This window comes from Dipodomys merriami, unplaced genomic scaffold, assembly GCF_024711535.1.
Source record: "Dipodomys merriami isolate MVZ:Mamm:240054 unplaced genomic scaffold, mDipMer1.0.p SCAF_62, whole genome shotgun sequence".
NCBI classification, from domain to species: Eukaryota; Metazoa; Chordata; class Mammalia; order Rodentia; family Heteromyidae; genus Dipodomys; species Dipodomys merriami.
The window spans coordinates 3,931,683-4,164,338 of NW_027206202.1; the positions used below are offsets into that span (position 1 = coordinate 3,931,683).

Sequence of the window (232,656 nt, forward strand, 5' to 3'; positions counted from 1 at the left end):
TCTTGTGTATTTTTTAAAGATTGCTCTACAATGGTCTGTCAGGAACTATTTCATGCATCTATTTAAGGGCCCCTTTGTGTGTTGGAAGGAAAAGGCAGGCTCTGGCATTTGTTGGCAATCAATACAGGGTGGGCCCCCATTGGCTGTTGTGTGCTCAGGCATCCCCTCCCCACTCACTCTCAGCACCCCAGGGTCTGACACTTCATTGGTTCTTGCAATGTTTGCATCCTAAAGTGGAAGCTCTAGTTGTTTCCTAGATAATTTCCAAGATGCTAATTGCCACCTGCCGATTTCCTATAAACGCTATACTTTACACATGTGATTAATCAGAGAGCTGTGGACTGTTCTGAGAGAGAGAGAGAGAGAGAGAGAGAGAGAGAGAGAGAGAGAGAGAGAGAGAGAGAGAGTGTGTGTGTGTGTGTGTGAATACTGTGGCAGATTTAAATCAACTGGCAGTGTTTGCTCACAACACTGCATTAGCGAAATGGCAGGGAAAACAAAATTAGGAATTACTATCAATAGCAGCTCCAGTCAGCCTGATGACTCACTAGCTAAATTCCGAAGCCAACTACAGTGAGACGGCATTGAACTGAATCACAGATGTTTGTGCTTCTTGGAGAAACCACACCCCCAGAACATTTTCAAAAGCTTCTGGCAAAGTATGTTCTTCCTTAGATTCCTGATAAGCTTTGTACCCAATCCTTGCCCTTCCATGAACTCCTAGAAAGGAACATGCACAGGATCTGTGTTACCATTTCCTCATCTGTAAACTATGACATGCTCATTTCCAAATCACCAGAGACAATGTATAATTTTTTAATGTATTACACTTGGAATGTTTTGGGTTGCAAGCAACAGTAATCCAAAATGACTTAACAAAAACAAAGGTATTTTCTAGTTGCTGGTAGCTCATGCCTTGTCATCCTAACTGCTCAGGAGGCTGAGACCTGAAAATCAAGAGTCAAAGCCAGTCTCCACAGACAAATCCATGAGATTCTTATTTCCAGTTAACCAGCAAAAAAGCCAGAAGTGGAGAGCTGGCTCACATAGTACTAGTCTTGAGGAAGAAAAAAAAAAAAGCAAGCAAGCTCATGGACAGCTCTAAAGTCCTGATATCAAGCCCTAGAGCTGACCAACACACACACACACACACACACACACACACACACACACACACACACACACACACACACACACACACACACACACACACACACACACACACACCACATCACACCACACCACACCACACCACACCACACCACACCACACACTGAATTATTTATTGGCTCAAGAAGAAAAAAGTCAGGGTTCTGGCTTCAGAGGCAAATGGTTTAGGGGGCTCAAATGACTTGAAAACTTCATGGCTCCTGTCCATATTTTGGTCTGATCTCTTCTGGAGCTCATTCTCAGCCAGACTCTCCTAATGACAAACTAGCAGAATAGCTCACAGCTCCAGCACTAACATCTTCTCAGCAACCAAAGAGAGCTGGGAAAGAACACTTGGCAAATGACCATCCCTCCTCTCCACCCTGCCCTTTCTCGAGACATCGTGTGTGAGTCGGGTTAAGTGGCTGTTTGCAGAGACCAACCCAAATTCCAAGTATGTCCATATAATCAGTCACATGCATGGAAATACATCTGGACCTCTGAGGGCCTCCCTGCACACCAAACAAGGTAACCTGGCCCAACCTGACATTCGGGGTTCTGAGAGCAGAATCTGAGTCCCAGGTTTAAAAATCGACCTTTCATATAAGCCAATGTACTGAGTAGCAAGAGAAAGAGAAGTTTGCTCCATTTAGAAAGAGCTAGGTTGGCCTAGTTGACAAGTTTATGTCAGTGCTGGAATCTCAAACTTAAACCCGGTCACAGATGAAAGCCATCTTGTGCCACGGTTTCCAAGACTCCACTTCTTACAGAACATCCTCAGCTTGGCATCGTGGTTTGAAGACTGAGATCATTGCTCTACCTAATCAAATAAATCCCTTGATTTCCACCATCTCCTTGAGCAAGATCCTTCTCTATCTACCTCATTTCCACTGTCCCTGTTCCCCAACTTCTCTCCTGGCTAAAGGGATCTTTTATTAGCAACTAGGTTAGCCTTCAAGAATTGATTGACATGAACCATAAAGGGCTCATGGTCTTTAGGTACCTTCTTCTAAAAAAAAAAAAAAAGAATTGAGACAAATGAGTGTAATAGATTTTTTTTTTTTAAAGCCACACTAGCCAGTTGCTGGTGGCTTATGCTACTGAGGCTGAGATCTGAGGATCACGTTTCCAAACCAGGCCAGGCAGGAAAGTCAGTGTGTCTTTCCGGTGTGACTATCTCCAGTTAACCACCAAAAAGCAGGAAGTAGAGTTGTGGCTCAAGTGGTAGAGTGTCAGTCTTGAGTGAAAAATCAAAGGGGCAGCTTCAAGGCCCAGAGTTCAAGCCCCATGACAAAAAAAAAAAAAAGCTACACTCTTTCCCTCCATATTTGGCCTCTTCGGGACTCAAAAATAATGAAGCCAAAGACTCAAACCTCTGAATCTGGTAGCCAAAACAAACAAGTCTTCTTGTTATGATGTTTATGTGTTTACCAGAGCAGTAAATCTGGTCTCAAAAGTGTGGTCGGCACTGTGACTAAATGTGACCTTATGGTTTGGGACTATGAAACTCGGTGGTAGAAGAATTTAGAGGATAAAAAAGCCCTAAAATGCTGCAAACAGAACTTTCTACGTTATTCTGGTAGGAGCTCAGAAGTCTATTAGAAATGCCAACAGTTCACGAGGTTTCAGATAGGAATGAAAAGTCTTCCAGGAATTAGATTGGAGGCTATTTGTGTTCCATGTGGCAAATGACTTGCCTTTCTTTTGCCCATGCCCTAAGATTATGGGGCATGGAGCTAGCTTAAAGATGACATACGCTGGGTGCTGGTAGCTCATGCCACTCAGGAGGCTGAGATCTGGGGATCGCAGTTCAAAGCCAGCCATGGCAGAAAAGTCCCTGTGAGATTCTTATCTCCAATTAACCACTCAAAAACCAGAAGTGATGCTGTGGCTCAAGTGGTAGAGTGCTAGTCTTGAGCACAAAGAGGCTCAGGGACACAGCCCAGGCCCTGAGTTCAAGCCCCAAAACTAATAAATAAAAAGATGACATACTGCCAGGCACCAGTGGCTCATACCTGTAATCCTGGCTACTCAGGAGGCTGAGATCTGAGGATCACAGTTCAAAGCCAGCCTGGGCCGGAAAGTCTGTGAGACTCTTGTCTCCAATAAACCACTAGAAAACCGGCAGTGGCACTGTGGCTCAAGTGGTAGAACGCTCGCCTTGAGCTGAAAAGCTCAGGGATAGTGCCAGAGCCCAGAGTTCAAGCCCAACTGACCCCCCCCCCAAAAAAAGATGACGTACTAAGTTGATAGGAAACTTCCCAGGGCAGCCCAGCAGTATGTGGCACGGACCTTCAATCCAGAGGTTTTATAGAGGAAATGTTTAGCCAGGTTTACAGTGAAAAATGGAAGTAGAGCAGGATTTGATAAGATTACAGTTTGGCCAGAAAAGAAGTGTATACAAAGTCAGGGCGGAGAAAATGTGGTTGCTAAAGGTATTAGCCAGAATAAACAGAAGTCATATAATTTGGGGGAAAAAAAATAAGCCAGGTACTTCGCACCAGAATAATAGGAATGATAACTTCAGGGATTTCAGGAATGTGTCAGGCCCTGCCTATCAAGGTCTGAAGGGTATAAAGGAGTAAACACATATGACTTTGCTTTGTGAAGAGATTCTGCTTTGTGCCCTGCTTAGGCGACCACCAAGAAGTGTTTCCCCTAGTTCCGCCACCCAAGCAACTCAGAGACCAAAGCAAGCTGTGGTCTAAGGGGACTGGCCTACCACTCAAGTTGGCAGCAAGCTCTGGCCATTGTCTCTGTGATGCTAGTTTTGCAGGCATGCAGATTCCAAGATGGCAAGAGTTGTGGAGTCATGGGGACTTCCACCCAGGTTTGAAATGAAGGCCTGGGAGGCCAGGCACGGCAGGGTATTGGAAACATCTGCCAAAGGAAGACCCAGGCAATGACCAGAGCCAGTCCTAAAGGCAGAGCTTGTGTGCTACAACAATCAAAGGCAGCCCAATCCTCTGAGTGCTCATTTTATACCACCATGTGCCTTACAGAGACCTATAGGGTTTAATGTTTGCTGAATTTCATACTTGCTGTGGTTCCTTCCCTTATTTCTATGCCCCTGTGCCTCCCTTCTGGAGGAATTTACTCTGCACAGTGATTTTTTTTTTAATGGATCTTTATTGTCTTTTCTTTTTGGTACTGAGGACTGAACCCAGGACATTGCACTTACTAGGCAGCGGAATTGGGGCCTTGGTTTTATTTTCCTTTAACTTAGCACAGGCATAAATGACACATCTTGCAACTATTTACTATCTATTTAACATCTGTGTTTACATAACCCCGACATTAAATCCCAAACACAAAACCAAGTTACAGTTCTTCAGGCTGGTGAACAGAGAGCTGGTAGGTCAGCACCATGGACAGAGGAATGCTACCAGTCTTCTGGTTCTCAGACTGCTGGCAAACTGACAGCTGTGGTAACAGATGTTCTAACAAAGAAACTCTGGAGTGAATGCTCTTCCTGGGCCCATGGGAAGAGGTTGCCTCTGGGTTTGAACCAACTCAGAGAACAGAGGCCTTAAACTACTACTCCAAGATGCCTCTGAGCTACACAATCTGTTGTGCATTTGACCTACATCTGGATTCATTTCTTTGTTGATCAGTCCTTCTGCTCCTGAGGTACACTTTCAAGCTGAACTAAATGTAAACACCAAACTAGCAAAATGTAGAGGACATCTGTTCTTTTTACCTGCCCAGAGCCTATAACCCTTAGTCTTTTGCAAACCATCCTTTAAGGCTGGTTGTCTAAATAATATTCAATAATTGTTTATGTGACTGGAGTTTATGATGACAGTGGGCATTCTGTTCAAAATGAGAGTCACTGTGTTTCTGCCTCACACATACTCTACTACGAGTAATAGAAAATGTCACTTGGGATTTGCTTCCAAGTAATCCAGGATCAGGAAAATATGTAGAGGTTAGGAAGGCAAAACTGGCCATGACTGGCCAATTGTTAAGGCTGGAGGACAGAAATATGAGTGAATCTACTTCCTGATGTGTGAAATTTAAAATGTTCCATTAAAAATATACAGAGAGGGGGGCGGGTGGAGGATGGGAAGGGATGGGAAGGGGAAACAAAGGAGGAGGCTACAATGCTTAATAAGAAATGTACTCATTCTATGCCTCCATCAGAAAGAATGACATTGCCCCATTTGTTAGGAAATGGAAAGACTTGGAAAAAATTATGTTAAGTGAAGTAAGCCAAGCCCAAAGAAACATAGGTCCCATGGTTTCCCTCATTTGCAATAGTTAGTATATGTATGAGTCAAGCAGAAAAGGTCAGATAATGTGATGTTAGGAAAATGAACCCTATGTATTTAAATGTTTTTTTTCTTTCATGCATTTGTTTCTAATGCATTTATATGATTATTTCTTTGTTGCTTTGTATGTCCCTCCCCCACAGTATAACCCCTGCTTTCACTGTATTTGATGTCGGTATAATTTGTGGAGGGGAAGGGGAAAAACAAGTCGTTTAAATGGGGATACAGGTGGACCCGTTACAGCAATGAGAAGTACAAGTTGTCATGTCAAAAATGAACTTTACAACTTTGGTGGGGGGGGGTGGGGGGAGGATTGGGTGGGGGAGGAGGCTTGGAGGGGATGGGAGGGGGAAGCAAGGGAGGGGGCTGCAATGCTTGCTGGGAAGTGTACTCGTTACCTTGCCCGTGTGATTGTGACCCCTCTGTGCAGTTTTTTTCACAATAAAAACATTAAAAAAAAGAAATGTACTCGCTGTCTTGCCCATGTAATTGTAACTCCTCTGTACAGTATTTTCACAAAAAAAGAATGTAAATATCAAAAATAAATAAATAAAAAATAAAAATACACAGAGATACGCATATGTGCTACTGAGGGGCCACCGAAACACAACAGTAGATCCCAAAGATCTTATGATGCAGCACTTTAAAAACTGATGAAGAAACTTGCTCCATGAAGGGCCTCGTTAAGATAAGGCTATAACTTCCCTCAAGGAGTCTTGACACTTCTTCCCCACTTAAAACTCCCTCAAGCTGACTTGAAGACGTCCCTTAAGACCAGGTGATGAAGTAAGAAGTTCAGATGTCCAGAGATGATCATTTTTTTTTACAATTTTATTTTGAGGAAAAAGGGGGGAATCTTAGGAGAACAATTTTCTTACAGGAATTAAAGAAAAGGAATGGGGAGGGAAAGAAGGAAGAAAGGAAGAAGAGGGAAGGGAGGAAAGGAGACTGGCTATACTCGTGTAGAATGTCTGGCTCCAGTGTTTCAAACACTAGTACACACGTACACACACACACACACACAGAAATGTTAGAAGGATGTGACATAGTCAGATCTCATAAGATTTCCTTAAAGAAGCATTGCTAAGGATTCAAAGCAAAGATAATTAGGCAAAGGCTAGTCCTCACAGATATCCTATAATACAGGTTACCTCTATTTTAGAATTGAGTATGTTGAGATTTCAGCAGGGTGATGTAACTAATCAATGTTACAGGCAAGGAGTTCAAATAAAAGTCTTTTATATGCTTAGGCCACTTTGTCGTTTTCAGATAATATCCCAGCAGCTTGAGGACATTAAGGAAGAGGAGTCACAAACTTGGAAACCTACAGGGCTCAGGGAGATGAAATGAACCAAGTGAATTCAGTCGGCAGAGAAGACCCTTTAGAGAATGGTAATCAGTGAACTGGAGCCTGCATTTCTGGCTGAAGGAATCAGCCTTAGCTGAGCCATGAAAAGTCCCCTAGAGATTTCCCTAGGAAATACTTAGGTGCGTCTTCCTTTTGTATCCATGCTCTCCTTTTGTACTCTTCATATTTTGGTTCCTCTTCATCCCAGTGGGCTTGGTAAGTGTCTTGGTTCCCTCTACTCAGCTATCCCATTTATATTTGTACAAGGTGTGTTGTTTGTTACTGTTTTGGTTCTGACCTAGAACTTTACTGGGACTTGCACTCAAGGGCCCGGGCACTGTTCCTTAGCTTCTTTGCTCAAGGCTGGAGCTCTACCACCTTGAGCCACAGCTCTGCTTCCGGCTTTTTGGTGGTTAATTGGAAATTAACTTTCCCGCTCGGGCTGGCTTTGAATCACGATCCTCAGATCTTCTTGACAGTACTCACCACTGATCATTATTTTGAGACACTGAAAAACTCTGAAATGGCACGGGATATCCTGGTTTTTTGCTCCGCCACCTGTCACCCTGTCAGGCGTGATAATAAATACTCCGTAAAGTACTCCTTTTAAGAGAAACACAAGAGACGCTGGGTGCATAACTGAAACACTCCCTTGCGTATATGAATGACCCTCCTCCCTTTACCTTACACCTGTCGTGTGCAAGCTACTCACAGCACAAGTCGGTGTGCAAGAAGCACGCTGGAATCCGCAGGTCGGGTGTTAAAGCTACAGCTGTCTAAGGAATAAAAGTCGGCTGTTCCCCAACCGGTTCCTCTCGCTCTCGAGAACAAGCATTTCTGCTATGCATGCCAAGGTCCCCAGGAGGCGGGTTCCGGGGAACTTTCTGCTCACACGGTTGTTCTGCACTTCCGGGCACCGCCGGGAGAGGGCAGTCTTTCCCCCCAGCCCCCTTCCGGCCCGCAGAGCCTGGGGAAAGGGCTGGCAGCCGCGATCCCTCCGCCACGGAGGCCCAAAGACGAGGTGTCCGTCCGCAAGACCAAAGAGTCCCACTTCTCGCTTCACGCCCCGCCCCAGTCACCCCCCTCCTCAAGTACCGCGGAAAGGGCTTCGCGCCGCCTCAGCGATGTGCCCCCCGAAGCCTGGGATAGGACTGCGTCCCCTTGCGCGTGCTAGGTCGTCACCACCTCCGGAGAAGCGGCCTCTCGGGCGCTCCCAGCGTCCCGCCGGGGCACAGAACATCCTTCTCTGCAGCCTGAAGTCCCCGAAGCGCGACGCCGCGCGCGCTCTCGCGAGACTTCACCACGCAACCGCCCCCGCCCCCCCTCCAACGCCTCGCTTATGAGGAAACCTCGCACGGACCTCGGGCGCTGGGCGCGGACGGCGCATGCGTGACTGCTGCTTCTTCCCAGCACGCCCCGCGCTCCCCGGCGGGCCGAGCGGGACGCGGCTGAGGCAGAAGCCGGTCGCCCCCCCCCCCCACACACACACACACTCTACGTCGTTTCGGGGCCGCGTCTTTCTAATCCCTCCAGGGGGAGGAACCGCCGCTGAAAAGCCTTTGCCCGACGCCCAGAGGTTTCCTCCCGAGGACGGCTTGGAAAAGCTCAGCGTCTGGTCTCGGGTACCGCCCGCACCCTCCACCCTGGACACCTGCCGCGGCCTGGGCGCGGCGCCCGGAACCCGGGGCCGGGCGGGACCTGCACATCCGGCCCCACCCACCCGGGGCCTCGCCTCCGCCAGCCGGGCCGACCCGGGGTTCGCGGACACACCCCCCACACCCTCTTCCCCGCTCCGGGACCCAGCGGGAACCGAGGCCCGGGCGTGGGGGCCTGCACCTCCGACCGCACCCACCCGGGGCCTCGCCTCCGGGAGCCGCACCGACCCGGGGTTCGCGGACACACACCCCTCGCCCGGCCGCCCCAACGCTGCCCGTCCCTTCCCCAGTCCCTCGGCTGCTCGGTTTCTGACCCTGCACTGAAAAGGGGATGCACCCCCTCCCCCAGAAAACCGTATGGCAGAGACATCCCCTGTTTGGAGAAGAGGCCCGGTTTGAGGACTTTGGATACACTTTTTATCAGAATCCTAGGGCAGGTTGGATTCATCAGCCTTGGCACACTGACGCCGCACCTCCGCCTTCCCACACTGCCATAAACAGTTGAGCCCCGACTTTTGAGCGAGACAGAAGGTTGCCCCCCCACACACACACACACACACAAAACACACTCTAGGCTGGAGCATGGCTACAGCTCTGAATCCCCAAAGCGAAGAGCCCCTAGAGATTGAGGGGTGCCTAATAATGAAAGTGGAAAAGGACCCCGAATGGGCATCCGAGCCCATTCTGGAAGGTCCAGCGAGCACTGAGTGTGAGACCTTTCGCAAATGCTTCCGGCAGTTCTGTTACGAGGATGTGACCGGACCGCACGAAGCTTTCAGTAAACTCTGGGAACTCTGCTGCCGGTGGTTGAAGCCAGAAATGCGTTCCAAGGAGCAGATCCTGGAGCTGCTGGTGATCGAGCAGTTTCTCACCATTTTACCGGAGAAGATTCAGGCTTGGGCACAGAAGCAGTGTCCGGAGAGTGGAGAGGAGGCGGTGGCCCTGGTCATCCACTTGGAAAAAGAGACGGGAAGCCTGAGACAGCAGGTGAGAGAGGATTTTCCAACTTTTTCTATTTAGGAAAAAGAAGGTGGGAAAGACAAATGGGTAGAGATGCAGTGCAGAAACAAGTGGGAAGATAAATAATACTGATTTTTTTAAAGCCCTTAAACAGAACCCACTTAAAAAAGTAGATTCGAATTTCATATTGAATGAGAAAGGGAAAAGGTGACTTGAAAAACTTTGCAAAAAGCCTGGCACCTGTACTCGTAACTACACAGGAACTGAAGGATCTCAGTTCCAAACCATTCCTGGCAGACAAATCCCTGAGACTCTTATCTCCAATTAACCAGCCTAAACTCAGAAGTGGAGGTGTGGCTCAATGATTGAGTGCTAACCTGAAGCAAATGTGACAGGCAGGAAAAAAAATAATAACCTTGCATATGAAACTAAACATTGTTTACCTAAATACTTATTTTAATCCTTGGTATAATGTGTTCAGCAAAATTATATTAGAGAACAAATATAATTATGCTTCAAAGGATTAGTCTTCTTTTAAAAAGAAGACTTCATCAGTTATCCCAGAATCCCCTTTAATCCTTTACTGTCGGCTACGTCGTCTGAAGTGCTCTTAGTGCCTTGATCTTTGGTACTTTTGACTAGAGCCTCTGCCAGGTCTTCATTTCTCAGTGGTTTTGCATGCTTGTCTAGTTGCTTTTCAGGGCCCTCATTAACCTCAGGGAATCCTGCAGCCTTTGCCAGATTTGCACCTTCACCTAGCCCAGGATTTGCACTCTGTAAAGATCGATCAGCAGGATGCTGATAGGTTACAAACAGAAAAATCAATGGGTGGGTTAATTTTGTAAGTTTCTAGTTCCCTGGTGAATATATTTGTTTGCTGCTAATCCATTCCTCTGTGAACCTAATAGACATGACCACTCAATCACTATTAAGAAAGAGGCTCTGAGCCCGGATTACTCACACTTATAATCCTAGATACTCAGGAAGCTAAGATGTAAAGACCAAGGTTCAAAGCCAGCAGGGGCAGGAAAGTCCTGAGACTCTTATCTTTAATTAACCACCAAAAGCCAGAAGGGAAGCAGTGGCTCAAGTTGTAGAGCACCAACCTTGAGCAAAAAAGCTTAGGGATCATGTCCAGGCCAAGTTTGTTTTGTTTTCTTTTTTCCAGTTCTGGGGCTTGAACTAAGGGCCTGGGTGCTGTCCCTGAGCTTCTTTGGCTCAAGGCTAGCACTCTACCACTTGAGCCACAGTGCTACTTCTGGCTTTTTTCTAGTAGTTTATTGGAGATAAGAGCCTCATGGACTTTTCTGCCAGGGATGGCTTCAAACCACAATCCTCAGATCTCAGCCTCGTGAATAGCTAGGATTATAGGCATGAACCACCACAACCAGCTCCAGGCCGAATTTAAACCCCAGTACTATCTCAGAAGAAGACAACTAAGAAAGATGCTCTGCATTTCACCCCTAACATTTCTCCCACCTTACTAGCAATGAAAAGTACTCTCCAAGGAAGTAGAAGAGCAGTTCAAATGGTAGAGTGCCAGCCTTGAGCAGAAAAAGGCAAGTGAGAATGCAAAGCCTTGAGTTCAAGCATCAGTACCAACACACACACTCACTCTCTTTCTCTCTCTCTCACAGACACTCTCTCTCTCTCTCTCTCTCTCTCTCTCTCTCTCTCTCTCTCTCTCTCTCTCTCTCTCTCTCTCTCTCTCTCTCTCTCTCTCTCTCTCTCTCTCCTCTCTCTCTCCTCTCTCTCTCCTATTCTCTTGCCCAAACTTACAGACAGTACCGTGAGCTAAGCATCCACAGAGGCTCTATTGGAAACAGGGAAAATTTCATTCTTTCTCAAATCTTCTGTCCTCTTTTTACATCTTTCTTGGAGGAATTTAGCCCTGATTTGGATATCTTTTTCACTCTTTCCATTATGATATTGTTTTCTCTTCCCAGGTTGACAGTCCTCTGCAGTCAGAGAAGCAAGCCCCACGTGGAACTGTGTGGGAGATAGCAGAATTCCAGCCAGAGCATCAACCCCAGTCCAGAGTGGTATCTCTGGAAGAAGCTAGAAACCTCCACACAGGACACCAAGAACAGCTGACCCGAAAGAGAGTGCATCGGCCCTTGTCCAAGAATGGTGAGAAGACCTTAAAAGCACATGCAGAGCAGAGAGTAGAGCAGATTTGTACTGTATCCTTAGTGCTGTGATTCATAGTTATTTTTTAAATCTCTGTTATCAGCTTAAAGAATTTTTTTGTACTGCTACACATCCATGTGCTTTTGCCAGACTGCAGACAACTTGAAAAACTGAAAATAGAAATATTATTTATGTTCTAAATTTGAGGCACATTAAGGCATACAGAGAGATAAACAGTGAATCTTTACAGATAGGAGACAGACACTAACATATAGGTTCCCTAGATAAGAATGAAACAAGTCAACACAAGAAAATGGCCCACCTGACTTTCGCAGTCCATTTATCTTTCCATCTCCTGAAGTGTGACTCCATCTCAGGCTTAAAAAGAAGGAAAACACAACCCAGAGGGGCAGACACCACTCAGGAATGTCTGGCTTGTTTCAAACAAACCAGTCACCATCTGACAAATTGCCAAAAGGGAGAGGAAAAAAGATGGAGAAGGACAGTAAAAAACAGTGGGTCTCAGACCATGTGGTGGACAATGGTGTTTCCAGGTTCTGCTGCTCACTCTCCTGAGTGGCCTTTACTTTCTTTTTACTAAGTAAACTCTGTACAGCTGTGGAAAGGGAAAAAGGGACAGAAACATAGTTGGACCTACAGTTAGAAGACTCACCTACATCTTGTCTCTGCCCCCCTACCTGTAGGATCTTGGGCAGATAATATGAAGACGCACATTATTGCATGGAGTCTGCAAAGGCAGGAAGAACTGGGTTCAAGACACAGATCTCCCTTAAAAATGTGTGGCATTGTTCAAGTCATTTCTCTAACTTTACATTCCTTCATCTACAAAAGGGAAATGACAAGGCTGGTGTTATAGATTTAACACAGCAGTATAAAGGGGCTTTCTCCCATAATGCAAAAAAAAAATTTTTTTTGGTGCTGATCCTGGGGCTTGAACTCAGGGCCTGGGTGCTGTCTCTGAGCTATTTTGCTCAAGGCTAGCATTCTATATCACTTGAGCCACATCTCTACTTCTAGCCTTTTGGTGGTTAATTGGACATGAGAGTATCATATACTTTCCTGCCCAAGCTGGCTTCATACTGCAATCCTCAGATCTCAGCCTCCTAAGCAGCTAGGATTACAGATGAGCCACCAACACTTCACTGCAAAATTATTTTTAAACCTCAACTCTAACTTACACAAGATTTTATCAAAAGATAGATCCACTACCATGCCCTACTTGGATGTCTCTCTCCAGTTTCAATTTATACATGATAGAATGCATCACAAACATTAATGAGTGTGTTCATTAGTGTGGACCCCCACTTGATCCATGGAATACATGTGTCCAGTGACTAGCTGATAAGCTTAGTCCAGTAAGTACCTATTTGCCATCTAGGACCATAATGAATTCTGAAAGTAGAAAATTTGTTCTTCTAAGGTGCTGACTGAGTATAGAGAGCAAAAGACTGAGGGATAGAAAGGTAACATCATTCTAAAGGAAGAACTATGATTTCAGGTGGGACTATAATGTTTCCAAGAAGATTATTTTTCTTATTCTGTAGACAGTGGTAGAACAAGGTTTTAAGTTCTTGGTCACAAGTGATAGTTGGTAGTTTTTCCCCCATACATTCCAGAGATAAAGTTAGACTAAAGATATTGCTATGTAAAGTTCATATATAAGGATAAGTGTATGAAGAAAACAGTTTACCTATTAAATATCTTCCACTGTAGAAGGGTTTCATTTACCTGCAGTGTCTACTACTATCTGTTTACTAAATTCCCAAGACAGTGTTTATCTATACAGTCTTAAGTTAGACTAAAAATCATGAACTGAACATTTGCACACCAAGTCACATTTACTTTATTTCACTTACAAGGAGTTTTCTTCTTCTTGTTGTTTAGGGGTGGGGGGGTTGTTGTTTACTTTTAGTTTTCAAGATTTAAGATTTGAGATTTCAAAGAAGTTTGGATTTCTGACTTCGAGGAAAAAATCATATCGAAGCCACAACAGTTGGAGCTCATGGCCACAGCCCATGGCTATGCCCTTTCAATGGGATGTATGTGCTCTAATTACCCCCCCCCATCCCTAATCCCTACCTGCTTCCTTACTGAAAAGGTGGCCATTTTATATCTGTCTTCACACATATTCATTCCCTAACAGGAGATGAATTAAAGGACCAAAGCCTAGAATACTAATTGTTTCTTCTCTTTTTACAGCTCAGTCTTCTCCCTGGGTTCCTGTTTCTGCTAATGAGTGGGGCACAGTGGATGAGGAGGTAACAACCCCACGTCTACCTGCCCGGTCCCAGGTGAGTGGTAATTAGCCTCCCTGGCCTGCCTTCCTAGAGTGTTCAGTCACAATTATTTCCTTGTCTTCATTGCCTTCAAATTGTTACACCCTCTCCAAAAAACATTCCCCACCCCTGCCATGTTCTTTTCCAGAGAAGATGAGACCCAGTCCTGTGAATAATGAAATGTTTCTCTTATGCTATGACTCCTTATTGCTTTGGCCTACAAGACACAGCTGGCTCCTTCATTCTCATTCTTCAGAGCCCTCTTCTGCTTCATGCTTGATCTCACATCTTTGAAGACCCAGCACTTACCTCGGTAGTCATTGGTGTTGTTGGTGTTGGTGTTGTTACAGGAACCCCCAAGAGATACCCACACAACAAGAGGGTTTTCCTACAGAAAGAGAGTACACCCGATTCCTGCTCACACAGGCTTCTGCCGGAATGACAGGAAGGAGAGTGCTGGGAACAGGGTCTCCCTGGGTAAGAATTCTTCCCTTTACAAGTAAAAGTGATTTCCCGTGGACTCCTTCCTTCTGGTAATTAAACAGTCAGAGGTCAATGTTAATGCTCAAAGGAGCTCCATAGTTCTCTAGTACAATCACACATCTCACTTCCAATGAAGAAAAAATATAGTAACTTAGGAAGGAATTAAAACATTGGAAAGGAGTTAGTGCAAAGAAAACTGTCAATTTTTAGAAAATATAATCTTACACACATTCACTTTATTAAATGTTCCATGAAGTCACAAAATCTTTTGGATTTGTTGTTAATAATAACCCAACTGCTAACACAGAGCCACCTAATGTATTTGTTGGATGAGTGAATGGAAATCTTAAAAATAATGAAAGAGAGGAATTAATTTAAATTCTAAAACCTCCATAGCATGTTGTGAATCATTTAAATGGCACAAATTTACATGCACACATGACCACTACTGTATACATCTACAGGCAGATTTTTTGGGGGTTTCATTTTATGTGCTTTAAGAGAAAGGATAAGTTGGATTCATTCATATACAAGCTTTTACTCAGAAGTCAAAGAGTACTTATGAGTAAAATGATAGGCCCAAAATGTACGCTAATATCAATATATAACTCCCATTTTGTATATATGTATAGGATACAGTTATCCTATCTAATGCCATTAGTCACAAGTTTATTACATTAAATAAAATTCAAACTTCCTCAGTGGCAGTAGCCACTATATCAATATTCAGTAGCTGCATTGACAGCACTGTTACAGGCCATTTCTAGAATCATAGAAAGTTCTGTAAGACATACAAACACAAAATAGAAATTATAAAATGAGCCATATCAAACTGAATGGACAAATACAGATTAACAATGTCTATTTTTAGGAAGCAGTTTTTTTTAAAAGGATCAATTTTAAATGACATACCAGTAACAATTCACCCTTGAAAAACAGCAATGCATCTTGAGCCATCTTTCCGGTTGTGCACACAAAACACCCATCATACCATTGCTGTGGAGCACACGGTATCAGATTCTGGTAGCACGTTGACTTAGTGTCCTTAGTAAAATTTGCCTCTAGTAGCAAGTGAACATACCTTTAGAAATCAGGTAATCAGGTCACATGGAAGTCATATTGTTAATTCATACCCAGAAATGGTGTAACTGGTCCTCATGGTAGTTGTACTTGTAATTAGAGGGAACCTCTAGGTGAATAATGCTGTTTCCCATAATAGCTGTACCAGTTTATGTCCCCACCAATTGTATAGTGTTGTTTTCTTCACTTCCTCTCCAGCACTTGTACTCTTTTGTTTTGATGCTAGTAGCTATTCTAACAAGTGTGAAGTGGAGCTCTTGGTGATTGCTGGTTAGTGAGGCTGTGAGTAGCTGTCCATGAACCTGTTGGCCATTTGTATATCTTATCTAATCAGGTCCTCTGCCCTTTTTTAATCAGATTTTTTGTTTTGGGGTTGTATGATTCCTTATGTAATTTATATTTTAAAATCTTATCAGATATATGGCTAACTAATTTTATTTTCATTCTATTGGCTCTCTTGTTGTTGACTCTCCTTTGCTACACAGAAGGTTTCTTAATTAATGTAGTCCAAGTTTATTTTTGCTTTTGTTGACTGTGCTTTCAGTGGTATATCAAATAAATACACACACATACACACATATGGATTTTATGGTTTCTGGTTTTACATTTTTGTGAGTAGGAAGATAAGGGTCAAATTCCACACCCTTGAATGCAGATATTCACTTTTCCCAGCACCAGTTTTTGAATAGACTTTCCCTTATCAAAGATGTAAGTTGACCATAGATGCATGTATTTATTTCTGGGATCTGTTCTCGTCCACTGTGTCAGTTTCATCTTGGTACCATATCGTTTTATAATAGTTGAACAAAAAAATCCTTACATCTCTGAAAGTCTTGTGCGTTTGTTGAGGTAGACAAGGAGGGGATAAATATGGAGTATAGCAAAAAAAAATTACAGATTATTTTGTAACAAATATGTGTCTGGAGCATACTCTGAACCTTACACAACATTAGCTACTAATTTGTAATTGGTGGTAACAAATGTGCCTTACTCTCTTTTTTTTGCCAGTCCTGGGGCTTGAACTCAGGGCGTGAGCACTGTCCTTGAGCTTCTCTTGCTCAAGGCTAGCATTCTACCATTTGAGCCATAGTGCCACTTCTGGCTTTTTCTGTTTATGTGGTACTGAGGAGTCAAACCGGGGGCTTCATACATGTTAGGCAAGCACTCTACCACTAAGCCACATTCCCAACTCGCCCTTTACTCTTTTGTGGGGCTTGAACTCTGGGCCTGGGCACTGTCCCTCAGCTCTTCAGTTCAAGGCAAGCACTCTACCACTTGAGCCATAGTGCCACTTCCATTTTTCTGGTGGTTTATTGGAGATAAGAATCTCATGGAGGGGGAGAGGGGAGAAGATGGGAAGGGATAGGAAGGAGAAACAAAGGAGGAGGCAACAATGCTTGATAAGAAATGTACTCATTACCTTGCCTGTGTAAATGTAACCCCTCTGTATGGTATTTTCACAATTTAAAAAAAAAAAAAGTCTCATGGACTCTCCTGCCCGGGCTGGCTTTGACCCACGATCCTCAGATCTCAGCCTCCAGAGTTGCTAGGATTATAGGTGGGAGCTACTGGCACCCAGGTCACATCTTACTCTTAAAGGTAGTATTCCTGACAGAACTAGCAAGGAAAGGAAGTAGTGCATAATACATGAAAGCAAAGCCTCAGCATTGTAGAGGGCACGTGAGCAAAGGCATGTGTGGTCATGGCTAAGGAAAGCTTTGGTGGGTCCAGCAGAAGACTGGGGCATGCAGTAATGACATCCCTGCAGTAATGTGAAATGTTTATCTTTCCGTAGTGTCTGCATCTAACAAGACAGCTCGGTTGGAACAAAGAAAGGAGCCATGGACTGTAGGCCTACATTCCTTGAATAAGAGGAGCATCCTGCAAAGCAGCTATGTCAAGGAAAAGGCAGTCCATGCTGTTCAGATCCCTGCCAGGAGTGCCGGGAAAGCATGGAGGGAGCCCCAACAATGGGGTTTAGAAGATGAAAAAATAGCAGGTGTGCACTGGAGCTATGAAGAAACTAAGACTTTCCTTGCAATTCTCAAGGAGTCTCGTTTTTACGAAACACTCCAGGCTTGCCCCCGAAATAGCCAGGTGTATGGTGCTGTGGCTGAATGGTTGCGAGAATGTGGTTTCCTCCGAACCCCAGAACAGTGTCGGACCAAGTTCAAAAGTCTTCAGAAAAGCTATCGGAAAGTCAGGAATGGCCACGTGCTAGAACCTTGTGCCTTCTTTGAGGACATGGATGCTTTGTTGAACCCTGCAGCCCATGCACCGTCTGCTGACAAGCCAAAGCAGGTGATCTCTCTTCCCCGATTGAAGAGAATTGCTGTCTGCGCAAGAGAACAGGTCAGTTTGGTGGAGGAAGAAGCTGCTGAAGAATCTGATGGGGATGAAATGGGCGTTGAATTTATCCGCAAGTCTGAAGTCCGTGGTGCCCCTGTCTTGTTTCAAAACCTGAGTGGTAAGGATCATGATATGTTCCTGGTCTTAAAACAGAAGTGTGGTCTTGGGGAAAAAGAGATGAGACACAACCAGAGCTGGGGAGGACTTGTCATAAATCCTGCAGCCTTCACTGTGGTATGACCTCATAACTGAAAGTGCACGAAGGTGTTTCTGACTAGCACTAAGAGAGTGCAGGTAGCACTTCTGGCCAGCCAGGAGGGTCTGCTTTCAGTTTAGAGTAAAGCATTGGATTCTGAGCATTTGGGACCTTCTGGAAGGAAGATAGAGAAGCTGAATGGTTCTCAGGCTCTACTATTATTTGAGAGTTGGTATAAAGTAGTCAGTTGTATTAGCTTATAATAAGTGTTTTACACCATTTAGGATACCCAATAAAAAAAATTTGAAAGAGTGAAAAACTGAAAACAAAGTATATTTTTTGTCTAATGTAAAACTAGTAGAAAGAAGAAAGAAACACAAAAAAGATGAGTTAAATAGGAAAACAACAATGCAAAAGCAAGTGTAATTCCAAATACATCATTAGTTACAAAATTATAAAACTAAGATGGTCACACATTTGAAAATCAACTACATGCTAGGCCCTACAGGTTTATGCCTGAAATCATAGTTTCTTAGGAGGCTATAGGCAGAAAAGCCAGCATGAGCAAACTAGACTGTCTCCAAAATAACCAGCAAAAAGTTAAGCTGAAGGCATGATTCAGATGGAAGAATGCCAGCATAGCCTAGCAAGCTTGAGGCCCTAATGTCAAACCTCAGTATCACCAAAATACAAACAACTAATCTACACATTGATTACAGGAGATACATCTTAAATATAGAAATGAAGATATATTAAAAAGGCTATCCCTATTGAAAAGAAAGCTAACATTGAGAATTTGGGGACTGAAATACAGAATTAAATTGTCTGGTAAACTTTCTGACATGTGCACTGTGTAAGTACACATGGTTTCTGTGTAATATGTGACTAAGACAACAGGGTCATTAATGTGTCAATATTGAATGGGATACAGAGGAGGGAGCTCTGGAAATGCTGAAATGCAGCATTACCTGGCACTGTTGTCAGCAGTGTCTTCTCTCCTCCAGTCATTAAAAGATGACAACTTCTTAGAATGGAAAATAAATCAGTCTAGGAGAGCGTGGAATACACTCAAGACTACACCTACTCAAATAGATCTGCCAAAAAGGTAGGAAGATCCCTTATACATATATAGATATGCACCTATTTGAGAATCCATAGACATACGGGGAGCCCCGAGGTCAAAGTGGAAGAGACTGCCCAGTAACTATAGATGGAGGCTGGAAATCACACAATGTGCAAAGAGCACATTTAACAAATTAACACTCAGCCTGCTCTGAAAAGCATTGTTCTACTTAGTGCTGAGCACGTGTAGATAACACAGATTGTGGGCAGAGCATTCGATGAGTGTTGAGGGTTCAGAATCTGCACAAGGTTTTGCTCCTCAGGGAAGACTGTGATAAGAATTCTGCAGGAGTTCCTGCGAGGTGTTCTAGTCCTTTCTGAGCCACTTGGAAGAGACCCTGTGAACACCTCAGTCCTTTAGTTGGTCCCACAGCAGTGGCAGGTTTGGGAGAGCATACTGTAAACCTAGATCAGTTCATCCAGTCTAGTGAAAAAGCCCTATTTGGATTTTGCCTTTATGATTCATTTAAGAACTAATGTATGTACAACTTCCAATTCAGAAACAGTGCCTCATCTTTATTCTAGTTCTTTGTATCTTTCAATAAAATATTGTTATTTTTAATATAGATCTTCTCATTTCCTGGGTATATGATATGTCCTGTTGCTACTGTGAATGGGATTTTTTTCCCTTACACTTTGTAATGGTTGTAGTATAGAAGCGCCAGGCTCCTGTTCTTACATCTTTGAACTGTATCTTTGAATGGCAGGTGTGCACTGGGGCTATGAAGAAACCAAGACCTTTCTTGACATCCTTCATGAGACTCGGTTTTATGAAGCCCTTCAGGCCTGTCATCGGAAGAGCAAGTTGTATGGGGCCGTGGCAGAACAACTTCGAGAATGTGGCTTCCTTCGGACACCAGAACAATGCCGAACCAAGTTCAAAAGCCTTCAGAAGAGTTACCGCAAGGTGAAGAATGGCCATGTGCTAGAGACATGTGCATTCTACGAGGAGATGGATGCCCTAATTAACTCCCGGGCACCTGCCCCCTCCACCAACGCTCCAGAAGAAATACCTCCATCCCCAAGGCAAGAAAGAGTGCATATTGAGGTTGAACCCCAGGAATCTACAGGCTGGGAAGCTGAGGAGAGTTCACAGGAGACAGTAATAGAAGATTCTGGAAGTGACCAGATGAGCGAGGAGGAAATTGTACAAGAGCCAGAATTCCAGGGACCTCCCAGTCTACTGCAGAGCCCACCTGGTAAGGGGTTTCAGATAGAAAGGAGATGGTGTCACGGGTCTTGTATGTTTATTCAGTCCCTGTGTTTGTGCCAGGTGCTACTTGAGGGACAAGAAATAGCAATTTTGAATAAAACAAGCCTCTTTTCGTGGTGCTTCCATTCAAAGGAGGAACTCATTCACGTTCAGTCTTGGACATCTCAGCCTTGGTTTTTGCCTCTATGGGCCAGGTAATACTTTGTATCTTTTTAAAATACTGTAGAGAAAAACGTAGATTCTACAGGAGAAAAAACTTGGATGAAGGAGGTCAGTAAGCTCAAATCAAACATTTCACAGATAAGTGATATTCATGAGAAAAAAAAGATAAAATGAGAGATCAGATTCTGGCCCTGAGCTACATGGGTATACATATACCACTGACAGCTCGATGCTTTGATGCTACCATGACATCACACCAGCCTCTCAGACTAAAATGTTGAACTAAAGTCACCATCTTCCTTGCTGCTCCATGGCTCGTCCATGTTCTCCATCCCACGTCCATCCACACTCATAACTTTACAGGTGATTTTAGTTCTTCACCTGACCTTTTTGTTCAGGCAGGTGACACCATTCATCAACCATCATAGAGCCTCACCTTCCCTGCCTGTCCCCTCTTCAGTTGCCACAGCCACTGCCTACTTTTGCCTTTCTTGGCTTGTTGGCCAGACTGTAAAAGTCATAAAAGTCTTCAGACCATCAGTGCTTTAATGCTTTGCAGTCCCGAGCTCACTTTATGCCTCAGGCCTTACATATTGGCATGCACCCTATGCATATTTGAAGCAGAGCTATTTCCCACCTGCTCCTTAAGCTCTCACATGTAAATCTTAGCTCACAGTCTTCCCTCCACCCTGAACACCCCTGACTCTGCATGTCCATGATCACATCCTCTCAGCTCCCATCCTTTTATTGTATGGCAAATACGTTATATGCCCTAAGACCTCCCAGTAAGTGATGAGCTCCTGAATGCTCTTTGTGTAGCCTCTGGATGCTCCACAGAAAAGAATATATGAAATAGTGCAGGTGGATTTCCTGAAGCAAGTAACTCTAGTTTGCTTGAATTGATTAGTGTATCCAAGGCATACACCTCAGAGAAGGGGATTCATACATTTGTTCCCAGTAGTGTTTATATCAGAAGTTTATAGTACAGAGATGGAAACAAAGTCTTTGTGACTCTTATTTTTTTTTGAGGAGAGATGGGAGGGAGGGGCGCCACAGGGTTTGGTCATGGGGCTTGAACTCTGGGCCTGGGCACTGCCCCTCAGCTCCTCAGCTCAAGGCCAGTGCTCTACCACTTGAGCCACAGCGCCACTTCAGTTTTCTCGTGGTTTATTGGAGATAAGAGTCTTAGGGACTTTCCTGCCCAGGCTGGCTTTGAACCATGATCCTCAGATCTCAGCCTCCAGAGTAGCTAGGATTATAGGTGTGAACCACTGGCACCCAGCCTGTGAATCTTATTTTTTTTAGGGGGGGAGTCCATTCGTGGGGCCTGAACTCTGGGCCTGGACGCTGTCCCTCAGCTCTTCAGCTCAAGGCTAGTGCTCTACCACTTGAGCCACAGCGCCATTTCCAGCTTTTTTTCCTTTTTGCTTATGTGGTACTGAGGAATCGAACCCAGGGCCTTATGCATGTAAGGCAAACGCTCTACCATTGAGCCACCTTCCCAGCCCATGAATCTTATTTTTAAGGTGATCTCCAGACCTACCATCCAATTATCAAATTTTCTCTGTGACTTCCTCCAAATCTCAGAACAATGCCAGACCCAGTAACAAAGCCTCAAAGGACTCTTCTAGGAGCAGACATTTCTGGAGCATTTTCCTTATCTTAATGAATTGACTGATAGCTTCCTCTCTCCCATTGATGGCTACCCTTTTCTCCCCATCCTGTGCCATAGCTACCTAACCTGAATGTGTGGAAGAAAAGTAATATTGAATGCCTGCTTGTAAGACTAGGGCAGTTAGCACACGCTCAGCAGCAAGCACTTGGGAATCAAACAAGCCTGGTCGGAGCCTAACTTACTCAGCTTATAAAATAGGTTTTAGCAGTATAATGAGATGAGATGGGACCAGCTATGAATAGAAGACTGTTGAAGCTAGGTAAGAGGTTCATGGGAGTTCATTTATTATTCATACCATGTTTGACTTTCCCATGATTAAATGGAAGTACAAAAATCATAAGCAGGCCGGACACCAGTGGCTTATGCCTGTAATCCTAGCTATTCAAGAGGCTAAGATCTGAGGATCACGGTTCAAATCCAGCCCGGGCAGGAAAGACTGTGAGACTCCTATCTCCAGTAAACCACTAGAAAACTGGAAGTGGTGCTGTATCTCAAGTGGTAGAGGGCTCGCCTTGAGCTGAAGAGCTGAGGGACAGCACTCAAGCCCAGAGTTCAAGTGCCATGACTGACAAAAAAAAAAAAATCATAAGTGACCAAGATGGTATCAGGACCAGAGCATGATTCCAAAGCTTATCTCTTCACCATGCCATGTTCTCTGCCAGAAAATCTCCAGAGAAAAGCTGGATCCAGGATGTGTCTTGCGGTAAGTGTAGAATGTAGGTGAGAAAGGAAGGGAAAAAAATCATTCCACCTATGCCAGGCACCCGTGGCTCACACGTGTAATCCTAGCCACTGTATCTCAAGTGGTAGAGTGCTCACCTTGAGCTGAAGAGCTGAGGGACAGCACCCAGGCTGAGTTCAAGCCCTACGACTGATTAAAAAAAAATCATTCCACCTTTGGAAACAGAATTAAGATATAAGTTGGTGTGGCCTCCAGGATGGCCAGAAAAAGCAGTGACAAGAGCATATGAGAGTAAAAAAATGCTCATAGATAGGACACAACTGACTACTGGTGAACATAGAAGAGGAAATTGGAATTGGTCATTAAAATGTGCCCTGAAGACTGATGTAGTATAGTGATAATACTTCACTATATCTTAGTATAGAGGTGAAATAATGAAAACAAGATGAACTAGAACTTCAGAGATATAAACCAAGTAGCTTCTATATTGATTGCGATACAGAGAATAATGACTTGAATTATAGTTTCAAAAAGCTGAGAACCAGATTTGAGGTTTGAAGCCATCATGGGCAGAAAAGTCTTATGAACAAAAAAAGTAGGGATGGAGTCATGGTTCAAGGGATAGAGCACCGAGGAAGTAAGCCAAATGATCACAAGGCCCTTAATTCAAATCCTAGTACAGCCCTTCCTCTCCCCACCTCCCACCCCCACAAAAAAAAAAAAATGTGTATCTGGTAGCTTATTCAATCCTGGGTGTTACTGGCTGGCTTACAGAACCTTTTTAGGGGGTTCAATCATAAAGCTTAAACTCAGAGGCTGGATGCTCAAGGCTAATGATCTACCACTTCAAAGCCATAGCACCACTTCCAATTTTCTGGTGGTTAATTGGAGATAAGAGGCACAAAGACTTTTCTGCCTGGGCTGGCTTTGAGCAGCAATCCTCATATCTCAACCTCCTGAGTAGCTAGGGAGACTTTTTTTAAATATAATTTTAATTTTTGTTGTCATTATTAATGTGTGTACAAGAGATTAAGCCAGGTAATAAGTATGGTTGTTTTGGAGAATGTAACCCCTTCCTTAACTTGAAAAAGGACATAGCATAATAAATTAGAAGAGGCACAGGATTTGTAGCCTATGAAATATAGAGGGTTCATAATATGCCATACCTTGCAGGCCAGGTTAATTGATTATGCTAAAATAACAAAAACTGTTGTGTGAGTTTTATTGTCTTCCCCCCTCCTCAGATTTTGAAATAATAAGTACTGTCAAGGAGGACCCGGCCCATGTTACATATAAGGACACAGATCCACATCGGGTGTTCCTAGAAAAGTCTAGAAGAGCTGTTTCCCAGAATGCTGATCCCAGCAAGTATCAGAAAAGGGAATGCATCTCAGGAAGACAATGGGCAAATCTTCAAGCAATGAGACAGGGGAAGCTGATGGCTCAGCCGAGAGATTTAGGGAGAGCTGTTGTGCATCCGAGGCCTTTCGTGGGGAAGAGACCCTCCAGATTCCTCAAGTATGGAGAGAGCTTTGGAAAGAATGCCCGGCTTGTGTGCCGGATGACCCACCCTAAAGAGAATCCCTACAAATGTGGTGTCTGTGGGAAGGGCTTTGGTAGAAGCCGGAGCCTGATGAGACACCAAAGAATCCACACGGGAGAAAAGCCTTTCAAATGCCTGGACTGTGGGAAAAGCTTTAATGACTCCTCGAATTTTGGAGCCCACCAGAGAGTCCATACAGGCGAGAAGCCATACAGATGTGGAGAGTGTGGGAAATGCTTCAGTCAGAGCTCCAGTCTCATCATCCACCAGAGGACGCACACTGGCGAGAAGCCCTACCAATGTGGAGAGTGCGGGAAAAGCTTCACCAACAGCTCCCATTTCAGTGCCCACCGCAGAGTCCACACTGGAGAGAATCCCTACAAATGTGGAGACTGTGAGAAAAGTTTCAATAACTGCACCAGATTTCGAGAGCACCTACGAATCCACACAGGGGAGAAGCCCTATGGCTGTGGCCAGTGTGGCAAACGTTTCAGTAAGAGCTCTGTTCTCACCAAACACCGGGAAGTCCATGGAAGAGACAAGCTCCTGCCACATCCTGCCTCGCTGTACACCCCAGAGACGCTGCCAAAGGGGAAGAGCGAGGAGTTCAGGAAAACTTGATGATGGGCTCCCCCCCCAGTCATCTGACCCCAACCTAGCTCTCAGAGTGAGGCCAAAAAAAAATTTAAAAAGTGTAGTTGACAATGTAAATAAACTAGGCCTTCACCCTGTTCTCACCTCCGCCTCTAAATTAGTCTGTCCATCTCCCATGCATCGCTCCTCTCAAGAAAGGAGGAAGGAGAGGCGGTCTGGGTTGGGACGGAAGTGTTGATCGGTGTGCTGAGGCCAGCGACAGTCAAGATCCTGTCATGTGGGTAAGCGTTGATGTCCAGAAGATGAACGCCAAAAGGTTTGGTGGTGCTGGCGATCCACCGCAGGAGAAACATGACAAAAGGATTATCACCTTCAGGTAAAACTTTCTGGAATCAATCTGGTCAAAGTTGCCTCAGATCCATCTTTGTTTTGAAGATATTCCCAAAAGGAAAGTAAAGATTCTGTCACTTCCTTCAGGAGTCGTGTGTCAAGAAGCTGATCCAAATAGCTAGAGTAGAATTCCTGTGTCGTCACTGAAGTCATGTTATAGTACCTCGCCTTCCGTGAGGGGAACCACTGATCGTCCATCCATCCTTTTCTGTACCCGATTGCTGTGCCTGCTGCCTCACCAGCCTCCAGTAATCCTGGCTCTTTCTGCCATTTTTCACAAGTCCCACACTTACCTCCTGATTCTTCTGGGTGCTCTTATCTGACTCTCCAGGACTCTCTTGTTCCACAACCATGGCACAGGGTGCATGCTCTTGGGGTCTCGTTAAAGTAGCATTTGAGATGCGTTCTTGTTCTGTCCTATAACTTCTCGTACCCAGAACATGACTGCTGTGTTGGCATACTTTATACCTCCCACCCCACTATCATACTACCTTTAGTGAACTTAAGCCTGCATTAGATCAGAGAGGCATCTCGGTGCAAGCCAGCAGCTCCCAGAGGACTGGCTGTTCGATAGGCCGGTCTCTGCCCCTGAGACTTTCATCTCTGTTAAGAAGATCTTAAACCTATCCATATAGCCCTGAGTAGTTCTACTTTATAGCTCACGCAGTGAAAGTGGAAATAGTGATAGAAACTTTCAATCCAGTACTTAGATTTGATTTTCTTCAGTTACTGTTTGGTCTGAAAAATCTCTTTGATAATCCACAGCAACAAAGGGCAGAAAAGTTCAGGTAGCGGAATAGATCATCCATATGTGGAATCACAGTTGGAACCCAGAAATCTGGTCTCCCGAAGCCAGTTGCTTCCAAGGGAGGCCAGTGGCATTTGTACCCTAGTGCACAGGTAGCCCAGGGTGGCCTTGCTGCAGGGAGTGGCAAGTCACAAAGCTTACTGGGACAATACCCAGAGTTAGGGCTTTGAATCATTGCTTCCATAACTCTTCTTTCCCCCCTTCTGTGAAATGCTTTCTTGTTTAAAGACATCTAGAGTTAGAATGTTTTAGTATGTTTGTACCATTCAACAAAAGCACCAAGAAGGATGAGCACTGTAGGAAGAAACTGTTTACAGTGTCCAAGTGGGCAGGGCCTGGTGGGAGGCAGGTGACTCAGGTAATCCTCAATTTACAGTTGCTGGAAGTGATATTTTCCATATCCCAACAGTTGCGTTCTTCCATCTTGTCCAAATTAGAGATGTGTCACAGTGTATGTTGTCATTGGGCCTAGCACAGTACACGGTGCATGGCACCAGTGGGCATGTACTTCTGTTGTATAGGTGTTCTGCAGTTCCAGCTCTGGAGAAGACTCCATTTGCATAAGCCACCCAGCATGATAGGCGCATGCACACGGCACTGGTGATGTGGAAGCGTGACTCAGAGCAGTAGATGACTTTAATGCCTACTGGCCACACATCCTCTGCACATGACCATGCTCTAGCTCTAGTGAGGGGTGCAGAAATGAGAAAAGGAGGTGTGCCACGTGCACTCAAGCATCTTCTGGCATGGTAGTGGGAATACTACCGCCAGTGATGCCAGTTCTGTCCATGGCGACACTCCTCACTCCATCGTGCATCTTGTCTGATACCTCTCTCACACTTCCTAAGGGAAGTGTGCTCCAAGTGTGGCGCACTTCCAGTGGAAAACCCATGCTCCTCTGAGTCTGGGATCAAGCCCCAGTGGGATTTGTGTTCCCTGCCTGAGCTCCTGATTGCTGGGCTCTCTATATTCATTCAGTGGACTGGTCCCTGCTAAAGAAGTGGAAGCTCTTACCTGCCATTGTAGTCCAAGGCTACTTGTTTCCTTGAATTTCATCTTTCTTTTTTTTTTTTCTTTTTTGCTGAGACATGAAAGTAAAACTAATGTGCTAGGTAATCTCACATAACATTGCTTTTTTGAAGATTATAAGAAAGGAAAAAAGGCGTTTTGTTTTGTTTTTCCCTAAGTCTCAGTAACAGGGAATGTTCTGATCCCAGGAGGTTAAAAAAAAAATACAGGTTACAAGCACTGTGATTTGTACAATGTAATTGCTTTTCCTTCTGACTGTTAGAAAGTTCAAGAAAACACTCCACCTCAACTAGCTTAACTAAACCTATATTTATTTACATGCTTATTTTTGGTGGTACTGGGGTTTCAACTCAGGGCCTTTTGCTTGCTAGACAGGTACTCTACTACTTGAGCCAAACCCCCCTGCTCTTTTGTAGTCTTTTTTTTTCTGTAGTCTTTCTGTAGGGTTGTTTTGTTTTGCTTTTATTTATTTTTGAGATAGAGATTGAGGACTCGCCTGAAGCACAATCCCCTACCATGCTTTTCACAAAGCTTGGATGACAGATGCACACCACCACACCTGGCTTCTTTGTTGAGATGGATCTCACTAACTTTTTGCCTGGCCAACCTCAAGCATAATCCTCCTGAATTCTGCATCCCAAACACCTGGTTTTATAGAGATAAGCAGCTATACATGGCCTATCTTTATGTATGCACTCCTTCTTTGGGGATTGTGTCAAATCTTATCTTTAAATGGTGTAAACAAATAGGCATTTTATTCTCCGGTGTCTTATCCGAGGCATTTTAGAATCTGGACCTGTCCTTCCTGCCCACACTTACATTATCTCCCACAAATACCTCTACCTCTTGCTAAGGATTTATTAGTTCTTCCTGGAAAAACCTCAGTCTTTTTAAAGATGAAAACCTCATACATAGTTGTACCTAACCAGCTCAGGACAGCCAGTCACTGTGAGGTTCTCATTAGACCAGAAGCCAAGAGGAAGTGAGTCCTAGCCTTGTCCTTACTACTTACTGAGAACTGCTAGACAAATCACAGCTTTCCTCTTCTTGAGAAGTGGAATTTGAGTGCCAGGAACAAGTCAGGCACTTGTGTTTCTGAGGCTGTTGAACATGGTAGAGGCAAGACATAGTCTCTGGTCTGAAAGCAAACCCTAGTAGCTAACAAAAAGTGTGAATCCACCTCATACTTCAGGGAGCCTGAGAGGAGGGAACAACTCAGGAGCCTGCTCAGTAAGGACAAAGGACAAGCCAATCAAGTTGGGCAACAGGCGACTCCCCTTCCCCCCCCCAGATACTCTGATAGCCAAAGGCAGGTGGCAGCAGCAAAGAGAGTGCTTTGTAAGGCCCAGAGACAGACTGGACCCTGCCATGAGGGGCCCAGGGACGCCCCAAGTGGAAGGCGTGGCAGAGTAACTGGTGTGACTACAACAGCCTCAGCCTGAATGCATTCCAAGACCTTGTCCAAGTAGATGACTGTCCATCATCCTGGATTAATGTCCTCTTACCTGTCTTCTTGATAAACGTGTGTGTGTGAAACAATGTCTGCAATAAATGCTCACCTTGGTTCTGCCAGAATTAGAAGGATGATGTCTTTCTGTTAAGGGAAAAGAAAATGCAAGAAGGTAAACGCTAAGCCTTGTAACTAATACGAAGAGAACTGCAGCCTCACGCCAGTCACACCTAGCAGGGAGGGTCTTTCGGGGCCCTCTCACACTGCTGTCCCTGGCCTCACTGCCAAGGGGCCTAGAGAGCCAGCAAAGGCCTTAAGAATTGCTCGAGCGCATGAGCAGAGATGGCGCCTGTGGAGCATTGCAGGTGGGCTTGGAATGGAAGGTTGGAACCATCAGTGAAAGAGCCCACCTCCAAAATACCACCGGGGTGGGATTGGAGTGAATCTGAGCACACACTCAGAACTGTTGCCAACAGTGGCACCGTGTGGCAGGCAGGAGACTAGCAGCACCTGCCACACGCGTCAAGGCTCACAAGTTTCCTCCCAATCAAGAGCACTTTGGAATTGTCATGGGTGGCTCACTTCTGTAATCCTACCTACTCAGGAGGCTGAGATCCGAGGATTGGGGTTCAAAGCCAGCCCAGGCAGGAAGGTCCCTAAAACTCTTCAATTAAGCAGAAAAAAGAAAGCCAGAAGTGGAGCTGTGGCTCGTTTGAGAGTCACTGGGACAAGCGTCACCATAATTCGTGCCCACCAAAACCCCAGAGTCCTGGCCTTATTTAGAGATAGGATCTGGGTTGGGGCCATTAAGGGAAGGGTTGAGATGAGATCATACATTAGGGTGGCCTACAAATGAGTGTTCTGATAAGAGACAATGATGTGCACACAGTTCTTGAGAACACTACATGAAAACAGAGACCGAAGCCGGGCGCTGGTGGCTCGCACCTGTAATCCTAGCTACTCAGGAGGCTGAGATGTGAGGATTGCAGTTCAAAGCCAGCCTGGGCAGGAAAGTCTGTGAGACTTTTATCTCCAATACATTACCAAAAAGCCCAGGTTGTGCTGGTGGTTCCAGCCTCAGGGCTGGAAAATATATATATATATATAAAGGAAACAGGCAGAGATTGCAACATTGTCATGAGCTAAGAGCCACCAGATGCTGGAGATGAGGAGGAGGGAGCCATCTCTGGCTCCTGAATCAGTGGGATTACAGGCATGAGGTCCTGGCTTCCTCTCCATCTAATTATGGTTGTCTTTGTTATACTCCGTTCCTCTTGAGAAATTATAGATGTTTGAATATGTGGGGGGGGAGGGTGGTTTATATCCATATTCTCAAAGTTGCATGTTATTGTATTTGTGATTTTCTCCAGGAAACATTTCTTCATTTTAGTTAGGTGTTCTCATCAAAAAGGAGGTCTTTGTTTAATGTTGATAATGGGTTTTTGTTTAGTGTTGATAATATCCAAATGATCTTCTTTATAAACAACTCAGATTCTCTTTTTTTTTCTGTCAGTCCTGGGGTTTGAACTCAGGGCCTAGGAATTGTCCCTGAGCTTCTTTGTGCTCAAGGCTAGTGTTCTACTACTTAAGCCATACTACCACTTCTGACTTTTTCTGAATAGTGTATTGGAGATAGACAGGCTTTCCTGCCCGGGCTGGCTTTGAACCATGATGCTCAGATCTCAGCCTCCTGAGTAGCTAGGATTGTGAGCCACCAGTGCCAGGCTTACAGAGATAGTACATGCTGTACTTGGAAGGGCTCAAGTTCAAAATGGGTGAGTGTCCTTACCCCAGGAAATGGGGGGGATGGGTGTCACTCAGCCGGGCCAGGCACTCAGTCAGGCCCAGCACTGTGCATTGGACCTTCTGCAGCACTATGAATTGAGGCTAAATCGAGTCCACCTGGGTTCAGAGCTCCAGCCTGAGCTCCTGGGCTGAGGGAGGACCAGCTCTGAGTTGAATGTACCCCCATGTACTGACATTGGGCTCAGGAAATGGGGCTCTCCTGGCCTTCACTAGACTCAGACACCTAAAATCCCTCCCTGAATGGTTACCTCCTCCCTAGCAGAGCCCTTTCTTTCTTTCTTTTTTCCTCAAAAGCCAACCCAAAGACACACGGAAGGAAACATTGAACAATTTATTGCAAAGCTAGGGCGGCAGCTTGGGAAGTGAGGTAGTAGGCAGGCCCCAGAAGGCCTCGGGAATCAAGATCAGGAGGAGAAAGAAAGATAAGAGTGGGTAGGGCTGGGTGCCTGGCTCAGTGCTCAGCATCTGCCCAGCAAGGGGAGACCCTAGCTTGATCTCCAACACTTGGCTTGATCCGGGCACTGGTAGCTCATAGGAAAAGAAAGGGAGTTGAGAAATGAGCCAATGTGCATGAACAACCACTTCTTCCTCTGGGCCTTCTCTCCTGGTCTTCTCTCTCAAGAAATGTTCTTGTCCTCTGCCATCTCCACTGCTTTCTCTCTGGGCAGTGCTGGATGTGCACATACTCCAGGTGGAGCTATTAGATGAACCCAAAGGAATTCTGAAAACCCGAATCATCCTCAGGGCTTAGGAGCAGGCCATCTGCCTGAGAAGCCAGCCCCAGACAGTGGCTCTCCAGGAAGCAGAAGAAGCTGTCTTGTTTTGCAGCCTAAGATGGGACATCTCAAGGCACCCGGGGAAGCGGGCACTCTGCCAGCTCTGCTTCACCGCCCTTTCAGGACGAGGCGGGTTTTTGAATCTCCAATGAAGAACCTGTAAAGACACAGCTCATTGTGACAATTTGGAAGAATGCTTCCCACTGCGACCTGGGCAGCTCTAGAAAGACCCAATCCAGTGTCTGTTCCCCAGACAGATGCACCACCTGTACTACGACCAGCCGAAGCCACTGGCTTCAGGCCAAAGGTTTTGCTAGAATGCTTATTCTATTTCCTCTGGCCTTGTTAAGTTGCTGGGAAAGAAGCATGAAGAGGCCAGGGGACATCTGGGCCTCTGTTCAACACCCCCATCCTAGCACCAAGCCCACCTAGAATAAAGGACAACCTAAGAAAGTATCTTGAATCCTAAGGACTCTGAACACTCCCTGCAGCCAGCACTACCTGAAAGCTTCTCCATTGTAGGAACCAGTGAATCCACCCCTGTGGATTTCTGTCACTTGCCACCCAAGGTTCTAGAGAAAGCCATCCTCCAACCCCAGCCCTCCAGCCCGGGACTCTCCAGAAGCTGTCTCCAGGGGCCCTGTGCCCCACCCATTCCTACCTAATGATCAGTCCTACAAACAGACCAGCCAGGAGTGGGCCCAGCCAGTAGATCCAATGGAAGGTCCAGTGGCCGGCCACCACAGCAGGTCCAAAGGCGCGAGCGGGGTTCATGCAGGCTCCAGAGATCATCCCCCTGCAAACACCCAGGCACACAGTCATAGTGTCCCAGCCAGGCCCCACCCCACCTCCCATCCTTGTCCCCTGTTGGGCCTAGCCCCCACCCAGAACCTCAACTGCCCTTATCAGGGGTCACTGAATTAATCCCAAAGGACAAGGGGCCATCAGCACCGGGAAACCAATGGCAAGGCGCTTCCAAGATCTACAGCCTGACATTCCCACACATGCCTCCAGAAGCATGAGGGGCAAAAAACACCTGCTCCGTGACAGCAGCAAGAAAAATCCATAAAACCAAACCCAGCCCAAGCAGATCCTGCTCTGACCTTTGTTTTGGCCTCTCTGTGTTTCCCTGGGGGGGGGGGGGTTGAAAGTACCCCCTGCTCCAGGGTATTTACCCTGGAGAGTAAATACGTAGGTAAATACGTAGGTTGCTGAGTCCCTCATGCTTCAGCCATCAAAGCAACCCCAGATGCACCCTGCCTCTCTACTGTCTATATCCTTATCCTAGATCCCAGGTTGGGATCCCAGTGCCCAGTGGGCCAAAGGCTTGTAAGTAAAGCAGTTGCCACGAGGGGGCAGCAAAGTTTCAGCACAGGGCCAGTCATGGTCTCCAGCCGGCCCTAGACTGCACCTGCCAAAAGTGCCAGGACCTGACCCAGAGAAAGGCTAGGCTTGGCTCTGGATCTAAAAGACAAAAAAAAAGAGTTGGGCACTAGAAAAGGGGCCTCCTCACCCACTTCGGAAGATAGGGATGCTTGGCCCAGATCTACCCAGTGTCCTTAACTACATCCCTCTCTCAGCTTAACTGCCCTCTCTCAGCATGTGTCTCCACATGTACCACGGATTCAGTCATTCCAGACCCAACCTTGTCTCCTTAATTAATGCCCTCTGGAACCAAGAAAACACAACGTGACCTCATGGGTGGGAATGAATGCTTTTCATAAGCCTGCCGCTACAGCCTGCAAAAATGTCCCCTCTTCCCTGCAAAACGTGGAGAACTCCACCTAAAACTCCAGATTGCGATGAAATGAGAAGAGATAGCCCTATGCCCCCATTCTCAACCAGACAGAACTGATCCCACAGAATCAATCCACGCCGCTCCCTGTTGGCAGCCCCAAGCCAGCCTGTCTCTCTTCCCTGGCAACTCAAGTTTTATCAAGGGAGTCGGTAACCCTCAGGCCTGGCAGTTAGTTGACCCCGAGTAGACATGAGGACATTCGCTCACTCACCCTGCCAGGATATCCACGGTGACAGAGAAGCCAATGGAGAACGGGGCCAGCGGGCCCCGCGTCTTCTCATTGATGGCACCCATGCACACGGCCAGCACCAGCAGTGTCGTCATGATGATCTCTGCCCCCAGTGCCGCTGCCACCTGTTCCTGCTCCCGCACTGTCACAAAGGCCGCCCCGGATGCGTTCCAGAACCTCTCCTCCGGACTCACCGCCTGCAGAAAGAAGAGGTTCAGCCTCCCAGCCAGAAGCTGGGGGCTGGGCAGAAGTGCAGGCCTGCCCAGCTGGTGGGTCTGTCTGCAGGTGGACATGGCTGGGCACCTGTCCCAGCTCACTGGATGGTGTGATTCTGTGATAGCAAATGGGCCCCTCTGAGCCTCACTATACTCATCTGGAAAATAGGCCTAACTAAGTAGAGGTACTAGGAACATGAGCATGAAGTTTGTATGACATAGGTGATGCTCTTTGAAGAAAAGAATATAAGAGTACTGTGTCCTAAACCTCTAGAAACAAACACAACCAGGAAAACACAGTGCTGGGAAAAGGTCCCTGGGAGGGGCTAAAGCTGAGTGAGCTGCCTAGACATTAGACATTAGCATGGCGAAGGGGGGGAGGGGGCGGGGGAAGGGGGAAAGGAAGGGAAGGAAGAAAGGACAGACAAAGAGAAGGAGTTATGTTAGATGTAGAGCTATAAAAGCTTAGTGTCAGGTGCCAGGGGCTCATGCCTGTAATCCCAGCTACCCAGGAGGCTGAGATCTGAGGATCACAGTGCAAAGCCTAATACCTAGCATGCATAAGGTCCTGTGTTGGTCCTGGGTTTCACCCCTAGCACCACACACACACACAAATTAGCAATTAATTCTTAACTGATTTAAAAATACTACAACAGAGAGGAAGAACTTGATTGGAGGGGGAGAACTTCAAGAACCAACTCCCACGGAGGGTAACACGGTGTAAAGGTAGGCAAACTGCAGAATAAGCAGAGATGGTCATTGAGTTTCTCAGGAATAACCCAGCTCATTGAATGAATGAATGAATGAATGAATGAATGAATGAATGAAGTGAGTAAGCAAGTGGAAAAAAAAAACACTAAAACTCTCTAACTTCAATCTAGCTGAGGTAGCTCCCACCTGTCTTTCCAGCAAGAGGATCGTTTTAGGTAAGCCTTGGCTATATAGCAAGTTCAAAGCAAACCTGAACAGAGATCCTGCCCCTAAAACAGGCAAAATTACCCAGAAACAGATTCAGGAAGAGAAATGTCACACTCTGTTGGAAGGGCTGGGTCCAGACATGGGTGAAATATACTAATCTTGGTGGGGAGAAGAGGGCAGCGTGGACTGAGGCCCATAAAGTGTTCTGCACTAGTAAAGGCCCACTCAATCCCACTGGCAGAAACAAGCACAGAGTCAGCCTCCCCTCCCCCACCCTCCCCCCAGCCCATCACACCTGAAGCCACCAGTGCAGCCTTCTTGGGGCTCACCCACCTTGGCTAAAGCGGCCCCAATCAGCCCCCCGCACAGCTGCGAGATCCAGTAAGGAATAAGCATCATCATGTGGAGACCTCCGATCAGCATGGCGCCCAGCGACACCGCGGGGTTGAAGTGGCCTCCACTGTCCATACAGCAAGAAGGAAATCGTGAAGCCAAAAGTCCAGGGCTGCCCACCAAGGGCTGCCTACCCCCCTACCCCCAGAGGATGTGATCCAGCCAGTCCCCTAAGCCAGCACCAACCAACACACTCCCATTTTCCCTGGGCTTCCAGGGGGTGGGGGTAAGAGGCCAGGGGGAGGCAAAGAAGGAAAGCCTCCAAGTCCAGATGTCAGGAAGGCCCCAGAAGATCAGACTCCTCAGAGCACTCTCCAGGCTGTCAGAGACGTGGCTGTACGTCTGACTGAGCAGCTAGGCTCAGAGCCAGTAGCCCAAGAGAGATTTCAGTGAGACAATGAATGAGTGAGCAAACAGCACACAGCATTGTCTACGTCACTAGAGTTGCTGAATATCAGCTATTGTCATGATCACGCCTTCTCCCATGATGCCCAGAGAGGCTCCGTGACTTGCTGTGGATTCAAGCCAGGTACCAGTGGTTCACACCTGTAATCCTAGCTACTCAGGAGGCTGAGATGTGAGGAGCTCAGTTCTAAGCCAGCCCCAGCAGCAAAGTCCATGAGACTCTTAGCTACAATGAACCACCAAAAAGCTGAAAGTAGGGAGAAACTGGAAAAGAGCCAGGGAAGGGGTGACACTGTTCAAAAAGAAGTGTACTCATGCTGGGCACTGCTGGCTCACGCCTGTAATCCTAGCTACTCAGGAGGCTGAGATCCGAGGATCATGGTTCAAATCCAGCCTGGGCAGGAAAGGCCATGAGACTCTTATCGATAATAAACCACCAGAAAACCAGAAGTGCTGCTATGGCTTAAATGGTAGAGCACTCACCTTGAGCTGAAGAGGTGAGGGCCCAGAGTTCAAGCCCCACAACCAACAACAACAACAAAAAGAAACATACTCATTACCTAACATGTAACTGTAACCCTGCTGTACTTCACTTTAAAAATTAAAAAGGAAGATCTTCCATATTAAGAAAAAAAAAAGGTGGAAGTGGAGCTGTGGTTCAAGTGGTAGAGCACTAGCCTTGAGCACAAACACTCAGAGACAGCACCCAGACTCTGAGTTCAACCCCAGGACTGATACACAAATAATAATAATAATAATAATAATAATAATAATAATAATAATAATAATAATAATAATAATAATGTTATTCCTATCTGGCTCAGAAAGTGACTTACCCAAAGCCACAGAGCTCCCAGACTATGGAGCTGAGAAGTGACCCCAGAAAATCTAACTCCCTTCCCTACCCTCTTAACCACGCTGTTCCCCAATCTTGAGGGGCTACTGGGGGTCCCTTGCCAATAGGCTCCAGCAGGCTGGTCTCACCTGATGTTCCCCAGCGTGGCGATCATCAGTCCCAAGGCCAGGCCGTGGGCCAAGGCCGGCTGCAGCCGACCCGTGTCAGCCCCGTTCTCAATCACCGACAGACACCCGATGAAGATGAAGAGGGCCGAGCCCAGAAGCTCCACCAGGCAGGGCTGCAGGAAGCGCTCATACCAGGAGACACGGCCCCTGCCACTCATGCTGGGCTCCTTGGCCCTGCTGCTGCCCAGCTCCGTGTCACACATCGGTGCCTGCGGAGAGAGAAGAGGAGAAGCAGATGAGTGGAGCGTCCGCACAGAAAGCCCCCAAGCCTCGGCCTGGAAGACATCCACAGTACTGGGTCCTACCAGGCTATCTGGGAAGACACGCAGCGGGCTCACCTCCCCGGCCATCAAGACAAGCAGACCTTACTTAGCACAGCTGCCAGCGCCAAGCTGTTGCACCTGCTATCCAGCGCACGCTTAGCTTATCTGGGAATGGGAACAGATCCGCTATGGGCTCTGTCCTTTTAAAGGGCTGGAGGTGTCAAGGAAGCAGTAAAGCCTTGGTGGGAGGTGGCCCTGGGGCCCAGAAAAGGAAACTTGTGTTTTAATTCCAGCAGGGTGGGGGAGAGGGAGAGGGGGGTCAAGGATTGCTGGGCTGAGTGCCAACCAGGCAAAGGCACAGGCCAGTTTGCATCATCAGGGCTGGACACAGAGGCGTGGGAGGCCCCACATCCCAGCTCCCCTGTCCACTGAGGACCAGCAGGGGGGAGGGGGAGGGGGAGCAGGAGCCAAAGCCCCAGCACATGGGAATTTGGCAGGTGACAGCAAAGTCACCATCCAGTATTTTCCCACAATTCTTTTTTTTTTTGGGGGGGGGGGGGTCCGGCCGTGGGCCTGAACTCTGGGCCTGGGCGCTATCCCTCAGCTCTTCAGCTCAAGGCTAGCACTCTACCACTTGAGTCACAGCGCCATTTCCGGCTTTTTTCTTTTTGCTTATGTGGTGCTGAGGAATCGAACCCAGGGCCTCAGGCATGCAAGGCAAGCGCTCTACCGCTGAGCCACCTTCCCAGCCCATTTTCCCACAATTCTTACAGAATTGTAAGCATGTCTTCACACCTGTCCTCACCTGATGATGTCACGCAATGACCCCCTAACTGAGCAAGGGAGCAGAGACATTGTGTTTCTGTCCTCCCAAGGGAACATCCGTGGACACACGTGTGTGGCGCACACGCACGCACTCACCTTTAAATGAAAGACCTCTCACTCTTTTTAAAAATTTTTATTATAAAGGAGAACTATAGGGGCTGGGAAGATGGCTCCGTGGTAGAGTGATTGCCTTGCATACATGAGGCCTTGGGTTCGATTCCTCAGCACCCCATAAGCAGAAAAAGCTAGAAGTGGTGTTGTGGCTCAAGTGGTAGAGCACTAGCCTTGAGCTGAAGAGCTGAGGGACAGTGCCCAGGCCCAGAGTTCAGGCCCCATGACTGACAAAAAAAAAAAAAAGTGAACTACAGAAGGGTTACAGTTACGTAAGTTGGGGAAAGAGTACATTTCTTTTGGCCTCTCACTCTTGCTTAGCTTTTTCATTCAAGGCTAGCACTCTACCACATTTTTAGACACTAAAGGTAGGATGGGTGATTCCCAAGACTTGGAGATGGAGAGAAGAATGGACAATGAATAGTAGATGGATGGAAGGTGGATGGATGGAAGGTGGATGGATGGTTGGCAGATGGATGGATAGATAGCTGGACAGATGGTGGGTAGATGGATGGTGGATGGATGGTGGATGAATGGATGAGTAAGTGACTAGATGTATGGTGGATTGATGGATAAATAAGTGGATAGATAGATGGATGGTGGAGGGATAGATAAATAGGTGGCTAGATGGATGGGTAAATGAAAAGATGGATGGATACTAGATGCTGGAAGGTGGATGAATGAATAGATGGTGGATGAATGGATAGGTAAGTGGATAGATGGATGGATAGATCGATGATGAATGATTTAATTTGATGGTGGATGGATGGATGAATGGTGGATGAATAGGTAGATAAATGGATGTGTAGATGGAATGGATGGATGGATACTAGAATCTGGAGGATGAATTAATGGATGGATGATGGATAGATTGGTAGATAGGTGGATGGGTGGACACATGAATAGAAGGAAGAGAGGGAGAGGAATGATAGAAGGTAAAATGGGTTTCCTTATTCATTCAACAAATATTTCAATAGCTATTGCATGCCTGTGGTTATTGCAACCTTTGGCTGGCGATAAAGCAGTAAACGACCAAGGTAACAAAGCTCTGGACTCCTAGCTGTTATCTGAGTGTTCCTATGTCAAGAAGCAGATAAAGAAATAATAGAGATACTGGCATTTTACTGGTCATTTCTTTTTTTTTTTCTTTTTTTTTGGGGGGGGGGGGTCCGGTCGTGGGGCCTGAACTCTGGGCCTGGGTGCTGTCCCTCAGCTCTTCAGCTCAAGGCTAGCACTCTACCACTTGAGCCACAGCACCACTGCCGGCTTTTTTCTTTTTTGCTTATGTGGTGCTGAAGAATCGAACCCAAGGCCTCAGGCATGCAAGGCAAGCGCTCTACCACTGAGCCACCTTCCCAGCCCTTTGCTGGTCATTTCTGACCATCCCATACACATCCACCCCCACGCAAGTTGCTCCACAGCCATTCCCCCCACCCACCCACCACGAGACAAAACAATGAGCCCTTGTGAGCTCTCCTCTAGGTGATAAAGTTAAAGCACAGAGAAAATAAAGAACTTTCTGAAATGGGTGTAGATTAGACCTATCTGCTGCAGGGCAGAAGTGGCTACATCTACTGCCGGATTAGACAGTGGTGCTGTTGAACATCCCACACATCAGCAGGCTTGGGTGTTATCTCTAGCTCTGTCCTCTCCCCTCCCCTTTGCACAGCCCCTGTACACCATGTCTTGCATCTTCCTTCCATGTCCCTGAGGACACCAAGATAAGACACACATCCATCTCTCCGCCTCCTTCTTGCCTTCATTCTTTGCACAATATTCCTTCCGGTGAGACTTCCAGACTAATCCTTTCCTGTTTTCAACCAGATCTGTCTGTGTGTGTGTGTGTGTGTGTGTGTGTGTGTGTGTGTGTGTGATTTCTTGCTTAAAACAAACAAACACAACTGCCCAGCAGGCGCTGGTGGCTAATGCCTGTAATCCTCGCAACTCAGGAGGATGAGATCTGAGATTGTTGAGATTGCTGTTCAAAGCCAGCCTGGGCAGACTGTGAGACTCTTATCTCCAATTAACCACTCAATAACGGGAAGTGGAGCTGTGGATCAAAAGTGGTAGAGCACTGGTCTTGAGCACAAATAGGTTCAGGAATAGGCCCTGAGTTCAATCCCCACCAACCAAAACCAAAACCACTGATGAAAGTGAACTGTCCAACTCAGGGGTGGAGACAGGAAAGAAGGACTGGGAGAGAGTAAGGGAAGTGTACCTGACTCACATAATTGTAATCCCTCTGTATGTCATCTCTATAATATCAATAAATTAATTATACAAACAAATAACTTTGGAGGCTTCACACACACACACACACACACACACACACACACACACACACACACACACACACACACACACAACCTACCCTCTGCTACATGCCTACCATTAGACCCTACATTGAACACCTGTGATCCTTTCTTTCAATTAATACTTACAATAACTTGTCACTTCTCCCTTCAATTGTCCAGAGCCCCAGGTTGCTTTATTTCTATAGTCACTAAGCCCTTACCCAATTCTCAGTCATTCCTTTCTTAGTGACAGCCAGCCTGGCACAGTTTGGTACTTGCATCTGGATTTGGGGAATGCACTGTATCTCGCCTGCTAACAAAGCAGCTTCCATTTCTGGGGGGGGGAGGGAAATAGTTCAATGCCATAACCATAATAAAAATCGATTTATTGCCAGGCATCAGTGGCTCACACCTGCAATCCTAGCTACTCAGGAGGCTGAGATCTGAGGATCACAGGTTCAAAGCCAGCCTGGGTAGCAAAGTCTGTGAGACTCTCATTTCCAATTAATGATCCCAAAGCCAGATGTGGGGATATGGCTTAAATGGTAGAGTGCTAGACTTGAGAGAAAAAAAAAAAGCAGAGAGACAAAGCCAGCTGCCAGTGGCTCACTCCTGTAATCGTAGCTACTCAGGAGGCTGAGGAATGAGGATCATGGTTCGAAGCCAACCTGGGCAGAAAAATCCCCATGAGACTCTTATCTCCAACAAACCACTCAGAAACCAGAATTGGTGCTGTGGCTCAAGTGGTAGAGCACTGAACACAAAGAACCTCAGGGACAGCACCCAAGCCCTGAGTTCAAGCTCCCAGATTAGCACAAAACCAAACAATCGAGCCCCCTTCTGTGCAGATAGGTGGTCCACAATTCTCAAACTCCTCTGCTGTTGGGTGAAATCATGTGACCAGGTGGAAGCCCGTCAAACGTGATGGGAAAAGGAGCTTGCCATTCATATTCCCAGCCCATGGCAACCTTCTCCAGAGCATCCACTTTCCCTCTTCCCCTATTGGCTGGAAAAGATCCGAGAACCTTGATGGCCCCAAATGGAAGCAACCTGGTTCTGAGAGATGGGTAATAAATTAATGTGTGTGTGTGTGTGTGTGTGTGCATGTGCGCACGCATCTGTCTGTCTGTCTGTCTGTCTGTCTGTCTGTCTGTCTGTCTCCAACGTCCTGGGGCTTGCACTCAGGGCCTGGGTGCTGTTCCTGAACTTTTATGCTCAAGGCAGAAGGCCCTAAGTCTTCTGATTTGCTCCACCACTTGAACCACAGCTCAACTTGGTGGAGATATGAATCTCAAGGACTTCTTGTCTGAACTGGCTTTGAGCCTTGATCCTCAGATCTCAGCCTCCTGAGTAGCTAGGATGACAGGTGTGAGCCATTAGCACCTGGCCACCTCTTCCATTTCTGAAGCCATGCCTGCACAGTGGTGGAAAGAGATCTGCAGCTGTTCCCAGAGTGCATTGGGAAGGAAGTTTGTGTCCACAGTCCACCTGCTCCAGTTCGAGGAGGGGTTGGGACCCGAGTGACTTCCTCATGGACATCACCAGAACCTTCTGTGCTCCCCAGCAGAGTCAAGTTCAAAGTCTGAGTCACAACTACCAGAGGCCATGGCCATTTGAGAGCTCTTGGCTGCCAGGAAGTTGCTGGGCAGAGAAAGCAGTTGGCCCAGCCTCCTCCTCTTGGGGTGGGTTCCTGCTACCAGCTTGCTCTGAATAATGGAATGGTAATAAAGATGGCTGCCCCTTCCTGAGGACCAGCTGAGAATTCAGCACTACTGTGATCGTTTAGTCAGAACATTTCCATATCCTTTTCTTTCTCTTTTCCCTATGCACGAAACAAACAATTTCCACAAAATTGGGAAGGTGGCTCAGTGGTAGAGTGCTCACCTAGCATGCATGAAGCCCTGGATTCCATTCCTCAGTACCACATACACAGAAAAAGCCAGGAGTGGTGCTGTGGCTCAAGTGTAGAGTGCTAGTCTTAAGCAAAAGAAGCGCAGGGACAGTGCTCAGGCCCTGCATTCAAGCCCCAGGACTGGAAAAAAATGGAAATCCAGGGGCCTGGACATGGAGCTTAGAAGTAGAGCACTTCCCTAGCAGATGTAGGATTTATCATCAGCATCTCTCTCTCCCTCCCTCCCTCCTTCTCTCTCTCTCTCTCTCTCTCTCTCTCTCTCTCTCTCTCTCTCTCTCTCTCTCTCTCTCTGTCTCTCTCTCCCTCTCTCTCTCTCTCTCTCTCTCTCTCCCCCTCTCTCTCTCTGTCTCTCTCTCCCTCTCTCTCTCTCTCTCTCTCTCTCTCTCTCTCTCTCCCTCTCCCTCTCTCTCTCTCTCTCTCTCTCTCTCTCTCTCTCTCTCTCTCTCTCTCTCTCTCCTCTCTCTCTCTCTCTCTCTCACACACACACACACACACACACACACCACATGCACATCAATTTCTCCATAGACGGGGGAAAAAATCAAAGCAAGAGAAATAATATTCTCTTGGGCTGGGAAGGTGGCTCAGTGGTAGAGCTCTTGCCTTGCATGCATGAGGGCCTGGGTTCGATTCCTCAGCACCATGTAAGCAGGAAAAAAAAGTAATAATATTCTCATTCTTTGGATGGTAGAATTTTTGTTCATTTATTTGTTTTAGTTCTGGGGCTTGAACTCAAGGCCTCACACCCACACAAGCCACAGCTTCACTTCTGGCTTTTTGGTAGTTAATTGAGGGTAAGAATCTCAAAAACAGCTGGGCACCGGTGGCTCATGTCTGTAAACCTAACTACTCAGGAGGCTGAGATCCGAGGATCACCAGGCTTGCTATCCCAGAGTCTCCGCCCTGTTCAAGGTTGCTTTATATCCAAGCAGCTCTCTATTTCTGACAAAATTCTACTTATTCCTCAATGTCTCAAGTAAGATAGAATTTTATTTGCCACTACCAGGGCTTGCTCAGCTGGAATTCTACCACTTGAGCCACACCTCCAGCCTGGCTTTTTGCTGGTTTTTATGGGGATGAGGTCTCAAAAACTCCTCACAGACTTCTCTGCTCTTCAGATCTCAGCCTTCCGAGCAGACAGGATTAGATAAGACAAAAGTCACCAATGCCCTACTAACATATGATCATTTGTAACAGCTTTATTGGGGCATAAGTAATATAGTACACATAATAACATTTCACTTATGAATTTATATTGGTTGCAATAATGTTATGTTATTTATGGTGTGTGTGTGTGTGAGAAAGAGAGAGAGAGAGAGTCCTTGGGCTTGAACTCAGGGCCTAGGTTGCTGTCTCTTAGCTTTTCTGTGCAAGGTTGGCACTCTACTGTTTATTTAATTTTGGGGGGGATGGGGGGTCCGGTCATGGGCCTGAATTCTGGGCCTGGGCGCTATCCCTCAGCTCTTTACCTCAAGGCTAGCACTCTACCACTTGAGCCACAGCGCCACTTCTGGCTTTTCTTTTTCTGCTTATGTGGTGCTGAGGAATCGAACCCAAGGCCTCATGCATGCAAGGCAAGCACTCTACCACTGAGCCACCTTCCCAGCCCAGCACTCTACCATTTAAATCACAGCTCCACTCCTAACTTTTTGATGGTTAATTGAAGATGAGAGTCTCATCAGACTCTACAGACTTTCATACCTGGGTTGGCTTTGAACCACGATACTCAGATCTCAGCCTCCTGATTAGCTAGGATTATAGGCATGGGCCGCAGATGGTCAGTTCCAACAATATTTTTTTGTGTGCTGGACCTGGGGCTCAAACTCAAGGCTTGGGCACTCTCTCTGAGCATTTTTGTTTATTTGTTTCTAGCTCAAGGCTAGTACTCTAAGATCTGCTCCTCAGATCTTAGCTCTCTGAGTACATAGGATTACAAGTTTGAGCCACCAGTGCCTAGTTACACTAATTTTCTTTCATTTTTGGTCGTGGGGCTTGAACTCTGGGCCTGAGTGCTGTCCCTGAGCTCTTTCACTCAAGGCTAGTGCTCTGCCCCTTTGAGTCACAGCGCCACTTCCAATTTTCTGGTGGTTAATTTCCTGCCTGGGTTGTCTTTGAACCATGACCCTCAGATTTCAGCCTCCTGAGTAGCTAGGATTATAGGGATGAGCCACCAGCACCTGGCCTTGACATAGATTTGATTGCTACATGGGTGTGTGTTTGCTGATTCATGGAGCTTTTCCAACTCCAGTGCCTTTCTGTTCTGTTACCCTTCAATAAAAAGTTAAAAATAAAATCAATCTGTTTTTAGAAACAGACTTTCTATTCTTGAGATAGTCTTCTGTATACCAAGAAGAACTCTATAAACAAAGTTAAGGTATCTAGCAAGATAGTTCTGAAATTAGTGTCAAAGTTACCAGCCCTAATATTTTATTACTCTAAAACTTAAATGCTTAAAAAAAAATCCACAGTTAGAAATTCCCTTTAAAGCTAGGTACCGGTGGCTCATTGCTTTAATCCTAGCAATTCAGAATGTTGAGATCTAAGGATCATGGTTCAAAGCCATCCCACGCAGGAAAGTCCATGATACTCTTATTTCTAATTAACCAGTAAAAAGCCATAAGTGCAGGGCTGGGAAGGTAGCTCAGTGGTAGAGCGCTTGCCTTGCATGCATGAGGCCCTGGGTTCGATTCCTCAGCACCATATAAGAAAAAAGCCAGCAGTAGTGCTGTAGCTCAAGTGGTAGAGCACTAGCCTTGAGCTGAAGCGCTGAGGGACAGCGCCCAGGCCCAGAGTTCAGGCCCATGACCGGACCTCCCCCCCCAAAAAAGCCATAAGTACAGGAATAGCCCAAGCAGTAGAGTACCAGACTTAAGTGGAAAAAGCTAAGCAAGCATGTGAGGACCTGAGTTCAAGCCCCAGTACTGACACTATAAACTTCTAGTCATTGTTATTGTTATCAATAGCAATAAAGATGTGGGGGGGGGGGGGGGGAGTGGGTGCTGGTCCCGGGGCTTGAGCTCAGGGTCTTGAGCTCTCCTTTGGCTTTTGTGCTCAAGGCTAGCCCTCTACTACTTGAATCAAAGGTCCCACCACAGCTTTTTGGTGGTTAATTGGAGATAAGAGTCTTACAGGCTTTCCATCCAGGCCGGCTTTGAACTAAGATACTAAGATCTCAGCCTCCTGAGTAACTAGGATTACAGGCATGGGTGACTGACACGAAGCTCACTCCCTGCTTTTAAATCTTTTGCACTAACAGCTTCTTCTTCCTAGATGAGGAACTAGGGGTGGGGAGATTCTAGTCCATTGTGGGCCTGAGAAATCATTCCGATATGACAGGACAGGCACATGGGTTTCTTCTATGAATCTTGTCACCTTCCCTTGGCTGGCTACCTGTATTGGTAGTTTTGTATGGCCTATAACGATGTAATAAATATTCAAATAGCCCTTGGCAGAAAAAAAATGTTCCCACCCTTGGTAGACTCCATAAATTTTAAATTCAAAGAATACCTCAAGCAGTTATTTTCCCTATCATTTGAAAAAAAAAAAACTTTCTGAAAGTGTTTTTCCAGTTCTTCATATGAAATTTCTAGGCCCTTAAATCATGAATTAAAAAATATATAGGCTGGGTGCTGGTGGCTCATGCCTATAATCCTAGCTACTCAAGAGGCTGAGATCTGAGGATCCTGGTTCAAAGCCAGTCCATGAGACTCTTATCTCCAATAAACCAACAGAAAACTGGAAAACCACCAGGGATGGTGTGCATGATTGTGCACATGCACACGCACACGCACACACCCCCATTTATTTGTTTGTTTTTTATGCCAGTTCTGGGGGGGCTTGAACTCAGAACCTGGGCACTATTCCTGAGCTTTTGTGCTCAAGGCTAGCACTCTACCATTTAAGCCACAGCTCCACTTCTGGCTTTTAGGGTTGCTTAATTGGAGATCAGAGTCTCACAGACTTTCCTGCTTAGGCTGGCTTTGAACCAAGATCCTCAGCTCTCAAACTCCTGAGTAGCTAGGATTACAGATGTAAGCCACTGGTGCCTGGCCCTTATCATCGTATTAAACATATATATATTTCAAACCATATACTTTCCCCTTTCTTGTCTGCCCTCCACCTCCACCGTCTCTAGTGAGTCCGTTTCTAGATTTGATTGGCTCATCCACATCTGAGTGTCAGAATGAATGATTCTGGAGGTTCCCTGGGGAGGAGCGTGAATCAGTCCTTCTTTGGGAGGAGCTTATATTGAGTCCCCTCTCTTCCCCCTCCATCTCGCTCTGCCCTGCTATGCAGAGTGCCAGGCACAGAGCTGAACCCAAAGTGAATTTATTGCATCGCCCTTTGCTTTAAAGGGTATTGAGTAAGAGGTTATTTTGGAATGTGTTTTTATGCTATAAACTTGTGAATCATTGCAAATTGACAAAGACCAGGAAGGTAGTTAGGAGGGTATAGGTGAGGGTGTGATCTCATGCTTGTGTGTGTGTGTGTGTGTGTGTGTGTCACACACACACATTTGCTTGTGTGTTTAATCCCTTGGACATGTAAAATAACTTCTCAGCTGGCTCAACCCTACCATTACTATCTTTTAAGGCCAAATAACTCTTCATGATGCCAGTTGGGGGACAGGGAAGATGCACTCTAAATTGTATGATGCCCTATCTCTGTATTCACCTATAAGATGCCAGCAGTATCCTGAGTTTTGTCTCCTGAAAGGCTGGGGTATAGCTCAAGGGCAGAAGGCTTGTCTAACATACAGACCGAGCATCACCTTACACACACACACACACACACACACACACACAAAATCACATAAGCTGGGCACTGGTGGTTCACACGTGTCATCATAGCTACTGACAAGGCTGAGATCTGAGGTTAGCAGTTCAAAGCCAATCTGGACAGAAAAGTTCATGAGACTCTTATCTCCAGTGAACCACCAGAAAACCGGAAGCGGTGCTGTGGCTCAAAGTGAGAGCGCTCTACCCTTGAGCTGAAGAACTGATGGACAGCGCTCAGGACCCGAGTTCAAGCCCCATGACAGACAAAAAAAAAAAAGGCTGAGGTCCCACCAAAACCCCAGCACTCAGGCTATGCCCTGCATTTAGAGGAGATCATCTTAACATGTGCTCCAAACAAACAAACAAACACACTGACTTCTGTCTTGCTGACAGGGCAGGGATAGTTTGCTGCTTTACTGATCTACCCAGCAACATCCCACTGAAGACCTTGGTTTGTGAAGCAATAAACTCAGAGAGTCAGAGATGGGTGAGTCAGGGGCATGGGGCAAAAATGCTTCCTTCCTGCCAGATGATGATGCCAACTGTTTACCCACTGACCCATAAACGGGGTTTGTTTCCACCACTTGATTATTTATGAGTAGCTGACTACAAACACTGGTATAATAATTGCTTCTTGATTATTAATATATTATATATTGTATTTCTATTGCCAATAATGGGGCTTGAACGAGCACTCTTGCTTGGCTTTTCTGCTCAAGGCTGCCACTCTACCACTTGAGCCACACCTCCACTTCCAGCTTCTTGCTGGTCAGTTGCAGATGAGTCTCTCAGATTTGTCTGCTTAGGCTGGCTTTGAACTGCCATCTCAGATCTCAGCCTCCTGGATAGCTGGGATTACAGGCATGAGCTACTACTACCTGGTGCTTCTTGATTATTTTTAGTCTTTTTTCCCCCTGATGGTTGACTCCCCTAACAGCCCTGTCTTGTTCCTTTTGCGACCTCTCTCCTGTTCTGTCTCTGTAATGGGCATCTCTGTCTCTGTAATTGTTATATCAGCCCAATTTCTAATCTCTCCTTCCTTGGGCAATTCATCTTGATTTCCCTTAGGAAAACCACCCATCTTCTCAGGTCATGGGAACTGGGTAGAGTTTGAAACCAGGTTTTTTAAATCCCAGGCCCAAAGTCCAGGAGTTTCAAGTTAGGCCCAGACACTTATCCCCCGTATGCCAAATAGAGAGACACAGTGAAGGGCAGAGGAAAGAGGTTTATTCCACGGCAGCCATGGGAAGACAGCACGTTAGCACATCTTCAGTGGTCTTGAGGGGTACAGACATTGACTTCAGGTTAAATGGGAGGTTTGGGGGCTGGGTGGAAAAGAATGCAGTGTTCACACTGGACCAGGTCACAGGTGTGGCTGGGCTGATCAAGACCTCAGTTTTTGACCTTAGAAAACTTGTGCAGAATTGTGGTCACTTTAATACCCAGAACAGAACAGGTGCAAGGTGGTCTCCCAAGTCTTGAGTCATTTGCTTCAAGATGATAAGAAGAGCCAGGTGCTGGTGGCTCATGCCTGTAATCCTAGCCACTCAGGAGGCTGAGATCTGAGGATCACAGTTCCAAGCCAGCCTGAGCAGGAAAGTCTGTGAGATGCTTATCTCCAATAAAGCATCAGAAAAACTGAAAGTGGCGCTGTGGCTCAAGTGGTAGAGTGCTAGCCTTGAGCTGAAGAGCTGAGGGACAGTGCCCAGGCCCAGAGTTCAAGACCCATGATTGACCAATTAAAAAAAAAAGATGATAAGAAGGTGGCATTGCTTGTTTGTGGGGTAGTTTGCCTTCCACATGGGTTGGTTACCTGTGAATCTGGTCTTCTCTGGAACCCATGGAGATTGCATGGTTAACCACAGCAGAAACAAGCTCAAATCAAAGGATACAGATTGAAACTCGGGGGAACTTGCAGCTAAATACCAAGGCCCAGCAAAAGCAATTTTGGTTTTTCCTTGTCAGTCATGGGGCTTAAACTCTAGACCTGGGTGCTGTTCAGCTCAAGGCTAGCACTCTACCACTTGAGCCACAGCGCCACTTCCAGTTTTCTGGTGGTTCATTGGAGATAAGAGTCTCACAGGCTTTGAACTGTGATCCTCACATCTCAGCCTCCTGAATAGCTAGTATTACAGATGTGAGCCACCAGTGCCAGGCTAAAGTATCTTTTAAATTGCCTCTTACAAGTTCATGGCCCTTTCCACCAAAATCCAGCTTCTCTAACCTCGTTACACTAGCCCTCACCCCAAGCATACACCCATAATCCTTACTGAAGCCTGACAGTAATTCTGTTCCTAAGCCTTACTGTCTGTCTGGCTCCAACTGAACATTGATCCAAGTCAGGTCATTGGCAATTCTGGAAGTTTCCTGGAGATGTCTGGGAGCTGAAGTAGTTTTGTTGTTATTTGTTTGTTTGTTTGTTTGTACAGGTCTTGGGGATTAAACTCAGGGCCTAGATATTGTCCCTGAGTTTGTTTGTATTTTTTTTCCTCAAAGCTGGCTCTCTACCACTTGAGTCATAGCTTCACCACCAGCTTTTTGGTGATTAACTGGAAATAAGAAACTCACAAAGCCGGGTGCTGGTGGCTCATGCCTGTAATCCTAGCTAATCAGGAGGCTGAGATCTGAGGATCGCGGTTCAAAGCCAGCCCAGGCAGGAGAGACCGTGAGACTCTTATCTCCAATAAACCACCAGAAAACCGGAAGTGGCGCTATAGCTCAAGTGGTAGTGCGCTTGCCTTGAGCTGAAGAGCTGAGGGACAGCGCCCAGGCCCAGAGTTCAAGCCCCACGACCGACAAAAAGAAAAAGAAAAAGAAAAAGAAACTCACAGACTGGGAATGTGGCTTAGTGATAGAGTGCTTGCCTAGCATGCATGAAGCCCTGGGTTCCATTCCTTAATACCACATACACAGAAAAAGCCAGAAGCGGCGCTGTGGCTCAACTAGTAGAGTGCTAGGTTTGAGCAAAAGAAGCTTAGGGATAGCACCCAGGCCCTGAGTTCAAGCCCCAGAACTGGCCAAAAAAAAAAAAAAGAAGTTCACAGACGTTCCTGCCCACACTGGCTTCAAACCATGATCCTTAGTCTTCAGCCTCCTGAGTAGCTAGGATTACAGGCATAAGCCACCTGTATCTGGCTTTAACTGCTTCTTACCGATACTGACCACTCCAACTTGGAGGGAAATCACTAACATTTAGCTTTACTAAAAATGTCATCAGTGTTGTCTATTAAGATTTCTTTTTTTTTAATCTGTTTATAATCAGTTTGATTTTCTTTTTTGGATATTCAGTTAATTTTATTTGTCTTAGAATTTACATTGCTTTTCCCTAAAATATCTTGAGACCACATTTAAAAAAATTAAATATATAGGGCAAACCAGTGCAACAGCGATACTCACAAGACAGTATGTTGGACATGAACTGTACAACTTGGGGTGGGAGATTGGGGGGAAGGGAAAGTGGGAGAAAAATGAGGGAAGGGGTAACAAGTTCAACAAGAAATGTACTCCTTATCTTAACCCCTCTGTACATCGCCTTGACAATAAAATTAAATTTAAAATAGATATCATCTTTTTATTTAAAATAAAACATAATTCAATTAACCATTGAGAAAAGCAACATAATAAACATAACATAAGGTTCTGTTTCTAGTTGGGTGCCAGGGGCTCCTACCTATAATCCTAGCTACTCAGGACACTTAGATCTGAGGATTGTGGTTCGAAGCCAGCCCGGGCAGAAAAGTCCCTGTGGGACTCTTATCTCCAATTAGCCACTCAAAAACTGGATGTGGTGCTGTGGTTCAAAGTGGTAGAGCACTAGCCGTGAGCCAAAGAGCTCAGGGACAGCACCCAGGTGCTGAGTTCAAGCCCCATAACTGACCAAAAATAAAGGCTCTGATTCCTATGTATTTATTTATTTATCTGATATTAGGGCCACTCATTCTTGTAGAGCTCTATGACTTGAGCCACGGCTCCCTTCTGACTTCTTGCTGGCTAATTGAAGGCTAATTGAAGACAAGTCTCACCCACTTTGCTGCCTGAACTGCTTCAAACCTTGATGCTCAGATCTCAGCCTCCTGAGTAGCCAGGATTATAGGTGTGAACCACTGGCAACTTATTTATTCTCCTAAGCCAGGTCCAGCTGAGCAGAGAGAGAACCCTGCTTCATTTCCCCAGTGTTCTTCCACTGCGACCATTTGTTTCTCAGATTTCAAGGGAACATTGGACCAAACACACCACTTTGGCATTTCCGGACTGTCACTCCTTGCTCATCAGTGGAAGGCAAGGCCACACTAATCATTCCATGACACATCTACCTATCCACAATGCAGATGAGTAACAGATAACCTCTAGTGACCTTTACAGTCAACACAGTAAACATAAATAACTATTTAAAATAAAAAAGGCAGAAGGTCAGGGCAAAAACCACATGCAATGATCCTACCCTTGCGTGGCTCTATTGCCTCATGCCTATAATCCTAACTACGCAGGAGGCTGAGATCTGAGAACCCTGGTTCAAGGCCAGCCTGAGCAGGAAAGTCCATGAGACTCTCATCTTCAATTAACCAGCAAAAAGCCAGACGTGGAGCTGTGGCTCAAGTGGTAGGGCACAAGCCTTGAACCAAAAAGCTCAGGGATAGCAAGCAGTCTAAGTTCAAGCCCCAGTGCTTACACACACAATACACACACACAAACACACACACATCACATACACACAAGGCACAAAAGACTTCTGCCCTGGAGTTTATGGTAGCCACAGGTGCCCTGAACCTGGGCCAACAGACATGCTGTGCACCTCCTTTATCATCCAGTTCGAATGACGTCTCGGTGATGCTCAACACAAGCACCTGAGTGCTCACTGCCACACGTCATCAGGAAAGGAGAAGCTCTTTCCTGGCTGGCACCCCCATCAGACCCTAATGGTCTTTGGCAGCAAATGGCTGCAGCTACAAACTCACACCCTTGGGTGGGCCAAAACTTTCCTGGCTGGCGCGAGAACAGAAGTCAAGGAACACCAGCTTGCCATGGGAACAGAACCACAGGCAGTTAGGAGATAGCCAGCCACCAGTGGTGCACGCCTGTAATCCTAGCTACTCAGGAGGCTGAGATCTGAGGATTGAGATCCCAAGCTAGCCCAGGCAGGGAAAGCCTGTAAGACTCTTATTTCCAAGGAACCACCAAAAATGGAAATGGAGTGGTGGTTCAAATGGCAGAGGGCTAGCCTTGAGCAAAAATGCTCAAGGAAAGCATCTAGACTCTAGGTTCAAGCCCCAGGACTGGCACACACAACAAAATGGATGTGATGCTCAAAGACTGGATCAAGGGTTCAGTGGAGAGGCCTGTGTCCTCAGGAGCTGGCTTGCAAAGTCAGAACCAGGCAGTGAATGCAGGTGGAGGCCTCCATTGTACAGTAGGTGGAGCTGGGGGAATGGAAATTAAGACCAGCCAGAGGTTAATGGCTGACCCCAAACCCCCGTGTGTGATGGTCACGTTTACTTCATTTAGTTCTCTCAACAGTGGTGGGAGGTATGATTTATAATTGTGTGTTGGAAGGGGAGGGTTGTTGTTCCTGGGGCTTGAACTCAGGGCCTGGGCACTGTCCCTGAGCTTATTTTTGCACAAAGCTGGTACCACATAAGCCACAGCTCCACTTCCAGCTTTTGGGCAGTTAATTGGAACTGTGGTCCTCAGATCTCAGCCTCCTGACTACTAGGATGACAATTGTGAGCCCATGGTACTCAGCTCATTTATAGTTATTACCTTGATCTTCTACATGGGGAAATCGAGGCCCAGAGAACTGAAGGGTGATCCACATGCCAAGAGACAGTGCAGCAAAAACCAAACCCTTCTTTCTTTTAGTTCTTCAAACCTGATGCAATATCATCTCACAAATTTTTTTTTTTGATCAGTCATGGAGCTTGAACTCTGGACTTCCAGAATCACAGTTATACACCTATATAGAGATAGAGTAAAAATGTACTGTATTTCTCAATTCTATTGTATTTCTCAATTATAACTAAGTTTATCTTTCTGAGAAGTACAAATAAGCCTATCAACCTGAATAGCAAAAGCTTTATCTTTGTTATACAAATTGCTAATGAGTGAAATAGTTTTCTATTAAAGATAAGGCATGCATTGAATTTCTAAGAATTCTTCATTTAAGGTAGAGGGAAGAATGGCCTCAAATGGTTTTGCAAGAACCAAAATATTACCTTAAGCCACATGCCAGTGGCTCACAATGTACTCCTAGCTACTCAGGAAGCTGAGAGCCGAGGATCACATTTTAAGCCAGCCTGGGCACACAAATCCAAGAGCCCCCTTTTTTTCTGGCCAGTTATGGGACTTGAGCCCAGGGCCTGGGCACTGTCCCTGAACCTCTTTGTGCTCAAGGCTAGTACTCAACCACTTGGGCCACAGCACCACTTCTGGCTTTTTCTGAGTAGTTTATTGGAGATTAGAGTCTTAGGGACTTTCCTGTCCAGGCTGGCTTCAAACTGCGATCCTCAGATCTCAGCCTCCTTAGTAGCTAGGATTACAGGTATGAGCTTGTACCAGGCTCCAACTAACCACTAAAAAGCTAGAAGTGGCCAGCACTGGTAGCCAATGCCTATAATCCTAGCTACTCAGGAGTCTGAGATCTGAGGATTGCAGGTCAAAGCTAGCCCGGGCAGGAAAGTCTATGAGATTCTTATCTCCAAGTAACCACCAGTGGCACTGTGGCTCAAAGTGGTAGAGCGCTAGCCTTGAGTACAAAAGCTCAGGGACAGAATCCAGGCCCTGAGTTCAAGCCCCACAACTGACAAAAAAAAAAAAAAAAGCTAAAAAATAGAGATGTGGCTCAACTGTTAGAATGCCAGTTTTGAGTGAAAAAACTAAGCAAGAACACAAGACCCTGATTTCAAACCCCAGTACTGGCACACACGCACACGCACACACACACACACACACACACACACACACACACACACACACACACACACACACACACACTACTACTACTACTACTACTACTACTACTACTACTACTATGATGATGACTACTACTACACTGATGGCTAGTAAAGTTTTGGGAAAAGGTTTTGGGGAGGAGATTACAGTCATTAGTTAAAAGTAAATACATACCCTTTGTACATCATCTTTCTCTTTTTTTCTTTTTTCTTTTTTCTTCTTGCCTGGGCTGGCTTTGAACTATGGTCCTCAGATCTTAGCCTCCTGAGTAGCTAGGATTACTGACTTGAGCCACCAGCGCCTGGCTTGTACATCACCTTTCTAATAACAATTAAGAAAAAGTCCCATCTGAAAATTTAAAAAGGTGTCTACATAGTGTTAAGAAAACTGGATTGCCTAATTAAAATAGATCCAAGTTATATCCTCATCTTATTCTTTTCCTCAAAATTAGTTTCTTGCTGAACACCAGTGGCTCATTCCTGTAACCTTAATTACTTAAGAGGCTAAGCTCTAGGGTTAAGCTCTTCATGATTTGAAGCCAGCCAGGGAAGGAAAGTTTCTATGACTCTTATCTTCAATTAACCAGCAAGAGGCCAGAGATTAGCCACTAGAAAATAGAAGAGGTACTGTGACTCAAGAAGGTAGAGAGCTAGCTTTGAGCTGAAGAGCTGAGGGACACTGCCCAGGCCCAGAGTTCAAGTCCCACAACCAACAATAAAAGGCTAGGGATTGAGTAATGGCTCAAGTGGTAGAGCACCAGCCTTAAGTGAAAAAGTTAAAGACAGCACGAAAGCCCTGGGTTCAAGTGTCAGTATAAGGACAAAAGCAAAAACCATTCCTTTCTTTCCTATGTAACTTTCTTGTGTGTTTGTGCCAGTCCTGGGTCTTAACCTCAGGGCTCAGGCACTACTGTCTGAGCTTTTCTACACAGGGCTAGCACCCTACCACTTGAGCTACAACCCCACTTCCAACTTTTTGGGTACTGAATTGGAGATAAGAATCTCATGGACCTTTTCTGTCCAGGCTGGCTTCGAACTGTGTAGCCTCCTGAGTAGCTAGGATTATAGGCCTGAGCCACTGGCCACTGGCTACAACTCATTATTGATGTACATTAGATGCCCACAGGGATTTCCTCATGACATTTCTGTACCTGAATATAATGCACTTTGGTCCTATTCAATGTCTCTGTTACTTTCCTATTCCCCTCACCCACCGCAGCCCCTGTTCACCTTTCCCCTTCTCTTCTACCTTCTTAGTAGTAGTTTTGTCACCTATCCAACCCACTCAGCTTTCACAAATGAATTGTGATACTTCACTTAACATGATGTTCTCCAGTTCCAGCTGTTTTCCAGTGATCCATATCATTTCATTAATTTTTTATTTATTTTTTTGTTGGTCATGGGGCTTGAACCCTGGGCCTGGGCTCTGTCCCTCAGCTCTTTAGCTCAAGGGGAGTGCTCTACCACTTGAGCCACAGAGCCACTTCTGGTTTTCTGGTGGTTTATTGGAGATAAGAGTCTCATGGCTTTTCCTGCCCCGGCTGGGTTTGACCTGCCATCCTCAGATCTCAGCCTCCTGAGTAGCTAGGATTACAGGGGTGAGCCACGGGCACCTGGCCATTTCATTCCTCTTAATAACTGAGTAAACATTTATTCTTTATATAAAAATCACATTTTCAGGGGCTGGGAAGGTGGCTCAGTGGTAGAGCACTTGCCTTGCATGCCTGAGGCCCTGGGTTCGATTCCTCAGCACCACATAAGCAAAAAGAAAAAAGCCAGAAGTGGCACTGTGGCTCAAGTGGTAGAGTGCTAGCCTTGAGCTGAAGAGCTGAGGGACAGTGCTCAGGCCCAGAGTTCAGGCCCCACGACCAGACCTCCCAAAAAAAATCACATTTTCAATAATCCATTCATTCATTGGTAGGCACCTGCTAATTCCATAACTTGACTATTGTGAATAGTATTATGATGAATGTGGCCTGCAGGTGCATCTTTGATAAGCTGACTCTGATTCTTTAGGGTATATGCCCAGGAGTGAGATAGCAGAATTGTATGGAATATCTGTTTTTAGTGTTCTGAATATCCTTTATCCTGACTGCCATGCAATCAGTTTAATTTACACTTCTACCAGGAATGACTAAGAGCTCCTTCCTGACCCTGCCTCTATCCTCACCAGCATCTGTTGTTATTTGTTTTCTTGACCAGGGTGAAGTGGGTCCAAATAAACTTTAAATGAATCAAAGGTTAAAATGTAAAAGGAAGGCCATAAAAGCAGGAAAATAAAACAAGGGTGAACATCTTCATAATCGTGAGAGGGAGAGGTTTCACAGAAGCATCAGTCATTTCTCATAAAGCAAAGGATTGCATCAGACCACACCAGAAGAAGATAGAGCTGAAAAATGAAAACAACAATAAACCCTGATCAGCCAGAAGGGAAAAACTGGGGAAAGTCAGATACACAAAGATACAATGTTATTATTATTCTTACTATGTAAAGAACCCTTACAAATCAAAGTGAAATGTTACATGGAGCTAGGTGCCAGTGGCTCACACCTGTAATTCTAGCTACTCAGGAGACTGAGATACGGAGGATCAAGGTTTGAAGCAAGCCTGGGCAGAAAAATCCATAAGACTTCATTTCCAAAATAATCAGCGAAAAGGCAGGAGGTGTGTGGCTCAAATGATAGAGCCAAGCAAGCAAGTTGAATCTAAAGGCATATCTCAAGTTTACAATTTATATCTAAAGATAATCATGGACACTAAACATAAATGAGCTGTCTTTGTTTTCTTTTATTGGATGTGTGTGTGTGTGTGTGTGTGTGTGTGTGTGTGTGTGTGTGTGTGTGTGTGTGTGTGTGCATGCTAGTCCTGGGGGCTTGAACTCAGGGTCAGGATGCTGTCCTGAGCTTTTTTGCTCAAGGCTAGTGCTCTATTTCTGGCTCCATTTCTGGCTTTCTCTTGGTTAATTGGAGATAAGAGTCTAAGTTTCCTGCCCAGCCTGGCTTTGAACCATAGTCCTAGGATCTCAGCCTCCTGAGTAGCTATGATGCAGATATGAATCACCAGCTTCTGTCACAAGATAGTTGTTTTGATGGCCAGCAACAGAAACATTCTAGTGATTTTTCTTTTGTTCTTTTCTCTTTCCCTTCTTTCCTTCTATTTTCTTTCCCTTCTTTCGTTTTTCTTCCCCTGCTCCTTCCTCCCTTCCTGTGATTCTCAGGTTCCTTCTTTTCTTGGAGAAGTTTCTCTCTGTAATCCATGGTAATTTTGTTGTTGTTGTTGTTTTGTTTTTGGGTCTGGTCGTGGGGCCTGAACTCTGGGCCTGGGTGCTGTCCCTCAGCTCTTCAGCTCAAGGCTAGCGCTCTACCACTTGAGCCACAGCGCCACTTCCGGCTTTTTTCTTTTTGCTTATGTGGTGCTGAGGAATCGAACCCAGGGCCTCAGGCATGCAAGGCAAGCGCTCTACCACTGAGCCACCTTCCCAGCCCCTCCATGGTAATCTTGAACTCGTGATTCACCAGTCTCTTCAAGGATATGGGCATGTACCACCACACCCATCTTGAGTTAGGGTTTGTATATGGCATTAGGAAAGAATCCAGCATCATACTTCCTGCACATAGGACCCTAGTTTTCCTAATACCATTTTTTTGAAAAAACTCCATTCTCCATGGAGTAGTCTCAGCACCCTTGGTCAAGTTGTTTGACAATTTATGTGAGGTTTACTTTTAGGTCATTTATTCCATTCTGTTGTTCTATTTGCAATGTTTTGTGTTGTTATTGTTATTGTTGTTGTTGTTGTCAATTGTAAGGCTTGAACTCTGGGCCTGAGCACTGTCCCTCAGCTCTTCAGCTCAAGGCAAGTGCTCTACCACTTGATCTACAGGCACCACTTCTGGTTTTCTGGTGGTTCATTGGAGATAAGAGTTTCATGGCTTTTCCTGCTCAGACTGGCTTTGAACCATGATCCTCAGATCTCTGCCTCCTGAGTAGCTAGGATTACAGGTGAAAGCCACCAGCACCCACCTACTTGCAATGTTCTTATGGCAGTACTACACTGTTTGGGCAATTGTAGTCATGTAGGAAGTTTTGAAATCCAGGAGTACAAGTTTTCTAACTTTATTCCTCAGATCTCAACTTTCTGAGTAGCTAGGAGTACAGGCATGAGCCACTGGCACCTGGCTCAGTTTGTTTTTATGGAAGGCCTTTGTGGTTTTACCCAGCCTGGCCTTAAGGCCAGTCTACGATCCTCCTATCTCCACTACCTGAAGAGCTGGGACTACAGGTGTGTACAATCATGCACAGCGCCTAATTTTTTTTTCTGGTCCTGAGGCTTGAACTCTGGGCCTGGGCACTGTCCCTGGGCTCCTTTAGCTCAACACTAGTACTCTACCACTTGAGCCACAGTGCCACTTTCTTTTTTTCTTCTTCTGTGATTAACTGGAAATAAGAGTATCAGGGACTTCCTGCTCAGGCTGGCTTCGAACCACAATTCTCAGATCTCAGCCTCTGGAGTAGGTAAGAGTACAGGGTTGAGCCACCAGGGCCCTGGCCTAAAGTCACTTTTAGAACTAAAATTGATGGGGTTTGTTTTTGTGGTGCTGGGGATGGAAAGCAGGGCATCACACATGCTAGGCTGGAAGGAATTTTGAGCAATAGTTTAGAACACAGTCATCAATGGTGAATGGAGATTTTTGCATTGGAGGAAACACAATACATAAACAAGGGGCAAATAGGGTTCATGCAATGTCAGGTTTTTACATTGTAAGCAGATACTACTGCTGCCCTCCGTGAGGTATTATAGAAAACTCTGACTTTAACCTATGGTAAAATGAAACATTTTTATTTGCCACAAAAGACATTCAGTAACATGGGAAAATAAAAGTGTCCCAGAAAACAATACTCCTCTGTATTACTGGTAATATGCAGCAATTTCAAAATGTCCTACCTGGGGCTGGGAATGTGACTTAGTGGGAGTGCATGGAGCCCTGGGCTCAATTCCTCAGTAATTACATAAACAGAAAAAGCCAGGAGTGGCACTGTGGTTCAAGTGGTAGAGTGCTAGCCTTGAGTACAGAGAGGCTTAGGGACAGGGCCCAGGCCCTGAGTTCAAGCCCCAGGACTGGTAAAATAAATAAATAAATAAATAAATAAATAAATGATTTCCTCCCTTCTTCAGATGTCAGTGGCTCACATCTATAATCCTAGCTACTCAGGAGGCTGAGATGTAAAGATCGCTGTTCAAAGCCAGCCCGGGCAGGAAAGCTCATGAGACTCTTATTTTCAAGTAACCAGCAAAAAGTAGGAAGTGAAGCTGTGGGTCAAGTGATAGAGCACGAGCCTTGAACAAAAAAGCTCCTGGACCCTGAATTCAGGCCCCAGCACACACACACACACACACACACACACACACACACACTCCTGGACCCTGAATTCAGGCCCCAGCACACACACACACACACACACACACACACACACACACACACACACACACACACACACACACACACACACACACACACACACACACACACACACACACACACACACACACACTCCTTTCCACATCCATATCTTAGCTGACTGACCCAATCCTCTATGTTGACTTATTTACCCACTAACAAGTTGGTCCCAGGGTTTCATGAACCCTGGATTGGTGGATATTACACACACACACATACGTTAGAAACACTATAACTAACCTGCAATAGAGATGTGCCAAGTAGCCAGAATGGAAATGGCTTTCTCACTTGGTGATGACTGATGTCCATTTCAGGCTATCCCAATGTACCAACTCCCACCCACGGGTCACATGCACACACACACACACGCACACACACACACACACACACACACACACACACACACACACACACACTGGCTCTAGGAAAACACTGATCAAGGATTCCCTGTTGTGGGAAAAGGGGGTCCAGGCTGCTGCAGCTGAGCCGAGCGCCCATTCCTATGATCCAGATTCACAACCTTGATCCCATAGCCAAGAAGCCCACCAGGTGTGGCTGGGTCTTGCTTCTGGACTGTGGGGGTGGTACTCCAGAGCTTACTAAGACTATCACCGCGGTTTGAGGCTTTGCAGCTGCTGAAACAAAGGACTACCACCTTAGCACTGACCCCACCACAGGTTTCCTCTCTTACAGTGCTGGAGGTGAGAAACAGGAAGTTGTGTTACCTAGGCTAAGACTAGGTTGTCAGCAGGGCTAGGTCTTCCAGAAGGCTGAGGGGAGGCTCTGTGTTCTTAACACATTCTAGTTTCTAGAAGCTGTCTAGTTTCCCTTCCTGCATCTTCAAAGTTGCCCATGGCATGACTCTTCTCCTCTTCTCCAGACCTTGGTGATTGGCAGCCCACTGAGATAAACCCAGGCCTTCTTGTTTTGAGGACTTTACCTTAATTACGTTTGTAAATCCCCTTTGTCACAGGATGTGCCACTCGGGTGGCAGGGATCATGAGGTAGACATTTTAGAGAATCATTACTCAGCCTGGCATAACCAAGAGGAAGGTTGCAATTAAGCCAGCAAGTGTGGCTGAGGCTGCTGACACAGGAGCCATAGAAGATGCCCGGCTTCCAGGCCAGGCCATGATGCTAGGTATATAGTGCCTCAATAAAATGAACATGAAAACCAAGTGCTGGTGGCTCACACCTGTGGCTAAAATCTGGAGGATGGTGGTTCAAGACCAGCCTAGGCAGGAAAGTCTATGAGCGTTCATCTCCAGAAAAAACAAACAAACAAACAGCAAAAAGGTAGCCTGGAGGTGTGGCTCAAAGTGGTAGAGCACCAGGTAAGCAAACAGGCTGAGCAAGAGCACAAGGACCTGAGTTCAAACCCAAGTACCAGCACGCGCACACACACACACACACACACACAAAAGAATACATACGGGAGTAAATGCCCAGATGGATTCAAAGTCATGAGCTATACAGACTCAAGGTTAGAATAGGATTCAGGATCTTTGGCTTTAGCTGCCATGGAAGCAAACTCTGGCTCATCCTGAGGAGCCCAGAATGGCATCCAATCAACATGGATGCAACACACAGGCAATTGGCAAATGAGATTTATTTAAACAATGATATACGTCAACAGGAACAATGGCCTTTGGAATCAAGGATGCTCAGACAGTGGGAGGAGATGAGGGGGACTCGGCCTGCCCATCCGTCAGGAAGCCTGGCTCAGATCCGGGAGGCTTCGGCTTCTGGTTCAGCACGAGCCTTCAACAGATCAACAGGTTATCTCCTTTAAACCTGAGGGGCAGAGGAGACACGATTCTGTCAGAGGCTCAGCAGAGAGCAAAGACACGCAGAGGAGAATGCGGCACCGTGGGGCCCGCTGGGCCAGCGCTTGTCACCAGCAGACCTCAGCACTGCAGCTCTGCTGAGGTTCTTCAGAGGAACAGAGGTGGCACAAGATACCATTTATGGCCGGGCATTGGTGGCTCACACCTGTGATGCTAGCTACTCAGGAGGCTGAGATCTGAGGATCGTGGGTCAAAGCCAGCCTGGGCAGGAAAAGCCATGAAACTCTTATCTCCAATTAACCACCAGAAAACCACAAGTGGTGCTGTGGCTCAAGTGGTACAGCGCTAGCCTTGAGCTGAACAGCTGAGGGACAGCGCCCAGGCCCAGAGTTCAAGACCCAAGACTGACCAAAAAAAAAAGGATATTGTTTATGGATGATTTTTAAAAAGGACTGAGAGCTGGGTGTTGGTGGCTCACACCTGTAATCCTATCTTAATCCTATCCATTCAGGAGGCTGAGATCTGAGGGTCACAGTTTGAAGCCAGTCTGGGCAAGAAAGTCTGTGAGACTCTTATCTCCCAAGTAACCAACCAGCAAAAGGCTGGAAGTGGAGGTGTGGCACAATGGTAGAGCACCAGCCCTGAGTGAAAAAGCCAAGAAAAAGCGCAAGGCTCTGAGTTCAAGCCCCTTTACCAGCACTCATACACAAAAAAAGAAAAAGAAAAAAAGAGCTCTTCTGACCGCTGTGCTACAAACTGAGAAGAACAGAGCCGAGTCCCAGGGCTACACTCGTGATCCATGAACACAGGGCTTCCCGGCATGCCCCTTGCCCTCGGAGAGGGAAGGGCCCCCTGGCTGGCTCCCGGCCGCAGAGGGTGGATTGGATTGCCTACCAAGTTCCTGTCCTCCTTTGGTCGCCCAGCACAGACAGTAATGCTGCATGAGCTGCTCCAGGAGCTCCATTTCATCCAGGAATTCCAGGGACTCTATTCTGTGCCAGAAATCAGATCAGGGAAACGTAGCATCAGTTAAACATGGAGGTGGTTTCCATACAGACTGAGAAGGAGCAGTGTGCATGATGTAGTAGGTGACGAGAAACTAGCTATGAAACGAAATACTAATGCATGGTGTGGTGGGTATAATTTGTGTGTGTGTGTGTGTGTGTGTGTGTGTGTGTGTGTGTGTGTGTATTGAAATCAGGCCTTGTCACTATCTCACTCGGCATTTCTGCTAACCATTGGCATTCTACCACTTGTGCCACACCTCCATTTCTGGATTCTTTTTCTGATTAGCTGGAGATAAGAGTCACTGAGATTTGTCTGCCAAGCTAGCTTTGAACCATTAACTCAGCCTCCTGGGATTATAGGCATAAGCCACTGGTGCATTGAAAGGAAAACAATAGGCCGAGTGTAATGATGCATAGTGATAATCTAGCACTTAGAAAGTGAAGGCAGAAGGATCCTGAAGCCAGCCTGGGCCACACAGCCAGACCATGTCTCAAAAGACCCAAAAAGGGCTGGGAATGTGGCTTAATGGTGGAGCACTTGTTCAGCATGCATGAGGTCCTGGGTTCAATTCCTCAGTACCACATAAACACAAAAACTGGTGCTGTAGCTCAAGTGGCAGAGTGCTAACTTGAGCAAAAGAAGCTCAGAGACAGTGCCCTAAATTCATGCCCCAGGACTGGCAAAAAAAAAAAAAAAAAGATCCAAAATCCAGGTTCCAGAGGTTCACAACTGTAGTCCTAGCTACTAAAAGATCAAAGTTTGAAACCAACCTGAGCAGGAAAGTCTGGGAGACTCTTATCTCCAATTAACTACCCCAAAAAGCTGGAAGTTGGAGCTGAACTTCAAGTGGCAGAGCACTAGCCTTGAGCAAAAACCAAAATGGGGGTGGCGGGGATGGAGGGCAAGTTCGAGACCAGTATGTGGGGTATAAATAAGTTGATTTAAAAGGCACAAGTCACCCTAAGATTTACTTCCTGGCTCCTGTTTATAAACCTAGAATAAAAGAATCAGGGAACGGAACTAAAAGGACAACAAGAAAGTGAAAATTGCCAGGTGCTGGTGGCTCACGCCTAGCTACTCAGGAGGCTGAGCTCTAAGGATCGCGGTTCAAAGCCAGCCCAGGCAGGAAAGTCTGTGAGACTCTACTCTCCAATTAACCACCAGAAAACCAGAACTGGCATTGTGGCTCAAGTGGTAGAGTGCTTGCCTTGAGATGAGGAGCTGAGGGACAGTTCAAGCCCCACAACCAACAAAACAAAACAAGCACAAGTCTACAATCTACATAGGAGTATCTGTGCAGGCACAGGAGAGAAAAGGTGTTTCAACTTTTTGTACGTGTGTTGTCAATGCAGTTTGAACTCAGGGTTCTGTGCTTGTCGGGTGGGAGCTCTACCACTTGAGCCACACCTGTAGGGCCCAACTTGACGTGCACATGCGCCGTCTCTGCATAGTGATCCACGCTGACCTGTGTGTGACTCATGAGTCTCCTGCCTCAAGCTCCTGAGTGCTGGACCTATAGATCTGTATCACGATGCACAGGGTAAACGTAATTTTATGATGAGGAAGACATGCGTTTAGAAATGGACAGGCCGCCTGCCAGGCGTAGTGGTGCAAGCCTGTAATCCCTGCGGCCTCGTGGAGGCAGAAGCAAGAGGATTGTGAGAGCAACGGAATAAAACCCTGTGTCCAAAAAAAAAAAAAAGTATTTTTTTTCTTCCTTCTCAAAACAGAGATTATACAAGTTTTCCATAGCAGACATGGGTCTGGGAATTTCCCAGGTGTTATTGTGTCTCCTGACTAAAATAATCTACTTGTTGCATAACCTTTATCTCAGCTGATAGCTAAGGGGCTACCAATGTTCCCCTTGTTTTCAAAACAAGTCTGGATGGGCACCAGTGGCTCCCACCTGGAATCCTAGCTACCCAGGAGGCTTGAAATCGGAGGCTCTTGATTTAAAGCCATCTCAAGCATGAAAGTCTGTGAGATTATTTCTTTTCGTGCCAGACCTGGGGCTTGAACTCGGAGCCTGGACGCTGTCCTTGAGATTTTTCACACAAGGCTAATGCTCTAGGATTAGTGACTAGTATCCAGTTCCACTTTTGGCTTTTTGTTGATTAACTGGAGGTAAGGGTCTCATGGACTTTCCTACCTGGGCTGGCTTTGAACTTCAATCCTCAAATCTCAGCCTCCTGGGTGGCTTGGATAAAAAGGTGTGAACCACCTGTGCCCCGCTTCATCTGTGAGACTCTTACCTCCAAATAACCTCCCAAGAAAGCTGGAAGTGGAGGTGTGGCTCAAGGGGTGAGCACCAGCATTGAGGGGAAAAGTTCAGGGACAGAGCCCAGGTCCCGAGTTCAAGCCCTGGTACATACACAGAAAGCTGTACTTCATACTGGAGGACCTGGACTCAAGCCTGAGCCTGTTTGTCACACTGGCCGTACCTGTTCACCTCGGCACGCGGCAGCCTGCTGTACAACTCCATCATGTTCAGGGCTGAGGCCGTCTCCCACCCGTTCAGCAGGAGGCGCTCTTTCTGAAAGGCAGGGAAGAGAAACACACAGCTGCACAGGCCCTGAATAGCAAGAGCTGAGACCCCAATACCCACCAGGATGTTCCCCTCCTTCCAAAGCCCATTCTGCGCCTCTGGTCTTCCTTCTTCCCATTCGCCAGATTTCTGTACTGAACACCCATTGTTACTGTGAGGGGAAAACTCACTAAAGTGTATTTAGGGAAAATCAAAGGAGGAGACTTTTCCATGAGCCACAGTTGTTTTTTTTGTTTGTTTGTTTGCCAGGCCTGGGGCTTGAACTCTGGGCCTGGGCGCTGTCTCTGGGCTCCTTTTGCTCAAGGCTAGTGCGCTACCACTTGAGCCATGGTGCTACTTCTGGTTTTCTGGTGGTTTATTGGAGATAGAGTTTCATGGTCTTTCCTGCCTGGGCTGGCTTTGAACCACAATCCTCAGATCTCAGCCTCCTGAGTAGCTAGGATTACAGGTATCAGCCACTGGGGCCCAGATTTTTTTTTTTTAGTGCAGATTTAAAGAGATATCAGTGACATAGCAATAACTGGCTCATGATGGATCCTCACTCCAGCACTTCATTCCTAAAGTGTTGGGATTTTAGTATTGAGACCTGCACTCAGGACCTTGCTCCCTTGCTTAGTGTTTTCACTCAAGCCTGGCACTCTACCCCTTGAGCCAACACCTCCACCTCTGGCTTTTTGCTGGTTAACTAGTGATAAAAGCCTCATAGACTTTTCTGCCTGGAGTGGCTTGGAACTGCGAACTTCAGATCTCAGCTTCCTGTGTAGCTAGGATTATAGGTATGAGCCACAGTACCCAGCTTATAAGCAGTGTTTTAAAAGAACCAAGGGAAGGGCTGGGAATGTGGCTCAGTGGTAGAGTGTTTGCCTAGAAAGCATGAAGCCCTGGGTTTGAATTCTCAGTACTACATAAACAGAAAAAGCCCGAAGTGGTAGAGTGCTAGTCTTGAGCAAAAGAAGCTCAGGAACAGTGCCCAGGCCCTGAGTTCAAGTCCCAGAACTGGTTAAAAGAGAGAGAGAGAGAGAGAGAGAGAGAGAGAGAACCAAGGAAAGCTACGGGGTTTGGGAAGCAATGGCATTACTGTGACTTTTGCTAGTGTAAAAAATCAAGAATGTGGTCATCCTAGAGGGAGAAAGTCCTTACAGGGACCACAGTTACAGCCTGAGTACACAGGTACAGTCTGGGATTTGCCTGAAATAGTCTGCAGAGGCCACCTGAAACAATATTGACAGAATGTTAGCAATTACTCAAGCTGGCTGGTGGGATATGGGGGGGGGGGGTCAGTTGTAGGGCTCGAACTCTAGGCCTGGGCGCTGTCCCTCAGCTCTTCAGCTCAAGGCTAGCGCTCTACCACTTGAACCACAGTGCCACTTCCAGCCTTTTCTGTTTGTGTCATGCTGAGGAATAGAACCCAGGGCCTCATGCATGGGAGACAAGCACCCTACCACTGAGCCACCTTCCCAGCCTCAGACTGCACCTAATTCTTAAACCTTTATGTTTAAAACTTTGCATGACCAAAAAAAGACTTCCTACCTGGCCTAGGTGGCTCACACCTATAATCCTAGCTATTCAGAAGATGGAGATCTGAGGACCAACATTTGAAGCCAACCGTGGCAGGAAAGTCCATGAGACTTATATCTCCAATTAATCAACAAAAAGCCAGAAGTCGAGGTGTGACTCAAGGGGTCGAGCACCAGCCTTGAGTGAAAAACCTAAGGGACAGGGCCCAGGTCCTAAGTTCAAGCCCTAGTTTGGAATTGCATCTTAACAATTAGATTTGCAGGGCTAGAATATAGCAAGTACAACATCCTGGGTTCAGTCCCCAGCACCAAAAAGAGAAGACCCTCCCCTGCAAAAAAAAATTAAAAAATAGATTTGCAGCCAGGCACCGGTGGCTGATGCCCGTAATCTTGGCTAAAATTGGAGGCTGGGATCTGAGGATCACAGTTCGAAGCCAGCCTGGGCAGGAAAATCCCTAGGACTGTGATCTTCAACTAACCAGCAAAAAAGCCAGAAGTGGAGCTGTGGCTCAAGTGGTAGAGTGCTAGTCTTGAGCAAAAAAAAAAAAAAAGCTCAAGAACAGCATCCAGACCCTCAAAACTGATACAAAATAATAATGGTAATAATAATAGTAATAGATTTGTACGACAGGGGTGCAGGGAATGTAGATGTGTTTTTCCTTGGAGGAAGAGGTGTGTCTGGACTTTGGCTTTCTTAGCCTGGGGAGCCCCAGCTGCTGGGGCTGGCAGGGCTGCAGGGCTTCTCCTATCACATCACCTGCCAGGGAGCAAGCCCGGTCCGAGCTGGCCACGGTACACGTGGACGTCCCGATCCCCACTCTCTGACCTGAGACTCTAATGACTTGCAGGTTTCCACTCCTGCCAGGTCGCACTGCCGTCTCCGGAGGTTTTCAATCATGATCTGCCCAAACCGATCATCCATGTTCACCTGGGGAAGGAGACGCCACGTCAGACATCCCTGCGCGTGTCTGTTTCTTAAATACACAGACTACACTACCACTTGAATCCCTTGCTTCTCAAGAAGCTGAGGTCTGAGGATCAGGGTATGGTGAGAACCTGGACAGGAAAGTCTGTGAGAATTATTTTTTTTTGGTCGGTCATGGGGCTTGAACTCTGGGCCTGAGCGTTGTCCCTCAGCTCTTCAGCTCAAAGCTAGCGCTCTAACACTTGAGCTACAGTGCCACTTCCTTATTATTACTATTTTTGGTCAGTTGTGGGGCTTGAACTCTGGGCCTGGATGCTGTTCAGCTCAAGGTTAGCACTATACCACTTGAGCCGGAGTCTCACTTCTGGTTTTCTGGTGGTTTATTGCAGATAAGAGTCTTACAGACTTTCCTGCTCAGACTGGCTTTGAACCGTGATCCTTAGATCTCAACCTCCTGAGTAGCTAGGATTACAGGTGTGAGCCACTGGCACCCAGTATCCAGGAGATTCTTATTTCCAATTTAACAGCAAAAAGCCAGAAGTGGAGCTGTGGCTTAAGTGATAGAGTACTAGCCTTGAGTGAAAGAGCTCAGGGACAGCACTCAGGCCCTGAGTTCAAACACCAGCATTACTACAAAACCAAACCAAAACAACAACAACAAAAAAAAACCCAAAACAAAAAACCTCATAGAACAGTGCCCAGCACAGAGTAGACAAAAATCTAATAAGCATTGTCATTCTAAACTATTGAGAAAGAACAGAAGGCAGTAAGGGGCGTGGGAACACATGATGTGAGGTTTCTGATGAAGCTGCGCTGGCTAGAAAACTACTGATAAGTCCAGTGACTCCTGGACCAGTGGGGGGTGGGGTGGGAGGCAGAGCAGGTGAGGGGCAGCTGTGGTCTGCACGCTGCACACTGGCTGGCTCCCAGGCCAGTTCTGAAGTGAAGGCCCGGCACTCACATACAAGGCCTGACACATGCTTGTTTGCAGAGCATGCTGGAACTGTGTGGGAGAGGGGTCCTATTCCCCAGGGCTGCATGCCGAATGCATGGATGGGTGGTCAGGATGCGTTCACATCTCAAGAGAAGGCAGAGGCCAGCACTGCTGGCATTGTTTTCCCAGGATGAAGGATGACAGAGTAAGGCTCCCATAAAAAGGAGGAGGAAAGCTGGGCGCCAGTGGCTCACGTCTATAATCCTAGCTACTCAGGCTGAGAGCTGAGGATCACAGTTTGAAGTCAGCCTGGGCATAAAAAGGCTGTGAGACTCTTATTTCCAATTAACCACAAAAAAGGGCTGAGAAGGTGGCTCAGTGGTAGAGTGCTTGTCTCCCATGCATGAGGCCCTGGGTTCGATTCCTCAGCACCACAAACAGAAAAAGGCCCGAAGTGGCGCTGTGGCTCAAGTGGTAGAGTGCTAGCCTTGAGCTGAAGAGCTGGGAGACAGTGCCCAGGCCCAGAGTTCAGGCCCCACGACCGACAAAAAAATCCCACAAAAAATCAGAAAGAGAGCCATGGCTCAAGCACTAGGCTTGGACACAAAAGTCCAGGAACAGCACCCTGGCTCAGAGTTCAAGCCCCAGAACCAGCGAAAAAGAAAGACAGCAAGAGAGAGAGATGAGAGAAAGAGAGAGAGAGATGAGAGGAGACAGGAGAGAGGAGAGAGGAGAGAGGAGAAAGAAAGAGGAGAGAGAGAGAGAAAAGCCAGGAGCCTAGGCCTGGACTGAAGCTGGACAGGAAAAGATCCCAGTGTGTGCCTGTAAATCTATTTATAATGACATGGCATGGGCCAAGTCTCTTTATTGCTCTTACCTGTACTGAAATAAAAGAAAATTTTCAAAAATAAAATCAGGGGCTGGGAATGTGGCTTAGTGATAGAGTACTTGCCTAGTATGCATGAAGCCCTGGGTTTGATTCCTAAGTACCACATACACAGAAAAAGTCAGAAGTGGTACTGGGGCTCAAGTGGTAGAGCGCTAGACTTGAGCACAGAGGAGCTCAGGGACAGTGTCCAGGCCCTGAATTCAAAAAAATAGTAATAGGGCTGGGAAGGTGGCTCAGTGGTAGAGCGTTTGCCTTGCATGCACGAGGCCCTGGGTTCGATTCCTCAGCACCACATAAGCAAAAAAGAAAAAACCGGAAGTGGCACCGTGGCTCAAGCAGTAGAGCGCTAGCCTTGAGCTGAAGAGCTGAGGGACAGCGCCCAGGCCCAGAGTTCAGGCCCCACGACTGGACCAAAAAATAATAATAATAATAATAATAATAATAAAATAAAATAAATAAGGGCCAGGTGCTAGAGGCTTGCAATCCTAGCTACTCAGGAAGCTGAGATCTGAGGATCACAGTTCAAAGCCAGCCCAGGCAGGAAAGTCCATGAGACTCTTATCTCCAATGAACCACCCCAAAACCAGAAATGGAGCTGTGGCTCAAAGTGGTAGAGCACTAGCCTTGAGCAAAAAGAGCTCAGGAATAGTCCCCAAGCTCTGAGTTCAAGCCCTACAACTGACAATAATAGAGAGAGCCACCTGGGACCCCTGGGCAGACTCCATCTCTCCTGTGTTCCTCTTACCTGTTCATAGTTTATGAACATGGCCGTCTCAAAAGTATTAGCTGCCCACTTGATGAGGTTTGCTGACTGCTCAGGGGTCATGTAAACCAGCACACATTCAGTTATCAGGAGTGTTGGCAATCTTAAGAAAACAGACAAACAAAAGGAGTATAAATGTGTTTTTACCAAGTCAGGACCCTCTACTTACACACAGGTTGCGTTTATTTTTTGGTAGGTTGTATTGCAGGAAAACCCAGAAAGACTCAGCAAGCACAGCACCAACCCACATGTGTGATCCAAGGGCAAAGCCATTGCAGCTCTACGTTCAGAACTGAGAAGAGGTGAGCAATGTGCCAGCACACTCATGATGATGAGGTCCCGCCCACCGATGCGCCTGGCCAATAGGGCAGGAGCAAATGTGAGATAAGTGGGAGTTCAGAAATCACTCACGCACTTGCCCTTGTTCTCTTGCTGCCCTCAGAAACCTGAAACCCTGAGGTCTGGGAAGTTGGCTCAGTGGTAGAGCGCTTGCCTTGCATGCCTGAGGCCCTGGGTTCGATTCCCCAGCACCACATAAGCAAAAAGAAAAAAGCCGGAAGTGGCGCTGTGGCTCAAGTGGTAGAATGCTAGCCTTGAGCTGAAGAGCTGAGGGACAGTGCCCAGGCCCAGAGTTCAGGCCCCACGACTGGACCAAAAAAAAAAAAAAGAAAGAAAGAAACCTGAAACCCTAAGTGAATGAAGTCAGGCAGCCTGGCAAAGGAAGAGAATGAGGCATCCCAGCTGCATATCCTCGGCTCCCTGTCCACTGTCCACAGCCATGACTCCCTCCCCCAACGGCATGCCCCCAGATATTCCTGGCCCCCAGAAGAAGAACCACCCAGCTTAACCCCAAGCCAAATGCTAAGTCACGGAATCTGGAACAACTGTATTATGAGTTGTTTCAAACCATGGCATTTGGGAGTGTTCAGTGGTGATTGGTTCAGAGGAAATATGGGTGTTTATTTAACAGGACCCAATTCTTCCTATATAAGCTTTCACCATATACAGTATACACATATAAGCTTTCACCATAAACAGTAGGGGGTGGAGGGTGGGGGTGGTTTGGTGTAGAACACTTGCCTAGCATCTGCCAGGCCCTGGGTTCCATCCCCAGCACAGACTGCAAGAAACAGATATGCCAGACACAGAGCCATTGACAAACTGAGAAGTAGGAAAAGCACAATTGGTTGGCCCTGTTGCTTCTGGGCCTCTGGCCTGGCAGCACATAAGTTTAGGAAATGAATGGCAGAGAAGGGACACTAGATGTGAAACCCAGAGGAAAGAGCTTCAAAGACCCACCCTCAATGACCTGAAGACCTCCTGCTAGGCTCCACCTCTTAAAGGCTCCACCATGTCCCAACCTTTAACAGAAGACCAACCTTTAACACATGGGCCATAGTATGGATCCAAACCATAGCAATGACCCTGCTTCTGAGCACTCACTGAGACAAAGACTCAGAAAATAAAGCTGGAGCGATGGCACTGGATCAATGGATCGATTAGAGCCAGTTCTAACATGGGACCGGTGGACTGGCCTGCAAGTCCTAGCAAGGGTAACCCAGAGGATGATTCTAAGGTGAACAGGTAAAGAGCACAAAGATCACCACCACATTGATGAACAGATTACAGACATGTTTTTTCACACCTTCTAAGATGCTAATTCTTTCCTTATATGTTGTAATTATGTTTCTGTCCATATGATTATCTTCTTTCAAACTTTGCTCATATTGGGCACCAATCAGTATTTTTTAAAACCAAAAGGTATCCAGGTCCTGTAATCCTAGGTATTCAGGCTGAAAGTCCTTGAGACTCTTATCACCAATAAACCACCAAAAAGCCAGATGTGGAGCTGTGTCCCAAGTGATAGAGTGCTAGCCTTGAGAGAAAAAACTAAGGGACAGTGCTCTGGCTCTGAGTTCAAGCCCCAGGACCAGTATAAAATAATAACAATAAAATAATAATAATAATAATAATAACAATACAGGTGAATCTGATATGGCAGCAGGCTTAAGAAACAGCAAGGTCTACAAATGTTAGAAAATCACTCTGAGGAGCCAAGACATGAGAAACTTTTATACTAAATGAGGGAGTTGGGATGAGGCTGAGGCTTTGGCCAGTCACATCTCACTGCTAGCAGCAACTCACAGATGCATAAGAGGTTTAAAAAAAAGATCTCACTGTGTATTCATGTTACATTTCTTTAGTTTCTCTTCTAGCTCTGATAGGTCCCGGAGATCGGCTCCAATAATGGCATATCTCTTTGAATCCAGCATGTGCCCGTCTGCAAGTGCAAGAAAAGACGATCATTTTAGCAGAAATCTTTCAGGAAAACAACCACAGTGTGAAGGCAGATGGCTTTCTCAAATTAAAGCAATGGTCTTAGCCAGGTACCAGTGGCTCATGCCTATAATCCTAGCAACTAGGAGGCTGGGATCTCAGGGTTATACTACAAAGCCAGCCCAGAAGGAAAGCCCCTGAGACTCTATCTCCAATTAAGCACCAAAAATCCTTCAGAAGTAGAGCTGTGGCTCAAGTGCTCAAGTGGTAAAGAGCTAGCCTTGAGCACAAAAGCTCAGGGACAGTGCCCAAGCCTGACTTCAAGCTCCCATACCACCATCTATATCTATATCTATATACACACATATAACACAAAACATCAGTTTCTGTAGTCAAAAGTTTTGTACATATTTTGGAATCTGAAGACTATGTAAATCATTTGTTACTTAAAAGTCTGTGAAAACAAATTTCTTTGGAGGAAAAAGTATGCATTTGTAAGTGTACAATTATTTTTTATTATATTGGTGTAATTGTTTTTCAGTGTTTATTGCAATATGAAATTCAGTAAAACATCCATGTTCCATAATTACTATTAAAAACAACAACACACACACACACACAAAACATGATCACTGTTAAAAACAAAAACAAGTCAGGTAATGTCCAGTGGCTTATGCCTGTAATCCTGGCTACCTAGGAGGCTGAGACCTGAGGATCGAGGATAGAAGCCAGACTGGACAGGAAAGGCCAATTAACAATTAACAAGCAAAAATCTCAAGTACCATCCTTGAGCAAAAAAGTTCAGGACAGCACTGAGGCCCTGAGTTCAAGCCCCTGTACTAGCACAAAAAAAAAGACTGCTGACCAGGACTGAATTCCATCACTCCTGTTCCTTGCATCTCCAATGGCAAGTAGTCTTAAAGATTACAAAGCGTTCTTTTCGGACCACAGATTTTCCCAGGACACTTTACTCAACAGTAATAAGCTGCCTCAGGTGGCCTTCTGGACCATACAAAAGATTAATTTGCCCTTCTGTCCACCTCTTGGGTCATTTCTGAGATCTATGCACAAAGCACTGAACTGGAGCACACAGTCCCTGAGCAGGGTATGGTGCTGCATGTCTGCAATCCCGACACTCAGGAGGCTGAGGCAGGAGGATCTTGAGTTTGGCTATAGATAGATGGCTTAGGCTATAAAGAAAGACTCTGTCTCAACAATGAGAAAAAGAAAAGAAAATACATGGCTCCTGCCCTCATGGGGGTTTATAGCCCCATGATGTAGAAATGCTACAGGAAGAGTGTGTCATAAGGCCCAGGGGACAGGAGGCCATCTGTAGTCCAAGGAGGTGGTTAGTGGCTGAGCTGAGAGGCAGGCAGTAAGGAGGCATCCATCCAGCAGAGAGGAGAGAGGAGAGACCCAGGGGACAGTGCTGAGGGAGAGCACGCATGCGCATTCTGCACATGAGGACAGCAGCAGATCTGTGTGGCTGGCCCCCATCTACAGTGGCTGAAGCTACATTCAGGAGGCCTAGCAGCATGTAGGCCACATTCGGTAGACTGTCTGAAGCAGGGAGGTAACAGCATTTGGTTTCCTTTCTAAAAATAAAAAACCCTCATTCTAGGCGGGTGCTGGTGGCTCATGCCTGCAATTCTAGCTACCTAGGAGAAGGAGATCTGAGGATTTTGGTTTCAAGACAGCCCAGGCAGAAAAGTCTGAGAAAAGTCTGTGTAATGAACCACCAAAAAGCTGGAAATGGAGGGGTAGTGAAAGAGGTAGAGCATTAACCTTGAGCAAATGAGCTCAGGGACAGTACCCAGGCTCCAGGTTCAAGCCCATGACCAACACCACCACCAAAAAAAAATCTGCAATTGAAAAAGAAGTTTCCAAGGAACTTTTATCGAAGACCTTCTCTAGATATTAAAAACTGTTCCTATAAGCCAGGGGCTGGTGGCTCATGCCTTGGGTGCTAGCCTTGAGCACAAAGAGGCTCAGGGACAGTGCTCAGGCCCTAAGTTTAAACCCCACAAACAAACAAACAAAAGTGTTCCTATGTTCCTATAAAAGAAAGGAAAAAGAAGTAATGCAATGAAACAGATGAACAAAGTAAACAAAATAGAAATGTACACTGGAGTCCAAAAATCACCAAGGACAGATGCCATGTCCTTGGTGCTCAAAGTTCATATAAATTGTTCAGATAACAGGACAGCATTTCAGCATTTCAGTGTTCAGTGTGCAAGCCCAGAACAGACGCAGGAAAAGTAAATTCTCACCGACTCTACTGAGAACATAAATGCAAAGGAATCTCAAAAGCAATTTGACTGTTGCTATTAAAATTCAGAAGGCACCAATTCTTTGAACGAGCAATTCCTGAAAATATGCATATATACATATTTTTATGCAATGTCGTTTGACAGAAAAATCACAAAAAGGCAACAACCTAAATGGCCATTTGTAGGAAACATTAAATATAATGAATTTTCCAAGAAAAGAAGTACTATAAAGCCATTAACAAGAATGAGGGGGTCTATGTACTCTGACATGAAAGATGGTTGTGGTTATTCAGGACATGGAAGGAGCAAGTTACCAAAACTGTGCATAAATTATTCACTGTTTATCAAAAATTACATACAAGACTGCTGGGCACTGGGGGCTCACACAGGTAATCCTAGCTACTCAGGAGGCTGAGATCGGAGGATTGAAGTCTAAAGCCAGCCCAGGCAGAAAATTCAATGAGATTCTTATCTCCAATTAACCACCAGAAAACCAGAAGTGGTACTGTGGCTCAAGTGGTAGAGCATTCACCTGGAGCTGAAGAGCTGAAGGACAGCATCCAGTTCAAGCCCCACGACTGACAAAAACAAAAACAAAAAACAAACACAAACAAACAAACAACACCTTCATGCACTGGGTGCTGGTGGCTCACACTATAATCCTAGAGCAATACAATCCTCTAGTATATATGTCAGAGTATATAGATCCTCTCATTCCTGCTAATGGCTTTACCGTACTATAATCCTAGAGGCTATATTATATTGTACTATAATTCTAGAGGATGTGAGAATTGCAGTTCAAAGCCAACCCAGGCAGGAGAGTCTGTGAGACTCATCTCCAATGAACCCCCAGAAAACCAAAAGTGAAACTGTGGCTCAAACTGGTAGAGTGCTAAGCCTTAAGCAAAAAAGCAATCCGGCCCTGAGTTGAAGCCCCATGACCTACCAAAAAAAAAAAAAAAAAAATCTCCTTCGTGGTAAGCATGATATGAATGTAGACGAATTCACGGTGTCATAGCGCATACCATCTTTTAAAACAAAATGAAGAGCATGAGTATGATCTGTGTGCCAGACCCCATGCTCGTTGGGTGGGAGATACTTGCCCAGCTGCAGAGTGGCCTCCGAATTAAGATCTACAATGGGTGTGGACAGGAGAGGCTTGTTTCTATGGGAGACAGAAAAGAAGGAACATCAGTTACCCATCAGTGTACTCTCCAGTGTATGGGTGGCCCAGATGCAGCCGCCGACTACCCACACGGTAATGTTGGGGGGTCAGTGACCTTTATGCTTTAAGATCAGAACCTTTATGGGTTCTAGATTTTTCTCAGATTTGAAACTACTTATAGATATCTTAGTGGTCAAGCAGCCCTAATCTGACATGACAGTCAAAAAGCTTCAGAGACTAAGGCATCTAGGATTTCAAGTTTTGAGATTTAGGGACGTTCTACCATTATCTATTGCTACTGTTCTAAGTCAGGAGCCATTCCCAAAGACCATCCCCTCAGAGAGAAAGAATCTAGTACACAGGACTCGGAGTAGGTCAGCTGAGTGGGTCAGCACTGGGCTCCAAATCGCACACTGATCATGAAATAACTCAGCTTCAAGAGAGTCAGTAAGACTCTTCCAAACATGAAATGCCGTGGAGGCATCTCTACTTTCTTGTTTACGCTCCACCAAAAATTTGGAGACTGCTGTTCTTTACCATAGATAAACACAAGAATTGGACTCTGAAAAGTGTAGTAGCTAGGGGCTGGTGGCTCATGCTTGTCATCCTAATTACTTAGGAGGGCCAAGATCTGTGAATCACAGTTCGAAGGTAGCCTGGGCAGGAAAAGCTAGAAGTGGAGCTATAGCTCAAGTGGTAGAGTGCTAGCCTTGAGCAAAAACATCTAAGAGACAGTATCTAAGCCCTGAGTTCAAGCCCCAGTACTGGCATCCCCCCCCCCAAAAAAAAAAAGCCAGGTGCAGGTGGCTCACACCTGTAATCCTAGCTACTTAGGAAGCTGAGATCTAAGGATTGCAGTTTACAGCCAGCCTGGGCAGGAAAGTCTATGAGACTCTTATCTCCAATCAACCACCAGAAAACCAGAAGTGGTGCTGTGGCTCAAGTAGTAGAGTGCTAGCCTTGAGCTGAAGAGCTCAGGGACAGCGCCCAGGCCCAGAGTCCAAGCCCCATGCAAAGAAAATAAAAATAAATAAATAAGAATAAGAATAAATGACATGCATGCACAAGACAGTAACAGGGAAGCTACGCTGTGCTCTGAAAGCGGCATGAACAAGCTGGACGAGAGGCCTGGGGCACCAAAGAAAGTGGAAAGGGGGTTGGGGACAGCACACCCAAAAATGAGGTCTCTAGCATCTGCCCTGCCAGGCGGAGAGCCGGCTCCCAGGCCCCCAGGCTCCCGCTTCCTGCACAGCCAGGCTTACTTGATGTTGTGCAGCTTTCTGGTGACGATCACTGGAAAGTCGACTTCAAAATATTTGCTTGGGAGAAGCTCTTCATCCTGGGGGAATACCCAAAATCATTTCTGCAGTTTCTGTACTCACATATTCATGGATCATCACCACACTCTCCCCCCCGCCATGTAGCAAACACTTAGAGCTAAAGAATAATTCATACAGAATAGAGGAATGGTGTGCAGGAGGGGAAGGGAGCCAGATGCCGGTGGCTCACGCCTGTCATCCTAGTTACTCAGGAGGCTGAGATATGAGGGTGGTGGTTCAAAGACAGCCCAGGCAGAAAAGTCCCTGTGAGACTCTTATCTCCCATTAACCACTCAAAAACTGTAAGTGCAGCTGTGGCTCAAGTGGTAGACTAGCACTAGCTGTGAGCACCAAGAGGCTGAGGGACAGAGCCCAGGCCCTGAGTTCAAGCCCCACAATGGACAAAAAAGAGAGAGAGAGAGAGAGAAAAAAAAGATGGGGAAATCCATGTGAGTTCTGACCAACAGTTTTTGGATGAAACAATAAAGTAGTTACCATAGTAACATGAGCTAGTGGCTCATGCTGAAAATCTAGCTACTCAGGAGGCTGAGATCTGAGGATCTAGGTTTGAAGCCAGCCCGGGGAAGGAGAGTCTGTGAGGCTCTTATTTCTACTAAAAAGCTGGAAATGGTGCTGTGACTCAAGTGGTAGAACACTAGCTATGAGCACAAAAGCTCAGGGGCAGTGTCTAAGCCCTGAGTTCAAGCACACACACACACACACACACACACACACACACACAAAGAAGAGGTCTTAGGCCTTACACAGTATCTGCTGGTTCCTTATACCACAATTCTGGATGCTTCCTTACAAACACAAACAGGTCCACAGACAAGGGGATGTCACCAAAGAGAACTCCTTGAACAGCCACTGGGGCCATGTACAAAGATGGAGAGGGATTTAGCACTGGATGAGCTGATTCTAAACTGTGTCCCCCATGCCAGCTTCATTTCCTCCGTCTGTGAAGACCCCACTCACACAGCGCTCAGACCTAGTCATGAGGTCCCTTAGGTAGAAGGTTCTCATTAGTGTTATCTCATCCTAAAAGAATGCAGAGGCAAGCACTGAACACAGAGTCCACAGGGAGGCCAATGGTTTCTCACGTAGGAGAAAGGCCAACTGTTCTGATGACCAAGCGCTTATCAGGTGGGCTGATTAGTGAGGCAATAGCTAAGCAGGTCAGGTTGTAGCCACCCGCTCTCATTTATCTCAATCTGCACCTGCCAGGCATCGGGGGAAAGCAAGCCACGCTTCTATTCCTGCCACATGACTGGCCTCACAGACCTACAATAAAATGGAAATGCAACCAGGAGGGCAGGGGAATGGGGAGTGGGTGAAGGGGGACGGGGGAGGGAAGGAGGCCAGAGGGAGAGGGGGGGCAAGGTCTAGGGAGGCGAGGACAGGGGCAAGGGACAGGCTACCACTTCGCTTGTTGTCATGTCATGTGTTTTTCAATTCTGCATCAGGGCGATTTTTGTTTTGTTTTGTTTTTGTCTGTCTCTGGGCTTGAACTCAAGGCCTAGGCTCAATCCCTGAGTTGTTTTTTTTGTTTGTTTGTTTTTTGCTCACGGCTGGTGTTTGACCACTTGGAGCCACAGCTCCACGTGTGGTTTTTCTGGTGGCTCGTTGGAGATGAGAGTCTCACAGATTTTCCTGCCTGAGGTTGGCTTTGATCTGGGATTTTCAGCTCTCGGCCCTCCTGAGCAGCTGGGATGACGGGCGTGAGCCACCAGCGCAGGTCTTCGAGTAAAGATCTCTGCCAGTCCCAGGGGAATGAACGACGAGGAGAACGAGGATGATGATGTACCTTCAGTTTCCAGAAAGTGGTGTCCATTCCAGCCCCAAGGTTGAGAATCTGACAGTGGCATTCTGTTTTCCGGAGGAAAGCCTTTATGAGCTGACTGACGCCATGGACGCGAGCGTAATAGCCTGTGGGAGAGTCAGAGAAACAAGCTAGCACTGGTGACAGCCAAAACTCTCCATGCACAGTGCTCCTCGGCCAAACCAGGGGTCCCCTCAGCCGCAAAGGCTTTTGCACAATCTGCCTGAAGACCACAAGGAGAACAGGCAGGTGAGGTGACCCCTTCTCATCTGGGGAGAGGACTAGGTTTGATGCTTCTTGGCATTGTTCTTATAGGAGCCCTGCTTAGGGGTTAAGAGTCTCTGATTGCTGGGTGCTGGTGGCTCATGCCTGTCATCCTAGCTACTCAGGAGGCTGAGATCTGAGGATCGAGGTTCAAAGCCAGCCAGGGCAGGAAAGTCCATGAGACTCTTTCCTCCAATTAGCCACCAAAAAAAAAAAAAAAAAAAAAAAAAGCTGGAAGTAGCCAAGCACCAGTGGCTCACGCCTATAATCCTAACTACTCAGGAGGTTTGAGATCTAAGGATTGTGGTTTGAAGCCAGCCTGGGCCAGAAAGTCTGTGAGACCCTTATCTCCAAATTAAATCACAGAAAAAAGCTGGAAGTGCTGCTGTGACTCAAGTGGTAGACCCCTAACCTTGAGCAAAAGGAGCAAAGAGTGTAAGCCTCAGGACTGGTGTGCATGTATGCATGCATGCATAAATAAAATTTATGGTGATTCTTTTTTTTCTTATGTATGGTATATTCACATGTGTGTGTGGGGAGGGTACAGAACTCAAGGGAAAAGGGGGTAAACAAGTGCAGCAGTGGAACTCACTGGGCACGGATGAAAGCGAGCTTGTAGGTGGAAATGGGAGGCAGGGAGGCATGGGAGAGAATGAGGGGACGGAAGGCACTGGCACTCATTCATTACCTGACTCATGTCAACGTAAGCCCTTGTTCATCACTTGTATAGTATAGTAACAATAAAGTTTTTAAAAAAAGAATAGATCTCTCAAAACTCAAGCCACTGGGGGAGGAAGAGCTGGTGGGAAGGGGATGGTCACTTGCCTCTGTTTATTTCTGGCGCCTTCCTCTCTTTACACAGCCTCACCAGGTGCTGGATGTAGGGGTCGTGCCAGTAGCCAATGCTCACTGCAAACCTGAAGGGTTGGAAGAACAGGCAGGTGAGTGGAGAAGAGAATGTTCAGACTCAGAGCCCACTGCTCAACCCCCAGGAACCAGAGAATCCACAGAGAAGGGCCAGTAAATGCACAATTAGTACCCTAGGCCACCTTTCAACAGACTCATCTGCCCACGTTAAACTTCCTCTCATGCTTCCCAATCATCGTTCTTCGCCTCTCTTCCTCATATCGACCCTCAGAGAGCAAATAACCTCACTTCACACTTCATAGAGAAGATCTATCATTATTCACCCAGCAAAAGATGTCTGAGCGAGTCATATGGCTCTATTAAGACACACATTCAGCCAGATGCTGGTGGCTCACGCCTGTAATCCTAACTACTCAAGAGGCTGTGATCTGAGGATTGTGGTTCAAAGCCAGGCCAGGCAGGAAAGTCCATGAGATTCTTATTTCCAATTAAGCACCAGAAAACCAGAAGTGGTGATGTAGCTCAAGTGGCAGAGCTCTGGCCTTGAACTGAAGATCTGAGGGACAGTGCCCAGGCTCAGAGTCCAAGCCTCACGAGAGACACACACACACACACACACAAACACACACACACACACACACACACACACATACATTCTGTGTCCAGAGGGAAACCTCAAAAATACAGGCAGACATCACTAGTTGCCACCTAAGTGCTTCTCCCAACTCTGTATTGTACTCCTATCATTACACTTAGAGGCCTCTGAGATCATAGGAGGGAATCCACAAACAAAATAACTCTAACTCAGAAAACACCACAGCAGCCTACGTGCTCTCTACACAGGTCTGCACTACCGCAGCCAAAGCCCGAGTGTTCTGAAGCTGGGAGTTGATGCCCCAGTGTTCCCTAGCAGCCTTTTGGTAACCATGAGGAGCCAGGCATAGGCCAACTCATGACAAGAGCCTGGATCGCCAAGGCCATCCTCAGCCACATGGGCCTACAAGCCCACTGTACCTCGCAATGTACAACTTGTGAGCTAAACACCTTGAGTCAGACTTTAGTTCCTTGCAGCCAAAAGCACCATATATCCATACCTACACTCCTTGATAACAAAGCTGATGTTCAAGGTGTGTGTGTATGTGTGTGTGGCATGTCTCTCAGATGGATTCTGAGCTCTCAGAAGCAGGTTCTAGCTAGGTGCCAGTGTCTTATGCCTGTAATCCTAGCTACTAAGGAAGCTGAGATCTGAGGATCACAGTTCAAAGCCAGCCCAGGCAGAAAAGTCCACGAGACTCTTATCTCCAATAAACCACCAGAAAACCAGAAATGGTGCTGTGGCTCAAGTGGCAGAGCACTAGTTTTGAGCTGAAGAGCTGAGGAGCAGTGCCCAGGCCCAGAGTTCAAGCCCCATGACCACCACCACCAACAACAACAACAACAAAGAAGCAGGTTCTACACCATTTCTTTTGTTTTTATCTACCAACAAAGCTTTCTTCTGCCCCAGCAGGTGCTGTCTTTTGTAGTTATCCTCAATATCTGCATACTGGGACAGACATAGGCGTTAAGCTTAGCTGCATACTGCAGCAACTTAGTACAGACACAGCACTAACCATTGGACAAGACTTGCTATACAAGTCCAGGATTTCCAAAGAAAACAGCACATTCAAAGAGTTTTGTAAGTCAGGTATTGTAGCTTTGCAAGAGGCTGAGATCTGAGGACTGTAGTTCAAGGCCAACCTGGACAGGAAAATCCATGAGACTCTTTTTTTTTTTTTAATTTTATTTTATTTTATTTGTGAACATACTGTACAGAGGGGTTACAATTGCATGGGCAGGATAATGCGTACATTTCTTACCAAGCATTGCAGCCTCCTTTGTTTACCCTTCACATCACTTCCCAGCCTCCCCCCCCCATGAGACTCTTATCTCCAGTGAACCACCAGAAAACTGGAAGTGGTGCTGTGGTTCAAAATGGTAAGAGTGCTAACCTTGAGCACAAAAGCTCAGGGACAGCACCCACACCCTAAGTTCAAGCCCCGTGACCAATAAAAAAAAAAAAAGTTGTTTTGTAACAGTAAGCATCTTGTGTATCTATAATGGTATGTTTCCAGTGAGTTGTGACCCATGAATATCATAAAATCAAGTGTGTACAAACCTACATTTAAAAGAAACCATGATGAATAGTGTAAATGAGCAAAGACCATCATGACACATAGCAAGGGTTAGGACAGTTTCTGAAGGAAGTCAGTTTCCAGGTGCCCAGAGCTCAAGGGAAAAAAGGGGAACTATCTCACTGTGGGCGGATGATTGATTTTAAAGGCATCTCCGAGCGCCCTCTAGTGGTAAAAATGGCATCTGCAAGTAAGTCGGGATGGGTCTCTCATCTATGGAGTTAAACAGGATCTCATGGTGTGGCCAGGCATAATGGCCAAGATCAAAGGATTTATTACAGCATTGTTAGAAAGAGCAAGGAAGAGAGGGCTGTCTGGCACCTCTGACACCAGTTCTGAAGGGAGGTGAACACCAAGTTTCAGGATTTATATAGGCTACCAACTGGAGATTAAGTCAACAAATTACAGTGTGTCTATACAGTGGAATAAATGCTAACCAGTCATTTGAGAACTATGCTAGAGACACAGCCATCAGCCATGGCAAGATGTTCACATATACTGTCAAGAGAAACAACCAGAAGCTGGGTGCCAGTGGCTTACTCCTGTAATCCTAGCTACTCGGGAGGCTGAGATCTGGGGATTGTGGTTCGAAGGCAGCTTAGGCAGGAGAGTCTGTGAGAATCTTATCTCCAATTAGCCACCAAAAAGCTGGAAGTGGAGGTGTGGTTCAAGTAGTAGAGCCCCAGCCATGAGTGAAAAAAAGCTAAGGGACAGTGTCTAGGTTTTGAGTTCAAGCCCCAGTACCAGCACACACATACACATAAAAACCCAGCACCTCATTTCCTGACATCATGTTTAAAACACACAAGGAATCAAGATCTTATTTATTCAATCACCTATTTCTTTCCATTTCCAAACAGTCATCTACTACCTGTTTAATGTACTGAGTCATTAAATCATCACTCATCGCTTTTTAAAAATAATACCCAAGGCTGGCCTGCTTTTCTTCTAAAGCCAACAAGGTAATAAATTCCAACTACTGAAAAGTAAACTGTCTGTCTGGGAACCACCTAAAATCACCTCACTGCTCTCACTGAGAAACACCCATTCGTTCACAAAACACTGCCTGTAAGGATTTGCTCATGTTAGCTTCAACCTGGGCTCCTTCAAAATGAGGTGTGGAAGCCCTGCCAATAGGCTCCTCCCAGCCTGAGAATCCAGGCCACAGCCTCATGTTCTGTTCCCAGGGACTCACAGAGAGCTTACTGAGGGCCAGGCCTTTTCCAAATGATGACAAACAGGAACACATCCCCTGTTTAGATCAACTGTGTCAGGACGAAGGTAATGCTCTGAGACAAAGCCAGGCAGCTGCTTCAAGCTGTGGTGCATACTCTACCAATTCAGGGAGCTCAGGACTACTGGAGAGAGAGAGAGAGAGAGAAAGAGAGAGAGAGAGAGAGAGAGAGAGAGAGAGAGAGAGAGAGAGAGAGAGAGAGAGAGAGAGAGAGAGAGAGAGAGAGTGTGTTGGTACTGAGTCTTAAACTCAGTTCCTTGTGTTCTTGCTTGGCTTTTTCCATTCAAGGCTGGCACTCTCCCATTTGAGCCACACCTTTACTTCCAGCTTTTTGCTGGTTAGTTGGAGACAGGAGTCTCCCAGAGCCAGGCACCAGAGGCTTGTGCCTGTAGTCCTAGCCACTCAGGAGGCTGAGATCTGAGGATAGCAGTTCAAAGCCAGCATGGGCAGGAAAGTCCCTGAGACACTTACCTCCAATAAAACTACTCAGAAAAAGTTGGTGCTGTGGCTCAAGGGGTAGACCGCTAGCCTTGAGCAAAAAGAAGCTCAGGGACAGAGCCCAAGCCCAGAATTCAAGGCCTAAGACCAGAAAAAAGAAATAAGCAATAAAATAAATAAATAAATATCTCCCAAACTTTCTTGCTCAGGCTGATTTGAACTAGGATCCTCAGATATCAACTTCCTGAATAGTTAAGATTACAGATGTACGCAACCAGGGGCCTGCTAGGTCTAATGCTCTTTCAGAACTACTTACTACCTGGACTTGGGTCACCCATATCCTATATGTGTCCACCTAATATGGCAATTGTTTAAATGGTATGCATGTGTGTGCACACACGTGCGTGCACATTCACGATTGCAAAAAGTAGCCAATTTTTCTTAATAAAATTTCAAGCTTACTGCTTGTAGTCTTTAACATTTTACTACCTCCAATTTTAACTTTCTTTCTTATTTATTTTTGTCCGTCATGGGGCTTGAACTCTGGGCCTGGGCGCTGTCCCTGAGCTCTTCAGCTCAAGGCAAGTGCTCTACCACTTGAGCCACAGCCCTGCTTCTGGTTTTCTGGTGGTTCATTGGAGATAAGAATCTCATGGACTTTCCTGCCTATGCTGGCTTTGAACCGCAATCCTGAGATCTCAGCCTCCTGAGTAGTTAGGGATTACAGGAGTGAGCCACCGATACCTGGCAATCTTAACTTTCTTGGTGTCCTTTTAGTTCCATCTTTGGCTTCCATTCCCTAATTCTTTTATTCTAGGTTTATAATCAGGAACCAGGAAGTAAATCTTAGGGGTGGCCAACGAGGTACTTAAGACAGGACTTTGCATTCCTTGCTCCTCCCATGAGGTCTGAGTCCATCTGCCAGGCCTGACAGGTTGAACCACCTACAAACTAGCTTCCACACCTAGGTGGAAGACTCTTGGACAGCAGCCTCCCCAAGATGACTACCAGCTCTGTCCTCTGGCTTCATCAAACCTCTTATTGCCTTAGGTGGGTTCATGTGATCTGAAATGTACTGTCCCACTCACTTATGCACAGGAGCTGAAATGACCTCAAGGACGTGGAGAGAACACTATTGACCAGAGATCGGAAGGAGTGTGGGGGTAGAGGCTAGACAGAGGCAGAATGGTTAATCCGCACCAGTGCAACAGGATAGGGAAAATAACTTCTAATATCCTGTAGCATCATGGGATGACCAGGGTTGTCAACAATTCTTTGAATATTTAAAAGTGGCTGTTAGCTGGACACTGGTAGCTCACACTTGTCATCCTAGCTACTCAGGAGGCTGAGATCTGAGGATCGAGGTTCAATGCCAGCCTGGGCAGAAAAGTCCCCCTGAGATTCCTATCTCCAATTAACCACTCAAAAACTGGAGAAGAGAGGGAGGGAAGGGATGGTAGGGGGAAAATAATGGAGGGGGTAACAATGTTCAAGAGGAAGTGTACTCATTACCTCACTCATGTAACTGTAACCCTCTGTATAGTATCTTTACAATTAAAAAAAAAAAAAACAAAAAAAACAGGCTCACATCTGTAATCTTCACTAATCAGGAGGCTGAGATCTGAGGATCATGGTTCAAAACCAGCCCAGGCAGAAAAGTCCATGAGACTTTGATCTCCAATAAACCACTAGAAAACTGGAAGTGGCACTGTGGCTCAAGAGTGGAGCACTCGCCTTGAGCTGAAGAGCTCAGGGACAGTGCCCAGGCCCAGAGTTCAAGTCCCCCACAAGCAGCAAAGATAAAAATAAAATAAAATAAATAAAAATAAAGTGGTTAACAAAGAGGATTTGAATGTTCTTAGCAGAAATAATAAATGTCTGAGGTGATACACATGTCAATTATCCCAATCAGATTACACATACACACACACACACACACACACACACACACACACACACACACACACACACAAACTGAAATGTCTTACCATACCCCCAAATTGTGCACAACTGTTGTGTCAAAACATACTAAATAGGCCAGGTACTGGTGGCTCACACCTGTAAACCTAGCTATTCAGGAAGCTACAATCTGAGGATTGAGATTAAGAGCCAGGCTGGGTGGGAAATCTGTGAGATTCTTTTTTTTTTGGGGGGGGGGGGACAGGACCAGTTGTGGGGCCTGAACTCTGGGCCTGGGCACTACCCTCAGCTCTTCAGCTCAAGGCTAGCGCTCTACCACTTGAGCCATACTGCCACTTCCAGCTTTTTTCTTTTTGCTTATGTGGTGCTGAGGAATCGAACCCAGGCCTCATGCATGCAAGACAAGCGCTCTACCACTGAGCCACCTTCCCAGCCCTGTGAGATTCTTATCTCCAATTAACAACTAAAAAGCCAGAAGTGGAGCTGTGGCTCAAGTGGAAGAGTGCTAGCTTTGAGAGAAAAAAAAAAAAAAAGTTCAACAACAGAGCACCCAAGCTGAGAGTTCAAGCCCCAGTACCAGAACAAAAACAAAAATAAATAATATTTCTCACTGTTTCAAGTAATCATTGAACGATGGACAGAGTATGAATGGGAAACATTGCCAAGAGGGTGAAATAAACAGGGAAATCCATTCAGAAAGCCCCCCAGTCCAAGCTCCTATGTCTAACTTAATACCAGTCAACATGGAATAGAACTACAAGCTGTTAAAAATCCAGGGTCAGCGAAGACCAATGGAACAGAATAGAAGATCCAGAAATAAATCCACAGGCCTACAGCCAGCTGATATTCGACAAAGGAGCCAAAGACATACAATGGAAGAAACACAGCCTCTTCAACCGCTGGTGCTGGGAAAACTGGGCAGCCACATGCAGAAAACTAAAAGTGGACCCCAGCCTATCACCATGCACCAACATCAACTCAAAATGGATTAAAGACCTTAACATTAAACCTGAATCTCTGAAACTACTGCAGGACAGAGTAGGAGAGACACTTGAACTAATAGGCACAGGAAGGAACTTCCTGAACAGAGTCCCAGGGTCACAACAAATTGGAGAGAGACTCGACAAATGGGACTACCTTAAAATAAAAAGCTTCTGCACAGATAAAGCTATCGCAACCAAGCTAGAAAGACAACCAACTAATTGGGAAAAAATATTTACCAGCAATATATCAGACAAGGGGTTAACATCCTGTATATACAGGGAACTCAAGAAACTAATCCCTCCCAAACCCAACAAACCAATTACTAAATGGGCAAGGGAACTAAAGAGGGACTTCTCAAATGAAGAAATAAAAACGGCAAAGAAACACATGAGGAAATGTTCATCATCCCTGGTGGTGAAGGAAATGCAAATAAAGACAACCCTGAGATACCACCTTACCCCAGTCAGAATGTCCCACATCCACAAATCAGCCAACGACAAATGCTGGAGGGGATGTGGAGAACGAGGAACGCTATTACACTGCTGGTGGGAATGTACACTCATACAACCACTTTGGAAAGCAGTCTGGAGGGTCCTTAGAAAGCTAAAGATTGACCTCCCTTACGACCCAGTCATACCACTTCTAGGCATCTACCCTGAACAACAGGAACCAATATACAAGGACACGTGCACCTCCATGTTTATTGCAGCACTGTTCGCAATAGCTAGGATATGGAAACAACCTAGATGCCCCACCACAGATGAATGGATCCAAAAATTGTGGTATCTATACACAATGGAATATTATGCAGCCATTAGAAATGACAAAATAATGGCATTTGCAGGGAAATGGATGGAGCTAGAAGGAATCATGTTGAGCGAGGTAAGCCAAGAACGAAGAGACAAACAGTACATGGTCTCCCTGATAAGTGGATGATGAATCCAAAATGTTAGGTGATATGACAAAACTAACAGGACTTAAGAAACAAAGAACTCCCACTCATTTGGTTGAACCACTACTAAATATCCCCATGCTGCTGATCACATATATGGTATATAACATATGAGCACCATTATATATTACAGACTGTGATAGACAATTTGCTCCAGGAAAGTTAGAATGAACTTGTGACTTTAAATGAGCATCATTATTCCACAATACTGTGAATTTCCGGAAATTAAGTAATCACTTAATCATGATAAAAAAAAAAAAAAAAAAAAAAGAACCTTGGGGAAGGGAGGGAGGGAGGGGATGGTAGGGGGAAAACAATGGAGGGGGTAACAATGTTCAAGAGGAAGTGGAAGTGTACTCATTACCTCACTCATGTAACTGTAACCCTCTGTATAGTATCTCTACAATAAAAAAAATTAAAAAAAAAAATCCAGGGTCAGGAAAACAAACAAACATGTATCACAAATAATTTATGTTTTGTCTATTTTTGTGAGAGAGAGAGAGAGAGAGAGAGAGAGAGAGAGAGAGAGAGAGAGAGAGAGAGAGAGTGTGTGTGTGTGTGTGTGTGTGTGTGTGTGCTCATGCACGCATAGTATGGGGTTTGAAATCAGGGCCTAATACTCTTGTTTAGCTTTCTGTACTCAAGAATGGCACACTACCATTGAATTACAGTTCTACTTCTAGCATTTTGCTGGTTAGTTGGACATAAGAGTCTTGTGGACTTTTCTACTCTGGCTGGCTTTGAACTGTGATCCTCATATCTCAGTTTCTCTTGAGTAGCTAGGATTACAGGCATGAGGGACCAGCACCTAGCTGATCCCAACCCTTTCTCAAAGTGCTCTCTGAAAAAAACTCAAGGCTGTCGAAAAGAAGCTACTGTCATGGGCTGGGAAGGTGGTTTAGTGGTAGAGTGCTTGCCTAGCATGCATGAAACCCTGGTTTGATTCCTCAGTACCACATAAACAGAAAAAGCTGAAAGTGGCGCTGTGGCTCAAGTGGTAGAGTGCTAGCCTTGAGCAAAAAGAAGTTTAGGGACAGTGCCCAGGACCTGAGTTCAAGCCTCAGGACTGGCCAAAAAAAAAAAAGGAAGAAGGAAGAAGAAGGAAGAAGGAGGAAGAGGAGGAAGAGGAGGAGGAAGAGGAAGAGGACGAGAAGGAGGAGGAGGAGGAAGAGGAAGTAGCAGTTGCTGACTGTTCCAGCAACCACTGAGGAAGGGTAGAACCTAACCGAGAAGCTGTTAGCAGGCCCAGGTGCGGTTCACGTTGACCAACACTCACTCCTCCAGCTAGGTGATTCTTCATTATCCTAACCTGCTGAGCCTCTGCATACCTCCTCACGTCCGCATTTTCCCCAGAAATGTCGTCCACCTCTACTAGAACTCAAGTTCGGATTAGTTCAGGTAGGATTGAGTTGGACTCAATTGCAAGAGCTATTACTGATTAAAATCTGTTAATAACACATTATCATCAGACATTATCATCCTTAACTTGGATAAACCTCAGGGAAAGTGATGAATTAAAAAAAAAAAAAAGGAAGCCAGGCTACTGATGGTTCATGCCAGTAATCCTAACTACTCAGGAAGCTGAAATCTGAGGTTCACAGTTCAAAGCCAGCCCAAACAGAAAAAGCAGAGGTGGAGTTGTGGCTCAAGCAATAGAGAGCTAGTCTTGAGAGAAAAAAAAAAAAAAAGCTCAGAGACAGCCCCCAGGCCTTGAGTTCAAGTCCCAGGACTCACACAAAAATCAAAATAAATAAAAGAATATGTACTGTATGATTCAATTTATATGCTACTTAAGAATAGGAAAATCTAACCTAGGGTAAAGTCAAAATAAGAAAACAGATAGTATTAGGTTGGTAAATGCACCCTTATTAGAAAAAAATGCGAGAGAGAACTTCCTGGTGTTTCAACAATATCTTACTTATTGTTTGGGATAGGGGCTCATAGATAAGTACAATTAACACATTCATCAACATGAACCATGAAGATCTAGCATTTTATTATATATAAATTATCTCTCCCTCCATCCCCACCTTTTTCCCTATTTCTCTTGAATAACCTATAGGGAAATTCTGAGAGGAAAAAAAAAGAGAGAATGGAACAAATATTTCAAATACTCTGCTGTCATAGTATGTAGGGGTGTGTGTGTGTGTGTGTGTGTGTGTGTGTGTGTGTGTGTGTGTGTGTGTGTGTGTGTGTGTGTGTGTGTGTGTGTGTGTGTGTGTGTGTGTGTGTGTGTGTGTGTGTGTGTGTGTGTGCGCGCACATGCGTTGATACTAGGGCTTGAACTCAGTCTGGGAACTGTCCCTTAGCTTTTTTTGCTCAAGGCTAACACTCTATGACTTAAGCCACAGCTCTGCTTCTTTTTTTTTGGCTGGTTAATTGGAGATAAAGCATTTCATGAACTTTTCTGCCCAGGCTGGCTTCAAACTGTGATCCTCAGATCTCAGCCTCCTGAGTAGCTAGGGTTACAGCTGTGAGCCACCAGCGCCCTGCTCTATCATAGTTTTTGTTTTGTGCTCCTATAACAAAATACCTGAAACTGAATAATTAGAATAGAAATGCATTTCCTCACATTTCAGGAAGCTGGGAGACCCAAGATGAGAGCTTTGGATCTGGGACAGATTTCTTGCTATATCTGCTCATGGCAACAGAGTGAAGGTAAGAAAGAACAAATCCACTCCTGTCAACCTTCCTGTTAGAGACATTAACCCATGCAAGACAGCAAAGGCTGGGGCTGGGAAGGTGGCTCAGTGGTAGAGCGCTTGCCTTTCATGCATGAGGCCCTGGGTTCGATTCCTCAGCACCACATAAGCAAAAAGAAGTGGTGCTGTGGCTCAAGTGGTAGAGCACTAGCCTTGAGCTGAAGAGCTGAGGGACAGCGTCCAGGCCCAGAGTTCAGGCCCCATGACCGGACCCAAAAAAAAATTAAAAAAAAAAAAAAAAAAGACAGCAAAGGCCTTATGACCTAACCATGTCCAGAAGGCCTTCCCTACCAACACAGGTGCCTCAGGAATTAACTTTAATACATGAGCTTGGGGGGCACTCACTCAAACCACAGCACCTTCTAACACCCACCCACCCCTTCTTCCTAAAAGGGTACAATTTTGCTTGACGTATCAACTCTATCCTATCAGAAATCCTAGCCCAGGACAATGAGAACTTCTACTTGGTAGGGTTTCCTAAAGAGGGACAGCACCCAGGCCCTGCATCAAATCTCAGGACTCCCACCAAAAGAAAAGAAAAAAAAAAAAAAGAATGAATCTTCCATGACAGAAAGTAAAATTACTGAGCCAGGCACCAGTGGCTCATGCCTATAATCCTAGCTATTCAGGAGGCTGAGATCTGTGGATCACAGTTCAAAGACAGCCCGGACAGGAAAGTCTGTGAGACTCTTATCTCCAATAAACCACTAGAAAACTGGAAGTGGCATTGTAGCTCAAGTGGTAGAGCGTTCACCTTGAGCTGAAGAGCTGAGGGATAGTGCCCAGGCCCAGAGTTCAAGGCTCATACCGACAAAAAAGAAAGAAAGAAAGAAAGAAAGAAAGAAAGAAAGAAAGAAAGAAAGAAAGAAAGAAAGAAAGAAAGAAAGAAAGAAAGAAAGAAAGAAAGAAAGAAAGAAAGGAAGGAAGGAAGGAAGGAAGGAAGGAAGGAAGGAAGGAAAGGAAGGAAGGAAAGAAAGAAAGGAAGGAAAGAAAGAAAGAAAGGAAAGAAAGAAAGAAAGGAAAGAAAGAAAGATTACTTTATTCATAGGCTAGTTGAGCATGTTCGTTTATCTTCAACAGAACATTCTACTTATTAAGTAGCATATCTTCTTAGGGGATGGAAAACAGTTCCTGCCATGAAACTACTTAAGATCAAAATCTCCACTCACTCTGGGGCAGAGCCATAAAGATGCAATCAGAAAGGCCCTGAGCCTATGCACACAGGAGAAACCTGCCTTCACCTTCGGGTGACCCTGTAACCTGCTTGTATGTCCAGGGGAGTTATGTCAAGCTGGCTGAGGAATCAGATTAAGTTCTATCATTTGCACAGTGGGGTTTCAACCTTAATAAGCCCTGGTCATGGAGAGAGCTCAGAAGCAGTAAACCGGAAAAACAGCACTGGGAGGTCTCATCATACACTGGAACATTACATTCAGTTCCTCAGATGACACACGGCATCAAGGTAGGCACAGTCTCTGCTTTCTATGAACTTGTTTCTCATGGGAGAAACAACCAGAAAGTAAGTTGTTTTTGTTTTGTGCTGATCCTGGGGCTTGAGCTCAGGGCCTGGGTGCTGTCCTTAAGCTTGTAATGGATTTCTTTGTTCTATCTGGGCTACAGAGAAGATGCACGGAATGTTGGGAACACTCTACTAGGGCCATGATCTGTGGGTGGCAAAGGCATCTCTCTGAGCTCAGCCAAACATCTTGGAGTCATCTCACTGACACCCATCTGTCAGGGCGTTTTGTCAGCTCCAACTGGAGGATGCCTGTCACCTGACTGCCGTCCTGCCCCAAGCACTAGCGCTAGCAAACTCCATGTCCCTGCCTCCCTCCATGGCCCTAAGTCTGTTTTCAACAGAAAAAGTGCACTGGTCCAGTGAAAACCCATGGCAGGTCATTTCTGTTTCAGAATCCTCCATCTCATTTAAGAGTTAGTCAGCTGCTGGGGGACTCACACCTGTAATCCTAACTACTCAGAAGACTGAGATCTAAAGATCTTAATTTGAAGCCAGCCCAGGCAGAAAGGTCTTTCTGAAACTCTAATCTCCAATTAACCACCAAAAAAAAAAACACCAGAAGTGGAGCTGTGGTTCAAGAGGTAGAGTGATATCCTTAAGTAAAAAAAAAAAAAAAAAAAAAAACAAAACTCAGGGACAGAGCCCAGATCCTGAGTTCAAGCCGTAGCTTTACACACTTTCACACACACACACACACACACACACACACGAGTCCTCCCTGATACCTCCACCCTCAACACCTCGGCTCACAGTCTCCTTTCTCCTACCTTCTCTTGCTCACTCTCTCTGGCATTGCTGCCCGTCAGATAGATCCAGCCAGCTCCAGCCTCAAGACCTTTGCGCACTCTGTTCTCTGCCTGGGACCCTGTTACCCAGAGATAAGACAGAGCTGCTTGCTCCCTCACCCCTTGCCAAGTGTCTCCTCTGCCTTTAGCTTCACTGTGAGGCCTTCCCTGAACACCACAATTCCTACCAAGAGACCATCCATCTGCCATGCCAGGTGTTTTGGTTCCTGGCTATTACTACCACTGGAGTCAGGTCTAAAGGAGCTCCATCTACTGGATCCACTTCTGTATGAGCGGTGTCTGGGACAGTGCTTCCATAAAGCACGCTTGTTGATCAGGGAAGTAGCTCACACTGGTCATCCTAGCTACTCAAGGAGACTAAGATCTGAGGATCTCAGTTCCAAGCCAGCCCGAGCGGACCGTCGGCGAGACTCTCATCTCTAATTCATCAGAACAAAGCCAGAAGTGGAGGTGTGGGCTGCAGTGGTTAGAGCACCAGCCTGCAGAAAAAAAAAAAAAAAAAAAAAAAAAAACCCTCAGGAACAGCGCTCTGCGTTCCGTCAGGTCTCAAGATGGGCACAAAAAGAAAGAAAGAAAAAAATGCGCCCTTCTCATAACCCAGCAAGGCTGTCGGTCCTTTGTGCATCTTGCTCGTCTCTCCCCGCATCTGCCTTGTTCTGGCCTCGACCTCCGGTTCGGGGCACCCCGGCTCAGCAATAACTACCTGAATAGATGGGCCCGGGATTAAGGACGGCACCTGCACGCGGGAAGCTGGAATCGCACCGCTCCGTCGGGCCCCGCCGGGCCCACCGCCGGCCCCACGCCCGCCCCGCGCCCCTCCGGCTCCCCATCGCCGGGTCCCCGGCCGCCTCCCGTACCTCTTGCACAGCGAAGCATCTTCGCAGGTGCCGCGCACGCCCTCGTCATCCGCGTCGCAGCTCGACGTGGAAGAAGAGGAGGCGAAAGAGGCCTCCCTCAGTCTAGCGGCCATGGGCGTGGAGATTCCGGGGTGCAGTACCCACGAGGGACATGGAAGCGAGTTCCCCACAGGTGGCAGAGGAAGGAGCCAGAAGACACACACATACACACACACACACACAAGAGGAGCCGGGCGATGCCCTGCTCAGCTGGCGCGGCTCGGAGACCCCGCCCCGGCGCTGCCTCAGCAACCTGCAGTCTGATTGGCGCTTATTGGGCATTTACCCCGCCCCGTCAAGCGGAGGCGCTGCTCATTGGAAGAATCTTTGGACCCGCCTACACAACCCGGAAGTTTGCGAACAGAACCAGGAAACTGAAATTGACCTAAGGGTACCGCAATGCTCCCTGGGAAGTGTAGTCTTTGGAGCTTGGGGAGGTGATGGGCTTTCTATAGTGCAGGCAACGAGGATTTTATAAACAAAACTAATTTAGGATCTTTACCACGGTCAGAGAATCTACCCAGAAGAAACAAGTGTAAGTTGTTATTTTCAGCTTGGGTTCAGTATTACTCAACAATTTAACAAGTTGCAGGGCGGAACTGGGGGTGGGGTGGGGGGCCAGGAAGGTCTTTTCACATAGGCCCACTTTGAAATGTGAAGATAATGGATAGAAAAGTAATAGAATGGAAAACTGTATGGCAATGAAAATTATCCGGGTACAAGGGGCAATGGCTGGATTTCAAAAACAATGAAATGCTCAGTGAAAGAAAGAAACGTATTTATAAAGCAAAAACAATTACGCTACAGTAGGATGGACGGGGGGAAGAGTTTAGGCTCAGCTTCCCAGTTTCCGTGCAACGTCTGAGGCCTTTGAAATCCACTTGGGAAAAGCATTTCAGGGTATCTCACAAAAAAGGAAAGTCTCACAAAGTGAAAGGTTCTGGCAAGGCTTTATTTTTGAAAAGTAGGGTTAAATCACCGTGGATTAGAAAGAGAGGGGAACACTGCCTGCACCCCACGCAGGAAATGGGAACTGAAGACTGAAGATGACGATGTTATCTACTGCCTTTACTCTGAGCTGCGGGGGAGATACATGTGGTCATGAGGTCCGGCAACTAATCCTTAGACAATGGCTTTGAGTGGGTGAGATGGTTGAGGTCCACCCCAAATGCAGGTAACCTTCAGGACTTCTTTCCGTGTCATTCATTCCTTCTGTCTTTGACTATCCAATAAGAGTCACCAGATTTTTACTTTACAAAGAAGGAGGGGGATTTAAATAGCCCTTCTCAAGTCATGGATACTAGCTTAGTATTAAAAAGAAGCATTGTGGGAGAAGAACTTACCTGCCTTGTAAGTTTTCTTCCTTGTTGTAACTTCTGATATTTGCTTAAGTTAATATAATGTATATGGATGACTTTTTCCTTTTGATATTTGTAAAAAGTTACTATGTTTTCTATCTTCTTGTCTATCCTGCTTCAAAACCAAGCAAAACTAATGTCTAGGACACATACCTGAGTGGGAAAATACTGTCATGGGAAAGAAATGAAGAGGAAAGAAACCACAGAACCAGGATATCAGTGACCTCCAGAGAATGGGGGAAGTGGGACACAGGTGAGCAGGGAAAGGAACTAAGGAGGGAATTTACAGACACAGCTTGCAATTTTTCAAATGGGAGTTGGTTCACATCTGTTTATTTCATTATTATGTACATGCAAAATATTATCCTAGCTATCAAGGAGGCTGAAATTTGAAGGAAAGCAATTAAAATCCACTATAGGCAGAAAAATCCATGCAATCACATCTTGAAAACAACCAGCAGAAAGCTGGGTTGGGGGTATGGCTCAAGTAGTAGAGCACCTGGCGAGCAAGGAAGTGGAGCAAAAGAAAGGCCCTGAGATCAAACCCTCATACTGCAACATACACACACACACACACACACACACACACACACACACACACACACACACACACACACACACAGACTCAGGATATTCACTTGACTTGTATTCAGGTATGATCTGCTCATTCAGTATCCAGTGGAGAGAGGCTCAAATACACATTGGTCCCAAGTCAGAAGAAACAGTGGAAACTGCTGAGGTCGAAGCGTTTTGCCTGAAGGAGGGAGCTGCAATACACCTTTCCTGGGGTGATCCTGTGCAAAGCATGGAACAGGCAAAGTGCCTGGCTTGGTAGTGGACGTGTCTCATAGTTAATAATGGGCAATGTATGCCTGAACTCTGGGCCTGGGCGCTGTCCCTCAGCTCTTCAGCTCAAGGCTAGTGCTCTACCACTTGAGCCACAGCACCACTTCCGGCTTTTTTCTTTTTGCTTATGTGGTGCTGAGGAATCGAACCCAGGGCCTCAGGCATGCAAGGCAAGTGCTCTACCACTGAGCCTCCTTCCAGCCCCAAGAGATGCTCTTTTTAGCAGTATAAAAAGATGAGGTTCCTAGAAATAGGCTGATAAAATATAATTTAATCATATCAATATGGAAGTAGTGGTGTTTTAGCTCAGTGTGCTTGCTAGGCAGAAATATGTGATGTGATGTGATGTGTGTGTGTGTGTGTGTGCGCGCGCGTGTGCGCTCGCGTGTGCTGGTCTCAAGGCAGCTTGAACTCAGAGCCTGGGGGCTGTCCCTGAGCTTTGGGGTTCAAAGCTAGCACTCTACCATTTGAGCCATAGCTCTACTTCTGGCTTTTTGGTGGTTAATTGGAATGAGTCTCTTAGACTTTTCTGCTCAGGCTGGCTTTGACCTGCAATCCTCAGATCTCAGCTACCTGAATGCCATCAGCACTTAGCTGATTTTTACAGAGAAACTGTAATACCTATTGAGATGTACAAATGACTTAAACGAATGGAGTAGGTATATCATGTCCACTGGATAGAAGGCCTTGATTTTTCTACATGTCTAAGTGACTTAATGAGCTAATATAAACCCAAGTAGTTTTTTGCTTTGATTCGATGTAACCTGCTGGAATTTAAAATATATACAAAAAGAATTACCAAAGACCCAGAATAGCCAAGGTAGTGTGTGTTTGTGTGTGTGTGTGTGTGTGTGTGTGTGTGTGTGTGTGTGTGTGTTGCTTTTTGGTTTTTTTTAGAGGAACAGCTTACTCTAAGGAAAAGGAAAGAAATGTACATATTACCCCATGTGGAAGAGATAGTTGTACTGTCAAAGCTCATAGAATTCACAAATGTTATAGACCATTGATGATGACAATTTGCCTTGTGAATGTTAAAACATGTTTGTGACTTTAAGTATCACTATCCCACAAAACTGCGAAATTTGTGACATTTATGTAATCAATCTCAATAAACAATTATTTTAAAAAAAATAATGGGCAATGTAGGGCTGGAAAGGTGGCTTAGTGGTAGAGTGCTTGCCTAGCATGCATGAAGCCCTGGGTTCCATTCCTCAGTACCACATACACAGAAAAAGCCAGAAGTGGCGCTGTGGCTCCAGTGGTAGCAGGCTAGCTTTGAGCAAAAGAAGCCCAAGGACAGTACCTAGTTCAAGACCTAGGACTGGCAAAAATAAATAAATAATAAAAAATAATGGGCAGTAGGCCTCATCCTGTCATTCACAGGGAGGCTGGCAACCCCATAGTCTAACTATGGTTAACATGTTCTGCTGGTTTCAATGTTCTCTCAGACATACTTGGCCTTTCCCTGCATAGAAACACAGTACAGCCTAACTTTGCTGCCCCCACATACCTACACACTAAATACCTGTGCCACTGCACACAGTCTTTGCAGGCAGAATCCTAACTGCTTGCACCCATCTCTAGCAGTACAGTGATAATGCTGATCTTATGACACCTTCCTCTGAGCATGTTTTGGAGGTACAGAAACACTTTTATGAAGGACATATATATCCAGCACCTTTTTATGTCCTTTTGGGGTCCTGGGAGGACTTAGAAATTTTACTTCAATAGTTATTTATGCTGTATCTTGCATATCAGCCTACCACTAAGAGCAACCCCTCCAACAAAAGGTTCTCGTAGCTGGGCACCCATGGCTCACGCCTGTAATCCTAGCTACTCAGGAGGCTGAGATCTGAGGATCAGAGTTCAAAGCCAGCCCATGCAGGAAAGCCCATGAGACTCTCACCTCCAATTAACCACCAAAAAACCAGAAGTGGGGCTGTGGCTCAAGTAGTAGAACTAGCCTTGAGCTGAAGAACTCAGGGACAGTGCCCAGGTGCAGAGTTCAAGCCCCATGACTGACCAAATTAAAAATAAATAAAGGTTCTCATATTGGTCCCAATTTAAATCTGCAAAGCTAACTCTGGTGGCTTTCGCCTGTAATCCTAGCTACTCAGGAGACTGAGTATTGCTGTTTGAAGCCATCCCAGGCAGGAAAGTCTATGAAACGCTTATCTCCAATTAACCACCAAAAAGCCAGAAGTGGAGCTGTGACTCAAGTGGTAGGGTACCAGCCTTGAGAGAAAAAGCTTAGAGACAGTGCCTGGGCTGAGTTCAAGCCTCCTTGCTGACACTAAATAATAAATAAATCCTAACAGGCACTCTGGTTCTGTGGTCAGAGACTCTTAAAGAGGCTTTAGTGACTTCCATTTGTGCTTCAAGGAACCCTAGGATGACCCAGTACGAAATCCTAAGTTCTCTGTGGGCTTCTAGTACCTGGACCATAATCATTAGAGTATAAACCATAGGCCACACTCCAGGCTCTTTTGGACATAGAGGCTCTCACCCACCCTGTTTGCAACCCTCCAAATCCATTTGCTAATGGCCCATTTGGTAGAGGACTTGCTTTTGTCCCAGTCTCTTCCATCATCTTCCTACTTCTCTGCCTGTGGAGTAACTGGGACCACAAGACCTGAGCCACCATTCCAGCTACCAGGATTTTAAAGTCTCTTATTCTTTGACCTCAAAGTTGCTGGAGTGCCTTCTGTGTTTCTTCTCCCAGAGTTAGGTAACACTCTTCTCCCTTTTCAGCTTCATCTGCATCTTGGGCAAATGACAAGTGTAGCCTGTGAAGCCTCATACTCCCTCCTGAGAGTGGCCCTAGATCTCAGGTAAGGTCCCCAAACCAGGGACCAACCACAGCTGCAGGTCAGAACTAACCTGGTTCTCCAGGAGAAAATTGTCCAGCACCACAGGATGAAGGAAGAGGCAGAAGGGGAAAGATTAGGTAGATAGGGAGAGACAATAGTCCTCATGGAGACAAAGCCCCTGACCACCCTGGAGCTGGCCTGCAAAGGCAGCCATCCCCTTGGGGTGAGGAGCTCAGTGACCCAAGTAGATGCCAGACCAGAGGAAACTCACCCAAGGAAATATAAAAGGGAGAGCCAGGTGCTGGTGGCTCACGCCTGTATTCCTAGCCACTCAGGTGGCTGAGATCTGAGGATTGCCATTCTAAGCCAGCCTGGGCAGTAATATCTGTAAGACTCTTTATCTCCTACAAACTATTCAGAAAAAGCCAGAAATGGTGCTGTGGCTCAAATGGTAGCACAGCCTTGAGCACACAGAAGCTCAGGGACAACACCCAGGCCCAGAGGCCACAGGATGGGCAAAAAAAAAAAAGAATATAAAATGAGCACTACCAATTTCTAGGCCTCCTTTTTACCTTTATAAGTCTGTCTGTGCTTTCCTCCTCCTCCTTCCTCCCCCTCCCCCGACTCCACCAAGCAGGTAGACAGGATCTCATAGGGTACCAGGTGGCTCTTCCATCTGGAAGTCATAGTTTAGGGATTACAACAAGTTGCTAGTAGCCAAGAGGTCACCCTCACCTTGTCTGGTGTCTTACTCTCACTTTCAAATAAACTTTACCAGGCTAGATTTGAACCTCAGATCTTCGCTTCCTGAATAATCAGGATTACAGGTATGAGCCAGCTGGGCCCCCGCAGTCACTGTTTGTTGTTGTGCCGGTCCTGGGGCTTGAACTTAGAGCCTGAGCACTGTGCCTCTGCTTTTTTGTTGTTGTTCAAGGCTAGTGCTCTACCCCTTGAGCCACAGCTCTACTTCTGGCTTTTTGCTAACTAATTGTAGATTAAATGAGTCTCAAGGGCTTTCCTGCCAGGGCTGGCTTCGAACCTCAATCCTCAGCTCTCAGCCTCCTGAGAAGCTGGGATGACAAGTGTGAGCCACCACGTGGCCCCGCCAGTGTGGCCCGGTGCAACGCACCCACCCCACCCAACGCCTCTCTCAGGAAGAGGCCGAGGATTTCCACGGCCCCCCCAGTGCCCGGCCAGGCCGGCCGGCCCGGTTCTGACACCCACACGGCGAGCTGCGTCCCTTCCCGGACGCCCCGGGGGCGCCTCTCCCCGTGGGCCAGGAATCTCGTCCGGGTGGTGACTTTACGATCTACCGCGAAACGTAGGTACTGGTCCCAGTCCGTGATGTCTGCGGGGGTTTCCCCGCGCCGACGTCAACCCCAGGGCGGCTGGGCTGCGGCTGGGCCAGAGACCGCGCAGTGCCGGGGGCCGGAAGAGCAGCCCGGAGTCGGGGTCCGAAGCCCAGCCGGGGCCTGAAGAGGAGCCCGACCCCGGTTGGGCTCGGCCAGGCCCGGCGCTAACCGGCTCCGTCCGGCACGGCTCAGCCCCAAGGCTGTCTGTCACTCGGTTCCACCCGGCTCGGCCCCGGCCCACCCGGCCTCACTCGGGCCCTCTCGGCTCCCCTCGGCCTGCACCGGTTCGGCCCCGCCCCTCGAGGACCCGCCCAATCCGCTCAGTTCTGCCAAGACACGCCCTTCTTAGCTCCGCCCCCACTGGCCAAGGCTCCTCCCACCCCCCTCGGCTCCGCCCCGAGGGCGGGCGGGCGGCGCCGCTGGAAGTGACGCTACGAGGGCGGGGCCGGGCCATCCCCCTCCCCTCCACCCGGACCCCCCCCCCCCTTACCTCTGCCGCCGCCGCCGCCGCCGCTCGGGCCGGGAAGCGATGTAGAGCTCCCAGGCCGTCCCCTGCCCTGCCCGGCCCCAGCCCCGGGGCCGCCGCCACCGCCGCCGCCATGAAGAAACAGTTCAACCGTATGAAGCAGCTGGCCAACCAGACCGTGGGCAGGCGAGTGCGCCGGGACGACCCGCGGGGGGCGCGGGGCGCGCGGGGGGCCCCGGGCGGGGGGCGGGCTGGGGAGGGTCGGGGCCCGGCCTAGGCCAGCGGGGGCCGCGCCGCGCCGCGCCGCGCCCGAGCGTCTCGGGCCGCCGGGTCCCCACCGCGCCGCGCGGGCCGCGCCTCCGCCGGGTCTCCCCGCCCCCCCCTCCCCGACCCCAGGGAGCATCACCCGGGGAGAGGGGGGGGAGGACGGGGAGGGGGGAGGCCCGCGCCCACCCGCGTCCTCCGCTGCCCCGCGCGCGGGTCCCCCGCCGGCCCGGCCCGTGGCCGGCTTCGCTCTGACTGCCCTGGGCGCGGAGCTGAGCGCGGGGCTTGCGGGGCGGGGGTGGGGGTGGGTGGGTGGAGGGAAGCGTCATTCCCCGCCCTTCCCGGGTGACCCCCTTTTCCTAGAAGTCCCCGGAGGGTTAAAGCCAGTGGGATTGGCTTGGTGAAATTCAGCACGCCCTGGAGCGGGATTGGAGAGCTGGTAGCCAGTCTTCAGGAAGCTCGGAAATGGGCCACTTGGAGATCTTGACATTGAGAAAGTGGGGATGGGAAAGGAGAGGATGTGGAGATGGTATGCACACACACACGCGCACACACACACAGACACAGTCTACACACACGCACACACAGACACAGTCTACACACACACACACGCACACATGCATACACACACAGACACAGTCTACACACACACATACACGCACGCACACACATACACACGCACACACAGACACAGTCTACATACACACGCACACACAGACACAGTCTACACACACACGCACGCACACACACATGCATACACACACAGACACAGTCTACACACACGCACACACAGACACAGAGTCTACATACACACACGCACACACACACAGTCTACACACACACGCACGCACACACACATGCATACACACACAGACACAGTCTACACACACACACACAGACACAGTCTACATACACACACGCACACACACACAGTCTACACACACATACACGCACGCACGCACACACGCATACACACAGACACAGTCTACACACACGCACACACAGACACAGTCTACATACACACATGCACACACAGACACAGAGTCTACACACACATACACGCACGCACACACACAGACACAGTCTACACACATACACACACGCACACACACAGAGTCTGCCTCACCTAGCTGTGGAAACGAAATGCTTCCTCGTGTTTCTTTGGTACTGCTTCAATGCCTGACAGGGAACATCGATGTTTAAATGGAAGACTCAGGATGGCAATTCCCTGGGAATGATTGGTGCACTCTTTCTTTCTTTCTTTCCTTCTTTCTTTCTTTCTCTCTCTCTCTCTCTCTCTCTCTATCTCTCTCTCTCTCTCTCTCTCTCTCTCTCTCTTTCTCTCTCTCTCTTTCTTTTTTAGGCCATTTTCATTTGCTGTGTTTTCATTCCCAGCAAGTGTTTTTAAGGCCTGGCAATGCAGCTAGCTCTACTTTACCGATTTGCTGTGGTGTGTTCTGCAAAGAGATAGGAGAATTTCAAGAGCTAGTGCAGAGCTCTCACTTCATTTTTTTTTTTTTTTTTTTTTTTACCCTGTAACAGTTAAGGGGAGTTTGGTTTGGCTGAAGCACATGAGACACTTCTTTTTTGTGTATCTGTGAAAATACTTTTACTTCCTCTTGAGTTTTCTAAATTTGCTTTTGACAGTGTTTCGTTTCCTGCTACTTTTTTTTTTTTTTTGCTCAGAATTGTCATTCAGTGTTTAAAATTCCTCACCAGGTTATCTTGACACATGCCCACTTTCCCGGTTATTTATAGGAAAGTTAAATAAAATGTAGGGGTAAGAAGACAGTGAATTATAATGGGGAAGGGGATAACTGTTTCAAACCACAAGCATAGTGAGGATTATCCTTTCACCTGGTTTTTTGTAATCTTTCCATCCTTTAGAGTTTGTAACGTTGTCACATTGTTGGGTTGCATTGTTTGTTACATTGCTCATTACATTGTAGTTACATTGTTACCTTGGGTCAAGCATGGAACTTTGCTTTTAAGAGGTTTAGAGAGTTTTCTGTCTTGAAAGCCCTTTAGGGTCTCCTTGACTTGCTTTTCCTTAGCCTCCCTTCCTACTTTGACATCATCCACTTTCAGTTTCTAGGCCAGGATTTCTTACTCAGTATCCTCTCCCTGGAAATCTTGACAGTCTCTTTCACGATGTCTAACCTACAAACACCTCTGTCTTCAGGCCTCCTTGGGGATAGTCTCTGTGGCTTTAGAAGATCCTCCATGTTCCAGCACAGAATAGATGTCCCTCTTGGGCAGAGCCATAGTTCCGTTTTCCACCTGCTTATTTTTGTAGTGACATTGCCTCTTGATGTTTCCTGTGTTCCTCACTAGTCTATAGCACCTGTAAGTTCTGGTACTTTTTTCCTTTTTTAGCAGGGGGGAGGGGGGATCTAGATCTTGATCACAGGGCCTGGGCACTGTCTCTCATGTTTTTGCATTTGTTTCTGCTCAAAGCTAGTGCTACAGCCCCACTTACACCTCCTTTGATTCTCATGATCTGCACTGGCTCCCGTCACATGGCAGGTAATTGATCACCTGATTTCAAGATCCTAGTTCTTACTGTGTTGCCCGTTGCTGTGGGGCTGAGTATGGGAAAATGTGAACTGGATAGAGTAACTGGTGATTCATACTGGGACTTTAATTCTGGGCCTGACCTTTGACTCTGAAAAATCTTTATTGCTAGATGCCAGTGGAAGCAGCAGCTATTACAGAGTTATTCAGGGTGTGGCTGTTAGGCACCCAAAGTTAGAACATCTGTTTTTACTGGGGAACCTGTTGCTCTCTTGCTGTTGATTTCTTAGCTCTTTGTGGATTGTGTATGTGTGTGTATGCTCATATGTGTACATGTGTGTGCCAGTCCTGGGGCTTGAACTCAGGGCCTGGGTGCTGTCCCAGCTGCTCAAGGCTGGAACTCCAGCACTTGAACCACACACTTTTTGTTTAGTTGGAGATAGGATTCTTACAGACTTTACTGCTTGAGCTAGCTTCGAACTACAATCCTCAGATCTCAGCCTCCTAAGTAACTAGGATTACAGGCACAGTCTACCAGTTCCTCACCTTTCTGTATTTTTCCTTCTCAAATTATTGCAAAGGAATACTCGAAGCAGGAGAGAGTCTAGGGTTGTTAGTGCATAGAAGCAGGTGGTTTGGTGGGCACCAGAGTGCATTGTGGGTGTGTTGGGTCAAGGTGAAAGCTTGCAAGCACAGAAGGTTTTCCCTTCCTGGGACATGAATGGAGAAGAAAGGTATGTGTGCGGATGTCTTGCCTGTTGTATATGTGTGTGAGAGAGTTACTCCTGCAAGATGGAGACCTTGTGAGTAACCCCCCTGGTGGGTTTCCATGGGACTGATGTGTGGGGAATGAGTAAAGTCTGGAAGGAATGAGTTCCCATGATGCAATCTGTTTACTCTGGGTGGCTGAGTCTACTCTGAAACATGGAAGGCATGTGAGGGGGCCTGGTAACTTGGGTGTCTACCTGCTGAGTCTGTCCTTTAGTGGATACCGGAACTTAGAACTGTGCAGCAACATACAAGGTATTAAACAATCAAAGGTAAATAGACATGGTTTCTGCCCTCAAGCTGCTCCACAGATACGTGGAAGAGATAGGCAAGTGCAAAATAATTATATCTCTGAGATAAGTGTTTATAGAAGGCTGATGATTGCTTGGGAAAAACCTCCCAGGTATTGGAATGAAGAAGAATGGAAGCAAGCTTCTGAGGAGAAAATGGGAGTAGAGCCTTTTGTTTTTCTCTACCTTCACACATAACTCTTACATTTTTCTCACAATGATGAGGTGTGTGTGTGTGTGTGTTGTTGGTAAGAGAACCCAAGTCAGGGTGCCTGAGCCAAGATAGAAGTGTTCCGTGCAAAACACAGGAGGCCAAGTGGCTTTATGTGTGAGTGACTCCACAAGGCCAGTGTGCTCAGGACCTCTCCCCCACCCCTCCCCCAGCAACCATTGTCCTTCATAAAGTCCCAGAGGAAAAGAATACTTTGTGACTGTGGCCAAAGTACCAGGCTTGACTCTGAATGTTTCTGGGTCACATGCCTGCTTTCCCCAGGAACTGAACACAGCCCCACCCAGACCATGTGGACAAGAGTAGAGAAGTCTATATGAGAAGGGAGAATGCTTGCTGATCATCAGCCTAGCAAGAAGCACCCCGACTCACCTTTTGCAGCTGGGCTACAGAGAAAGATATTTTGCCCTTTAAAATCCTTGAATGCGAATAATCCAGCAGACCCAGATAGTGCTTTGAGGGAGGTACCATCCTAAAAAGGGGAAGGATGAGGAGCTTGAAGTTAGGAGAACCAGGTATGAAAGAGAAGAGGAATCAGAGGGATCTAACTAGGCCCGCCTAAACTCTCTCCCTGGAGAGTCTAGCCTGGTTTCCCCTGAAGGGCTGAGCGCTTTCCCTAAGAGATGCCTCTTGACACACTAAGGTTACAAACCCAAGTGCCTGGAGGGCCAGGCTAGTAAAAGAAATGAGTGATTTGGTCGAGACGAGACCTGCAGAGGACCTGCACTGTGTCCCAGAAAGAGGCTGTGTGGGAATGGAGGTCCAGTGGGGCCTGCAGTTTTCAGGAAAAGCCCACAGTGTGGTTTCCAAGAACATCCGATGGCATTTAAATTAAAGTAAACAACCACTGTGGCACTACGTGGGACCACAGAAAATTCCTGGAGACCAGATGTATCCAGTACTTACTGGTCCTCCACTCATCAGGGAAGCAGGCCCTGGGATCTTATATATTTTTCCCATCTTCCTTACCCTGATGCCCCTGCATTTTTTACTGAAGATCTGTGAACTGTCTGGTTGGTGTGTTTCATCTATATTTCTATAGTGGTGTGGTTTTCAAAGGGTTGGGCTAAAACACCTGGCCTGATTCTCACCTACAGGGCATTATCACAGGAGAAATGACTTGGCAAGTTGGCACACTTTACCAAGTGGCTGGGCAGTGTATAGATGCAGGCCTTCTGTCAGGAGGGCTTATGTGCTTCCTTTTTACCAAGGATGTTTGTTGAACGCCTTCTGGGTGAGATTTTATTACTTATTCCTGATTTAATGATGAGGAAGCCAGAGATCAAAGCTAGGTCATGAAGCTGGTAAATGACAGAGCTGTGGCTCAGAACCTGGGTGAAAAGGCCCCTGTTGAGTTTTAACCATGCTGTCATCAAATCCTGGAGGCTATGGGTTGGATTCTGTGGTTGTCCAATGGCTCTCAGTCAGAGTTGGTTTTTCTCCCAGGATACACTGGGCAGTGTGTGTCAGCTGAGGATCAAACGGTGGGCCTGGTACATGGCCGGGCAAAACCCTGTGCCACCATGCCTTCCCCCAGACCTCCTGGGAGTGTTTCTCATTGCCGTGATGAAGGGGGGTTGCTGCTGGCATCTGGTCAGTTAGAGGCTAGGAGTGCTGCTGCATTGCACCAAGTATCCCCAGTGACAGAGAATGATCCTGTGCCATGCCAAGGGTGAGGAACCCTACCTGGCTCAGCCTTCTCCAGTCAAAGACAGAGGCAGCACACTGTTTGCTTACAAGGCATAGATGCGATCAGTTTGGTCAGTGATGCTTATTGATTTATTGTTATCCACTTTTAAAAGAGTTGTTTTCTCCAGGCACTGGTGGCCCAAGCCTGTAATCCTGGCTACTCAGGAGGCTGAGATCTGAGGATAGTAAGTTCAAAGCCAGCCTGGGACAGGAAACTCCATGAGACTTTTAGCTCCAATAAAACTACCAGAAAACCAGAAGTGGCGCTGTAGGTCAAGCCATAGAGCGCTAACCTTGAGCTGAAAATCTGAGGGATAGCACCCAGGCCCTGAGTTCAAGCCCCATGACAACCCTCCCCCCCCCCACACACAAAAGAGTCATTTTCACATGAAAATCTGGATTTCCTGCTTTATCTAGAATCTTGGACACTCTGTCAGCACCTGCATTCCTACCTAGTCTAGCTCCTGGAGTGGAGCTACAGCTCTCCTCTCTAGGACAGATCAGTCCTCCAGTGTCTCAATGTTCCCATACCTAGCTGCTCCCTGCTGACTAGCCTTAGTCTCCGAGAGCAAAGAACCCTCTCCAGAGAGGGAGTGATCATTGTCTTAAAAGGCTAGCCCCATCCATTGTCAGCCGCACAGATTTTCACATCAGTCCCAGTACATGTCTGCCTGCTGATCTCAGATCTACTTCCTGGTACATTTTAGATAAGCCAGGTTCTCTTTCATGAGACAGCCCTTCCTATTCTTGCCTGTCTCCCACTGCAGATCCTTACTTTGCCTGCATGACCATTCTGTTTCCCTTCCCTATTCCATGGCTGTTTTTCACTCTGCAGCTCTAGGAATGCTCTGGGCAGGATGGCTGAGGGAAGGCTGGGTAGCTAGGCTTGGCTGCAAGACTCCTTTGGAGCAGGAATAGGAAGAAGTCAGTGGCAGCTTTTTCTTAATCTGACCTTTGTTACTTCTTATGTGAGTTGTATGTTGTGAAATTCTCAGATATCCAACAGATGAGGTACTGGCACCTGAACATCCATTCTTCACTAGGAGAAAAAAATGAATGGTGAAGGTGTGATGATGTAGCATCTTCCCTGTTTGTCATGTTACTTTATAGCACTGCCCCTGGCTAAGTAAGGTTCTAGTGTGCACCAGGGAGAAGCTCCAGGGTTTACCATCATAGTGGAGTCAGTGTCTGCACCAGGCAGGCACTCCTGAAAGAAAGATCTATGCTTTGATCCAGGGACCAGTGGCACACACCTATAATCCTAGTTACTCGGGAGGCTGAGATCTGAGGGTCAAGATTCAAAGCCAGCCTGGACAGGAATGTTTGTGAGACTCTAATCTCTGATTAACCATCAAGAAAAAGGCAGAAGCTGTGGCTCAAGTAATGGAGTGCTAGCCTTGAGCAAAAAAGCTCAGGGATAGCACCTAGACCTTGAGTTGAATTCAAGCCCCAGGACTGTCACAAAAAAAAAAAGAAAAAGAAAAAGAAAAACAAAGGAAACTGGGCACCATGGCTCATGCCTGTAATCTTAGCTACTCAGGAGACTGAAGTCTGAGGATTGAGATTTGAAGCCAGCTTGGGAAGGAAAGTCATAGACTCTTATCTCCAGTAAACTATTCAGAAAAAGCTATAGTGCTAGCCTTGAGCCAAAGAAGCTCAAGAACAGTGCTCAGGCCAGAATTCAAGTTCCAGGACTGGCAAAAAGGAAAGAAAGAAAGAGAAAGAGAAAGGAAGGGAGGGAGGGAAGGAGGGAAAAAGAGAGAAAAGAAAGATCTATGCTATACATAGATATCATTCTATTTGTTTCTCAAGTGTTAGTTCCTTGGCACAGTAACCAATAAATATAAATCCATTTAAATGTGTCATTATGCTTGGATCTACTTTGAATATTTTTTTAACCTTATTTATTTATTGGTCATACTGTTTGAGCTGGGGTCTTTCTTGCTTAGCTGGTGCTCTGCCACTTAAGCAATCTTCAAGCCCTGCTTTTCTGCTATCTATTTTGGAGACTGAGTCTTGGCCTTAATTAAACCTGAATCCTTTAGATCTTAGCCTCTGTAGTAACTATTTTATTTTGTTTATTTTGTTTATTTTTTGTGGGGTCCGGTTGTGGGGCCTGAACTCTGGGCCTGGGTGCTGTCCCTCAGCTCTTCAGCTCAAGGCTAGCGCTCTACCACTTGAGCCATAGCGCCACTTCCGGCTTTTTTTCTTTTTGCTTATGTGGTGCTGAGGAATCGAACCCAGGTCCTCGAGCATGCAAGGCAAGTGCTCTACCACTGAGCCAACTTCCCAGCCCTGTAGTAACTATTTTAAATACTGTTTTCTATTTATTTTTATTTTATTTTATTTTTGTCAATTGTGGGGCCTGAACTCTGGGCCTGGGCGCTGTCCCTCAGCTCTTCGACTCAAGGCTAGCACTCTACCACTTGAGCCACAGCGCCACTTCCGGCTTTTTTCTTTTTGCTTATGGGGTGCTGAGGAATCAAACCCAGGGCCTCATGCATGCAAGGCAAGCACTCTACCCCCTTCCCAGCCCCTGGTTTTATTTTTATTGTGTATGCAGGAGTCACAAATGAAAACACCAGGGCAAATGAAATAAAAGAGTGAAATGGGAAGTGGGTATAAGCCAGTAGGGAACGGTGGCAGCTGTGGCGAACATACTGAATACATGTTCATTTAAAGGGTGGAGTTGCTCTTCAAGTTCTTAGTGAATGTGGGTGCAATTTAGCTACAGGTCCCTATTTTAAAAGGTGCTCCAGAATGATGATTTCCATGTGAAGTATTTTTGTTGGTTGGTTGGTGGGGTTTTTGTGGTCCTAGGGTTTGAAATTATGTTTTTGATATGTAAATGTTGGCAACTAAAACAAATTAAAAAAAAAAAAGAGCACCCCACTCAGTAGGCCAAACAGAACTTATCTGCAAACTTTATCTGGCCTTGGGCAGCCTGCTTTGCCCTTTAGTTTGCAGACTGAGCCCTGTGGTTTGCAAAGTTGTTTGGGCTGCTGGTTATGAGGTAGTTTTTTTTTAGATGAGGATGGCTGATCTGTTTTGTCATTATTTATCGTTCCTTATATACACACTGTATTTTGTGTACATAGGATATTTCATAATAAAAACAGACAGGCACTTTATTTTAGAGCTGCCTGACTTTCCAACCATGTAGACATTTTCCTTCACTTACAAGTTTGATTCTTCTTTTTTGGAGGTGGGGAGAAGGGTGGTACTGATGCTTGAACTCAGGGCCTGAGTGCTGTCCCTTACCTTTTTTGTTCAAGGCTGGCCTTCTACCACTTAAGGCAGTTTCTTCACTTTTAGCTTCCCCCCCCCCCCCCCCCCGGTTAATTAGAGGTAGGCGTCTCACAGCCTTTTCTGCCAGGACTGGCTTTGAACTGAAATTCTCAGATCCCAGCCTTCTGAATAGCCAGGACTATAGGTGTGAACCACTTGTGCTTAGCCAAATTTCATTCCTTAAAGTTATTTACCTTGAGCCGGGTACTGGTGGCTCATGCTTGTCCTCCTAGCTACTCAGGAGGCTGAGATCTGAGGGTCTTGGGTCAAAGCCAGCCTAGGCAGGAAAGTCTGTGAGACTCTTATTTCCAATTAACCACCAGAAAACTGGAAATGGCACTGTGGCTCAAGTGGTAGAGCTGCTTGCCAAGAGCTGAGGGACAGTACCTAGGCCAAGAGTTCAAGGCCCATGGCCAACCAAAAAAAAAAAAAAAATAAGCTATTTACTTTGAAAAAGGGAACTCAAGCAGCATTTTAAAGATAGGAGCCCTCTTTTTAAAAAGGATGATGTACATTGCTCCCTGGGTGTCCTCAAGACCCTAGGGATACTAAATTCCCCAGATGTTCAGGTCCCTTATAGAAACAGTGCAGTCAATATCTGGAGTTTACAACCATTCCATGTTTAGGAAACTAATATTTATGTAACCATATTATTTCCAAGTTGTATTTGAAGATGATACTTTTACAGTTTACAGTAGAGAAAGGAACACTGCACTATAATGTATGGCACAATGAATATTGCATTTCCCTATTACCTTAAGGAGGATTAGACACTGTCTTGTGTGTGTGTGTGTGTAGGCCTGAGCTCCATCCCTGAACTTCTTTTGCTCAAGACTAGTGCTCTACTGCTTGAGCCACAGCTCCACTTCCAGCTTTTTGCTGTTTAATTAGAGATAAAGAGTCTCACAGACTCCCCAGGCTGGCTTCTCAGATCTCAGGCTCTGGAATAGTTCAGACAGTAGGTACAAGCCACCAGCACCTACCCTTGGAGCTGAGAAGGTTAACTCAGTGGTAGAACACTTGGGAAGCAGGCTGAGACCTTAGATTCTGTACCTCACTGTGAGCCACTTATTTACATTTTATCCACCAAAATCAAAATCAGTGCATCTGTATCTTGGTTGAGTTCTCTGTGTATATCATTGGTTTATGTAGTTGTCATTGCATTCATGTTTACTTATCAATTTCATTGTTCAGTTAACAATTCAGTTCAACAAATCCTCTTTAGTGCTATCAGATGTTTAATATATAACCAGAATCAGTGGTAGAGTGCTTGCCTTGCATGCATGAGGCCCTGGGTTTGATTCCTCAGTACCACATAAGCAGAAAAAGCCAGAAGTGGTGCTGTGGCTCAAGCGGTAGAGCTCCAGTCTTGAACTGAAGAGCCGAGGGACAGTGCCCAGACCCAGAGTTCAGGCCCCATGACCACCACCACTAACAACAAAAAAAGTCTTTCAGAACTTGAGTGGTAAGATAGACATATAAAGAGATCTAAGAGCCTGATGTCCATGGCTCACACCTGCAATCCTACTACGGAGGCTGAGATCTGAGGATCGTGGTTTAAAGCCAGTCTGGGCAGGAAACTCTGTGAGACTCTTATCGCCAATAAACCACTCGAAAAACAGGCTCTGTGGCTCAAGTGGTAGAGCGCTAGCCTTGAGCTGAAGAGCTAAGGGACAGCGCCCAGGCCCAGAGTTCAAGCCCCACGACTGACCAAAAAAAAAAAAAAAGAGAGAGAGAGCAAGAGATCACATAACCAGTGGAGCTTATTCCAGCAGATCTTCAATGTAATTAATGAATATTATTCCAATCCTTTATTCATTATTGATTCTTTTGGTGGGGTGGGGGAGGCTTGAACTCGGGGCTTGGGTGCTGTCCCTGAGCTTTTATACAAGCCTAGCACTCTATTACTTGAGCTGCAGTTCCACTTCCAGCTTTTTGGTGGTTAGAGATAAGAATCTTTTCCTGCCCAGCTGGCTTTGAACCTTGATCTTCAGATCTCAGCCTCCTGAGTAACTAGGATTACAGGTGTGAACCACTGACACCTGGCATCATTAATGATTCTTAATTCATAAACCTGTTGACCTTCTTCTTCCCAGGGTTATAGTGATGGAATTTTGAAAATGCATGTTCTTGACTAGGCACAAGATTAGAAGAGGTTCTGAAAACAAAGCAGATTCTAGCAAAAATCATTGACTTGAAAGAAACTTTATTTTGGATAGGTAACAATTCATTGTAGCAAAAGAAATTATTAGAGTATCAAAACCAGTATTGAACCCCGGGTCTTGGGCATGCTGGGTAAACACTGGACTACAGAGCCACCTCTGCAGCGCGGCTGCTTCCTTTTGATTTTCCTCTTTCACACGAGCTATACTGTGTTTCTTTTTCAGTGTCTTCCTATTAGAGCTGTCTTTAGGTCTCAGAGTCAATTGGATCTTTCCTTTAATGTTTCATTAACATTTCTCCTAGAATTTCTTGGCATTCTGCCCATGGTTTAGTCAGAATTTTACCTCTTAAAAAGCTTCCATCATAAATCATAGATTCAGTTGGCAGGGGCTGGGATGAATACGAATATTCATAGAAATAAACGTTCAGAAATACGGGAAGTTCTTCCAGCTACCTGTCACCTGTCATTGTGAACATGTGTGGGTCAGCCATCTTGGATTTCACATGGTTACTGGATACTCACAGATGCCTGGGCTGGAGCTGCTACCCGACACGGAGCCCAGCCGTACCACGGAGACATCTAACCCTGGTACGTACATCTCTGTCACCAGATACGATGAGTGATCAGCTAGGCGGTGGGACACAGCCCAGGGCCTCCGACATGTACCTGCGCATTCAGTGACTGCTCAGACGTACAACATCTGAATGGCCGTGATACAGATCAACAAAGCCAGAAATACTCAGTACCTTATTCTTTAATAACTTTGTTAGTAAGAAAACCGTAACAGTTGCTGTTACTGGTTCTTAGTAGAGACCAACTTGTCAAGCTTTCTTTTTTCTTCTTCTAGGTACTAGGGTTTGAGATCAGGGCCTCAAGCTCACTCAGCTTGGTTGCTCATAGCACTCTTAACACTTGAGCCATGCCTCCTACCATCTTTTTTTTTGGCCAGTTATTTGAAGATGGGGGTCTCTTAGCCTTTTCTGCCTGGGCTGATTTTGAACAATGACTCTGTAGGTCTTGTTTTTTTGGGGGGTCCGATCGTGGGGCCTGAACTCTGGGCCTGGGTGCTGTCCTTTAGCTCTTCAGCTCAAGGCTAGCACTCTACCACTTGAGCCACAGCACCACTTCTGGCTTTTTCTTTTTGCTTATGTGGTGCTGAGGAATCGAACCCAGGGCCTCACGTATGCAAGGCAAGCACTCTACCACTGAGCCACCTCCCCAGCCCGACCCTGTAGGTCTTAACTTCCTTAGTAGCTAGGATGAGAGGGATGAGCCAAGTACATGCCCAGCCAAGTTCATTTGCTTTTGAAGTCAGTTGGCAGAAAATGTCTAAGGTAATATCCATATGTTAAGCCCAGAATAGTATTTCTCCCGAATGCATTTCTTCCACAAGATGTTCTTCAAAGTGTTCAAGTACTGTACAATCATTGTACTCCTATTTTATTTTATTTATTTATTTATTTATTTATTTATTTATTTATTTATTTATTTATTTATTTATTTATTTAGTCAGTCATGGGGCTTGAACTTTGGGCCTGGGCGCTGTCCCTGAGCTCTTCAGCTCAAGGTAAGTGCTCTACCACTTGATCCACAGTGCTACCTCCGCTTCCAAAAATGCCACTTATTGGAGATCAGAGTCTCATGGACATTCCTGCCCAGGCTGGCTTTGAACTGTGATTCTCAGCCTCCTGAGTAGCTAGCAATACAGGTGTGAGCCTCTGGCAACCAGCTATTTTTTTTTTTACCCTCTGTTAACTGATGATCCTCTTACCCCCAAAAGGTGATTTTGTTGTGCCTTGAAAGTCTATTTTATTTCCCACAATGTAACTTCTAATGTTCTTTAATGTCCATTATGCTTATATGTCTTCTTTTAAACACCTTCCACAATATTTCAGTTTTAGGAGGTCATGGTTTGTATACTACCATGGTAAAATTTGGGAAGTCCTTAGATGCAGAAGGCTGAGAAAATGGGTCATTAGGGAAGGAAATCTGGCAGCAGGCAAGCAGCTAGGGAGGCAGAGATAACAGCCAGAGTTAAGAAAAACCCCAACACCATGATGTTCAGACAAGAATAAGTAACATAAAGTTCTTTTTCACTGTTATATAATGTTTGTCTTAAAAATGGAATGCTTACCTCTCCTTTTGATCTCCCAGTAGGCTGTCTCTTCTCTCCCTTGGATTTGTGGTTTTGTGTGTTTGTATGTGTAGATGTGAGCGCCAAGGATACATCCTTAGTAGCTTTTTAAATTTGGATGAGCTAGTGTCTGTCAGGTTATTTTTTTTAATTATTTCCAGTTTTGATGCAAAATGAACATCAATATCAATTTTAGTTCTTAGAAAAATTATTAAGAATTTGATGGGTTGACCCAGCACAGTATAAAGTAAAAAAAATAAAAATAAAAGAAGTACCAAAACAAAACAATTTAATTTTTGTGTGCATATTCCACAGCTTAGATGATGATGAGAAAGAAGTCCTGCTCTGTCATAATTGTACACCTGCCAAGTGTTTCACTGACCTTAATTTTGTCTGCAAATAGTACCCAGAAAGCAAGGAGAAAGTATGTCAGCCCTCCCAAGCCCAAAGAGCATATTGAAAGGACAATATGAACCTGAAAGATTCGTCGAAAGATGATAGGTCTTTAGCAAGAGTTGGACAGTGTTGGGGGGGGGGGGTTGGAAATAAACTGAGCATGCTCAGGGTGGTACTGAACTCTGAATCCCAAGCACGTGCAGCTTTTCCTCCATGGTGGACTCCTTGCAGGTACCAAGGCTCTTCTGTGATGGTGATGATCATCATATTGCTTATTGGCTGCCTGCCCTGGTCTAGGCCCTAGATAACAAAAATAAACCTGACTGTGACATCTATTGCCTGATTAATCTGTGTGCTGTCCCTGGGGGGGGGGATGAAAGAGATGGCAGATAACCTGGGGAGATGGAGAGTGACTATATGTGGCCTAAGTAGTTGCTTGTTGTTATTGCTGACAAGTAGGGCCTAGATACTTCAGTTGATTGGCATGGGTAATCTTAGTGTTCTCTATACATTTGTAATTACTTAGCTAGTTACAACTGATAATTTTCACTGACTTAATTTTTACTTTAGCCTTTGGCACATCTATGTATATAATAATGTCATGTTCCTAGTTCTCTTAGTTTCCTTCCTTTTGCTTGCTCTGTTGCTGTTTTTGTTGGTTTGATTTGTTTTGTTTTTTTTAAGTTTTTTTTTTTTTTTTTAAGATAGGATCTCACTATGTTGCCTAAGCTGGCCTGGAACTCACAATCCTCATAACTTAGTTTAGCCCCTCAAGTGCTGAGATTACAAGTACGCCTCACAACTCCTGAATTTTCTTTCCCCTCAAAGGGACAGGTCTCAGGTCTCTCTATATTGTCCAGGCTGAGTGAACTCTTGGGCCTAAGTGATTTTTTTTTTCTGGTTGTGGGGCTTGAACTCAGGGCCAGGGCGCTATCCCTAAGCTCTTCTGCTCAAGCTCATGCTCTACCACTTTGAGCCACAGCACCACTTCTGGTTTTTGAGTAGTTTATTGGAGATAAGAATTTTCATAGACATTCCTGTCCTAGCAGACTTCAAACTGTGATCCTCAGATCCTCCTGAAGTAGCTAGGATTACAGGCATGAGCCATCAGTGCCCAACCCTAAGTGATTTTTACACCTCAGCTTTCCAAATAGCTGGACCAGAGGGTCATACCACTGTGACTGACTTTTCCTATTATGTTGAATGATTTGTCATCTTTCATGTAGTTGGTTAGACTCCAGGATAAGGTGTAACAGTCTGGAATTTAAACAGGAACCTTGAAATCCTGCTAAACTGCAAGAGTGATAGGGATAGTCCTGGAGAAATCGGCAAGCATTGTTCTCCTAAGCCACATGCCTGTCAGCGTGTCTGCAATGTGAGCCTTTGTTCTGTGTCTTAGTCATCAGATTGCAAGTGGTTTTATTATTTTATGTTATGTTGTTTACAGAAGAAAGTGAACTGTGCTTTAACACCTCTTTCAGAACTGGTAGAGGGGACACCCCTCAGTGTTTGGACAAGAGGGCGGGATTTGGGGATTTTGGTGTTACTCCTGGAAACCATCCAAGAAATGCCCTTGGAGTTTTCTGTACGCTCTGAGGGCTTAAGCGTGGACAGGAGAGAAAGGGGTCACCTTAGGCTGGTGCTGAGCTGGTGAGAGAGAGGCTTTCGTGAATAGGAGGTGGAGAGTCTTTCACTGAGGCTAGGGGAGATGTGGGAGCTTGGGCCCTGGGGCCCGCAGCCTCCACTGACCTGCCCGAGGGTGAAGCTGTGCTTGGTTTGCGGCTTAGTCCTGTGGCTTGACCTTTTGAAGTCATCTTGCTTTCCTGTTGTTCCACTCCTGAACTTGTCTGGGAACCATTCCTAGGAGGCTAACCTACAAAGTGACTAAAAAAAATTTTTTTTTGTCTGTTGTGAGACTTGAACTCAGGGTCTAGGTACTGTCTCTGAGCTTTTTGGGGCTCAAGGCTAGAACTCTACCATTTGAGCAACCATACCTCTTCCAGTTTTTGAGTGGTTAATTGGAGATAAGAATCTCACATGGACTTTTCTGCCCAGGCTGGCTTCAAGCCATGATCCTCAGATCTCAGCCTCCTGAGTAGGTAGGATTACAGGCATGAGCCACTGGGGCTCTGCTCTACAAAGTGATTTTTTAATAGGTAAGGCCCCTCTAGTTTTCTGGATTCCTCAAATGGGATACATCCATTTTACATTGGACTTCTGCTCTATGTTCTTGCCTGATTTTAAATGTAGTATGCAGAATTTCTGCTACCTCTACTACTTAAGGCTTAGGAACCGGATGAAAGCATTGAGAAATGGTGAGGTCAGTTTCAATGGAGCACCTGTGGCAATATGTCAGCATCACTTCCAAGGAAGTTAGGTCACAAGGCAGTGGGTGTAATTGTAGGTGCTGAGTATCTTTTCCTTCTTCCCCCCTTCTTTTTTCTTTCCTTCTTTCCTTTTTCTTTTTCCTTATGTTCATTCTTTTTCTCTCTCCCTCTCTCTCTCCCTCTCTCTCTCCCTCTCTCTCTCTCCCTCTCTCTCCCTCTCTCTCTCTCTCTCTCTCTCTCTCTCTCTCTCTCTCTCTCTCTCTCTCTCTCTCTCTCTCTCTCTCTCTCTTTCTCTCTCTCTCTCTCTGTAATTCCAGAGTTTGAACTCTGGGCCTTTTACTTCCTAGCCCAAGCCCCCAGTCTATTATTATTATTATTATTATTACTTTGTTTTTGTCAGCCATGGGGCTTGAACTCAGGGCCTGGGAGATGCCCTGGAGCTTTTTCACTCAAGGCTAGTGCTCTGCCACTTTGAGCCACAGCTCCACGTCCAGCTTTCTAGTGATTAATTGGATTAAGAGTCTTGCAGACTTTCCTGCCCAAGCTGGCTTTGAACTGCAGTCCTCAGATCTCAGCCTCCTAAGAAGTTAAGATCACAGGCATGAGCCACTAGCACCTGGCACTTTTCATTATTTTTGAAGAGTCTTGCATTTATGCCCTTGGGCTGGGCTTAATCTAAGATCTTCCTATTTATACTCCCCTCTTATCTGGGATGAAGTGCACACACCATCATGTTCAGCTTCTTTTTGGTTTAGATATGGTTTCATTTTTTGCTGGGACTTGCCTTGAACCATAATCCTTCCTTAAGTAGCTATGATTACAGGTATGAACTACTATGCCTAGTTTAGGGCAGTCATTAGGAATAGAAACTTTTCTGGAAATTTTAGATAGAGGTTCTCACTACCTCTGGCAGGAAGGAAGGAAGGAAGGAAGGAAGGAAGGAAGGAAGGAAGGAAGGAAGGAAGGAAGGAAGGAAGGAAGGAAGGAAGGAAGGAAAAGAAAATCATCCATACACAGAGAGCCAGATATAATTTCATAGACTTCTAAGAATCCTCACGCTTGTGGACACAAACCCCGGGATGGAGGAAAACCAATCAACATATCTGGCAACTCAAGAAACTCAATAGTTATCTGAGAGATTCTCCATGCCAGTTACTAATTGCTGATGTGTCCTTCAGTGTGCATGCCCATGGGTACTGTAGTTCTACATGGGAGCCTCCCCCCAAGGAGCTGGTTCTCTGACAAGGCTTTGTGATCGGCTTTCTGGCAGTGAGTTCATTCCCTCCTGCATTAGGGTGGAGTGGGGGGTGACTTGAGGCTGAGGAGCTTGGGTCTCTCATGTGCTGATCACTGGCTCTCTCTAACCTTAGCCCAGTCAACCTCTATGCCCTGCACCCACACTTGTGACCTAGAGCTCCAGACCCCAAGGGGGAACAAGGCCAGGTATGTTTAACTAGTTGGCGAGTGATGAAGAGGGATCACAAGACACCAAGGAAATCATAGGAGACAACAGGTTAGTACTGGGAAGAGTAGTTCGGTTAGATTTCGCCTCACCACCCTATGCCAAAATAAATTCCAGGCAGATTAAGAGTTTCATGCAGGGGCTGAGGCCAGGGCTCAGCAGTGGAGTTCTTGCCTGGCATGTGGACACCCTGGCCTTTTCAGTCCCTGGTGGGAGGAAAATTGTATGTGTGTTAAAAATAGAAGGAGTAGGAGAGCTGGGGACTAGTGTCTCACACCTGTAATCTTAGCTACTCAAGAGGCTGAGATCTGAGGATCAGGGTTTAAAGACAGCTCAGGCAGTGGAGTCCATGAGACTCTTATCTCCAATTAATCACCAAAAAAGCCAGAAGTGGAGTTGTGATTCAAGTGTTAGAGCTCTAGCCTTGAGCCAAAAAGCTCAGACAGCATCTGGGCTCTGAGTGTAAGCCCCAGGACCAGCATGAGAGAAAAAGAGAGAGAGAGGGAGGGAGAGAGAGAGAGACAGACAAACAGACAGACAGACAGACACAGACAAATAGAGAGAGAGAAGCAGAAGAGAATGTGTCATCTCATGGAAAGTTTGGTATGAAAGCGCAGAGATAGAACAACACAAGATAATCTTCAGAGTTAAATTTTAGGCTGTGGGTATAGCTCTGCAGTAAAACACTTGCCTAACCTGTGTGAGGCCCTAGATTTGATTTCTAGCCCTGGGAAGGGGGCAGGGAGAGATAAACTGTCTGTGATGCATTATGATATCATAATTAAAATTATGTTGAATGACTAATAGGAAAAACCTAACAGCAGTCACATGGAGGGTTAATACCTTTAGTGTATCAAGTTTTTTGTTTGTTTTTGTGCCCATCCTAGGGCTTGAACTCAGGTCCTAGGCACTGTCCCTAAGCTTCTTTTGCTCAAGGCTTAGTGCTCTACCCTTGAGTCACATTGCCACTTCTGGCTTTTGTTCTCAGTAGTTTGTTGGAGATAAGAGTCTCACAGCCTTTCTTGCCCAAGCTGGCTTTGAACCGGGTTCCTCAGATCTCAGCCTCCTTAGTAGGCTAGGATTATAGGCATGAGCCACCCAGCACCCGGTCTATCTCAAGTTCTTAATGTAAAGAATGCCCCCCCCCTGCTGAGCAAGTATCATAAACTGAGTTCACAGAGGAACTACAGCTGGAAGCGTGTGAGACAAATCCTCTCCGAAATGCAAAGCGTCCAGACTACATCTCCCATTCAACAGGCACAGGTCAAGATGATGGCACCTTGCCATCTTGGGAGTGGAGAGAGAGACAGTGAGGCTCACCTTTGCCAGTGGGAAAGTAAACTGGCCTTATTTTCCAAGAAGCAATTTGTGTTATGAGAACTGTTTCTGCCTGATCTCTTTGTCTATGGTCTGTCCACAGTCTCTCCCCCTTGAGCAGCCTGTCTCCCAAGGCAGTGCCTTCTGCACCCCCCCTCCCCCGCCATCCCTTTCCTTCCTTCTCCGAGCAGAGTCAATCAGCCAAGTTCCTCTTAGACTTCACTTGCAACTCTCAGCCTGGCCAACTTTTTTCTTTCACCTGTGCTTCCACACCTGGAGTGCAGGGTGTGGTCCAGAAAGATCATCCAATGGTGTGGGTCAAAGCTTTTCTGGCCTTCCAGCTGAGCCGAGCTTTCCTTGGCTCCATTCCGCATCCCATTCTCCCCAGCCAGACTTTCACTTTCCCAGCCCGGACACACCCACTCTCCTTGGATGACCTGCCTCCAGATCTCCGGAGAACCTGGGGTTGCGGCTCTGTCTGGTCTCATGGGCAAGTCGGCCATGTGCCCTTCTTTTATGGCCCCAGGGTCCCCATCCTACCACCTGACTTAGGCAGCCCTCCAACCTGGGTCCCCCCGCTTTCTGCACTGCCTTCACAGCCAGCCCCCCTCTCCACCGCCGCCTGTCTTCTTGGGCCCCTCCCTCCCCTCCGTGCCCGGCATCTTGGCCTCCAATACCTGTCCTAGTTATTTTTGTATCCAAGGGCCTAGCCCAGCACAGCCACCCAATAAATATTATTTTAATGAGTAAGGCCCAAGCCAGTCATAATCTTACGTCAATTTTTCTAGACTAGGAAAAAAAAATAGATACCAATATTGTTTTAGAGGGAAAAAAAAACTATTGAAAATGGATATTGAAGGGTCAAAATAAACCCACCCCTCATTTCTCTCATCACCCCGACTTCTTCCCTCTCCAGCTTGGCCTCCACTCTCCTCTTTCTGCACCTCTTCTGTCCCCAGGGCCATAGCTGCCTTACTCACACCTCAGTCCTGCGATTTCCCTTCCCTAGCAACTGACTCTTCTCCTGTTCGTTCCACTCCTGTCCTCCCTCCACTCCCTTTTCTTTCCTTCCTTCCCATTTATTTGTTCGAGATAGAGTCTCGTTATGTAATCCAGGCTGGCCTCGAACTCACAGTCCTGCATCGTTCCTCTTGAGTACTGGGTTTGGAAGAAGCCACCAGCACACCTGGCTAGGGACTCCTCTGTTCTCTGCTTCGGCCCTCCTCCATGCCTGTCTGTCCTTTGCCTTGTCACCCTTTCCGCGGGAGCAGCTTTCCTGGCAGACTTCCTGACTTTCCTGAGATCGATAGCGTGTTCCGCACCTCTCATCCAGGCACCCCTCAGTGTGTCAGGGCCAGACGCAACCCATGCCGACAAGGCCCGCCGCGGTGTCCCCAACAGAAGCCTTCAACTCTGCATCCCACAGTGCCCTGCACAGCCTCCAGATTGTCCTTCAGCCAGGCTCAGGAGACCCTCGGGGGCATCGAAAGTCTCACTTCCCACTCCCAAAGGCATGAGGACATGCCTCAGGAAGAGCCCTCTGTCCCAGGTCTCGTCTTCTCAGGCGCCTTGCCATTGCTCTGGGGCTCCACTAGGTCTCCCCTTTCCCATCTTGCTGACTCTTCTAAGAGACTCATCCACAACCACCTGTGATTGATTTTCCTGTTTGCTAGGTGCTAATCCCAGTTAGAGTGGAGCAGTAAGTTCTAGAAGCACCGAGTTCTATGCTTACAGCTCTACACGTTTTTCTTTCTATGTTCTAAGATCTCAGAGACCACAGAAGTTAAAAGTTTTCGTAGTTGAACATTGGTAGTTTTTTTAAATGCCACGCTATCCTGGTTTTCTCCGAGAAAGTAGATAAAATTTCCAGTTTTCATGGTTCCTGATCTCCCTACACAGAGACACTGAAGGTATAAAGTCAAAAAAGACACCGGAGGTTAGAGGCATGGCTCAGTTGGTAGAGTGCTAGCCAGTGAACAAAAGCAGCAGGTACTGAGTTCAAGTCCTGGTCTCAGACCTTTAAACAAAAAATGCCACTGATTGGTGTCAGTCTAAAGGTGCTCTAACCTGAAGGTACCCAGGTACCTGCCTGCCCGCCCTGTGCCCCGCTCATCCTGCCTGGTCCCCTAGTCCAGGGTGTCTATATGCTGTGGGCAACAGTGCAGAACAGGATTGCTGGTCAGCATTGGAAGCTATTTAACCATTCTTCCTTGCCACTCTGATGGGTCAGCACAAATACATGGTCTTGGCTTCTCTTCATGTCCCCCTCTGCTCCCCACCCACAGGCCCACAGTGAGGGCTTGTTGAGATGAGTTCTTGTGAGCCTTTGACACTCGAAATATGTCTTTTCTTTTGAAGGAATGTGGCACAGAAATGTAAAGTTGTCAGTTCTTCTCAGCACTTGGATGATTTGGTCTCAGCGTTAGCCATTATTCTTACTATTGCTCCCCATATGTCCAGTTCCCTTTCCCCGCTTTAAGGTTTACTTCTGGGCTGAGCACACTGGTTCACACCTGTAATCCCAGTTACTCAAGGTGGAGATGGGGAAGATCATGATTTAAGACCAGCCCAGGCAAAGTTGATAGCAAGACCCCATCTTAAATAATGATACCAGCTACATAGGGAATGTAAGTGGAGGAATAAAGTTGGAGGCAGATTCTAGGCAAAAATACACCCTGTTTAAAAAAGGGCTACAGTGTGGCTCATGTGGATGAGCACCTGCCAGCAAGTGGGAGGTCCTGAGTTCAACCTAAATACCTTCACCACCACCCCTAACAAAATAAATAAATAAAATTACATCTTATCTTTTTTACAACAATTTAGATGTTTTATGTTTTTCTTATCTAGCTTGTGGTTCTCTGAGTACCTTGGATCTAAAGGTTTTTTTGTTTTGTTTTCTTTTTTTTTGGGGGGGGGGGGGGGTTGGTCAGTCATGGGACTTGAACTCAGTGCCTGGGTGCTATCCCTGAGCTTTTTCACCCTGAGTGCTCTACCACTTTGAGCCACAGCTCCTCTTCCAGTTTTCTGGTGGTTTATTGGAGGTAAGAATCTCACTGACTTTCCTGCCCAAGATGGCTTTGAACCATGATCCTCAGATCTCAGCCTCCTGAATAGCTAGGATGACAGGTGTGAACCACTGGTGCTTAGCTTGGAAAGCTTTTATGTTAACTCTAAAAATACTTCTGCCATGTTTTTTCTCTCTCACACACATATACCGGACTATTACATATGTGCCAGAATCATATTACTCCATGGATCACACAACTTCCTTCCGTCCTTTTCTCTCCCTGTGTTTTAATTGGAGTAACTCCTCACCTGTACATTTCTCAACCTTTTCACTCAGTACTTGCATGCATTCATTCTAGTTGTTATCGGGCCCCTATGAGACAATCCCAGTAAGTCGATTGTCTCTGGGTCTAGTTCTGTTGACTGTTTTCTCCCCATGGTCACTTGTGACTGACTGCCAGGTGTGTGTGGAATGTGAGAATGGCATACTCCTGCCAGCTGTGTGTATGGGGACTTGAGCCAGTCTTATTCGAGTCTGGGTTGTGCTGTTGCCACAGGAAGGGCATCAGAATTTGCCATGGGGCAGGCCTTAATTTGAGGGTGCCTGTACTCATTGTCAGCACGCTTGCCTTTCTGCATGGTGGAAGGTCATTACCTGATGCTCATTTTCAGATTTCTCTATCACCCTTCAGGAACCTCCAGAGAAGAAGCAGCGGTCTCCTGCTCTGTCCCTCTCCCCAGGTACCATTTGCAGTGCTTTCCCTGAGTACCAGAAAGTTGCTTGGGATCCACACCTCACCCTCGGACTCCAGCACCACCCACATACCTGAGCTTCTGGGTTGCTTTCTCCCCAGCCACATCCCCTGTGCCTGCTCTTTGTCACTCCTAACTTGGCTTCTCCCTGCCCTCACGGCCTCTGGTACATCAGCATCCACTTCCCCAACTCTTCCATGGGGTCGGCCACAGAAGCCAGCACCAGTTTCAGAAGACCTTTCTGTGCTCTGGGTCTCCCCTGTGACCTCTGTAAGCACCTGCAAGTCTGTTACCCCCTCTGGGCCTAGATAGATGTCTCGTCTCTAAAATGGGAATAATCATAGCATCAGTTTCGTGGCTAGCTGAAGGGTGAATCCATCAACAGGTGTAAAGCATGGATTTGGTGGTCAAGAACAGGGCCTTTGCAGGATGCTGCTCCAATTTAGAAACTGATTCAGAAACCATGGGCAAGGCCCTGAGCCTCTCTGCATTAATTCTTTCCTCCTCCATGACGGTGGACCTTCCTGGAATTACTCCTGGAGCGCCTACAACAGTGCTGAGCTCTTACCCTAGTGCCAGCCGTGATGATGACAGTGATGATGATCGAGGGGACCCTGTTCTCCCCCCCACCCTCCAGCTGCTCCTTGTGCTGGAGAACTGTCCATTTCCTCGACAGTCTGAGGTCTGTCAGGCCAGGGACCTCAGAGCTTGTGGTCAGTGAAGCAGGCAGATATTTGTCCAATGAGTAAAGCATCAGGCTGGTGGCAAATGGCATGGCAGTGCGGGGTGAACTCCACGCGGTGCTGGAGAGTTCCGCTCAGTCCCCAGCGGTTGTCCTGGGGAGCCTTTCGCTTTTAAGAAGCAAGGATTGCTTTGAGTCAGCCACAGTGTTCTTTCCCCTGCCAAGCACGCTTCCCTCTGACCTTCAGAAAAGGGCCCTCCCTGGGTGGTGTTCTCCACCCCGAGCTCCCTCCTCCCTCCACAGCTCCCGCACCCCAGCTGGCCAGCTTTCCCTTTCATTCTATGCCCCGAATGAATCATGGAACTTTCTGGCCTTCATGGACCCAGAGGGCTCTGAGAGCTGTAAGCCTTTGTCAGACATCGATGGTACAGTAAAGGTTTGCAGATGGTAGACGCAACCCTGCATTTACCCAAAAGCCCCCTTCCCAGCCTCAGAGTGTTCTGCTGTTTGATTGTCCTCTCGTGAAAGCTGCGTGAGAACATCAGTGCAAATATAAAACAAGGGGCAGGAGAGCGTAGGGGTGTATTTTTAGATCACGTGGTTAGCTTGTGGTGGGCAAGAGCAGAGTGTGGCAAGGAAACCGGGGTGAAAGCCAGCCGGCCCACAGACACTAGTTTGCTGTCTGTCTAAGGGTTCAAGACAGGCTCACATCATGTCCCTTGGTGATGGTCCTGTCAGCACCCACACCCGTAAGGTAAAATAGGGGAATCGAAATTGCTCTGCAAGTGTTAGTAAAATGAACTAATATGTGCAAAAGGAAATAATGTAAGTAAACTACAACTTTTTAAATGTGTGTGTTTGTGTGTGTGTGTGTGTGTGTGTGTGTGTGTGTGTGCGCCTTGTGTTTGTGCTTACTAGGAAAGCATTCTACTATTGAGCTTCATCCTAATCATAAAGCCTTTTTGTTTGTATTAGAAATCTGGTGTTGAAAAGTGAGGTTTCTTGAAGATGTATATTATGATATATGAATTCCAGTTACTGTATTTTGCTTCCCCCTCTATCTCTTTCTCTTTCCCTTTTTCTCTCCCTTCCTTCCTTTCTTTCTTCCTTCCTTCCTTCCTTCCTTCCTTCCTTCTTTCTTTTCTTTTCTTTTCTTTTTGCCCTGGGGCTAGAACTCAGAGCCTGGGTTTTTTGCTCAAGGCTAGTGCTCTACTCACTCCAGCCACAGCTCCACTTCCAGCTTTTTGGTGGTTAATTGGTTAATTTAGTGGTTAATTGGACTTTCCTGCCTGGGCTGGTTTCAAACCATGATTCTCAGTTTTCAGCCTCCTGAGTAGCTAGGATTATAGGCCTGAGCCACTGGTGCCTGGCTTTGGTTCTTTCCTTGACTATAAAATTCCAATTTTCTAAGCATGCACCCATAGCTCACACCTATAATCCTGGCTACTCAGGAGACTGAGATCTAAGGATTGTACTTTGAAGCCAGCCCAGGCAGGAAGGTCTGTGAGACTTATCTCCAATAAACTGCTCAGAAAAAGCAAAAAGTGGTGCTGTGGCTCAAGTGGTAGAGTGCTAGCCTTGATCACGGAGAAGCTCAGGGACAGCACCCAAGCCCAGAGTCAAGCCCCATGTCCGGCAAAAATAAATAAATAAATAAATCTAACTTTCCTGGTGCTTTGGAAATGCTTTTTTCATTTCTTCCTTCTCTTTCTCTTTTTGTTCTCTCTCTCTCTTTCCTTTCCTTCCTCCCTTCCTTTCCTTTTCTTTTTCTTTTGGTTGGTCATCTGTGATTGGGCTATACCAGTTCTGTTTAAATTAGCTGCATGTCATCAGCCAAGATGGAGCACTCCAGCCTCTGCCCCACAGCTGCACAGGCCTGCAGCTGGTCTTTCATGCAGCACCTGTGGTCAGACCTAATGCCCTCCATTACTGAGAAGCCATCAGTGCCCCTTCTCCTGTTTCCTTGGCCGGCAGAATGCCCAGCCACCATCCTCTAGCCTAGGCAGTACAGACCCTTCCCGGCGCTCTTCCCCAGTACTGACTCACCCTGGAGGCCTGTCCTGGCCACGCAGCCCATTATTTCCATCGGTCCCCTAGTGTTGTGAACAGGTTGATTGTTTTCATTTCTGACTTTCCCATGAGTTTCTCAAGGGGAGGAATGACTCACTTCTCTCACTTTTTTTTTTTCCTTCTCCAGTTCTTGACGTTTAGTGAAAACACCATAAATACCGGGGAATGACTACAGATCTGAGATCTAGCATCTTGCAGCAGGTCCACCCTGGGAGGGGTGCTTACAGTGGGAGCATGGTGTGGGCCCCCTGGGGACAGGAGGCATTCCTGCAACTGCCTTTCCAGGGGCTCTAAGCTCAGCAGCTTAAGACATTAATCCTTTGATGGAGGGTTTGCTTCCAAACCAAGCCTGGCCTCCCAAGTTTCTGTTTACTGTGCGCCTTGATTCTCCTTGGTGCCTCCATCCCACATGCCACTATCAGAGCCACCTTTGTTTTCTGTGAGCAGGCTGCCTGCTCCCGCAGCGCGGTGGACATGGCTTTTTGTCTTGTGTGCTCTGCGCTCAGCAGCAGCTTCCTCCAGACAAGCTCCAACAACTCGATCATTTGGGAGTGTCATTCTTAGATGGGACTTTGGGTCTATCTGCAGGCTATTATAATTCCTTCTACCCCTCAGGACAGCTGACATCCCATGAACACTCACTAGGCTTTAGGGATCACCATTAAATGAGATAGATCATAAATAAGACCAGTATGGTGGTAGTGGGTCTTGAACTCAGGGCCTCTCATTCTTCGTTGGCTTTTTCACTCAAGACTGGTACTCTCGTCACTTTAGCCACAGCTCCACTTCTGACTTTTTGCTGGTTAACTGGAGATAAGAATCTCATAGACTTTTCTTCCGGGTGGGCTTTAAATCATGATCCTTAAATCTCCTCAATAGCTGGCATTACAGACATGAACCACCATTTATTTTTTATTTTATAGTTAGGATCACCCTTGTTTGACAGTGGAACAAATGACATTCAGCACCCTGGCTTGTTGAAATGACACCATTGGACTCCAGGGGCAGATGAGTCTGACTGAGCCCTGGCTGGTCCTAGCACCTGTGTATCCCCTATCTTTCTCCTTTCCCCAAAATGAAACTTACAGCCTGGTATCCACTAGTTTCTTGTCTCAGTGACTGACTCTGTGAAGACCACAAGGAAGAGAGCAGATTTCTTTTAGAATACAGCACTGGGGACGACTCCAAGGCAGTGCTGACCTGGGAAGAGCCAATGGCCACACCTAGTGCTTAATGGATCTGGCTGCTCTGTGCCTGCCAGCCCTGTACTGCTAGAGACCATTGCCAGTCCTGGCTGCTCTCTGAGCCTTCTACCACAGTGATCTCAGCCTGCTTCACTTGGGAATTGCCCGGGGAGGTTTTTTCTTTAAGAAAAAAGAGAGGGGGCCATGGTCTACCCCAGAGGAGAAGTCCCAGTTGCTGGTTGTTGTGAGTTGGGGTCCAAACATGAGTACTGTTTTTAAGTAACTTTATTGACTAGGTGCTGGTGGCTCATGCCTGTAATCCTGGTTGCTAGGAGGCTGAGGTCTGCGGATCATGGTTCAAAGACAGCCCAGTCAGGAAAGACTCTTCTTTTCTTTTCGTGTGTGTGTGTGTGTGTGTGTGTGTGTGTGTGTGTGTGTGTGTGTGTGTGTGTGTGTGTGTGTGTGTGTGTGTGTGTGTGTGTGTGTGTGTGTGGTCATACGGCTTGAACTCAGGGCCTGGCACTCTCCCTAAGCTCTTTGCTCAAGGCTAGTGCTCTACCACTTTGAGCCACAGATCCAATTGTGGTTTTCTGCTGTTTAATTGGAGAAAACAGTCTCACGGGCTTTCCAGCCCAGGCTGGCTTTGAACCACAACCCTCAGATCTCAGCCTCCTGAGTAGCTAGGATTATAGGCATGAGGCACCAGCACTGGGTTCAGCAGAAAACTGGAAGTAGAGCTGTGCTCAAGGCTAGAGTGCTAGTCTTGAGTAAAAGAGCTCAGGGACAGACTCAGACCCTGAGTTCAAGCCGTGACACACTGACAAACAACAAAAACAATACTATTTTTATATATTATTTATTGTAAAGATACTGTAGAGAGGGATTACAGTTACGTGCGTAAGGTAATGAGTACATTTCCTTTCAAGCATTGTTACCCCCTCCTTTGTTTTTCCCCTCCCATCCCTCCCCTACCCACCTCCCCAACTTCCCCCCCTACAAAAAAACTATTGAGCCTTGCATTGCTTAGACATGGACACACGGAAAAATGCATTGTTAGAAGACTCCATCTTTCTGTGAACATCATGGAATGTGATTTGCGGTGTTATACCTGGTCTGTGTGTGGGTGGGTGTGGGTGTGTGGGTGTGGGTGTGGGTGGGTGTGTGGGTGTGGGTGTGGGTGTGTCCAGCCTATTGCTTCTAAGCCATGATGCACAACACAGAGTAGGTGAAATCAGGCACAAGAGATGATGATGCAGTTGAGAGACTCAGGGACCAGGAGATATGGGAGGCTGTTTCCAGAAGTGGTGTCATGAATTTCTGTAAGTGGAAGTATATTCTAAAACAAGGGTGATGAAAGGTGTGGTAGACACATAAAGCAGTAGCCGCGACCATTATTATTGTGTACTTTTTTGTGGTGGGTGTGTGTACACCAGCGTCACTGCAACTGTGTGAGAAATGCGTTGCACAAGGACGCGATGACATCACTGACTGACAGGGAGTTTCGCTTTGCTGTGGTCTTTTGGAACCACGAGTGTGTGTTTTGTGCTCCCTCACGGAAGGAAGCCTGGCTAGGAGGCACACGACCTTTACGTGTACAACTCATCGATTGTCGTGACTTAATGGAGTTGTGTATCCATCACCATAGTGTAAGTTGAGATCATTTTCATCATGCCAGATGCCACTTGGCACACTCCATTACTGCTAAACCCCATTCCCATCCTGCCCACACAACCTCTCACTATTTTGGACTCCTGGACCCAGGGCTCTAAGGAGTATCCACAGTTGAGAGCCAGCATTTCCAACTGGGTATTTTTTCACAACGGTACCTAGTTTCAGAATGGCACAGAGGAAACATGAGACCCCCCCACCATGTTTTTTGGTGAGCCCCGTGGAGACCTGAGGGGTGGATCATACAGCCTGTTTTCAAAGTCCAGGCGTGCTGACTTAGGGCAAACAGTCAAGTTGGAGGGCCTCCCCAGCAGCTAGGCCAGCAGCCACAACAGGGTCAGGTGCAGCACGCTGACCCACCACTTGAGTCTCATTGCCTTGTCTTTTAGCACTTCTTCTGTTTTTGTGGATGGTAGGGATTAAACCCAGAGCCCCTTGCTGTACCACTGAATGATGCCTCCAGTTATTTATTTGTTTGTTTCTGGTCCTGAGGCTCAAACCTTGGGCCGGAGCACTGTTCTTGAACTCCTATTGCTCCAGGCTTGTACTCTACCACATCCAGCATCACTTCGGGTCGTTTTCTCTGATTTAATCAGACTTTTCTGCCCAGGCTGGCTTCAAACTGCCATCCTCAGATCTCCTGAGTAGCTGGATTATATAGGCATGAGCTATCAGCACCCAGCTTTCTTTTTAAAATTGATTTTATTACCATCAACATTTGTGTGGTGTGTGTGTGTGTGTGTGTGTGTGTGTGTGTGTGTGTGTGTGTGTGTCTGAGAGAGAGAGAGAGAGAAGAGAGAGAGTGTTGATACTTGGGCTCGAATTCATGACCTCTCACTCGGCTTTTTTGCTAATGGACAGAGCTCTATCACTTGAACTACGCCTCCATCTCTGGCTTTTTGCTGGTTAATTGGAAATAAGAGGCTCACAGGCTTTTCTTCCCAGGCTGGCTTCAAATCATGATCCTCAGATCTCAGCCTCCAGTGTAGCTAGGAATACAGACCTGAGCCACCAGCAAGCAGGATTGCATTGCAATGTTTTGACCACTTAAAAGAAATTTAACAGTCTCAAAGTCTGTTGCCTCCAGGGCCAGGCAGATACCACAAATGATTGCAGTTTGCCAGTGAAGGAGGCCTCCCAGTCTCCGAGAGAAGATGAAGAAAGTGGCAGTGTGCTCGTTGGAGGGGAGTTTCCTTGGAGTCTGCCTTAGGCAGGAGCCCGGTTTTGAGACTTGTGGGCCATGTGGTCAGAGCCAGGCTAACAAATAGATTCCACTTCATGTGCCAGAGAGGAAAACAGCCAACCAAGCAAACAAAAAGCTGTGTGCACAAGCTTACACATGTAGGAAAATGATAAAACTCCATCCAACCTCTTAAAATAACTGTCCATGTTAGACATTGATTAGAATTCAGGAACTGTGAAGATTAAGACTGATATGGTCTTTGTTGCTGTCCTTAAAAGTAAAAAGTAAATATTAGAACCTTATCTTGGAGAAGCTATAAGTATATGTACATGTATAGCCTATCATTGGAGAAATAATTCAGAATAAAGTACTATTAGGTTTTCCCCATGCCATTGCTAACATGCTTTCTCTTTTATTACTTTCCCCCAGAGAAATGTCTTTTTTTTTTCTTTTACATGTTATACACTGGCACAGTTTATTTCCACCTTCATCCCTTTAGAGTTCCAAAACCTCTGTTTTTAAGACTTTCTGAATTACTTTGTGGAATGTGTAGCAAATTGTTTCCTGGGTAAAGTGTCAGAAGGTCCTTTATTTTTGAAATCCAATTAAGTAGATTTCAGATTCCTTCCCAGAAATCCAAGAAGACGGCTGATCTAATGAGATAAAACAGTCTGAACTGGCTCAGCAGTCTTCCAGGCTCAGTATGAAACGAAATGCCTCCACTCAAGCTCAGCACAAAGGCTCAAGTGGATATTAGCAACACTTGTAACAGGAGATACAATGTTGCACAAAATGGGATTTCCCAGGAACTGAAATTCACTCCTCAGCTGTGGGTCTGGTCTCTTTAACTTCACTAAGTACAGATTTCACTGCAGTGTTGATCTGTGTACCTATGCAGATTCTTGCATGAGTTAAAGCGTATTCTTCCAAAATGCATTTGGATATCTACAGAGTTTAAAAAAGAGCTTATTCAAAATTCTTAGTGTCCTTTTTTTTTTTTTTCATTTTAATTGACATATCAAAGTGGCTGTAGGAGAAGCAGTAGAATGGTGATCCACAGACCAGCACTGTGGACCCGGGGTTTGGTATTAGTCTCGGCACCTCAGCCACACTTGCCATCTCTAGGCAGATTGTGCCTGATGCTAGGAATCTCCTGCTCAGAGATCTCAGATGCAAGAGCTGGAGCCTCTCTCCACCTTTTAAGTGCTTGTTGGGAAAGGACAGAAATCCCCCTTCAAAGTCAGAAGCATTGGGCTTTGAGACGTGATTACAAAGGATTGGAGTTTCTTGGGAGAGCATTTTTAACTTGTGTAGTGAGCAGGGGTCAGCACGCTCAGGCCTCTGGGCCAAATCTGTCTGCCAAATGTGTTTAGCATCTTTTTTTTTTTTTTGGTCCAGTCGTTGGGCCTGGCGCTGTCCCTCAGTCCCCTCTGCAAACTTCATGTGCAATCTAGCCCATGAGCGTGGTGGGCTCGGCATACCACCTCGAGTTCATGCAGTAAAACAGGTGCTGGCGTGTCTCAATCCTGGGGTGCTGTGTAGCCATGACACACAGGGAGACAGAGCTGTTTGTTGTTCTGATCTGTAAAGGCATGTGTCATGTATGTACGTGTCCACATGTGTGTAGCTGTGTCCTGAAGTCAGGATTTCTCAGGCCTTGGCACTGCTAATTTCGGACCTCCCTAAAGATCCTGTCCCCCAAACCCCTGAATGTGTTAGGTTACCTGGTCGAGAGAGCTAAGGTTGATGGTAGAATTCAAGTGCCAGTTGGCAGGAAGGATTAGGAGTGGACCCATGAGTCACGCCGAGTCCCCCAGGGGAAGCTGTGGCTGGGGAGGAAGGCATGGAGCACGCATTGCTGGCTTTCCTCATGCAGGAGCAGGGCCAAGGAATGTGGGCGGCTTCTGAACGCTGGGAAGGGAAGGAAATGGAGTCTCCTCTCGGGTGTCCAGAAGGGACTTTGGTGTGCTGACACTCGGATTTTAGCTCAGAGAAACCTATTTGAACTTCTGACCGCCCCCCCCCCCCCGCCCCAGAGCTGTATAAGAATGCATTCATATAGTTTGAGCCACTAAGTTTAGAGTCGGTTTGTGTGTGTGTGCGTGCACACGTGTGCATGTCATGGTGCCTGAACTCTGGGCCTGGGCACTGTCGTCAGCTCTTCAGCTCAAGGCTAGCGCTCTACCCCAGCCCTGCCCCTGGTTTTACAATAACAAAGGGATACAAGGTGGGCTACTCTGTATTAATCAAGGGGAAAGCTACAGAGATAGATAGATAGATAGATAGATAGATAGATAGATAGATAGATAGATAGATAGATAGATAGATAGATAGATAGATAGCTGGATAGATAGATGGATGGATAGATAGATACTGTATATAGTATGTAGTATATATAAATATATACTGTATATATAGTATATATGTGTGTAATATATATAGTGTACAGAGAGAGAGAGAGAGAGAGAGAGAGAGAGAGAGAGAATTTAGTAGCAGATTGGTCTTTACTCACCAGATACAAGTAGCAACCTTCAGAAACAAATCTCTAGGCCTGGCCAGAGGTTCCCCGGACCTTCCTGCAAGATGTGTGGGGGAGGGCGGTCCTGTCTCATTGAGAATCAGGTGATTAAACTTAGGACCATGCTGGGAATGACACAAAATCAGTAATAGTAATTCAGTCTAGGATGTGGAATTGGGAGATGTAGAAGAATGACGTTGACTCCTCTTTAATGTAAAATTGAAAAATCGGTAGTACTACAGGTCATCTTTTTGTGTTTTTCTTCCAATTAAACAAGGATTCACGTGCTAGGTGCTGGTGGCTCACGCCTGTAATCCTAGCTACTCAGGAGGCTAAGATCACAGGACTGCAGTTCCAAGCCAACTCAGGCAGAAATGCCTCTGTGAGACTCTTATCTCTAATTAACTCTAATTAACCACTTAAAAACTGAAAGTGGTGCTGTGGCTCAAAGGGCTAGAGCATTAGCCTTGAGCACAAAGAGGCTCAGGCTCAGCACCTAGGCCCTGAGTTCAAACCCCACAACCAACAATAAGAACAACAACAAAAGATTAGCTTTGAAAGACAGTTTTGTCACAGTGGGTCACATTATGAAAGACAAAGCTGCTTTTCTACCTCACGTCATTGAATTCTTTTTTTTTTTTTTTTTGGTCAGCTGTGGGGCCTGGGCGCTCGCTGTCCCTCAGCTCTTCAGCTCAAGGCTAGCACTCTACCACTTGAGCCACAGCACCATTTCCAGCTTTTTCTGCCTATGTGGTGCTGAGGAATTGAACCCAGAGCCTCATGCATGCAAGGCAAGCGCTTTACCACTGAGCCACCTTCCCAGCCCCCAATTGAATTCTTATTACCTCTTCTGAAGCAAAGTTCATTTGTTGAACCTTTCTTAGCCACTATGACTGCCATCTCCCCTGCTTTCATCCAGTGTCTTCAGGGCTTGCTGTGGGCACTGGGTGAAGCCAGGCATTGGGGGTGGGGGGTGGGGTGAGGAGGCAGTGAAGAGTGTCAGCATCGGGCCTCAGCATCTGTGGAGCCCACCCGGACAGGGGAGGTCAGGAAGACCCTTTCTGCTCCATGGGAGACCAAAGCCTGTGTCCATGGCATGAACCTGGGTGTTCTGTGCTTGGCTGGTGACAATGCCAATGGCGGGTTGATTGAATATTTTCCTTTGGTGCCGTGCCCTAGCCTGAGCGTTTTCCATCTTTTTGTTTGTTGGTTTGTTTGGGAATATCTGCTTCTTCCTTTCTTCCAGCAGATGAGCTGGATGAGTCCATCAGTTGAGCACAGGTAGCAGGCTAGACCCGACCACCCCTAGTCACAAGAAAGGTGACTAGATCAAGGCCCACACAGCGCTGCTGCCGCTTTGAGGCTTTGAGAATTACAAAGAGAAATGTGCCTTCTGCCCCATCATCCACCGGTCATTACCCAAAAAAAAAATAAAAGAACGGTCCTGTGCAGGGTGAGCCTTGCTGGAGTGCCTGGTGGGGTGGTAGATTGGCCTGCATAGGAAAAAACAAGCCCCAGCACTCCATGGCGAGTGGCGAGTTCCTTCCTGGCCCGTATTGTTTTCCCAGTTATAGACAGGAAACACTCAAGTGTGTTTTCAGGCTCAGAACATTGGGCACAAAGAAGGCTCTGACAAAGCACAAAGCTTAGGGCTGTGCAGCAAAACGTCTGATTTACAGCAATCTGACTGAGCAAGCGTTATTCTTATTATTAGATTACATTGTTGGCTGTTTTCTACTGCCTTTGGGTGTCATGATAGTTCAGTCTGTTGTCCCCCACCCTTGATAAATTTAAAAAGCACAGCAGCAACTCAAGACAGCATACCTCATACTTATCTGGCAGGGGAAATACCATGGTCAATGGGGGGAAAAAAAACAGCAATATTTCCTGGTAAATTCACCTGCCTGTTTGAGTGAGCACCTTTGTGGTGTTTCGAATACTGAATGATTGCTAGACATTGCTCAAGTAAAAACTCCACATCACCGATCAAGATGAACTCTTTTTAAAGATAATTCAGTCGGGTATCAGTGACTCATTTCTGTAATCCTAGCTGCTTGGGAGGCTGGATCTGAGGATTCTAGTTCAGTGCCAGCCTGGGCAGGGAAGTCCCTGAGACTCTTTATCTCCACTTAACCACAAAAATCTGGAAGTGGAGTTGGTGGTGTACTAGCCTTGAGCAAAAAGCTTACAGAGAGTGCCCAGGCCCTGAGTTCAAACTCTAGCACCAGCACCAAAAAATGTATTAAATTAAATCAGCATATGATCAGTCTCAGGGAAGAAGGAGATCAGATCGTTTGGGCCCAAGTCAGGCCAGCAGAGGGTCTCTGTGTAAGAGCGCCCCCAGTTTCTGTGTTACGTTCCAAGGCCATGCTCTGGTTCTCAGGCTGAACTCCTTTCTCTTGAGCTTGAGAAAATGTTAAATAGGCCTTCAGACTTTTCTCTCATACTGAGAGAAGAGATTCCAGAGCTCAAATGAGATCTGTCACAGACACCGGGACCTATGCAGATGTTTGATCCTGGGTAGAGACTAAAAAGCAAGTTATCTTCTCAAGGGTGGTGTTTTCCTAGAGGAGAGGAGGTGAGGCTGTTGGTGAGAGGAATGGAGGTGGTAGGGGAATCTCTGGCCAGGTGTGTTCCTGCTAGCTTCAAAAAGAGCCTGCTGGTCTGACCTCTTAGTCAGCTGGTCCTTGCTTCACTTACTGCATTTGGCACTTCAGTAATGCCTGGCAGTATGCATGCCAAGCAAGGGCTAGGATGGCATATTTTGGCCCGCTGCTGGTAGAATTTGTTCATAGGGTTAAGAGTTGGCCAACTGTAGGCGCTGAGGCCTTGACTTCGTCTCCAGGCTCTGATCCTGTGGCCTGAGGAGGTATTCCAGTCAGGGCAGAGTCCCAGTTTCCCCTGGAATCCGATTCTCCGGGCTAACTGGGCCTCTCTGTGACCCTGGATCCTCTGTGGCAATGCCCGGCTTGACTGATATGCCACTGCCCTTCAGCACAGGCTGGAGGGCACCAAGGGGCTCCTGTCCCCTGCCCACAGCTGTGCTGCTTTACGCTTTGTGCAGTTGTGTGTGTGTGTGAGAGAGAGAGCACATGTGTCATGTGTATGTGCACATACATGCTGGTCCTAGGGCCTGGGTGGTGTCCCTGAGCTTTCGTGCTCGAGGCTAGGGCTCTACCACTTGAGCCACAGCTCCACTTCTGGCTTTTTGGTAGTTAATTGGAGATAAGGACTTTCCCTCCCAGGCTGGCTTTGAATCTTGATCTTTAGATCTCAGCCTCTTGAGTAGTTAGGATTACAGGCGTGAACCACTGTCACCTGCCTGAGCTTTGTGTTTGGAGGTCACTTTAGTCTTCCCTCCCCTCTCTCCCTGTATGTCTCCCCTCCCTCCCTCTCTCTTTTGATCAGACTTTCCTCCTCTTGTATTGGTTTATAGCCAAGGTCAGGCAGTCCTGCATACTGCCATACAGCTTATAAAAAGGGCAAGACTTTTCTAGTTCATTTTGGACTCTCCCTGACTCCACTAAAATTCAGACTCTTCCTTCTCTTTAAAAACTTCCTTGTTGCAGCCACACCTTGGGAACTTAGTAGGTATGTTAAAAGACTTGGCTCGAATCACCACCTGAACTGGAAATCCGTAATGGCACTTAGGTGGCAGCAATTGTACCATGACAAAATCCCTAGCAGACCCACTCAGAAGAAGGGAAGGCTTAGCTGGCTCGGTGTCACAGGCTCCGGTCCATGATCAGTGGCAGCACAGTAGATGGGGGTGGAGCACATGGCATAAGAAGCCTTTTGCACACCAAGAAGCAAAGAGAGAGGCAGGACTCCAGAATCCCCTCCCAGGGCACACCCCCAGGGGCCTAACTTCCTCCTCCTAAAGATTCCACTGCCTTCCCATAATGCTACAGACTTATCCATCAAGCCTTCACCTAACTGTTTGATTGATCTGTCGAATCCATCTTCTGATGGCTGGCCACCATCTTGGTTTCTGGGAAGGTTTAGGACTGTGCAAAGGGAGAATTGTGAAATACTTTGTTTCTTTTTGAGTTAAAGAAGGAAGGAATACTCAGTTGTTACTGTTGCCTGTTTTGGTCTAGACGTGTATTTGCATAATGTTTCTAAGTGAAATTTAGGAAGAGATCCTTTTTTTTTTTTTTTTTTTTTTTTTAAACCCCCTGGTTGTGGTGGTGCTTGCACCCAGGGCCTGCGCGCTGTCCCTGAGACTCTTTGTGTTCAAGGCTAGCACTCTTATCACTTTGAGCCCCAGTGCAGTTTCTGGTTTTTGAGTGGCTAATTGGAGCTAAGAGTCTCACGGGGACTTTTCTGCCCAGGCTGGCCTCAAACGGTGATCCTCACATCTCAGCTTCCTGAGTAGCTAGGATTACAGTTGTAAGCCACTGTAGGCCAGCAACACATGATCCTTTTAAGAACTGAAGGTTAAGCTTTGAGAGAGGAATCCTATTCTCTAAAGGGCAGCCTCAGACCTTCTCCAAGGAGGTCCTGAGCAGGTAAGGGCCTATCTTCAGACTCACTGAGTTAGAATAGAGTCCTCTATGCATCCTGTGAAAGGGTGATTGAAAGAAGCAAGGCACTGGGTGAATCTGTACGTGCTCAAGTGGAGAACCACTGCCTTGAAACCATGGATTCTTCTGTTGGGTTACAATTTTCTGCACACATCGTGTACGTTTGTGTGTGTGTGCATATGTGTGTGCACATGCATGTGCATGTTTGCTGGTACTGGTGCTTGAACTCAGGGTCTGGGCCTTGTCCTTAGCTTTTTCCCTCAAAGCTGGCTCTCTACCACTTGAACCACAGCTCCACTTCTAGCTTTTTTTTTCATTAATTTTTATTTTTATTGTTATTATGAAGGTAACCTACAGAGTGGTTACAGTTATATAAATATGTCAGGTAATGAGTAGATTTGTTTTTGAACAATGTTGCCCACTTCCAGGGTTTTTTTGGGTGGTTAATTAGAGATGAGTTCACATACTTATCCCCTAGTCTGGCTTCAAACTGTGATCCTCAGATCTCAAACTCCTGAATAACTAGAATTACAGGTGTGAGCCACTGGCACCTGGCTCCGTTTTTGTTATTCTTTGGTTTTACTTAACCTGCCATCCGATGTGCATGTCAGGGAACTTTCCCCACAAGTTTCACAAGTTGCTTCTTCTGGATTTTAACTCTGAATATTTAATTTTTTTCCCCCCACAGAGCTGAGAAAACAGAAGTCCTCAGTGAAGATCTATTACAGGTAACAAAATAAAGTGTCCTTAAAGTGATCTGTTTAAAGACACAGAATGAAAAAAAGAAATCCAAGGCAGATGATTATGTATACTTCAGCAGGAGAGCATGTTTTTTTCTTTCTTTTTTAAGCTGGAAGGGAATAAAACAAACGGGCTTGGTTTTGACAGGAAAGGGAAGTGGCAGAGTATGTGGTGCTAGCAAGAGGATCTGAAACCCTAGTGTCATGTTAGTTCAGATGAGGCTGTCCTGTCTCCCAGTGCCAGGTCCTGGGAGGGGTGGAGCCTGGCTAGGCTCTGGCACCCTGACCCAGTCATGGGTCCTGGGCAGGCTGAGGCTCTAATCTGCTGTCCAGCCAGTGTCCTTAGTAGGCAAAGGAAGCACTGGCAGCTGAAGACAAGGCCTTCTAGTTGCAACTCAGAGCTTAGACCTCTGTCCTTCCTAGGCTGTTGCTCCCAGCTTGGGCTGGTGGGTTCTGGTGACAGGACACAGGTCCAACACCATCCCGAGGCCCAACCTCCTTTCTTCTCATTCCCTTCAGTACATTCTGGCTGGCACCATTCCATTCTACCTGCTGTGATTTTCTTAACCGTAGTGCTGGGAGTTTCTTCTGGACATAGAACAGTTTCTGCTCATTCCCTGATGCACGGATGAATTCTTAGGAGGGGCAAGCTTCCTTACCTGTCTGCTTACTTTTCATTTTCTCTCTTTTTTTTTTTTTTTTTTGGTCCACTCGTGGGGCCTGAACTCTGGGCCTGGGCACTGTCCTTCAGCTCAAGGATCGCGCTCTACCACTTGAGCCACAGCACCACTTCCGGCTTTTTTCTTTTTTGCTTATGTGGTGCTGAGGAATCGAACCCAGGGCCTCATGCATGCAAGGCAAGCACTCTACCACTGAGCCACCTTCCCAGCTCATTGCTTTGCATTTTCTATAACCTGTAGCAGGACTACCCACATGAGCACCTGAGCACCAAAAGTTTGCTCCTAGGTGCCTGTCTTCCCATGTAGAAGAGGAAGTGGCATAATTTAGAAAAATGCTGCTTTTACTACACCAGGACAAAGCACCTTTGTAAGTCCTCAGCCATCTGTAAATGGCCTGTGGTCAGTCAGTCCTCCGTATTCACAGGTGGAGAGGAGTCTTATGAAATGGCCTAGAGTTTGGCAATCGCCTGTGAATCCTCCTGCTCACTTTCAGTCCTCTGTGGATGGCTTGTAACCCGGTGAAATGTTCATGCTAAGGCAAACAGCTGTTTCACTGTATTGTTTATGGAATAGTGACAAGGAAACAGTCTGCCCAAGTCAGTACAGTTGTTTTCTTCTTGAAAACTCTTAATCCACTTAGCGAAATCTGTGTATGCAAAACTCAGGTTTGGGGTTCTGTTTTACTTCAGTTTTGGATGCTAGGAATTCAACCCCAGGTTTGTGCATGCTAGGAATGTACTCCACCACTGGCCTATGCCCCTCCCCCCAGCCTATATGACTTTTAAAAGCATTTCTTCCCTTTCCCCTGTCCCTTTTTCTCCTTTCTCTCTCCCCCTTCCTTCCTTTCTTCCTTCCTTCTTTTTTATCTTTTTTTTAAAGACTAGAAGCCTTTAAAATGTTAAATAGAAGTTTTTGAAAAGCTTATTGAGGAAGCACAATTATTAAATGTTTAATATCTATTCTTAGATTTTTTAACATGTGTTTTAAATTCATTTTCAGATTTTCAGGATTCTGCTTAAGCATGCTAGGTTTTTCTCTCCCCATCTCACGTGAGCAATACAGAAGTTATATAGTGTTAGCTCATTTACACCCTGAGGCCTAGGCCTGCACAGGTACCTGGAGATGGCTGAATGAATGCTCATGGCCACAACCGTAGGGGATGGGCAGTGTCTTATCATTCATTGTCCCTTAGAGTAAACGGCTGAGAGCATTGCCAATCCCTAGAAGCTCCTGCCTTAATGGCGCAGATCTTCACTTCTGCTACTTGCGCAGGTGTTTTCCCTCTTCCCTCAGAGGGCCGACTTCGGTACCCAGCTCCCTGTGTGAGCATGCTGGGCTGCTGCTGGCCAACTCTCTTACCTTAAGGACCTACTTCACCTACTGGTCCCTTAGGTTCCAGCCCTCTCCAGGATGGAATGCCCCACACCTGGGCACCACTAGGAGGGTTTAATGAGTTCACCATGGGAAGTACAGATAATGGATGAGGAATGTAGTTTGGTGTGAGTCTTAGGATCACTGCAAGCCACAGAGATGTGTGTTGTTTTCTCAGGTAAAAAGAACCCGTGATTTGTTCTCCCTTCTCCCATTTCTTTCTTAGGTCTCTCAGAGCCTTTCAAGGGCTGAATTTTGCTTTTGTTGGGTGGAGTTGCCCCAGGAGGCTGTAGATCCCAGGAGAACAAGAACCTCAAGCTGTTACTGTTTTTCTAATACCCAACCCAGGGACCCAACAAATACTTGTTCTGTTTGCTCACACGTAATATGTGAGCAGCTTCTGATCCCAGGAGAGACAGTGCTGTGGGCAGTGAAAGAGGCAGACCCATTATATCAAATTTATCAAGATTATCAAAACTATATAATGATAAAAAAAATGATATCAAAATTTAGTCACAGGACTTTGTTTTGTTTGTTTTGCTCTCATGGCAGACATTTTAGAATATTATCACTGCTCGATCCGTGAGGTGATGGGAGTATGCTCCTAGTCTACCTGCCATATCTGGGGACTGGCGGCCCGAGTTTGGGTCTGCGGATGAGCAGCCCAAGTTGGGGGCTCTTTCAGGAAAGAGGTGCAAAGCAACAACTCGTGCGCTAAAACCTCTGAGGACAACAACATATATTTTTGCTTCAAAAATGTTGGCTTTTCTTGAAAATAGAAAGCGTCCCCAAGGGCCTGCTCTCACTCTCCATGAGTCATCAGAATACACATTTTTGGCATTCCTTCCCGTAACAGGCAGCTCTGTTTGCCATAAACAGCCATATCCCAGGAAAAGCTACTCAGGACGCGTGGGTCCCCGAGCCAGCGTTTCCTCCTGCTTTGGACATCTTACAAACAAAAACAAAAACACTCCCTAAACCTAATAAGGAATACTTTTTTAGAACATAGGTGGTAAGTTGCAGTTGTAGACACTTGATTTTGACCTTTGCCCTTGCGTGTTGTGTGCATAGGCTCCCCAGCTGCGAGCTAGAGAGGGATTCTGGTCTCCCCCTGGCTTCCCCCACTCAGCAGTGGGTCTGGGCCTGGACGGGTCAGTACAATTCTGCTTGGCTGGATCCAGGGCCTTGCTGGTGCCATGGTGGGCCAGCTGACCACCACCTGACAGGAAGGCTTAGCGAGGGCGGTCCCCTTCCCCAGCACAGATTTCACTTTGAAGGGGTCAAATGCTGTCAGCGCTGGGGAGATAGTGGTTCTCAGCCAGGGCTGATTTTGCCAACCTGGAGAAGTTGGACAATGCCTGGAGACAGTTTTGGTTGTCACACAACCAGCAATAGGGAGCTACTGGTGTCTTATGATAGAGGACAGAGGCGCTGCTGAATAGTGTGCAGTGCACAGAGCAGCCCAGAGTTGCCTAAACTGGGATCCACGTCCATCCACACCCAGAAGCCAAAGCGTGCGACTGCAGAGTGCTTCTCCTCACCCCCATGACTGCATCACACACTGAAGAGGCTGAATGCAGATGGTTCTCTGTCTCTGCCTTGTCAGATCGAGCGGCGCCTGGACACAGTGCGGTCAATGTGCCACCATTCCCACAAGCGCCTGATAGCATGCTTCCAAGGTCAGCATGGCACCGACACGGAGAGGAGACATGTGAGTATCAGACGCTCCCGTCTTCCTGTGGCTTTGACCCCCCTTGGTGGATGGGTTTTCCAGAGCAGCACCAGCAGCTTCGCCTTCAGATTGGTTCTTCCGTCACCGTTCTTGCCTGTGGCACCTCCTGACCACACCACTTTATTGTCTAGGCCGTCCCTGGTCTGACTGCTCTGCTCCCTGAATCTTCTCCATGAGCCTTTACGGCTTTGATAAATCACTGGTCACTGACAGGACAATGGGCATGTCAGTGAGGAATCTTTTGGCACAGACCTGAAGACTATTGCAGATTGATGATGGAAAGCACTTACTGGCTGAAAAGTTCAGACATTGGGGTGGGCTTGGTCAGACTGGGTGTGGCATTTTAGTGATAAAACCACAGACCAGCCTCATTCCTTCTCTCACATTGCCTTCTTTGGTGTCTGCTCATTTTGGACACTAGTGTCCTAGTGGTCGTGAGTTGGGCCCCATGAAGTTCTGCTTCCTATGTCTCCCTCCACCTGGAGAGAACAGGTCTACAAATAGCTTTCTTAATGGAACTGTTGTAAGACTAACCCAGTAAATCCAGTCAGCGAGATACAGAGAAGACACCACTTAAGAGGCCAAATTATGAGTCTTTATTGGAGAGCCGGTGGACTGCTGGTGGACTCACGTCTTGATGACCAGCAGCTCATTGAAGCTAGTACAAAGCTTATGTGGACCCAAACCACTTAAGTTGTGTGGAATCAAACCTAACAAAAGCAAAGCACAGCAGATGAGGACACTTAAACCTAATAGAAAAGCAAAACAGCTTGGGAAACAATCAGGAGAAATCAAGGGCCAATTATCTAGGAGAAGCATTACCCAGTCTCCCTATTTCAGAATGAGACAGCTTCTCTTTTTTTGGCAGCTCTAGAGCATGAACTCAGGGCCTGAGTGCTGTCTCTGAGTGCTTTTGCTCAAGGCTCATGCTCTGCCACGTTGAGCCACAGTTCCACTTCTGGTTTTCCGGTGGTTAATTGGAGATAAGAGTCTCACGGGGACTTTCCTGCACAGGCTGGCTTTGAACTGCAATCCTTAGATCCTAGCCTCTAGAGTAGCTGGAATTACAGGCATGAGCCACGGGTGCTGAGCTGAGGGAGCTTCTTTTTCCAAGCCCTTGGCAGGGGTTGAGGTTTAGTTCAATGGAAGAGCACTTGCCTGGGCAAGTGCTAAGCCCTGAGTTCGGTCCTTAGCTCTGAGAGAGAGAGAAAAAAAAGCTATACAAGCCCTTGGCAATGACATTTCTGATCTGTATCAAATCATATTTCCCATTCCACTCCAGTTCCAGGGCTGAGGGGTGAGGCTGGGTGAATTAGTGGGACATGCTGGTGGGCCCAGCCCTGGATCTCTGGTCTGCCCTGCCGCTCCTAAGCTAGAAGGGATCCCAAAGGAAAACCAGGATACTATAGGAGAGGGGAAGGTTGGATTCTGGGAGGACCAGGATCATCCATTTTGTACTACAGCATGGTTTGGTAAAGGCCCCAGGGGCCATCAGCAGAACACAGCTGCTTTGCACCACCAGGCAGTTGGGTTCTTGTTTTTCTAAGCTCCTTATGAGTGTATGAGCATGTGCTCACATCCTCATGTGCCACATTAGAGTGGCAGTTTCAGTGGCACACTGGGAAGCCAGGGCTTACCGTGTTTAGTTGGTCACTGGGTGGCTCAAGGGGGAAAGAACTCATCTTCAGATGTCTGCGCCAGTCTTCTTAAGCACTTTGACCACAGGGTTGTCCCTGCACAGCAGTCGTGCAAGTCCAGAGTACACGTTTGCATACACCCAGGGTCACAGGAATACTTGCTTCTGGGCTGCCTTTCAGGACCAGACCCTGAGCACTGATTCCATCTCTGCTGTTCCTCATTCCCTGGCCCTGACTGCTCAGTCTGCTTGCCCTCTGTATAATTGTCTCTTAAGAATGTGCTTTCCTCATTCTCCCAAGTCACGTTCTCCGAGCCATCCCCTCTGATCTCGCAGCTCCTAGCTGAGGCCTTGACACCAAGCAAAACGTGCCCACCCTTGCAGGCTCTTTTAGCATGCCCAGCCAACTCTTGCCTCTGTGTTGGCACTCTTACATTCTGTTTGCACTGTTGTGCAAATAAGGAACCGGGGGGGGGGGGGTCTGTTTATTATCTTCCACCCTCCCATAGCTGCCTGGTACAATTCTCTCTGTGAATATCTTTGCAATTCCTCACCTCCGCTCCCTGTCTTCCACCTTCACCTTAATGCACACCTGACCTTGCTCTTACTTGGACTGTGGCCTCCTCCTGCCTGCCCCTCACCTCCGATTGTCTTCCACCTGATCACCAGAGACAGCTGCCTGAAATACCGACCCGTCCAGTCATCCTCCTTCCGGAGGAAACAAGAACAAATCCTAGTTTAGTGATTCTTAGCAGGGGCCTGGAGTCACACCCCTGAGGACAATTGGAAATGTATAGGGACAGATGGGGTCGTTATAGCATTGGGAGCACGGGAACCAAGGTGTTACATGTTCTGTAGTGCCTGGTGAAATAGTTCCCCAGAGGAAGTGCCCCATAATGCGGGAGGGGGGGCACCTCTTTTGAGGGACACTGGCTGTTTCCCATTGCCTAGGATAAAGTCCACTCTCTTTAGCAGGACTTAAGCCCCCTGTAATCAGGTCCAACTTTATCTTATCAGTCTCCTTATCCCCTGGCTTCCTCCCTGCCCCTCTATAGTCAGCTTCCAGATTGTCACTGTCCTTCACCAGAAGGGCCCATGTTCCTGTTGTCTGCTTTGAAATTCTGCCCAGCTGTCACCTGTGTTCACTAAAAGCAAGCAGATGTTTATCAAGCACCTTCAGAAGGCTAGAATGAGTGGAATGAAGTGATACATACAGAACAGATCATTGCAAAACCACACACTGCAGAAAATATACTCAAGGTGGTGTGGGAGGTCCAAGAGTGGGCCCCACAGGCAGGAAGTAGTCAGGGCAGCTTCCTGGAGGAGGAGTGTCTGAGCTGTAGGAAGACGATTGGTGTGGGTGATAGAAGTTGTGCAAGCAGCAGGAGCAAAGATGCTTGGCCCTCACTTGTGAGAGCTCATGCCTTAGCTTCCTTTAGTGCCTGACAGGCATCGAGGGGAAAGAAGAGTCAGCATGCAGCGGCGGGAAGCTGGGCTCTCATAGAGCTCAGTAATGTGGAGAAGGCCCCAGGGGTGTGCAGGGCTCCAGAACACAGCCTTCCAGTCACTCCCCTGCACTGGAAGAGGCGGGCAGGGGGGGAGAGGTGAGGTGGAGCAGAGCCTCCACCGCAGGCATGTGAGATGCGGAATTACCGTCCTCTGCAGTGCAACATGCAACGTGCTGGTTACAAAGCAAGGCTCGTGAAAAGCTGCTCACCCCTGGGAAACCAGATCCTCCGGGGACTTGAGCATTGGCAAACAGCATCTTCACTAATGAGCCCCTGTGCCCTGCAGAGTTTCCTAGTCACGAGCACTAGAAACGAGACTATGGCACAGAAAACACAAGGCTAATTTCAGTGGCCATCTTGAATGGTATGTATCAAAAGAGACTGAAATTTTTTTTTGTTGTTTTTTTTTTTTTGGTCAGTCATGGGGTCTGAGCACTGTCGCTGACAGTGACTAGTGCTCTGCTGCTTTGAGCCACAGCTCTACTTTCAGTTGTCCATGCTGGCTTTGAACCACAATCCTCAGATCCCAGCCTACTGAGTAGTAGGGATTACAAGTGTGAGTCACTAGCACCCAGCTTAGACTGATTTTTTTTTTTTTTCAGTATTCATTCAGTTCTGGAGTTGCACCTCTTAACATTTAGCTCTTGGAAAGAGCACAGCTGAAGGCAGGGTGGCCTGCGGTGGTCTCATGGGGCTGAAAGAACCACGATTTATAAATGGATAACTTAGAGGGAGGGGAAATGGGTGAATATATCTAATGTCACTTTATTTTTAAATTTCAATTTACTGCTTGGAATAGGTTTTACAATGACATAGTCAAAGTTGAGAATACATGAAAGAGCAAGTCTGTACAAGGTCTGAAGTCCAAAGCAAAGTGGTGGTAGCTCACACCTGTAGTCAATCCTAGCTTGTCAAGAGGCTGAAATCTGAGGATGGCAGTTCAAGGCCAGCCCAGGCAGAAAAGCCCCTAGGAAACTCTTATCTCCGATGAACCACTCAAAAACTGGAAGTGGTGCTGTGGCTCAAGTGGTAGAGTGCTAGCCTTGAATACAAAGAGCCTTAGGGACAGCACCCAGGCCCTGAATTCAAGCCCCACAACAACAAAACAGCAACAACAAAAACCCTCTGAAGTCCAGATGCTGTGTAATCTGAACTTTTCTCTCTTCATCCTTTCTTTGGGTAGGTGGGGGAGGACTCATTGTACTAGGGACTGAGCTCAAGGTCTTGGCACTTGAAAGGCAACAAGGTACTCTTCATTTGAGCCATGCCTCTAGCACTTGATTTTGTTTTTCAAATATAGTTGAGCTTTTGCCCAGGCTGGCCTCAGACCTCAGTCCTCCTATGTGAATCTCCTGAATGGCTGTGATTACAGGGATGTCTTAACAGACCCAGTCACTAAATCTGAACCTTTCTCTGTGCTGACAGGATACTCAAAAACCTTTCAGATTTTGGACTAATTCAGATTTTTTTTTTTAGATTAAGAATGTGCAACTAGAAAACTTGATGCAAATATTCCCGTTTAAAAAAATAATAAACCCTCTAAAATCTGAAGCACTTCTGGTCCCAGGCATGTCACATAAGTAGTTCTCAACCTGGGTGCACTGATTAACAATGGTCACAGTAGCAGCCCAATCCTCATAGCAACTCACAGGTATAGAACTGTGGTGCAGACACCTGACATCAAAGGGGTCTACTTTAGTCAACAGCCCCAAACTGAATCCCAACAATGAAGTCACTCAGCGCATCCCTGGAAGCCTGGTGATGGGAAACCGTAGTCTTTTCTGCCCAGTGCAGTTTATCCAGAGGGAGAGAGCAGCTGTGGTGATCTAGGTCAGGGTCAGGTAATAACAGAATCCCACCCTGTGTTCTGCCCTCCAGAAAAAGCTCCCTCTCACAGCCCTGGCTCAGAACATGCAGGAGGCATCTGCCCAGTTGGAGGAGTCCCTGCTGGGGTAAGTAAGGTCCTGCTTCCCCAGAGGAGAGCCGAGGCCTCAAGTCTGGGAAGAGGTGGGGGGATGGTGTGGCATGGGCAGCATCGGTGTGACCGGGTACCAGACAGCGGCTGAGACACTGGGGAGAAAGCGAGACTCAGTCTCTGGATCCCAGTAGAATCTAGGCTAAAAGGAGCTGCCGACAATAGTATTTTGATAGGGTCAATGTGTATTCCCCTGAGCTTGGACATGGAGAAGTTCCATCCACACCTTTCCTGTGTCTGGTGTTGGCTCACATACATTCCTGAGTCTGGCTTGTCCCTCTCAGTCCTAATTAGGAGTCACTCCCTTTCAAGATAGCCACCAATGGGCTGGGAATGTGGCTTAGTGGTAGAGTGCTTGCTCAGCATGCATGAAGTCTTGGGTTGGATTCCTCAATGCCACATAAACAGAAAAGGCTGGAAGTGGTGCTGTGGCTCAGATAGTAGAGTGCTAGCCTTGAGCAAAAGAAGCTCAGGGACAGTGCCCAGGCCCTGAGTTCAAGCCCTAGAACTGGTCAGGGAAAAAAAAAAGATAGCCATCAAAATTCAGCAGTACTTGTTTCAATGGCTCATGCCTCTAATCCTAGCTAGTCTGGAGGATCTGAGGATCACAGTTTGAAGCCAGCTGGGCAGGACAATCCATGAGACTCTTATCTCCAATTAACCATCAAAATGCTAGACGTGGAGCTGTGGCTCAAGTGGTAGAACACTAGCCTTGAACACAATAGTTCAGGGACAGTGCCCATACCCTGAGTTCAAACCCCAGCACCTGCACCCCAAAAACAAGTGTGTGTGTGTGTGTGTGTGTGTGTGTGTGTGTGTGTGTGTGTGTGTGTGTGTGTGTGTGTTTTCCTAGCCAGGTACTGGTGGCTCACACCTGTGACCTTAGCTACTTGGGAAGCTGAGGTTAGGGCCACCCTGGCTACCACATGTGAGACACCCTTGTCCCCCTTTAACCAAATACCTGGGCACAGTGGTGTATTTGTCATCCTAGTTGTGTGAAGAAGCTGAGCTTGAGAAGCTCGCAGCTCTAAGCCAGCCTGGCCGGGTAGAAAAAAAGTCTGAGAGATTCCATCTTAGCTAGAAGAAGCTAGGCCTGTCATCCCAGCTGTATCAGGAAGCAAAAAAAAAAAAAAAATTAAGAGGATTGTGGTCCAGGCAGAAAGCCAGACCCTAGCTCAATGAGCACCAGTGTATGTGGGGGGGGACGGGGGTGGGGGGGTGGAGACACAGCTCAAATGATAGAACTCTTACCCAGCAAGCATAAATACCACCAAAGAACATTACCTGGGGGTGGGAAGGAGAGTGTATTTTTCTAAATTATTTGAAATTACTTGGATTTTTGTGGTTTGTTTCTTTTGGCAATTCAAGGGATTGAACTCTGGGCTTCAAGCTTCCTGAGCAAGTGCTCTATGACTTAAGCCATAGCCCCAGTTTTAGTTTCATTTCCAGTTTTAGTTTTCAGATGATGTCTGACAGTTTTACCTGGAAGGTGATCTTCCTACCTCCACCTCCCGAGTTAGCTGGGATTACAGGCATGGGCATGTCCTTTGGTAACAGCTTGTTTTTCAGATAGCATCTTATTAGCTTTTACTTAGGCTGGCCTGGGATTACAAGCGTGTAACACCAAATCTGACCATGGTTGTTGTTGTAACTTAAATTTATGTGTGTGTATATGTGTACATGCTGATCTTGGGGCTTGAACTTAGGGTGTGGATGATGTCCCTGAGCTTTTTTGCTCAAGGCTAGCACTCTATCACTTGAGTCACAGCTCTACTTCCAGATTTGGGGTCTGTAACTAGAAATAGTCTCACGGACTTTCCTGCCCAGCTTTGAACTAGGAACCTTAGATCTCAGCCTCTTGAGTAGCAGTTGTGAGCCTTTAGCACCTGAGTTGACTTAAAATTTTATGTGTGGTTTACTTTTTTAATTGACACAGAGTAAAGAGTTGTATGCATTGATAGGGGACATGTGACAATTACCGTCCTCCCGGAGCAGCTGACCAGTCTAGCCCCTCAAATACCCATCATTGCGATGTCGGGATCTTCCAAACTCTTCTTCCGTGCTGGCTATGTTGAAATGCCCAACTAATTGTTGTCCAGCACAGGTGTCCTGGGCTATACAGCATCAGGAGTCCTCCCTCCCATCCTCCTGTGCTGTCCCTCTGCTCCCCAGTCCCCCACGGCAGGCGGGGTGCACTGATGAAGTAATACGGAAGTCTGAGAAGATAGCAGTTTTCAGTGTGGGAGGCACCTGCCCCAAGTCCTATTGCTCTCTGCCCCTGTGAGGGGGGCCCTGCTTCCCAGTGGGGCTTGACCTTCAGCCTTCTCTGCCCATTCCCCCCACAATCCTTCCTTTGTTCCGTAAACAGAATGGTCTCCTCCCACCCTTGACCCACGTTGGCGGCTCTGGCCCTGTCCAGAGCAGGGGGCTTGTGGCCACAGCCAGCATCCCTGTACCCTCCAGCCTGGATATGTGTCTGTAACTGCTTCTCCAGCTGCCTCGGTGAGCCTGACCAGAGTGGAGCTGTGTGCTAGCCCCATGCAGAGTACTCTGCAAGTATAGCTCACTGTTCCAAACAGTGGAGGAGGTAGGTAACACGGATGCTCCCATTTTAGAGAGGAGGACATTGGCAAACAGAGAGGATAAGGCAGTTGCCTGAGACCACACAGCTATGATACAGCAAAGCCTGTACTCAAAACTCAGATCCACGATGCCACTATGGCTGCCTCACCCCATGCCACTTTCTAGAGGGACAGGGTGACAAGGAGACGAGAGAGAAAGCGACTGTGACCGTACAGGTTTGCGTGCACGCACGCGCGCGTGTGCACACACACATGTGTGAGGTCAGCAGCGTTCACAGATGTGATGTTTGCCAGCCTCCGGTGTTAGCCAGACCCTCATCCACACACATGCACGTTAGGCCGCCAGGGTTCTGGGGAAAGCTTAATTGTCTTCTGACTTGAGTCCCTAATTCTTGAGTAGGTTGTGAACACTATACCCCTCATCTCACACTTACGCTGGAAATAGTACTCTCCCTCCCTCCCTCCCTGGCCCACCCATCCTCTCCCCCTTCCTGTCTTCCCTGTACTGAGTGCCCCTCCCTTCCTTGGATTGAACCCCAGCCTTCACTCATGCCAGTCAAGTGCTCACTGAGCCACATCCCCAGCCCAGTCTGCTTCCTTCTAAAACACAACTCACTTCCTGTTTGTTTATTTGTTTGAGAGAGGGTTTTGCTATGTGTGGAGCTCAGACTGGTCTCAAAGAGGTGATCTTTGTGGCCTGGCCTCCCCAGTTTTGGAATTATGAATGCGGCCATCTCATGCACTGGACTTTAGTGTTAAGTGCTACCCTACACGTGTGTGTGTGTGTATGTGTGTGTGTGTGTGTGTGTGAGGGGGGGGAGTGTCCATGCACACACATGCACATTGGGTTTGAGCTCAGGATCTGGATGCTGTCCCTTAGCCTTTTCGCTCATGGCTGGTGTTCTACCACTTAAGCCACACCTCTGCTTCTGGAGTTTGATGGACATTCCTACTTGGGCTGGCTTCAAACTTTGATCCTCAGATTCCAGTCTTCTGAGTAGCTAGGATTACAGACATGAGGCACTGGTGCCTAGCTTGTGTTGTATGTGTTTTTGGTTTTGTTTTTAGCTGGTCCTGGGACTTGAACTTGGGGTTGGGCACTATCCCTGAGCTTTTATGCTCAAGGTTAGCACTCTACACCTTGATCCACAGCTCCACTTCTAGCTTTTTAATTAGAGAGAAGACTTTTCCTGCCTAGGCTGGCTTGCAACTGTGATCCTCAGATGTCCTGAGTAGCTAGAGTTACAGGTGTGAGCCACCAGCACCCGGCTCATGTGTGGTTTGTAAAGGCTTTGCTGGGCAGTGCTCTGCTATGCGCAATCCAAACTGCAATGATCATTGCCTGATGTAATAACACGCGCTTGTTGTCGGTTATTTGAAGGAAGATGCTGGAGACGTGTGGAGATGCGGAGAATCAGCTGGCCCTTGAGCTCTCCCAGCATGAAGTTTTTGTTGAAAAAGAGATCGTGGATCCTCTGTACGGCATTGCAGAGGTAGGTGTCTGTGCTTCGTGCACAGAAGAATCGACTGGCTTAGGCTGGATGGAGAATGCTTCACTTGTGCCTACGGTGATTTGAATACATGCTTCTCAGAAATAAAAAGGAGTAAATTGAAAATTGAAATTTATTTTTTCCTTAAGAGAGAAACCATTTTAAACAAACCTTGTGCTCTTTGAGGTCTTCGGCTAAAAACGCCAAAGTGCATCCCGTTCAACCCCCAGTGCACATCCCACTTAGTGTGTTCTTCCTTTCAGGTCGAGATTCCCAACATCCAGAAACAGAGAAAGCAGCTCGCAAAACTGGTGCTGGACTGGGACTCGGTGAGAGCCAGGTAAGATAAAGCTGCAGAGACGGTGACGAGCCATCACCACCCACTGCTGAGCAGGCGGAGTGGATCGTCACAAAGTCACACATTGCTCCTCTGGCCCCATCCTTCAGGCCACATCCTCTCCCAATCATGGCAGTGGGGGTCTTATTAGACAACCCTGTCCTCTGTGAGCAAGGAGAAATAAAAATAAGGAAAGCTAACTGGGTGCTAGTGGCTCATGCCAGGAATCCTGGCTACTCAGGGGGCTGAGATCTGAAGATTGCAGGAGTTCAAAGCCAGCCTCCCAGGCAGGAAAGTACTTCCAGGTACCTTCCGAAAAGTGGAGTTATAGCTTACGGGGTAAAATACTAGCCTTAAGCAAAAAAGCTCATGGACAGCACCCAACACACACACACACACACACACACACACACACACACACACACACACACACACACACACACACACACACACACACACACACACACACACACACACACACACACACACACACACACACACACTTGCCCACAGTGCACAAGGACCAGTGTATACACACACACACACACACAGAGTTGCCCACAGTGCACAAAGTGCTGGCTTCATCACCAGCACCGCAGACATATGCAGAATAGTACGTAAGTGCAGGAGCGGGGTTGTCCACCAGCCAGACTCTCCTTACCGAAACAGGAGGCCTTGCTGACCCCCTCACACCTGCCAGTCCTCGCTGCAAGTCTGTGCCGCGCACGGCAAAGCAGGTACGGGTTCTGTGTGTCAGCTGCACTAATGGTACCCTTAGAAAGTGGCCCTCCACAGGGCTGGATTGAGTATCGGGGATACTACTGGCTTAACTCACATCCACTTTATCGGGGGGAAGAAGCAGCCCCAGGCCATCGAACGTAAAGATACTAGTTTAGGCAACATGGAGGCATTCATGCATGGCACAGTTACCAAGCAAGAGTGTGGCTTGCTGGACACTTGCTGCTTGCCAGGTATTGATCTCCAAACTCCAGATATCAGCCTATTGGGTTCTCCCACCAGACCCCGTTCTTTTGCTCCTCTATTTTTAACAGTCCCGGGCCCTGTCGGGCTTTGTGCAGAAGCCCCCAACACCAGTGGGAGAGGGAACTTCTTTCCCCACATAAGGGAGCTGCCTGCCCTTCCAGCCCACGCGACTTGCTCCACACCAGGCCTTAGAAATAATAAATGGCGAAGCTAGAATTGGGACACAGAGTCTGCTATCTCCATATCACCTGTACACACGTGACCGGAATCCTGTGTGACAGGACGGGAGTGCGGGCCACCCTGACATACATTTTTTAAATTAACATTATTTATTAGCACTGGGCATGGTGACCCACACCTGTCATCCTGCCTACTCAGGAGGCTGAAATCTGAAGCTTACAATTCAAAGCCAGCCTGGGCAGGCAAGTTGATGAGACACTCATCTCCAATGAACTACTAAAAAGCCAGAAGCAGAGCTGTGGGCTCAAGTGAAATTCAGGGACAGGCTAGCACCCAGAAAAAAAAAAAAGTTACATAATACATGTGCTCCTGTACGCTAACTATATTCATGTATGCTACTCTGTTACACATATTACAAAGGACCTCAGTTGTGACATCTCCATATATGCAAATAAGGTACTCCATCCGCCTCACTCCCTCTACTGCTTCTTCATCTCTCTCCCTCATTCTTAAAATAGTTTTAGCAGGCTTCATTATTTTACCCTCATGCATACATATAAAGCAGTTCCTCTGTACTCACCGTCTTCCCCCCTCCTCCCTGTTTCACCTGCTCCCCAGCACAACCTGTCTGTCCTTCTCTCCCCAATGGACAATTGTTTCCTCAAACAAGGAAGAACCTTTGACTGGTTTAACAAGGCTGTCAGTGCCCCTCCCTGGAGCTGATTTAACAACATTACAGAGATTTATCTGCCAGGAGTTAACTCATTTCAAGTACACGTACCCCCCTAGAAGACTTACAGATTCTCCATCTGCTATTCACGGGGCTTACTCACTGAATTAACTCAAGTAGGTATTAGAGAAACTGAACACCTGGCCGTTCTTCGTTACCTCTTCCCGCACCGCCCTGCAGGGATGTTAGGTAGGAATCCAGTATATGCATACGCACACACATTCGTCTTTGTTCTCGCTCTGACTCCCCGTGTCATTCTGCGCGGGGATCAGTGTTGGTCATCTCAGTTTCACAGGTGGGCCCTGAGCCACAGGCAGGCCAAGTTGCTAACAGGGCAACACAGCTAGTTAGGTTGAGCTGCTCTTCACACTAGAGCGTGGCTCTTCAGGGAGTGCAGCACTGGTTTGTTGCTTGGGATGACCTGCTGCTGTCTGTGCCTTTTCAGAAATGTGAAGTGGGCAGCACACAATGTTAAGGGCAGTGTAATAGTAACAGGGCAGTGCAGTAAGAGGTAGTAGCATGCTAGCCTTGGTTTTATGTTTAGCTTTCCACAGAACCAGACAGTGCCGAATACAAACAAGCTCAAAGCACTTGAAAATGAGGTCTGCATGGCTGAAACTAGTCACAAGTCACAGATGGCAGGAAGATACATCCTAGGCAGTGCTCAGGAGCAGGAGCTGGTTTCCAGAAGCACAGGGAATGTTCCAGATCAGAGCAGGGCAGCAAAGGGGTGCTTTGTTGGCAAGGATTCTATGCCGAGCACTGCACAGCTGCTTCAGCAGCGGGGTTTGTAGGAGACAGGATGTGTCTGATGGCACTCAGAGCAGATACCCACAGCACGGGGAGGGTCCTGTCATGCTGGAACACTCACGTCTCCTCTTAGAGGATAAAGTCAAAGAGAAGCAGCCATCCTGGGTTCTGATACCCGACATAAGCAGTATCTGTTCTGGGGAGGGGCCTACCTCCACCCCGTGCAGTTGAAGATGCATAGCCTTGTCAGACTGGCTGCCCCTTTGTTTTCGCAGGTGGAACCAAGCTCACAAGTCTTCAGGAGCCAACTTTCAGGGGCTTCCATCAAAAATAGATACCCTCAAGGAAGAGATGGATGAAGCTGGAAATAAAGTTGAGCAGTGCAAGGTATGAGACGCCTAGTCATCGCAGCGATCATCGTCTGCTGACGCGTCACTGTGTCAACCCTTCCCGTAAGAAGGGTCTAGGTCTCCAGGACTTGCATCTTTGTGCGCAACGTGCCTGTACTACCTCCCTGCCATGCTAGCCCAAGGCCTCCCTTTCTGGTCTGAGTCCTCGTGAATGCCAGACTCAGCCATGTTGGCTACCATGCTGGTACAAGTCTACCTGGTTATTCCATCCCTACCTTCCATTCATGCACAACATTGTGAGTCTTTGTTTCTTTTCCTTTTATCTTTTTTTTTTTTTTTTGAGGCAGGCTGGAGATTCAGGAAATTTACTTTCTTGTTTTGCCAGTTATTTTATAAATGTATTTATTCTTCATAACTAGCATTTCCAGATTTATCATAAATGGGATAGATAGTCTTCACATTAATTTATGTACCTTGATGTCCAAAACAGAAAGCAATATGTTTTAAATGCAAAAGAAGTTATATATGTGTATTTTCCAATAAATGTAAATTTTTCTGTATATGTATAAGAACAATATATGCACACACATATATACAAAAATTGAAAAAAAATACATATATACCCATTTGCCTTATCTGTCGTTCCTTAAGTTACTGAGTTTTTACATGAATGATTTCTTTAGATATTAAAAAGAATAAAATTAGACATTAAGTCTTCCACCACTCTCTTCCTTCTATCTAATTTCTTCTGTACTTGATAGAAAATTGCTCTTCCTAATGTCTTTAATTCCAGACATATGCCCGTGCGTACCCACACATTTCATAGCAGTCAAAAGAGGACATTTTTCTCCTTTTTTTTAAAATCAAGTGGTAATCTACTGTAAGTAGTGCCCCATACATACTCTTGCTTCCTGGCAAGGAATTGAAAAACATACTTTGGAAATGGTTCCCATGTCAAGACATAAGATGCTTATTCTTTTTGTTGTACCCTGGCATGGTGGCAGCAGTGGTTTAGTGAACATTTAATCTGTGGCTTCTTCCATCACTTTTCTGTCTGAGGCCTCACAGATCACCTCAGACCATGTTTCCGTTCATCTTTCTCATGCTGTGTTTCTTCTGCTTACCCAGGATCAGCTCGCGGCAGACATGTACAACTTCATGGCCAGAGAAGGGGAGTACGGAAAATTTTTCGTTACGGTAAGCACCAGCCCTTGAGAAAAATCTTAGCCCATTGTAAAAATCGAGTCCTTTTTAGTTTATTTGCAAACTGAGTTCATTTTTTGAGTTTTGCTCAGCCACTGTGTGTGTGTGCATCCGACGCTAACGTTACTTTTGTTTTTGAATGTGGGTCTGTTCTCAGTTATTAGAAGCACAAGCAGATTACCATAGAAAAGCATTAGCAGTCTTAGAAAAGGCCCTTCCCGAAATGCGAGCCCATCAAGGTAACGTAACCTGCGTGCTGGCTGACGCCTTTCTTGCCGCTGCCCCTCTGCCTCTCTTCTTCTCTGCATGCATTTCCTCTGGGTGGAGGCTCTCTGCCAAGCCAGGTGCTGCTCCCAGCACCCGTCCATCTTCCTTGCTGCATCCTCTAATATCTTCCAAACCCAAATTAACACACTAACGGAACACTTTGCAGTTCTTTCAAACCTTCCCTCGAAGAGATAACTCAGGGGTGTGTAGGTCTGTCTGTCCTCCTACAAGCTTGAAAAGTTGGAACATCCAGTCACTTTTCCAAGCCAGCTGCTGGTTCTGCAGGGCTCAGTTCTGGCCCTGTGCCTCCAAGAGTGGCCATCAGTCTGGGGGGGTGGGAAGAAGTTCAGCTTTCCAGGAGAGAACTTTTGTACTTGACTCCACACATGAGTGTTGATGGAGTCATAGACCACGGCCCCCATTTTGGACTCGTTTGTCGACACAAGGCTTTTGTTCTTATCAGTACTAATATTTTACCCACCATAGTCAAGCACGTTGCAGATTCTTTTCCACAAATGGATTAAACCTTCCTTTGATGTGGGATGTGTACACCTATTGGTTTGCTTGTCGATTTTGTTTTGTTTGCCTCCCTAAAGCCCTTGCCTCTCCTTCTGTGAGATTTGCCATCAGTGCTCACCAGCAGAAATGGCAGGAGGTGCTCTGTCATCTTCAAGTGTGTTGCATTTGTCCCTCAGTGTCTGAGGGGGAGTGGCCTCATTTGCATATAACCTGCCCATATTCTTCTGTGTACTTTGTCATCTCTAGATTATTATACTGTAGAGTGCAGTGTAAATGCTGTGTAAATAGTAGTTCCATTGTAGGGTTTAGAGAATAATGACAAAACAGTAAAGTTTCTCCATATTCAGGAGAGAGCAGTTTCGTTGCTGGGTATTTTCAGTCCACAGCTGGCTGAATGTGGAGAGCCAGCTGCCTTTCGCTTGCGGTGTAGACCTGACATTTGGAGTTTAAGTTCACCCTGCAGAGCCACGGGTTTGAACCGCAGAGATCAGGCCAGCCATTGAATGTAGCGACCATGTGATTGTGCAGTATGGGTGACAGTGGAAGGTTCTGTGGATGTGCATGTGCACTAGCCCCTTGAACTTCAGGAAGTCCCAACAGTTTTTAGCCTTGTGCCTGAAAGCTTTTGAATGATGGAATAAGATTCTCTGTTTTGACTGACCCTGGCCCTGAGTAATCTCCGCTGTAATGCACCTCATTACTTGGCCATTCTTCATAGGATGAGCTTCTCTTGGTTCTAAAAAACATCATTTCCCAGTGTATAGCAATGGTGTTGAGCAGCAGATATACAGAATTGAGAACTTGGGTTTATGAGGTAGCCACTGTGTGCTGAGTGCTGCGTGGAGCAGAAGGATGGACAGCAATGTTGTAGCTTTTGAGTGCCTGAAGTCTAATTGGGAAGTTTCCCATCCACCAATCAGGGAAGGATGGCTTCCCAGGCAGCTGGTTCTGTCGTTTTCCTTGAAGAAATGCAGGAGAATGGGGAGCAGGGCTGGGGATTAGGGTGAACTGTGGAAAACTGGCCTGTAGGGGGCACAGCAGAGGAGGACCGTGATCTCCTCCTGTGTAAAATATACCCCATCCTCTCCCCTCCCCGTCTCCTCTTAGTCTTCTCCCTCTAGTCCTGTCTTCTGTCTTCAGAAAGACTCAACAAGTCTTTGCTATAATCTGACCCTGCAGTTCCCATGTCCTGGACCTTCTAATGGACATTTGACCAGCTGCTGGCCTTTCAATCTCCACATGTCCCAAACTCGGTGCCTTTTACTTGATCTCCTTTTCTTCTGCAAGGCTCTTAGAGACTCCTTTCTACCTTCTCTCCTGCCTCTTAATTCTTCAATCTGGCTTCCCCCTCCACTCTGCTGTTTAAAAAGGAAGTTTGAATGCCCAAACACTGGGCAATCCTGGTGTCTGGCACAGCTGGGCCTCTCTTCCCTGGCGAAACTTTCTCCTGCTTCACTTGATCATCATCCCTCATCTCACATTTCTACAATTCTGCCCCCACCTCACCCCCTTTTCTGAGTTGTGTCCTCACCCCTAGGATCTTCTCTTCCTCCCTCCCTTTACCCCTTCCCTAGAAACTCCCTCTCGTCTGCATCTGAAGCATCAGTTCTCTTGAATGCTGCCCTCGTCTTCCACTCACTGGTCTGTGTACTCCCCCTGGCCTTCCTTCTTGGTCCCCTTGACACCACCAGGCCTGAAAGCCTGTGCTCTCTTCCCTTCCTCTCTCACATGGCCACTGGGTTCTGTTCATTCTGCCCTGTGCCTGCCTTTCCCCCCATCCTTCCTGGCCTCTCTACTGCTGTGCTGTCATAGCCTGGTGCCCGAGCTCTGGGATAAAACTCAAGTGTCCAGACTCACCGCTTGTCGCTCTCCACCAGATGTGCTTATCTGCTTCTTAGCCTGTTGATTCTCATCTCCCTCACTGCTGGGGCTGTGTGAACCCTGTCTCCCAAATCACCCTTGCATTGATGGTCAACACCAGAGGTCGCAAACAGCTGCCGTTCACTACACGTTTTTTTAATTAGTTGCTGTCATTTTGAATCAAGACACTTCATGTACCAATCCCCATTCTGCCTTCTTTTAAATGTTTAAAAGGTCTGGTGGCACTTGGGGTGTTCCCCCCCCAGACATGTTGATCTGGCTGCTTCTGGGGGCTCCCCAGCCTGGCCTCTGCCCCAGTCACCACTGGCCATGCAGACAACTGTTTTGTGACCCTTGTGTATACCATCGATCTGCCATGACATAGCAAACGTGTCTTGTCTTGTGGCTGTCACGTGTACGTGTATGTCCTGTGTTTCCTTCATGATCCAATTGCTCTCACCCTGAAGGTGGAGTGTCCCTGGGCACTCGGTCCCTCCTGCAGTGCCAGGCACATAGTACGCTGTTCATTTGAGAAACTGGAGTCTGCCCTTTGGAATGTCTCTGGGATGGAGGTTTTCATTCCCACCCCTGCCAGCATTACATGAAGGCAGAGGGCAGCGTACTCTGTGGAGTGTTTCCAGAAAGTTCTAGCAGAGGACGGGCGTAAGCCCAGCTGGTGGGCCAGGACCACATGACGTGGCCACCAGCTCGTGTCCCTTGAGCTTCCGTGTGCTTCCCACATGGCGCTGTCTCCCGATCCCACAGGCAGGCCAGACCCAGCCAGGACTTCCCATTCGAAGACCCTAGGTCCAAGTTCAAAACGTGGCTTTCTTATCTGATTGCCTCACGGTGTGTATTTCTGCCGAGCTGCCCCAGCCCCGTGGTGGAAGGGAGCAGGGTTAAATAAAATCCCACACTACTGCTTTCATCCCAGGCTGCGTTCCTGAGGAACTGACGACGCTTCATTGTGTTTTGACTCCGAATCTGTTTGGCAACAGATTGTCTCAGAGACACTGCACCTGGCCCACGTTCCCCTCGACCATCTCCAGTCCTGGGTCACGGACGTGGGACAGTGGTTCCATTTCCATGTGAGGAAGCTCTTTCTCATCCTGTCACTAGAAGGCCAGTCCCGTGCTGCTGTGCATGTCTCGGTGACATGGCTTTCCATGAGGAGAGGACGCTCACACCAGGCCGCCAGCCTACCTAACGCGTGTTGAAGGCAGGCGGCGCGGGGCCGCGCTCCCACACACGCCAGCCACAGCCGCACACGGCACAGGTGCTGGCTCCTCCCAGAGCCTCGGCTGCCAGCGTTTAGAACACCTCCTTCGGTGGCTGGGGAGAAAACAGCGTGGGGATGCGTGAGGTTGTGGGGGTGTCTTACAGGCTGTTCACTGCTCTAGATAAGTGGGCGGAGAAGCCCGCCTTCGGGACCCCTCTGGAAGAGCACCTGAAGCGCAGCGGGCGCGAGATCGCGCTCCCCATAGAAGCGTGCGTCATGCTGCTCCTGGAGACGGGCATGAAGGAGGAGGTGAGGCAGCCCTTCCTCTCCCAGGGCACCATGCGCGCACCCCCCCCCCCTCCCACACACACACACCCCGTCCACCCTGTCTTTATTACATAGCCACTGTGGGCATCGTGTGGACCGACAGCTTCCAGACTTTCAAATTGAGACCCACCCTGCACACCGTACTCTTCTGTGTCTCCCAGGACCGGGTGAACTCGCCTGAGTGAAGCATGTTCCGACCTTTTGTGTTCCATCTGATCGTGGCATGTTAAGCTGTTCATGATGTGGGACGGTGGATTTCATGATGTTGTAACAGACCAGAGCTTCCAGGAGCTCTTGGTTCTAATAACTGTTGACAGCAAGAATCTTGCACCTGTGTGATACGATGCAATTGATGTTGGAATGCATTTATGCATTTCTTTTATAGGATCCCTACCAGAGAGCCAGGCAGGGCAGTTCCTGTGCATTTCTTCTCGTTTAGATAAGTCAACATACAGAGAGGTCACACTGGCACAGAGCTCGATAGAATAATAAGTCTTTTTTTTTTTTCCTTTAAAAAAAAAACTTTAGTTTTTCTTTTTGGTCCGTTGTGGGGCTTGAACTCAGAGCCCGGGCCCTGTCCCTGAGCTCTTTTGCTCAGGGCTAGTACTGTGCCACTTGAGCCACCGCACCACTTCGGATTTTTGAGCAGTTAATTGGAGTCCCACAGCCAGCCTGTGCTGGCTTCAAACCAGGATCCTCAGATATCAGCCTCCTGAGTACCTAGGATTAAAGGCATGGGCCATCAGTTCCCGGCTAAAAAAACTTTTTATGAAAGTTTTATGTAACATGCATACAGAAAAGTGTGTGTATTGCAGTGTGAACAGCTTTAAGGAATTACACAGGCAAAAACTCACCCATCCAACCACACCAGGTCCAGGACTGCTCCACTTGCTGATAAGCCATGGTTGATGCTTTTCATCGGGAGCCACTTCCACTTCCCCACTGGTGTTTGGCAAACTGTTGAGACATTTTGATCCTAGTAACTTGGTTGGCCATAGTATTGAAGACTAAAAATTGAGGATGTTGTTAAACAGCCCACAATGCACAGGGCGCTCCCTCCCCTACCTCCCCCACTCCCTCCAGTGAAGAATCACCCAGACCAAAGTGTCAGGAGTGTCCATCCAGGTCCTGAAACCCTGCCCACATCAGTTTGCTTGAAACTCAAGTCTTTTAACTCCTGGTCCTGTCTTGGTTGATACTTCGTGTATTGTTTTTTTTCCTCCATTTTCTTAGTGTCATTTGGGCAGGGGTGACTAGCAGCCTGGTCTAACACATTTTTTCTTTTCTTAAGATGTCAACATTTTTGTATGTGAGTGTGAGACAGATTCTCAATATGTAGCCCAGGCTGGCCTCAAACTCAGGATTTTTCTTCCTTAGCCTCCTGAGTGCTAGGATTACTGTTATGAACCATTATGGCTAGCCTTTAGATAGTAATTTTTTGAGGTGATTTTACTGTTACTACTAAGGTGTTGTACAGAGGGGTTACCATTTCATAATTCAGGCAATAAGTGCATTTCTTTTTTTGGACATTGTCACCCCTTGCTTTAGTTTTCCCCAGTTTCCCCCATCCCATCCCTGCCCACAGGACTGCATAGTTCATCTTCCACATAGTGTCTATTGGTTACCACGACTGCACTTGTTCACCCTTCCCTCTATTTCTGTGCCCAATGCTAATTTTTTTTAAATCCTAAATATAGAGAATCTATAGCAGTCAGTGTTGGAAATATAAACTTTTTGTGGAAGTAAAAAAAAGGCCTTTTAAACAGAGACAGATTGAGAGCTTGCATTAAAAACAGACTTCTACATGGTGGCTTACCTTGTAATCCTAGCACTAGAGCAGCTGAGGCAGGATTTAGAATTTGAGAACACTTTGGGCTACACAATGAGTCCTTGTCTCAAAATAACAAAAACCAAGGTTTTTGCTTTCTGCCCAACCAGGCAATCTAGGTGAATACATAGGTCTCCCTATTTCTTGGGCAGCCCTGTGAGGCAGGCTGGCTGGCCAGCTGGCCAGCAGGCAGACAGACAGACTGACTGGCTGACTGTCCTCATGGATGGAGGCGAGCTGAAGTTCCATCAGAACCCGCAGCCTCTTGGTAGGAGACTCACAACCTACACTTGACGTTGATGGCTTTTCGTTGTCTTCAGGGCCTTTTCCGAATTGGAGCCGGAGCCTCCAAGTTAAAGAAGCTGAAAGCTGCTTTAGACTGTTCTACTTCTCACCTGGATGAGTTCTATTCAGACCCCCACGCCGTAGCAGGTGAGCTCCAATGAGTCCCTCAAGTCAAGCTGCTACTGGGAAAGCTGAGATGAGTGGAGAAGCTAAGGGACAGTGCTAAGGTCCTAAGTTCAAGCCTCAGTACTGACAAAAAAACAAATAGCAACAACAGAAAACAAAGTCAAGCTGCCCTCAAAGCCTGAGCAAGTCCTAACTTGGGCAGATCATCTGTTAAAAAATATAGTTTTATTTGTCAAAATGAAACTCCTAATAAAATTCCCGATGCAAAGCCAGCCTATAAGACTCTCATCTCCAATAAACTACTCAGGAAAAACCCAGAAGTGGTGCTGTGGCTCAAGTGGTAGAGCGCTGGCCTTGAGCTGAAGGAAGTCAGGGACAGCACCCAGGCTCTGAGTTCAAGCCCCAGGACTGACACACACATACCAAAAACTCCCTTTGTAAACACACACACACACCTACCTTCTTATTATCTTTATCTAAGTTTACTTCCTCCCTCTTTCCCCTTACTGAGTAAAGGTGGAGATAGCTCATAACGCCATTGTTGGAGACGTACTTCTTCCCTCTTCTCGTCCCCACAGACCATGTCTGTTAAGAGAATTTAAACATAACTTCATTGTCTAACCACTCCTCCTGCCAAAGTATGGTTTGTTCTGTATAACCCAGAAGATTGTGACTGAGATAATGTCAGTTTGCAAAAACATGCGCTCCCAAGATCTCCAGGCACCTCCATTTCATAGCCAAGGTGTTAATGGTTGCAGGTGCTTTGAAGTCCTATTTGCGGGAATTGCCTGAACCCTTGATGACTTTTCATCTCTACGAGGAATGGACACAAGTTGCAAGGTGAGTTTAAAGAACACAGCTTTAAAAGTAAAGAGACAGGATGGGGGAAGTGGAGCTGTGGCTCAAGTGGTAGAGTGCCAGCCCTGAGCAAGAAAGCCAAAGGACAGCGCCCAGGCTCCAGTTCAAGCCCCAGTACTGGCACCCAAAAGGAGGATAAAATACTGTGCCCCATTTGCAAGTCATTTTTATCCTCAGACTTTATAATTAACATGAAAATAGCACGTGTCCCAGATCTAGTTACATTGAGAATGAAAATTTCAGGTATTAATATTAGTATGGGAAGCTTCCAAGTTATGCCTTGGGTTAAACATACGTGACTTATCTGATTGAAGATGCATAATGGCACCCTCACTAATGAACTGGCCCATCGCAAATCCTCTTTATGTTGAAGAAAGCCCTGTAACTGGACAAGGGTCCTACTGCTATATGCCTGTCAGGCGGCTTGCAAATTCACCTGGACAGTAAGGGGGACATCATTACACTAATAAAGTGTCTCGAGTCCTTGCTGTGTGCTAAAGGCCATACTAATCTTGACAGCCGTCACCTCCTATAATCCTTAGTGTTGTAAGAGGTTGATGTTACTGTTCTCACTTACAGATGAGGCAATGGGGGGTGGAGGTGGGGAGGAGTAGGGCTGAGGCCAGGGCAGTAACGGGCACCCACCCCATGTCTGCCCATTCTCTGGCCCTTTCTCCCCCCCCCCCCCCCCGCACCCTGCCACCCCCCCACCCCAGGCTTAACTCTATCAAGGAAGAGTTGGTTTTAAGCAGGACAAGTCTTTCATAGAGAATAGTTGGAGTTTCTTGGTCAGCCGGCCCGTGTCATTGTGCTGACCTGTCTTCTCTCCCAGGTCCCTAAATCATTACCTCTGATGCTCCCCTCCTCTCCCCTGTCCCCATCTGCCCGTCACACAGGCCGTGATTTGATGGCCTCTGAGCCATTTTTTCTTGTCACTTACACATCATCCCATATTGCTTTTCCCAGATGCTTGCAGAATCGTGCTTTGTCCCTTATAGGTGAGGTTTTTAAGTTCATAGCCATGTTTGTAGTCTTTATTCCACCCTAAGAACCCAGTTAGGGCCTAGCCTGTGACTGTGTTAGACGAACCCAACCATCACTTGTAGGTAGGCGAGTTGTAGCCTTTCTTTTATTGGGTGGTTTCCTTGTCCCTTCCTGAGCTCAATTTTTCTCTAGTTCCTGAGAGGAAATAACCTCTTAAGCAGTGTATTATTTCATAGTTGAGAAATGTCAGCATAGACCTCCACTGTATGGGTGACATATGGGCTGATCTCTTAACATGTAACATGTAGATGTATTTTTCTTGTTTTTTCTTTTCTTTTCTTTTTCTTTTTTTTGCCAATCTTGGGGCTTGAACTCAGGGCCTAGGCACTGTCCCTGAGCTGCTTTTTTTTGGGGGGGGTCTTTTTTTGGTCCGGTCGTGGGCCTGAACTCTGGGCCTGGACGCTGTCCCTCAGCTCTTCAGCTCAAGGCTAGCGCTCTACCACCTGAGCCACAGCACCACTTCTGGCTTTTTTCTTTTTGCTTATGTGGTGCTGAGGAATCGAACCCAGGGCCTCATGCATGCAAGGCAAGCGCTCTGCTGCTGAGGCACCATCCCAGCCCCGTCCCTGAGCTTCTTTTGCTCAAGGCTAACACTCTTTTTTTTTTTTTTTGTCGGTCGTGGGGCTTGAACTCTGGGCCTGTGTGCTGTCCCTCCACTCTTCAGCTCAAGGCGAGCACTCTACCACTTGAGCCACAGTGCCACTTCCGGTTTTCTGGTGGTTTATTGGAGATAGGAGTCTCACGGTCTCTCCTGCCCGGGCTGGCTTTGAACCGCAATCCTCAGATCTCAGCCTCCTGAGTAGCTAGGATTACAGGCGTGAGCCACCAGCGCCCGGCTCAAGGCTAACACTCTTACCACTTGAGCTATGATGCCTCTTCCAGCTTTTTCTGTGTATGAGGTGCTGAGGAATCGAACCCAAGATTTCATGTATGCGAGGCAAGCACTCTACCACTAAGCTACCTTCCCAGCCCTGTAGATATATCTTCACTTCTGTTGTATAGATATCACCGGGATACCTTCTAGCACTGTCCTTTCTAGTGGGCAGAGCTGACTGCCCCACAAACCCTGCTGTGTCCGTCTTCTGCATCTCTGAACATTGGTGCCTTGAAGTTTACTTTGTGGCCAGGGCTTCACAGCAGAATGGGCCTCTGGGCCTGGAGACTTTAAGCAGCCTTGAGAGTGAGAAAGACTGACCAGAAGTCCGAGTGCCTTGAGTTTGGCAGCTGATCTGTGGCTGGGCTCTCTTTGGTATAAGGAAATCCGGGCTCCAGAAAGCATCTATCAGCATGCATGTTTTCTAGACTGAACCCTCTGTGGAGCTCTGTTTCCTTGTGCCATGTGTGTTGGACCGCGTGGTTTTGCGTGGCTCTGCCCCCGAGCTCACAAGTGGAATGATTGAGTCTTGTTAGTTCAAGTTCTTGCTCCAAGTCAAACAGTGATGTAGTTGGTATTTTACTACAAACCTGTCTGTTTCCCAAGTTTGTGCTGTCTGCCAGCCGTGGGAAATAACAACACGGGCCTCATGGTTAATATAGCATATATTTTTAGGTAGCTCTGCATCGCTTTGACTGAGATAATCAACTTAAAGAAGGAAAAGGTTGTGTTGGTTCACAATTTCAAGGATGTCAGTCCGTGATGACACTGGGCACAACACATTGTGGCAGGGCTAATGGGAGAGGAGGCCTGTCGGCTTCATGCCAGCTGAGAAGCAAAGAGCAAAACAAGAAGGTCCAAGGTCCCAGAACTCCTTCCAGGCCATGGCCCTGACTTATTCCCAAAGGTTCCACCAGCTCAGAGAGCACCTCAGGCTGAGGTCCAAGCCTTCAACAAAAGGGCCAGGGGGTGACATTTCATATCCAGATTATAGCCACATATTAGTACATCTATCAGTAATAGGTGGTCTAATGAATTTTTTTTTTCTCAGCATACAGGATCCAGACAAAAAACTTCAAGATTTATGGAGAACATGTCAGAAGTTGCCACCACAAAACTTTGTTAACTTTAGGTATGTATGGTTGGGATTCCATAAAGTAAACCACTACATTACAGTAACTCCGGAGTGAAGAGAGGTTTAATCCTGGCAGGGAAAATATTAACTCAGGCATGCATGGCACGGCTGAAGAGGTGGAGAGTCACGTGGAGGGAGCTGCCGGCCTGCAGGTTGGTGGGGTGGGTGAACCACTTAGCCACCTTCCCAGTCCACGTGTTGGGATTTTAACTTTGTTTTACTCTATGAATTTTACTGTAACTTTGTTTTACTCTATGAATTTTACTGGTGGCTTTTTAAATATAGAGTGCAAAAATCCAGAGTTTCCTATGATTCACAGTTCAAAAGTATACACTGCAAAGAAAAACCTCTCTCCTACCGTCCTCCTCTCGCCACCCATCCCTCTCCTGAGCCAGTCAGGATTCGCTTCTTGCACATCCTCTCGGCAAGAGTCAGTGCACGCCAGGAGAGGGGGGCTCAAGTATGTAATCCTAGCTGCGTGGGAGGTGGACATCTTGGGGATGAAGATTTGAGGCCAGCCTTGGTAGAAACGTTCATGACTCCATCCTGAACAGTAAGTGGATGTGGAGGCCTGAAGCTGTTATCCCAGCTGTTTGGGAAGCATAGTAGCTGGGCATGGTGGCCCTTGTCTGTCATCCCCAGCAACACAGGTATGAAACAAGACCCTCCTATTTATCAACACAGAAAGGGTCTGGAGGTGTGGTTCAAGTGCTAGAGTACCTGGCCCTGAGTACTAATCTCAGTACCTCAAAAAAAAAAAAAAGTGAACAAGTGCATAAGCAACTACTTTCATATATACATGCTACATACATGTGATTTCTCTCATCACCCACTTTTTAACATCCAATGGTAGTGTATATTGTACACATCCTCCACCTCATCTTCTTTACTTAACATTTTAATGTTTTTGTTTAGTGAATCTTAAGAGAATTTTTCCATATCAGTACATGATAACTTTTTTATGGTTGCATCGTACTCCACTTTAAGGATTACCTAGCATTATTTATTTTTTGGGGGGGAGGGGGGGAGATCCGGTTGTGGTGCCTGAACTCTGGGCTTGGGAGCTGTCCCTCAGCTCTTCAGCTCAAGGCTAACACTCTACCACTTGAGCCACAGCGCCACTTCTGACTTTTTTCTTTTTGCTTATGTGGTGCTGAGGAATCGAACCCAGAGCCTCATGCATGCAAGGCAAGCACTCTGCCGCTGAGCCACCTTCCCAGCCCTACCTAGCATTATTTAACCAGCTCCCTGTTGACAAGAGAGCTAGATTGTACTTAATTTTTTAATGTAACCGTACTTACAGATATATAAAATTATAGTCATATATACTTAAAGCATGTAAATTGAATATTTTCATAATTGCAATATAAAATGTGTTTAAGTACAGTTCCATTTAAGAAATGTACCTTGGTTGATTTTGTATGTTTGCTTTACTATATTTGTATTAAAAATATGTTGAGCTACTGTTGAATCCAATCTAATTTACTCAGTGGTAACAATTGGATAATAGAGGAGAAATGGATTAGAAATGTGCAGCACATAGAGGTAAAACCGTGGTGATTTCCTCTTTACAAGTTCTCATTAATCAAGTTCTCAAAACAAAAGAAAAACCTGCAAGAGCCAGGGAACGCAGGTGGTCGGGGAGAGCTGCAGACCTTTCATCCCTTCTATTTCGCAGGTACCTAATCAAGTTCCTAGCGAAGCTCGCTCAGACCAGCGACGCTAATAAGATGACTCCCAGCAACATAGCCATCGTGTTGGGCCCCAACTTACTGTGGGCCAAAAACGAAGGGTGAGTGAGCGTCTCCCCCCCCTCATGGGACACTAATATCTTCTCTTCACCTGGTGGGATGACCCTCAGTCTAGCCTAAGTTGATTTTCCACTCGTCTGACTTTCTCAGGACACAGCTCAGGGCTGGCCCGCACGTGGGCAAGGGGGAGGAGGCCATCAGGCAGCTGATAGGAGACACACATCTGTATCTGCCACAGATGCAGTGATGAGAGACCACCAGAGCTTGACCTCTACTCCCTTCAGGGTGTGGCTGGGCCTGAAGTGAAACTGACATGCAACTGGTTAGCGGGAAAAATGATAGACCCAGGAGCCCTCACAGGAAAAGCAATGCTCTACGGCTGTTCAACAGCATGTAGTCAGTGGTGAGAGCAGGACCAGACAGAGGTTATGCCCAGGCAGGTGGAAAAGAAGGGCGAGTCTAACAAGGTCATTTGCGAGTCTAACAAGGTCATTTGTCCAGGTGGTCTCCTGCCTCAACACCCTCCCCACTCCAGACCCTGATGATAAAAATGTTTCTCCCCCACCCAGGCACTGGGAGGGCTTTTTTCTTGGGAGAGTTTTATCTTCTGTTTTCAGGAAGAAAGAGGAAGGTCAGAGTGCCCTTCTTACATACGCTATCTCTCAGGTGTCTTTTTCCTCAAAGCTGTTGCCAGTGATCTCAGTTCTCACAGCTTTCCCTGCGAAGCCCGGGCCGTCATGCCCACCTTCGCTGAGTCCCGCGCGAGCCCTGGCGGGGACCACAGGGCCTGTGTCCTTCCCTGCTCCCCATGACTGCTTTTTGTAGGATGATGGTCCTGTTGAGCTTCCTCTCCTACTTGCTAAGCAAGCACTCTACCACATGAGCTGCACCCCAGGCCTTTGTGCTGTATTTTTTTCTTTGTAGGATCTCACGTTTTCTTTTTAATCATTATTATAAAGGTGACGTACAGAGGGCTTACAGTCATATAAGATAGGTAAAGAATGCACTTCTTTTTGGACAATGTTATCCCTTCCCTCGCTTTCTCATAGTTTTTGGCTCCCATCCCCACCCACAAGTTGTACCGTTCATTTTCCACATAGTGTCTAGTGAGTACCACTTCTGCATTGGTCACCGTTTGTCCCTCCATTTCTGTCCCCCCCACCCCCCTGCCCGCCTTACCCTCCCAAAGATAGATAAACATATAAGCAAGACAAGAAAAAACAGAAACAACAACCAAAAAAAAAAAACCTCTTGTTTCTATTTCCTAGAGTTCACTTCAATAAATATTACTTGCACAATCAGATGCACATAGGCATGGCACCTTTGTGTTCCTCTCCTAAGAATAACTTCCTTTGGTCTCACTGTGTGTGAATGCCTAAAGTCCCGTATGATTTATCGTGTCCCAGTATATTTTAGATGTAGCTTCTGCATATGAGCAAGAACATGCCCAGCTTGTTTCTCAGAGCTTGGCTTACCCGTCATTTTGCTTCCTTGTTTGTTTTGTTTTGCCCAGGGCCAGCCTCAGATCACAGTCTTCCTGCCCTATAGACTCCACGTGGCTGGGCTCACTGGCACTTGCCACCATGCCGGGTGTCTGGGTTGAGTTAGGGACCTTGCTTCCTTCCCAGACTGGCCTCGAGCTACCATCCCTCTGACTTCCCCCAAGTAGGTGGGATTACAGGCGTGAGCCACCTGCTCAAAATGCTGCAGTTTTCATATCAAGGTCTTTTCACTCACTCATTCACTCATGTATGTCCAATCTTGTTTTAGGAAATATATAAGATTACTCGTATAGGGGCTGGGAAGGTGGCTCAGTGGTAGAGCACTTGCCTCGCATGCTCGAGGCCCTGGGTTCGATTCCTCAGCACCACATAAGAAAAAAGCCGGAAGTGGCGCTGTGGCTCAAGTGGTAGAGCGCTAGCCTTGAGCTGAAGTGCTGAGGGACAGAACCCAGGCCCAGAGTTCAGGCCCACAACCAGACCCCCCCCCAAAAAAAATTGTATACATTCAGTATTACAAAGCAAAATTAAAGATCAGTAGAGGTATAGCTCTAGTAGTTATATTCCTATAATGCTAGCTTCTTGGAGGCTGAGAGCAAAAGAATTGTGGTTCAAGGCCAGGCCAGACAGAAAAATTTCCAATCAAAATAACCAAAAAAGCAAACAAAAATGGTAAAGCACCAAGTGGTAGAGCACCCGCCTACTAAGGTCCCAAACTGACACCCCAATACCAGCTAGAGGGGGGTGGTTCACACCTATAATTGTAGCAACTTTTGGAGGCTGAGATCTGAGGATCATGGTTTAAAGATTCTTATCTCCAACTAACCACCAAAAAGCGTGGAAGTGGAGGTGTGGCTCAAGTGGTGGAGTGCTAGCCTTGAGCCCAAAAGCTCAGGGACAGTGCTAGGCCTAGTTCCAGCCCCAGGAACAACACAAAAAGGAAACAACAACAACAACAACAAAAAGTAGTTATACAAAATTACTCACACACATGTCACAGTAAATAAAGGTAAAGACAGCTGGAAAGTAGGTCTCACCCCACTTTGTTGTGCAAATCAGTGAGAGCCAAGAGCCCAGTTAGGTCCTCAAGGGCAGGGATAATGGTTCTTACCCATTCTCTTCCTTCTGAGTGCAGATGTTAGATACTTTCAGCTCCTGGATCCTCACCCTGAGCCTGGAGCCTACATGTGCCCACCTCAGTGTGAGCTCGGGGCACTGCAGCAGTGAACGCTGTAGCTGACAGTATCGGCAAACACGGTTTTTAGTCATCTGGGGTCTTCCATGCTAGCTGCCAGCTGGGAGGCTGCTGCAACCTTGTTCCTAATCAACTTAAACCAGCTTTTTTTTGGGGGGGGGGGAGTGGTGGTCAGTTATGGAGCTTGAACTCAGGACCTGGGCACCCAGCTCTCTGAATTTTTTTGCTCAAGGCAGGTGCTCTCCCTTTGAGCCACAGCACCACTTCTGGTTTTCTAGTGGTACACTGGAGATAAGAATCTCACAGAGTTTCCTGCCCGGGCTGGCTTCGAACCGTGATCCTCAGATCTCAGCCTCCTGAGTAGCTAGGATGACAGGTGTGAGCCGCCTGTGCCGACTTAAGCCAGCTTTTTGACCCTCTTGACTTCCTGACATCACTGCCCTTGGTCCTGCGCAGAGGACTGGAACTTGCCCTCGCTCTGCAGAGGGGAAGAGCCATAGCCAGCTGGGTAATGGTTTTCTCCTGGACTAGCACTGCTGCACTCATAGTCTAGGACCTTGTGAGCTTTATTTGTGCATGTGAAGTCAACTGTTTTATTGCTTAGAAATAAGCGTGTTGCCCGGCTGAGGCTGCGGAGGGGAAGGAGGCGTCTGATTCTACGAACTTGCTTTGCAGAACGCTGGCTGAGATGGCAGCGGCCACCTCCGTCCACGTGGTCGCCGTGATTGAGCCCATCATCCAGCATGCTGACTGGTTCTTTCCTGGAGGTAAGGGTTGTTGCTGGTCTGCTGAGGTCAGAGCCACGTGGCAAATGATAGCAAGTCTGTGTAAGGAAGACACGTTGGTGGTTACGTAATTGGCTTTGCTTTTTCATGCTTTTCTCCAGGCTTTTTTCCTTTACATTTGTACTCTGACATGATAATGTTATTATGTATTTCCATTAGTTTCACTGAAACACATTCAGTCAATGCACAGTGAGTACCCACTAGGTGCTGTGTGTTTGCTAGGTCTGTAGGAGCTTTGGACCATGGAGAAAATGAATTCTTTTTTTTGGTCTGGTTGTGGGCCTGAACTCTGGGCCTGGGCTCTGTCCCTCAGCTCTTCAGCTTAAGGCTAGCGCTCTACCACTTGAGCCACAGCACCACTTCCAGCTTTTTTCTTTTTGTTTATGTGGTGCTGAGGAATCAAACCCAGGGCCTCATGCATGCAAGGCAAGAGCTCTACCACTGAGCCACCTTCCTAACCCAAGAAAATGAATTCTTAAGTTGTGACAGGTTAGAGACAGATGTTTGAGGAGAGATTTGATAGTCTCCCGTGTTGAGTGAATTGCCCGTGTTGAGCCACGAATTGCCTTTTAGAAGTGACTTGGGCCAGGCGCCGGTGGCTCACGCCTGTAATCCTAGCTACTAAGGAGGCTGAGATGTTAGGATCACAGTTCAAAGCCAGCCCGAGCAAGGAAAGTCCGTGAAACTCTTTATCTCCAATAAAATCACTAGAAAACCGGAAGTGGCGCTGTGGCTCAAGTGGTAGAGCGCTCGCCTTGAGCTGAAGAGCTGAGGAATAGTGCGAAGCCCAGAGTTCAAGCCCCATGACCAACCAAAAAAACAAAAAAGAAAGAAAGAAATAGAAGTGACTTGGAGCCAGGTGCCAGTGGCTCACATCTATAATCCTAGCTACTAAGGAGGCTGAGAGCTGAGGATTGAGGTTCAAAGCCAGCTCAAACAAGAACGTCCGTGAGACTCTCCAATTAACTACCAGAAAACTGGAAGTGGTGTTGTGGCTCAAGTAGCAGAGCGCTTGCCTTAAGCTGAAGAGCTGAGGGACAGTGCCTAGTCCCAGAGTTCAAGCCCCATGACCAACAACAAAAAAGAAACTTGGAATATGCAGGATTTCACTTGGAAAGGCATTTTTTTTCTTCCTGTTTCCTTTGTATTCTCTCCAGTCAGATAGTTGTTGGGCTTGTACAAAGGGAGAAAAGAAAGTAGGGAAGGTGGATTGGGGCCAGTTGGTAAAAGTCTGGGTTGCTGAGTCAGAGAATGAGGCCTGAGATTCTATAGGGGTAAACTCTTGAGAGTACATGTTGCAGTCCCTGGATCCACAGAGCTCCTTTTGGAGTGTCCTGGTAGAGTGTGTGTTAAGTCCAGGCAGGCGCACACACACACACACACACACACACACACACACACACACACACACACACACACACACACACACACACACACACACACACACACACACACACACACACACACACACACACACACACACACAGAGCTCCTTTTGGAGTGTCCTGGTAGAGTGTGTGTTAAGTCCAGGCAGGCGCACACACACACACACACACACACACACACACACACACACACACACACACACACACACACACACACACACACACACACACACACACACACACACACCTGGTAGAGTCCAGGCACACACACACACACACACACACACACTTCCTCAGAGCTGTCCTAGCTCTATGGTATGAGCTCTTCACACAGGGGCTTATCACTTATCCCTGGCCTTTCCATCCACAAGAATCACACCTTGTTTACGCTCAGTAGAAATGTGATGAGTTTTGCCCAGGTTTCCCCTCAAGGAAACGATTCTTGCCAAATTGTCCCACTATTGCCTTTTAATCCTTTTTTTTTCCTGGTCATTTGTGAAGCTTGAACTCAGTCTGCGCGCTGTCCCTGACTGAGCCTGTTTTGCTCAAGGCCAGTGCTCTACCACTAGAGCCACAGCTCCTACTTCTGGCCTTTGGATGGTTAATTGGAGATAAGTGTCTCATCAACTTTCCTGCCTGGGCTGGCCTCTGAACCGCCATCCTCAGATCTCAGCCTCCCAAGTAGCTAGGGTTACAGGCGGGAGCCACCCGTGCCCTGCATTGCCTTTTATTCTGTTCTCTGCCATGGTCTCCATTTCTGTAGGTTTTTTGATGATTCAAACAATGAATCCATACTTCCTTGTAATCTTGTTTTCTGTGGGTTTGTTTGTTTTTTTTTTGTTCACAAAAGAGAAAGCAGAGGTCGGTGTGCTATGTGGTCCCTTCCCTGGTCTTGTCTCCTCACTTCCCCATGGGTTGACGAGCACTGGTGCTGTGTGTTGAAGCTGGGGGGAGGGGGAGAGGGGGAAGGGGGAGGGGGACGACAGTGTTCCCACAGACAGAGGAGCGAGGGCCCACCCTCCACCCCTGGGCTCTGTGCTCACACGTTTTTTCACATCCCTTTTTTGCAGAAATAGAATTTAACGTATCGGAAGCCTTTGTACCCCTCGCCACCCCGAATTCTAATCATTCATCCCACACTGGAAATGATTTTGACTCTGGGACCCAGGAGAGAAAGCGGCCAGCCAGCATGGCAGTGATGGAAGGGGACCTGGTGAAGAAGGAGAGGTGTGTTCACTCCCAAATCCTGGGGGACATCCGACCCACTATCCGGTGCTAGCTCAGCATCTTCTCTGTCCCCCTGACTGGTAGAGTCCCAATCACTGAGGATGCTTACTGTAGATGAGCGCAGTGTGTATCTGGCCTAGACGTCTCTTGTGGCTTGTCAGCGGACACCTGCACATGGGCTGTGCCACAGTGGAAGGTCACCACACACACGGCAAACTCACCTCACCCTATCTCCCTGGACTTCTGTCTAGGACTGTGTCCGAACACCGCACATCTTGACGAGGTGTGTGAAATTCTGTTTAAAGAGACAAGACCTTAACGTCTTGGCTTCAAAATGAAAGGCAACCACTGAATTTGATGTTTAGTCGGAGAAACCGGTTCAGGAGGAAAACAGAGGCCCTGATGAACTTTGTCTCTCCTGTTCTCTATGGGCAGCTGGTGAGATTTGGGGGTTTTTTTGCCTTTGGGTGCCACCTGTCGGTGTGTGTGGTGAAAGGCTACTGTAGCACTCGCCAATATTGCCAAGCTGCGGGTGTGTAGAAGCAGTGTGCTTCCTGACGCGTGCATGCGGTATTGTTACTGCGGGTGCTTTACAGAGGAGGAAATAGCCAGTCTTCTTTACCCATTGGAGTGAGGCATGTGGGGTACTCGTTTTGATAGGGTCAAAAGTAAAGGAAAACACTTGGCTTTACTGTTCTGTCATTCCAAAATTCACATTTCTTCTGTAGAAGTGTCACGTAGCTGAGCCTTCAGTAAAGACTAATTTCAAGCCAGGCACTCGTGGCTCACTCCTGTAATCCTAGCTACTCAGGAGGCTAAGATCTGAGAGTCATGGTTCAAAGCCAGCCTGGGCAGGAAAGCCTGTGAGACTGTGATCTCCAATTAGGATAACCAAACAGAGCTGTGGCTCAAATGGTACAGCACTGGCCTTGATTAAAAGAGCTCAGGGACAGTGCCCAGGCCCTGAGTTCAAGCCCCATGACCAACCCAAAAAGAGAGACAGAGTCAGAGAGATTAATATCAAGCTGTGCTGGCGGCTCATGCCTGTGATCCTAGTTGCTCAGGAGGCTGAGCTATTCTCTTTGAAGCCAGCCTGGAGCAGGAAAGTCTGTGAAACTCTTAAGTCCAGTTAACCACCAAAAAGCCAGACATGGAACTGTCAAGTGCTTGAGCCAAAGGAGCTCAGGGTCAGTGCCCAGGCCCTGAGTTCAAGCCCCAGGACTGGCACACACACATAAGTTAGCTAATTTCATATATCTTCAGCTATAAGATTGGTGTTACAAGTCTAGCTACCATGTCGGGTCATGATTCTCAGTTACCTGCCCTCATGGTTTGTCCCTGCCACCTGAGCCGGTAAATACCAGCTTAGACAACCACGAGTCTTTTTCATTTTTGAACAAAAAAAAAACACCCAAGAAAGAAAAGGTTTTCTGTTCACACACAATGGTCTTAAATGAATCTTTACCCTGTCTCCAGGCCTCATCCCCTCCCTGGGGCAGCAATTTCCCAACCTTAGGCCTCTACTGGAGGAATTCTTCCCTGTACACACCAGTCTGGATTTCCAGACCATTAGGTGTGGCCACTGTACCTGTGGTCAGCCTCTTTGGCTTCCACCGAATTTCCCACACACTGACGCGAGATGGGCATGCAGGGGCAGGGAGACGGGCTCAGGGCCGAGCTGCCGCCCGAGACGCGGCCTGCCTGCTTGCTTTCAGCTGCTCACCCCACATCGATCAGGGAGCTTGGTTAGCTCCTGGTCGTTGGCTTTGCTTGGTTTCGAAGCCAACACGGATGCTTGCTTTGTTGGTCTCAGGGCTGACCATTATGTGGTCTTTTACCATCTGCTGGGCAACTCGGCCTGCTGTTCAGTGTGAACGCGTTGAGGATGAGGGGCTTCTGTCTCTGTAGCTGGCTTGCACGGTGTTGACTGTTTCTTCTCTCTGTGTAGCTTTGGTGTGAAGCTTATGGACTTCCAGGCTCACCGGCGCAGTGGCACTCTAAATAGAAAGCACATTTCCCCCGCTTTCCAGCCGCCACTCCCGCCCACAGACGGCAGCGCCGGGGCTCCCGCGGGCCAAGAGCCCTCTACCCAGAGCTCTAGGGCTGATGGCAGCTCAGGGTGTGGGACGGTCCCCTCCACTGCGGGCACACTGGAGCAGGGCCCCAGCCCGGGCAACAGCAGGTAAGGAGCCCACTTCTGCTGGCAGTGGAGGCCGGACACCCTCACGCCTCACAGGCAGTGATGACCTCTGGGCAGGGCCCCTTGCCTCAAGGAACCACTCAAGGACGAACCCGACCCACGTTCATGCCTCTGGTGGGCACAGGACAGCCCGAAGGACCCCACATTGCTTGCCTCCTTTTCTTGTTATATCACAAGAAAGCAGCATTTGTTTACATTCCTTGCCATTCTGCTTTGGTGCTAGAAGCTGGAGGCTAAGTAGTGACTAACATTGGGGGCATCTGTGTACTGATTTGTAGCCGCCAGTGTTCACGTGTCACGTGCCTGTCGTCACGCAGTGCGCCTGAATGTATGTAGCAAGCTAGTGTAGCCGTCGTCCCCCTAGCACGTCACTCATGTACTCCTGCTCATCAGCCATACGGGTTCTCTGAGGAACTGATACATGTGCCAGGCACCCAAGTCCCTGCCCTCAGGGCTGTCAGGCCTGCAAGGGAACTGGCACATGAGTACAAGGTAGAAAGCAAGATGACATTTCCTTCTTAAAGGAAGCTCTCTGCTGAGCTGTTGGGAGGGGCCTGTCCAATACAGCACCTTGAAGAGAAGATGCCTTTGAACTTGAGATTTTAGTTCTGGTAATGTTTCTAATGTCTCAGAACTGGCAGCTGCTCTACAAGATGAACCCACTTCTTACCATCACTTACTGTCCATGTACTGTCCACAAAGCCCTAAATGATCATAGCTGAAGTGAAATACATGCCATAAACAAGGATGGCCTGGTTTCCAACCGCACGGTGTGCGTCCCTGCACTGACTGAGATGACTGTGCCTTGGGAAAACTGTTGATCTCGACTTCTGTCCAAGGTCCTTAGAGGCTGGGGGCTTGATTCAGCCGTAGCTGAACTCTTGAGTGCTCTGAACCATTTTTACTCATATCTTCTGGGTGGTTCCATGTTTGGTTAAGAAAAGTTAGGACTTCACACTTAGTGAGCTCGGCATTGGCTGTGTGCTGGCTTATTCTGTACCTATGTTTGTTTTAGTTTAAGTGTTTCTTGTTAGAAAAAAATAAATATAGGCAGCCAGGCTACAGGTAGCTCACCACTGCAATCCTAGCTATTAATAACAAGGCTGAGATCTAAGGATTGCAGTTCAAAGCCAGCCCGGGAAGGAAAGTCTGTGAGACTCTTATCTCCAATAAACCACCAGAAAATTGGAAGTGGCGCTGTGACTCAAATGGTAGAGCGCTAGCTTTGAGCTAAAGAGCTCGGGGACAGCACCTAGGCCCAGAGTTCAAGCTCCACAACCACCACCACCACCAACAACAACAACAACAACAAAACATAGAGGCAAATTTACATGTTTTCATTTTCTCACACTATCAACTTGTTCAAAACTAAATGTCTAAAAAACGATGAGCTGTCACTGCAGAAGGACAAACAGCATCAGCCATCCAATGGCCCTTTATTAGTTTTAGACTCTCAAAATTCTGTGTACATTTCACCGAAGCCTCTTGTACTGTAATGGCCCTGACAGTGTGCTGCTATCATGTGTGTACAGGAAGTTCCATCCCAGAAGTACAGGCCTGGGTTCCCGCCCCTTCCCTGCTATGATCAGTGCTGGGGCTGGTGTCAGCATTAGCTTCCCAGAGACCAAATCATTGATCATAGTCAAACCCTTTATAACCTAGAGTATTAGTGGGCTGTTGACTCTGCCTTTTTTTTGTACTATGTATAATATATATGTGTGTATATATATATATATATATATATATATATATATATATCCCAAAGTCTTTATTTTTAACATCCAGTAATATATATATCCCAAAGTCTATTTATTTTTAATATTCAGTAAGTACAAGCAAAGCAGAACTTGTGATGTATTGTGTCACTTTGAAATGGCCTTTCACTTGACATTTGAGTGCCAGAGTAGTTGAAAGCTAGGAATCTTAAAATATATGTGTGTGTGTATATATATATATATGTAAATGGAAAGGATATCGTTTTTAAGTAAATATTAGCCATATGGGCTCAATGTGAACTATTTCAGGTTTAGGTCAGCCCTTGCCTTGTTGAGACGAAAGCTGCCCATGGAAGCTTGCGTATGCACTCAGCCCTCCATGCCCCGAGTTCAAACATCCACCGATCAAAAATTGTTTTCTCTTAAATCCTGTCTGCACGGAACATCCGAATCTTTGTCCTTGTCTCTATTTCCCACACCCTGTAGCTTAGCCACATCAGACCTGCTAGCATACGTCAGCTAGAGATGACCAGAAGTCTGCAGGAGGATGGGTGCAGGACACATGCAAACCCTGCGCCACTTTCTGTTGGGCTTGGAGCACCCCGGGGTGTTGATCTCTGCAGAGAACCCCAGACCCACGCCACCCCTGGTGTTCAGAGGGATGGCTGCATCTTAAGGAATGTTTAACTTTTTTAGCTGAGATTGTCTGTCCTCTAACTTGGTTTATATTCCCCCTTAGTCCTCCAAAACCCAAGGACTCTGTATCTGCAGCTGTCCCCGCACCTGGCAGAAACAGTAGTCAGGTCACCACCGGCCAAAACCAGACCCAGGCGAGTGGCAGCTCCCATCAGCTGGCAGTGGGCCCACCGCACAGCGCCGCTGGCCCCAGCCCTCACACGCTGCGCCGGGGTAAGTACCCTGGTGCCCCTGGCCACTGGGGGGAGGGTGTGCTCTCCTGGGGCTAGTGGCTTTGGCTCCAATACTTCCATGTCCGCTCTAAAACAGCAACCAGGGAGATCAGTCCTTAAAGAGGGGGGAAAAAAAAAGCATGTTAGAGAAATGACACAGAAGAGCAGCAGACGTACATGAATATGCGCCCTTTATGGCTACAGAGCTCATGTTTCTCCACAAATGATCCCCGTTTCCCAGGAGTATGGTTTCAGGCCTTCACTGCGGTTGGGAACCACCGCAGCCTCTCTACCACCCAGACCTTGTGGGTCTGGGAGCCACAGTGGCCTTCAACTCAGGGTCAGGGCTTTCTGAATTGCTCCCACAGTCTCCCCTGTGGTCCTCCACCCAGCAGCCCAGGGCACTGCTTTGAAACACAAAGAAATGGAAGAATCTATGCATAAAACTCCCCCGTGTCCCATGCACACAGCCCACCTCAGCCCTCCTCCCTCAGTGCACCAGGCCTCCCCTGGTCCTGGGCGCCCACACCTCAACCCCCGTCAGTGTACCAGGCCCCCCCTGAGCCTCTGCACCTCACCTCACCCCCAGTGCACCAGCCTCACCCCCAGTGCACCAGCCCCCCTGAGCCTCCACACCCCACCTCACCCCCAGTGCACCAGCCCCTCCCCCCCAGCCTCCACACCCCACCTCACCCCCAGTGCACCAGCCTCCCTGAGCCTCCACACCCCACCTCACCCCCAGTGCACCAGCCCCTCCCCCCCTGAGCCTCTGCACCCCACCTCACCCCCAGTGCATTAGCCCCTCCCCTCCTGAGCCTCCACACCCCACCTCACCCCCAGTGCACCAGCCTCCCCCCCTGAGCCTCCACACCCCACATCACCCCCAGTGCACCAGCCCCTCCCCCCCAGCCTCCACACCCCACCTCACCCCCAGTGCACCAGCCCCCCCGAGCCTCCACACCCCACCTCACCCCCAGTGCACCAGCCCCTCCCCCCAGCCTCCACACCTCACCTCACCCCCAGTGCACCAGCCCCCCTGAGCCTCCACACCCCACCTCACCCCCAGTGCACCAGGCCCCCTGAGCCTCCACACCCCACCTCACCCCCAGTGCACCAGGCCCCCCTGAACCTCCACACCCCACCTCACCCCCAGTGCACCAGCCCCTCCCCCCAGCCTCCACACCTCACCCCCCGAGCCTCCACACCCCACCTCACCCCCAGTGCACCAGCCCCCCTGAGCCTCCACACCCCACCTCACCCCCAGTGCACCAGCCCCCCTGAGCCTCCACACCCCACCTCACCCCCAGTGCACCAGCCTCCCCTGAGCCTCCACACCCCACCTCACCCCCAGTGCACCAGCCCCCCTGAGCCTCCACACCTCACCTCACCCCCAGTGCACCAGCCCCTCCCCCCCTGAGCCTCCACACCCCACCTCACCCCCAGTGCACCAGCCTCCCCCCCAGCCTCCACACCCCACCTCACCCCAGTGCACCAGGCCCCCCTGAGCCTCCACACCCCACCTCACCCCCAGTGCACCAGCCCCCCCGAGCCTCCACACCCCACCTCACCCCCAGTGCACCAGCCCCCCTGAGCCTCCACACCACACCCTCAGTGCACCAGGCCCCCCTGAACCTCCACACCCCACCTCACCCCCAGTGCACCAGCCCCTCCCCCCAGCCTCCACACCTCACCCCCCAGTGCACCAGCCCCCCCTGAGCCTCCACACCCCACCTCACCCCCAGTGCACCAGCCTCCCTGAGCCTCCACACCCCACCTCACCCCCAGTGCACCAGCCCCCCTGAGCCTCCACACCCCACCTCACCCCCAGTGCACCAGCCTCCCCTGAGCCTCCACACCCCACCTTACCCCCAGTGCACCAGCCCCCCTGAGCCTCCACACCTCACCTCACCCCCAGTGCACCAGGCCCCCCTGAGCCTCCACACCCCACCTCACCCCAGTGCACCAGCCCCCCCCTGAGCCTCCACACCTCACCTCACTCCCAGTGCACCAGCCTCCCCCCCAGCCTCCACACCCCACCTCACCCCAGTGCACCAGGCCCCCCTGAGCCTCCACACCCCACCTCACCCACAGTGCACCAGCCTCCCCCCCAGCCTCCACACCCCACCTCACCCCCAGTGCACCAGCCCCCCCCCCGAGCCTCCACACCCCACCTCACCCCCAGTGCACCAGCCTCCTCCCCTGAGCCTCCGCACCCCACCTTACCCCCAGTGCACCAGCCCCCCCCTGAGCCTCCACACCCCACCTCACCCCCAGTGTACCAGCCCCCCCTGAGCCTCCACACCCCACCTCACCCCCAGTGCACCAGCCTCCTCCCCTGAGCCTCCACACCCCACCTCACCCCCAGTGCACCAGCCTCCTCCCCTGAGCCTCCACACCCCACCTCACCCCAGTGCACCAGCCTCCCCCCCAGCCTCCACACCCCACCTCACCCCGCTCACAGCACTCTGCTTCTGGGGCCCTCCATCCACCATACTTACAGTTTCTGCACCTTTTGTTGTCCTTCCAGAACATTCTGTCTTATATCTATCTTCATGGGCTGCTTCTCACCAGCAGGTCTTGCTGAGAGGCCGCATTCTCCATGGCCGCCCTGGCCCTCACTCCCCCGCCCTGCCCCTCAGTGTTTGGAGAGGGGTCCAGGTCGGCCTCACACTCGAGCAGACCCGTGTTTCTCATCTAACACGTTTGAGGGCTGCTCCTGCGCGCTCGGCAGGGCTGCGGGGAGCTGAGCTCCGGCCGCACCCCAGCTCGGCTCGGCGCAGGCCCAGCCACCCACCCCGGGGGGTTCACCCCACCCCAGAGCCACCAGCCTGGGGCCGGGCCGGGGCTGGCCGTCCCGCCTGACGCGTGTCCCCCCCCTTTGTGCAGCCGTGAAAAAGCCCGCCCCAGCGCCCCCCAAGCCCGGAAACCCGGCCCCCGCGCCCGCGCCCAGCCTCTCCCCGAAGCCGGGCCCCCGCAGCCCCTCGCCGCCGGCGCCGCCCGCCCCGGCCGCGGCCCCCGGCCCGCGCCGCCCCTCCAGCGGCCCCGGCCCCATCCAGGCGCCCAGCCACCCGCCGCCGCAGCCCCCGGCCGGCAGGCCGGAGCCCGGGCCCGAGCCCACGCCGCCGCAGACGCCCACGCCGCCCAGCACGCCGCCCCTCGGGAAGCCGCCGCCCGAGCCGCAGCCGCACGCCGGGACCCTCCCGAGGCCCCGGCCCGTGCCCCGGCCGCGGAACCGGCCCAGCGTGCCGCCGCCGCCGCAGCCCCCCGGGGGCGCGCACGGGGACCCCCGCCGCCGCCGCCGCCGCCACCTCCTCCAAAGTCGTGACCGGTGAGTGGGGGCGCAGGGCAGCGCGCTGGCAACGCCTTCCCAGCAAATCCCTTCCCTCAGCCCCGCACCCCGAGGCGCACCCCTGTAACCGGCTACTCAGGAGGCCGAGATCTGAGGATCAGGGTTCGAAGCCAGCCCGGGCAAGGACAGTCCATGAGACGCTGATCTCCAGTGAACCACCAGAAAAACGGACGTGGCGCTGTGGCTCCAGTGGTAGAGCGCCCGCCTTGAGCTGAAGAGCTGAGGGACAGCGCCCAGACCCAGAGTTCAAGCCCCACGACCGGACCAAAAAAAAAAGAAGTCTGGAGTGTGCAGAGCCAGCCTCTCCGGGAGGGCAGGGCCTGGGGACACAGCGCCAGCCTCTGGCTGGACCGGAGGAGGAGGAAGGTTCCCTATCCCTCCCGGGGCTGGGGGGTGAAGGGTAGATTTTAGTGGCTACTTCAAGGAGTGCTAGAACATGACTGTCGACTTTGATATCTTAAAGTACATTTCCCTCCCAGAAACCGGACTTCACTACTTAAAGATGAGTAGATGTTGCAGTGTGGTTTAAAGTGGTCACTGGAGTCCCCCCCCCCTCCCCTCCTAGCCACCTCCTGGTGATCTCGGCCACCTGGTTGTACATTGTTGTAGTGGGGGCTTGCCCAGAGAAGCCACACCCTGGACCCCCGCCACCTTCCCAAGGGGCTTCTCAGTGGCACCTGAGCCAGTGACACCCCCCCACCCCCAACAGGTACCCCAGGAGTAGTATAGGTGAAGTTACCATTGACCAACACTTTCCCCCCAGGAACAGAATTCTTACATTTTGCACCTCAAAATGGTTGATAACTATTCTTAAGACACGAGAGCATTTGTCTTGAAACCCACAAGACCACATTATTCTGTTTGCTTGTTTGTTTCCCCATAGATACCCTACCTAGCGTCCCCACAGGTGGGGAAGGTTTCCAGGACTAAGGCCTAAGGTCTGTAACCTCCCCGCCCCCATCCCCCCCCCCAAGCAGCTTGATCCGCAGCTCCAAATGCTCCTGCTTAGCTGCGATCCCTGTGTGTGCTTTTGACTCCGCCCCAGGATGGCCTTGACCTCAGGCTGGGCCTGTTGCAGGCCATCCATTCTGTGACTTGTGGATGCTGCTTTGTCTCATTTCCGGAAGTGGATGTCAGAGCCAGAAGACCAGTTTCCATGAGATAACATAGTAGGGCCTTTCACAAGCGTTCTGACTGCCTCAGTGCCTCTTACCTTGATTGATGGACTCATCAGTGTCCAACAAAAGGAGGACTAAGTGTAGCAAAGCGTGTCTTCTGTGTCTCGAGCTTTAATTTTTAATTTTTGAACCTTAAGCGCAAGTTAACTGCATGGAGCTTCTTAATTGGTGTCTAAACTTCTCAGGAACCCTCCCCACCCCATGATCCTACCCTGAAATCCTTTCAATCCCTTTTGCATTCTACCATGATGAGGGTTGGCTTTCTCAAAAGACTGTATGAGCTTTTTAAAAGGCACTCTGAGCTGGATGCCCGTGGCTCAGCCCTAGAGCAGAGCACAGCACAGACAGGAAAGTCCCTGAGCCTCTTAGCTCAAATTAATCACCAAAGACCTGGAAGTGGAGCTGTGGCTCAGGTGGTAGAGTGCAAGCCTTGAGTGGAAAAAGCTGAAGGACACCTCCTATGTCCTGAGTTCAAGCCCCAGAGTCAGCGTGCATTGCGCGTGCGTGCGTGCGCGCGCACACACACACACACACACACGACACTCTAAGGCTCCTCCAGTTCTGCCTTCACCCTGCAGTGGGCCAGCAAAAAGCTCTCATTCTGTGTATGGTTGCTCTATTGGAGCCATAAGCCTTTGGCGGACCATGTCACAGCCCAGACTTGGTGTTGACAGCAGGGGGAAAGAAGATCGCAGCTGAAAACACAGAGAGACCCAGCCCTGTCTCTCCCTCCCTCCTTCCTGAGAACCCAGGAGAGTAGCAGGACAGCGGGGATGGAAATCACTTATAGAGTCCAGTGACTAAATCTTGATCTGGGCCAAGCCTTTCAACACTTCAGTGCCGTGACACACCAAAGTCTAAAGCCTAGGCCGTAACTTTTATTTAGATGGAAAACTCCAAGCCAGAATCATGTCGGTCCCAGAATACTGTCAGGACCTGGAGTGTGTGTATGCCAGAAGGCTATTTAGTTTGATCTGTAGCAGTAGTTATTAAATATGTGAACTTTTACTGTTAAAAATATTTTTCCCCTTAAGGTAGTAACTAATTATTGAAAAGCTAGTCTGTACTATGAATTCTCTAACACAAGAAATTCCGAAATCACCGTTATTACCTCCTTATTACAGAACTAACCTGTAAAGCCTTTAAGTCCCTGCACCTCTGTGGGAAGTTCACCAAAGGCCAGCATTTAGAACTTACAAATGCACTGGTGTTGGTCCTGTTGCTATTAACCATTAGCCCCGCAGTGTCCAGAAGAAAAGGGAAATAAGTCCCTTAGGGCAGCCCTTTATGATGACATCATATTTCACCTGGAAGGTGAATTCCTGAAAACAGGTATTCACTAGAAGCCTTTAATCTTGAAGAGTCGAATCAAGCCAGCCACCCACGGTACATGCCTGCAATCCTAGTTACTCAGGAAGCTGAGTTCTGAGGATCACAATGCAAAGCCAGCCCAGGTAGGAAAGTCTGTGAGACTTATCTCCACCAAAAAGCCACAAGTACCTCAAGTAATAAAGTGCTAGCCTTGAATGAAAACACTAAGAGACAGTGCCCAGGACCCAAGCCCTAGTACTGGCTCAAAAAGAAAGAGAAAGAGTTACATCAAGGCTTGTTGGGATTAAGGTAAAGTCTTAGGGGAGGTGGCTGGTTCTGAGCAGTTTGGTAGCCCCCTGCAGCACCATAGCTGAGCCTGAGAGAGGCTGGAGCTCTTGTGCCATTTCGGAAAGCAGCAGTGGAAGAGTGTATGCCCTGCTGTTTTCAAAGCAGAGGTTGTAGCAAAGAATATTCTAATGGAAACGTTTTATTAAATAATTTAGATGTATGACCTGCCTTATTCAGTCAGAACTGAAATTGGAATGTTTAATGGTAAGGACAAGGCACCTGATTGGCCAGAGCGTTACTGCTACTTTGTGATCATACTTGTGCACTAATACTTGTCACTAACTCATCACCCTCACCTGCCTGCTTACATCCCAACTAATAGTGCATGCACTAAAGACTGGCTTTGCTCACGCTTGCTCACCTGTTCTCAGTACTAGGTGTGGTCACAGTGACCCCAACGCTTTTGTCCGATGGGCTTGAGTTAGAACTTCAGCTCTCTGAAATGACAGGCGTGGGTCTGAAAACATGATGTCTAGCAACACTGACGAAGGGACTGAGGAAGTGGCATTGTCAGCACCAGCTGCAGTTGATGGTAGATTGGTGGTCTAATGCATGGTACTTACTACACTTACCCCGAGGAAAATACTTCAGTAAGAGTTACACATTAGATTCCTGTGTCTACCTTTTAAACATTTACATGCCCAGACCCCGCCCTCTAGCACCCAGAGCTAGGAGGCGGCCCAAAGTGGCAGGGCCAAGTGCCCATTTCTTGGTTCTGATACCCTCTTTGGTTTTCCTGGCTTCACTTGTTGGAAAGACAGCACTGTAGAGTTGGAGATTCTTTTCTTTTGTGTGTGTGTGTCAGTCCTAGGGCTCGAACTCAGGATCTGAGTGCTGTCCCTGAGTTTTCTTTTGCTCAAAGCTAGGTACGCTACCACTTGAGCCACAGCACCACTTCTGTCTTTTAAAGTCAGACTCTCTTTGTGTCAGGAAAGTAAAGCGGTTTAAGAAGAAAGTATGGAGATTAAAGGGAACTTGAGAAGTAGAATAATAAAAAGTCATACTTCTACACTCGTAGAAGTAGAAACCTATTAATAGTCCGCATTTTAAAATTTTCTACTTTTATTTTTCTGAAGCCAAAGAGGTACATGATCATAATTATGTGGCCCAAACAAGTTCTAATCCTGAAGTTTTTTAAATTTTATTTTAATTTACTTATTTATTTCAGTACCCATCCTAGGGCTTGAACTCAGGACCTGGGCACTGTTGCTGAGCATTTTTTTGCTCAAGACTAGCACTCTCCCACTTGAACCACAATCCCACTTTGGGTTTTTGGTGGTTAAGTGGAGATAAGAATTTGACAGACTTTCGGGCTGGGAAGGTGGCTCAGTAGTAGAGTGTTTGCCTTGCATACATGAGGTCCTGGGTTCGATTCTTCAGCATCACATTAGCAGAAAAGCCAGAAGTGGTGCTGTGGCTCAAGTGGTAGGGCACTGTCCTTGAGCTGAAGAGCTGAGGGACAGCCCAGAGTTCAGGCCTTAGAGCTCAGCCTCCTCAGTTGCTCAGATTACAGGTGTTGAACCGCTGGCACCTGGTTCTGAACCTGAATTTTTTTACTTCACATCCCACACCTTTTCCATGTGATAATGCAGTTTCTATAGCCATTTCTTTTCAGTGACTACATACTATTTCATCAGTTATTATTACTTGTAGTTGGATATTTAAGTGGCTTCCCCTTCTGTTTTCAGTTTACTCTTACGTCAAGTCAAACCTCCAGCCACACTTGAACAGATTTTCTCCTTTGACTTGAGCAATGCAAAGTCCCTTGAAGGCTAGGACAATGCTTAGCCTTGGAAAAGCACTAGTGAAGCTAAAGGAAGCTGCACCCTCAGCTGGAGGGCTCGGGCAGGGCTCCTTCATTCTGATGCCTTTAACTTTAAGGGTGTTTGCATCTGTCACTTACCCATGTTGCTATCAGAATGATAGCCTGCCATGGCCTACCTGCACCTGTAATCCTAGCTACTCGGGAGGCTGAGATCTGAGGATCACACTTTGAAGCCAGTCATGAGACACTTATCTCCAGTTAACCATCAAAAAGCCAGAAGTAGGAGTTGTGGCTCTAGTGGTAGAGCACTAGCCTTGAGCAAATGAGTCTCAGGGACAGCGCCCAGGCCCTGAGTTCAAGCCCCAGGACTGGCATGCACACACATAAACACACAAAAAGAGGAGCAAAAGAGTTCTAGGTGGCCTTCTCCAATACCCTTTTCCTCTCTTACTATGGTAAGACTCCCGCCCTTCTCTCCTCAGATGGGGGGAGCAATGTCTCCATCAACGACTCACCCCAGGATTCGCAGTTGGTTTAGAGGACTAAGAGCTAGTGTCCAGATCAGGCTGGCACCGACCCTCCTGTGGCCCTCTCTCTACAGTGGGGCTGGGGCTCAGTGGGCTGATCTCCTGGGATTTATGGGGGTGGCCATGATTGATGACACAAGTGGGGCCTTAGCAAGCCTCTAGTCACAGGACATGCCCAGGAGCATTAGCTGTCCCGTCACAGATTAGCTAACTCTAGAAGTGAGACCACAAATCGAGAACTTCAGGGAAGACGAGGGCTGACCTGTGCTGAATGGGGAAGGGAAGAGCCAGTGTGTCCTCTGGAAGGGGGCGGGGGCCATAGATGTCACCTGCATGTGGACGCAGACACCAGCTGTTGCAACCCCCCCCCAGTGGCTCACACGGGTCCTGGCAGCTTGCATGCCCTGGCAGGTCCCAGCAGTTCCGCCGTCTAAGACACTGACCGCTGCCACGCGTGTTCTGTGGGATGGGGATGGTGGGAAAGGGTTGAACTCACAAACAGTGTTCTTGTTCCAGCATTGCCTTTGAGTCAGGCCACGCCTGTGCCTGAGGCCCTAAGAAGGGAGGAGTGGGAAGATGGCTGCCCCAGACCTCCAGCCATCCGACTGGCCACAGAGTTTACCAAGCGCTGGCTAAGCAGCACTCGGGGTTTGGCCGTGAACAAGGCAGATGTGCCCTACCCCTTGCTCACTTTCCTTCTGGCAAGAGCAGATCTGGGGCATTTCTTGATTCTGTGCACACGGGCCCTGCTCTCCCGACGTTCCTGAAATGTCCTTCGTGACACCTTGGGACACCTCGTGACACCTCGTGCCCTGGGACACCTTGATGTGTCCATAAACCTAGGGATGTGTCCATAAACCTTGCATTGTGGGGCTGGTCTGCCATCCCTCAAGCAGGGACAGGAGGAGAGGGACGCCCAGGGGGAACGCAGCTCTCCCCGCTCAGAACTGCGGGCTCGGGAGCACGCATGGGACCAGGGGCAGCACAGGCATCTAAGCAGCCACAGCTTTCCAGAAGTGCACCAGAACAGCCAGCGCGGGCGAGGCGCTGGGAGGACAGAGATAGCCGCAAAGCCAGCTCCCAGGAGAGTAGGCATGGGGTGACTGTCCCCCCCCCCCCAGTGTGGAAGAGTGTTAGGGAACCTTTCTGGTCCCTGCCATGACCAGCTCTAACTGCAAGCCTCACAGGCATTTCCCTTTTTCTCCTACGGCCAGCCTTACACTGACTTCCAAAGCTGCCAGACTTGGTGTCTGAATTAAGTCCCCTCCGCCCCACCACCACAGGCTGCACTCAGGCTCTGTCTCTCTTCACTGGGGCATCCTGTGTCCTCAGCAAATAGAACAGGGCCCGGCCTGTGGTCAGTGTTCACAAATGGGTGACTCTCAGCCATACTGGCCTCTCTAGGAAGACAGCCATGATGGATGAAGCCTGGTAGGCGAGGACTCTATGTTTATAAATAAAAAACCAGCATGAGACAGGAGAAAAGAAGTTGGTATTTGGGGTTGTCACCCAGTGGGGTGGGATCTGGCTGTGTGTCCAAATGTCAGGGAGCCTGCTTGTCATCCTGCAGTGCCCAGGAGGGCTCCCCATTACCCAGCTTGGTTCAGCCCAAACTTGCGGGTGCCAAGATGGAGGAGATGGAGGTCACAGTGCTGGAACGGGGCCGGGCGGGGGGCGGGGGGGTGGGGGGCCTTGGAAGAGGGCTCTTCCCAGAGGTTGCCATGAGAACACAGAGTCCTCGGGATGCGCGGACCCACAGAAAGGAGCGTTGGGGTGCAGGAGCAGGGCGCGCTGTGCGTCTGTCATGGCGTGTGGGTGAGGACTCGCCCAGCCCCAGGCCTTGCCCCCTGCTGACCCCTGTGTCTCCCGTGTCTGTGTGTTTCCCGCAGACACCAATTCTAGGGTCTCCGAACCTCTTCGCCACGTCTTTCCGGAGCTGTCCCCAGAGTCAGCGAGCAGGGAGGTGCCCGGCCACATCCTGCTGGCCATAGACAACGACACAGAAAGCACAGCCCTGTGAGGGGCCGACCCGCCCCCCCCGGCCTCCGCCCTCCACCCCAGGGGAGCCGCTTGCCTTCGAGACCAAACAGCGAAAAGCTTTGCAGTGCAGGAAGAGGGCCCCGGCCACCCAGGAACTGGGCCTTCGCAGAGGGGGGGGGCCCAGGAGAGCACCAAGGCCAACACTTGAAGCTGGATGACCTGTGCTAGCGTCTTGAAGAAGTTGGCTCTCTTTCCCCCAGGACAGAAATCATGCCAAAAAAAAAAAAAAAAAAAAAAAAAAAACCCAAAACAACAAAAAAGACATACAAAAAAAAAAATATCCAAACCACAAATACCTAAAGCGGAGAGCGTGACCGCTCGGAAGTGCATAGGAAGCTTTTGTCTGCGCTATTTAATAAAACATGGATTCTTCAGGCCACCTGCTTCCCCGCTACTCGGACTTCCATGCTCATTGTATCCGGAGGAGCCTCCTCTCTCCTTCGGATTTGCTGCCCAATCATCTTTTGTATTAAGTATGGTCTATGCCCCCTCCTACCAGCCCCCCCTCACCCCCCCAGCAGCCATGAGTGCTGAGGGTGACAGCTGGCTCTGCCACCCTGCTGCACTCCAGAGGACTCGGGCCTTGGAGAGTGCCAGAATGTAGACAGAAATGTACTGTGCTTTTTAAAAAAAAAAAAAGAAAAACAACAAAAACAAAAAACAATCATGTAATTGCTACTTGATAAGGACTGAATGTTATTCTTGGTTTCATGTTTCATTTGAATTAAATATATTCTGTGGTTTATATGAAAACTTGATATTTCTTGGGGAGGGGGGGCAAACAAAATGTGCACCTGTGTAGAGTCACTTAAAACAAATAGAATTGGGTCGGAACAGCTTGGTGGGGCTCTAGCTATAACTGTAGGAGATTGAAAGACTAAAACTGCTGTGCCCTCACCAGTCTGGATGCCCCTTTTCTTGGCCTTCTAGGGAGACATGGACTCAGGGTGGTTAACTCGCAATGATGTGGTGCACATACCTGCCGGACACCTCAGGAATTCCCTTCACCAGTGATGGGGAGCCTTTGTACCCCATCCAAACCCTGCTTTCCCAAGACTGAAATGCCAGAGACTGACAATCTAAACCTTGTGTCCAGCTTTCTTTCACGTGAATGGGAAAACAACCCTTTGGGCCCGGTGCCAGTGACTCACGCCTGTCATCCTAGCTACTCAGGATGCTGAGATCTGAGGGTCACAGTTAAAGCCAGCACAGGCAAAAAAAGTCCCCATTAAAGTCTTATCTCCAGTTAACCACCAGAAAACCAGAAATGCCACCTGAAATGGCTCAAAGTGGTAGAGTGTTAGTCTTGAGAAAAATTGCTCAGGGACAGTGCTGCAGCCCTGAATTTAAGCTCCATGATCAACCCAAAGGGGGGGAAAAAAACCCATTTGAGTTCCTGCCCATGAGGATCTTATGTCCTCCAGTGAACCAGCAAAAAGCTGGAAGTATAACTGTGGCTCAGTGCTAGCCTTGAGCAAAGATGCTTAGGGACAGCGCACAGGCCCAGAGTTCAAACCCCACAACTGAAAAAGAGAAAGAAAAAGGAAAGAGAAAGAAAAGAAAAAGGAAGGAAGGAAAGGAAGTCAGTCTTTGGGAAGTGGCGCTGTGGCTCAAGTGGTAGAGCGCTAGCCTTAAGCTGAAGAGCTCAGGGACAGTGCCCAGGCCCAGAGTTCAAGCCCCACAATCAATAAAAAAGAAAGAAAAAACAGTCTTTAAATGAAGGCAAGCACTGAGCTAATAGAATAACCTTTGGTCTTGTGTGAGAGCATCACCTAAAAACTCAAAGGATTGTGAAATGATGAGGTCCTAGAATGACCAGTGGGCCCAGTAACTCCTTGCCCTCCACCCCCAGGGGTTTTTCTTTCTTTCTTTTTTTTTTTTGCCAGTCCTGGGGCTTAAACTCAGGGCCTGGGCACTGTCCCTGAGCTGCTTTTGCTCAGGCTAGTACTCTACCACTTGAGCCACAGCACCACTTCTGTCTTTTTCTGCGTATGTGGTACTGAGGAATGGAACCCAGGGCTTCATGCATGCTAGGCAAGCACTCTACTACTAAGCCACCTTCCCAGCCATTTCCCCACACCGCCCCCCAAAACAAACAAAACTAGGGTTCTGTTGTCGATTTCCCTTTGAGTTTTCTGGAAAATTGAGGTCCCTGAAAAGACAACTCCACTTCCCAGCTGGACTGGGCTAGTAAAGAGTTCCACCCATCCATGGACTTGTGCTCTGGTTCCGGAAGAGGAGCTTTGCGGGAGACAAGCATCTCTGGCTGCTTGTCCAGGGATCACCTTCATGGCCAGTCAAGCAACAAAGCAGAATTTCCCAAACCAGAATTTGAGAAATGCACACTATTCCCTGATTTTTGTTGTTCTTGTTCTTGGTGATACTGGGAATTGAACTCAAAACCTTGAGCCAGGGCAGGGAATGTGGCTTAGTGGCCCAAGTATGCATGAAGCCCTGGGTTTGATTCCTCAGTACCACATACACAGAAAAAGCCAGAAGTGGTGCTGTGGCTCAAGTGGTAGAGTGCTAGCCTTGAGCAAAAACAGCTCAGGGACAGTGCCCAGGCCCTGAGTTCAAGCCCCAGGACTGGCAAAAAAAAAAAAAAAAATACTTGAGCTAGTTATGCAGGTAGATGCTCTACCATTTGAACCATACCTTCAGGGCCTTTTTGCCTTTTTTTTGTCACTTGTGGGGCTTGGATTCAGGGCCTGAGTACTGTCCCTGAGCTTTTCTGTTCAAGGTTAGTGCTCTACCATTATGAGCCACAGCTCCACTTCTGGTTTTCTGGTGGTTTGTTGGAGATTAAGAGTCACAAATTTTTGAACCACGATCCTCCTATCTCAGTCTCCTGAGTAAGAAGGGTTACAGGTGTGAGGCATCAGTACCTGGCTCTTTGGATATTTTCAGAGGGAGACCTCGCTTTATTCCTGGGCTAGCCTGGCTTATGATTCCCCTTGTCTCTGGGGATGACAGGTACACACTGCTGCACCCAGCCCCTGTACTTCCCCCAGGAGCTAGACCAAACGTAGGTTGAGATGGAATCAAACAATTGTTTTAAATCCCTGAGCCGACCTCTAATTGTGATCCTTCAGTGTCTGCCTCCCAGGTAGCCAGGATTACAAACGAGCCACTGTACCCAGCCCTGATTGTCTCATGGCGTGACTGTCTCCTAGACATTAATACGTGGCTTTGTTTCCAAGAAACCAGAGCTAAGTATCTCAGCGAGATGCCTTCGGTGGTCAGCTGATTGCTTTGAGAAAAGAAAAAAAAGAGCAAAATCTCATGTTGAAAAATGAGCCCATCCAACACACTTGAGACCCTCATAGTAAACAAACAAAAAGCTTTTTATTATTATTATTTCACTAGAAAATGACAAGGCCTTGAGAACAGAGCAAGAGCGGGGACTGCCGGCGTCACCTTGCATTAAGCAAAGTAACCCCAGAGGAAAATGGCACAGCTGAGACAGAGGATGCAGTTGATGTCCAGAAGGGTTTTCACAATGGGGTTTTCCTCCAAGGAAACGATGACAGCTTCTGCTTTGCTTGGGGCCTCCTCCCGGCCTTTGTCCTCCATGCCACACAGCCATAAGATGGCCTTCACCACTTTGGACCGCTTATGGATGACATCACCTGAGGATAAACCAAAGAGGAAGGGTCAGAGAGAGGAGCTTGTGTCTTCCAGTGACAGGACAAGAACCAGATGTGCTCATGCTCCAGGGTAAGTAATTCAAGGACCTCTTCCAGCAGGTAGGATCCGCTCTCTGGATCTGTAGATGCAAGCAAACCAGAATTGAAAACACTCAGAGGATCCCAGGCGCTGGTGGCTCACACCTGTAAATCCTGGCTCTCAGGAGGCTGAGATCTGAGGATCACATTTGAGGCTAGCCCAGGCAGGAAAGTCCATGAGACTCCTATCTCCAATTAACCCAGAAAATAAAAGCCAGAAGTGGACGTGTGGCTCAAGTGGTAGAGCACCAGCCTTGAATAAAAAGGCTAAGGATCTGCATTCTGGCTGAGTTCAATTCCCAGTACCAGCATGAAAAAAGTGTGAGAGAGAGAGAAAGAGAAAGAGAAGGAAGAAAGGAAGGAAGGGAGGGAGGGAGGGAGGGAGGGAGGAAGGAAGGAAGAGAGGAAGGAAGGAAGGAAGAAAGGAAGGAAGGAAGGAAGGAAGGAAGGAAGGAAAGAAATATTCAGGGGAAAAGACTGGGCCTGCACTGAACGTGCAGAGAATTTTTCTTGTCCCTATTTCCTAAACAATATAGTGTCAATAATCTAGAGCTGACTTAAAGTACACTGGAGGGTGTGCCTGGGTTATATAATAACATGATGCCAGCCGGGCACTGGTGGCTCACGCCTGTAATCCTAGCTACTCAGGAGGCTGAGATATGAGGATCGTGGTTCAAAGCCAGCTCGGGCAGGAGAGACCGTGAGACTCCTATCTCCAATAAACCACCAGAAAACCGGAAGTGGCGCTGTAGCTCAAGTGGTAGAGCGCTCGCCTTGAGCTGAAGAGCTGAGGGGCAGCGCCCAGGCCCAGAGTTCAAGCCCCACAACCGACAAAAAAAAAAACATGATGCCTCTGGGTACTCAAATATCCATGGGTGTTGGTATCCACATGAATCCTGGACCCAGTCTCCTCTGGTTCTAGGAAGGCCTGGCTCATTCAAAGACTGGCATTTTCAGAAGTTCTCCATCTTCCAATGGAGACCTCCAGGCTCAGACTAACTCGACTTCCACCTCCTCTAAGTAAACATAGCAGAGGATTGCAGTTCAAAATCAGCCCAGAAAGGACAGTCTGTGAAACTCTGATCTCCATTTAACAACAAAAAGCTGGCAGTGGAGATGTGACTCAAGTCATAGAGTACCAGCTTTAAGTGGAAAAGCTAATGGAGAGTACCCAGGTCCTGAGTTCAAGCCCCAGTATTACAAAACCACCCAACAAAACCTAGTGGCTGTGGGCTGGGAAGGTGGCTCAGTGGTAGAGCGCTTGCCTTGCATGCCTGAGTCCCTGGGTTCGATTCCTCAGCACCACATAAGCAAAAAGAAAAAAGCCAGAAGTGGCGCTGTGGCTCCAGTGGTAGAGCGCTAGCCTTGAGCTGAAGAGCTGAGGGACAGCGCCCAGGACCAGAGTTCAGGCCCACGACCAGACCAAAAAAAAAAAAAAAACCTAATGGCTGCAAAGTGAGAAAGGCCCAGACAGGAAACCAGAGGTGGCTAACATCCCAAGTCAGTTCCCTTTTGTGGCTTGTGATCAGATAGAAAAAAAAAAAAAAAAAATCCTGCCAAGTGTCAGTGCTCACGCTTGTAATCCTAGCTACTCAGGAAGCTGAGATTGGAGGATCAGGGTTGAAGGCCAGCCAGGGCAAGAAAGTCCATGAGACTCTTATTTCCAATGAACTAACAGAAAACCAGAAGTGGTGCAGTGGCTCAAGTGGTAAGCCCTAGCCTTGAGCTGAAGAGTGCAGGGACAGCGCCTAGGCCCAGAGTTCAAGCCCCACAACCTACTAAAAAAAAAAGAAAAATCCTCTTAAACATGAGCCCTTGATGCTCCTACCAAGGCCAGAGGCAACTCACCGCTGTGGGCTTTAGACTTATTGTCTTGAGCCATTTCCAGTTGGATGCTGGTGCTGGTGGCCTCTGGGGTTCCGTTCTGAGTCAGGGTCAGAGGTAGGGCTGTTGCTGGCTGCACCTGGTCCTTCTGGACTATTGGGTCATGACGTGTAAACCAGGTCAAGCGACTGACCTGAGAAGCAGAGACCAACCGTGAGGTACAGGTGGGAGGGGAGGGGAGCCTGCCTCCCGTATCCCCCGCTGCCAAGTTCCTGCCCAGCCATCAGCTCAACCCTCACCCCAGGCTGCTCGTCTACTCCTCCCTGCTGGCTTACCCTCTCTCAGTCTTTCTAAGTCACCTGCTCCTTTCTCTGTCAGCCCTCATTCTCATGCTGGGATCTCCTAGGGTAAATGGGATGCAGGGATCAACTAGCCAAGGACAGAAGTGGGGTCACTGGATGCGCAGGTGTCTTAAGCTGCTTCCAGCAATAAGAACCCTAAGCTTAGCTGGAAATGCTAGAAAATGTTTGTGTTTAGCCGGGTGATGGTGGCTCACTGATGTCACCCTAGCCACTCAGGAGGCTGAGATCTGAGGATCGTGGTTCTAAAGCCAGCACAGGCAGGAAAATTCATGAGACTCTTATCTCCAATGAACCACCAGAAAATAGGAAATGGCACTGTGGCTCAAAGAAGTAGAGTGCTAGCCTTGAGCAAAGATGAGCTCATGGACAGCATCCAAGCCCTGAGTTCAAGCCCCACGACTGACCAAAGAAAAACGAAACAAACAAAAAAAAATCCTCTATTCCTAGAAGGCTTTTGGCTCCACACAGGGGCCTGAGGTTCAAAGCAGACCTACAAGCTGGAGTGTGAGGACCTCTTCTCAATTCTGAATCAGCCTATCCCTGAAGCCCCACTTGGGGCTTTACAGCTTTTAGAAAGCTCAGTTCTTTCTGTTTAAACCAGTCTCCACAAGCTGGGTGCCAATGGCTCACACCTGTCATCCTAGCTACCAAGGAGGCTGAGATCTGATGATCACGGTTCCAAGCTAGCCTGGGCAGGAGAGTCCATGAGACTCTTATCTCCAATTAACCACCAGAAAACCAGAAGTGGAGCTGTGGCTCAAGTTGTAGAGCGCTAGCCTTGAGCTGAAGAGCTGAGGGACAGCACCCCACCAGCCCCTCCCCCCCAAAAAAAACAAAGTCTAAGCAGATGAATCTGTACCATCTCCTTGGAGGGCGGGTCAGTGAGCCAGCTCACGGCACACACGGTGATCAGGGTGGTGGATGAGAGGATCATGGAGAAGTAGAGGTAGTGGACATTCTTCACCACAGCTGGGCGCTCATCTGGCTGGTCACACCGAGGCTGCACGTAGATAAAGTCCAGGACCAGCCGGACCAGCCCTAGAAGCAGGCCCAGGATCAGGCCAAAGAAAGCCCCCTGGAAGCCAGGGGGAAGCCACCTTAGAGACAGCAAGGACATGAGACTCCAGAAACCTCCAGGAGTCATCTTAAGAGCTTGTCTTGACTAGTTATTACTTTTTTTGGGGGGAGAGGGGTGAGGGGTCAGTGGTAGGGCTTGAACTCTGGGCTTGGGCGCTGTCTTTGCGCTATTCAGCTCAAGGCGAGTGCTCTACCATTGGAACCACAGTGCCACTTCTGGTTTTCTGGTGGTTGATTGGAGATAAGAGTCTCATGGACTTTCCTGCCTGGGCTGGCTTTGAACCGTAATCCTCAGATCTCAGCCTCCTGAGTAGCTAGGATTACAGGCCTGAGCCTGTAATTATTGCCACTGGCACCTGGCAATAATTATTGTATTTTTATTTAAATAGTTGTACAAAGAGGTTAACCTTCAGCATGTCAATGTATAAGTACCATGCACCCTGACTTTCTATTGTCAGCCACTGCTGCCTCATGCTTGTAATCTTAGCTACTCAGAAAGCTGAGATCTGGCCGGGCACCAGTGGCTCACACCTGTAATCCTAGCTATTCAGGAGGTTGAGATCTGAGGATTGTGGTTCAAAGCCAGCTCGGGCAGGAAAGTCCTTGAGACTCTTATCTCCAATCAACCACCAGAAAACCGGAAGTGGCACTGTGGCTCAAGTGGTAGAGCGCTAGCCTTGAGCTGAAGAGCTGAGGGACAGTGCCCAGGCCCAGAATTCAAGCACCATGTTCCACAAAAAAAAACTAAAAAAACAGAACAGAAGGCTGAGATCTGAGGATCCAAGTTTGAAGCCAGCCCAGGCAATAAAGTCCATGAGACCAGCAAAAAGCCAGAAATGAAGGTGAGGCACAAGTGGTAGAGTGCTAGCATTGAGTGAAAAATGAGAGCTTGAGACCCCTGAGTTCAAGCCCTACTACTGGCACCAAAAAAAAAAAAAAAAAAAAAAAAAGACTACAAAACCTGAAAGTGCATCAAGGTCCCTTTGAGAACTTCCACAGCATTTTGTTCCAAGGCCCCTCCCTGTGTCCCACCCACCTGCAGATCCCTCTCCATAGTCCTCCCCACTCAGCCCTCCAGGGCAGTGATTGGTTCTTGTTTACAAGGCTACCTTTTCATTGGTCCGCTTCCAGAAGCATCCCATGATGAAGACCACAGCCACAGGTGGTTGCAGGTAGGAGCTGATGGACTGGATGTAGATGAACAGTTGACCTCCCTGGCTGGCCTGGACCACAGGGATCCAGAGGATAGAGACCAGCACCAACACAAACACAAACACCCTGTGCAGGATGGAGAGAGAATCCAAATAGCTCTGACTTCCTGGAGGATTTACTTCTCTTCCTCTTCACACAGCTTCACTGAGCTATTCATTACATACCACAAAATCCATCCCTAAGAAGTATAATATCCATCCATGTTCACAAAATTTACACAGTTGCACAATCATCACGAGAAGCTAGAGTTAGAGCCAGGTGCTGGTAGCGCATGCCTGTAATCCTGTAATTTAAAAGGCTGAGCTCTGAGGGTCTCAGAATTCCGCTTAGGCAGGAAAGACGGTGAGACTCTTATCTGCAATTAACTACCAAAAAAGCCAGAAGTGGAGCTTGGCTCAAGTGGTAGAGCACAAAAGCTCAGGGATAGCACCCAGGCCCTGAATTCAAGCCCCAATAGCAGCACAACATACAGAGCAAGTGGAAGCATCCACCAAAAAAAAGCTCCCTTAAGAGCTAGAGGCAACTATTAGGAGATAGAAATAGAAGGATCACTGTTTGAATCCAGCCAGGCCTACACCATAACCCCACCCCCCAAATCTGATTGGCTGTGTTGCTTTGCTTGATTGTAATCCCAGCCACTCAGGAGGCCTAGGTAGGAAGAACTTGGGCTGAGGATCCAGGCCAGTCCCAGGCCAAAAGCACAAGAACTTTTCTGGAAAATAACACACACACACACAAAAAAAAAGTGACTTAAGTGGGAGAACACCTGCCTATTAAATACAAGGTCCTAAATTCAACACCAGAACCAAAACATAGCAAGAAAAATAAAATTTAAACAATGTACTGGGGCTTGAACTCAGGGCCTGGACACTATCCCTGAGCTTTTTCACTCAAAGCTGGTACTCTACCACTTGAGCCACAGCTCCATTTCCAGCTTTCTGCTGCTTAGTTGGAGTCTCACAGACCTACCTGCTTGGGCTAGCCTTGAACTTTGATTCTGAACTCTCAACCTCCTGAGTTGGTAAGATTACAGGCATGAGCCACCAGTGCCTGCCTAAAAAAATTGTTCTTGATCTAAGGCTGAAATGCTGCCTGGGTCCCTCTTCTTGAGTGACAGAGACCTAAGGTGCTCATTTGCATATATTTCCATAAAATGCACATGCTGCTCATTTTGGCTCCTCCCACTAAGCTTCCAGATCTCAGAAGCCTTGGTGTAGAAACCTTTCTTCTAAGCCAGATGAGCTCCCTCAGTTCCAAGTCTATGTTGGGACCCCTTCTGAATCTCTAGGTCTCCTGACTCCCCAAGAAAACACTCATTATAGGTCTGGGAATGTGGTTTAGTGGTAGAGTGCTTGCCTAACATGCATGAAGCCCTGGTACCACATAAACAGAAAAAGCCAGAAGTGGAGCTGTGGCTCAAGTGGTAGAGTGCTAGCCGTGAGCAAAAGAAGCTCAGGGGATTTGGTGCTGTGGCTCAAGTTGTATAGCAGTAGCCTTGAGCTGAAGAGGTCAGCAACAGAATCCAGGCCCAGAGTTCAAGCCCCATGACTGACCCTCCCCCCCAAAAAAAGAAGCTCAGGGACAGTGCCCAGGCCCTCGTTAGAGCCGTAATTTTCTGTTGACTCTTCCTCCTCCTGCTACAGGATGGTAACAGCTACATCTTCTCACTACTCAATCCTAATACTTGGTGCACAATAGATGTTCATTAAACATCTCTTGAGCTGGACACTGGTAAGTCATGCTTATAATCCTAACTACTCAGGAGGCTGAGATCTGAGGATCATGGTTCAAAGCCAGCCCCAGGCAGGAAAAGTCCATAAGACTCATCTCCAGTTAACTGCCAGAAAGCTGTCTACAGGAAGCCCGAAGTCATTACACCTCCAGAAGTAGAGCTGAGACTCAATGTGGTAGAGCACTAGCTTTGGACAAAAGAGCTCAGGGACAGAGCCCAGGCCCTGAGTTCAAGCCCCACGACTGAAAAAAAAAAAAAGGTCCTTGAATAAATGAATGACCTCCTAATCCATGGAGTCCTGATGCTCTTCATCTCTTTCATCAGAGATAGCTGAGCCAGTCTGGATGGGCTACCAGCTGGACTTGGCCTGCATGGGGACTCAGTTCTCACCTCCCTTGGTCGTCATTGCCTGGCCCAGAAGTCCTTACCTGCCCACAATCATCAGCTCCTTCTCAGATGCCCGAGACCGGATGTGGGTCCAGATGTCCATGGTGAAGATGGTACTGGCACTGTTAAAGATGGAGGTGAGGGAGGACATGAGAGCGGCCACCATCACAGCCATCATGAGCCCGCGGAGTCCTGGGGGCAGAAGGGAGGTCTATGGGCCTCGGGCTTTCTGTGGACAGCTTCTGCCTTCGCTCAGGGTCCTGGTGCCCAGACCCAAAGCCAGCTCTGAAGAGATGGAGCCATGGAGGGGATGATGGGGCACAAGCCCGGACCTGACCTGTGTGTGTGTGTGTGTGTGTGTGTGTGTGTGTGTGTGTGTGTGTGTGTATTTGTGCACGCACACGTGCTCACTGGTCCTAGGGCTTGAACTCAGAGCCTGGGTACTCTTTGGCCTTTTCTGCTTGAGTCACATGTCCACTTCCAGCTTTTTAGTGGGAGTAATTGCAAATTACAGTCTCACTGACTTTTCTGCCTCGGTTGGCTTCCAATCTCGATCCTCAGAGCTCAGCCTCCTGAGTAGCTGACCCTCCCATCATATCTTCATCTCAGATCAGAGGTTATCCCAGGTCCTCCTGTCTGGGGACCCCAGGGGGCTCGGTGTGGGGGTGTGAGGATGTTACCTGTGGGCAGGAGTTCCAGCACCAGCTTTGGGTACGCAATGTCAGAGCAGCCAGACGGATTGCTACAGACCCTCTGGCAGATGTCCGGGTGTGCACACGCCACTTCATCTGCAGAGGAGACAGACTCGGGATGAAGCCGGCTCAGAACCCAGACCTGGCCACCACATTCCCCCACCCAGGACACAGGTCTACTGCATGGGACCTTACAGCCCCATGAACCTAGGTACCCAGAGAGCAGACTGGGCATGTATGAAATACAAATTGTGAATGGATGTGAAGTGTGTCTGTCAGTGTGTGACACTGTGGCAAAACACTGGGTAGAGGCTACTAACAGATTTTTATTTTTATTTTTTATTCATCAGTTGTAGGGCTTGAACTCTGGGCCTGAGCGCTGTCCCTGAGCTCTTCAATTCAAGATGAGCACTCTACCACTTGAGCCACAGCGCCACTTCTGGCTTTCTGGCTTTTTCTGTTTATGGGGTGCTGAGGAATTGAACCCAGGGCCTCATGCATGCGAAGCAAGCGCTCTACCACTGAGCCACCTTCCCAGCAGAGGCTACTAATAGGTCTAGGCCAAAGCTCATAGCTCTGAAAGTCCTGGGAGTGGGGGTGAGGGGACGAAAGCCTGGGTTGCTGTGGGAGCAGTGCAGCATGATCTGAGCATGGACTAGAGAGACAGACAGACAAGAGACACACACACATACACACACACACACACACACACACACACAGATACAGATACAGAAAGGGATGGAAAGGAGAAGAGAGGAGACAGGAGGACAGCAGGCGGGGAGAGGAGGAGAGAACAGATCTGATGACCTGGGGAGGCCCATCCCAATGACCTAAAGACCTCCCATGATGCCTCAGTTTGTGTGTGTGTGTGTGTGTGTGTGTGTGTGTGTGTTCAAGTCCTGGGGCTTGAACTTGGGGCCTGGGTGCTGTCCTTGAGCTTTTGTACTCAAGGCTAGTGCTCTACCACTTGAGCCACAGCTCCACTTGTGGTTTTTTGTGGTTAATTGGAGATAAAAGTCTCTCAGACTTTTCCTGCCCAGGTTGGCTTCAAACCATGATCTTCAGATCTCAGCCTCTTTGAATGGCTAGGATTATAAGTGATATCATCATCTTGAGGATCACAACCTTACATACAGATCTTGGGAACACTCATCCAAATGACAGCATCTATCACTTGCCATATATAAAGAACCTGCTTTAAGCCAGGCACCAATGGCTTACACTGCCATCGGGCTACAAAGAAGACAGACAATGGGAGGACTGTGGTTTGAGGCCAGCCCAAGCAGAGACCTGAGGCCCCTTCTGAACCAACAACCAGACACAGTGGCATGAACATGTCATTTCCCTAACTACACGGGAGGCTGAGGTTGGGAGGATCGTGGTTCCAGACCAGCCCAAAGAGAAAAGTTCACGAAACTCCATCTCAATGGGAAGAAGCTAGATGCGGTAGAGGATACCAATCTGAGCATGCAGGAAGTGAAATCTTACCTCAAAAAGAACCAGTGTGAGCGGACTCAGTAGCTCAAGCCTGGTATCCTATCTACTTGGGAGATGGAGGACAGGACAGGAGGGGATTGTGGGAAAAGGCCAGGCCAGGCAAAAAGAGGTTCCCAAGACCAGTGACCAAGCATATTGGCACATTTCTGATACTGAGCTACCCGAGAAACACAAATAAAATTGTAGCCCAGGCTGCACAGGCATAAAGCTCAACCCTACCTCCAAAATATCCAATGTTAAGAGGGGCTAGAGTGCCGGGCGCTGGTGGCTCACGCCTGTAATCCTAGCTACTCAGGAGACTGAGATCTGAGGATCTCAGTTCAAAGCCAGCCCGGGCAGGAGAGACCATGAGGCTCCTATCTCCAATAAACCACCAGAAAACCGGAAGTGGCGCTGTAGCTCAAGTGGTAGAGTGCTCGCCTTGAGCTGAAGAGCAGAGGGACAGCGCCCAGGCCCAGAGTTCAAGGCCCACAACCGACAAAAAAAAGGGGGCTGGAGGTGTGGTATAAGTGGTAGAGTGCCCGCCTAGCAAATGCAAGGCCTTTCATTCAATTTCCAGGACTGTCAAAAATGAAAACTAACAAACAATAACAACAAAAACAGTGCAAAACCGGGCTCCAGTGTCTCACATCTGTAATCCTACCTACTCAAAAGGCCAAGATCTGAGGATTGCAGTTCAAAGCCAGCCAAGGCAGGAAAGAAGAAAGTCCATGAGACTCTTATCTCTAATTAACTACCAGAAAACCAGAAGTAGCGCTGTGGCTCAAGTGGTTGAGTGCTAGCCTCAAGCAAAAAAAGCTCAGGGACAGTGCCCAGGCCCTGAGTTCAAGCCCCAGGACTGGCAAAAATACAAACAAACAAACAAATAAATAAATGGCTGGTACCGGTGGCTCATGCCTGTAATCCTAGCTACTTAGGAGGCTAAGATCTGAGGTTGGAGTTTTGAAGCCAGCCAGCCTAGGCAGGAAAATTCATGAGACTCTTATGTCCAATAAACTACTCAGAAAAAGTTGGAAGTGGCACTGTGGCTCAAGTCGTGGAGTGCCAGCCTTGAGCACAAAGAGGCTCAGGGACAGCATCCAGGCTCTGAGTTCATGCCTCAGGACCAGCAAAAAGAAAAAGGAAAAAAAGAAAATATTGCTTTGTAGTATGTATTGTTACCACCTCTTTTTTTTTTTTGTCTGTCATGGGCCTGAACTCTGGGCCTGGGCGCTGTCCCTCAGCTCTTCAGCTCAAGGCTAGCACTCTACCACTTGAGCCACAGCACCACTTCCAGCTTTTTCTGCTTATGTGGTGCTGAGGAATTGAACCCAGGGCCTCATGCATGCAAGGCAAACACTTTACCACTGAGCCACCTTCCCAGCCCCTTATTACCACCTTTTTACCAGTGAGGAAATGACAGCAGTGGGAGATGACATGATGGTGGGCAGGCCTCACAGCTGGTAAGTTAGCAGAGTGAGACTTAGACCAGGTCGTGCACTTTCCATCAGCATGCCACAGCTGCTGGACAGAGATCCTCACATACTTGTGGTTTCTCCTAGCTGTCTGCCCTCTTCCCTGCAGGCAGAGCCAGGGGGCCAGCATCTGACCGGCGGAGGTCGGCTTCCTGAGTTCAGCACCAAGGACAGCATCCCCTGTTCCTCGCCCTCCCTCCCCCTCCCAACTCCAGGGTACCAGTATCTCTCTCTCTCTCTCTCTCACACACACACACACACACACACACCCCAAAAGCAAAGGTACTAGAAGATCTGATATACCCTAGTGTTTGCTTTCAAAAGGAGGGGGGCCAGCCACTGGTGGCTCATGCCTGTAACCCTAGCTACCAAGCAGGCTGAGATCTGAGGATCACGGTTCAAAGCCAGCCCAGACAGGAAAGTCTGTGACATTCTTATCTCCAATAAACCACCAGAAAACTGGAAGTGGTGCTGTGGCTCCAGTGGTAGAACTCTCGCCTTGAGCTGAAGAGCTGAGGGAGAGTGCTCAAGTCAGGAGTTCAAGCCCCATGACCAACCAAAAAAAAAAAAAAAAAGGAGGGGGACATTGGTGGCTCACACCTATAATCCTACTTAGGAGGCTGAGATCTGAGGATCATGGTTTGAAGCCAGCCCAGGCAGGAAAGTCCAAGACTTTTACCTCCAATTAACTAGAAGAAAACCAGAAGTGATGCTATGGCTCAAGTGGTACAGCACTAGCCTTGAGCACCAAGAGGCTCAGGGACAGCACTCAGGCCCTGGGGCGGGGGGGGGGGGGGGGGGGGAGGGAGGGTTGGGAGGGGATTGGATTTCCATTGGGCCCAAGTTATCAAACCACTGAGCTCAAACACGGAGGAATGAAAGAGCACAATTTTGTGCCATGGGGGTCCCAGGGAAACTATTTTGTGGTTCCCATAGGTTGTGGTATGGGACATGATATAATTAAGAACACACCCCCAGTTAGCATCGCCTAAGCTTGGCTTGTGCATGGAACTGTGTCGGGGAACAGCCTTGGAGCCTTTAGATGCCCAGATGGAGAAGACCTCTCTGCCCATCCTGAAGGTGGTAAGACCCTGGTGTCCTGCCCTCTGGGTAGCAGATACATGTCCAGAACCCTTCACAGAATCTGAGGCTTGCACCGACCTGCTCACCTGGAAAGAGGACCCGGCTAACCATGCCGGGGAACACCATGATGAAAAGGGGAAGGATCTTGAGGTATGCGGCCATCAGAGAGCCTCCTTTGGCATGGGACAGGTTCTTGGCAGCCAGAGACCTCTGGACAATCACCTGAAACATGGCGAGGGGGCTGGGATGTGGCTGGGCTTGGCATCTGGGTCACTGTGGTTGGCTCTTGGTTTGCCTGGTTACTCTTTGAGAAATCTTTTTTTTTTCTGTTCAAATTTCTTGTGTCAGTACTAGGGCTTGAACTCAGGCCCTTGAGCCACAGCTCTTCTCCCTCCTTCTCTCCCTCCCCCCACCTCTCTCTCTTGCTGGTTAATTGGAGATAAGAGTCTCATGGACTTTTCTTAGAATCACAATCCTTGGATCTCAGACTCTTAAGTAGCTAGGATTACAGGCACGAGCCACCAGCACCTTCCTGAAGCATCTCTTTTCTATTCTCAGTCCCTGTAGTCTAAATGGGGCAACTGTGATTCTGTCTCCTTCCTTCTTCTTAATCCAAGGCTAGACCTAGGCAGTTGGAATTACCCACCATCTGAGTGGTACCATGGTCAGACAAGGAAAAGAAGTCCAATCAAAGCATTCAGTGACACTTTTTTCTTGAAGAAGCCAGGCGCCAGTGGCTTGCTTCTGTAATCTGAGCTACTCCGGAAGCTGAGATCTAAGGATCGCAGTTCAAAGTCAGCCTGGGCAGGAAAGTCCATGAGACTCTCATCTCCAATTAATCAGCTGACCACTGGAAGTGGTGCTATGGCTGAATTGGTAGAGCGCTAGCCCTGAGCAAAAGAAACACAGAGATATGCCCAAGCCCTGAGTTCAAGCCCCTAGGACTAGCAACACAAACATACAAAACATGCAGACCAACAGAGCTCTTAAAATGGAACTAACTGGCAGTGATTGATTCGGAGGTATCCAGCAAGGAGGCAATAGTGATTATTGCCATTGGTGGATGAAATTAGGAGAAGCATGGGGGCGGGAGTGGGGAGGCTGGGAAGGGATGTGAAGGGTAAACAAAGGAGGAGGATGCAATGCTTCGTAAGAAATGTACGCATTATCATGCCCATGTAATTGTAACTCCTCTGTACAGTATGTTCACAAATAAATTAAATTAAATTAAAAAAAAAAAGAAATTAGGAGAAGCAGTTCAAGTAGATCAACAAAATAGAAGGGATGCGCCTTAGAGATTGGATGCCATGACAGAGAGCTGTCAGTCAAATAGACAGGAAACGTGGATAGCATGGGAGAGGTCTCCTGGGCATCCCTCAGTCAGCTGCCCTGTACCTGATCCGTGCACCAATACCAGAGAGAGGGGATGGACATTCCAAAGAGAATCCCAGGCCACGGCAGATCAGACGTCACTGGGTCCCGGAAGATATGGAAGGCATCTTCTCGGGGAAGCCCACAGCTGCTGTTCACGCTGCGGTTGCTAGCCAGAGCCAAGAAATATTTCTCTTTCAGGCCTTCTAGCCCGCCGACCGCTGCAAAGCCTAGAATGCAGAGGGAGCCCTGAATCTTTTGTTAGGAACTCAGAGCGGCTCTCAACAAGCAAGGGGGTGGGGGGGAGGCTGGGTGGAGATGGATGAGGGCCTGCGTGGAGCTAAGCTGCTAACAGATATTGGTCCCTAGAGGATTCTTTTTTGGGGGGGCAGAGGCAGGGGCTGGTCCTGAGGCTTGAGCCTGGGCACTGTCTCTGAGCTCCATTTTGCTCAAGGCTAGCACTCTACCACTTGAACCACAGTGCCACTTCCAGCTTTTTCTGTTTATGTGCTATTGAGGAATCAAACCCAGGGTTTTATGTATGCTAGGCAAGCACTCTACCACTAAGCCACATTCCCAGCTTCCCCCCACCCCGCCCCCGACCCACTATGAGACTCTTATCTCCAATTAACCACTCAAAAACTGGAAGTGGTGCTGTGGCTCAAAGTGGTAGAGTGTTAGCCTTGGGCAAAAAGAGCTCAGGGACAGCGCCTAGGCTCTGGGTTCAAGGCCCATAATGGACAAAAAAGAGCAGGGCTGGAAAGGTGGCTCAGTGGTAGAACACTTGTCTTGCATGCATGAGGCCCTGTGTTCAATTCCTCAGCACCACATAAGCAAAAAGAAAAAAGTTGGAAGTGGTGCTGTGGCTCAAGTGGTAGAGTGCTAGCCTTGAGCTGAAGAGCTGAGGGACAGCGCCCAGGCCCAGAGTTCAAGCCTCATGACTGGACCCAAAAGAAAGAAAGAAAGAAAAGGAAGGAAGGAAGAAAGAAAGAAAGAAAGAAAGAAAAAAGCTAAGGTACATTGCTCAGGCTCTAAGTTTAAACCCTAGTCCTGCACATAGAAAAAAAAGCATGATCAACTTGAAGATTTTATTTTGTGGTAATAGGGGAACTAGGGTTATATTTTTGCTTATCAGTAGATCCATTCATTAAAAAAAAAAATCCAAGCACTAGCGGCTCACCCTGTAATCCTAGCTACTCAGGAAGCTGAGATCTAAGGATCACAGTTCAAAGCCAGCCTGGGCAGGAAAGCCCATGAGACTCTTATCTCCAATTAACCACCAGAAAACCAGAAGTGGCGCTGTGGCTCAAGTGGTAGAGTGTTCACCTTGAACCGAAGAGCTGAAGGACAGTACCCAGGCCCAGAGTTCCAGCCCCATGACTGACCAAAAAAAAAAAAAAAATTAGTTGACATCCTTCAGAAAAGTTGAATACAGAATAACCCTGCCTTAAACAATACACCCAAAAGGAATCCCCAAGCAGTATCCTTAAGTTTGCTCATTATAGATAGGTGGTCACCAGTGCCTATGGCTTTACTTACTGTAGCCCATCAAGATGAGCGAGCCTATGAGCATGATCCCCGTCTGCAAAGCATCTGTGTAGATCACCGCCGCCAGCCCGCCTGGAGGAAAGCAGGGAGGGAGAAGCTCTGAGACTCAGGTATTCACCTGGGCTGCAGGGAAAACCTGAGTGGAGATTTCTTAGGGTTGATTGCTGGCCAAGATGGCCACAGGAACTCTTCCCTGTGTGTAGGGACGCTTTGCAACTTGACTTTGCTGTTACCTTTCAGGTGGAGGTGATGTTGCTTCCTCTACCACATGGGCTGGGTGGACCCTGTGACTTGTGTGGCTGAATAAAAAAACATTCAACTTCTCACATGCAGTTCCAAGCCTATCCCTCCAGGGGGCGCTGCAGCTTTGTCTCTCCCCCCCCCGCCCTACTCTCAATCCTATGGTGCCCTGAAGATAGCAGCTTTGTTTTGCTTTTTTATTTTATGTGTGTTGCTAGTGCTGATGTGTACATTTGGGGCCTGGGCACTGACCCTTAGCTTTTTTAATTCAAGGCTGGCACTCTACCACTGGAAACACATCTCCATTTCCAACTCCTGCCCTCAAAGGATCTCCAGTCTCCTGGGGGAAACAGATGGCCAAGACACATTGGCTGGCCCAACTAGCCTTCCTCCTCCACATTCTCTGGACCCACAGTTTCTGCTAGTTCCCGAACTCAGCCACAGGTCTTTGCACAGTAAAGAGCCTTTGCTTGTGTTCCCTGGCATTGCAGGGTATGTGGAACAAACACCACATCCTTTTTATTTCTCTAGCCCCCTCCCTTTTTCCAATCTTTCTCAGGCCACAGGACTACAGTACTGTCCAGCACCAAGCAAAGGGAACCATTCTTAACTTTGGTTTGTGCCAATGGCACCCCCTGGAGTTGAGGGCATGATCTGCATAATGATTTGTTCACTGGGCATCAGCAACCTCCACCACTTGTTTTGGGGAGTTTTCTTCTTTTGGGGGGGGTTTGTCTTGGCAAAGCAAAATTTATTTCTGCACAGAAGGGTACAACATTGGCAAGCAAGCACCCCCCCCCACGATTCTTTTTTTTTTTTTTTTGGTCGGTCGTGGGGCTTGAACTCTGGGCTTGGCCGCTGTCTCTCAGCTCTTCAGCTCAAGGAGCGTGCTCTACCACTTGAGCTACAGCGCCACTTCCGGTTTTCTGGTGGTTTATGGGAGATAGGAGTCTCACGGTCTCACAGTCTCTCTTGCCCGGGCTGGCTTTGAACTGCGATCCTCAGATCTCAGCCTCCTGAGTAGCTAGGATTACAGGCGTGAGCCACCAGCGCCCGGCCAACCCCCTACGATTCTTTAGAAAAGTAAAACAAGCTTCTCATCCCTCAGACTTTTCAGTGGTCCTTCCCTCTGCCTGGAATTCCTTTACACCTCTCATGTATCATCTACATTTGTTTGAGACATCACTGTTGAGAGCCTTTAACTGAATAACTGAAAACTCTGTTAGGCTATCTATATGTAATATAACCTAATGTATATATAAATTAATGTGATATGTGTTGCACACTATATACTATCACCTAATATCACACTATTATATATATAACCTAATTATATATGTAGGGTGATATATATCACACAGTTGTACAGATGTACGTGTGCATATATATAAACAGATACATTTGTGCAAAGAATTATACCGAGAACTCAGAAACTGGAGCATGAAAGGCTAGATATTTAAAAATATCTGTTACTTGCTGAGTCCCTACTATGTGCTAGACACTCTTCTAGGTTATAATCCAAAGCTACCAAATCACAGGCTCCAAAATCACAATAATTTTCCCGATTTGCATCAGGTTTGCATCATGTGAATGCACATGCTCCTGCACTAAGCAGATCCTCAGTAAGTAGTTCTGGAATACATCCATGAGAAAAAACATGGTACCATTGAGGTGCACCAAAAACAAACAAACAACCCTCTCTTATCAGATAATCCTCTTCCTATGGCTTGGAGAAGTCTTGCTATCTGGGACAATGGAAAGAGTTTTGTAAAAACATGGTCTTGGCATCCCAGAGTATCAGGAGATAAACCGGGAGAAGGTGGAATGGCCCACGGACCCTGCTCACCACCTGCTCCAGATACCTCCTGCTCAGTCATACCTGCCACAGTGTATAGAGCTGTGATGGCCAATAGCCCCACTATGGCCAGGTACAGATCCAGGCGCAAAGATTGCTGAATGAAGATGGCACCTGCATACATATCCACCTGTGGAGACATGAAATGGATGGATGGATGTGTAGGTAGATAGATGGGATGGATGGGTATGTAGGTAGGTGAGTGGATGGATGGAAGGGTATATGCAGATGGATGAATCCATGGATGAAAAGATGGATGGGCAGATAAATCAGTGGATGGGTAGACAGATGCATGAGTGGATGGACAGATGGACAGATGGATGGATGGATGGAAGGATGGACTGATGGATAAAGGGAGGGTGGGAGAGAGGGAGGGACAGATGGATGGACAAATGGACAGATGGATGGATGGATGGAAGGATGGACATGGATAAAGGGAGGGTGGGAGAGAGGGAGGGACAGATGAATGGACAGCTGGATAGGTGGATATATGGAGGGAGGGACAGATAGATGGATGGATGGGTGGATGGATGTGGATGGGCAAATGCACTGATGGATAGATGGACTGATGAATGGATAGATGATGGATAGGCAGATGGACAGGTGGACATATGGACAGATGGATAGATGGATGCATGGATGGGTGGGTGGATGGATGCATGGATGGGTGGGTGGATGGATGCATGGATGGATGGATGAATGGATGGACAGATGGATGGACAGACAGACAGATGGACAGGTGGATGGATGGATGGATGGAAGGACAGATGGATGGATGGATTGTGGATGGGTGGATGGAGAGATGGATGGATGGATGGAAGGATAGATGGATGGAGGGATAGATGAGTGGATATGTTGATGGATGGACAGATGGATGGATGGATAGTGGGTGGGTAGATGGATGGACAGGTGGATGGGATCGATGGATCAATGGATGGATTGATGGATGGATGGGAAGATGGACAGATGGATGGACAGATGGATAGGTGGACAGACAGAGGATGGATGATGGATGGATAGATGTACAAACAGATGGACAGATGGATGGAGAGACGGATGGATGGTCACATGGATGGATGGATGTATAGATGGATGGATGGAAGGATGAATGGATGGATGGAGGAATGGTGAGACAGATGGATGGGTGGAGGGGCAGATGGATGGATGGATAGACAGATGTATGAATATTTCTAGCAGCTCTCCAGAACCAAGCCCTAGCCCAGATTCTGACAAATACAGAAGACCCATACATAGTCCTTCCTGCTTCCATCTTATCCTATATCCTAGATCAGGCGTCTCAAACTGGAGTCCTATGGACAAAGAGGTTTGAAAGTCTTGCCTTGGGCTAAGGCAATGACCTCCTCAGTGATCATCTAGCTTCTGTACAGTTCTTCCTGCATTCCTCCTCCTGTTACCAGCGTGGTCACGTCTCTCTCTCCTCCCCACATGGGGGTGCCCTCCCCCACCCTCTCTCCAGGTCCTGGGCTCTCTCCCTTAGCTTTTTCTCTCAGGGCTGACACTCTACCACTTGAACCCCACCTCCACTTGAACATAAGAGTCTCCTAGACATTCCCACCCAGGCTTGCTTCGAAGCACGAGCCTCAGATCTCAGCCTCCTGAGTAACTAGGATGACAGGCATGAGCCTGAGTGCTCTGAGTCTGTGGTGCAGTGTCAGCCATCAGTGTTTGCAGAGTGGACTTCCTTCGGACCCCCTCTCACAGGGGACAAGCTCTACCACATTCCTCACGGTGGCACCAGCCAGGCCTCCTCTCAATGGTCTCTGCCATGCGTCTCTTCTCTCTGGACCCCTCCATCTTCCTCTAACTATCCTGAATCCACCCAAGAGCAGGTGAAGAATAGACGCTTTGTGGGCAAAGCTCTGCAAGTTACTTCTCCCCACGCTGCAGGCAGGAGGCCGGGCCGGGTCCCTGCCTTACCGAGATCTTGGTGAAGATGTAGATGAACAGATAGAGTACAGCCAGGGTGATGGAGATCCGGCAGCCCCCGAAGCGTCTCTGTAGGTACTCGGGCATCGTGGTCACCTAGCGGCAGAGGGGAGGTGACGTCACCCAGGTGGCTGTGGACACGTGACTCCTGCAGCCCCCTCCTCCTCCCCGAACTTGGATTAGCTTCAGGAAAAAAGAAGGAGAAAGCTGGGCGCTGGTGGCTCACGCCTGAAATCCTAGCTACTCAGGAGGCTGAGATCTGAGGATCGGGGTTCAAAGCCAGCCCAGGTGGGAAAAACCTGTGAGACCCTTATCTCCAATGAACTGCTAAAACAGAAGCAGAGCTGTGGCTTAAGTGGTAGAGCACCAGCCTTGAACGGTAAAGTTCAGGCCCTGAGTTCAAGCCCCAGGACAGGTACAGATACACGCAAGAAAGTCTTACAAGTCAGCCCTTCCTCAGCCCCCCCTTGGGTAGGGAGCTGGCTAAAGCTGTTCAGAATGAGGTTCCCTGAATCTCACCTGTGCTCCATCCCTCCCCCTGAGCTGGGACCTGTCAATGCCGTCTGCTGGATGTTCCCGGGCAGAAGAGAGGGCTGGCCCTTCATGTCAGAGCACCCTGAGTCCTCAGGCTTACCTGGCCAGCGATGTAGATAGGGAGGAATATCCAGGCCAGCATCAGCACAGAAAATAAGCCCTGCCAGGGAAAAGATAGAGCTGAGTCTCCCATTTGGACTTCCCTGTAGCACCCTGAGACAACCTGACCTGAAGTCCACCTGCTTTAGTTTCTTACTTGCTGCGTGGCTCATTATCCCTGGCCTTTCCGGTTTGGTTTTGTTTTTAAACGTGGGCAGAAGAGACTGTAAGTGTGGCAGATTATACCTATGGTACTAATTGGGAAGCTCTGAGCTCACTTATGCTCAGAGTTCAAGGCTACACTGGGCAACATAGTAAGAGACGTCTATGTGTGCCTAGCCTCATGCATACATGAAGCCCAGAGAGGTCCAAGGATGTGTCCATTATGTGTATATTGGTGATGGGAACCCAGGCTCCGTGGCTCAGGTCTATACTTGGATCTCCTGACGTGAGTGTCTAACGTACTTATGTCTCAATTCAGCATCCCTGTGAGTCGTTATGAAGGTGGGGACTATAACCCACAGGAATTCCCTTCCAGACAGGCCCCTGCTAGGTCCTTTCCCTCATGCACCCCAGGGGAGCCGAAAGGCTGGTCTTCACTGAGTCACTTCATCTTGTGGATGGTCAATAGCTGTCCAAGTGTACAGATGCCAGATACCTATGACGCATGCCTGTAATCCCAGCTACTCGGGAGGCCGAGATCTGAATGAAGATTTTCATTCAAAGTCAGCCCCAGCAGGAAAATGTCCATGAGACTCTTATCTGCAATCAATTAACTAACAGAAAGCCAAAAGTGGAACTGTAGCTCAAATGGTAGAGCGACAGCCTTAAGTGAAAAAGCTGAGCAACAGTGTGAAGTCCAGAGTCAAGTCCTGTTACCAGCACCAAAAGCCTTACATTCACTTTTATAAAAGGTGCCCTTGGCTGGGTGCTGGCAGTATGCATCTGTAATCCCAGCTCCTCAGGAGGCTGAGATCTGAGGATCATGACTCAAAGCCAGTCTGACATGAAAGTCTGTAAGACTCTTCCCTCCTCCCCCAGTCCTGGGGCTTGAACTCAGGGCCTGGGAAACTGTTCCTGAGCTGCTTTTGCTCACAGCTAGCACTCTACCACTTGAGCCACAGCACTACTTCTGGCTTTTTCTGTTTATATAGTACTGAGGAATGGAACCCAGGGCTTCATGCGTGCTAGGCAAGCACTCTACCACTAAGCCACCTTCTTAGCCCTGTGAGACTCTATCTCCAATAAACTACCAAAAAAGCCAGAAGTGGAGCTGGGGCTCAAATGGGGCTCACTCTACTACTTCAAGCCACAGTGACACTTCAGGTTTGGGGGTGGTTAATTGAAGAGAAAAATCTTACAGACTTTCCTGTCCAGGTTGGCTTTGAACCACGATCCTCAGATCTCAGCTGCCTGGGTAGCTAGGATGACAGGTGTGAACCACCAACCAGCACCTGGTCTGATTCTTTTTTTTTTTTTTGGTCAGTTATGGGGCTTGGACTCTGGGCTTGGACACTGTCCCTGCACTCTTCAGCTCAAGGCAAGTGCTCTACCGCTTGAGCCACAGTGCCACGTCCAGTTTTCTAGTGGCTTACTGGAGTTAAGAGTCTCACGGACTTTCCTGACCAGGCTGGCTTTGAACCATGATCTTCAGATCTCAGTCTCCTGAGTAGCTAGGATTACAGGCATGAGCCACTGGTGCCCAGCTTCTGAAAGATTCTTAACTCCAGTTCTTTAGCAAAATATCCAGAAGTAGAGGGACGGCTCAAAATGTAAAGAACCAGCCTTGCCAAGTGCTGGTGACTCATGCCTGTAATCCTAGCTACTCAGGAGGCTGAGATCTTAGGATCATGGTTCAAAGCCAGCCCAGTCAGGAAAGTCCATGAGACTCTTATCTCCAATGAACCACCAGAAAACCAGAAGTGGTGCTGTGGCTCAAGTGGTAGAACGGTTGCCTTGAGCTGAAGAGCTCAGAGACAGCACCCAGGTCCGGAGTTCAAGCCCCACGATGGACAAAAAAAAAAGAACCAGCCTTGAGTAAAATAGCTAAGTGAGAATGCAAGGGCATGAGTTCAAGCCCCAGTACAGGCACAAAACACACATACCGCCAGATAGAGGTGACATGTTTGTGTCTGGGGTAAAATACTTACGTTAAGCTCATAAGCAGTGACAGAAATGCCCACAGCAGCTCCTGAGCCTGCCAGACCAATGAAGTGTCCGCTTCCAACATTGCTGGCAAACAAGGACGCGCCCACCTGTGGGAAGATGGAGGGGTCAGATCACAGAGGTCTGGGGTACCTAGTTCCACACCCCAAGTCTTTCCTTAGGAATCCAGATGGATAGAGAAAGAAAGCAAAAGTATTCTGCCCTGTCTATATGCAACATTTCTAGGGTAAAGGCTCATAGGGGCTACAGAAAATCCTTCATGAAGCCAGGCATGGTGGCTCATCCCTGTAATCCTAGCTACTCAGGAAACTGGATCTGAGGATTGTGGTTCAAAGCCAACCTGGCAGGAAAGTCCACAGGACTCTCATTTTTTTTGGGGGGGGGGTCCAGTCGTTGGGCCTGAACTCTGGGCCTGGGCGCTATCCCTCAGCTCTTCAGCTCAAGGCTAGCGCTCTACTACTTGAGCCACAACGCCACTTCCTGCTTTTTTCTTTTTGCTTATGTGGTGCTGAGGAATCGAACCCAGGGCCTCATGCATGCAAGGCAAGCGCTCTACCACTGAGCCACCTTCCCAGCCCAGGACTCTCTTTTATATGGGGGTGGGGCAGTCGTGGGGCCTGAACTCTGATCTGTCCCTCAGCTCTTCAGCTCAAGGTTAGCGCTCTACCATTTGAGCTACAGTGCCACTTCTGGCTTTTTCTGCTTATGTGGTACTGAGGAATTGAACCCAGGGCCTCATGCATGCAAGGCAAGCACTCTACCACCGAGCCACCTTCCCAGCCCCCACAAGACTCTTATCTCCAATTTACCACCCCCAACCCAGAAATGGAGCTGTGACTCAAGAAAGTGGTAGAGCACTAGTCCTGAGCACAAAAGCTCAGGGACAGTGCCCAGGCCCTGAGTTCAAGCCCCATGACTGACAAAAAAAAAAATCCATCATGAGCCAGCACTAGTGGCTCATGCCTATAATCCTAGCTTCCCAGGAGGCTGAGATATGATCAAGAGTCAAAGCCAGCACAGGCAAGAAAGTCTGTGAGACTATTATCTCTAATAAACTGCCCCAGGAGTGGAGGTAGATGTAGCTTAAGTAGTAGAATGTTAAGTTTGAGCAGTGTTAAGGGACAGCATCCAGGCCCTGAGTTCAAGCCTCAGTACTGGCACATAGATGTTAACATGCAAATGAGTGTGCTGCTTCTCAGCTCTGCTTCTAACTGCACGGGAGACAGTTCTCTAGGCAGAACACGAAAAGGACAAGGCTGCCCTCCTGTGGCTCAGTTGATCACGTGGCTCAAGGTGGACCAATGATATTCCATATTCCACATCCCATCACCCCCCAGCAATTGGGGAAGTGGGAGAACAGTGTGGGACAAGGGCTCTGTGTCAGGAACGTGCTCATCCCAGCCAGTCTGGGAAGAGAGAGGAGAACGAGAGAGACAAGGAGAGAGAGAGAGAGACTCAGCTCTGAGCCACACAGCACTTACCGGCCACCACACCATGTCCCCTCCAGCCAAAAAGTAGCCTTTCACGGTGTCTCTTTTGGTCTTCACTGTGGACTGAAACAAAGAACAGAGAAACTTGAGCAATGAGGGCCTCCCAAAGAGGCCTGGACCCGAACTGCAAGCTGGGAAAACAGCAGGCCAGATTCTGATGTCAAATACATTTTGTCTGCCCCACGAGTCTTAAGAAAATTTTAACATGACTAGTGTGTGTGTGGGGGTGGGTGGGTGTGGGTGGGTGGGTGTGGGCACTGTCCCTGAGCTTTTACACTTAAGGCTGGCATTCTACCACTAGAGCCACAGTTCTACTTCTGGCTTTTAGTTGGTTAATTGGAGATAAGAATCTCATGGACAGCCAGGCCCTGCTGACTCAAACTTGTCATCCTAGCTACTCAGGAGGCTGAGATTTGAGGATCCCAGTTCAAAACCAACCCAGGCAGGAAAGATGCTTATCTCCAATAAATTATGCAGAAAAGGCTGGAAGTGGTGCTGTGGCTCAAGTGGTAGAGCACTAGCCTTGAGCAAAAGAAGCTCAGGTATAGCACCTGGGCCCTGAGTTCAAACCCCATGACCAAGAATAAAAAAGGAGAAAGAAAGAAAGAAAGAAAGAAAGAAAGAAAGAAAGAAAGAAAGAAAGAAAGAAAGGAAGAAGGAAGGAAGGAAGGAAGGAAGGAAGGAAAGAAAGAAAGAAAGAAAGAAAGAAAGAAAGAAAGAAAGAGAAAGGAAGGAAGGAAGGAAGGAAGGAAGGAAGGAAGGAAGGAAGGAAAAAAGGAAGAAAGAAAGGAAAGATAGATTTGCTCTAGGCTTCTCCTCCCCCTTCCCACCCCCACCTGGCTTACCCATAGTCCAACAGCCAGGACAAAGAGGAAGTAAAGAACCAGCACAGCAATGTCGCCTGGCTCCAGGCTCTTCCTGGGAAATGCCTCCAGTGCATCTGACTGTGGAGGCTCCGAACTGCTGGTGACTCTCTCCATGGTGCTGAAGGAATCCTACCAATCCTGGGAAAGTAAAAATACTGGTTAGATGTCAGATCCTAGATCTTCCTCTTCTCACCCTCTGCAGCTGCCTCCCTGGAGCATCTGAGAAAGAGGATCCACACAGAGGGGTGTGTGGTGTACACAGAACTTCAGGAAGTCAGAGTCACTATTCATTTATCCACTCACCCACTCACTTACCTGTTCATCCAGCCATTTATCCACTCACTCATCCATCCACCCATCCAACCAACCAACCATCCATCCATCTCATCCATCCACTCATTTATCCTTTCTTTCATCTATTCATACATCCATTCATCCACTCATTCATCCATTCACTCATCTGTCCAACCAAACATCCACACATGCCAGTCATCCACCCACCATCTATCTACTCATCCACTCACTCGTCCACTCATTCATCTATACAACCAACCATCCATCCATCTCATCCATCTACTCATTCTTTCATCCTTTCCTTCATCTATTCACTCATCCATTCATCTATTCATTTACTCATTCATCTATCTATTCATCCATTCATTCACTCAACAAAGCCACATCACATCCTTGTCTGATTTTTTGTTGTTGTTGTTGGTAATGGAGCTTGAACTCTAGGCCTGAGCCCTGTCCCTCAGCTTTTCAGCTCAAGGCTAGCACTCTACCACTTAAACCACAGCACCACTTCTAGCTTTTTGTGTTTATGTGGTGCTGAGGAATCAAACCCAGGGTCTCATGCATGCAAGGCAAGCACTCTACCACTGAGCCACCTTCCCAGCCCCTTGGCTGATTTTTAAAAAATACTCACTTGGAAAAACAAACAATAAACAAGTTTTTGGTGGCACTGGGGTTTGAACTCAGGGCCTCATATTTTCAAGAAAGGTGTTCTAGCACCTGAGCCATCGTCCAGTCCTTTTTTGCTTTAGTTATATTTCAGATAAACTCTTGTATTTTTTTAAGCAGGCCAGTCTCAGTGTGAAATCCTCCCATCTTTGCTTCCCGAGTAGCTGGGATTTCACTGGTGCCCAGCTTGATTGGTGGCTTTGATGCAAAAATAAGTGGAAGAAGGGAGGAGAAAAGGAGACCAGCTAAACAGTATCACGTGGTCACAGCCCCATCTCACCTCCTGCAACACAGGAATGCATAGCAGAAGTCAGATTCCCACTCAGTTCACCACCCCTTGGGCCTCTGTCGGGTCTAGTGGGTTTTATATTTTGTGCATGCAGTTTGCTACTGGTTTTGTTTTAAGAGGCTGTTAACTTCAAATATCTAGATCTGAAGGGCGAGTTTATTAACTAGTTGTATTCCTGGACCTTTTGACATTAAAACTGATACAAAAAAGAAGGAAAGAAGAGCCGGGCGCTGGTGGCTAACGCCTGTAATCCTAGCTACTCAGGAGGCTGAGATCTGAGGATCGCGGTTCAAAGCCAGCCCGGGCAAGACAGACCGTGAGACTCTTATCTCCAATAAACCACCAGAAAACCGGAAGTGGTGCTGTAGCTCAAGTGGTAGAGCGCTCGCCTTGAGCTGAAGAGCTGAGGGACAACGCCCAGGCCCAGAGTTCAAGCCCCACGACCGACAAAAAAAAAAAAAAAAAGAAGGAAAGAAGGAAGAAAGAAAGAAAGAAAGAAAGAAAGAAAGAAAGAAAGAAAGAAAGAAAGAAAGAAAGAAAGAAAAAAGGAAGGAGGAAGGAAGGAAGGAAGGAGGGAAGGAAGAAGGAAGGAAGGAAGGAAGGAAGGAAGGAAGGAAGGAAGGAACGATTTGGGCTCCTGGTTTCAGAGAGCTCATCCAGGCTTGCTTGGTGCCTTGCATCTAACAGGACACTGTGGCAGTGGGGATGTGTAGTAGAGGATATTTCCACTTCAGGTCTGACAAGCAGCAGAGCGTGAGGCAGGAAGGCATGAGGAACAAGAGACCACCCTGCTAAGCACCTGCTCCCTTCAGCTGCATCCCACAGCTAGCTCTATCTCCAAGAGGCCTCAAAGACTTCAACAGCTAACCCTGTTCAAAGCTCTTTAGTTCTAGGTCAAGCAGGCTGTGGTGGTGCATGCCTATAATTCCAGCAGCACTCAGGAGGTGAAGGTAGGAAGATCATAACTTGAGCCACATAGAAAGACTGCCTCAAAGCCAGGTACTGGTGGCTCAGGCCTGTCATCCTAGCTACTCAGGAGGCTGAGATCCAAGGGTTGTTTGTGGTTGAAAGCCAGCCAGGGCAAGAGACTCTTCTCTCCAATGAGCTACCAGAAAACCAGAAGTGTCAAAGTGGTAGAGCGCTCGCCCTGAGCAAAAGCTCAGGGAAAGCACCCAGGCCCTGAATTCAAGCCCTAGGACCCCACAACAGAAAGGGCTGGGAAGGTGGCTCAGTGGTAGAGTGCTTGCCTTGCATGCATAAGGCCCTGGGTTCAATTCCTCAGCACCACATAAGCAGAAAAAGCCAGAAGTGGTGCTGTGGCTCAAGTGGTAGAACACTAGCCTTGAGCTGAAGAGCCCAGGGACAGCGCCCAGGCCCAGAGTTCAGGCCCCACAACCAGCAAAAAAACCAAAAAGAAAAGAAAAGAAAACTACAGAAAGGGTTGAAGCTCTCATCAGGTAGGCAATGCTGACATATTGTGTCTTTTTTTTTTTGGCCAGTCCTGGGGCTTGAACTCAGGGCCTGGGCACTGTCTCTGACCTTCTTTTGCTCAAAGTTAGCGCTCTGAAATTTGAGCCCCAGCAACCACTTCCAGCTTTGTCTGTGTATGTGGTACTGAGGAATGGAACCCAGGGCTTCATGCATGCTAGGCGGACACTCTACCACTGAGCCCCATTCCCAGCCCAGATACTGTGTCATTTAACAATGGGTTTTGTGTTCTGTTCAGCTGAGGCGCAGGGCGGGGGCCTGGAAGCCCAGTGTCTGGTTTCTGAACCTGCTTTTTTTCCTTTCACACATTTGAACCTACAGCTTCCCACACAGGGGTCTTGTGAGCAAGGTGAGCACGGGGACTCGCTGCTCCACATCGGGGATGCAGGAGCGGCAACTAGAAGGTTCTAGAACATGACAGATCTGAGAGAGAGAGAGAGAGAGAGAGAGAGAGAGAGAGAGAGAGAGAGAGAGAGAGAGAGAGAGAGAGAGAGAGAGAAGACATGGGGAGGAAGGGAAGAAAAGACAACTAACTGGGCTTTTGGGGAAACCAGCCATCCTGGTCCCCAGCCCGGCCCAGACCCTGCCCCACCCCGCCCTCAGCCTGCCAGGCACCAAGAGAGAGAAAACTGACAAACAAGTTATTTATTAGTCTCAGCTCTGGGCCTGGGCCAGGGGAGGCCCAACCCATTTCCAAGCTGAGTGCCAGGGAAGTGGAGCCCTGCCCCCAGCGGGGGGGGAGGAATGGGGCGGGGTGGAGGCAGCCACACGCAGGACCAGAAATGGCACCAGCCTGCACCTGCGCCTCGGCCTCCAACTCCCAGGTAGAGCCCAGGCCCCGCCCTTCCTCAATGCACACACCTGTCCTGGGAACAGCCACCGCGGCAGGCTCTCAGGAGGCCGGGAAGTCAGCTCCCTTTCCCCTGAGTCCTGTCCTCTTATTTCCCCTGCCAGCCCTGGGAGGCTGGGAAAGGAAGACATAGAGGCTGATGGCCAGCTCAGAGTGGGCTCTTGGTTGCGTCCTTCTAAGTCAGTGACAGAGACAGGATTTGAACTCAGGTCAGCATGGAGGTCTTTGTATTGGCATTACCAACTTCTCTTTCCTTCCTCCTTGCCCCTTTTCTCTTCTCCTCCAGCTGTCTCTGTTCTTTCCCACAAACCTTCATCTTCTGGCTCTGTGATTTAGGAGGCGGAAGGGGACGAGCATACATTAGGCTCCAGCTGTGTGCCATCCTCTGAGGAACTCAATGGAACAAACATTTATTCAGCATTAGGGTGCCCAGCTCTATGGGACGTCCTGAAAACTCAGTGGATCATTTATTAGCCACTGTTCATATACCAGGCCCTGGGGTAAGCCCTGGAGAATCAGGAAGACATACATTTATTAGGCCCCAGCTGTGTGCCAGCCTCTATATGACGTCCTGAAAACTCAATGGACCATTTATTAGCTACCACCTGTGTGCCAATTTCTCTGTGCTAGGCTTATGCACCATGATCCTTCGATCTCAGTAACAAGTAGCAAGGATTACAGGTGAGAGTCACTGGCAGCCCTGTCTGGTATCTTTTCTTTTCTCTTTTTTTTTTTTTTTTTTTTTTGCCTGTTGTGGGGCTTGAACTCTGGGCTTGGGCGCTGTCCCTCGGCTCTTCAGCTCAAGGCGAGCGCTCTACCACTTGAGCTACAGCACCACTTCCGGTTTTCTGGTGGTTTATTGGAGCTAGGAGTCTCACGGTCTCTCCTGCCCTGGCTGGCTTTGAACCGCGATCCTCAGATCTCAGCCTCCTGAGTAGCTAGGATTACAGGCGTGAGCCACCAGTGCCCAGCTTCTGGCTTTTTCTTCTATGTGGTGAGAGGAATCGAACCCAGGGCCTCATGCATGCAAGGCAAGCGCTCTACCACTGAGCCACCTTCCCAGCCCCTTTCTTTTCTATTTTTATACCAGTCCTGGGGCTTGAACTCAGGGCCGGAGTATTGTCCCTAAGCTTTTGTGCTCAAGGTTAGTGCTCTCCCAATTGAGCCACAACTCCATTTCTAGCTTTTTGGTAGTTAATTGGAGATCAGAATCTCATAGACTTTCTTTCCTCAGTTGAACCACAACCCTCAGATGTCAGCCTCCAAAAGTAGCTAGGACTACAGGCATGAGCCACCAGCACCGGACTGTTCTATTTTCATAAATTCATGTCCTTCTTTCCCTGACTGCCCTTCCTGCCTCCAAAGTCAACCCCAGGCACCAAAAATAATTAATTAATTTTATTAAAAATAAAACCATTAAAAAACAAATCCAGGGCTGGGAAAGTGGCTCAGTGGTAGAGTGCTTGCCTTGCATGCCTGAGGCCCTGGGTTCGATTCCTCAGCACTACATAAGAAAAAAGAAAAAAGCCGGAAGTGGCACTGTGGCTCAAGTGGTAGAGCGCTAGCCTTGAGCTGAAGAGCTGAGGGACAGCGCCCAGGCCCAGAGTTCAGGCCCCAAGACCAGACCAAAAAATAAAATAAATAAATAAAAATACTTGCATTTAAAAAAAAAAACAAATCCAGCACAGGCGGATCTGGCCACTCTAACGAACCCCACTGACAGGTTAAGCAGAGGTGACATCTGGCGTTAGGCCACTGTGCTGGTAAATGACTGAACTGGGCTCTGACCCAGGCTTAACTCCCAAGTCCTTCCCAACCTTGGTGTGGAAAATTCCAGTGTGATACAAGGCCAAGCTGAGCCAGCAGACGCGTGTGCCCTTTCCTCGAACTTCTTTGGGGTCAGTGCTGATGGAGGGCTCATCATTCACACTCCTTCACAAGCTGGGCTTTCGATTGGTCTGGCCTGGAAGGACTGGGAGTGGAAGCAGCCCTGCCACAGGGGAGAGGGAGAAAGAAGGGAAGAAGGGAGGGGCAGCTATTCAGGGCAGAGGAGCTGCAAGGATCTGGCAGAGCAGAAGGAAAAGGCTCACTGGCCACCCTTGTCCTCCTGCCCAGCGGAGGCTTGTGACCCAGCAATAAGGAATCTAGAAAAAGGCCAACTGACTGACTCCAGGACTCTAGGCTGGCTCATCCACAGAGAATAAGAAAAGCCCGGCTCTGGTGATTAGTAAATGAATTCTAGGTACTCTAGGGCAAGGCAGATTTCTCCAAATAGGCCATCCAGGGTCACAGACACACAGACACACACACAGACACACACACACACACACACACACACACACACACACACACACACACACACACACACAGGGGACCCAGGAAAGTGTATTCCTCCCCCCCCCCACTCCCTTTATGTCTTCAGGGATTACCCTGTCTTGTGATTTCCAGAGGGAATAGAAGTTACTAGAGCACCTTCTAGACCTAGACCTGTCCATCTAAGTACCAAGGGGCCCCTTACAGATGCCCAGTCTGCATCTCAAAATAACCCATGCAAGCCAGAAACCAGTCTCATTTTGTTAACTGCTCCTGCCAGAAACCCAAGGCATCCTTAATTTATCTAGCTCCACCTACTCACATACCTGTCCATTTATAAGCCCACCCATCTGTTCATCCATCTACCTATCCAACCATCTAATCATCCATCCATCATTGACCATCCAGCATCTATCTAACCATCCATGCATCCATCCACCCACCCAACAACACAACCATTTATTCATCCATGCATCCACACACCCACCCAACAACACAATAATCCATCCATCCATCCTTCCATCCAACAACCAACCAACAATGCAACAATCTATCCATCCATGCATCCACACACCCATCCAACAACACAACAATCCATCCATCCATCTATCCATCTGTCTACTCATCTATCCATCATTCACTATCCATCTATCCATCCTTCATCCATCCATCTACCCAACAATGCAACATCTACTTGCCTATCCATTCATCCATCCATCCATCTTCCCAACATGCATCCATCCATCTATATGCCCATTTTACTATCCATCCATTCATCCACCCAACATTGCAACAATTCATTCATCCATGCTTCTATCCATCCATCTGCCCATCCATCCATCCATCCATCTATATGCCTACTTTCTTATCCATCTGTCCAACTAGCCAGCCATCCACCCAACAATACAACAATCCATCCAACAATGCAACAATTCATCCATCCATGCTTCTATCCATGCATCTGCCCATCTCATCCATCTGCCCACTCTCCCATCTATCCATCCATCCACCCAACATTCACCCATCCACCCTCTTATCCAACAAGTCGCCCGTGAGCACCTCTGTGTGCCAGGCGGGGCATCTACCATGCACATACAACATCAAAGAACTTATAGTATCTCTTTCCCAATTCCCAGAGTCTATTCACCCCATTTCTGTTCTCTGCTACTTCCAAATCCATACCTTAAAATCCATTCATTTCCCTCTCCCCACCCTCACTTCTACTTCAGTCACCTTCATGTAAGCTACTGTCCTTGTCCAGCCAGAGTAAGGACTTTCTCTCTTCCCACCCACTTTAGCTTCCTTTTACTGCACCTCACATGGAGGAAGACTTGTTGAACATAAAGCAGGTCAGTCATTTGCTGGTTTGAGACAAGCTTTGTACCTGCTGGGCTGCTCTGTTGTACCCAGTGCCACGGGGTGCAGGGGTCTCCCATCTATTCCTTGAAAGCTAGTTCTGGCTGCAGGGTCCTTACCATTCGGTTCCCCCACCTGTGGTGTTCTTCCCTCAGTCTTCTTTTTGTTTTGGTTTGGTTTTTGTTTTGTTTGGTCGGTTGTAGGGCTTGAACTCAGGGCCTGGGTGCTGCCCCTGAGCCTCCTTTGTGCTCCAGGCGAGCACCATACTACTTGAGCCACAGTGGCACTTCCAGTATGTGAGTGATTAATTAGAGATAAGAATCTCATGGGGACTTTTCTGCCTGGGTTGGCTTTGAACCTTCCACCCTCAAATCTCAGCCTCCTGAGTAGCTAGGATTATAGGTGAGCCACTAGTGTCTGGATTTCAGTTTCTTTTTCTTTCTTTCTTTCTTTCTTTCTTCTTTCTTCCTCCCTCCCTCCCTCTTCCTTCCTTTCTCTCTCTCTCTTTTTCTTTCTTTCTTTCTTTCTTTCTTTTTCTTTCTTTCTTTCTTTCTTTCTTTCTTTCTTTCTTTCTTTCTTTCTTTTTCTTTCTTTCTTTCTTTCTTTCTTTCTTTCTTTCTTTCTTTCTTTCTTTCTTTCTTTCTCCCTCCATCTTCCTTCCTTCCTTCCTTTCTTTCTTTTTTGTTGGTTGTGGGGCCTGAACTCTGGACCTGGGTGCTGTCCCTCAGCTCTTCAGCTCAAGGCTAGCGCTCTACCACTTGAGCCACAGCTCCACTTCCAGCTTTTACTGCTTATGTGGTGCTGAGGAATTGAACCCAGGCCTCATGCATGCAAGGCAAACACTCTACTACTGAGCCACCTTCCCAGCCCCTCTTTCTCTCTCTCTCTCTCTCTCTCTCTCTCTCTCTTTCTCTCTTTTTCTCTTTTCTCTCTCTCTCTTTCTTTCTTTCTCTCTCTCTCTTTCTCTTTCTCTCTCTCTCTCTCTCTTTCTTTCTTTCATTCATTCTCCAGTCCTGGGGCTTGAACTCAAGGCCTGGGCACTGTCCCTGAGATTCTTTTGCTCAGGGCTAGTGCTCTAGCACTTGAGCTACAGTGACACTTCTGGCTTTTTCTGTTTATGTGGTACTGAGGAATTGAGCCCAGGGCTTCATGCATGCTAGGCAAGCCCTCTACCACTAAGCCACCTTCCCAGCCCTCTTCTTTATTTTTGTCAATGGTGGGACACTGCCCCTGAGCTTTTATGCTCAAGGCTATTGCTCGACCACACAGTGTCACTTCTGGTTTTCTGGTGGTTAATTGGGCTGGCTTTGAACCATGATCCTCAGACTGCAGCCTTCTGAGTAGCTAGAATTACAGGTGTGAGACACTAGCGCCTGGCCCTTACACTCTTCCTACTGCACTCTTCATCCTTTACCACAAACTGCCTACTCTTGCCCTTTGTCTAAGCGGAGTCTCTAAATGACTTGCTTTGAGGATGAATACCATTTGTCAGAGTTCAATGAAGCATGGCACCTGAGTTGCAGAATTCTCTCATTACGACCCATGTTACCGCAGCATAATCTTTGCAAGGCAGGGGCCATGTCAGTCTTGCCCCCAGAGCAGGTACCTTGTAGATCCTAATATACTACATCCCTGTGATCCTAGATACTCAACAGGCTGAGATCTGATGATCACAGTTCAAAGCCAGGCTAGGAAAGAAAGCCCAGGAGACTTTTATCTTCAATTAACTACCAAAAAAGCCCAAAGGGGTAGAGTGTTAGCCTTGAGCAAAAGAAGCACAGGAACAGTGCCCAAGCCCTGAGTTCAAGCCCCCAGAACAAACCAAGAGAGCAAACCAACCCCAACCAAACTTAGCAGCCACTTGCAGGGAGGGGTCTTAGAGGTTCGGCTGCTGGCATCTCCCACAGCGGGGCAGCCCCTTATTCAAGGCCTTACCTCCAGGAGTTCCTTGGGGGGAGAGAGACTTCTGGCAGCCTTTTGCTCAGAAGGAAGCAACATAACACCAGAAAAGCTACTGGACCAGTGGAGCAACTCACAGCAGGTGCAGAGGTGTTGTTGAGCCAGCAAATGATCAGACTTGATTTACATTCACATGAAGGGTGGAGTTCAAAGAAGCCACGGTGGCAATCCCCACCCCCCTCTTATCAGTGCTATTGGGTCCAGTGGCTCAGTAACCTTGGACTTGTCCAAGAGTGTGGGAAGGCAGTATTTGAGCAATGTGGATAGAAAGCTCCGCATAAGTCAGGCGCTGGCAGGCACACACACACACGCGTTGATCTGGTAGCTAATATCAGCTTTGGTTTGCCACCCTGCTTATGTGCTTTATGTAAATGATATATTCACACCCTCCTCCCTCTCTCCTCCTCCTCCCTTCCACCCTCTCTTCCTTTCCCCCTCCCTCCCTTTCCCCCTCCCTCTCTCCCTCCCTTCCTCCTTCTCTCTCTGTGTCTGTCTGTCTGTCTCTGTGTCTGTCTGTCTCTGTCTCTGTCTCTGCCTCTGCCTCTCTCTCTCTCTCTCTCCTCTCTCTCTCTCTCTCTCTCTCTCTCTCTCTCTCTCTCTCTCTCTCTCTCTCTCTCTCTCTCTCTCTCTCTCTCTCTCTCATCTGTCTATGTGCTGGTCCTGGGGCTTGAACTCAAGGCCTAAGCACCGTCCTTGAGCTTTATCTGTTCAAAGCTAATGCCCTACTACTTGAGCCACACCTGTATTTCTGTCTTTTTGCTGGTTAATTGGAGATAAGAGTCAAGGGCTTTCCTGCCTGAGCTGGCTTTGAACTGGGATTCTCAGATCTCAGCTTCTTTGGGGGGGTCTGTGTTTGTGTGTGTGTGTGTGTGTGTGTGTGTGTGTGTGTGTGTGTGTGGTCAATCATGGGGCTTGAACTCAGGGTCTGAGTGCTGTCCCTGAGCTGTTTTGTTCAAGGTTAGCCATTCTACTACTTGAGCCAAAGCTCCACTTCTGTCTTTCTGGTGGTTCATTGGAGGTTAAGAGTCTCATGGCCTTTCCTGCCCCGGGGCTGGATCCTCAGATCTCAACCTCCTGAGTATCTAGGATGACAGGCATGAGCCACCAGTGCCCAGCTTAGATCTCAGCATCTAGAGTAGCTAAAATGATTCCTGTGAGCCACAGACCTGGCAAACTTTCTCGATCTCCTGATTTCCTGCCATACCTGTGGACTGGGCCAGGCTGAGGCCTACCTTCTAAGTTGACAAGATAAGAAACTAGGTGTCCGGTGACCAGATAGTTGGCTCAGTGTCCCTGGAACTCTGGTTAAGTGAAACAATTGAAACCCCTGCTTCCCCTCCAACCCCAGCCTCCACACACACACACACACACACACACACGCACACACACACACACACACACACACACACACACACACACACACACACACACACAGTCATTTACCAAAGCCTACCTGCCAAACTCCCACCTGCCCCACCCTGTACTCGGATTGCTTCAGGCCTGAGCAGATCTGCAGAGTGGAAGTGGTTCCCCTCCTAACCCCCCAGCTCACAGCTGGGTCTTCTCTGCGGGGGCGCAGTCAGTCACCGGGGGGCCCGTGGGAAGGGGAGGGCCTTACCTTATTCCAGACGCAGCCTCACTGACTGGGAGCTGGCGGGGAGGTTGGGGGGCTTCAGAGGTCGATGGAGGCGGCGATGGCTGGAAGAAGGGAGACCCTGGGGCTCTGGCCCTCCTCACCGGCCGCTGTCAGCCTCCACGCAGGTCAAACTCCAAACTCCAGGCCCGGGTTACAGCAGGGGTTAAAGGAAGCAAGAAGAGAGGCAGATCCGTGGAACCCTTGAACTCTGAGCAGGCCCCTTCAGTGGAGCCGGCCAGCCCTGCCCTCAGCCTCTGGCCAGGCCCTCACCTGATGGGGGACCGGGGTGGTGGGGGGCAGGGCCCAGAGGAAGGGGGACAATCTGGAGCTTGGAGCCTCCTTGGCTTCACTTACCAACTCCTCCACCCTCTGCCTCCTCCCTCCACGTGGGGAGCTGACAGGCAGCTGCCTGAAGAGGGGGAGGGGGAGGGGGGAGGAGAGACGCATGGGGGTTCCAGAGATAAAGGAGATTTACAACCGTGCTGGCCCAGCCCCTTCCTTACCACTCTGCAGATCCCAGCAGGACAGACCTGAAACATGTGGATCCATGCTGCGGTCCAGGATGCAGGGAGCATCATAGATACCAAGAAGCCGCCGGGCTGCCTGGTGGCTCATGCCTGTCATCTTGTCTACCCTGGAGGCTGAGGTCTGAAGATCGTGGTTCAAAGCCAACCCCGGGCAGGAAAGTCTGTGAGACTTTTTCATCTTCAATAAGCCACCAAAAACAACAAAAACCAGAAGTGGAGCTGTGGCTCAAAGTGGGAGAGCTCCAGCCTTGAGCATAAAAGCTCAGGGACAGCACCCAGGCTCCGAGTGCAAAACCATCGGACCAGCAGAGAAAAAAAGAAAAAGCAAAAAAAGACACCAGGAAAGCCCAAGGGAGGGAGAGGAGCCATTGCAAAGCCTTTCTTCCTTTTCCAGAAAAATCTTTAATCCCTAGCATCTGAGACGGGACACTTGCGAGTCGATTCTGCATTTGCTACGTGTCGTGGACACTCCGGACATCCAGCGACACGGCTGGCAATCCAGGGGTGGCTACCGCCCCACTAGGTCCCTCGGTTTCCCTTCAGGTCCTCAGTGCAGGCTCCGTCCTTGTCACCCAGCAGCCCAGAAACAATAGGAACAATAGCCCGTGTCTCTCCGTGCCAGGAACTGTTCTGCGCTTGTGCTGCCTTACCAGCTCTTTCCAGCCATCCCCTAGGCTGGGAAACTGAGGCAGGAAAGATGAGTATGCAGCTGGTTGTGAACCAGGCCATGTGCATCTCACAGGGACAGTGGGAGTGGGCCGGGATGTCCACAGGGGACTGAAGGTGGCCTGGCTATGGAGCAGATGATGTGGGTCCCCCAGGGCTGGCAGATGGCTGGTGCTGGAGAAAGGGACAGACAGGCCGGGCATCGGTGGCTCACGCCTGTCATCCTAGCTACTCAGGAGGCTGAGATCTGAGGATCACAGTTCAAAGCCAGCCCAGGCAGGAAAGTCCAGGAGACTCTTATCTCCAATGAACCACCAGAAAACTGGAAGTGGCGCTGTGGCTCAAGGGGTAGAGCACTAGCCTTGAGCTGAAGAGCTGAGGGACAGAGCCCAGAGTTCAAGCCCCAGGACAGAGGATGGAGGACAATGATGGGAAGATAATGGGGTGACTTAGGTGGTCCCCTAGACTCTGGAAGTCCAGGCTTGACTTCCTGAGCATGTGGGGAGAATTATCGTCACGGCAGTGAGGAGGATGGGCCAACTAGAGAGCATGGGGTCCCGCTAACAGGAGGCCGCCACTCAGCAACAGCAGGAGCAGAAGGTAGAAGATTCTAGAAAAGTTCTACAAAATCTCACAAGTATTCATGCAGCCTCCTTGGCCCCTGGCTTGGCATGCTGATCATCTCTCTTTGCCATTGGTGCCACTGAAAATGGGCAAGAACAAAGCTAAGACTTTTTGGAAAGCCAGGTACCAGTAGTTCACGCCTACCTACTTAGGAGGCTGAGATCTGAGGAGCACGGTTCCAAGTCAGCCTGGGCAGGAAAGTCCATGAGACTTATATCTAATTAGCCAACACAAAGCCGGAAGGGGAGCTGTGGCTGAAGAGGTAAGAGTGCTAGCCTTAAGCACAAAGGCTCAGGGACAGTGCTCAGGCCGAGTTGAAGTCCCAGGACTGGGACACACATGCATTTGTGCACATGTGTGCATACACACACACACACACACACACACACTTTTTTTTTTTTTTGGTCAACCATGGGGCCTGAACTCTGGGCCTGGGCGCTGCCCCCCAGCTCTTCATTTCAAGGCTAGCACTCTACCACTTAAGCCACAGTACCACTTCCAGCTTTTTCTGCTTATGTGGTGCTGAGGAATTGAACCCAGGGCCTCATGCATTCGAGACAAGCACTCTATCACTGAGCCACCTTCCCAACTCCCCCCCACCTTTTGGAGAACTTTCTGGATGATTCTTATAGAGTTAATATCCCCCTCTCCTATCACCCAGCAATGCCCTTCTTGTTGCTTGCCCCCAGGAAATAAAAATATACCATCTAGACTGAGGATTAGTGGCTCATGCCTGTAATCCTTGCCACACAGAAAGCTGAAATCTGAGGATCAGAGTTCGATGCCTAGCCAGGTAGAACAGTCCATGAGGCTCCATCTCCAATTAACCACAAATAACTTGGACTGGAGGTATGGCTCAACTGGCAGTAATTATATGGGTGCTTATTACTGTTAAAACCCATTGAGTGGCTGGCAGCTGGCTGGTGGCTCACACCTGTAATCGTAGCTACAGAGGAAGGTGAAATCCTGAGGATTAAGGTTTGAGGCTACCCTCTAGAAAACTCCATCTCCAAAATAACCAACAAAAAGCTTGCTGAAGGTGTGACTCAAGTGGTAGAGTGCCAGAGGTGAGCAAGCAAGCTCAGCAAGCTCAAGACTCTAAGTCTAAACCCCAGTTTTTAAGAAAAAAAAAAGAGAAGAAAAAAAACCCCATAAAATGGAATGAAAGACTGTGTGTGTGTGTGTATGTGTGTGTGTGTGTGTGTGTGTGTGTGTATGTGTGTGTGTGGGGGGGGTTCTTTTGTTTTGTGTCTGTCATGAGGCTTCTGAGCCTGGGCACTGTCTCTCAGCTCTTCAGCTCAAGGCGAGTGCTCTACCACTTGAGCCACAGTGCCACTTCCGGTTTTTTGGCGGTTAATTGAAGATAAGAGTCTCATGGACTTTCTTGCCTGGGATTGGCTTTGAACATGATCCTTAGATCTCAGCCTCCTGAGTAGCTAGGATTATAGGCATGAGCTACTGGTGCCCAACTATTTAAATTATTTCTTCCTTTCTTTTTTTTGTCAGTCATGGGGCCTGAACTCTGGGCCTGGATGCTGTCCCTCAGTTCTTCAGCTCAAGGCTAGTGCTCTACCACTTGAGCCACAGCACCACTTCTGGCTTTTTCTGCTTATGTGGTGATGGGGAATTGAACCCAGGGCCTCATGCATGCAAGGCAAGCGCTCTACCGCTGAGCTACCTACCCAGCCCCCTCTAAATTCAATTTTTAAAAGTATCTAGTAATATATTCCACCTGGAGTCTTTCAGGATTAGGAATTTCTATGGCAAAGGAGCCCAAGGGTGAAGTCCTGGTGAATGAGGCCACACGGAGAAAGAGTTTTAGAAGGAGGCCCGCAATGAAGGTCTGGGGTGGCAAAAGGGTCTGCTCCAGACAGCGCTGGGCTCTCAGACAGCCTGGCAGGCTGGTGCACAGCGCTGTTAATGAGTCAACAGAGACTGAGCGGGTTGCTGAGCACTGGAATAGCACCTCCCCCAGGCAGGCAGCGTGGGGTTTGCAAAAGGAGAGAGACCAGCAGCAAACCAACAGCCATCCTCTCTGCCTGTCCTTGCTGGCTCATTAGGAGAAATTCAGAGAGAAGTGCTTGCCAGGCTTTCAAGAATAGAGATTGGCAAGTTTTTATTTATTTAGTTTTCAGTGGTTTATTTGGATCGTGTGTTTTGCTGTTGTTGTTCAGTGTGTGTGTGTGTGTGTGTGTGTGTGTGTGTGTGTGTGTGTGTGTGTATGTGTGTGTGTGTGTGTGTGTGTGTGTGTGTGTGTGTGTGTGTGTGTGTGTGTGTTCTGGGGCTTGAACTCAGGACTTGGGTGCTGTCCCTGAGAATTTTTTTCTCTTTTTCTTCAAGGCTGGCGTCACAGCCCCACTTCTGGCTTTTTTGGTGGTTAATTGGAAATGAGTCTCATTGGCTTTCTTTTCCCAGACTGGACTTGAACTTCTATCCAGACATCTCAGCCTCCTGAGCAGCTAGGATTATAGGCATAAGCAGTCAGTGCCCGGCTCATTTAGGGTTTTTAAAGATGGAAGAAGCAGGATCTCCTCGGAAAGCCGCCTGATCTGGCTCAAGGATTCTTCCAGAGAAAGATGTCGCCTCGCGCCCCCAAGTGGCCACTCTGGGGTGGGGAGTGGAAAGGGAAAGAAAATCCACACAAGGGACAAGTTGCAGTCATCACCAGAGCAAAGAGCTGTTTACAAAGACAATGCCATAACATCAGGCTGACCAAAGCGAGTCTGTTGTTTCTAAAAGTGGCTCTTTAAAGATAGTATAAATGATGCAAAACAAAGTGTATATATTTATGGGGTTTGAACTCTGGGTCTGGGCGCTGTCCCAGAGCTCTTCAGCTCAAGGCTAGCGCTCCAACACTTGAGCCACAGCATCACTTTCAGTTTTCTAGTGGTTTATTGGAGATAAGAGTTTCACAGACTTTCCTGCCTCAGCTGGCTGGCTTTGAACCTCGATCCTCAGATCTCAGCTTCCTGACTAGCTAGGATGAGCCACCAGCACCCAGCTATTATTATGTCAGTCGTGGGGCTTGAACTCTGGGTCTGGACACTGTCCCTCAGCTCTTCAGCTCAAGGCTAATGCTCTACCACTTGAGCCACAGTGCCACTTTTGGTTTTTCTGGTGGCTTATTGGAGATAAGAGTTTTACGGACTTTCCTGCTCAGGCCGGCTTTGAACCACAATCCTCAGATCTCAGCCTCCTGAGTAGCTAGGATTACAGGTGTGAGCCACCAGTGGCAAGCCCCCAGCTATTATTATTTTTGTTGTTGTTAGTCATGGGGCTTGAACTCTGGGTCTGGGCACTGTCCCTGAGCTCTTCAGCTCAAGGCTAGTGTTCTATCACTTTGAGCCACAGTGCCACTTCTGGTTTTCTGGTGGTTAATTGGAGATTAGAGTCTCACGGACTTTCCTGCCTGGGCTGAGTTTGGACTGCAATCTTCAGATCTCAGCCTCTTTAGTAGCTAGGTACAGGCATGAGCCACTGGTGCCTGGCGGTTGCTTGATATTCTGAGTGCTCCAGATTTAAATTCCAGCCTCTCCACAATCTGTGAACTTCCCTCAGCTCTTCAGCTCAAGGCTAGCGCTCTACCACTTGAGCCACAGCGCCACTTCTGGCTTTTTTTCTTTTTGCTTATGTGGTGCTGAGGAATCAAACCCAGGGTTCTCATGCATGCAGGGCAAGCGCTCTACCACTGAGCCACCTTCCCAGCTAGATGACCTTTTTTGAAGGGCATTTTTATCAAACATCACTGACTTCACTTGGTGTCAGTAGGCGTTTGATGGGCGGCTTTGAATGCAGAAATGCATTCAAATGCACATTCCGGCAGATGCTTGTTTTCTGAACTTGTAGCCTGAGGAACTAGTATTTATTTTTTGGTGCTGCTCCTGGGGTTTGAACTCAGGACCTGGGTACTGTCTCTGAGCTTCTTTGTTCAAGGCTAGCACTATTATTTGAGCCACAGCTCTTCCTTTTGTTGTTGCTGTTCGTTTGTTGTTTTGGTAGCTAGTTGGAGATAAGAGTCTCATGGACTTTCCTACCAGGGCTTTGAATCCTGATCCTCAGATCTCAGCTTCCTGAGTAGCTGGGATTACAGGCACTAGCCACTGCCATCCAGTTTGAGCTATAAACTCAATATCTGATGTCCTCACTCCATGGCTAGCACTCTACCACTGAGCCATGTCTCCAACCCCCAAGTCATGGTTTTTAGTTCTGTCTGGGCAGTAAAATGTGTGTGTGTGTGTGAACTCAGCCTTGTTGGAAAGACCTGGCAAAACAGGGAGGGGCTAGCAGAGGACTAGGGCGGAGGTGGAGGGGTGAGGGTGGGAGGGTTAGTTGAGATCTACCATTCAGAATCCGCATTGGAGGAGAGCACAAGGATTGGCAAGGGAGGAGCTTGTGGCCGACTTGGTAACAATTTGGACCGGGTAGAATAATTCCAACGGCCTCTTTAACCAGTAACCAGGAACCATCCTCAAAGCCAAGGATGGATGCATGCCAATGGCTTTTCCTTGGCCCTGATGCTGGGCCACAGGGGTCTGCAACTCCTATTTTTGCATACTGTCCCTTATAGAAGCACTACTGGGTTTGCGATCACAACTTCACACTTGCTAGGCAGGCCACCTACCCCTGGAACCACACTGCCAGCTCTTTCTGGTTGTTTTGGTGCTAGTTCTGGGGCTTGAGTTCAGGTCCTTGCTCCCTGGCTTGGCCTTTTCACCCAAGGCTGGTACTCTGTGACTTCAATCACAGCTCCACTTCTGGCTCTGGTTACTTTTAAGATAGGGCCTTACTCTTTCCCCGTGATCCTTCTGTTTACATTTCCCACTGTAGCTGGGTGGCTGGTGCATGCTTTCATCCCCAGCCTTTTCTGCTGGGCTTTTAAAAAAAATTGTCAGTCATCGGGCTTGAACTCAGGGCCTGGGCGCGCTATCCCTGAGCTCTGTCACTCAAGGCTAGCACTCTACCATTTGAGCCACACTGCCACTTCTGAGGGGATTTTTTTTTTGGCTAGATGGGCTTCTTTAAATGCACTTTAATCTTTTTTGGTGCTAGTACTGGGGCTTGAACTCAGTGCCAACCCCAAGATC

At 47.8% G+C, this 232,656-nt stretch overlaps 5 protein-coding genes across 10 annotated transcripts; 2 read left to right on the forward strand and 3 right to left on the reverse strand.

The window, feature by feature from the left end:
* The first annotated feature begins 8,241 nt into the window (after nt 1–8,241).
* On the forward strand, nt 8,242–28,676 carry Zkscan2 (zinc finger with KRAB and SCAN domains 2). The gene is made up of 7 exons (XM_070004300.1): nt 8,242–9,410; nt 11,330–11,513; nt 13,734–13,825; nt 14,161–14,287; nt 17,169–17,840; nt 19,748–20,239; nt 24,017–28,676. The coding sequence occupies exons 1-7, from the start codon at nt 9,006–9,008 to the stop codon at nt 24,934–24,936; spliced, it is 2,892 nt and encodes a 963-aa protein (XP_069860401.1). The 5' UTR covers nt 8,242–9,005; the 3' UTR covers nt 24,937–28,676.
* A 2,032-nt stretch (nt 28,677–30,708) lies between these two features.
* On the reverse strand, nt 30,709–36,597 carry Aqp8 (aquaporin 8). Of its 4 annotated transcripts, none has more exons than XM_070004009.1 (6): nt 36,514–36,597; nt 36,111–36,358; nt 34,662–34,788; nt 33,178–33,392; nt 31,830–31,964; nt 30,709–31,325 (listed from the first exon to the last, which is right to left on the reverse strand). In XM_070004009.1, the coding sequence occupies exons 2-6, from the start codon at nt 36,350–36,352 to the stop codon at nt 31,277–31,279; spliced, it is 768 nt and encodes a 255-aa protein (XP_069860110.1). In that variant the 5' UTR covers nt 36,353–36,358; nt 36,514–36,597; the 3' UTR covers nt 30,709–31,276. The 4 variants fall into 4 exon arrangements, with proteins under 4 accessions (XP_069860110.1, XP_069860109.1, XP_069860111.1 ...); XM_070004008.1 differs by having other exon boundaries at nt 36,488–36,596; XM_070004010.1 differs by having other exon boundaries at nt 36,519–36,595.
* Nucleotides 36,598–60,323: 23,726 nt separating this feature from the next.
* Nucleotides 60,324–92,936, reverse strand: Lcmt1 (leucine carboxyl methyltransferase 1). 2 transcript variants are annotated; one of them, XM_070004302.1, is made up of 11 exons: nt 92,668–92,934; nt 79,043–79,134; nt 77,939–78,060; nt 76,075–76,151; nt 74,751–74,812; nt 71,279–71,381; nt 69,083–69,203; nt 66,416–66,517; nt 63,969–64,060; nt 61,414–61,511; nt 60,324–60,526 (listed from the first exon to the last, which is right to left on the reverse strand). In XM_070004302.1, the coding sequence occupies exons 1-11, from the start codon at nt 92,778–92,780 to the stop codon at nt 60,504–60,506; spliced, it is 1,005 nt and encodes a 334-aa protein (XP_069860403.1). In that variant the 5' UTR covers nt 92,781–92,934; the 3' UTR covers nt 60,324–60,503. The 2 variants fall into 2 exon arrangements, with proteins under 2 accessions (XP_069860403.1, XP_069860404.1); XM_070004303.1 differs by lacking the exon at nt 61,414–61,511 and having other exon boundaries at nt 92,668–92,936.
* Nucleotides 92,937–99,556: 6,620 nt separating this feature from the next.
* On the forward strand, nt 99,557–188,769 carry Arhgap17 (Rho GTPase activating protein 17). Its single transcript, XM_070004301.1, is given in 21 exon segments — nt 99,557–99,724; nt 136,659–136,698; nt 140,368–140,472; nt 145,516–145,589; nt 149,576–149,687; nt 149,948–150,024; nt 152,941–153,052; nt 154,144–154,212; nt 154,376–154,457; nt 158,265–158,392; nt 160,559–160,670; nt 161,408–161,489; nt 164,477–164,557; nt 166,239–166,352; nt 169,681–169,772; nt 172,246–172,402; nt 174,351–174,584; nt 177,057–177,226; nt 180,112–180,508; nt 180,510–180,553; nt 187,593–188,769. Coding segments are annotated over 21 exon segments (2,466 nt in total). The 5' UTR covers nt 99,557–99,671; the 3' UTR covers nt 187,724–188,769.
* A 2,297-nt stretch (nt 188,770–191,066) lies between these two features.
* Slc5a11 (solute carrier family 5 member 11) lies at nt 191,067–226,013 on the reverse strand. 2 transcript variants are annotated; one of them, XM_070004304.1, is made up of 16 exons: nt 225,738–226,013; nt 214,884–215,042; nt 214,030–214,101; nt 212,533–212,637; nt 210,384–210,443; nt 209,741–209,845; nt 207,827–207,932; nt 205,699–205,779; nt 204,184–204,389; nt 202,875–203,010; nt 198,743–198,850; nt 198,104–198,254; nt 195,841–196,009; nt 194,514–194,729; nt 193,317–193,485; nt 191,067–191,372 (listed from the first exon to the last, which is right to left on the reverse strand). In XM_070004304.1, the coding sequence occupies exons 2-16, from the start codon at nt 215,016–215,018 to the stop codon at nt 191,167–191,169; spliced, it is 2,025 nt and encodes a 674-aa protein (XP_069860405.1). In that variant the 5' UTR covers nt 215,019–215,042; nt 225,738–226,013; the 3' UTR covers nt 191,067–191,166. The 2 variants fall into 2 exon arrangements, with proteins under 2 accessions (XP_069860405.1, XP_069860406.1); XM_070004305.1 differs by lacking the exon at nt 225,738–226,013 and adding an exon at nt 224,096–224,465.
* Nucleotides 226,014–232,656: the final 6,643 nt, after the last annotated feature.

Excerpts from the sequence above, each read along its gene's own strand:
- Zkscan2 (XM_070004300.1), top strand. The coding sequence starts at position 9,006 with ATGGCTACAGCTCTGAATCCCCAAAGCGAAGAGCCCCTAGAGATTGAG. Across the intron at positions 9,411-11,329 it reads CGGGAAGCCTGAGACAGCAG|GTTGACAGTCCTCTGCAGTC; the intron begins GTGAGAGAGGAT and ends TTCTCTTCCCAG. Across the intron at positions 13,826-14,160 it reads GTCTACCTGCCCGGTCCCAG|GAACCCCCAAGAGATACCCA; the intron begins GTGAGTGGTAAT and ends GTGTTGTTACAG.
- Aqp8 (XM_070004007.1), bottom strand. The coding sequence starts at position 36,499 with ATGGCCGGGGAGGTGAGCCCGCTGCGTGTCTTCCCAGATAGCCTG. Across the intron at positions 31,965-33,177 it reads ACCGTGGATATCCTGGCAGG|GGGGATGATCTCTGGAGCCT; the intron begins GTGAGTGAGCGA and ends GGGTGTTTGCAG. Across the intron at positions 31,326-31,829 it reads TTTGTAGGACTGATCATTAG|GTTCTTCATTGGAGATTCAA; the intron begins GTAGGAATGGGT and ends GTGTCTTTACAG.
- Lcmt1 (XM_070004302.1), bottom strand. The coding sequence starts at position 92,780 with ATGGCCGCTAGACTGAGGGAGGCCTCTTTCGCCTCCTCTTCTTCCACG. Across the intron at positions 71,382-74,750 it reads GGAGGCCACTCTGCAGCTGG|ACGGGCACATGCTGGATTCA; the intron begins GCAAGTATCTCC and ends TTGCACTTGCAG. Across the intron at positions 64,061-66,415 it reads GCAAGTCATTAGAGTCTCAG|AAAGAGCGCCTCCTGCTGAA; the intron begins GTCAGAGAGTGG and ends CCTGCCTTTCAG.
- Slc5a11 (XM_070004304.1), bottom strand. The coding sequence starts at position 215,018 with ATGGAGAGAGTCACCAGCAGTTCGGAGCCTCCACAGTCAGATGCACTG. Across the intron at positions 209,846-210,383 it reads CTATCTACATCGCTGGCCAG|GTGACCACGATGCCCGAGTA; the intron begins GTAAGCCTGAGG and ends CTCTGCCGCTAG. Across the intron at positions 204,390-205,698 it reads GCTCATCTTGATGGGCTACA|GCTTTGCAGCGGTCGGCGGG; the intron begins GTAAGTAAAGCC and ends TCTGCATTCTAG.